General features: G+C 41.4%; 1 protein-coding gene across 1 annotated transcript; it reads right to left on the reverse strand.

The window, feature by feature from the left end:
• Positions 1-40,656: 40,656 nt before the first annotated feature.
• On the reverse strand, positions 40,657-193,643 carry LOC132535939 (high mobility group protein B3-like). Its single transcript, XM_060183583.1, has 2 exons — positions 193,242-193,643; positions 40,657-40,830 (listed from the first exon to the last, which is right to left on the reverse strand). Exons 1-2 carry the CDS (start codon positions 193,569-193,571, stop codon positions 40,723-40,725), a joined length of 438 nt encoding a protein of 145 aa, XP_060039566.1. The 5' UTR covers positions 193,572-193,643; the 3' UTR covers positions 40,657-40,722.
• Positions 193,644-288,358: the final 94,715 nt, after the last annotated feature.

Genomic DNA, 288,358 nt, shown 5'->3' on the forward strand with positions numbered 1-288,358 from the left:
GTCTATTGTGTTAATAAAAAAAATTCCAGGACCCTAATATAGATTTAAATTCTCCCTTCTCTGCTGAAAGGAGTTAAAGGTAAATTTTTACAAGTACAAGATGAGATGAATGGAGGCACACTGATTGAGCTAACCTGAGCCAAACCCCATCAAATTTCAATAAGATGTCTTCTACACCAAATAACCACTCTTTTCCCTCTCCCTCCTTAATTTTCTTCATTTTCTCAGAGGTGCAATAGGATGACTATCACACTGTTTTTCCCTCTCCTATTCATCTAAGGAACCCAGACTCATATATACTTAGTTTTACATTTATTCACACCAATATATAAGGCAATGGTGAATTTTATGTGTTTATGTGTGCTGAAATATTCCTCATTAAAGGGAACTAGTATTACAGTGAATGTCAAACTGGAGGACTCCAGAAGCTAACTTTTTCTCATCTTGAAGTAATCTGCCTCTTTCCCTCTCTCTAAATTGATTTCCTTAAGAAATCTTGCAAATAAGATCTGTTACAGTATGCTCTGTAAGTGTAAGATAAAGCTAGAAGTACTCAGCTTAAAAGAAGATAAGAGCACAAGTATAAGATGAGAAAGGAGACAAAGAAGAGACTGAAAATTAAGTCTACAAACTACAGGTTGCCTGGAAAGAGTGGGAGGGTCTCCTCTATGAGCTCAGCATGGGTCTGTTTTAAGCTAATTCAAAACCCTTCCAAATGAGCTTATTAGATTCTAATTTGGTGGCTCAGAACCTAATAAGAATTCAGATCAAACTGTTCTTCTTTCTCAAAGAGACAGCATTGTCAAAGAGCCAAAATTGGAGTGGGTGTTTGGGGGATTGAGTTATACAGCTTTCACATTATGATTCACCTCTCCACCACTGAACCATTCCCTCTGCAATAGCATCTGTCATACATTTTTATTCAAATTCTTCACCAGTGAAGGCAATCAGAAGCTGAAGAGATGCTCCTATAGAAGTGACCGCCACAAAAATAAAAGTCAATCGCATAGCCAGCTGACACAGAGGATGTCAGGAAGTACAAAATGATGAGGACAAAGGAAAAAAGGCAAATCTGTATAAGCCAGTAGAAAAGGAAACAATCACAGGCCCGGATGAAAAATTAGGGCAATTATCTGGATAATTTAGCCTCAAAACTTGCTTCCTGATGATTGACATAAATGTGTTTTCTTCTTTGGGCTCCATTTTCACAATAAATGGAACACTAGAGCTGCAATAACAGCTCTCTATACCCCATCATTACTATTTACAGTAAGTTTAAAGGAAATATCCCTTCTTTGCTCCTACTTTAAGCTTTATATCTACTGTGAAGGAATGTTTTATAAATATGATGCTACCTGACAGTTTGGTTTTGAAAGAAAACCATTTCTTGCCTGGATTATACAAATATCAAATATCAGACCCAATTGTTTGCTTTGGCAGACTTCTAGTATTATGTTAACAGGACTTATTTATTTAGAGCCACCTCATAGATCATAATAAATAGGCTAGAATCTGCACCTGTTTACCATCTATGTTTCCAGTTCACACACATACACACATGAGCACAAGCACCCACATAACCTAACTGTGGACAAATACACACACAGTCCTTTGTTCAGATTAGAGAAATAAGCCTTTGGAAAAGAATATCTAGGGGTTAGGTGGTTGTGCACTGGGTTAAGAGCACATAGTATGAAGCCTAAGGATGGGCACAAGAATCCTAGTTTGAGCTCCCAGTTCCCCACCTGCAGGGGCATCACTTCACAAGTGGTAAAGAAGGTCTGTGGGTGTCTCTATCTTTCTCTCCCCCATGTCTATCTTCCCCTCCTCTCTCAAGTCCTCTCTGTCCTATTCTAAAAAAAAAAGAAAAGAAAAGAAAAAAAGGCCTCCAGGAGCAGTGGATTTGTAGTGCTGGCACCAAGCCCAAGCGATAATCCTGGAGGCAATAATAAGATGAAGGAGGAGGAGGGAGGGAAGAGGAAGAGAAGGAGGAAGAGGAGGAGGTGAAGGAGAAGAAAGAAAAGGATACCATATGTAGCATTTTATTTTTTTGTCATTGCCAGGACTTTATTGCTCCAGGCCAACTTTTTCACACAGAGAGACAAAGACAAAGAAACAGGAGAGAGGGCAATACATTACCATATCAAAGCTTCCCCAAATGCAAGGATGGGGGCAGGGCTCAAAAGTGGGTGGCACACAGGGCAAAGAGGGCACCCTTCCAGTTGAGCTCTTTTGTCAGCCCAATATTCAGCAATATTTCGCATTCTCTCCTTGGGCTAGAGAGCTGACTTTGATTTGTGGGGGGTTGGGGGGGGAGAATGCTGCACTGCTCTCTATCTGTGTATGTGTGTGTGTGTGTGTATGTGTGCGTGTGTGTGTCACACACACGCACACATACACACACTTTAGAACTCTCTCCAAGCCTCTTACAGTATTGTTAGACTATAATCCTACTTAAAATGAACAATAGGGAGAAAGCAACCACTGTTTGTTGAGTACCTAATTTGTATCATGTGCTGCATGATACTTTATTTATTTATTTATTTAATACAGAGAGAGATACCAGAGCACTGATCAGATCTAGGTTATGATAGTGCTGGAGATTGAACCGGGGATTTAAGAGCCTTAGGCATAAAAGTTCTTTGCATAAACATCATGCTGTTTCCTCAGCCCTGTACTTTATCAGATCTTCACAGAATGCTTGTGAAGAAAACAGTGTAAGATAAAAAGACCAAACAGGTCTTAGAAAAGTTTAGTACCAGGGCCGGGTGGTGGCACACCTGGTTGAGTGTACATGTTACAGTGTGCAAGGAACCGAGTTCAAGCCCCCAACCCCTATCTGCAGGGGGAAAGCTTCACAAGTGGTGAAGCAGTGCTGCAGGAAACTCTCTGTCTCTCTCCCTCTCTGTCTCTCCCTTTCTGCTCAATTTCTGGCTGGCTCTATCAAATATATAAAGATAATAATTTTTTTAAAAATGTCTAATACCTTGTTTAAAGTCAAAATGTTAATAAGTGGCAGAAATTAGAGATTAAATATTCATCTGATTCTTGCTCTTCTCCTTATTAATATATGTCAACACCATGACTTAACTACTCTAGATCAACTAATTCTGGGAAATTAAGAGACATAAACATCTCAAGGACAAATACTGTGAAGGAGAAAAATAAGTTACCTAAAACAAGAGATGGGACTTGTTTAGTTTCTATATTCGAGTCTACAGGGTGATGATGATAACCATATTGTAAACCACTAACCCCCCCCAAAAAAGAATATGAAAATGAATGTACTCTCTGCTCCTAAGTTTAGGCACTGACATACAAACTCTAGTAAAACACTGGCATTCTTAAATTTAAATTGAAAAGTTTCGGGGTAAGGAGACAACTCACACACCATGTTAGAGGTACTAGATTGGAACCCCAGAATCACATGAGAGTTCCATGGATGGTGGAGTGGTGCTGGGATGTCTCTCCTGCCTTTCTTTCTAAATAAGAAATGAAAAAATATTAGTGGGGAGCTGGGTGGTGGTGCACCTAGCTGAGGGCACATGCTACAATGCACAAGGACCCAGGTTCCAGCCCCCAGCCCCCACCTTCAGGGGGAAAGCTTTACAAGTGGTGAAGCATTGACACAGGTGTCTCTCTGTCTCTCCCCCTGTTTATCACCCTTTCCCTCTCAATTTCTGGCTGTCTCTATCCAATTAATAAATAAAGATAATAATGAAATTTCTGGTTATTAATGACTGTCAAGGCTAACAGGAGGAGCCTACAGAAATACAGCGACCATAACATATAAAGAAAAGAAATGGGGGGGCGGGTGGTGATACACCCAGTTAAGTACACATAGTACTTAATGATAATTAATGATACTTAAGCATAATGATCTGGGTTCAAGCCCCTTCTCCCCACTTGCAGGGGGGGATGATGTACAAGCAGTGAAGCAGGTCTGCAGTTGTCTCTTCTTCTCCATGTTTATCTTCCTCTCTCCTCTCAATTTCTCTCTGTCCTATCCAATAAATAGAAAAAAATGGACACCAGGAGCAGTGGATTCATAGTGCCAGCACTAAATCCCCCGGGGCAAGGGGGGAGGAGGAAGAGGTATGCTGACACCTATTTTGGGGAGATGTGGAACTGTACCCCTCTTACAACAGGCCTGTAAATCAACATTTCCTCAATAAAATGATCAAAATAAATATGAGTATAAAAAGAAAAGAAAATTGAACCCAGAGGGCATGGTAGCGCACATGGTATGAAGTGCAAGGACCGGCTTAAGGATCCTGATTCCAGCAACCAGCTCCCCACCTGCAGGGGGGTCGCTTCACAAGTGTTGAAGCAGGCCTACTGATGTCTATATTTCTCTCCCCCTCTGTCTTTCCTGCCTCTCTCAATTTCTTCCCTATCCAACAGCAATAACAGCAATAACAATAACAGCAACAACAATAAAAAGAAAAAATGGCCTACAGGAGCAGTGGATTCGTAGTGCAGGCACTGAGCCCCAATGATAACCCTGAAGGCAAAGATAATAATAATAATAATATTTATTATTATGATCATGATGATGTCACAAGTAAATACACAAAGAAAATTAAAACTGAAAATAACTGACAGACAAGTTATAAAACTGCAAAGATAATATACAAATCATGAAAAAAATAGGTATTAAATCATTTCACATTTTTTTCTACTAAACTGAGCTTAAACTTTGCCTCTGAGGGCTACATAGGCTCCTAAGCTGAATATGGGCCCCAGATCACATCACATCAATGGGGTTTACAGTTAACAATATTTATACACCTTTCCCATATTTGGGAGCTACTCTCTTCTCTTATCCAGCTTTCTGGTTCTTTTTCCAGCCATGACATCATCTCCATAGACAATAACTTGGATCCACCTACATATCAGATGTCAGGCTCAGGAAAAAAAAAAACTAGTAGAATCATGGGCTCTTTGGAATATAACTAAAATGGTCCTACTAACTATCTACAAAATGGAGACCCCCAATTATTCACCTGCAATATTCCAGTCTTTAGGCTCATGAATAGTCAACAATTTGTTTGGCTCTATATATTAACTTTTTTTTCAGCAACCAGGTCCCTGATACTAACATGATGCCAACTGGACTTCCTTGGGTAGACGACCCCACCAATGTGTCCTGGAGCCCCACTTCTCCAGAACCCCGCCCCACTAGGGAAAGAGAGAGACAGGCTGGGAATATGGATCGACCTGCCATGTCCTATGTTTAACAGGGAAGCAATTACAGAAGCCAGACCTTCCACCTTCTGCACCCCATAATGACCTTGGGTCCATACTTCCAGAGGGATAAAGAATAGGAAAGCTATCAATGGAGGGAATGGGATACAGAGTTCTGGTGGTGGGAACTGTGTGGAGTTACACCCCTCTTATCCTATGGTTTTTGTCAGTGTTTTCTTTTTATAAAAAAAAAAAATTAAAAAAAAAGAAATTGAAAGCTAAAAAAAAAGCTTCTGAGATCCCAAATGACAGAAGTAAAAAGAAATACAAAACCAGTTCCAAACTTTGATTACCTAATATGTATGTGATACTGTGTGTGTGTGTGTGTGTGTGTGTGTGTGTGTGTGTGTGTGTGTGTGTGTGTGTTGTCACTGTAGGTCTGGCACACTAGAACAACATACCTTCATTACAAAGATATGAAGAAGGGAGATAAAAAAATGCTCTTCTTTGCTCATCACAACATCAACTGATGTAATACAGAATCAATAGCAAAAAGAAATTTAAATGTGAAGACTTTATTTCAACAGGCAAAGATTGTCAAGGTGCATTTTTATGTTATAGTTCTTTCTCTTTCCCTCTCTATGTTTCCCTACTCTCTCAATTTCTCTCTGTTCTATCCAATAAATGAGTGAATAGATAGATAGATAGATAGATAGATAGATAGATAGATAGATAGACAGACAGACAGACAGACAGATGGATAGATGATAGAGAAAAAAACAGTGGGTTCATAGTGCAGGCATCAGGCCCAGTGATAACCCTGGAGGCAGAGAGAGAGAGAGAGAGAGAACAGAGAGAGAGAGGAGGGAATAGGAGAAAGACCATAGTAACGAAGCTTCCCTACTCAGTGCAGTGAAAGTCAGGGTCGACCCTGGGTCTTGCATATGGCATAACAGGTGTACTATCCAAGTGTATTATTCTGTGCCATAGACATGTATTTTTAAAGCCTAATTTGTTCTGTTAACCTCCTGGTTTTCACCAGGGTTCAATGATTCAGAAAACCAGAATTTCATAAGTTTGAATAAATTATTATATTCTTATTTTTTACATAGCTACAGAGAGGTAAAGAGTCAGAGAGTAATAGAGACCATGGCACCAAAGCTTCCTTCAACGCAGTGGGGGCTGGACTTGAACCTAGGTGGTGCACATGGAAAAGTAGCACACTAACCAAGTGAGCTATTTTACCAGTTCTACTGTACTCTTCTATTATGTATTTTGAATCATTTCAAGTATTTTTTCAGTGCTTCCACAATTTCATTGTGTGAAAAATGTGTACTAACTACAACTCTGCAGTAAGTTCTGTGCTAAACTATGGAAATAACAAAGTTAAATAATACATTACTTTCCAAATATAAAGGTGCTGAAAACAAAACCATAAATGTCAATCTGACACAAAGCAACAGTCTCTTAGCTCAACAACTGCCCTGCAAATCATTTCCCCCTCAATAAAATGATAAAAAACATAATAGAAATAAAGCAATGATTATATTAGCCTCTGAACTTCAAAAATGTTGTGAAGCATAAATATTATTTGATAAATGATGGAACAGTAATATCTTTTAGTCTGGAAAGACAATGTCTGAGAAAGGCTGATTAAAAAATGTAAAGTTCAGGGTAATTGGGCAGTAGCGCAGCGGGTTAAGCACACGTGGCACAGAGCGCAAGGACCAGCAGAAGGATCCCGGTTCGAGCACCCAGCTCCCCACCTGCAGGGGAGTCGCTTCACAGGCGGTGAATCAGGTCTGCAGGTGTCTTTCTCTCCCCCTCTCTGTCTTCCCCTCCTCTCTCCATGTCTTTCTGTCCTATCTAATAATGACGACATCAATAACAACAACAATAATAACTACAACAATAAAAAATATAAAGTTCAGGTGCGGGATAGATAGCATAATGGTAATGCAAAGAGACTCTCATGCCTGAGCCTCCCAAGTCCCAGGTTCAATCCCCTGCACTACCATAAGCCAGAGCTGAGCAGTGCTCTGGTAAAAAAAAAAAAAAAAAAGTAAAACTGACTGCTGGAAAAATAGCTCACCTGAAAGTTTAGCCATATGCACAACCCAGGCTGGAGTCCAGCCCCCACCATGCTAGAGGAATCTTAAGTACTAGTGCTATGGTGTCTTTCCCCTCCATTGTCTCTCTCTTTCTATTGAAAAAGTCAGCCTGGTAACCTTGTCAGACAAAGTAAGGACTATAAAAGCTGGATAAGGGAAAGAGACCGACATACTTTAATGGCTCTTTTGGTTACTACCAGGTCACCCCAACACCCAGGGCCCTAGTCAGGGAATACTGGGATTCCCATACAGAAATGATGGGCCTAGAACTCTAACAGATCCCTCTTGCCACTGTCACTGGTCATCTCCATCAGGAACAACCTAATGGACCCCTTTGTGGGCCCCTAGAGGACATTGCCCTCAACGTGGATCAACAACAGTAGGGACAGTGCCATTCTCCGATGGGAGGTTGGGTCAACATACTCTACCACTTGAGGGAGATGAGTCCTGAAATTAGTGCAGCCTAATGTTCCTAACCATGACAACAGAATGCGAGCTCAGACCTACAGGGATACAGAGGTTACACAGGCTCCTGTGCTGAATAAGGGCCCCAGATCAAATCAATGGGGTTTACAATAATATTTATTTCACAATATTTATATACTTTTCCCAGATTTGGGAACTACTCTCTTCCCTGATCCAGCTTTCTACTCCTATTTCCAACTCTGACACCAGCTTCCCAGATAATAATAACTTGGATCCACCTGCATGTTAGCTGTCATGCTCAGGCAAAAATTAGTAAAGTCACCCACAACGACCCTGGATCCATACTCCTAGAGAGATAGAGAATGGGAAGGTTATCAGGGGAGGGGATGGGATATGGAGATCGGGTTATGGAAATTATGCAGAATTGTACCCCTCTTATTCTATGGTTTTGTTAATGTTTCCTTTCTTAAATAAAAAAAAAAAGAAAAAAGGGGGTTATTTATTAGTGAAAGGAAGAGGGAACTAGAGCATTGCTCTGGTACATGAGATGCTGGAGACCAAATTAAGACCTCATGCTTCACGGTCCAGCCCTGTATCTACTGTGCTATCTCCCAGGCCCCACATAGCATTTTGTTAAACAAATTAACTAATTTAACCCTCATTGTATCTCTGGTCAAGTTTGTGGAGGAAGTGAAATTAGATGGGCCCATTCAATCCACTGCTTTAAATCAGATTCCTTTGAAATACTTTCTTCAAATTTTATTTTTCTTTCTCTGTTTTATTTTTATTTTTTATTGGGGGGATCTTTTCTTCAGTTTTCTAGGTGACGCTGAGAGTACTATTTTAGTTCATTCAACTAAGTTTGAATGAACTCCAGTTTGTCACTGAATCACCCCTCCTCTCTCTGAGTTCTACCTGTTAGAAGGCCTAAGGACTGCGTGGTCTGGGAGGTGGTGCAGTAGATAAAGCACTGGATTCTCAACCATGAGGTCCTGAGTTCAGTCTCTGGTGGCACATATACAGAGTGATGTCTGGTTCTTTCTCTCTCCCATATCTTTCTCATTAATAAATAAATAATTTTAAAAAATTAGTAAAGTCATTGGCCCATTAAAATATACCTACTAGCTTTTTCCGAGTGGAGGACCCCCCCCCCCCCCCCGCCAAACCTCATCTGCTACAGTCTTGCCTTTAGGTTCATGATTAGTCAACAATTTGTTCTACTTTATATCTTAATGCTTTTTCAGCCACCAAGTTGCAGATGCTACCATGATGACAACCTGACTTCCCTGGACAGATGACCCCACCAATGTGTCCTGGAAGTGCACCTCCGCAAATCCCTACCCCAGTAGTGAAAGACAGACTAGGAGTATGGATCAACCTGCCAATGCCCATGTTCAGCAGAGAAGCAATTGCAGAAGCCAGACCTTCCACTTTCCACCCCATAATGATCCTGGGTCCATACTCCCAGAGGGATAAAGAATAGGAAAGCTTTCAAGGGAGGAGACTCTGGTGGTGGGAACTGTGGAATTGTAGCCCTCATGTCCTATGGTCTTGTCGATATTTTATTTTATAAATAAAAAAAAAGAAAGAAAGAAAAAGTCAGCCTGGAGTGGTGAATTCCCAGCAACAACAAAAAGATGTAAAGTTGAGACTAACAGGAATATTTTAAATTTTATCACAGTCATCCTCTAAAAACCAGTCTTCTGCTTATCTCTAATAAGATTTTTTCCCTCAGAATCGCATCCACTTCATGATCTCAAACATCACCATCTATTCCTTTGCCTTGTTTATTTTCCCCACCCCTTGTGGTTTTTCCCCTTCAGTCCTTTATATAAACTCTTATCCTATGTCTGCAAACCTAGGCCACTAAGAGGGTAGGCAGTTAGAGGTCACAGGGAGGGAAAGACCCAATGTCTTGCACTGGAGGACAGTGGGCAAGGTGAGTGAACATATGTTTGAGGGAAGAAAAGAAACTGTACCACCAAGACAGGGACAGCCTTGTAAAACAACACTTCATTAGTAAAACATAAATTTAAAATAGCAAACAAAAACACTGCCTTCTTCTCAGGGAATCAAAAACCAGCTCATTCTTTACCTGCTGCTAGAAAGTTCTACTAACGTGTCTTACCATTATTTCAAATTTAGGATACTTTAAAAATACCTTGGATCACATTAATTCTTCCTTCTTTCTTTGATATTGTTTTATTAATTACATTTATAAATCTACTGAAATATGGAACCTTGGAGTAATTTTTTACTCCAGCTCCTCATGCAATCAAATATATCTCCAAACTTTCTCAGATATTCTTCCAATTGCCTTAATTTTTCCTTTTCATGCCTTCCACAACAGTTCAACCACATATAATAGCATATTTACACAGTGGCAACCAGAACTTTAGTCCTATAACTCTCCAACCTTCCTGTACATAAAATTGTCTCAACAATTTGCTATACAAATACATGTTAAATCAATTTCTCAGAACAGTAACCTCACATCTTCCACTGCACATAATCTTTAACAACCAGCTCCCTAAATTCATAAGAATAAATTGTAGGGAGTTGGTTGTTAGTGCAGCGGGTTAAGCGCACATGGCGCATAGTGCAAGGACCTGCATAAGGATCCTGGCTTGAGCCCCCGGCTTCCCACCTGCAGGGGAATTGCCTCACAGGTGGTGAAGCAGGTCTGCAGGTGTCTATCTTTCTCTCCCCCTCTCTGTCTTCCCCTCCTCTCTCCATTTCTCTCTGTCCTATATAACAATGATGACATCAGTAACAACAACAACAATAACTACAACAACAATGAAAAACAACAAGGGCAACAAAAGGGAAAAATAAAAAATAAAGAATAAACTGTAACTCTTTAGCATTAAAGATATTTTTAATATAGCCCAAGAATCCTTTTCTAGAATCTTTCCTCCTGACTTCTCTGTACATGAACTTGAATTTCTAATCAAATCAGCCAACCCCCATTCACCTTCAAATAACAGTCCTACTTTTACCTTAAAATAAAAGTGTGGAATAGTCTACAGTGACTCAATAAGAGCAGTAAGCAAGTAGAAAGACCTAAAAAAGACACCATAAGGGACTTAATAAAATATTCTCTATTTATGCCTAGATACTCTCTTGACCTACTTCCTACTTCACTTTGTCAGATCTGTTCTCTTGTTCTGGAATCTCTGAGAATCTCAAAGACTAACCAATACAGACTTCATTGTAGCTGCCAGCTCCTCCTTTTGCTGGCTGAGTAAGTTGCTTGGTTTTTCTAAACTCCAGCTTTAGTATCTTTAAAAAGAAGAATTATAATACCTAAGCATATAGAAAACAGCACATTCTATGGTACTTAGAAGATACTTGATAAAAGTATCTGGTTTATTGATTTTTGTTGTTGATAATCTGAGCAGTATACTACAGTCTCTGGAATTGGGTCTTGTTGCTTGTTCAAATAGCTATGCCAGCCCAAGGCTAAGGCTCTGGTCCTCCTGACAAAAGTCAGCAAAATTCCCCTGCCTACTCAAATGCCTGCCATTACCCACTGTGGCCGCCTCTGTGGGACCTTTGCTCCTTGGGAGATGTATTATATGCTCCATGTATTGTACTTCTGGACTTGTACATCAGAGCCTGCCCCAACACACTGGGCATTTCTACTGAAAACTGGTTCAAAAACCCCAGTGAGTCGCTCAGTCTACCCAAGGAACACATACTAACATCATGTTAGTATTACTGTCAAAGAAGACAAACTAAAACCCAGTAGGCTTGGCTTTACCTCAGATTCTTTTTCTCACTTTGATCCTCAGAGAGAAATGAGGAAGAAATCGAGCTACGAAGTGGTACAAGAGATCCACTAAATTACTGTCCAGTTTCTATTCGATACCAGTATTATACTAAGAACTCTAGATTTCTTGTTGAAAATACTCATAACAATGTAAAATGCTCCCCATTTAGTAGACTAACAAACTGAAGCCTATAAGATGAAATAACATCCCCTATAAGATGCAATAAAGTCATTTTTAAAGATCTGTATACTATATACTCAACAATCTTATAACTTTCTGGGGGCCAGGTGGTGGTGCACCTGGTCGAGCACACCTGTTACAGTGTTCAAGGACCCAGGTTTGAGCCCCTGCCCCCCACCTGCAGGGGGGAAAGTTTCATGAGTGGTGAAGCAGGGTTGCAAGTGACTCTCTGTCTATCTTCCTATCACCCCAGTCCCTCTCAATTTCTGGCTGTCTCTATCCAATAAATAAATAAAGATAACAAAAGTTTTAAGTTACATTATAGCTTTCTGGTATGAACAGAAGATGAAATAAGTAAGATGAAATAACATCCCCCAAACAAGAGGAAATAACAGTTTGGAAAATGAAGCCTTGTTTTATTTCAAAGTCTGTAAGTTTTCTTCAGAAATAGTAATATTCTTTTCTCTCTGTACCACATCTCTACTTGCCACACTATTATATATCAACTGAATGCTTCAATATATATTGAAGGGAAGAGATAGAAAGATATAGAGATACCTCAGCATCTCAGAAGTCCCATGTGGTGCCACAGACTGAAATTGAGCTGACTGCATGGCAAGACACACATCCTACCAGCTGAACTAATTCAAAGCTTCTCCAAATATTTTTAAATGTTGAAATTCCCAGTGCAATTTACTTCTCAATCAATAAAATTAAATGTGAATCTGTATATATTAATTAATGATAATAACATTCATTGTTTATTATGTGTTTGGCAACGTATGACTTATGTCCATGGCTTAATCCAATGACCCAATTAATATTAATATACCGAACATTACAACTAAAGAAACCAAGCACAGAGAACTTAGGTAAATTTGTAGTATCACACTAGTAAAACAAGCAATAGAATGAAGCTCTTAGCACTGTTTTACTGCCTCTCAGCAATCAGAATAATTGTGTCAAATTCTCCACTTAACTTTGCATGTATAAATAACTTAATCAATTCCTTTGATATCCAAAGGTACCAAAAACCCTTTATTGAATAACAAGGAGTATGTTATTCAATGTTGCTTGCGGATCAGAATCTCTGATTACTCATCACACTTTGGCTCTTTATTACCACAAAGATTTAAGATAGTAGATTCTATATGATACTGTAAAGGTCATACCTGAAAAGAGCACATTTTAGGATAAAGTAGTATCTTTTTCAAAGAAAATAATTTCTCCTTCCATAAAATAATATTATTTTACTGCATTTGGGCAGTACACAAGATTCTGGCAGAGATATATGTAGCAAGGTCAGAACTTATCATCTACAGCTTGCAATAAAGTCATTTTTTAAAATTTGTATACTATATACTCAACAATCTCATACATTATAACTTTCTGGTATGAACAACAATAATCAATAAAGCATTTAATTTCTGAAAATCAGGCTTGTTTTGTTTCTCTATTGTATGAGTCAGTGTCTGGCACATGTAAAGTAAAATGAAGAAAATGAGCTTATAAATCACAGTAATCTCCCTGATAATCACTACTCATTTAGTGAAGGGACAATGTGCTCACTACATGAGGCATTCTTATAAAAGACACCAAGCTGCAATTAACGATCTATAGATCTCATTTGCTCTGAATTAGCAACTGCTCTGGTTCTAATAAATTCTTGATACCTAAGGATTTTATTCTGATTATTTTTATCTCATGTTCCCTGCCCACAGAGAAAGGAAAAGGAAAACGATTTCTTCCCCGAACGCCAGCTGAGTGCATTCTTTTCACTTGATTTCTCATATATCTACCCAGAAAGGTGTTCCAACCAACACAGTATCAGGATAGATTTCATTTTTAAAGAGGCTACAATTATCCTCCAAATATCTTAACCACAACATATAGTGACTACAAGAACATTTGGAATGTTACTAAAATAGACCTAGTAGCTTTTTCCAAAATGGAGACCCCCCAAATCTTCATCTACAATATTCCTGCCTTTAGGTTTATGATTAGTCAACCAGTAGTACTGCTTTATATCTTAACTCTTTTTTAGCCGCCAGGTTCCAGATGACACCATGATGCCAACCTGACTTCCCAGGGCAGACAACCCCACCAATGTGTCCTTGAGCCCTGCCTCCCTAGAGCTCTGCCCCACTAAGGAAAGAAAGAGACAGACTGGGAGTATGGATTGAACATGAGAGTATGTCAACACCCATGTTCAGTGGGGAAGCAATTACAGAAGTTATACCTTCCACCTTCTGCACCCCATAATGACTCTGGGTCCATACTCCCAGAGGAATGAAGAATAGGAAAGCTTTCAAGGGGGTAGGAGATGGGATAGGGAGTTCTGGTGGTAGGAATTGTATGGAATTGTACTCCTCTTATCCTATGGTCTTTTCAATATCTCCATTTTATAAATAAAAAATTACAAAAGAATATTTGTGATTAATAATGTTTACTTATGCTTAGTTAATGAGAAATACTAAAGCATCTTCCAATGCACAAGTGAATGATCAAATATCTTAGCTTTACATTACAAGATTTTCTTATGCTATAAAATCTAAGTTCTAACTTTTTCTTTGTAATAAAGTAATATAAATTTGCAATTGACTTTTTCAAATAAAATAATAACCTGTATGTTAGGTAACAAACCATAATGACCCAGAGGATATCATTGCATGGGAAGAACATATTATGCAATGTTTATTATTTCATCATTTTTTCTATTAACAAAATACATAAAAACTCTCACAACTCCTGACAGGCATTTGGGTTAATAAATGAAGAAAGCATCCACTGATTCCAATCTAATCAAGGCAACGAGTACCACCTCACCATGTTTCACTTCAGACTGTGTCCAGAGACATCAGGTATGGAATGTCAACCCTTCATATTCATTACTCAGGTGAGACCTTTCCTTTCATAGTATTCTCTAACTCCATTCCAGGAGGTTCACTTCCTAACAAAGTCCCAAAACCTAGATAGAGACCAGGTTCTGTAAGATAGAGCATATGTTCATATGTATCCATAAAATTAGGGCAAAATATATACCTGAAAGCAAAAATACACAATAGTCTGTAGTGAGTCAGTATAAAGTTCATAATGAAATAGAGTCTACTTAGACTTAGATACCCTCCTCACCTACTTCTTATTACAGTTCTCTCACTCACTCCAAAGCTAATCTCATCAAAGCAAGGACTGCAAAAGCTGACTAAGGGCAAGAGACTGGCATACTTTAATGATGACTCTTTAGTCACTATCAGGCCACCCCATCAGATGGGGCCCTAGTCGGGGAGTCCTGAGATTCTCAAACAGACATGATGGGTCTAGACCTCGAATAAATCCCTCTCTCCATTGTTATCGGTCATTTTTATCAGGAACAACAAAATAGACCCCTTTGTGGGCCCCCATAGGACCTTGACATCAACTTTGGATCAACATGGTAAAGAATGTTCCACCCTCCGAAGGGAAGCTAGACAATATACTCTATTCTATACCTGAGGAAGATGGCTCCTGATATTGGGACAACTTGGAATGTTCCTACTTATGACCATAGAATGTGAGCTCAGAATTACAGGGATGCTGAAGTCACATAGGCTCCTTAGCTGAATATGGGCCCCAGACCACATCAAGTCGATGAGGTTTACAGTCAACAATTTTAATACACCTTTCCCATATTTGGGAGTTACTCTCTTCCCTGATCCAGCTTTCTGGTCCTTTCCCCAGCCATAACATCATCCCCCCAGACAATAATTAGGAACCACCTGCTTATCATATTTCAGGATCAGGATAACAAACAAACAAACAAACAAATAAAACACTAGTATAGCCACAGACCCTTTGGAATATAACTAAAATATGCCTACTAGCTATCTACAAAACGAAGAGCCCCCCACCCCAAGTCGTCATCTGCACTATTCCAGCCTTTAGGTCCATGATTGGTCAACAATTTGTTTGGCTTTGTATGTTAACTCTCTTTTCAACCTCCAAGTTCCAGATGCTAACATGATGCCAACCATACTTCCCTGGACAGACAACGCCACCAATATGTCCTGGAGCCCCACTTCCCCAGATCCCCACCATACTAGGGAAAGAGAGAGGCAGGCTGGGAGTATGGATCGACCAGTCAACGTCCATGTTCAGCGGGGAAACAATTACAGAAGCCAGACCTTCAACCTTCTACATCCCACAATGACCTTGGGTCCATACTCCCAGAGGTATAAAGAATAGGAAAGCTATCAGGGGAGGGGATGGGATACAGAGATCTGGTGGTGGGAACTATGTGGAGTTGAACCCATCTTATCCTATGGTTTTGTCAGTGTTTCCTTTTTTATAAATAAAAAATTTAAAAAACAATAAAATAAATGTTGAAAGGAAAAGTCATCCAAGGACTCAAGCTTGAGACACAAAGGAATGAACTTAAAACAGATCTCAGAATGCAAGACTCATTAAGTTAAATCCAAAGACAATTCTGACCCACTGTTACTGAGTTCTGTTTCAATAGAAGGTCTAGAAATGAGACACTATATCATAATAATGCTAGTTAAGAATTACACTTCCTTCCTTCCTTCCTCTCAGCTCAGTGCCTACATGATTATTCCACCATTCACAGCCACCATTTCTACTTTTTTATTTTCTGATACAGAGAATAGGGGGACAGACAGAGAGAGAGATATATATAGACACCTGCAGCACTGTTTCACTGCTCATGAAGCTTCCTCCCTGTAGGTGGAGATGAGGGACTTGAATCTGGGCCCTTACACATGGTAACATGTGTAAACCAACTGGGGGTGATACTGCCAGGTCCCAAGAGTTAAGTTTTCTTTTTATGATTATTATGTTAATTTTTATTTATAAAAAGGAAACACTGACAAAATCCATAGGATAAGAGGGGTACAACTCCACACAATTCCCACCACCAGAACTCCCTATCCCATCCCCTCCCTTGATAGCTTCCCTATTCTTTATTCCTCTGAGAGTATGATGATAATCTATGCCCAAGGATGAGAATGTCAAATGTAGCACCTTGAAGCATAGAACTGTAAAAACTGGAGAGAACAAAAGCACCATATAGGAAGGTTACTTAGGTTTGGTCTGGGAAAAGTCTGTCAAATCCAAGAGAAAAGCACCATGATGAACCACTATTGCATGCTGATAGGTAGGAAAGCCAGGAATGCCACATCAGAACAAAGAGAAAATCATACTTCAAACATTAGGAAGGTTGCTATGAAAGGTCATATCTGTAGGACCTGTGACAACCTGTGACTCTGGAACACATTCTTTGTTTAATGCTGAAGGCAATGGATCATCAAGGGCATTTCAATTAGGAGGAGATCTAAGTGCATTAGAAATGTATCTACCAAATAAATGGATCATCAGATCATGGTCTTTGTGAGACATAAACTCACAACACAATAAAAGTAACTAAAACTTTTTGGTTATTAAATATTGGTAGGGTCTGCCCCATTCGCCAAAGGGTGGTTGGGTCAACATACTTTGCCACTCAAGGAAGACGGGTCCTGCAATGAGTGTAGCCTAAAATGTTCCTAGCTATGACTACAGAATGCTGTCTCAGATCTACAGGGATGCAGAGGTTACATAGGCTTCTGTGATGAATAAGGGCCCCAGGTCAAATCAACGGGGTTTACAGTTAACAATATTGATATACTTCGCCCAGATTTGGGAGTTACTCTCTTCCCTGATGTGGCTTTCTAGTCCTATTTCCAACTCTGACACCATATCCCCAGACAATACCTTTAGCCCACCTGCATGTTAGCTGTCGAGCTCAGGCAAAAATTAGTAAAGTCAGGGGCCCTTTGGAATATACCTAAAATAGACTTCTTAGCTTTTTACAAAATGGAGACACCAAAGCTCATCTGCTATAGTCTTTACCTTTGGATTCTGGATTATTAAAAATTTGTTTTGTTTTATATCTTAATGCTTTTTTAGCCACCAAGTTGCAGATGCTACCATGATGCCAACCTCACTTCCCTGGTCAGATGACCTCACCAGTGTACCCTGGAACTTCACCTCTCCAGAGCCCTGCTCCACTAGGAAAAAGCAGAAACAGGCTGGGAGTATGGACTGACCTGTCTGTCAATGCCCACGTCCAGTGAAGAAGCAATTACAGAAGCCAGACCTCCCACCCATAATAATCCTGGGTCCATGCTCCTAGAGGCATAAACAACAGGAAAACTTCCAATGGAGGGGGCAAGATACAGAACTCTGGTGTTTGGAATTGTGTGGAATTGTGCCACTCTTATCCTATAATCTTGCCGATCATTATTAAATCAGTAAAAAATATATCAAAACCAAAAAGGTAATTTCTGTCCCCTTGACTTCTCAAGCAAGACATTACTGAAAATTATTTAACCTTGTCTTTATGATGAGATGCTTCCATTCTGAATATCATCTCATGTGATGTGTCATAAAACAAAACAAGGTACTTTTCAAGACCCGTCTTCTTCTAATAATTATTTTCCTGTCTCTAATTGCCTTTCATTCACCTTCTAGTTTAGTTTTTTATGTCTATGGAGAAAAACTTATAAGGAAATTTTTTATGATATGCATGTTCACATATAGGGATAACTTGAAGAAGTTTGTTGTGATATTATTTCATCCATTAAATACTCTTCTGATTTAAGAATTTTTTTTTAAAAAAATTCTGCCAGTACCATATTCTACAGATTTTGAAGTAATTTATAACAACATAAAGACAAAAATAAAACTAATAAAGAGAAAAGAACCATAATGAGATCAAGGAAGGAAATTATAAGTTAGCAGTGAATGAACCCCAAGGAGCAGTGCAGGATGCATATATGCCACCTACAGGAGACTACATTGTACTTTATATCACTGAGGAGCCAATTTGTACTTGAGCTCACTGGAAACTAAAGAAAAAGGATAACTGGTTTTCTAACTGATTAATACTATTCATAAATTTTCTTATGTCTTTGAATTTGGGGTTGCTGAGGATATCAGAAATCAGACATCTTTCCTATGTTAGAATCAGACATTCTGCAAGGAAAGGGGTGAAGAACTACTAGTCCCTTAAGAACAAGACAGATCAAGTGAGTTTCCAGTCCCAAAGAAGCTGGAAGATCCATTTCTATAACTATGGTATCTGGAGGCCTCTTTCTAGTTTAATTTTTTCTTCAACTAACAACAAATGCACCTTTATATTTTTAATTTTTTAAATTACCTTTCTTTATTCAATAGAGGCAGCCAGGAATCTAGAAGGAAGGGGGTGATAGAAAGGTAAGGAGACAGAGACAGCCACAGCACTGCATTACCTCTTGCAAAGTTTTTCTCCTGCAGGTGGGGACCAGGGGCACAAACCTGGTGGGTCCTTGTGCATTGCAGCATGTATACTCAACCACCCAGCCCCCATTTCTAACTTTCTCTATAGAAAAATGGGAAATCAATAATCTATAAATTTTCTGTCAAGGACTACATTTAAAAAAACCATGTGTCTAGTTTGCTGGTTTACTGGCTATCTTAGAGAAGTTTCAGAAGGCAATTTAAATATAGTATACTCAGTTTTCATTAATGGAGCTGTGGGATGCATTGGATCGACCTTCTCGTGGTGCATCCCGTGAGTTCCCATTCATTGGGGAAACTGACAATCCTTCCTAACTGACTGAATCCACATGGATCCCAGTCACTTTCAAAGCCAGCAACAAGCAGCTCCTGACAGCTTTCAACCTGACACTGTTGACTGGCTACTGAAGAAGGGCAAACGCTAGAAGAAGAAGAATGGAGCTGTTCCCTGATTCATACATTCACAGTCAAGGAAAGTATGAATTAAGGAGTTAAGTATTAAATCTATACTTACTGGATACCTGTTAGAGTCAAAGGGGATATAAAAGAGGTCCTAAACCAGGAATATATAAGATAGGTAGGTAGACAGATGATTGATTGATAGATAGATATTCTGTTCTATTTAGTAGTGTTTCTTTCTCTATCCATATTAAACCTGGTTTTCATTCCTTTCCACTGAAATTTTCACTTCTGGTTGTAGAAAGTTATTAGAAGTGAAACAAAAATGCCTAAAAAGTGTATGTGGGAGTGAGGTGGAGACAAGATGACGACTTGGAAGCGGCTGCCAGCGTGACATCCAACAATAACTGCTGGAAAGGGTAGGGATACTTGGCCTTCAGCAGGACAATGAATAAAGGGTCCAATGAGTGACACTAAGGAGGTGACTATAGCACAATTTGGGTTAGAAAACCCGTCCCGCCTCCTGCTATAACCAGACCCCATGGCCTGGAGAAGTGCTGCTAGCAGGCTCCCTGCTGAGCTATATTCTTTACCAAGATTCCTGGCTCACCAGGTATGTCATTCCAACCCTTTTCCTTTCTGAGAGCCAATCTGGAGCTCTCCAACCTGCAGACTGACTGTTGGGGGGGATTTACTCTGTTGTATTTTATCATTACTATTATATATACATGTGTGTCCCTTCCCCCGCCCCTTCAGGTTGACGAAAATTAACTCTTAGTGTATTTCCATTGCTAGGAGACTGAGTGACCTATTCATTGGGAGAGGAACTTGTTTCACTCTACTGACCTCCTCTATCCACTGTCCACATTCGCCTTCCTCCTAACTAATTAAAAAAAAAAAACCTCTTTCCTTTCACTGTTCTTTTTTTCTTTTCGTTTTTCATTGGTTTTTTCTTTTTTCTTTCTTATTCTTGTCTTTCTTCCTCCCTCCTTTTTATGCTTTATGAATTCACTGATACTCATTTATGAATTATTTTGGGGAAGAAATCTGACACAGAGTAGACTCTCTTTGTGTGTCTCTTCTCTACTTCCCTTTCTCCTCTTGCTACCCCTAGAATTTACAGTGGACAGTAGATTTGCATAATTGTCTATTCCTGCTATCCCTTTTTTCCTTTCCCTTTCTTTTTCATTTGGATTTGGTTGCTATTTTCTCTTGGACTCAAGATATTGTTGGGCTAACCGGTATTGGTCAAACTGCTTCAATCCTTGCTTCAGTTACTATTGTAATTTCTGAGGTTGGTGATTGCATTTGTAATAAAGGTATTTAGTATAGTGTGGCTTGTACTCAAAATACAACAACTGAGGAAAACAAAACATAAATATAAAAACACGTTAAAAATGGTTAGATCAAGAGCAAATAAAACTGCTACTACAAATAATGAAGACAAGAGTCCAGAAGAAACTACAAATCAGCCAGAAGTAACCATATATAAGAAAAGTATGCAAGCATTAATAAACTTATTCATAACATAAATGAAAACAACTTTGTAGAAAAGGGCTAGCAGTATTAGGGAAAGAACAGGTGAGACCCTCAAGGAAAATGCTAACTACTTTGAAGCAATTAGAGATCTGAAAGCTGAAATAGCTGAATTGAAGAAAAGTTGAGGGAAGGGAAAGCAGACTAAGAGAAGTAGAAAACAGAATGAGCCAGACTAAGGATGAGCTAGAGAAAACTAAGAAAGCAGTAAAAGTGCTCAAAAGAGATTGAGAGACACTGAAAACAACAACAGAGACAAATGGGATGATCTCAAAAGGAGTAACATTCATATAATCGGCCTTCCAGAGGAAGAAAGAGAGGAAGGGGAAGTAAATATTCTAGAGGAAACTATAGAAGAAAACCTCCAAGACCTTAACAACAGAAAGGACATTAAGATTCAAGAGGCCCAGAGAGTCCCAAACAGAATAAACCCAGACCTGAAGACACCAAGACAAATTATAGTTACAATGAAAAGAAGTAAGGATAAAGAAAGGATCCTAAAAGCTGCAATAGAGAAACAAAAAATCACATGCGGGGGAAACCTGTAAGACTATCAGCAGACTTCTCCACTAAAACTCTAAAAGCCAGAAGAGAATGGCAAGATATCTATCGAGCCCTGAATGAAAAAGGGTTTCAACCAAGGATAATATATCCTGCTAGACTTTCATTCAAACTAGATGGAGGGATCAAAACCTTAGACAGACAACACTTAAAGGAGGCAACCATTACCAAGCCTGCCCTGAAAGAGGTTCTAAAAGACCTCTTATAAACAAGAACATCATTATAATACTTGCAATATATCAGAGCAAATAAAAAATTGTTGAATAATGGCACTACAATACATGAAATCCATAATATCAGTAAATGTCAAAGGCTTAAACTCACCCATCAAAAGGCACAGAGTGGGAGGATGGATCAGAAAACATAACCCAATAATATGCTGCTTGCAAGAATCACACTTGACCGAAAAAGATAAACACAGACTTAAAGTGAAAGGATAGAAAACTATCATACAGGCTAATGGACCACAAAAAAGGCAGAAATAGCCATTCTCATCTCTGACACAATAGATTTTAAATTAAATAAAGTAATAAAAATAGGCAAGGTCATTACATAATTATTAGAGAATCAATCAGCCAAGCAGACTTTAACAATTATTAACATCTATGAACCCAATGAGGGACCATCTAAATACATCAAACACCTACTGAAAGAAATACAGAAACACATCTATAGTAATACAATAATAGTGGGAGTCTTTAACACCCCAGTCTCACACTTAGACAGATCAACAAATCAGAGAATCAACAAAGAAACAAGAATTAAATGAAGAGATGGACTAGACCTCCTGGACATTTTCAGAGCTCTTCACCCCTAAAAACTGGAATATACATTCTTTTCAAATCCACACAACACATACTCAAGGAAAGACCACTTGTTAGGCCACAAAGACAGCATCAACAAATTCAAGAGCACTGAAATCATCCCAAGTATCTTCTCAGACCACAGTGGGGTAAAGCTAACATTTAACAGCAAACAGAAAATTACTAAAAGACACAGAATTTGGCAATTAAACAACATACTGCTTAAGAACCAGTGGGTCAGAGAGTCACTCAAGCAAGAAATTCAATGTTCCTGGAAACAAATGAAAATGAAGACACAACCTATCAAAATATTTGGGACACAGCTAAAGCAGTATTGAGCGGGAAACTCATAGCCATACAATCACATATTAAACAACAAGACAAAGCTCAAATAAGCAACCTTACTGAACACCTTAAGGAATTAAGAGGAAGAGGAACAAAGGAACCCTAAAGCATTAGAAGGACAGAAATCACTAAAATTAGAGCATAAATAAACAACATCGAAAATAAGGGAACCTGTACAGCAAACCATAACAAAAGGACTTTTCTTTTTTTTTTTTTAATTTTTTATTTAAGAAAGGATTAGTGAACAAAAGCATAAGGTAGGAGGGGTACAACTCCACACAATTCCCAACACCCATAACCCACCCCCTCCCCTGATAGCTTTCCCATTCTCTATCCCTCTGGGAGCATGGACTCAGGGTCGTTAAGGGATGCAGAAGGTAGAAGGTCTGGCTTCTGTAATTGCTTCCCCGCTGAACATGGGCGTTGACTGGTCGGTCCATACCCCCAGTCTGCCTCTCTCTTTCCCTAGTAGGGTGTGACTCTGGGGAAGCTGAGCTCCAGGACACATTGGTGGGGTCTTCAATCCAGGGAAGCCTAGCCAGCATCCTGGTGGCATCTGGAACCTGGTGATTGAAAAGAGAGTTAACATATGAAGCCAAACAATTTGTTGAGCAATCATGGATCCCAAGCTTGGAATAGTGGAGAGGAAGTGTTAGGGAGGTACTCACTGCAAACTCTAGTGTAGTCCTGCTTTCAGGTATATATTTTGCAGTAGTATATGGATACGTGTGCACATAAGCTCTCTCTCACAGAAACTGGTGTATATCTAGGTTATGGGACTTTGTTGGAAAGTGAACTACCTGAGATGAAATTAGAGTGTACTATTAAAGGAAAGGTCTCACCCGAGTAATGAAGCTGAAGGGTTGTCATTCCACACGTGAAGTCTCTGGATACATTCTGGGGTGAAGCATGTTGAGGTAGCAATCGTTGCTTTGGTTAGTTTGTGATCGGCAGATGCAATGTTATTTGGTTTGGATTGGGAGATGCATACGGGAAAGTGGGCCCTATCCAAGGGTTCCAGGACTGGGGGAAGTAGGGGCTCTATAGTGAAGATGTGAGGTTCCTGCTGTCTTAGGGTTCAAAAAGACAATCGATAGTTAATATTATCATCACATTATTTGTTAATTGGGTTAACTTTGAAAAGTCCCTTTGTTATGGTTTCCTGGACAGTACCCAGTATCTTGTATATAGCTGTGCTATTGGAAGCTTCTAATCTACTTGGTCTAGGCTTTTGAGAGAGTCCGCATATCAAATACATAGCCTATATATTAAAAAGATTCAGTTTGTCTTTTGAGAAACTTTGAGACATACAATTGATTTCCCCCTCTCATATTAATTAACTACTGATTTATATGTCTACATTTTGCTAGGAGTGTACATAAACACCATTCCCACCACCAAAGGACTGTGACCCATCCCTCCCGCCCACTTCCACCCCCCACTGGCCCAGGAAGCTACATGCCTACCCCTCACCACTGGGTTTTTACTTTGGTGCCCTACTTACAATTTGATCAGGTCCTGCTTTTAGTTTCCCTTTCAGATCTTCTTAGTCAGCTTCTGTTGATGAGTGGGATCATCCCATACTCATCTTTATCTTTCTGACTTAATTCACTTAACATAATTCCTTCTAGCTCTGTCCAAGATGGGTCAGAGAAGGTGGGTTCATTGTTCTTGATAGCTGCATAGTATTCCATTGTGTATATATACCACAGCTTTCTCAGCCACTCATCTGTTGTTGGGCACCTGGGTTGCTTCCAGGTTTTAGCTATTATGAATTGTGCTGCTATGAACATAGGAGTACACACCTCTTTTTGGTTGGGTGTTATGGAGTCCTTGGGGTATAACCCCAGGAGAGGAATTATTGGGTCATATGGAAGGTCCATGTCTAGCCTTCTGACAGTTTTCCAGACTGCTCTCCACAGAGGCTGTACCAATTTACATTCCCACCAGCAATGTAAAAGGGTTCCTCTGTCCCCACATCCTCTCCAGCATTTGTTGCTGCTGTCCTTTTTGATGTATGCCATTCTTACAGGAGTGAGGTGGTATCTTAGTGTTGTCTTGATTTGCATTTCTCTGATAATCAGTGACCTAGAGCAGTTTTTCATATGTTTGTTAGCCTTTTGGATCTCCTCTGTGGTGAATGTTTTGTTCATTTCCTCTGCCCATTTTTGGATGGGGTCATTTGCTTTTTTGCGGCTAAGTTTGCTGAGCTCTTTATATATTTTGGTGATTAGTTTCTTGTCTGATGTCTGGCATGTGAAGATCTTCTCCCATTCTGTGAGGGGTCTCTCTGTTTGTTTACTAGTTTCTTTGGATGTGCAGAAGCTTTTCAATTTGATGTAGTCCCATTGGTTTGTTTCTGCTTTGGTCTTCCTTGCAATTGGGTTTGATTCATCAAAGATGTCCTTGAGGTGTATGTGGGAAAGTGTTTTACCAATGTTTTCCTCTAAGTATTTGATTGTTTCTGGTCTGACATCTAGGTCTTTGATCCATTTGGAGTTGATTTTTGTTTCTGGTGAGATAAAGTGGTTCAATTTCATTCTTCTGCATGTTTCAACCCAGTTTTCCCAGCACCATTTATTGAAGAGAGCCTCCTTTTTCCATTTAATCCTTTGGGCCCCCTTATCAAAGATTAGATGCCCATAGGTGTTGGGATTTACTTCTGGGCTTTCAATTCTGTTCCACTGGTCTGTATGCCTATTTTTGTTCCAGTACCATGCTGTTTTGATGATGATGGCTTTATAATATAGTTTAAGGTCTGGGAGTGTGATGCCTCCATTTCTGTTTCTTTTCCTCAAGATGGTTTTGGCAATTCTAGGTGTTTTCTGGTTCCAGATAAATGATTGTAGCGTTTGTTCTATTCTCTTAAAGAAGCCTGGTGGAACTTTGATGGGTATTGCATTAAATTTGTATATGGCTCTGGGGAGAATATTCATTTTGATGATATTTATTCTTCCAATCCATGAGCATGGGATATCTTTCCATTTCTTGGTATCAGTTTCTATCTCCTTGAGTAGCGACTCATAGTTTTCAGTATACAAGTCTTTCACTTCTTTGGTCAACTTTATTCCTAGGTATTTGATTGATTTTGCTGAAACAGTAAATGGGAGTGATTTCTGGATGTCTTCTTCTTCAGATTTAGTGTTTGCATAAAGAAATGCCACTGATTTTTGTACATTGATTTTGTAGCCTGATACCTTGCTATATTGCCTAACAACTTCCAGTAATTTTCTACTGGATTCTTTAGGTCTTTCTATGTATACTATCATATCATCTGCAAATAGTGAGAGCTTGACTTCTTCCCTTCCAATCTGTATCCCTTTGATTTCTTTCTCTTGCCTGATTGCTATGGCAAGAACTTCCAATACTATGTTGAAGAGTAACGGTGACAGTGGACAGCCCTGTCTAGTCCCCGATCTGAGGGGGAATGCTTTCAGCTTCTCTCCATTGAGTATGATGTTGGCTGTAGGTTTGCTATATATAGACTCCACTATCTTGAGGAATTTCCCATCTATTCCCATTTTCTGTAGAGTTTTGAGCATGAATGGGTGTTGGATTTTGTCAAAGGCTTTCTCTGCATCTATTGAGATAATCATGTGGTTTTTGGCTTTGCTTTTATTGATGTGATGAATGACATTGATTGATTTACGGATGTTGAACCAGCCTTGCATTCCTGGGATGAATCCCACTTGGTCATGATGAACAATCTTTTTGATGTGTTGCTGTATCCGGTTGGCCAAGATCTTGTTTAATATTTTGGCATCTATGTTCATCAGAGATATTGGTCTGTAGTTTTCCTTTTTTGTTCTGTCCCTATCAGCTTTTGGTATCAGGGTGATGTTGGCTTCATAAAAGGTGGAAGGGAGTATTCCTGTTTCTTCAATCTTATGGAATAGCTTAAGAAGTATGGGTATTAACTGTTTCCTGAAAGTTTTGTAGAATTCATTTGTGAAGCCATCTGGTCCAGGACTTTTGTTGTTGGGGAGATTCTTAATAACGGTTTCAATTTCTTTGTCTGTGATTGGTGCATTTAGATTTTGTAGTTCTTCTTGGTTCAGTTTTGGAAGTGCATAGGTTTCTAGCAATTGTTCCATTTCTTCCAGATTCTCTAGCTTGGTGGCATATAGTTCTTTATAGAAGTTTCGCAGAATTCTCTGGATTTCTGTGGTGTCAGTTGTGATATCTCCTGCATCGTTTACAATTCTATTAATTTGAGTCGTCTCTCTTTTTTGTTTGGTGAGTCTGGCTAGGGGTTTGTCAATTTTGTTTAATCTTTCGAAGAACCAACATTTGGCTTCATTGATCTTTTGTATGGTTCTTTTATTTTCGATGTTGTTTATTTCTGCTCTAACTTTAGTGATTTCTGTCCTTCTGGTTGCTTTAGGGTTCCTTTGTTCCTCTTCCTCTAAGTCCTTGAGGTGTCTAGTAAGGTCGTTCATTTGGGCTTCTTCTTGGTGTTTAATATGTGATTGTATGGCTATAAGTTTCCCTCTCAGTACTGCTTTCGCTGTGTCCCAAATATTTTGATAGGTTGTGTCTTCATTTTCATTAGTTTCCAGGAACATTTGAATTTCCTGTTTGAGTGAGTCTCTGACCCAGTGGTTCTTAAGGAGCATGTTGTTTAGTTTCCAAATTCTATGTCTTTTAATAATTTTCCGTTTGTTGTTAAAAGTTAGTTTTACTCCACTGTGGTCTGAGAAGATACTTGGGATGATTTCAATGCTCTTGAATTTATTGATGCTGTCTTTGTGGCCTAACATGTGGTCTATCCTTGAGTATGTGTTATGTGGATTTGAAAAGAAGGTGTATTCCAGTTTTTTGGGGTGGAGGAGTCTGAAAATGTCCAAGAGGTCTAGTCTGTCAATCTCTTCATTCAATTCTCTTGTATCTTTATTGGTTCTCTGCTTTGTTGATCTGTCTAAGTGTGAGAGTGGGGTATTGAAGTCTCCCACTATTATTGTATTACTATTGATGTATTTTTGAAATTCTTTCAGTAGGTGTTTAATGTATTTAGATGGTCCCTCGTTGGGTGCATAGATGTTAATAATTGTTAAGTCTTCTTGGCTGATTGATCCTCTAATCATTATGTAATGTCCTTGCCTATCTTTTATTACTTTATTTAATTTAAAATCTATCGTGTCTGAGATGAGAATGGCTGTTCCTGCCCTTTTTTGTGGACCGTTAGCCTGTATGATAGTTTTCCATCCTTTCACTTTAAGTCTGTGTTTATCTTGTTGTGACAGATGGGATTCTTGCAAGCAGCATATGGTTGGGTTATGTTTTCTGATCCATCCCCCCACCCTGTGCCTTTTGATGGGTGAGTTTAAGCCATTGACATTTATTGATATTATGGATTTAATGTATTGTAGTGCCATTGTTCTAAAAAACGATTTGTTTACTCTGATATATTACAAGTATTATAGTGATGTTCTTGTTTATAAGAGGTCTTTTAGTACCTCTTTCAGGGCCGGCTTGGTGATAGTTGCCTCCTATAACTGTTGTTTGTCTAAGAAGGTTTTGATCCCTCCATCTAGCTTGAATGAAAGTCTAGCAGGATATATTATCCTTGGTTGAAACCCTTTTTCATTCAGGGCTCGATAGATATCTTGCCACTCCCTTCTGGCTTTTAGAGTTTGAGTGGAGAAATCTGCAGAAAGTCTTATGGGTTTTCCCCTGTATGTGACTTTTTGTTTCTCTCTTGCAGCCTTTAGGATCCTTTCTTTATCCTTACTTCTTCTCATTGTGACTATGATGTGTCTTGGTGTTTTCAGGTCTGGGTTGATTCTGTTTGGTACTCTCTGGGCCTCTTGCACCTTGATATCCTTTCTGTTATTCAGGTCTGGGAAGTTTTCTTGTATTATTTCCTCTAGAATGTTTGCTTCCCCTTCCTCTCTTTCTTCCTCTGGCAGGCCAATTATACGAATGTTACTTCTTTTGAGATCATCCCATATGTCTCTGTTGTTGTTTTCAGTGTCTCTCAATCTCTTTTTAAGCTCTTTCACCTCTTTCTTTGTTTTCTCTAACTCATCCTCTGTCTGACTAATTCTGTTTTCTGCTTCTGTTAGTCTGCTTTCCCTTGCCTCAGCTTCTTTCTTTATTACAGCTATTTCAGCTTTCAGTTCTCTAATTGTCTCAAGATAATCAGTATTTTCCTTGGGTGTCTCAACTGTTGTTTCCCTAATACTGCCATTCCTTTCCTCCAATGTTGTTTTCATTTCTGTGATTAATAAGTTTATTATTGCTTGCATACTTTTCTTATCTATGGTTACTTCTGACTGATTTATGGTTTCTTCTGGGCTCTTGTCTTCATTCATTGGGGTAGCAGTTTTATTTGTTTTTAATCTACCCATTTTTTTTATTTATGTGTTTCTCTCTTTTTTTTTTTAATGCTCTGTTGTTCCTCAGTTGTTGTGTTTTGAGCACAAGTAACACTGTACTAAATACCTTTATGACAATTGCACTCACCAACCTCCGGAATTACAGTAGCAACTGAAGTAAGTATTGAAGGAGTTTAATCATTACCAGTTAGCCAAACAATTTCTCCAGTCCGTGAAAAAATAGTAACCAAATCCCAGTGAAGAAAGAGAAAAGAAAGAGAGGATAGCAAGAATAGACAGTTATGAAAATCTACTATCCAGTGTATATTCTAGGGTAACAAGAGTGTAAAGGGAACTAGAGCAGAGATACACACATAGAGAGTCCACTCTGGGTCAGATTTCTTCCCCAAAGTAATTCACAAATTCAGAAAGGCAAAGAAGAAAGAAGTGTATGACAAGATAAAAAAAAAATAATAATAATAAAAAATAAAAAAAGAGATAGAGAGAGATAAGAGAGAGAAAAGGGAGAATATAAGAAGAAGGGTTGTAATTAAAGAGCAGTGCGAGGAACTTCCCAAATGTGTTATCAGTGATTTTAAAAAAAAAAAAAAAAAACCCTGTTTGGTGGTATGGGGTATCCTGCTAGTAGCTGGTCCCAGGCACTGCTTATGGTGGGGGGGGGGGAGCGGCGGGAAGGATGTATGCTTGAAAATTAAAAGGAAGAAAAAAGAATTTTTTTTCCCCCTACTCTAATTCTTAACCCAAATTAAGTTATAGACAGCTCTTTGGTATGACTGCTGTGGCCCCTTATTGGCTGGCCTGCTAAAGGCAGAAAATCCTATTGTTTACACGAGATGTGTCCGGAGCTCAAAGGCTAGCCGCTTCTCCTTCGTCCGCCATCTTCCGGGAAACCCCCCCCTCCAGACTTTTTTAAAGGATTTCTCAAAAATGAAAACTAGCTCCAAATCCTTTGATCCAATGAGAGCTATACTCAAGAAGTCTTTGGATCTGCTCTCAGGGTCACGGTGGACCCTGGATTCTCCCAAGAGGAAGCCCCCAAGCTAAAGTGCTCTCTCCGGGTCCTCTGCCCGCCGCGCTCTGCAACCAGCAGAGGAGCCGCCTTCCTGGGCGGGCGGAGGACAATGCCCGGCGCACTCTCCTTGCCCGGCGCCCTGGGAATTCTGGAGCCCCGCTAGTCCGTGTCACCTTTACTCTAATTCTTAACTCAAATTAAATTGTACCCACTCTTTGGTGTCACCCCTTATTAACTGGCCTGCTAAAGGCAGAAAATCCTACCGTTGCCGACGATGCCGTCAGAGCGCTCACTGCCAGCAACTTCTCAGGCCGCCATCTTCCTCTCCCTCCACAAAAGGACTTTTCAAAGTTAACCCAATTACCAAATAATGTGATGATAACATTAACTATCGATTGTCTTTTTGAACCCTAAGACAGCAGGAACCTCACATCTCCACTATAGAGCCCTTACTTCCCCCAGTCATGGAACCCTTGGATAGGGCCCACTTTCCCATATGCCTCTCCCAATCTATACCAAATAATATTGCATCCACCGATCACAACCTAACCATCGCAACGATTGCCACGTCAAAATGCTTCGCCTCAGACTGTGTCCAGAGACTTCACGTGTGGAATGACAACCCTTCTGCTTCATTACTCGGGTGAGACCTTTCCTTTTATAGTACACTCTAATTTCATCTCAGGTGGTTCACTTTCTAACAAAGTCCCAAAACCTAGATATACACCAGTTTCTGTGAGAGAGAGCTTACGTTCACACGTATCCATAAACTACTGCAAAATATATACCTGAAAGCAGAAGTACACTATAGTTTGCAGTGAGTACCTCCCTAACACTTCCTCTCCACTATTCCAAGCTTTGGGTCCATGATTGCTCAACAATTTGTTTGGCTTTGTATGTTAACTCTCTTTTCAATCACCAGGTTCCAGATGCCATCAGGATGCTGGCCAGGCTTCCCTGGATTGAAGACCCCACCAATGTGTCCTGGAGCTCAGCTTCCCCAGAGACACATCCTACTAGGGAAAGAGAGAGGCAGACTGGGAGTATGGACCGACCAGTCAACGCCCATGTTCAGCGGGGAAGCAATTACAGAAGCCAGACCTTCTACCTTCTGCAACCCTCAATGATCCTGGGTCCATGCTCCCAGAGGGATAGAGAGTGGAAAAGCGATCAGGGGAAGGGATGGGATATGGAGGTTGGGTGGTGGGAATTGTGTGGAGTTGTACCCCTCCTACCCTATGGTTTTGTTAATTAATCCTTTCTTAAATTAAAAAAAAAATTTAAAAATTTAAAGAAAATAAGGGAACCATACAAAAGATCAATGAAGCCAAATGTTGGTTCTTTGAAAAATTAAACAATATTAACAAACCCCTAGCCAGACTCACTAAACAAAAAAGGGAGAAGACTCAAATAAATAGAATTTTAGACGATAGAGGAGATACCGCAACTGACACCACAGAAATCCAGAAAATCATGCGAAAGTTCTATGAAGAACTATACACCACCAAGCTAGAAAATCTGGAAGAAATGGAAGAATTCCTAGAGACATATGCCCATCCAAAACTGAACCAAGAAGAACTACAAAACCTAAATGCACCAATAACACACAAAGAAATTGAAACCATATTAAAATGGAAGAATTCCTAGAGACATATGCCCATCCAAAACTGAACCAAGAAGAACTACAAAACCTAAATGCACCAATTACACACAAAGAAATTGAAACCATATTAAGAATCTCCCCAACAACAAAAGTCCTGGACCAGATGGCTCCACAAACAAATTCTACAAAACCTTCAGGAAACAGTACCCATACCTTCAAAGCTTTTCCATAAGATCAAAGAAACAGGGACACTCCCTTCCACCTTCTATGAAGCCAACATCACCCTGATACCAAGAGAAGATAGAGACACAACAAAAAAGGAAAACTACAGACCAATAACACTGATGAACACAGATGCCAAAATATTAAACAAGATCTTGGCCAACCAGATACAGCAGTATATCAAAAAGATTGTTCATCACAACCAAGTGGGATTTATCCCAGGAATGCAAGGCAGGTTCAATATACATACGTGAATCAATGTCATTCACCACATCAATAAAAGCAAAGCCAAAAACCACATGAATATCTCAATAGATGCAGAGAAAGCCTTTGACAAATTCCAACACCCATTCATGCTCTAAACTCTACAAAAAATGGGAGTAAACGGTAAATTCCTCAAGATAGTGGAATCCATATATAGCAAACCTACAGCCAACATCATACTCAATGTACAGAAACTGAAAGCATTTCCCCTCAGATCGGGGAGTAGACAGGGCTGTCCACTATCACCATTACTTTTCAACATAGTATTGGAAGTTCTTGCCATAACAATCAGGCAAGAGAAAGAAATCAAAGGAATACAGATTGGAAGGGAAGAAGTCAAGCTCTCACTATTTGCAGATGATCTGATAGTATACATAGAAAAACCTAAAGAATCCAGCAAAAAACTACTAGAAGTTATTAGGCAATATAGCAAGGTATCATGCGACAAAATCAATGTACAAAAATCAGTGGCATTTCTTTATGCAAACACCAGATCTGAAGACGACATCTAGAAATCACTCCATTCACTGTTGCAGCAAAAAATCAATAAAACAGCTAGGAATAAAGCTGAGCAAAGAAGTGAAAGACCTGTATACTGAAAACTATGAGTTACTATTCAAGGAAAGAGAAACTGATAACAAGAAATGGAAAGACATCCCATGCTTATGGATTGGAAGAATAAATATCATGAAAATGAATATTCTCTCCAGAGCCATATACACATTTAATGTGATACCCATCAAGGTTCCACCAAGTTTATGTAAGAAAATAGAACAAAAAATACAATCAATTATCTGGAACCAGAAAACACCTAGAATTGCCAAAACCATTTTGAGGAAAATAAACAGAAATGGAGGCATCACACTCCCAGATCTCAAACTATATTATAAAACCATCATCATCAAAACAGCATGGTACTGGAACAAAAATAGGCACAGAGACCCGTGGAACAGAAATGAAAACCCAGAACTAAACCCCCACATCTATGGATATCTAATTTTTGATAAGAGGACCCAAAGAATTAAATGGAAGAAGGAAGCGCTCTTCAATAAGTGGTGCAGCGAAAACTGGGTGGTAACATGCAGAAGAATGACATTGAACCACCTTATCCCACCAGAAACAAAAATGGATCAAGGGCCTGGATGTCAGATGGGAAACTATCAAATACTTAGAGGAAAACATTGTTGGAACACTTTCCCACCTAAACCTCAAGAACATCTTTGAGGAAACAAACCCAACTGCAAGGAAGACTAAAGCAGAAACAAACCAATGGGACTATATCAAATTGAAAAGCTTCTGCACAGCCAAAGAAACTATCAAACAAACAAAGAGACCACTCACAGAATGGGAGAAGATCTTCACATGCCATACATCAGACAAGAGACTAATCAACAAAATATATAAAGAGCTCAGCAAACTTAGCACCAAAAAAGCAAATGGACCCATCCAAAAATGGGCAGAGGATAAAAACAAGACATTCACTTTAGAGGAGATCCAAAAGGCTAACAAACATATGAAAAACTGCTCCAGGTCGCTGATTGTCAGAGAGATGCAAATAAAGACAACACTGAGATACCACCTCACTCCTGTGAGAATGGCATACATCAAAAGGGACAGCAGCACCAAAAGTTGGAGAGTCTGTGGAGACAGAGGAACCCTTCTACACTGCGGGTGGGCATGTAAATTGGTCCAGCCTCTCTGGAGAGCAATCTGGAGAACTCTCACAAGGCTAGACATAGACCTTCTATATGACCCAGTAATTCCTCACTTGGGAATATACTCCAAGGATTCCATAATGTCCAATCAAAAAGAGGTGTGTACACCTATGTTCATAGCAGCACAATTCTTAATAGCTAAAACCTGGAAGGAAACAGGTGCCCAAGAACAGATAAGTTGCTGAGAAAGCTGTGGTATATATACACAATTGAATACTATGCAGCTATTAAGAAAATGCACCCACCTTCTCTGACCAATCTTGGAGGGAGCTAGAAGAAATTATGTTAAGTGAGCTAAGTCAGAAAGACAAAGATGAGTATGGGATGATCCCACTCATCAACAGAAGTTGAGAAAGAAGAACAGAAACGGAAACCAAAGCAGGATCCAATGAAAACGAAAAATAAAAACCCTTTGGTGAGGGGGAGGGTGGATATTCTTCTTCCTAGGGCGGGAGGGGGGTTGGTGGTGGTGGGGAGCGAGGGGGTGGGTGAGGTGGGACACAGTCTTTTGGTGGTGGGAATGGTGTTTATGTACACTCCTATTAAAGTGTAGTCATATAAACCACTATTTAATTAATATGAGAGGGGGAAAAATTGATCATATGTCTCAAATTTTTTAAAAACAGACTGAGATTTTTTAATACATAGGCTGAGTCTTTGATATGTTGACTCTCTCAAAAGTCTAGAACAGGTAGAACAGAAGCAACCGGTGGAATAGCTATATACAAGATGCTGGGTATTATAGAACAAACCCTAACAAAGGGACTTTTCAAAGTTAACCCAATTACCAAAAAATGTGATGATAACAATAACTATCCATTGTCTTCTTGAACCCTAGGAAAGCAGGAACATCACATTTCCACTATAGACCCTAAGTTTCCCCCAGTCCTGGAACCTTACGGTAGGGCCCACTTTCTTGCATGCTCCTCTCAATCCGTATCAAATAATATTGCATCCGCCGACCGAAACCTAATCAACACAACGAGTGCCACCCCAGCATGCTTCACTTCAGACTGTGTACAAAGACTTCAGGTGTGGAATGACAACCCTTCAGCTTCATCACTCAGGTGAGATCTTTCCTTTCATAGTATTCTCTAATTCCATTCCAGGTGGTCCACTCCACAATAAAGTCCCCAAACTTAGATATAGACCAGGTCCCCTGACATACAGCATATGTTCACATGTGTCCATAAACCAGGGCAAAATATATACCTGAAAGCAGAAGTACACAAAAGTCTGCAGTGAGTACCCCCCAACACTTCATCTGCACTATCCCAGCCTTTAGGTCCATGATTGTTCAACAATTTGTTTGGCTTTATACATTAACTCTCTTTTCAGCCACCAGGTTCCAGATGCCAGAATGATGCCGACCAGACTTCCCTGGACTGACGACCCCACCAATGTGTCCCAGAGCTCCGCTTCACCAGAGCCCCACCCTAATAGGGAAAGAGAGAGGCAGAATGGGAGTATGGATCGACCAGTCAATGCCCATGTTCAGCGGGGAAGAAATTACAGAAGCCAGACATTCCATCTTCTACAACCCACAATGACCCTGGTCCCATACTCCCAGAGGGATAGAGAATGTGAAAGCTATCAGGGGAGGGGGTGGGATATATGGAGATTGGATGGTGGGAATTGTGTGGAGTTGTACCCCTACTTTCCTATGGTTTTGTTAATGTCTCCTTTCTTAAATTAAAAAAAAATTAAAGAAAAGAAAGATGCAGAAGAATGAAACTGAACCACCTTATCTCACCAGAAACAGAAATCAATTCCAAATGGATTAAGGACCTGGATGTTAGACCAGAAACTATCACATACTTAGAGTAAAACATTGGTGGGACACTTTCCCACCTAAACCTCAAGGACATATTTGATGATACAAACCCAATTGCAAGGAAGACTAAAGCAGAAACAAATCAACGGGACTATATCAAATTGAAAAGCTTCTGCACAGCCAAAGAAACTATCACAGAAACAAGGAGACCCCTCACAGAATGGGAGAACATCTTCACATGCCATACATCAGTCAAGAGACTAATCACCAAAATATACAAAGAGATCAGCAAACTAAGCACCAAAAACAAGCAAATGACCCCAGCCAAAAATGGGCAGAGGTTATGAACAGAACATTCCCTACAGAAGAGATCCAAAAGGCTAACAAACACAAGAAAAATTGTTCCATGTCACTGATTGTCAGAAAAATGTAAATAAAGATAACATTGAGGTATCACCTCACCCCTGTGAAAATGGCATACAACAAAAAGGACAGCAACAACTAATTCTGGAAGTCTGTGTGGACAGAGGAACCCTTCTGCAATGCTGGTGGGAATGTAAACTGGTCCAGACTCTGTGGAGAGCAGTCTGGAGAACTCTCACAACTTTAGACATGGTCCTACCATATGAGCCAGTAATTCCTCTCTTGGGGATATAACCCAAGGACTCCATAACACCCAACCAAAAAGATATTTGTACACCTATGTTCATAGCAGCACAATTCGTAATAGCTAAAACCTGGAAGCAACCCAGGTGCCCAACAGCAGATGAGTGGCTGAGAAAGCTGTGGTATATATACACAATGAAATACTACACAACTGTTAAGAACAATGAACACACCTTCTTTGACCCATCTTGGAGGGAGCTAGAAGGAATTATGTTAAGTGAGCTAAGTTAGAAAGATAAAGATGAGTATGGAGTGATCCCACTCACCAACAGAAGTTGATAAAGAACAGAAAAGGAAACTAAAAGCAGGATCTGACTAAATCTGGAGTATGGCACCAAAGTAAAAAACCTGGGGTGAGGGTGACGGTGACGGTGAGGGTGGATATTTGGCTTCCCAGGGCAGTGGGGAGAGGTGGAGGAGATGGGATGGGACACAGTCTTTTTGGTGGTGGGAATGGTGTTTATGTACACTCCTATTAATTTGTAGTCCTATAAATCTCTATTTAATTAATATGAGAGGGGAAAAGTTGATTGTATGTCTCAAACATTTTAAAGCACAGACTGAGTCTTTGATATGTTGACTCTCTCAAAGGCCTAGACCAGGGAGAACAGAAGCAACCGGTGGCACAGCTATATACAAATGATGTCAAAGGACATAAACTATGGTGATTTGGGTATTAAACAGCAAATCCTAACAAAGGGATTTTTCAAAGTTAACCCAATTACCAAAAAGTGTGATTATAACAATAACTATTTATTGTCTTTTTGAACCCTAAGACAGCAGGAACCTCACATTTCCACTATAGAGTCTATTTTTCCCCTAGTACTGGAACCTTACAGTGGGGCGCACTTTCCTGCATGCTTCTCTCAATTCATACCAAATAATATTGCATCTGCTGATCCCAACCTAATCAACACAATGAGTACCACCTCAGCATGCTTCACTTCAGACTGTGTACAGAGACTTCAGGTGTAGATCGACAGTCCTTCAGTTTCATTACTCAAGTGAGACCTTTCCTTTAATAGTATTCTCTAATTCCATTCCAGGAGGGTCATGTCCTAGCAAAGTCTCCAAACCTAGATATAGACTGGTCCTGAGAGATAGAGCATACGTTCACATGTATTCATACACTAGGGCAAAATATATACCTGAAAGCAAAAATACATAGTAGTCTGCAGTGAGTAAAGCCCAACACTTCATCTGCACTATTCCAACCTTTAGGTCCATGATTATTTGACAATTTCTTTGGCTTTGATGTTAACCCTCTTTTCAGCCACCAGGTTCCAGATATCAGCATGATGCCGAACAAGACTTCCCTGGACAGACAACCATACCAATGTATCCTGGAGCCCCACTTCTCCAGAGACCCACCCTACTAGAGAAAGAGAGAGGCAGACTGGGAGTATGGATCGACCTACCAATGCTCATATTCAGCGGGGAAGCAATTACCGAAGACAGACCTTCCACCTTCTACAACTCAATATGACTTTGGGTCCATACTCCCAGAGGGATAAAGAATAGGAAAACTAAAAAAAAAAAAAGAAAGAAAGAGACAGAGAAAAAAAAAAAAAAAAAGAATAGGAAAACTACCCAGGATGGGATGGGATACAGAGATCTGGTGGTGGGAATTGTGTGGAGTTGTACACCTATTGTCCTATGGTTTGGTTAATGTCTCCTATTTTAGATAAATAAATAAATAAATAAATAAATAAATACGACATTTTTCTAAAACTTTTTCAATAAAGAAAAACTCATATATGGAACAACAAAATAGACCCCTTTGTGGGCCCCATAGGACCTTAGCCCTAAACTTGGATCAGTAATGGCAGAGAATGTTCCATCATCTGAAGGGAGAATGGACAACATGCCCTATGCTACACCTGAGGAAGATGGGTTGATAACTGGTGCAGCAAGTAATGTTCCTACTCATGACCACAGAATGTGAGCTCAGATCTAGGGAGTTGTAGAGGTTGCACAGGCATCTAAGCTAATTATGGGCCCCAGATCACATCAAATCGATGAGGTTTACAGTCAACAATATTTATACCCCTTTCCCACATTAGGGAGCTACTCTCCAGCTTTCTGATCCTTTTATCAACCATGACATCATCTACCCAGACAATAATTAGGATCCACATGCATATCAGATTTCAGGCTCAGGCAAAAAACAAAAAAAAAAAACTCAAAAAAACACTAGTATAGCCACAGGACCTTTGAAACATAACTGAAATATGCCTCCTAGCTATCTACAAAATGGAGGACCACCCCCAACACTTCATCTGCACTATTCCAGCCTTTAGGTCCATGATTGTTCAACAATTTCTTTGGCTTTGTATGTTAACTCTCTCTTCAGCCTCCAGGTTCCAGATGCCAGCATGATGCCGACCAGGCTTCCCTGGACAGACGACCTCACCAATGTGTCCTAGAGCCCCACATATCCAAACACCCACCCTATTAGGGAAAGAGAGAGGCAGGCTGGAAGAATGGATCGACCTACCAATGCCCATGTTCAGCTGGGAAGCCAAAACCAACGCCAGACCTTCCACCTTCTGCATCCCAATATGACTTTGGGTCCATACTCCCAGGGATAAAGAATAGGAAAGTTATCGGGGAGAGGATGGGATAAGGATATCGGGTGGTGGGAACTGTGTGGAGTTGTACTCCTCTTGCCCTATGGTTTGATTAATGTCTCCTTTTTGAAATAAATAAATAAATAGATAAATAAATAAATAAATAAATATCAGACAACCCTAAAATGCGCCTTGGAGCACCGCCGGACCAGAGCCCTTTCCAACTAGGGAAAGAGAGAGACAGGCTTGAATATAGATCGACCAGTCAACACCCATGTTCAGTGAGGAAGCAATTACAGAAGGCAGACCTTCAACCTTCTGCATCCTACAATGATATAGGATCCATAATCCCAGTGTGTTAAAGAATAGGAAACTATCACTGGAGGGGAAGATATACAGATGTCTAGTGGGAGGAACTCTGCAAAGATATACCCCTCTTACCCTGTGGTTTTGTCAAAGTTTCCTTTTTATAAATAAAAAATTAAAAACTCATATATATAAATATATATATATATATACACAAACATACATAGGAAATGAGTTGCTTTAGTGTTTCACTACCCCCCAAGTGCCTTCCAGATAAAAGAGTCCCTGCCTGAGGACCTACTGATAGTCCCTGTAGAAATAATTGAACTGCTGATCTTAGACTCCATATGCTAAAGAATCCCATACAACTATATGAGGTGGGTCGCAATTGCCAAACCAGGCCCCTAACCTGCAGGAGTCCCTCCTCCATATGCTGCCCTCCCCCTCAGCTCTTAGATAATTGTGAGAAGACTAAATATGTGTATCCAAACAGTAAAGAACAGGGAAGTTTCAAACTAGCAGTACGGAATAAATCAGGGTTGTGGTCTCTGGTTCATGCCACCATGGTCGATCCAAGTTGGGCAAGGACCCAGTTCTGCAGAATAGAATAAACGGTCTCAGTTCCTGCCTTTTTCAATAGAGAGTGTGTGTGTGTCTGTGTGTGTCTCTGTGTGTGTGTCTGTGTCTGTGTCTGTGCATCCCTAATTGTGTGTGTGTGTGTGTGTGTGTGTGTGTTCGTATGCACGCGCATGTGTGAATGAGGGGTGATGATCAAAGATATCCACGTAAGGGCTAAAAACCATTGTGCAAACGGGGAATAAAGCAACATCAAGGGTGCCTGGACACATCCTGTACTCAGAGACACCAAAGCCTGATGCTTTCTGTGTTCAGCAAAGGTCTGTGCCAATGGCTTGGGTGTAGTTGGCCTGGCCCAGGCAGTGAAGAGTGCTCTGCGACTGTGCTCTGATCCTCCCTGCATAGTACTTTAGCCACACCAGCCACCCCAGAGACCCAGCACCAGGACAAACCTCACAGAATCCCATAAGCCACTTGGGAGACTCAACTAGAATCCCATAAGCCTCTAAGCTGCCTGGGAAGATTAACTAATACTGAAAGGAAGCAGAAAATAAGAGCAGACCGAGTGTGGCAAGTGCTCCTTAAAGGAAGTTTTCAGTTCCGGTCAAGTCAAGATCTCCCCAAAGAGAAATGATAAAGATATTTCTTCAGCAAAGACAGCCTTGACCCCTCCCCACAACCAATTCTTCCCTTCATCTTGGGTCTTCCTTTGGGTGCTCAAGCTTTTCAAGTCATATAGCAGAGGCCCGACTAGGCCAGTTGCCTTTTTTCCATTTTTTGCAATTGTGTAATTAGACCTATGAGGGCAACGGATACTTTTCAGGTCACATACACAGGGGCTATGGTGCTCTCGAAAGTTACTACAAGCAGACAGATTTGTATTCTGCTGGGCTTTCTTTATTCATCTTCTCCTTACATCCCACTTACACCTCCTTCCTCCTCCTCCGAATCTGAACTTTCCCCATTGTCAGAGGAATCTTCCCCCTCTGAATCTTCTGACTCTTTATCTTCTTCCAGCTTCTTCTGTGTAATGTTCAGAGGACTCTACCAACCATCCAGATCCATGGCCTTGCATTCCGCATCAGCCATGTTATACTGCATCCTCAGCTGTGCTGCCTTGTCTTCATACAGCCTTTTCTCCATGTTACTGAGGTTGCTCCACATCTTGCCCAACTTATTTGACATGTTTCCCAAGGTGATGTCAGGATAATCAGCTTTAACCTTGGGGCGGAAATCAGAAGAGAACTGGAAAAATGCTGACAGCGGTCTCTTGGCAGCATTGGCATCTTTCTCCCTTCTTCCTGCTGGTCCATGACCCCGTGTTTGTGGGTCATTGCGCTCACGCTCAGCCCTCGCCAGGTCTCTGAATGCATTCTTCTCTTCCTCTGACAGCATTCTCCATCTCCGAGAGCATTTCCTAGAAAATTCGACTAGGTTCATGCGGGCACCGGGTTTTTTCTCCTCATGTTCAGCTTTGCACATTCGCAGAAAGAAGGCAAAAGTAGAAATGCTCTTGGTCTTCGGGTCCTCACGTAGAACCGTCCAATATCGAAAGACAAAGGGTTTGTCAGTCTTGTTCAACAGAAGTACCTCCATCATTTTTCCTGAGAAAGTTCCTCCACGCCACGCGGTTAGGTTGAAGCACACAGCTTGACGCTCAGATCTGTGCTGACTGCTACTGTTGTCCTCAAGACTCGATGGAGACTGATGATGACCTCACTGAACGTGTCACAGAACTGAAGGTGGTGGCCATGACTCCTTGCTCCTGCCCTCCCCCACCACCAACATACCACCCCAAATCCCTATGCTTTTTCATGCCAACCTCCCTGATTCCTCTAGTACTGTCTCTTGGGCCTCAGCTGAGACTCCTCACAATATGGTTTTCTCCTCAACACCTCCTGTCTGGGGCAGCTTGCCTTTGCACAGGCTGTGTGCTAGCAGGTTCCGGCCTCTGTAGAAACCCATAACCCCATTCTAGACACATGAATGGAATGCCTGCTAAGAAATAACCAAAGGGAGAGGGAAGAGTGTATGGTGTTTGGTTGGGACCAGAAGGGAGGGACAGAGCAGTGGCTTTGGGCTACCACTGACTTCCAGGTGTGCCTTCTGCCATTTCACCTCACTTTCCCAGACTCCAACATGACATGGCCCACCTTATCCACCCTAGTCTAAGAAGTCAAGATGGTTTCATTAAAAATCATATATGGACATCCAGAAATCACTCCCATTCACCGCTGCAGCAAAATCAATAAAATACCTCAAAATAATGCTGACCAAAGAAGTCAAAGACTTGTATCATGATAACTATGAGTCACTATTCAAGGAAAGATAAACTGATACCAACAAATGGAAAGACGCCCCCATGCTCATGGAATGGAAGAATAAATACTGTCAAATTGAATATTCTCCCCAGAGCCATATACATATTTAACACGATACCCATCAAAGTTCTACCAAGCTTCTTTAACAGAATAGAACATTAACTACAATCATTTATCTGGAACCAGAAAACACCCAGGATTGCCAAAATAATCTTGAGGAAAAGAAACAGAAATGGAGGCATCACACTCCCAGACCTCAAACCATATTATAAGGCCATCATCATCAAAACAGCCTGGTATTGGAACAAACATAGGCACACAGACCTGTGGAACTGAATTGAAAGTCCAGAACCAAACCCCCGCACCTATGGACAGCTAATCTTTGATAAGGGGGCACAAAGTATTAAATGGATGAACGAGGCTCTCCTCAATAAATGGTGCTGGGAAAACTGGGTTGAAAGTTGCAGAAGGAGGGGCGGAGCCAAGATGGAGACTTGGAAGCAGCTGCTGGCTTATGCTCTGACAACAGCTGCTGGAAAGCATCGCTTCTTGGCCTTTAGCAGGACGGGGAACAATGCATTATAAATGTGACACCAAGAAGATGACTATAGCTTTATATGGGTTAGAAAAGAGAGAAAAACAAAGGAATTTTTTTTATTATTTCTCTCCTCTTCCCATAACCAGACCCTGGGGGTAGGGAGCCACTGCTAGCATGCTTCCAGCTCTCTTTTTCATACTAAGATTCCTGGCTCACCCAGGGTGCCATTCCAATCCTCTTCCTTTCTGAATACCTTGGCTATTTTTTTTTCTCTCAGTAAGGGACTTAGGCCCAATTGGAGAGACAAATATCTGACCAAGCAAAGCCTTACCCTGCCTGGGAAAGACTGCCTGGAAGTTTTTGATTTTCTTTTTTTTCAATCTGTTGTCTACGCTCATGGTGCCTGAGCTAACCAGGAGCTGTTCAAGCCACAGACCCACAGCTAGGGCTTTTTACTCTGTTCTGTTTTATCTTTACTATTATATATATGCGTATCCCTTTGCCCTCTCCCTCCCTCAGGTTGACCAAAATTATCTCTTAGTATATTTTCCATTCGTAGGCAAATGGGTGTTTTATCCACTGTGAGAGGAACTTGTCTCACTCTTCATACCTACTCTATACTCTCCCGTTTCTCCCTCATTCAACCTAATTAACACACACACACACACCTCTCCTTTCACTGCTCTTTTTTTCTGTTTTTTCTTTTGTTTTCTCTTTTTTTCCCCTGCCTTCCATTCTTCCTTCCTTCTTCCTCTTTCTGAATTCACTGATACTCATTTGTGAATTATTTCAGAGAAGAAATCTGACACAGAGTGGACTCTCTTTGTGTGTATCTCTGCTCTACTTCCCTTTCTCCTCTGCTACCCCTAGAATTTACAGTGGACAGTAGATTTGCATAATTGTCTATTCCTGCTATCCCTTTTTTCCTTTCCCTTTCTTTTTCATTTGGATTTCGTTGCTATTTTCTCTTGGACTCGAGACATTGTTGGGCTAACTGGTATTGGTTAAACTGCTTCAATCCTTGCTTCAGTTACTATTGTAATTTCTGAGGGTGGTGATTGTATTTGTAATATATGCATTTAGTATATCGTGGTTTGTCCTCAAAACACAACAACTGAGGAAGACAAACATAAATATAAAAAACACTTTAATTAAAAAATGGTTAGATCTAGAGCAAATAAAACTGCTACTACAAATAATGAAGACAAGAGTCCAGAAGAAACTACAAATCAGCCAGAAGTAACCATATATAAGAAAAGTATGCAAGCATTAATAAACTTATTCATAACAGAAATGAAAACATCTTTGGAGAAAAGGGCTAGCAGTATTAGGGAAACAACAGGTGAGACCCTCAAGGAAAATGCTAACTACTTTGAAGCAATTAGAGATCTGAAAGCTGAAATAGCTGAACTGAAGAAAAGTTGAGGGAAGGGAAAGCAGACTAACAGAAACTTAAAACAGAACGAGCCAGACTGAGGATGAGCTAGAGAAAACTAAGAAAGTGGTATAAGTGCTCAAAAGAGATTTGGAGACACTGAAAACAACAACAGAGACAAATTTGATGATCTCAAAAGGAGTAACATTCATATAATTGGCCTTCCAGAGGAAGAAAGAGAGGAAGGGGAACTAAACATCCTTGAGGAAACTATAGAAGAAAACCTCCGAGACCTTAACAATAGAAAGGACATTAAGATTCAAGAGGCCCAGAGAGTCCCAAACAGAATAAACCCAGACCTGAAGACACCAAGACACATCATAGTTACAATGAAAAGAAGTAATGATAAAGAAAGGATCCTAAAAGCTGCAAAAGAGAAACAACAAGTCACATACAGGGGAAAACCCATAAGACTATCAGCAGACTTCACCAGTCAAACTCTAAAAGCCAGAAGAGAATGGCAAGATATCAATCCCTGAATGAAAAAGGGTTTCAACCAAGGATAATATATCCTTCTAGACTTTCATTCAAACAAAATGGAGGGATCAAAACCTTCTTAGACAGACAATACTTAAAGGATGCAACCATCATCAAGCCTGCCCTGAAAGAGGTTCCAAAAGATCTCTTACAAACAAGAATATCACTATAATACTTAAAATGTATCAGAGCAAATAAAAAACTGTTTAATAATGGCACTACATTACATTAAATCCATAATATCAGTAAATGTCAATGCCTTAAACTCACCGATCAAAAGGCACCGAGTGGGAGGATGGATCAGAAAACATAACCCAACCATATGCTGCTTGCAATAATACCACTTGACCCAACAAGATAAACACAGACTTAGTGAAAGGATGAAAGGATGGAAAACAATCATACAGGCTAATGGACCAGAAAAAAGGCAGGAACAGCCATGCTCATCTCTGACATGATAGATTTTAAATTAAATAAAATAATAAAAATAGACAAGGTCATTATATAATGAGTAGAAGATCAATCAGCCAAGAAGACTTAACAATTATTAACATCTATGCACCCAATGAGGGACTATCCACATACATCAAACACCCACTGAAAGAACTACAAAAATACATCAATAGTAATACAATAATAGTGGGAGACTATAGTACCCCACTCTCACACTTAGACAGATCAACAAAGCAGAGAATCAACAAAGAAACAAGATAATTAAATGAAGAGATGGAAAAATTAGACCTCCTGGACATTTTCAGAGTTCATCACCTCAAGAAACTGGAATACACATTCTTTTCAAATCCACACAACACATACTCAAGAATAGACCACATGTCAGGACACAAAGACAGAATCAACAAATTCAAGAGCACTGAAATCATCCCAAGTATCTTCTCAAACCAAAGTGGAGTAAAGCTAACATTTAACAATAAAAAGAAAATTATGAAAAGACACAGAATTTGGAAACTAAACAACATACTGCTTAAGAACCAATGGGTCAGAGAGACACGCAAGCAAGAAATTCAAATTTTCCTAGAAACAAATGAAAATTAAGACACAAGCTATCTAAATATCTGGGACACAGCTAAAGCAGTATTGAGAGGGAAACTCATAGCCATACAAACACATATTAAACAACAAGAAAAAGCTCAAAAAAAAAAACCTTACTGCACACCTTAAGGACTTAGAGAAAGAGGAACAAAGGAACACTAAAGCAACCAGAAGGACAGAAATCACAAAAATTAGAGCAGAAATAAACAACATTGAAAATAAGCGAACTATACAGAAGATCAATGAAGCCAAATATTGATTCTTTGAAAAATTAAACAAGATTGACAAACCCCTATCCAGACTCACTAAAAAAAGGGAGAAGACTGAAATAAATAGAATTGTAAACAATAGTGGAGATACTACACATGACGCCACAGAAATCCAAAAAAATCACGAGAAATTTTAATGAAGAACTATACACCACCAAGCTAGAAAATCTGGAAGAAATGGAAAACTTCCTAATAGCATAAGCCCTTCCAAAACTGAAATAAGAAGAACTACAAAACCTAAAAACACCAATCACAGGCAAAGAAATTGAAACCGTTATTAAGAATCTCCCCAACAACAAAAGTCCTGGACCAGATGGCTCCACAAACAAATACTACAAAACTTTTAGGAAACAGTTAATATCCATACTTCAAAAGCTTTTCCATAAAATCGAAGAAACAGGAATACTCCCTTCCACCTTCTATGAAGCCAACATCACCCTAATACCAAAAGCAGATAGAGACACAACAAAAAAGGAAAACTACACACCAATATCGCTGGTGAACATGGATGCCAAAATATTAAACAAGATCGTGGCCAACCGGATACAACAGTATATCAAAAAGATTGTTCATCACAACCAAGTGGGATTTATCCCAGGAATTCAAGGCTGATTCAACATACATAAATCAATCATTGTCATTCACCACATCAATAAAAGCAAAGCCAAAAACCACATGATTATCTCAATAGATGCAGAGAAAGCCTTTGACAAAATCCAACACCCATTCATGCTCAAAACTCTACAAAAAATGGGAATAGATGGGAAATTCTTCAAGAGAGTGGAATCCATATATAGCAAACCTACAGCCAACATCATACTTAATGGATAGAAGTTGAAAGCATTTCCCCTCAGATCGGGGAGTAGACAGGGCTGTCCACTATCACCATTATTCTTCAACATAGTATTGGAAGTTCTTGCCATAGCAATCAGGAAAGAGAAAGAAATCAAAGGAATACAGATTGGAAGGGAAGAAGTCAAGCTCTAATTATTTGCAGATGATCTGATAGTATACATAGAAAAACCTAAACACCACCAAGCTAGAGAATCTGGAAGAAATGGAACAATTCCTAGAAACATATACCCTTCCAAAACTGAACCAAGAAGAACTACAAAATGCACCAATCACAGACAAAGAGATTGAAACCGTTATTAAGAACCCCCCCAACAACAAAAGTCCTGGACCAGATGGCTTCACAAACGAATTCTACAAAACTTTCAGGAAATAGTTTGTACCCATACTTCTTAAGCTTTTCCATAAGATTGAAGAAACAGGAATACTCCCTTCCACCTTCTATGAAGCCAACATCACCCTGATACCAAAAGCAGATAGGGACAGAACAAAAAAGGGAAACTACAGACCAATATCTCTGATGAACATAGATGCCAAAATATTATTAAACAAGATAAAATAATAAAATTAAATAAATAAATAAAATAATAAAATAAAATATATATTTAATAAAAATATTAAACAAGATCTCAGCCAACCAGATACAGCAACAAAGCAAAAAGATTGTTCATCACGACCAAGTGGGATTCATCCCTGGAATGCAAGGCTTGTTCAACATCCATAAATCAATCAATGTCATTCACCACATCAATCAAAGCAAAGCCAAAAACCACATGGTTATTTCAATAGATGCAGAGAAAGCCTTTGACAAAATCCAACACCCATTCATGCTCAAAACTCTACAAAAAATTGGAATAGATGGGAAATTCCTCAAGATAGTGGAGTCTATATAAAGCAAACCTATAGCCAACATCATACTCAATGGACAGAAGCTGAAAGCATTCCCCCTCAGATCGGGAACTAGACAGGGCTGCCCACTGTCACCGTTACTCTTCAACATAGTATTGGAAGTTCTTGCCATAGCAATCAGGCAAGAGAAAGAAATCAAAGGAATAGAGATTGGAAGGGAAGAAGTCAAGCTCTCACTATTTGCAGATGATATGATAGTATACATAGAAAAACCTAAAGAATCCAGCAGAAAACTACCGGAAGTTATTAGGCAATATAGCAAGGTATCAGGATACAAAATCAGTGTACAAAAATCAGTGGCATTTCTTTATGCAAACACTAAATCTGAAGAAGATATCCAGAAATCACTCCCATTTACTGTTTCAGCAAAATAAATCAAATACCTAGGAATAAAGTTGACCAAAGAAGTGAAAGACTTGTATGCTGAAAACTATGAGTCGCTACTCAAGGAAATAGAAACTGATACCAAAAAATGGAAAGATATCCCATGCTCATGGATTGGAAGAATAAATATCATCAAAATGAATATTCTACCCAGAGCCATATACAAATTTAATGCAATACCCATCAAAGTTCCACCAAGCTTCTTTAAGAGAATAGAACAAACACTACAATCATTTATCTGGAACCAGAAAACACCTAGAATTGCCAAAACCATCTTGAGGAAAAGAAACAGATATGGAGGCATCACACTCCCAGACCTTAAACTATATTATAAAGCCATCATCATCATCAAAACAGCATGGTACTGGAACAAAAATAGGCACACAGACCAGTGGAACAGAATTGAAAGCCAATAAATAAATCCCCACACCTACGGACATCTAATCTTTGATAAGGGGGCCCAAAGGATTAAATGGAAGAAGGAGGCTCTCTTCAATAAATGGCGCTGGGAAAACTGGGTTGTAACATGCAGAAGAATGAAATTGAACCACTTTATCTCACCAGAAACAAAAATCAACTCCAATTGGATCAAAGACTTAGATTTCAGACCAGAAACAATCAAATACATAGAGGTAAACATTGGTAAAACAGTTTCCCACCTATACCTCAAGGACATCTTTGATGAATCAAACCAAATTGCAAGGAAGACTAAAGCAGAAACAAACCAATGGGACTACATCAAATTGAAAAGCTTCTTCACATCCAAAGAAACTATTAAACAAACAGAGACCCCTCACAGAATGGGAGAAGATCTTCACATGCCATACATCAGACAAGAAACTAATCACCAAAATATATAAAGAGCTCAGCAAACTTAGCACCAAAAAAGCAAATGACCCCATCCAAAAATGGGCAGAGGATATGAACAAAACATTCACTACAGAGGAGATACAAAAGGCTAACAAACATATGAAAAACTGCTCTAGGTCACTGATTGTCAGAGAAATGCAAATTAAGACAACACTAAGATACCACCTCACTCCTGTAAGAATGGCATAAATCAAAGAGGAGAGCAGCAACAAATGCTGGAGAGGTTGTGGGGACAAAGGAACCCTTTTACATTGCTGGTGGGAATGTAAATTGGTACAGCCTCTGTGGAGAGCAGTCTGGAAAACTCTCAGAAGGCTAGACATGGACCTTCCATATAATCCAGTAATTCCTCTCTTGGGGTTATATCCCAAGGACTCCATAACACCCAACCAAAAAGAGGTGTGTACTCCTATGTTCATAGCAGCACAATTCATAATAGCTAAAACCTGGAAGCAACCCAGGTGCCCAACAACAGATGAGTGACTGAGAAAGCTGTGGTATATATACACAATGGAATACTATGCAGCTATCAAGAACAAGGAACCCACCTTCTCTGACCCATCTTGGACAGAGCTAGAAGGAATTATGCTAAGTGAGCTAAGTCAGAAAGATAAAGATGAGTATGGGATGATCCCACTCATCAACAGAAGTTGAGTAAGAAGATCTGAAAGGGAAACTAAAAGCAGGACCTGACCAAATTGTAAGTAGGGCACCAAGTAAAAACCCTGTGGTGAGGGGTGGACATGCAGCTTCCTGGGACAGTGGGGGGTGGGAGTGGGTGGGAGGTATGGGTCACAGTCTTTTGGTGGGGGGAATGGTGTTTATGTACACTCCTAGTAAAATGTAGTCATATAAATCACTAGTTAATTAACACGAGAGGGGGAAAATTAATTGTATGTCTCGAAGTTTTTCAAGACACAAACTGAATCTTTTCAATATATATGCTGTGTAATTGATATGCAGACTCTCTCAAAAGCCTAGACCAAGTAGATCAGAAGCAACCAATAGCACAGATATATACAAGATACTGGGTAATGTACAGCAAACCCTAACAAAGGGACTTTCCAAAGTTAACCCAATTAACAAATAATGTGATGATAACATTAACTATCGATTTTCTTTTTGAACCCTAAGACAGCAGGAACCTCACATCTCCACTATAAAGCCTCTACTTCTCCCAGTCCTGGAACCATTGGATAGGGCCCACTTTCACATATGCCTCTCCCAATCCATATCAAATAATATTGCATCTGCCGATCACAACCTAACCAACACAACGATTGCCACCTCAACATGCTTCACTTCAGACTGTGTCCAGAGGACACGTGTGGAATGACAACCCTTCAGCTTCATTACTCGAGTGAGACCTTTCCTTTCATAGTATACTCTAATTCCATCTCAGGTGGTTCACTTTCTAACAAAGTCCCAAAACCTAGATATACACCAGTTTCTGTGAGAGAGAGCATATGTTCACACGTATCTGTAAACTACTGCAATATATATGCCTGAAAGCAGAAGTACACTAAAGTTTGCAGTGAGTATCCCCCTCACACTTCCTCTCCACTATTCCAAGCTTTGGGTCCATGATTGCTCAACAATTTTTTTGGCTTCATATGTTAACTCTCTTTTCAGTCACCAGGTTCCAGAAGTCATCAGGATGCCAGCCAGGGTTCCCTGGACTGAAGACCCCACCAATATGTCCTGGAGCTCCGCTTCCCCAGAGACCCACCCTACTAGGGAAAGAGAGAGACAGACTGGGAGTATGGACCAACCAGTCAACGCCCATGTTCCGCGGGGAAGTAATTACAGGATCCAGACCTTCTACCTTCTGCAACCCACAATGACTTGGGTCCATGCTCCCAGAGGGATGGAGAATGGGAAAGCTATCAGGGGAGGGGGTGGGATACGGATATTGGGTGGTGGTAATTGTGTGGAATTGTACCCCTCCTACCCTATGATTTTGTTAATTAATACTTTCTTAAATAAAAAAAAGAAAAAAAGAAAAACCTAAAAAATCCAACAGAACACTACTGGAAGTTACAAAGCAATAAAGCAAGGTAGCTGGCTACAAAATCAATGTACAAAAATTAGTGGCATTTTTTTATACAGGCACCAAATCTGAAGAAGAAGACATCCATAAATCACTCCAATTCAGTGTTGCAGCAAAATCAGTAAAATTCCTTGGAGTAAAGCTGGCCAAATAAGTGAAAGACTTGTATACTGAAAACTATGAGTCACTACTCAAGGAAAGAGAAACTAATACCAAGAAATGGAAAGACATCCCATGCTCATGGAATGGAAGAATAAATATCACCAAAATTAATATTCTCCCCAGAGCCATAAACACATTTAATATGATACCCATCAAAGTTCCACCAAACATTTTTAAGAGAATAAAACAAAAACTACAATAATTTATCTGGAACCAGAAAACACCTAGAATTGCCAAAACCATCTTCAGGAAAAGAAACAGAAATGGAGGCATCACACTCCCAGATCTCAAACTATATTATAAGGCTATCATCATCAAAACAGCCTGCTACTGGAACAAAAATAGGCATACAGACCAGTGGAACAGAATTGAAAGCCCAGAAATAAACCCCCACACCTATGGATATCTAATCTTTGATAAGGGGGCACAAAGGATTAAATGGAAGAAGGAGGCTCTCTTCAATAAATGGTGCTGGGAAAACTGGGTTGTAACATACAGAAGAAAAAATTGAACCACCTTATCTCACCAGAAACAAAAATCAACTCCAGGTGGATCGAGGACATGGGTGTTAGATCAGAAATGTTAAAATACTTAGAGGAAAACATTGGTGGAACAATTTCCCACCTAAACCACAAGGACATCTTTGATGAAACAAACCCAATTGTAAGGAACACTAAAACAGAAACAAACCAACAGGACTACTTCAAATTGAAAAGCTTCTGCACAGGCAAAGAAACTATCACACAAACAAAGAGACCCCTCACAGAATGGGAGAAAATCTTCACATGCCATACATCAGATGAGACTAATCACCAAATTGTACAAAGAGCTCAGCAAACTTAGCAACAAAAAAGCAAATGGACCCATCCAAAAATGGGCAGAGGATATGAACAAAACACTCACTTCAGAGGAGTTCCAAAAGGCTAACAAGCATATGACAAACTGCTCCAGGTCGCTGATTGTCAAGAGAAATGCAAATAAAGACAACACTGAGATAACACCTCACTCCTGTGAGAATGGCATACATCAAAAGGGACAGCAGCAACAAATGCTGGAAAGGCTGTGGGGACAGAGGAACTCTTCTGCACTGCTGTTGGAATGTAAATTGGTCACGCCTCTCTGGAAAGCAGTCTGGAGAACTCTCACAAGGCTTGACATGGACCTTCCATATGACCCAGTAATTCCTCTCCTAGGGATATACCCCAAGGATTCCATAATGCCCAGTCAAAAAGATATATGTACTCCTATGTTCATAGCAGCACAATTCATAATAGCTAAAACCTGGAAGCAACCCAGGTGCCCAACAACAGATGAGTGGCTGAGTAAGCTGTGGTGTATATATAAACAATGGAATACTACACAGCTATTAGGAGAAATGAACCCACCTTCTCTGACCCATCTTAGATGGAGCCAGAAGGAATTATGTTAAGTGAGCTACGTCACAAAGATAAAGATGAGTATGGGATGATCCCACTAATCAACAGAAGTTGAGAAAGAAGAACAGAAAGGGAAACTAAAAGCAGGATCTGACTAAATTGAGACTAGGGCACCAAAGTAAAAACCCTGTGGTGAGGATGAGGGTGGACATTCGGCTTCCCGGGGCAGCAGAGGTGGTGTGGGGGTGGGGCAGGAGGGTGGAATGAGACACAGTCTTTTGGTGGTGGGAATGGTGTTTATGTACACTCATATTAATTTATAGTCATATAAACCACTATTTTATATGAGAGGGGAAAATTATTTGTATGTCTTGAACTTTTTAAAACACAGACTGAGTCTATTTAATACATAGGCTGAGTCTTTGATATGTTGACTCTAAAAAGTCTAGACCAGGTAGAACAGAAGCAACCGGTGGAATAGCTATAAACAAGATTCTGGGTATTATACGGCAAACCCTAACAAAAGGACTTTTCAAAGTTAACCCGATTACCAAATAATGTGATGACAACAATAACTATCCATTGTCTTCTTGAACCCTAAGACAGCAGGAACCTCATATTTCCACTATAGAGCCTATATTTCCCTAGTCCTGGAACCTTAGGGTGGGGCCCACTTTCCTGCATGCTTCTCTCAAAGCATATCAAATAATATTGCCCATCGCAACCTAATCAACACAATGAATGCCACCCTGTATGCTTCACTTCAGACTGTATCCAGAGACTTCAGGTGTGGAATGACAACCCTTCAGCTTCATCACTCGGTGAGACCTTTCCTTTCATAGTATTCTTTAATCCCATTCCAGGTGGTTCACTTCCTAACAAAGTCCCAAAACGTAGATATAGACCAGGTATCCTGAGATAGAACATATGTTCACATGTATCCATAAACTAGGGCAAAATATATACCTGAAAGCAGAAGTACACAAGAGTTTGCAGTGAGTACACCCAACACTTCATCTGCAGTATTCCAGCCTTTAGGTCTATAATTGTTCAAAAATTTGTTTGGCTTTGTATGTTAACTCTCTTTTCAGCCACTAGGTTCCAGAGGCCAGCAGAATGCCGACCAGACTTCCCTGGACTGATGACCCCACCAATGTGTCCTGGAGCTCTGTTTCCCCAGAGACCCACCTTATTAGGGAAAGAGAGAGGCAGACTGGGAGTATGGATTGCCCAGACTGGGAGTATGGATACTCAGACTGTGAGTATGGATCGCCCAGTCAATGCCCATGTTCATCGGGGAAGCAATTACAGATGCCAGACCTTCTACCTTTTGCAACCCACAATGACCCTGGATCCCTACTCCCAGAGGGATAGAGAATGGGAAAGCTATCAGGGGAGGGGATGGGATATGGAGATCGGGTGGTGGGAATTATGTGGAGTTGTACCCCTCCTAACCTATGGTTTTGTTAATATCTCTTTTCTTAAATAATTTAAAAAAGTGTATGTGGATAGAAATAATTTGTATCGTCACCAGCAAGAGTAAGTAGATTTCAAAAAAATACTCTCAGTATATACATGAGAAGGGTTATTCTTAAGATGTAAGGCTAAATAAGCACCTTCATAGTTATGCTTTTAAAAGCCGAAAAACAAGCTTGAAAAGGTAAAACTGATCCACAAGAAAATTAAGTATCTATATGACAAAGTTCATAACTCTTAAAGAAATACATCTAAACTGAGAGCTTCTGGGGGGTGTGGTTTATGGAGTAGCTACAATCAGACCTTTGTTCTCCATGATACAACTACTGTACACAGGAAGAGATTGAATTGGACACATAATCTATACCTGAAAAAAATTCACAGCCTCAGGTAATGCCACCTTCCAGACACCAGGCTGCAGATGCATGCTACCATGACTCCACCCTGACTTCTCTGGTTAGATGACCTCACCAATGTGCTGGACCCTCGCATCTCCACTAGGGGAAGATAGAAACAGGTTGGGAGTATGGATCAACCTGTCAATGTCCATAATCAGCGGAGAAGCAGCTACAGAAGCCGTAACTCCTACCTTTTGTTCTCCATAAACAACCTAGATCCATACTCCCAGCAGGGGAGAAGTGATCGGATGAAGATGAGAGGACTCTGCACTCCAACTCCATCAGGAGAGAGAGAGAGAGAGAGAGAGAGAGAGAGAGGAGAGGGACATATGGAAGTAGCTGTGATGTTATGAGTGGCTTAGAGGGGAAGAGAGGATTGAATCAGAAAAAGAAGGGGCAACTATGTACAAATGTGGACAGACAGCTGTTGAGATGACAGTTGGCCCATATCTACAACTTTAGGGGAACTATAGTGGATTTCAGTGGGGAGAGTGAAGTTTCAGAACTCTGGTGGTGAGAATGGTGTGATTCAAACCACCGTCGACATGTAATTCTATAATATAAAAATATAAAAAATAAACAAATAAAAGAAAAAATCATCTCAGAAAGCAAGAAAATAGCATAGATGTTATACAAAATAAATAAATGAATATAAAAACTAGAAATGTAATGCAAAAAAAATACATCTAAACTCAGCAGTCAACAAATTAAACGTTACACTACCTAGAATCTATAAAACTATTAGACCTGGGGACTGGAAATGCAGGTAAAGTTCACCCCTTACCTTATATGAGACCCTGGATTTTGATTCCTGGCACTATTTAGGTAAATAAAAGGGTATACCACTAAAATAACTTCATGTCTTCCCCCCCAAACTCTAGTCCAAATATATATATATATACTAAAACTTGGGCCAGGAGATGGCCCAGTAATATTATGCATGCACAATGTCTTGAATCATTCCCTGGCACCACAATAAAAGAAAAAAAAAACTCTTCAGCGGGAAAGCAATTACAGAAGCCAGACCTTCCACCTTCTGCACCCCATAATGACCCTGGGTTCGTATTCTCAGAGGGATAAAGAATAGGAAAGCTATCAGGGGAGGGGATTAGATATGGAGCCCTGGGGGTGGGCAATGTGTGGAATTATACCCCTCTTATCCTATGGTCTTGTCAATATTTCTATTTTATAAATTAAGAAATAAAAAAAGAATAATGAAACAAGAAAAAAAACACCAAAAAAGTCCATGTTGAGTAAAATATTCAAGACATCAAGAAGTACATAACATACTGTAGTTTTATGCTCATTTTAACAAAATGAAAATATTTAATCTATAGGGAGAAATGCAAGTAAGTGGTTGCTTGGGAACAGGGGTTGAAGAGAAAAAGCACAAAAAAAATGTCTGAGTCATAAACATTTTCTTTTTTATGAGAGAATTCCTATAAACATATACCTTCCAAAGATGAACCAGGAAGAACTACAGAACTGAAATGCACCAATCACAAAGAAATCAAACAGTTATCAAGAATCTTCCCAACAACAAAAGTCCAGAACCAGATGGCTTTACAAACAAATTCTACAAAACCTTCAGGAAACAGTTAATAACTATACTTTGAAAGCTCTTCCAAAAGATCAAAGAAATAGGAACACTCTCTTCCATCTTCTATGAAGCCAACAACACCCTGATACCAAAAACAGATAGGGACACAACAAATAAAGCAAAACTGCAGAACAATATCTCTGATGAACCTAGGTGCTAAAATATTAAACAAGATCCTAGCCAACCAGATACAGCAGTATATCAAAAAGATTGTTCATCACGACCAAATGGGATTTATCCCAGGAATGCAAGGCTGGTTCAATATATGTAAGTCAAAGACATTTTCTATATCTTGATCATGGTGGTGTATATATGAATGCATATATTTCTCAAGATACATACAAATTATTATTTAAATGTATTTTTAAACTTTCAAAATTAACTAGCATACATATTATGAATAATTCATCTCACTCCTTCAGTAGAACTAAAACTATGCTCCCCACCAATGCTCACCCAACTACTCTCCAGACTTGAGGCTATCAGTCTTGTCATCTCACACCTTTCTCTTCTGGAAGTAAAACACAAGAATTACACTGATCTTTTATCATTATTTGTATTTACTTGTCCTTCCACTATTTTGACTGTATCTACTAACAAACATTAGCATTTATTCATAAAAATGGGGAGAAGAGCTGGAAACTTCACCAAAAAAGAAACAGTTGGCAACAGACACATAAAATAATGCTTGTCATAATTTATTACCACTTCACACCTTTGAGATAGCCTACATCAAATAAATAAAAGCCGATAGCAAGTACTGGTGAGGGTGTGGTGAAAAGTGAAATCTTACACATTGTTGGTGGGAATGTAACGTAGTTGAGCTCATACAAAAAAAAAGCAGTATGGATAGTGCTCCAAAAAAATAAAAGTAAGACTAGAGCTACCATTTGATCCAGCGATTCTTCTTATAGGTAAACACTGGGAAACTAAAAAACAATATTTTAGAAGATATATGCACACTTTTGTTCACTGCAGTGCTATTTGCAACAGCTAAGATATAGAAACAATCTATGAATTCAATGGCAGATAATTGGATAATAAAATTGTGGTACATGTGTATATTCTGGAATATACTTAACTTTAGAAAATATGAAATATTGCCTTTGCTGCAACATGAGCAGACCTTGAGGGGATCATGTCACATTGCATAGTCTCCCTCATCTGTGGCATATAAAGAAATAAACAAAGACACTGGCAAACTGAAGCATAAACTAACTCTTAGTCTACTACCTCAGATGAAAGGCAACTAAAGGGAGGGGCCTCTTAGTCTACAGGAGGATGGCACTTTGCTGGTGAGTAAGGTGTGAACATGCATGTTTTGAAGAGGTGTGGAATTATATCCCTAAACACAAATAGCATTATTTACTCTATTAAAAACACCCAGGGAAGAAATAAAAGTATTTATGGAACTCACATAGGGTACCTTTGAAACTCCTTATTCTTTCACATGCCACTTGAGTACACTTAGCACTCTCACATCAATGTTTAATTTAGTCATTTAAAAGAAATTATTGCAATTTCTTAATTTAAAATAGTCTTCACTGTATGCAAAAACATCAAGAAGTCAGTTGAGATATTATTCTTTGTCATATTTTAAGGATGTATTATTAAGCATACATGTTACAATGCACAAGGACCTGGGTTCAAATCCCTAGTCCCCACCACCAGGAAAAGCAGTGAAACAGTGCTGCAGGTATCTCTCTGTCTCTCTTCCCTCTCAATCTCTCTCTTTCTCTATCCAATAAAAATTACAAATAAATAAAATATTTTAAAAGAATTTATTGTTTTACCTACAAGTTAAACCTCATAATATTGGTGAAATAACCTCACCCTCATCTTTGCTATCATAGAAACTTGTTAAATAACCCCTCCCTGGAGGCTGGGTGGTGGCACACCTGGTTGGGTGCACATGTTACAGTGCACAAGGACCCAGGTTGAAGCCCCCCATCCCCACCTGCAGGGAGAAAGCTTCACAAGTGGTGAAGCAGGGCTGCAGGTGTCTCTCTTTCTCTCTTCCTCTCTATCTCCTCTTCCTCTCAATTTCTGGCTGTCTCTTTCCAATAAATAAATAAATAAAGATTTAAAAATAAAAAATAACCCCTCCCTGTTCCTGATTAACAATAACAAAAAAACCTTTTATTCCCTTTTGAAGCCAAACTTTTCCTAATATATCCTCCAACTAATTAGAACAGTGATGTAAAATGTCGCTTAGCCAAATAAGTAATTTTCTCTACTTGTGACTACATTTATCACTGTTTTAAAACATATTTCTCAAAAAATATTTCTCTTTTGTAAAGAAGTAATAGCAATAGCTATTGGTCTTCTCACTGCACGCTCATCTAGAAAATTGTATGCCCCTTATGCTGGGCAGGAAGCTTGCAATAAATATCTACCAATCAATTTGTACATAACATTTCTTAATGATAATGATAATAAACAAAATATAGTCACCCCACACCCTAAATACAACCATATACTATGTGTTCTTGAGCCAATCTTGGTAACAAGTAGCTAAACAAAGATATTAATTTATATAATGCTTATAATTAGCCTTTCTACAAAACTGTGTACAGTATCTTTACAGAACACAATATGCATCTAGAGCTTAAGAAAAGAAATTAAAGTAACCCTTTATTCAATCTGCCAAGGGACTATGGAACCTTATAATTATCTGACTTTAGATAGAGAAGATACATTGCAATTGGATTCACACAGGGCACAGGTTTATGCCTCAGATGACAGATGAAAGAGAAAAAGCTCTAAGTGTGAACTTTCCACCAGACCTTTTTAATTTATTTTCCCCAAATGCATCAAACATTAATGCTGGCTCTCTGACACAATATGTTAGCTTTTTGACAAACTTATGATTAACTAGTACCATAGAAGCAGGAGCTAAATTTTCTTCCTTTTAAAACTAAATTTTCCTCGTAGAAGTTATAACCCCTAAATACTGGGTGAAAGAAACCAAATGAGGAATGAAAGTATTTTAAAAAGACAAATGAGAACAGAAAATTCAACTTGCACTATAATTACCAGAGCATCTGGAATTCCATGTGCCAAATCTAGTCAGTTCCAATCCTGGGCAATTCAATATGAAAAGCAGAGTTTAAGAATTAGCCACATCAGCCACTGCCAAGTAACTGCCCCCCCCCAATTAAAATAATCTCTTCCAGATCATGTGGAAATTCCCTAAGCCTGGAATGGAATGTTAATGGTGCATAGAAGAGCCATGATACAAAGACTGCAAGATTTAGCACTATAATTCAGGTGCCTAAATGGTGTGGGTGGGGTTTAGAGCTCCAAATACATGTCCAGAATGTGAGCTTGGCTTTTGACTACCTAGAACAAAAATCAAATCAAGGTCAAGTTATCGAGTATATGCGAGGTCCTTGACCAGATAGATACCTTCGGTCATTCGAATACCATTCCTACTTAAAATTCACACACTAGTTACTATTAAGAAAATATTCTGTGGGGGGTGGGGTGCGCGGTAGCGCAGTGGGTAAACCACAAGGGTCCGAGTAAGGATCCCGGTTTGAGCCCCCAGCTCCCCATATGCAGAGGGGTCGCTTCGCAAGTGGTCAATCAGGTCTGCGGGTGTATGTCTCCCCCTCCTCTCTCGATTTTGCTCTTTCCTACCCAACAACAACAATAGCTATAACAACTACAACAAGGGCAACAAAATGGAAAAAACGGCCTCCAGGAGCAATAGATTCATAGTGCAGGCACTGAGCTCCAGATAACCCTGGAGGCAAATTTTTTAAAAAGTTATTTTTTTAAGTTGGTGAATACATACTGATTAAAAAGTTTTCCCAGGGCAAGAGAGATGACTCACTGGATAGGGCACATATCTTGCCAAGTATTTGGCACAGACTTAGATCTGCACTGTAGTGCCACAACACCTGGGGAAGCTTCAATGCTCTGGTCAGTCTGTCTCTCTTCCTCCCTTTCCCTCTCCCTCTCCCATCTTTCTCCACATAACTTAATGAAAAAGTCAGCCCAGGAGCAACAAAATTACACATGTGAGCCCAGCTTGAAAAAAAAATCTATATGAATATTAATTAAGACAACTCAAAAGGTGCAATTGACATTGTAAAAAGAGAAAAAAATCCCAATCATACTTGACACCTCTTGTACATATCTAGCAGATTATATATTATATTTATAATAATAATAATATTCATTTCAGATACAAACTCAGTGCCACTCACTATTATCAATATCAGCAAATGTGATTTTTCAACATATTCTTTAAAAACTAGGTCCTTACACATATTAGTACTCTAAATTATTTAAGTTCCTTGTCAATGACAAATATCAGAATATTACACAGGCTCCTGTGATAAATATGAATAGTCATATGCCCATGATCAGATCAATGGGGTTTACAGTTAATAGCATTTATATACTTTTCCTCTATTTGGGAGCTTCTCTCTGCCCTGACCCAGTTCTATCCTCAACTCTGACACCATCTTCCCTGACAATAATCCTAGCCCACCTGCATGTTATCTGTCGGACAAAGTAAAAAATTAGTAGAGTCATGGGCTTCTTGCAATATACCTAAAACAGACTTCTTAGCTCCTTCCAACATGAAGACCCCAAATTTAATCTGCTATACTCTTATCTTTAGGTTCCTTATTATTAAACAAATTTTTCTGCTATATATATATTTTTAACTCTGAAAATCCCAAGGTTAAATTACCTATAATCTTAGACCAAGGAGACCAGAGGCAATCATTCCTGTCAGTATTAAGATACAGTTATTTGTAAATAGTATTAAATGACATAAATCATGGTAAGATCTTATATGGTACCCTAAATCCTAACCTTCAGATTTTCAGAGTATATATATCAGAACAATCTGTTTAATAATCAGGAACCTAAAGGTAAGAGTATATTAGATTAAATTTGGAATCTTCATGTTGGAAGGAGCTAGGAAGTCTATTTTAGGTATATGGAATGCCAATGATTTTTGTGCATTAATTTTATAGCCTGACACTTTGCTATATTGCCTAATGATTTCCATAAGCTTTCTGCTAGATTCTTTGGGTTTTTCTATGTAACTATCATATCAAAGAGTGATAGTTTGACTGCAAAGAGTAAGAGTTTGACTTCTTCCCTTCCAATCTGTATTCCTTTGATTCCTTTCACTTGCTGAATTGCCATGGTGATAACTTCCAATACTATGTTGAAAAGTAATGGTGATAGTGGGCAGTTTGACTTCTTCCCTTCCAATCTGTATTCCTTTGATTCCTTTCTCTTGCCCGGTTACCATGGCAAGAACTTCCAATACTGTGTTGAAGAGTAATAGTGATAATGTACAGCCCTGTCTAGTCCCTGATCTGAGGGGGAATGCTTTTAGCTTCTGCCCATTGAGTATGATGTTGGCTGTAGGTTTGCTGTATATGGACTCCACTAGCTTAAGGAATTTTCCACTTATTCCCATTTTTGTAATGTTTTGATCATGAACAGATGCTGGATTTTATAGGATTAATCAACTTTCTAATTAACTTTTTATTTTGGAAGAACCTTAGATAAGTTAAATTAACAAAGTTCTGTATTATCCCATCAACCAATATGCAATTCTGTTAACATCTTACATTTCCAGGGCATATTTATCAAAACTAAGAAACCAACACTGGTACATTGCTATTAACTAAACTCTAGACTTAAATATCACCAGTTTTGCTGTTTTTGTTGTTGATGATGCTACTTTTTGTTCTCAGCATCAAATCCAGGATGCCACAATACATTCATTAATTTATTATTGAGACAGTGTTAGGAGGCTCTCTAGGGAAAGGTTTTCTTGGAAGAAGGATATACCCTGAAGGTATCCTGGAAGAGGAACTAGATGCCACAATGTCTACATCCTATACCAGTATCTTCCTTTGCACCTGACTGTTAATGCCATAAAATACAGATGTGGAAATGAAGACAATGGCTAGAGTTAATCCCCTCAAGGTCCTATTTCAGTATCCCCTGAATTCCCTATAAAAATTGAAAGATGGGAAATTTGGTTTTCTCTCTCTCTCTCTCTCTCTCTCTCTCATATATATATATATATATATTTCCTATTTCTTTTCTATCTTTGCTTTGTTTCAATAAACACCCATTTCCCTGGAACATGACCAAATCTCTTGTGATTCTTCCATGTAGACAGTCTAGAGCCCTACCAGCAGAGCTTAAAAGGGGACCTCTATGCCTTTTTTCTTTGTCCTCTCTTGCTCCCCTGCAACAGCAGCACTAATTTATAACACTTAAGTTTCAGGTATAGAACTTCACACAGGACAACTATATGCTATAGAATGTCTACCACAAAAGGTCAACTTACAAGCTACCACCATCCAATCAATCTCCTCTACCTGTTCTACCCAACTTCCACCTTTTCCCCCCTCCAACATTCTAATGTCATACTTTTAAAGGTTTTTGATTTTGCCTGTTCATTTGTTTTTGTTTCTTTCTGTTCCACATGAGTAAAATTATACAGTGTTTGTGTTTCTCTTCCAAGCTTATTACATTTAGCACATATTCTTCAAGGTCCATCCATGTTGTAACTTTTATCACTGAGCAGCATTCCACCATGTACATATTGTGATATATCTTCTGTATTCTTTAAAAGTACCATTTTTAAAAGCACTTAGATTGTTTCCATACCTTAACTATTCTGAATAGTGCTGCAGTGAAAATAGGGGTGCAGGTGTCTTCACATTCTTTGGATAAATACACAAAATGAAATTATTGGATTGCGTGGTAGTTTCATTTTTAAATAACTTCAATATTGTTTTCCACAATGGCTGCACCAATTTACAGTCCTATCAGCAAAGCACAAGGGTTCCTTTTCTCCACAACCTCAATAGCATAAATCTGGTCAATGAGCACATAAAAAAAAGATGTTCTTTGTTGGGTAGTATGCCACCTCCCCCTGGCTTCTGCTTAACCATATGCCTATATAGGGATTTACTGATCCAAAGCTTTGGTCTATTTACATAAATCACTTTTACATAAAGCACTCCAGGGCATTGGTGGTTCAGTGATAGGATTCTCGCCTGTTCCGCCCCCTCCTTGTCACACTCTGATTTTCACCAGTCACTTTTCTCTCCACCCTCTCTATATCACATCCTGTTTCCACCCTACTTGGAGAGTATAAAAACAGCTGCTCTTCTGATTAAAGACACCTGGAAATTGCTTTCCGGCTCCGAGAGTTCCAGAGTGTATCTCCTGCAGAAGTTAGTGCGGCACGAATTCCTGATCCCTCTCCCACGCAGCAGCCTAGATCGGCTCCAGTTGAGTTCTCTCCAAGCCAGAGAGCACTAGCTCGGGAAGAAGTACCCTCAGGCTATCCCGGCAGTTCTTCATTGTTTATAACTAGGAAAATTCAAATCAAATTTACAATGAAATTCATCTTACATCTGTTAAAATGGCGATTACCATATTTCATGTGGTTCTTATTCTCCCTAGCCTTTTCTGGTCTTTGACAAGACTGAAGTCTTTCCTTATGTTTCATTACCTTAAGAATCTTAAGGAGTACTAACCTGACATCTTTTTTTTTAATTTTTTATTTAAGAAAGGATTAATGAACAAAAACATAAGGTAGGAGGGGTAGAACTCCACACAATTCCCACCACCCAATCTCCATAACCCACCCCCTCCCATGATAGCTTTCCCATTCTCTAGCCCTCTGGGAGCATGGACCCAGGGTCGTTGAGGGTTGCAGAAGGTAGAAGGTCTGGCTTCTGTAATTGCTTCCCCACTGAACATGGGCGTTGACTGGTCGGTGATACTCCCAGTCTGCCTCTATCTTTCCCTAGTAAGGTGTGTCTCTGGGGAAGCTGAGCTCCAGGACACATTGGTGGGGTCTTCAATCCAGGGAAGCCTGGTCAGCATCCTGGTGGCATCTGGAACCTGGTGATTGAAAAGAGAGTTAACATACGAAGCCAAACAATTTGTTGAGCAATCATGGATCCCAAGCTTGGAATAGTGGAGAGAAAGTGTTAGGGAGGTACTCACTGCAAACTCTAGTGTACTTCTGCTTTCAGGTATATATTTTGCAGTAGTTTATGGATACGTGTGCACATAAGCTCTCTCTCACAGAAACTGGTGTATATCTAGGTTATGGGACTTTGTTAGAAAGTGAACTACCTGAGATGAAATTAGAGTGTACTATAAAAGGAAAGGTCTCACCCGAGTAATGAAGCTGAAGGGTTGTCATTCCACACGTGAAGTCTCTGGACACAGTCTGAGGTGAATCATGTTGAGGTGGCAATCATTGCATTGGTTAGGTTGTGATTGGCGGATGCAATATTATTTGGTTTGGATTGGGAGATGCATATGGGAAAGTGGGCCCTACCCAAGGGTTCCATGACTGGGGGAAGTAGGGGCTATATAGTGGAGATGTGAGGTTCCTGCTGTCTTAGGGTTCAAAAAGAAAATCGATAGTTAATGTTATCATCACATTATTTGGTAATTGGGTTAACTTTGAAAAGTCCTTTTGTTATGGTTTGCTGTACAGTATCCAGTATCTTGTATATAGCTGTGCTATTGGATGCTTCTAATCTACTTGGTCTAGGCTTTTGAGAGAGTCCGCATATCAAATACACAGCCTATATATTAAAAAGATTCAGTTTGTGTTTTGAGAAACTTTGAGACATACAATTGATTTTCCCCCTCTCATATTAATTAACTACTGATTTATATGTCTACATTTTGCTAGGAGTGTACATAAACACCATTCCCCCCACCAAAAGACTGTGACCTATCCCTACCACCCAATCCACCCCCCACTGGCCCAGGAAGCTGCATGTCTACTCCTCACCATAGGGTTTTTACTTTGGTGCCCTACTTATAATTTGATCAGGTCCTGCTTTTAGTTTCCCTTTCAGATCTTCTTACTCAACTTCTGTTGATGAGTGGGATCATCCCATACTCATCTTTATCTTTCTGACTTAGTTCACTTAACATAATTCCTTCTAGCTCTGTCCGAGATGGGTCAGAGAAGGTGGGTTCATTGTTCTTGATAGCTGCATAGTATTCCATTGTGTATATATACCACAGCTTTCTCAGCCACTCATCTATTGTTGGGCTCCTGGGTTGCTTCCAGGTTTTAGCTACTATTAACAGTGCTGCTATGAACATAGGAGTACACACCTCTTTTTGGTTAGGTGTTATGGAGTATAACCCCAGGAGAGGGATTACTGGATCATATGGAAGGTCCATGTCTAGCCGTCTGAGAGTTTTCCAGACTGCTCTCCACAGAGGCTGTACCAATTTACATTCCCACCAGCAATGTAAAAGGGTTCCTCTGTCCCCACATCCTCTCCAGCATTTGTTGCTGCTGTCCTTTTTGATGTATGCCATTCTTACAGGAGTGAGGTGGTATCTTAGTGTTGTCTTAATTTGCATTTCTCTGACAATCAGTGACCTAGAGCAGTTTTTCATATGTTTGTTAGCCTTTTGGATCTCCTCTGAGGTTAATGGTTTGTTCATATCCTCTGCCCATTTTTGGATGGGGTCATTTGCTTTTTTGGTGCTAAGTTTGCTGAGCTCTTTATATATTTTGGTGATTAGTTTCTTGTCTGATGTCTGGCATGTGAAGATCTTCTCCCATTCTGTGAGGGGTCTCTCAGTTTGTTTAATAGTTTCTTTGGATGTGCAGAAGCTTTTCAATTTGATGTAGTCCCATTGGTTTGTTTCTGCTTTAGTCTTCCTTGCAATTGGGTTTGATTCATCAAAGATGTCCTTGAGGTGTAGGTGGGAAAGTGTTTTACCAATGTTTTCCTCTAAGTATTTGATTGTTTCTGGTCTGACATCTAGGTCTTTGATCCTTTTGGAGTTGATTTTTGTTTCTGGTGGTTCAATTTCATTCTTCTGCATGTTACAAACCAGTTTTCCCAGCACCATTTATTAAAGAGATCCTCCTTTTTCCATTTAATCCTTTGGGCCCCCTTATCAAAGATTAGATGTCCATAGGTGGTGGGATTTACTTCTGGGCTTTCAATTCTGTTCCACTGGTCTGTGTGCCTATTTTTGTTCAATTACCATGCTGTTTTGATGGCGATGGCTTTATAATATAGTTTAAGGTCTGGGAGAGTGATGCCTCCATTTCTGTTTCTTTTGATTAAAATGGTTTTGGCAATTCTAGGTGTTTTCAGGTTCCAGATAAATGACTGTAGTGTTTCTTCTATTCTCTTAAAGAAGCCTGGTGGAACTTTGATGGGTATTGCATTAAATTTGTATATGGCTCTGGGGAGAATATTCATTTTGATGATATTTATTCTTCCAATCCATGAGCATGGGATATCTTTCCATTTTTTGGTATCAGTTTCTATTTCCTTGAGTATCGACTCATAGTTTTCAGCATACAAGTCTTTCACTTCTTTGGTCAATTTTATTCCTAAGTATTTGATTGATTTTGCTGAAACAGTAAATGGAAGTGATTTCTGGATGTCTTCTTCTTCAGATTTAGTGTTTGCATAAAGAAATGCCACTGATTTTTTACATTGATTTTGTAGCCTGATACCTTGCTATATTGCCTAATAACTTCCAGTAATTTTCAACTGGATTCTTTAGGTCTTTCTATGTATACTATCATATCATCTGCAAATAGTGAGAGCTTGACTTCTTCCCTTCCAATCTGTATTCCTTTGATTTCTTTCTCTTGCCTGATTGCTATGGCAAGAACTTCCAATACTATGTTGAAGAGTAAGGGTGACAGTGGGCAGCCCTGCCTAGTCCCCGATCAGAGGGGGAATGCTTTCAGCTTCTGTCCATTGAGTATGATGTTGGCTGTAGGTTTGCTATATATAGACGCCATTATCTTGAGGAATTTCCCATCTATTCCCATTTTTGTAGAGTTTTGAGCATGAATGGGTGTTGGATTTTGTCAAAGGCTTTCTCTGCATCTATTGAGATAATCATGTGGTTTTTGGCTTTGATTTGATTGATGTGGTGAATGACATTGATTGACTTACGGATCCAGCCTTGCATTCCTGGGATGAATCCCACTTGGTCATGATGAACAATCTTTTTGATGTGTTGCTGTATCCAGTTGGCCAAGATCTTGTTTAATATTTTGGCATCTATGTTCATCAGAGATATTGGTCTGTAGTTTTCCTTTTTTGTTCTGTCCCTATCAGCTTTTGGTATCAGGGTGATGTTGGCTTCATAAAAGGTGGAAGGGAGTATTCCTGTTTCTTCAATCTTATGGAATAGCTTAAGAAGTATGGGTATTAACTGTTTCCTGAAAGTTTTGTAGAATTCGTTTGTGAAGCCATCTGGTCCAGGACTTCTGTTGTTGGGGAGATTCTTAATAATGGTTTCAATTTCTTTGTCTGTGATTGGCGCATTTAGATTATGTAGTTCTTCTTGGTTCAGTTTTGGAAGGGCATATGCTTCTAGGAATTGTTCCATTTCTTCCAGATTCTCTAGCTTGGTGGCATATAATTCTTCATAGAAGTTTCGCAGGATTCTCTGGATTTCTGTGGTGTCAGTTGTGATATCTCCTGCATCGTTTACAATTCTATTAATTTGAGTCTTCTCTTTTTTTTGTTTGGTGAGTCTGGCTAGGGGTTTGTCAATTTTGTTTAATCTTTCAAAGAACCAACATTTGGCTTCATTGATCTTTTGTATGGTTCTCTTATTTTCGATGTTGTTTATTTCTGCTCTAACTTTAGTGATTTCTGTCCTTCTGGTTGCTTTAGGGTTCCTTTGTTCCTCTTCCTCTAAGTCCTTGAGGTGTGCAGTAAGGTCGTTCATTTGAGCTTCTTCTTGGTGTTTAATATGTGATTGTATGGCTATAAGTTTCCCTCTCAGTACTGCTTTAGCTGTGTCCCAAATATTTTGATAGGTTGTGTCTTCATTTTCATAAGTTTCCATGAACATTTGAATTTCCTGCTTGAGTGAGTCTCTGACCCAGTGGTTCTTAAGGAGCATGTTGTTTAGTTTCCAAATTCTGTGTCTTTTAATAATTTTCCGTTTGTTGTTAAATATTAGTTTTACTCCACTGTGGTCTGAGAAGATACTTGGGATGATTTCCATGCTCTTGAATTTATTGATGCTGTCTTTGTGGCCTAACATGTGGTCTATCCTTGAGTATGTGTTATGTGGATTTGAAAAGAAGGTGTATTCCAGTTTTTTGGGGTGGAGGAGTCTGAAAATATCCAAGAGGTCTAGTCTGTCGATCTCTTCATTCAATTCTCTTGTATCTTTATTGGTTCTCTGCTTTGTTGATCTGTCTCAGTGTGAGAGTGGGGTATTGAAGTCTCCCACTATTATTGTATTACTATTGATGTATTTTTGAAATTCTTTCAGTAGATGCTTAATGTATTTAAATGGTCCCTCCTTGGGTTCATAGATGTTAATAATTGTTAAGTCTTCTTGGCTGATTGATCCTCTAATCATTATGTAATGTCCTTGCCTATCTTTTATTACTTTATTTAATTTAAAATCTATCGTATCTGAGATGAGAATGGCTGCTCCTGCCTTTTTTTGTGGTCCGTTAGCCTGTATGATAATTTTCCATCCTTTCACTTTAAGTCTGTGTTTATCTTGTTGTGACAGATGGGATTCTTTCAAGCAGCATATGGTTGGGTTATGTTTTCTGATCAACCCCCCCACCCTGTGCCTTTTGATGGGTGAGTTTAAGCCATTGACATTTATTGATATTATGGATTTAATGTATTGTAGTGCCATTGTTCTAAAAAAATTGTTTTCTCTGATATATTGCAAGTATTATAGTGATGTTTTTGTTTATAAGAGGTCTTTTAGTACCTCTTTCAGGGCCGGCTTGGTGATGGTTGCCTCCTTTAACTGTTGTTTATCTAAGAAGGTTTTGATTCCTCCATCTAGTTTGAATCAATGTCTATCAGGATATATTATCCTTGGTTGAAACCCTTTTTCATTCAGGGCTCGATAGATATCTTGCCACTCACTTCTGGCTTTTAGAGTTTGAGTGGAGAAGTCTGCAGATAATCTTATGGGTTTTCCCTTGTATGTGACTTTTTGTTTCTCTCTTGCAGCCTTTAGGATCCTTTCTTTATCCTTACTTCTTCTCATTGTGACTATGATGTGTCTTGGTGTCTTCAGGTCTGGGTTGATTCTGTTTGGTACTCTCTGGGCCTCTTGAATCTTGATATCCTTTCTGTTATTCAGGTCTGGGAAGTTTTCTTCTATTATTTCCTCTAGAATGTTTGCTTCCCCTTCCTCTCTTTCTTCCTCTGGCAGGCCAATTATACGAATGTTACTTCTTTTGAGATCATCCCCTATGTCTCTGTTGTTGTTTTCAGTGTCTCTCAATCTCTTTTTAAGCTCTTTCACCTCTTTCTTTGTTTTCTCTAACTCATCCTCTGTCTGACTAATTCTGTTTTCTGCTTCTCTTAGTCTGCTTTCCCTTGCCTCAGCTTCTTTCTTCATTACAGCTATTTCTGCTTTCAGTTCTCTAATTGCCTCAAGATAATCAGTATTTTCCTTGGGGGTCTCAACTGTTGTTTCCCTAATACTGCCATTCCTTTCCTCCAATGTTGTTTTCATTTCTGTGATTAATAAGTTTATTATTGCTTGCATACTTTTCTTATCTATGGTTACTTCTGGCTGATTTGTAGTTTCTTCTTGGCTCTTGTCTTCATTCATTGGAGTAGCAGTTTTATTTGTTTTTGATCTACCCATTTTTTTATTTATGTGTTTCTTTCTTTTTTTATGCTCTGTTGTTCCTCAGTTGTTGTGTCTTGAGTACAAGTAACACTGTACTAAATACCTTTATGACAATTGCACTCACCAACCTCCGGAATTACAGTAGCAACTGAAGTAAGTATTGAAGTAGTTTAATCGTTACCAGTTAGCCAAACAATTTCTCCAGTCCGTGAAAAAATAGTAACCAAATCCCAGTGAAGAAAGAGAAAAGAAAGAGAGGATAGCAAGAATAGACAGTTATGCAAATCTACTATCCACCATATATTCTAGGGGTAACAAGAGGGGAAAGGAAACTAGAGCAGAGATACACACATAGAGAGTCAGCTCTGAGTCAGATTTCTTCCCCAAAGTAATTTACAAATTCAGAAAGGCAAAGAAGAAGGGAGAAGTGTATGACAAGATTAAAAAGAGAGAGAGAGAGAGAGAGAGAGACAAGAGAGAGAAAAGGGAGAAGATAAGAAAAAGAGTTGTAATTAAAGAGCAGTGCAAGGAAATTCCCAAATGTGTGTCAGTGAATTCAAAAAAGCACCCTGTTTGGTGGTGTGGGGTATCCTGCTAGGAGCTGGTCCCCAGAGACTGCTTATGGTGGGGGGGGAGAAGGAGGTATGCTTGAAAATTAAAAGGAAGATAAAAGAATTTTTTTCCCCTACTCTAATTCTTAACCCAAATTAAGTTATAGTCACCGCCTTGGTGTCACCGCTATGACAACTTATTGGCTGGCCTGCTAAAGGCAGAAAATCCTATTGTTTCCAGGGTATGTGTTCAGAGCTCAGCGGCTAGCAGCTTCTCAGTCTGCCATCTTCCAGGAAACCCCCCCCTCCAGACTTTTTTAAAGGATTTCTCGAAAATGAAAACTAGCTCCAAGTCCTTTGATCCAATGAGAGCTATACTTAAGAAGTCTTTGGATCCGCCCTCAGGGTCGCGGTGGTCCTTGGAGACTCCCAAGAGAAAGCCCCTGAGCTATAGTGCTCCCTCCAGGTCCTCTGCCAGCCGCCCAGCAGCGCTCTGCAACAGGCGGAGGAGCCGCCTTCCCGGGCAGAGGACAATGCTTGGCGCACCCGCCTTGCCCGCCTCCGCCTGGGAAGTCTCTAGCAGCTGCCTGCTAGTCCATGCCACCTTTACTCTAATTCTTAACCCAAATTAAATTATAGTCACCTCTTTGGTGACTATAATTATTGACTGGCCTGCTAAAGGTAGAAAATCCTACCGTTTCCAGATGTGATCAGAGCACACGCTGCTAGCAGCTTCTCAGTCCACCATCTTCCTCCACCTGACATCTTCTATAATGTATTCCAATCAAAACTATTAGGTTGTTGTAAAAGTCATGATGCAAGTTTTAATTTTTATTATCTTTATTTATTTGATAGAGACAGCCATAATTCAAGAGGGAAGGGAGTGATAGAGAGGGAGACAGAGAGAGACCTGCAATACTGCTTCACCACTCGCAAAGCTTTCCCTCTGCTGGTGGGGGTCGGGGGGCTCGAATCCAGGTCCTTGCACAATGTAACATGTGCACTCAACGAGGTGTGCCACCACCCAGCCCCTATGATGCATTTTTGCATAGAAAAAATATATCGGGGGTTGAGCAGTAGCACAGCAGGTTAAGCACATGTGGTACAAAGGTTAAGGACCAGTGTAAGGAACCCGGTTCGAGCCCCCTAGCTCCCCACCTGCAGGGGAGTTGCTTCACAGGTGGTGAAGCAAGTCTGCATATGTCTATCTTTCTCTCCCCCTCTCTCTGTTCCCCTCCTCTCTCCATTTCTCTCTATCTTATCCAACAACGATGACATCAATAACATCAATAATAACTACAACAACAATAAAAAACAGCAAGAGCAACAAAATGGAAAATAAATAAATATTTTTTTAAAAAGAAAAATATATCACAACTTTTCTGACAACCTAATAGTTTGAGTATTTTCTCATGGTCAAATTGAAGTTAGGAATTTAGAGAAAAATGTCACAGATATTAAGTGTTCTTTCCAATTTATATCACATTAGTTGGGGAGGGACATTAGTGATATTAACTTCCTTCCCATGGTTACCAGGGTTATTAGCCATATTTCTGCACTATGAGGTACTGTTTTTCCCTTTATCTGTTATTTGTAAATAATTCACTAAGTCTAGCCCAAACTCCAAGTTGGAGATTAAACTCTACTCTCTGGTGGAGGAAATATGAACATATATTATAGCCAAGATTTTTTTTTTTTTTTTTTATATTTTCCCTGGACAGACAACCCCACCAATATGCCCTGGAGCTCTGCTTCCCCAGAGCCCTCCCCCACCAGGGAAAGAGAGAGACAGGCTGGGAGTATGTATGGATCAACCTGTCAACGCCCATGTTCAGCGGGGAAACAACCACAGAAGCCAGACCTTCCACCTTCTGCATCCCACAATGACCCTGGGTCCATACTCCCACAGGGTTGAAGAATGGGATATAGAGTTCTTTTTTTTTTTTTTTTTTTTGGAAATAGAGTTCTGATGTTGGGAATTGTGTGGAGTTGTAACCCCCTTATCCTATAGTTTAGTCAATGTTTCCTTTGTATAAATAAAAAATTTTTTTTTAAAAAATGAGGCTCACACATGTTTTTTAAACAAATGCCCTGATAGTGCTGATTCTGCTCCTATAGACCCCAGATGCCCTGGGGTGGACCTGTCACAAACACTGTAAAACAGGCACACGATAATTCCCCTTCATGGAAACAAAAAAGCGACAGCCTCTGAAAATGAGAGCACACAGAACCATTGTTTCCACTAAGGAACAAAGGTAAAATAGGCTCAGGGGATTTTTATAGTTTCAAGTAACTGGAACCTGCCTACCTATTTATGGCAATAAATAAATAAATAGTATGTCACTACTTTCTATAGTTGAGGAAATTATTTATTTACTAACTAAAGAGAGAGAAGAGAGAGAACCAGAGCATCCCTCTGGCATATGCGATGACAGGGATGAAACTCAGGACCTAATGCCAGACAGTTCAACCTTTCTGTGCACCGCGTGCCCTCCCAGTCCGCACTCTTTTCTTTGTAGTAACTGATTTTACAACTCAGCACTGAAAGTGCCTGGCTTTTACAAGCCCCATCTCACAGCACCCCAGTGCTACACCTCCGCACCCCGACTGACACCAGGGTCCACCGACACTTTCCCCGCTCCTGCCCCTCCCTGCACGGTGTGCGGCTGCCTGTGCCCCCCCCCCCAACAGCCACACCCAGACGGGGCGTCCCGGGGACATCTGTCCAGCCGCCCCTCCCGACAGGACGCCGCGGCGGGAGGAGGCTGGAGGAGCCGGGACCCTCGTCCGCTCAGACCCGGGGGGCGCTGGGCAGCCAGGCCCACAGACTCGGGCTGTTGCAGGCGCCTCACGGGGAACCCCCCCCCCCCGGGCCGCGCGGCCCCCATCTGACCTCGTCTCAAACCCGGTGACGTGAGTCCAGATTCGGGGACCCCGCCGGGAGGGGACAGCAGGGGGACCCCCGGAATGCGGCGGGAGCGAGTAGGTGGGGGAGGGGAGCGGTCCCCCAGAGCATCCTTCTCGTCCCCACACTCACCCGTGTCTGCCGGCTCTAGGCCCTGCTGCGTCCTCGCAGCCCCCGGCCCCTGGCCCTTCTTCCTGGGTCCTCTGCCCCCCGCCGGTTGAGTCCTCGCGGGCCTGGTCACCGCGACGCGAGAGCGGCTCCCACAGCCAAGATGGGCCTTGTGCGCACCAACAAGACACAATGCCTAGAGAGTCCTTGAGGCGGACACCCGCCACCCCTGGCCCACACTCAGCCAAGATGTTTTAAGGACTTTGAAAGTCATAGCATTGACTACACAGGGAAGGAACACCTGGTTAAATGTCTGGACTTCAAACTTGTGACTAAACTTCTACAAACTTCAGTTAAATCAGGAAAAAATATATAGTAATGATAGGGACTTGAACATAGACTACCTACTAGGGTGAATGCCTCATCACATGCATGGGCATGTTTGAACCCTGATACCACCCAGGATTATTATGGCACTAAGAGAAACTCTGATACTGTGGCACCTCACCACCACCACACCCTGATATGTATCTGAAATAAAAAACATGAAAAGAGTAGGGGACTTCAACACCCCACTCTCTCAACTTGGCAGATCATCCAGGCAGAAAATCAATAAAGAAATGAGGGAGTTAAATGAAGAGATAAGCTAGAACTATTGGACATTTTCAGAGTGAAAATGGTGACTTCACCATTTTCAGCCCATCTTGGATGGAGCTTGAAGAAATCATGTTAAGTGAAATAAGTCAGAAACAGAAGGATGAATATGGGATGATCTCATTCACAAGCAGAAGTTGAAAAACAAGATCAGAAGAGAAAACACTAAGCCGAACTTGGACTGGAGTTGGTATACTGCACCAACGTAAAAGACTCTGGGTGGGTGGGGAAGGGGGAGAGTTTAGGTCTTGGAACAGGATGGCAGAGGACCTAATGGGGGTTGTACTGTTGTGTGGAAAAATGAGAGATGTTATGCATGAACCAACTATTGTATTTACTGTCAACTGTAAAACATCAATCTCCCAATAAAGAAATAAAAAAACATGAAAAGGTTGTCAAGGGAGTGGTAAAATAACATTAGTGATATCCTAGAGTGGAAAAAAAAAGGTAGTGATGATAATTTACCTTTATATCACAGTTCTTAGTTTATAAATCTGGGAAGAAAATGTATAGATTTTATTCACATAAAATTCACATAATATACACAGTTTTCATTCATTTATAGGAGTTCTCAAGTTTGAATTTCCAGTAAGAAGCCCTGCACTAAACTCATAGTCCTCAAATGGTAAGTCTAATCACACTAGAGATGACGCCATTGCACTGAAGTTTAAGTTTCCAGAGTAACAGCAAAGCAACGATAAATTCAGAAAATAAGAACCCTATTTCCTCACATCAAAAGCCTGATGCTAGACAAGAGCTACAGATTTAAGTTTCCAGAGTAACAGCAAAGCAACGATAAATTCAGAAAATAAGAACCCTATTTCCTCACATCAAAAGCCTGAAGCTAGACAAGAGCTACAGAAAGATTTAAGTTTCTAAGGAGTTCAGACCCCCTACTCACCTAGTTCACCCACTGCCTACATTGCAAGCACTTGGAGTGGACTGGGCAAGCAGGGAATATGTCCACACTTAAATGCTACAGTTCTCTTGGATTCAACATTTCAGGCAACCATTGCAGTTCAGATCTTTTAAGCACAGATTATTTATCATTTTAAATCTAGCCATTAATAAAAAGCTCTGTAGGCAGAGATTGCTTTATGAGATAAATTTATTTTAAATTTTCACTTAAATGACTGCAGTGTTTGATAAAACTGTTCTTTTCCAAATTATTTAAAACAAATTAATGCTTATAATTCTTCAGGCTCTGCCCACAGATGACATACATATTAGGATTTTATCTGCTGAAGTGAATGAGTAAATTGCATTTAAATACCAACATTATAGGTCTATTTGTTCTGAAATCGTCCTCCCAAAGATTCCTCCACCCTCTCGCCTCCCTCTTCTGAGCAAGAAGGTCACTCATTCGTACTGTAGTGCAGAATTATACTTTTGTTTTCAATGTTATTGTTAGTCACTGCATTAGTCATTTTCAACTTCCTTGAAGTTGAAACCTTCTTTGCCAGCTCCACTACCTGCTATGACTAGAGCTGAAATCACCTCAATGCCACTTATGGGTCTGACAAACTCTTAATCCAATGACTTAAGGGATGTGTATGTGGAACGAGGCATACACAGAGGACAGAAAATAGCAGACAGAAACAAGTGGCACAGTATATTATTGCATCTCTGCTGAGCATAATCCCTTGTCAAGAAATTTTCTTTTCTCTACACAATTTTCTCAGTGGTTAAGCTAATTTTTTGCAAAATTAAATAAGATTTAAAAAAAAGGGAGGCTCATAGAGCAGAAAGGGTTGGGTACTGTGTGTAGCTCATAGCAGCAGCACCTCCCTTTTTTAAAGAAAAACAACATATCCTTGTGTCTCAACTTCTTCCTATGCCCCTCCATATAATATGATTGTTTCAGAGGATATAATTTTGCATTTCAATTTCTTCCCAACACACAGCGGAACAAATTGCCAAACTGGAGCCTAAAACCAGAAAGTCATGCAGAGCTTTGTGTATGCTTTGGAGGGAAGGGGAGCACTGAACAGAAAGGAAGCAAAAAGCCATTGTGCTGCTCTGGTCTGCAGCCAAACCACCCCACTCACTCCTGCTTCTGATGCCTAGGGGTGATTTTTTTTTCAAGCTGTATAGGGCAAAAAAGAAAACTGAATTGGAAAATGAAAAAAATTCAGTTTTCAAAATGATATTATTTAGTCCTATCCTTATATGTCATACAAAGATGAAGGCATGAGATCTACTATTTTATAATTCTACATGAAAGAAATTTTCACACATAATTGCAGTATCCCCTAAAGATTAAACCACTTCAACTCTCTGATGCTAAAATCTAGAGTCCATTTTTAATTTTTTTCCCAGAAATCAAATATAGATTTCTTATCCCCACTTTTCACACTTGGAAATAAAAGAAGTAACCATTTCTGCTTACATTTTGCTGGTGAGTTTCATGTAGCTGCTTGCTTCATTAGAGCCTGACAGGACAGTGGAGTGCCAAGTCTGAACCTGGAGGACTAGCAGTGAGCAGATGCATTATCAAAGGTCACGTCTCCATCTGCTGGTTCCCCAGAAAATTTGGGACTTTTTTTTTTTTTTTTACAAAACTTCAAGTTAGTCCTAGAAAACTGAAAGGTTTAAAAAAATAAGTTTGCCCATCTGTATGTTGAACTACTTTCTTTTAATTAAAAAAAAAAGTATGGGGAAAAAAGTAGTGGGTTAGCATTAACCTTTTCCAACTGTTATCACAACATAAAAAATTTTAATCATTTGAACTGGTTATGGTTCCCCCCAATAGTGACCTCTCCTAGATGACATATATTAGCTTGTGTAATAGCTAATTTGTAGCATATAATATGCATCATTATGTGTATGAAATATGTCATGTATACACCCCTATGTATATGCATTGTTATATGTAAATATATATGCACTTTTATATATGTACATATATACTGTTATATGTACATATATATGTACTGTTATATTGTATCTTGCTAGATGTCAAATGCTAGCAACATTTGATAACTTCTAGTTTACTCAAACATATTCAAATTAATATTATCTATACTACAGACAAAAATATTGTTAGAGATCTTGTTTATATTGAATGACCACAGTATTACACTAGAAATAGGTGGTAGTTGGGACTGGGTGGTGGTGCACCTTGTTGAGCACACATGGTACAGTGCTCAAGGACCACCTGCAGAGGGAAAGCTTTGCGAGTGGTGAAGCAGGACTGCAGGTGTCTCTCTTTCTCTCTCCCTCCCTGTCTCCCCTACCCTCTTGATTTCTGGCTGTCTCTATCCAATAAATAAATATAATAAAAAATTTAAAAAGAAGTGATAGTTCTGAATTTACATAAACAAAAAGCAAAATAACAATTCAGTTTTCTCACTGAATAAAACAATATAAGTCCATTGGTTCATAGTGGAACAAGCAGATGTTCCAATGCCAGAGAAAAATTTTATCAGAGATGTTAGATGTGAAGATTCTCTACTCCAAGTGTGCGCCTTTAACCTTTTGTACCAAAGCACTCATAAGTATCTCAAGAATATGTGGATAAATAATACCATGTGGCATACTGAATAGCTCTGAGTCATGACACTTCTAGGAGTGCAGCAACTGATCAAACCTCATGGTAAAGACAGAATGCGTTATCATCCTTTCACCCCCCGAAAAAAAATATCATCCACTTATAATTGAACTGGTACCTATGACATACCTAAGACACAATGGAAGGTGTAAAATGTCAGCAAAGATCTCAGTTCTGTCCTTGAATATTTTGCTTAAGCATAGTCCATACTCTTACTGGGTTCCGCTGAGCACTTGAGACTTGGTGAACTTAGAAAAGCTGCAGTGTTGCAAAAGCTGAATAAGGCATACAGAGACTGGCATACTTTAACGACGACTCTTTAGTCACTATCAGGTGACCCCATCAGTTGGGGCCCTATTCAGGGAGTCCTGAGATTTCCAAACAGATATGATGGGCCTAGAACTCAAATAAATCCCTCTCTCCATTGTTACCAGTCATCTCTATTAGGAACAGCACAACTGACCCCTTTACCCTCAACTTGGATGAACAACAGTACAGACTGTTCCGTCCCCTTAAGGGAGACTGGACAACATACTCTATGCTACACCTGAGGATGATGGGTCCTGATATTGGGGCAGCTTAGAACGTTCCTACTTATGACCACAGAATGTGAGCTCTGATCTATAGGGATGCAGAGGTCACATAGGCTCCAAAGCTGAATATGGGCCCCAGACCACATCAAGTCAATATTTATATACCTTTCCCATATTTGGGAGCTACTCTCTTCCCTGATGCAGCTTTCTGGTCCTTTTTCCAGCCATGACATCATCTCCCCAGACAATAACTTGGATCCACCTGCATATCAGATTTCAGGTTCAGGGGAAAAAAAAACTAGTATAGCCACAGGCTCTTTGGAATATAACTAAAATATGCCTACTAGCTATCTACAAAAAGGAGACCCCCCCCCACTCTTCATCTGCACTATTCCTGCCTTTATTTTCATGATTAGTCAACAATTTGTTTGGCTTTGTATGTTAACTCTCTTTTCAGCCACCAGGTTCCAGATGCTACTATGATGCCAACCAGACTTCCCTGGACAGACAACCCCACCAATGTGTCATGGAGCTCTGATTCCCCAGAATCCCCTCCCCCCAATTTGGGAAAGAGAGAGGCAGGCTGGGAGTATGGACTGACCTGTCAACACCTATGTTCAGTGGGGAAGCAATTACAGAAGCCAGACCTTCCACCTTCTGCATTCCACAATGACCTTGGGTCCATACTTCCAGAAGGTTAACAAATAGGAAAGCTATCAAGGGAGGGGATGGGATACGAAGTTCTGGTGGTCGGAATTGTGTGGAGTTGTGCCCCTCTTAACCTATGGTTTTGTCAGTGTTTCTTTTTTATAAATAAAAAAGGAAGAAAAAAAAGAAAAGCTGCAGTGTTTTCTATTTAATTTTCAACTGTCTTATAAATACCTTCTATAACTACAAAATATTTCTTTACAGGGTTGGGTGGTGGTGCACCAGGTTGAGCTCACATGTTACAATGCACAAGGACCCAGGTTTAAGCTCCGAGTTCCCATTTGCAGGTGGAAAGCTTTGCAAGTGATGAAATAATGCTGCAGGTCTCTCTCTCTCCCTCTCTCTCTCTCTCTCTTCCTATCACCCCCTTCCCTCTTGGTTTCTAGCTGTCTCTATCTAATAAATAAATAAAGATAAAAAGATTCTTAAAAATGTTTGTTTACATTTTTGAAGAATGTTTACAGTAGTAATCCCCTTAAACTTAATAATTCCTTCTTTTTAATAATTCAAGAGAGTGGATCGCTATCAGTTATATCTTTGCTTTTCTAAAACAGCTATGATGCTTGTGTTTGGCATAACTTACTGAAGCTCTATAAAATTCCACATCACTGGAGATGAATATAAATTCAGTAACCACAAAATTTCCATGAGCAAGGTGATAGCACTAGAGGCAAAAATAATAATTATCTGCTTTATTCCTACACTTAAGTTCAGAATATGAGGTCAAGTTGCTTATTTTCAGTAAATGAGAGCCATGCAAGCCAGCCAAATTCCTCGATGGCACTTCCAAAGAATTTGTTCAGTCTCTGCCTCTCCACAGAACTATGTTGACATCAAATAAGTCATAATAAATCATAAAAGCTAAGTAAGTTCATCTATTCCAGTTGATGACCCTGTCATAAATGACTGTATTTTTTACTTTTAAGTATTTATCTCAAGTAATTGATGCTAACAATCAAAATTCTGAATTTTTCTTGGAAGAAACACACATAAAGCTATTGAACTTTTATTTTAAAATATTTTCTGCTGCTCATGTTAGCCTTTTAAAAAATTTTTTATTTATAAAAAGGAAACACTGGCAAAACCATAGTATAAGAGGGGTCAACTTAGCCTTTACATAGAGATACCAATATTTTAGTCCCAAGCCTCAAATTTCAGGTTCACTTCTACTACTGGTAGTTAGCTATGGACTTTGCTGTTATTAATAACTCATCTCTATCAGTTATTTTCTTCCCAATTCTTTTTTTGTTTGTTTGTTTTCCTCACACTCTGTACATCTACTACTATTGTGTCTTTACTCTCATATTCACTACAAGAAGAAAACATAATGGTAACAACTTGTAAAAATAATGATTAGTTTATAGGCTTACAAAAATTATCACCCCTTTGTGGGTCCCCATAGGACCTTGCCCTCAACTTGGATCAACAATGGTAGAGAATGGTCCATCATCCGAAGGGGATGCTACACTTGAGGCAAATGGGTCCTGATATTGGGGCAGCTTGGAACATTCCTACTCATGACTACAGAATGTGAGCTCAGATCTAGAGGGATGCAGAGTTCACACAGGCTCCTAAGCTAATTTTGGGCCCCAGATCACATCAAATCTATGGGGTTTACAGTCAACAACATTTATACCCTTTTTCCATATTAGGGAACTACTTTCTTCCCTGATCCAGCTTTCTGGTCCTTTTCCCAGCCATGACATCATCTTCCCAGAAAATAATTTGGATCCATCCACATATCATATTTCAGGCTGAGGCAAAACAAAACAAAACAAACAAACAAATAAAAAACACTAGTATAGCTATAGGCCCTTTGAAATATAACTAAAATATGCCTACCAGCTATCTACAAAATGGAGGACCCCCCAACACTTCATCTGCACTATTCCAGCCTTTAGGTCCGTGATTGTTCAACAATTTGTTTGGCTTTGTATGTTAACTTTCTTTTCCAGGCTCCAGATGCTATCAGGATGGGACCAGACTTCCCTGGACAGACAACCCACCAATGTGCCTTGGAGCTCTGCTTCCCCAGAGCCCTTCCCCACTAGGGAAAGAGAGAGACAGGCTGGGAGTATGGATTGACCTGTCAAGGCCCATGTTCAGAGGGAAAGCAATTACTGAAGCCAGACCTTCCACCTTCTGCATCCCACAATGACCTTGGGTCCATACTCCCAGAGGGTTAAAGAATAAGAAAGCTATCAGGGGAGGGGTTGGTATATGGAGGTCAGGTGGTGGGAATTGTGCTAAGCTGTTCCCCTCTTATCCTATGGTTTTGTCAATGTTTCCTTTTTATAAATAAAAAGTTAAAAAATAAAAATTATCAAGTGTATAAAGCTTTCAATATAGAGAAGTTAAGTATGGATGTGGAAATGTGATGGAGTAGTGTTCTCACCTAAATAAAGGTGAGATCTCTGGATTGAATTGGTAAAGAATAAAACAAATAAACATGAGATAAATATGTTAGTGGTATCCTCAGATATCTTGATTTGCTAACGTGATGAAGACCCCACAAGCCCTAAAGACGTATGTTTGTGAGGTAACATTCCAGTTTGGCAAATTCCACTCTCTATTTCTTGGGTGTTGTAGGGTGGGGGTTGGCACCAAACCTTTGTGACATGCCTGAAAGAGAAAGAATTTAAGTCGAGTTCATTATCTCTTTAGTAGAGAAGTCTGGGAAATGAAGAGGCTAGACCAGGGAGACTCAATCCAGCTAGCATTCCTTTTTGTTTTTCAAGCTGCCCTGACAATAATGCGGCAGGGTGAAAAGATCAGGAACACTTTATACACATTGTGCTAATTACTGCAAGTACTTAAAGTTGTAATTAGCTTATTATACTGCAGAGATCCTAACATGGCATGTCTTTCAAAAGAATTTCTCTCCAGATCATTAGTGGGAAAGCTAACAACATCTGCTTCAAATAAAATCAACCAATTAGCACAGGCAACTCCACATAGTTTGCAATCAGAGAATTATATTGTGCCAAGTGCTAATTTCAATGTGAATGCTATCTCCTTCTCATATCCCACGCTTCTCTGCCAGCACAGCTGGTGTTTAACACCACTGACTTCAGCAAAGTCTCCAAAAACTTATGTTAATTTGAAATAACCTAATCAGAAGTGTGCAATACAGACTGAGGTTGATCTCAGCTTAATTAAAACTGACCTTGTCATTTCACTGCCTATAAAACACCATTATCTCACCATTTATCTTTCAACTACCACAAATATTCCATTTATGAGAAAACCCAGGAAAATGAGTTTCAAACCACTAGAGCTATTTTCAGAAATTTCATGAGTGGTAGGGTTTAATGGAAGGAGAGGTCTGTCTATAAGTACCAGGCAATGATAAAGGTAATTCAGCAGACTCAAAATAACTTGTCAGTTCTACCCATGAAGGCTGTTTTTGCCCACTTCCGTTGGCTCAAATGGCACATTCACTCCAGAGACTGACAGGCATTAACAGATGTGAAGGCTTTCATTTTAAAATTAATATCTCACCCAGTACCTTTCAGCAAGCTGAATCGCTCAATCAGTAAGCATGACATGGCAGGTGTGATGTGTACAAGGCACTAAATTCTTCTGCCAAAGGTACTAGAAAACATCTGCTCACATGCGTGTGTGTGCATGTCAATGGATGAGCTGGTGAGAAAAATGATTGCAAGTGGAATGTGTAATATGCTTGTATTCAATAAGATAAAATTAAAAACAAAGTACTATCAAGTCATTATGCTATATTTCTGCCATCAAACACGCCTTATTTAACCTGCCATATTTCCAGGCTTTTATTTTATATGTACATGGTCAAATTAAATGCCCACCATTTAGGTTTTTATTAACAGATTTTAATATCTCCAGGTCTCTACTTCCAATTTGTTTGTTTGTTTGTTTTCATATCATCTTAGTTTATAAAGTATTCAAGACAAAACTGAAAACATTGAAAAGCATGTTCATGAAAGAATAAAATAATTTAGAACAGGAATATTTTTGATTTGTCCACAGATCACATGCTAAGCCACATCTCAACATCACTGCTAATGCCTTTCTTCCCGTCAAGCAAGTTTCCCTGTTGCTCTTGCTCCCTCGATCTGATTAGTCAAACCCTGTGTCATGGAGGATTAGTCTTGTAAGGCAAACAGAGGACATGGTGTCAAAACACCTGAATTCTTTTGAAAAAAAATGTATTTATTTCATGGAAAAGAGGGCAAGAAGCCAGAACACCATTCCAGCATGCCATATGTCATATTAGAGTTTGAACCTAGAGCATACAAATCCTTCAAGCTATCAAGTCACCTCCCTGGTTACCTGAATTATTATTGTAGACCTATTGATTCTATTACCTTAGACTACTGTGACTATGAACCATACCACAAGTCCAGGTGTTTCTAACTGTATGAATCTAATAAGATCTAATATTATGAATCTAATAAGATTCATAATATCTACAGCAGAAAGTTAACTTGGAGATTAAAAGAGACTGAACAGATATGACTGGGTCTAAAAGTTCAACAGATGGGAAATAACTAATTATTGGACTGTCAGAAAAGTCATGATGAATTTTTCTATGCAAAAATATATCATGACTTTTCGAGAATCTAATCTTTGGTGAAATAATGGTGTTATAAAATGTATGCCTTACTTTAATGATAGCTCTTTTGGTCACTACCAGGCCACCCCACCATCGAGAGCACTAGACAGAGTATCCTGGAATTCCCAAATAGACATGATGGGCCTAGACCTCTAACAGATCCCTCCCTCCACTGTCACTGGTCATCTCCATCAGGAACGTCATCATAAACCATCTTGTGGGCCTCTACAGGACCTTGCCCTCAATGTGGATCAACAACAGTATGGACTGCCCCATTCTCTGAAGGGAGGCTGAGTCAACATACTCTACCACTTGAGGAAGACAGGTTCTGCAATGAGGGCAGCCTAGAATGTTCCTAGCTATAACTACAGAATGCTGTCTCAGACCTACAAGGATACAGAGGTTACACAGGCTCCTGTGCTGAATATGGGCCCAAGATCAAATCGATGGGGTTTACAGTTAACAATACTTATATACTATTCCCATATTTGGGAGCTCCTCTCTTCCCGGATCTAGCCTTCCAGTTCTATTTCCAACTCTGACACCATCTCCCCAGACAATAACTTTGATTCACCTGCATGTTAGCTGTCATCCTCATGCAAAAATTAGTAAAGTCATGGGCCCATTAAAATATACCTAAAATAAACCTACTAGCTTTTTCCAACATGAAGACCCCAAATCTAATCTGCTATATTCTTACCTTCAGGTTCCTGATTATTAAACAATCTGTTCTATTTTATATCATGATGCTTTTCAGCCACCAAGTTGCAGATGCTACCATGATGCCAACCTGACTTCCCTGGGCAGATGACCTCACCAATATACCCTGGAGTCCCCTCTCCAGAGCCCTGCCCCAGTAGGGAAAGATAGAAACAGGGTGGGAGTATGAATCGACGTGGCAATGCCCATGCTCAGTGAAGAAGCAATTACAGAACCCAGACTTCCTACCCTCTGCACCCTATAAATATCTTTGGTCCATGGTCCCAGAGGGATAAAAAATAGGAAATTTGGAGGCCAGGCGGTAGAATACCCAGCTAAGTGTGCATAATGCGAAGGTTCGAGCCCTTGGCTCCCCACTTGCAGGGGAGTCTCTTCACAAGCGGTGAAACAGGTTTTCAGGTGTCTTTCTCTCCACCTTTCTGTCCTCTCCTCCTCTCTCAGTTTCTCTCTGTCCTATCCAACAACAACAACGGGAAAAAGATGGTCACCAGGAGCAGTGGATTCATAGTGTAGGCACCAAGCCCCAGCTAATAATAATAATAATAATAATAATAATAATAATAATAATATAGGAAAGCTTCCAATGGAGTGGATGGGATATGGAATTTTGGTGGTGGGAATTGTGTGGAATTGTACCCCTTTTATCCTACAGTCTTGTGGATCATTATTAAATTTTTTAAAAAAGACTACTTGGAAAAAATATATGCCTACCAGGAAAGAAATTTACAGAAGAAGCAGGTAGTAGTCATTTTATAATGTTCATATGCTAGCCTATGTGCAACCAAGAGAGGTTTCTTTTTTAATTTTTTTATTTTTTTTAATTTATTTCTTTATTGGGGAATTAATGTTTTACATTCAACAGTAAATACAATAGTTTGTACATGCATAACATTCCCCAGTTTCCCATTGAACAATACAACCCCCACTATTTCATTTATCATCCTTCATGGACCTGTATTCTCCCCACCCACCCACCCCAGAGTCTTTTACTTGGGTGCAATATGCCAATTCCATTTCAGGTTCTACTTGTGTTTTCTTTTCTGGTCTTGTTTTTCAACTTCTGCCTGAGAGTAAGATCTTTTTTATTATCTTTTTTATCTGTCTTTTTTATTTTGTTTGTTTGTTTGAAAATGAGAAAGGGAAAGAGGACCAGAACCCCACTCTGGCATACGTGGTACCTGGATCAAGCTTGAGACCTCATGTTTGCAAGTCTAAGGCTTTTTCTATTGTGCCACCTCCCAGGATGCCATGTTCATATTCTTACAAATAGAAACATGATATGCAGACATAAAAGAAAATAACAAAGTCCATTTCAGTCTAAGGCAATGTACATGAGTGAAGGAATCTCTAGCTCACAAGAGAGATTCCTAGCTAGAGATTCTAGCTAGAGATTCCTTCACTCATGTACATTGCCTCAGACTGAAATGGACTTTGTTAGCTTTACTGAGGACAACCAGGATGAAGAAGTTATTCCTTCCAAAGTATAAATGGTTTATGTCATGATACTTCTTTGGACAATGTTATATCACTCGGAAAACCTCTCTTGGGATAGCATTAAAATAATTCAGTGAGATAATCCAATTTCAGATTTATGGATGCTACATGATTTTATTCATTCACATCCACCTGTGTTCCCTTTGGCATATTACTTTATCTCCAAAAGCCTAAAGCCCCAGCAATAACCCTGGAGGCATAAATAAATAAATAAATAAATAAATAAATAAATAAATACTAAAACACATGGATCCAAGGGGCCAGGTTGTGGTGCACCTGACTAAGTACACATTACAGTGTTCAAGGACCCAGGTTTAAGCCCCTGGTCCCCACCTGCAGGGGGTAAGCTTCAGGAGTGGTGAGGTAGGGTTGTAAGTGTCTCTGGGTCTCTTTCTCTTTCTCTACCCTGCTTCCTCAGATCCCTTCCCCACTAGGAAAAGAGAGAGACAGGCTGGGAGTATGGATCACCTGTTATCGCCCATGTTCAGAGGGGAAGTAATTACAGAAGCCAGACCTTCAACCTTCTACATCCCACAGTGACCTTGGGTCCATACTCCCAGAGGGTTAAAGAATAAGTAAGCTAACAGGGAAGGGGATGGGATATGGAGTTCTGGTGGTCGGAATTGTGTGGAGTTGTACCCCTCTTATCCTATGGTTTAGTCAATGTTTCCTTTTCATAAATAAAAAATTTTTTTAAAAAGAAAAAAATAATAAAGAAAATGTTAAATAAATAAATGAAATACTTAAAAAAAACATGGGTCCTAGGTCAGATCTATGGGTTTTACAGTTAATGGTATTTATACATTTTACCCATATCTGTGAGCTACTCTCTGCCCTGATCCAGCTTTCTAATCCTATTCGCAACTCTGACACCATCTTCCTAGACAATAATTTCAGCCTACCTGCATGCTAGCATGCATGTGAGAATGTCAAACATCAAAAATGACAGCAGCAACAAATGCTGGAGAGAAATCGGGGAGTCCTGAGATTCCCCAGCAGACATGATAGGCCTAGACCTTGAATAGATCCCTCTCTCCATTGTTATCACTATCAGGAACAACACAATTGACCCCTTTGTAGGCCCCCAAAGGACCTTGCCTTCAATGTAGATCAACAATGGTAGAGAATGTTCCATCCTCTGAAGGGAGGATGGACAACAAATTCTGTCTTCCACCTGAAGATGATGGGTCCTGAAATTGGGGCAGCTTGGAACGTTGCTACTCATGACCATAGAATGTGAACTCAGACTTACAAGGATGCAAAGGTCACATAGGCTCTTACACTGAATATGGGTCCCAGATCAGATCAAATCAATGGGGGTTACAGTCAACAATATTTATACACCTTTCCCATATTTGGGAACTACTCTGTTCCCTGATCCAGTTTTCTGGTCCTTTTTCCAGTCATGACATCATCTTCCCAGACAATAACTTAGATGCACTTGCATATCAGATTTCAGGCTCAGGGGAAAACAAACAAACAACAACAACAACAACAAAAAATAGTATAGTCACAGGCCCTTTGAAATAGAACTAAAATAGTCCTACTAGCTATCTACAAAACAGAGACCCTCCCCAACTCTTCATCTGGACTATTCCAGCCTTTAGGTTCATGATTAGTCAACAACTTATTTGGCTTTATATGTTAACTCTCTTTTCAGCCACCAGGTTCCAGATGCTACCATGATGCCAACCAGACTTCCATGGACAGATAACCCCACCAATGTGACCTGGAGCCCTACTTCCACAGAGCCCCTCCTGTCTCCACTAGGGAAAGAGAGAGACAGGCTGGGGGTATGGATTGGCCTGTCAACACCCATGTTCAGTGGAGAAGCAATTACAGAAGCCATACCCTCTACCTTCTGCATCCTATAATGACCCTGGGTCCATACTCCCAGAGAGTTAAAGAATAGGAAAGCTATCAGGGGAGGGGATGAGATGCAGACTTCTGATGGTGGGAATTGTGTGGAGCTGTACCCCTGTTACCCTATGGTTTAGTCAATGTTTCCTTTTTATAAATAAAAAAAATACTGGAGAGGTTGTGGGGACAAAGGAACCCTTCTACACTGCTGGTGGGAATGTAAATTGGTACAACCTCTGTGGAAAGCAGTCTGGAGAACTCTTACAAGTCTAGAAATAAACCTCCCATATGACCCAGTAATTTCTCTCCTAGGGATATATCCTAAGGACTCCATAACACCAAACCAAAAAGATATGTGTACATCTATGTTCATAGCAGCACAATTCATAATAGCTAAAACCTGGAAGCAATCCAGGTGCCCAACAACAGATGAGTGGCTGGAGGAAGCTGTGGTATATTTACACAATGGAATACTATGCAGCCATTAAGAACAACGAACCCACCTTCTCGGACCCATCTTGGATAGAGCTAGAAGGAATTATGTTAAGTGAGTTAAGTCAGAAAGACAAAGATGAGTATAGAATGATCCCATTCATAAACAAAAGTTGAAAAAGAAAAACAGAAAAAGAAACTCAAAGCAGAATCTGACTGAGTTTGGAGTAGGGCACCAAAGTAAAAATCTCTGGGTGAAAGGTGAGGGTAGATGTTCAGGTTCACTGGGGGTGGGGAGGTGGGAAGGAGCATGGGGGAAGGAACACAGACCTTTGGTGGTGGGAATGGTGTTAATATACACTCCTATTAACTTACAATCTCACAAATAACTATTTAATTAATATGAGAGGGGAAAAATGGATTGAATGTTTCAAACTTTTTGATGCACAGACCATAGGATAACTACATGTTCCTTCAATCTAAGCACTTAAGACTTCAAATTGGAAATCAGAATGAATTTTAACAGTGGGCTAAAACTGTTAATACATTTCTAATAATGACTTGTTCTTTGAAATATTGTCTCCAAAAGGCTTAGACCAGGGAGAATAGAAACAACTAGTTGTTGGGTAGTTGCCATCTCCCCCTGGCTTCTTCTTATCCATATGCCTATATAGGGATTTACTGATCCAAAGGTTTGGTCTATTTACATAAATCACTTTTACATAAAGCACTCCAGGGCATTGGTGGTTCAGTTATAGGATTCTCGCCTGTTCCGCCCCCTCCTTGTCACACTCTGATTTTCACCAGTCACTTTTCTCTCCACCCTCTCTATATCACATCCTGTTTCCACCCTACTTGGAGAGTATAAAAACAGCTGCTCTTCTGATTAAAGACACTTGGAAATTGCTTTCCGGCTCCGAGAGTTCCAGAGTGTATCTCCTGCGGAAGTTGGTGCAGCACGAGTTCCTGATCCCTCTCCCACACAGCAGCCTAGATCAGCTCCAGTTGAGTCATCTCCAACCCAGAGAGCACTAGCTCGGGAAGAAGTACCCTCAGGCTATCCCGGCATCTGGGACAAGGCATTCGTGGTCTCTGATTCCCTGTCTGGAGGCGGGGTTGCCCTGATTGGAGGTGGGGTCGCCCTGACTGGAGGCGGGGTCGCGGTCTATTTTCTGGACATTGGTTACGCCAATGCCCTTGGCGACCGCACTGAAAGCAAGCTCCTTTTTGCTTATGTAAGGTAGCTGCATAGGCCTGTAACATAGGTCCTTGAAAAGAGCTTGATCTGAGATCCTGTGTAGCTAGAATCCAAGTATCTGGGTGTTCGTTTTTAAGAGTGATACAGGCCTGTCGAAAATGCGGAAGCATTCCATCCCAGACTATGGATCGCAGAAGGAGAAAACGAGCGTCAGGATTATAAATCTTCCTTTCCAAACTCGACTGGACCCTGGCAATGAATTTAGCGAGGGATTCATCAGGTTCTTGTTGCAGGGAGAGAATGGGGGCTGAGGCTGCTCCCATGGGTGGTGTTAATCGCTCCCATGCTTTTAATGCACACAGGCGTACTTGATCAAAATACCCCGCTGGAAACTTGGCTTCCGCCTGTTGAATCCCTGTTTCTAATTGTCCTGTTCCAAACAATGCATCAAAATTACCCTCTGGCTGATTTTGAATATTTTTCCGCGATTGTTGTAAACATTCGTCACGAAAGAATGCCTCCCATTGCAGGAAGAGGGGGCCTGGGAGCGTAGCACGAGTCACATCTCTCCAATCTTGAGGGGTATTAAGGTTCTGAAGCAGGCCTTGTAAAATGGACCTGGTCCATGGGGCATGAACACCGTCATCTTTGATAGCCTGGCGTAGTTCCTTCAGATCTGTGGCGGAATATGGATACCAGGCCTGAGGTTTTTGTCTATTGGGGGCAACATTGACCGGAAATGTGTGGACTTGCTCTAAGTGTGTAGCGGTAGGAGGAGTCATCGAAGTGGAAGCTTCTGGACAAGTGGCCGAAGAAGTGGTTTTGGAGGCTACAGGAGAATTCGGACATGTGTCTATCAAAACAGGGTGGGGTGAAGAAGCAGCCGTGGAGGCAGCAGGAGGTTCCGGACACGTTTCTGCCAAAATGGGGGTGGCCGAAGAAGTGGCTGTGGAGTCCAAAGGAGAATTCGGACACGTGTCTGCCAAAATAGGGGCCTCAGGGCAAGAGGCAGAGGAATTAGGGTGGGTCAAGATCACGACAGGCCTTTGCTTCTTCTTGTTTTTAAGGTGCTGGTTAAGTTCTATGATTACTTCCTTTATCTCTTTGACCTCAGCCTCTAGGTCCTTAAGCCTTTTGAGAGGTTGACCTATATATCCCTTAAAAGCTGCTATGATGATCAACAGGATATAAGGTGAAGCCCCGAGAAAAATGTCCCAGATATATAAAAATTGTATACTGGAAAAAGAATGCAGGATTTGGAAAAGATTTTCCATGGTGGAAAGATCTCCGGAAAACAATAAGAAAGAAAAAAAATCACAGTGCCTTAACACAATATTGCAGATACCCAAAAGGTGTGTACTTATCTAAGATGTCTTCTTGTAAATCTGCTGCTTACGGGTCCCTGTTCCGGGCGCCAGATGCCGGGATAGCCTGAGGGTACTTCTTCCCGAGCTAGTGCTCTCTGGGTTGGAGATGACTCAACTGGAGCTGATCTAGGCTGCTGTGTGGGAGAGGGATCAGGAACTCGTGCTGCACCAACTTCCGCAGGAGATACACTCTGGAACTCTCGGAGCCAGAAAGCAATTTCCAAGTGTCTTTAATCAGAAGAGCAGCTGTTTTTATACTCTCCAAGTAGGGTGGAAACAAGATGTGATGTTGGTATGCATGAGACCCTTTCTGTTTCATTTGGTTTAAATCCCCCCTGCTTAACACTATTCTATTTACATAACCATTTCATTCTATTTATATAACCGCTGTTAACAAGCACCTCCCTCCAGGGCATTGGTTCAATCCCCACTGTTTCATGATATGTTTTTGCTCCACCCCCCCTCCTTGTCACACCCTGATCCTCTCCTTGTCACACTCTGATTGTCACCAGTCACTTTTCTCTCCACCCTCTCTATGTCACACCCTGTTTCCACCCTACTTGGCAAGTATATATAAAGACAGCATTGTGAGTTTTAGAGTACTTTACCTTTAGTTTAGCTCAGCTTGGCTTAGATTGTGCTGCGTCCTGCATGAATAAAGAGATACTGCCTACAGCTCAACTATGAGTCCCTGGTCGTCTGTTACCTGCCCGTGAAGCCAGCCCAGCGAAAACAACCTAACCCGTCAAAAACGACATATGGCGCAACAACGTGGGGCCAGACCTGCGCAACTCCCAGATAAGTGAAGACTTTGCCTACCTATGCACTATGGTCTTCTCTTCTACTTACGAAGAGGTTTGCCAAAGCCTCTACTGTTTCATTATGAGACAGTTTCTCTGTCTCTGGAACATTTTACTCTGGGCCACACTTCGGTTCCCTCACCGGGAACTTTGGTTTCTTATGACCGGGATCATAGAGCTTGGGAGATGCACGGAGATTTCTCCTTGGACTTTCTGGATTCCCTCTCCCATGTTTCCTGAGGAAAAGGACTACATTTTGCTCCGGGCCACAGTTTGGTTCTTTATGACCGTGATCGTAGACCTTGGGATATGCATGGGGATTTCCCCTGGGACTTTCTGGACTTCTTCTCGAATGTTTCCCGTGGAGAAGGACTACTCCAGTTTGAGGAGCATTCTTGAGTACCCTGGCAGTTCCCAAGTATGGAGACACGTGGTTAGTTCTACTCTCCTGATTGGATTCTTTCTTCGATGGGAAGACGCTTTTAAAAATGGGTGCCTGAAGCAATCCAGCAGGAACAGTCAGAAACACCCTAAATGGAATTTCGAGGACCTTTTTGAACTAGGTCGCCCTCCGGGGATTCTTAATCCTACATGGTGAGATCTTGATAATCTGGTTCAAGTTGTGTTTCATAAAAGAATGATTTGAATGACTGAATTTTTGTTTGACATTGACTTAAAAAAAAAATGCTGGACACAGCCATGATTTCTAGAGACATCCGGAAACAATCCAAAAAATTGTTTTTTCCCTCCTTTGATTTCTCTTTTACGTCTTGACATGAATCTGAAACGTTTAATCCTGAAAACTGTATGAGTTATGGGTGGGGCAGATAGTGCAATGATAATGTTAATTATTCTCATGCCTGAGGCTTTTAACCGTGGTTCTTCTATTTACCTTTCTACATTTTATTGAGTTTAAACTGTTTAAACAACCTTAAAATGATACTAGAAAGGACTTCCAATTATAATGGAGTTATCAATTATAGTAAACTTCTAATCTGCTACAAGTTTTGTTTGACAAGTAAGTGAATTTCAGCTGTCAAGTATTCACATGAAAAAGCATCTACTCAAATGAAATTCCCGGAAATCCATTTGGACCCCTGTTCTCTGACATCGCCCCCGGAAACCAATGTGACCTGGCACGACCTGAAGAAACAGATTTACAGACTCGAAAGCTCACTCTCTACAGAAAAGCAGAATTCTGGTGGCCAACATTCCCCATCGAGACAGACGTGCAGCGTTTCATCCTCCGGCATTTTCTTCTGTGGTCAGCTACTTTGGACTGACACCTCCATCGGACTTACTGGTACACACTGCTGTGTTTCTCAAAGACTAACTTCAGCCAATTGCCTTGAAACTTTATAGACCATGTCCCCTCGCCTGCAGGCTCTGTCCCAGAGGCAGAAAGCTCCCCCTCCTTATTAGGTTATGCCCACAGAGGCATGAAGCGCCCCAAGAGGCAAGAGATGCCCACAGAGGCAGGAAATGCCCTTTGAGGCAAGAGATGCCCCCAGAGGCATGAAGCATTCCCAGAGGCAAGAAATGCCCTTTGAGGCAAGAGATGCCCCCAGAGGCATGAAGCATTCCCAGAGGCAAGAAATGCCCTTTCGCCTGCTAGGCCTTGCCCTTTGAGGCAAGAAAAGCTCCCCTTGGCATCACACTGGTTATTGCTGCTCGCCTATTTTGTTTTCCATGTCCTATGCCAGTTATTTTGAAAACGCCTGTACGATATACGTTTCTGTTCACCCCACAATGGCCATTAGTTAAAAAGAAAGGGGGAATTGTTGGTATGCATGAGACCCTTTCTGTTTCATTTGGTTTAAATCCCCCCTGCTTAACACTATTCTATTTACATAACCATTTCATTCTATTTATATAACCGCTGTTAACAAGCACCTCCCTCCAGGGCATTGGTTCAATCCCCACTGTTTCATGATATGTTTTTGCTCCACCCCCCCTCCTTGTCACACCCTGATCCTCTCCTTGTCACACTCTGATTGTCACCAGTCACTTTTCTCTCCACCCTCTCTATGTCACACCCTGTTTCCACCCTACTTGGCAAGTATATATAAAGACAGCATTGTGAGTTTTAGAGTACTTTACCTTTAGTTTAGCTCAGCTTGGCTTAGATTGTGCTGCGTCCTGCATGAATAAAGAGATACTGCCTACAGCTCAACTATGAGTCCCTGGTCGTCTGTTACCTGCCCGTGAAGCCAGCCCAGCGAAAACAACCTAACCCGTCAAAAACGACAATGTGATATAGAGAGGGTGGAGAGAAAAGTGACTGGTGAAAATCAGAGTGTGACAAGGAGGGGGCGGAACAGGCGAGAATCCTATAACTGAACCACCAATGCCCTGGAGTGCTTTATGTAAAAGTGATTTATGTAAATAGACCAAACCTTTGGATCAGTAAATCCCTATATAGGCATATGGATAAGAAGAAGCCAGGGGGAGATGGCAACTACCCAACAACTAGTGACATTACTTTATAAGATACAGCTATATATAAATAGCATAAAAGGTCATAAATCATGGTGAGGTCTTGTATGTCACAGCAAATAAATCCTAACAATGGGATTTTCAAAGTTAACCCAATTGCTAAATGATTTGATTATAACTATAACTATCTATTGCCTTCTTAAACCCTAAGACAGCAGGAACCTTCCCCTTTCTCTAGAAAGCCCATATTTCTCCCAGTCCTGAAACCTCTAGGGTGAGGCTCACTTTCCTGCATGATTCTCCCAACTGATACTGCATCTGTTCATCGCAACCCAATCAATGCAACCAGTACCACCTCGGCATGATTCACTTCGGACTGTGTCCAGAGACTTCAGGCATGGAATGTGAACCCACCAGATTCATTACTCTAGTGAGACCTTTCCTGGTTCATAGGACCCCTTAGCTCCATTTCGAGTGGCACATTTCTTAACAAAACCTCAAAACCTAGATATAGACCAGGGGCCATGAGATAGGGCCTATGTACACTTATATCCATAAGTTAGGGCAAAATATATACCTTAAAGCAAAAGTGCACATAATTTGCAGTGAGTCAATAAATGTAGCAAGCAAGCAGAAAAACCTAAAAAGAAACCTTAAAGTACCTAATGAAACAGTTTATACTTAGACCTACATACCCTCCTCACCTACCTCCTATTACACATCCCCAAAGCTAACCATGTCAGACAAAAGACTACAAAAGCTGAATAAGGGCAAGAGACCGGCATACTTTAATGATAGCTCTTTAGTCACTACTAGGGCACCCATCACCTGGGGCCCTAGTCAGGGAGTACTGGGATTCCCACACAGACATGATGGGCCTAGACCTCTAACAGATCCCTATCTCCACTGTCACTGGTCATCTCCATCAGGAACAACACAATGGACCCCTCTGTGGGCCCCTATAGGACCTTTCCCTCAATAGGGATCAATAATAGTAGGGAATGTTCCACTCTCTGAAGGGAGGTTGGATAACATATTCTACCTACTACCTGAGGAAGAGAGGTCCTAAATTTAGTGCATCCTGGAATGTTCCTAGCCGTGTCCACAGACATGACCTACAGGGATGCAGAGGTTACAAAGGTTCCTGTGCTGAATATGGGCCCCAGATCAAACTGGTGCAGTTTACAGTTAACAATATTTATATACTTTCCCCATATTTGGGAGCTACTCTCTTCCCTGATCCAGCTTTCTAGTCCTTTTTCCAACTATGACACCATCTCCCCAGACAATAACCTGGGTTCACCTACAGATTAGATGTCAGGCTCAGGCAAAACCTAGTAAAGTCATGGGCCCTCTGGAATATACCTAAAACAGACCACTAGCTTTTTCCAAAATGGAGACCCCAATCTTCATCTGAAATATTTATGCCTTTAGGTTCATGATTAGTCAACAGTTTGTTCTGCTTTTTATCTTAACTCTTTTCAGCCACCAGATTCCAGATAATACCATGATGTCAACCGACCTCCTTGGGCAGACAACCCCACCATGTGTCTTGGTGCCCCACCTCCTCAGAGCCCTGCCCCACTAGGGAAAGACTGAGACAGGCTGGGAGTATGGACCAACCTCCCAATGCCCATGTTCAGTGGAGAAGCAGTTACAGAAGCCAGACCTTCCACCTTCTGCACCCCACAATGACCCTGGGTCCATACTCCCAGAGGGATAAAGAATAAGAAAGCTATCAGGGGAGGGGATTGGATATGGAGCTCTAGTGGTAGGCAATGTGTGGAAATATACCCCTCTTATCCTATGGTCTTGTCTATGTTTCCATTTTACAAATAAAAATAGTAAGAAGAAGAAATTCAAAAACTTTAGCTATACAATATGACATGGTGGATTTAAACTTTAGACATATCTCATGCTGTTTCCTAGGTTATCATCATTCCCTTAGAAGAAGGATGGGGTATATTTTCCCTGCCAAGGTCCATTTGGATATTTATAACACCACTCATGGGTCATACAGAATAATCAACTAAAAATTATCACTTAATGATGCTTTGAGAAAAGCTCCAGTTGCTGTGGCAGGACCAGACCAAATGATTTCAGCACATGGGCCAGGCATTTCCCACTTCACTTTTTTTTTTTTTTGACAAATGACTAGAAAAGGGGGTCATATGATGTGTTCTCCAAAGAATACTACTCTACAATAAAAAAAGATGATATTGTTTCCTTTGGGACAAAATGGATGCAACTGGAGGTGATTATGCTTAGAAAGTAAGTAAAGAGGGATGGGGAAACAGCATAATGGTTATGCAAAGAGACTCTCTTGCTTGAGGCTACAAAGTCCCAGGTTCAATCCCCTGCACCACCATAAACCAGAGCTAAGTAGTGCTCTGGTTTTTTGTTGTTGTTGTTTGTTTTTTAAAGTGGGGGTCGGGTGGTAGCGCAGCAGGTTAAGTGCACATGGGGCAAAGAGCAAGGACTGGCTCAAGGATCCTGGTTGGAGCCCCCAGCTCCCCACCTACATGGGGAGTCACTTCACAGGCAGTGAAGCAGGTCTGCAGGTCTCTGTATTTCTCTCTCCCTCTCTTTTTTTTAATAATTTATTTCTTTATTGGGGAATTAATGCTTTACATTCAACAGTAAATACAATAGTTTGTACATGCATAACATTCCCCAGATTCCCATTTAACAATACAACCCCCACTATGTCATTCATAATCTTTCATAGACCTGTATTCTCCCCACCCACCCCAGAGTCTTTTACTTTGGTGTAATACTCCAATTCCACTTCAGGTTCGACTTGTGTTTTCTTTTCTAATCTTGTTTTTCAACTTCAGCCTGAGAGTGAGATCGTCCCATATTCATCCTTCTGTTTCTGACTTATTTCACTCAACATGATTTTTTCAAGGTCCATCCATGCCATTTCACTTTTGAGGTCTTTGTGGACCTAGTAAATTTAGTCAGAAGTATCCCATTAAAATTTTCCATATTCCCTAACACCAAGGCAATTAAATGAGAAACTCTGGCACTTGAGAAATCCTTTCCTAAAATAGTCCATTTGGTGAGTGTAATTACTATAAAGCAAGACAGCAGACAAAACAAAAGGGAGAGATATTGGGCTGCAGCAAAAGTTACATCGTATTTCTTTACGCCAAAATGCATCATAATTTTTCCAACAACCCAGTGGTATGTAGATAGGGTATTAAAACTCTCTTTTCACTGAAAATCATATAGAATTTTTCTTTTTTTAATTTTTTGCCTATTAAAGAATTTATTTATTTATTTACTTATAAAATGGAAACACTGACAAGACCATAGGATAAGAGGGCTATAATTCCCAATACCAGAGTTCCATATCCCATCCCCTCCCCCTGATAGCTTTCCTATTCCTTAACCCTCTGGAAGTATGGACCCAGGGTCATTATGGGGTGTAGAAAGTGGGAGATCTGGCTTCTGTAATTGCTTCCCTGCTGAACATGGGCATTGACAGGTCGATCTATACTCCCAGCCTGTCTCTTTCTTTCCCTAGTTAGTTATTATTGGATAGAGACAGAGAGAAATTTAGAAGGGTGGGGTACGCAGACAGGGAAAGAGACAAAAAGACACCTGCAGTCTATTTCACCACTTGTGAAGCTTTCCCCCTGCAGGTGGGGACCAGGGGCTTGAACACCAGTCCTTGCATCCTGTAATGTGTGCACTTAATCAGGTGCACCACCACCTGGCCCTTGATTTTTCTGTTACCATTATTAATAATATTATTATGTTGATTACTTTGGAAATTCGTATGAACCAGACTCCAAATCAAAAATTAATTCGCAACTAATATCAACATGGTAAAAGCTAAAAACAAATTCTTCATCCTAGCTCTGATAGCCATCCAAAGAACAACTTAAAATGTATCCACTAAAACACTATTTATCCAAAGACAGATATAAACTAAAAAAATGCTAGAGAATAAAAATTTAATTGTTTAACACTGAAATCAAGTGACTGAAAGCAGTGAAATCAGCATGTAGATCAACTATGTTCTATACTTTAGCATTAAAGATTTTGGCAATTGCTAAAATGTATATTAATATGGTCACTGTCCTGGCCTTTACTATGATTACATCAATTTCACATTTTCTACTGAGGTATAAGTATATATTTATTTTAAGACCATATATATCTCAATTTGAGAGGCAAAAATCCTGGGCTCCATATTTGTTAATTTAAATATGTTAATTAATTAGAAATTCTATTCCAGGTCATGGAATTGTGCTTCTAAACTTAAGTGTCCAGCTTATTTTATATCACCTGTGTGTCACTTTATATATGAACTTATTAAATAAAATGAGGGAAATTTCAAGAAAGGATCATTACACATTGGTAATGACAGAAATATCACTATTGTCCATTTCTTGGTTTTATTAGCTCTTTTTTCCATCTCTACTTCTCTCACTGCATGGTAAACCTTCTTACTGCCCATGTTATAACAACTTCCCTTCCAAAAATCCCAGACAATGGGTGATGTTTACTTGCTGTTTGCAAACAACAGAATCCACAGTGTTGCCAGCAGATGCCCTTGATTCACTGTGAATGAGGAAGGGAATTACACGAAATGTATTGTGTGTCCAGCTGAGATGTAGGCTGGAAGAGCAGGCTGTACGCAAAATTTCAGAGCACAAAAGACTTTTGTGAGCCTTTCCCACCATAGGGTTTCTCTTTGAAGCTGACCACCTCCCTTACACCTCTGTGCAAATATAGTCACTTCTCAATTCATCAAAACTATCTCTCATTTTCTCAAGAACTGCTAATTAATCTGAAAACATAAATTGAAACTGATGAATAATACCATACTTTCCAAACAATTTTATATTTCAATGGGGGAATATCCAGAGGTAAAATAACCTAAAGCAATAAAAAGTCTTCTAAAATAAAAATGCCTATACCACATTTGGTCAGTGAAGAATTATTTATCAAGAACTGGAAAGGGGTTGACATCTTACCCTTCCTACAAACTGACAAATTAACCTGCCAGTTTCATAGATGCTGGCAGGGGACAGGAAACTCCTGAGTCAGAGACAAAGGACTTTATTATTTACAATATAGTCATCAGCAGAGTATTGTCTGCCAATTCTTCTACTCCACATATTCTACAAGATGATACAGTGGGGTCTTAATAAATATTTGCTTAATTGAAAAAATATATCTATGCACACCTGTGTTTGTGTGTGTATATGTAATAGTCAAGATTTGGAAATAGCCCAAGTGTCCAACAACAGATGAGTGGACAAAGAAATCAAAGTATATATACATGACCTATTTCTATTAAGTTGCAAGAAAAAAATGAGACCTTCTCTTTTGCTACAATGTAGATGAAACTGGAAGGAATCATGTTAACTGAAATAAAGAAGGATGAATGAAGAAAAAGAAGAAGAGGAGGAGGAGGAGGAAGGATGAATGCTGAATGATCTCACTCATAAGTGGGACCTAAAAAAAAGCAAGGGAAAATATAGGGTGAAGCATTAATAAACTCTGGTCTAGTTCAGCAGATAAAATAATCCAAATGGCAGAGGTAGGAGGACGTGTAAAGAGTTTAGGGGCCCAGAGGTCTATGGTGGAAGGAGATGACAATTTTGTGGAAGGTGAGGTATATAAACATCTTGGGGAAATGTTAAACAGTGACAATATTCTTGTAAAATAACATTTCCTTCATAAAAACTTAAATAGTTAAATATAAGTACCCTTGGGAGTCGGGCGGTGGCGCAGTGGGTTAAGTGCATGTGAAACAAAGTGCAAGGACTGGTATAAGGATCCCAGTTCGAGCCCCCGGCTCCCCACCTGCAGGGGAGTCGCTTCACAGAAGGTGAAGCAGGTCTGCAGGTGTCTATCTTTCTCTCCCCCTCTCTGTCTTCCCCTCCTCTCTCCATTTCTCTCTGTCCTATCCAGCCATGAGTGACATTACTAACAACAGTAATAACCACAACAAGGCCACAAAAACAAGGGCAACAAATGGGGAAAAAATGGCCTTCAGGAGCAGTGGATTCATAGTGCAGGCACTGAGACACAGCAATAACCCTGGAGGCAAAAAAAAAGTGTCATAAGCCAGAAATAGTTGAGCCTGCATGGGAGTCGCTTCACAGGTGATGAAGCAGGTCTTCAGGTGTCTCTCTTTCTTTCCCACTCTCCATCTTCCCCCTCCTCTCTCCATTTCTCTCTGTTCTATCCAACAACGATGACATCAATGGCAACAACGATAATAACTACAACAATAAAACAACAAGGGCAACAAAAGGGAAAATAAATGAATAAAGTTTAAAAAATGTTTAGCAAAAGGGGAAATGCAGAGCTTAATCTGAAAGACGTTACAGAGGAAGTCAATCTGTGAGTTGGCAAGAAAAGAAAAGAAAAGAAAAGAAAAGAAAAGAAAAGAAAAAGAAAAAAGGGGGTTCCCAGAAGATGGCAGACTGAGAAGCTGCTAGTGGCTTGAGCTCTGACCACATCTTCTGGAAACGGTAGGATTTTCTGCCTTTAGTAGGCCAGTCAATAAGGGGTCCTAGCGGTGACACCAAGAAGGTGACTATAACTTAATTTGGGTTAAAAATTAGAGTAGAAAAAAAGGGAAAACAATTTTTCATTCTTTTAAATTATTAAGCACACCTCCTCCCCATTCCCCCCCATAACCAGTCCCTGGGGACCAGCTCCTAGCAGGCTCCCCTGCTGAGGCTCTTTCTTTCTTTACCAAGATTCCTGTCCCACCAGGGAGTATCATTCATTCTAAGTCTATACCCTTCTGAAACCTCTGGCCTTTTTTCTTTCTAAGTAGCCAACCCCCCCCACCTCACCCCACATAGCTAATTAAATAATTAAAAATAAATAAATAAATAAATAAATAAAAACTCCTTTCACTGCTCTTTTATGACTGTTCTTTTTCTTATCTTTTTCTTTTTTCTCTCTTTCTTTTTTTTCTTCTTTTTCTCATTCTTGTCATCCTGTCTTCCTTAATCCTACAGCTTCCAAAGCCACAGGCCCCATACCCACACCACCAAACAGTGTGCTTTTTTGAATTCACTGATACACATTTAGAAATTATTTTGGGGAAGAATTCTGACTCAGAGTTGGACTCTCACTGCTAGTATCTCTGCTCAACTTCCCTTCCTCCTTTAGCCACCCCTACAATATACAGTGGATAGTAGATTTGAATAACTGTCTATTTCAGCTATCCTTGTCTAGTCCTGAAGTTTTTTTTTTCTCTTTCTTAACAATCAGCTGCCTCTGATCACGAGGTTTGAGGTAATCTGGGACAGGGTATTTTTTACCCTGCTCTATTTTATTATTAATATTATATAAAGGCATATAACTTGCACCCCTTTAGGTTGATCAGAATTAACTCTTAGGGTATCTTTCATTGCTAGGGTAGTGGGCATCTTATCTATTGTGGGAGGAACTTGTCTCGTTACTCCTACCTCCTCTACAGACTCTCCCCTCCCTCCTCCTCCTAGCTAATTAAAAAAATTAAATTAAACTAAATTAAAAATAAAGTACTAAAAAAAAACCTTTCCTTTCACTGCTCTTTAATTACAGCTCTTTTTCTTATCTTTTCTCTTTCTTGTCATGGTTACTATTTTTTCATGGACTGGAGAAATTGTTTGGCTAACTGGTAGTGATTAAACTGCTTCAATACTTGCTTCAGTTGCTACTGTAATTCCTGAGGTTGGTGAGTGCAATTGTCATAAAGGTATTTAGTAAAGTGTTGCTTGTACTCAAGAAACAATAACTGAGGAAAAACAGCATAAAAAAAGAAACACATAAATCAAAAAAATGAGTAGATCAAAAACAAATAAAACTGCTACTCCAGTGAATGAAGACAAGAGCCCAGAAGAAACTACAAATTAGCCAGAAGTAACCATAGATAATAAAAGTATGCAAGCAATAATAAACTTATTAATCACAGAAATGAAAACAACATTGGAGGAAAAGAATGGCAGTATTAGGAAAACAACAGTTGAGACCCCCAAGGAAAATACTGATTATCTTGAGGCAATCAGAGAACTGAAAGCTGAAATAGCTGTAATGAAGAAAGAAGCTGAGGCAAGGGAAAGCAGACTAACAGAAGCAGAAAACAGAATTAGTCAGACAGAGGATGAGTTAGAGAAAACAAAGAAAGAGGTGAAAGAGCTTAAAAGAGATTGAGAGACATTGAAAACAACAACAGAGACATATGGGATGATCTCAAAAGAAGTAACATTCGCATAATTGGCCTGGCAGAGGAAGAAAGAGAGGAAGGGGAAGCAAAAATTCTATAGGAAATAACAGAAGAAAACTTCCCAGACCTGAATAACACAAAGGACATCAAGATTCAAGAGGCCCAGAGAGTACCAAACAGAATCAACCCAGACCCGAAGACACCAAGACACATGATAGTCACAATGAGAAGAAGTAAGGATAAAGAAAGGATCCTAAAGGCTGCAAGAGAGAAACAAAAAGTCACATACAAGGGAAAACCCATAAGATTATCTGCAGACTTCTCCACTCAAACTCTAAAAGCCAGAAGAGAATGGCAAGATATCTATTGAGCCCTGAATGAAAAAGGGTTTCAACCAAGGATAATATATCTTGCTAGACTTTCATTCAAACTAGATGGAGGGACCAAAACCTTCTTAGACAAACATCAGTTAAAGGAGACAACCAACACCAAGCCGGCCCTGAAAGAGCTTCTAAAAGACCTCTTATAAACAAGAACATCACTATAATTCTGGCAATATATCAGAGCAAACAAAAAAAATTTTTTTGAACAATGGCACTACAATACATGAAATCCATAGTATCAATAAATGTCAATAGCTTAAACTCACCCATAAAAAGGCACAGAGTTGGGGGATGGATCAGAAGACATAATAAAATCATATGCTGCTTGCAAGAATCCCATCTGTCACAACAAGATAAATACAGACTTAAAGTGAAAGGATGGAAAACTATCATACAGGCTAACGGATCACAAAAAAAGGGCAGGAACAGCCATTCTCATCTCAGACACAAGAGATTTTAAATAAAGTAATAAAAGATAGGCAAGGACATTACAAAATGATTAGAGGATCAATCAGCCAAGAAGATTTAACAATTATTAACATCTATGCACCCAATGAGGGACCATCTAAATAAGTCAAACACTTCTGAAAGAATTTCAAAAATACATCAATAGTAATACACCCTTCCACCTTCTATGAAGCCAACATCACCCTGATACCAAAAGCTGATAGGGACAGAACAAAAAAGGAAAACTACAGACCAATATCTCTGATGAACATAGATGCCAAAATATTAAACAAGATCTTGGCCAACCGGATACAGCAACATCACGACCAAGTGGGATTCATCCCAGGAATGCAAGGCTGGTTCAACATCAATGTCATTCACCACATCAATCAAAGCAAAGCCAAAAACCACATGATTATCTCAATAGATGCAGAGAAAGTCTTTGACAAAATCCAACACCCATTCATGCTCAAAACTCTACAAAAAATGAGAATATATGGGAAATTCCTCAAGATAGTGGAGTCTATATATAGCAAACTTACAGCCAACATCATACTCAGTGAATAGAAGTTGAAAGCATTCCCCCTCAGATCAGGGACTAGACAGGGATGTCCACTGTCACCGTTACTCTTCAACATAGTATTGGAAGTTCTTGCCATAGCAATCAGGCAAGAGAAAGGAATGAAAGGAATACAAATTAGAAGGGAAGAAGTTAACCTCTCACTATTTGCAAATTATATGATAGTATACATAGAAAAACCTAAAGAATCCAGCAGAAAACTACCGGAAGTTATTAGGCAATATAGCATGGTATCAGGCTACAAAATCAATGTACAAAAATCAGTGGCATTTCTTTATGCAAACACTAAATCTGAAAAAGAAGACATCCAGAAATCACTCCTCTTTACTGTTTCAGTAAAATCAATCAAATACCTAGGAATAAAGTTGACCAAAGAAATGAAAGACTTGTATACTGAAAACTATGAGTTACGACTCAAGGAAATAGAAACTGATACCAAGAAATGGAAAGGTATCCCATGCTCATGGATTGGAAGAATAAATATCATCAAAATGAATATTCTCCCCAGAGCCATATACAAATTTAATGCAATACCCATCAAAGTTCCACCAAGCTTCTTTAACAGAATACAACAAACACTACAATCATTTATCTGGAACCTGAAAACACCTAGAATTGCTAAAACCATCTTGAGGAAAAGAAACAGAAATGGAGGCATCACACTCCCAGACCTTAAACTATATTATAAAGCCATCATCATCAAAACAGCATGGTACTGGAACAAAAATAGGCATATAGACCAGTGGAACAGAATCGAAAGCCCAAAAATAAATCCCCACACCTACAGACATCTAATCTTTGATAAGGAAGCCCAAAGAATTAAATGGAAAAAGGAGGTTCTCTTCAATAAATGGTGCTGGGAAAACTGGGTTGTAACATGCAGAAGAATGAAATTGAACCACTGTATCTCACCAGAAACAAAAATCAACTCCAATTGGATCAAAGACCTAGATGTCAGACCAGAAACAATCAAATACTTAGAGGAAAACATTGGTAAAAACAGTTTCCCACCTACACCTCAAAGACATCGTTGATGAATCAAACCCAATTGCAAGAAAGACTAAAGCAGAAACAAACCAATGGTATTACATGAAATTGAAAAGTTTCTGCACATCCAAAGAAACTATTAAACAAACAAAGAGACCTCTCACAGAATGGGAGATCTTCATATGCCATACATCAGACAAGAAACTAATCACCAAAATATATAAAGAGCTCAGCAAACTTAGCACCAAAAAAGCAAATGACCCCATCCAAAAATGGGCAGAGGATATGAACAAAACATTCACTACAGAGGAGATCCAAAAGGCTAACAAATATATGAAAAACTGCTCTAGGTCACTGATTGTCAGAGAAATGCAAATTAAGACAACACTAAGATACCACCTCACTCCTGTGAGAATGGCATACATCAAAAAGAACAGCAGCAACAAATGCTGGAGAGGTTGTGGGGACAGAGGAACCCTTTTACATTGCTGGTGGGAATGTAAATTGGTACAGCCTCTGTGGAGAGCAGTCTGGAAAACTCTCAGAAGGCTAGACATGGACCTTCCATATGATCCAGTAATTCCTCTCCTGGGGTTATACCCCAAGGACTCCATAACACCCAACCAAAAAGAGGTATGTACTCCTATGTTCATAGCAGCACTATTATAGTAGCTAAAACCTGGAAGCAACCCAGGTGCCCAACAACAGATGAGTGGCTGAGAAAGCTGTGGTATATATACACAATGGAATACTATGCAGCTATTAAGAACAATGAACCCACCTTCTCTGACCCATCTTGGACAGAGCTAGGAGGAATTATGTTAAATGAGCTAAGTCAGAAAGATAAAGATGAGTATGGGATGATCCCACTCATCAACGGAAGTTGAGTAAGAAGATCTGAAAGGGAAACTAAAAGCAGGACCTGACCAAATTGTAAGTAGGGCACCAAAGTAAAAACCCTGTGGTGAGGGGTAGACATGCAGCTTCCTGGGACAGTGGGGGGTGGGAGTGGGTGGGAGGGATGGGTCACAGTCTTTTGGTGGTGGGAATGGTGTTTATGTACACTCCTAGTAAAATGTAGTCATATAAGTTACTAGTTAATTAATTCGAGAAGGGGAAAATTAATTGTATGTCTCGAAATTTTTCAAAACACAAACTGAATTTTTTTTAATATATAGGCTGTGTAATTGATATGCAGACTCTCTCAAAAGCCTAGACCAAGTAGATCAGAAGCAACCAATAGCACAGATATATATAAGATACTGGGTACTGTACAGCAAACCCTAACAAAAGGACATTTCAAAGTTAACCCAATTACCAATTAATGTGATGATAACATTAGCTATCGATTGTCTTTTTGAACCCTAAGTCAGCAGGAATCTCACATCTCCACTATAGAGCCTCTACTTCCCCCAGTCTTGGAACCCTTGGATAGGGCCCACTTTCCCGTATGCCTCTCCCAATCCATATCAAATAATATTGCATCTGCCGATCACAACCTAACCAACACAATGATTGCCACCTCAAGATGCTTCACTTCAGACTGTGTCCAGAGACTTCATGTGTGGAATGACAACCCTTCAGCTTCATAACTCGGGTGAGACCTTTCCTTTCATAGTATACTCTAATTCCATCTCAGGTGGTTCACTTTCTAACAAAGTCCCAAAACCTAGATATACACCAGTTTCTGTGAGAGAGAGCATATGTTCACACGTATCCATAAACTACTGCAAAATATATACCTGAAAGCAGAAGTACACTAGAGTTTGCAGTGAGTACCCCCCTAACACTTCCTCTCCACTATTCCAAGCTTTGGGTCCATGATTGCTCAACAATTTGTTTGGCTTTGTATGTTAACTCTCTTTTCAGTCACCAGGTTCCAGATGTCATCAGGATGCCAGCCAGGCTTCCCTGAAGACCCCACCAATGTGTCCTGGAGCTCTGTTTCCCCAGAGACCCATCCTACTAGGGAAGAGAGAGGCAGACTGGGAGTATGGACCAACCAGTCAACACCCATGTTCAGAGGCGAAGCAATTACAGAAGCCAGACCTTCTACGTTCTGCAACCCACAATGACCCTGGGTCCATGCTCCCAGAGGTATAGAGAATGGGAAAGCTATCAGGGGAGGGGGTGGGATATGGATATTGGGTGGTGGGAATTATGTGGAGTTGTACCCCTCCTACTCTGTGGTTTTGTTAATTAATCCCTTCTTAAATAAAAAAGAAAGAAAAGAAAAGAAACGTGAGCCTACAACTAGCCTTCAACACAAACTCATTTAAGGGAAACTGTTTTCCTTAAAATTTGAATAACAAAATGCTTCCTATGAATTCATTTCTCTTTCATCAACTGTTTTCCACTGAACTTAACTTTATCACATAATCCAGGTTCTCAAATCGTGTCTTTAATTCTTTCTGTCATTAATTCCTCACTTGTTCACCCTACAAACACGTATTTCTCTATTTTTTTGTTGTTATTCCATTCTAAAGTGTTCTCCCATGCTTTCTAAGTTATCTAAGTCACCGTTCTATCACAAAACTTCCATGAAAACTTCAGTGATTTCTCCACTTTCTAAAGTGCCTCCTACACATATAAAATATAAACCATATGACATTGGATAATGAATGGCAAATCCCAATGGCACCAGATCTGGCTGCTACATCCATCTGTTCTTTCTCCTGAACTAGACTACTAGTCTTCCAGAGACAGTGTATTGTATCCCTTCCCACCACCTGGCAGAGATATAGGCAAACAAATGTTAGAGATGACACTCTTCCTTAATAAAAAAAAAAATGACTACCAGACATAATCATGCAAGATAAACACTACTTTATAAAATAAGATGCAAAATCAGGAGGGAGTCGGACGGTAGCGCAGCGGGTTACGTGTAGGTGGCACAGAACGCAAGCACCGGCAGAAGGATTCTGGTTCGAGCCCCTGGCTCCCCACCTGCAGGGGAGTCGCTTCACAAGTGGTAAAGCAGGTCTGCAGGTGTCTATGTTTCTCTCCCCCCCCTCTCTTCCCCTCCTCTCCATTTCTCTCTTTCCTATCCAACAACGACGACATCGATAACCACAACAATGTTAAAAAACAAGGGCAAGAAAATGTAAAATAAATAAATAATTAAAAAATGCAAAATCAGTTTACTGATGCATTCTGGCATGCCACTTCATGATGATAAAGTAGAAAATTAGATAAATGAACTCTTCAAAACACCCTTATAGAACATGCACCTTTAAATTCATTGTCAGATTGATTCATTTAGGTGTTTATAACCCAAGAGTCAACTTTTATCATGTTATTATGATTAATAGCAATTTATATATAGTTGACAAGTTCTTAAGAAAAGTATAAGACAAGACAGAGTAATGCAGTAATAAAAGGTGGCACAGTAATAGCAAGCTTTCCTGATGCAGGAGGTGTCTGATTATAGCTTAATGACTATGTCTTATGGTCTGGGTGTTGAAATTCAGGTTTTACCATATGTTGCCAATAGTTGATCTTAGGATTTAAATTACTACTATTGAGAATACTGCTCCAAATGAGAAAAGTAGTAGTATTTCCTAGGTTGTTGCTTTAAAAATTGCTGATTCCATGAAAGATACTGATGACAAAAGAGCATCTGAGTAATATAGGCATGAGATAAGCAGGGTACCTCACAGGCCCTGACCTTACTTGACAGTGCTCCAGATTGCTGATGGCGGTTCTGCCACTGTTCTCTCCAGCCACAGTTCTCTGTCCTTTGACCCCTCACAGACCACTGCTCCAACTAACTCTCCTTTTCCTTACCTGCTTCTTCACTCTCCAATGTTGTGCTGTCCTCCAACAAAAACTGACCTCCTTCCAATGACAATTGGGGTCACCTAAAGATTTTGGTGGGAATTGTATGAAATTGTATCTCTCTTATCTTACAGTAGTATTAATCATTATTAAATCATTAATAAAAAGAAGAGTTTAGCACATATAAACACCTCCAGCCTTTGTCACTCTACTATATACCTCTCATATCAATAGAAATATTTACTAATTTGTATAAAGTTCAGCCTTCCTTTATAATCATATCCACAAACTTTTTGCATAAAAAATATGAATGGCATATAGACATATGAAAAGTTTCTCAGTGTCATTTGCCATCAGAAAAATAGAAATTAAAATTATGAGAACACTATTTACATACTAGAAGGACTAACAATCTGTCAATGCCGAATGTAAAGGTACAGTTAACTGAACTCTCACATGATAAGGAGTGCCACATATCTGCTCTACAAGGCAGACTAGCCATTTCTTATAAACTTAAAATATTTACCATATGGCCCAGAAATCAGACTTTTGGGTATTTACTTGAGAATTAAAAACTCACAAAACTCTGTACATAACTGATAATAGCAGCATGATTAATAATCACCCAAACTGGAAACAATATAAATGATACTCACTAGGGTAGTGATTAAACATGGTGATTAAACATTGTGATCTACACAATGGAATACTGCTAGGCAGTTTAAAGAGCACTGATAAATACAACAAACTTCATGGCTTTCAAATTCCCTATGCTGAAGAAGAGAAATGATAGCCAGAAGGGTTCATAATGTATGATGCCATTTCTAGAAAAGGCAGGACGACAGGGTTGAAGAACAGATCAATGAGTCTCCAACCCTGGAGGTGAAGGGGGTGGCTACAAAAAATAGATAGCAGAGGACAAATGGTGAGGTGATGGAGCTGGCCTGTATCCCTATTACAGCTATGGTGGATATATAGCTATATGCATTTGTCAGAATACATGTTACCAAAGTAATTGGCAAAGGTAAGTTGGATCATATGCAAATTTTGAAATAAAATTTTGAAATGAAGTGTGGATTTAAATATAGAAGAAACATTTATACAATCTTTTGGGGGATATAAGTTAGTGTAGTTATTTTGAGAAATATATTGTTATTTTGAAATATATTGGTTATTTTGGTATAATCTACTACAGGGTATGAACTGGAAATCTTACTCCAGAGAACATACACACACACACGGCAAGTCTAGAAACTTGGCAGAAAAACAGATATGTTAGAGAACATTGAATGCCACTATTCAGTTCAGGGGGGATGGTAATAGGCTATTCGTGCCACATGATCTCTGCAGTAGTTCTTGTTGGTGAGTTGGTGAGTTCTCAATTCTGAAAACTTACCATTATCTAAAACTCCCCCAAAATCCCTATGCTGAAATCATATCCCCTCCCACCAAGCTATCAATACTAAGAGGTGAACCTTTAGAAATCAATGGTAGTTGGGGATGGGTTGTGGTACACCTGGTTGGGCGCACGTTACAATGTGAAAGAGCCCAGGTTCAAGCCCCTGGTCCCCACCTACAGGGGGAACGTTTTGCAAGTGGTGAAGCAGTGTTGCAGGTGTCTCTCTGTCTCTCTCCCTCTCTGTCACCTTCTTCCCTCAAATTTCTGGTTATCTCTAGCTAACAAAAGATAATTTTTAAAATTAATAAAATAAAAATAAATAAAATTTTAAAAAGAAATTGATGGTAGAGCCCCCATTAATGGTGTTAGTGTCCTCAAAAAGCAGGTTGCAGACAGCTAACTTGCCCCTTTTGTCACATGAGGTTACAGTGTGATGTCATCAATGAGAAAGCTGGCTCTTCACAGACATGGAGTCTGCAAATGCCATGATCCTGGACTCCCTAGTCACCAGAACTGTAAGAAAGAAATGGCTGTGGTTTATAAGTCAGTCAGTAAGTAGGATTTTTCTTTTTATAAAATTTATTTTCAAAATTTCTTTATTTCTTTATTTATTTTATAAGACAGAAATAGACTGGAATGCTGCTCAAGTGGCAGACTGTAGTGTCTAGATCAAGCCTGATCCCTCACGCATGTGAATCCTGTTCTCAACCACTGAGATACTTCTCTAGCCCTATCGGATCTTTCTTGGGACAACCTGAATGGAATACAATACCACCTATCAACTCTATTACCCCTAACCCACCGGTAAACTTTCTTTCTTTCTTATAAGAGCATAACTTGTTTTGTGTTTTCTATAGTCAAGAGCCATGAAAGTACAAAGTCCAATTCAAATTTAACATTTACCTCAATACAGAGACACAGAATCTTCCAAATTTTTCACACTCAAACCTGCCATCATCTCTACAACTTCGTTTGCATGACTGCACTGTCATTTCTGTCTCTTTAATCTCACTGAAAAAAATGCAGCACTCTGTGTAACAACAGCAGCAGACAAACTTGCATAAAGTCCTACTCACCTTTCTAGAACTATTCACAACAGTACCTTATCTCTGTCTCATATGACCAATCATATAAAACTACTCTTTGCTAAGTACACAATAGTCTGCAGTGAGTGCCCCCCAACACTTCATCTGCACTATTGCAGCCTTTAGGTCCCTGATTGTTCAATAAGTTGTTTGGCTTTGTATGTTAACTCTCTTTTCAGCCACCAGGTTCCAGATGCCAGCATGATGCCAACCAGACTTCCCTGGACAGACAACCTCACCAATGTATCCCGGAGCCCGGCTTCCCCGGAGCCCTACCCTACTAGGGAAAGAGAGGCAAGTTGGGCATATGGATTAACTTGTCAACGCCCATGTTCAGTGGGGAAGCAATTACAGAAGCCAGACCTTCAACCTTCTGCATCCCACAATGACCTCTGGTTCATACTCCCAGAGGGATAAAGAATAGGAAAGCTATCAGGGGAGGGGATGGAATATGAAGATCTGGTGGTGGGAATTGTGTGGAGTTGTACCCCTCTTACCCTATGGTTTTGTTAACGTCTCCTTTTTTAAATAAATTTTTAAATAAGTCAGGGAGAAAAAAAAAACTACTCTTTGCTGAATTTTTACAGCTCAATTTTCCTACCCTTATCGGTGTATTCAATTAGCATTCACTGTGCCATTACTGTAAGGAATTGTTCTAAGGGCTAAAAATACAGCTATAAATATCAGTCCTTGTCTAGTGGGGAGATGAAAAATAAAATAAGTAAATGCATGGTAGGGTACAGAGTGATAAATGCGGAAGAGAAAAGGTAAACAGGCCAGTAACTGGCATGGAGTGTGGCATTTTAGTTGAGATTAGCACAGTGGTTTCTAAGGGTAAACGGAAAATATTATCGAACAGAAATTCTGGGACAGGACAAAGAGGCAGAAAGTTACTAGCTGACTTAATGTTGTTCATGACAAAAAACCTGCAAACATTACTCAAGAGCCTCTGGGATATAGAAGCAGGAAACCATTTGCGTTAAGATCCTAGAGTCTTGGCAAAATTGACAAGAGAAATTTTGAAATGGCAAGTCACACTTCTAGATATAAGCCACATTGCCAAACACTTGACCAATAAGGAACTTAAGGGCTGGGTGGTGGCACACCTGTTTGAGCACATACATTATAGTGTACAAGAACCTGGGTTCAAACCCCCAATACCCTACAGGGTAAAAAAGCTTCTTCATGAATGGTAAAAAAAAAAATGCTGCAAGACTCTCTCTCTCTCTCTCTCTCTCTCTCTGTGTGTGTGTGTGTGTGTGTGTGTGTATCTCCCACCAGGGTTATCATGAAGACTTGGTATCAGCATGATTTCATTTCTCCTGATGATCATTTATTTTTTTAATAGATAGTGAAAGACAGAGAGTCATAGAAGTGGAGAAGGGGCTGAGAGAAGGAAAGACAGACATCAGAGCACCATTTACCACTTATGAATCCCCCCCACCCTCAGCAGGTGCTCCCAAGTGGTAGCCTGGGTGCTCAAACCCAGAATTGCATACGTGATAAAGCATGCCAGGTGAGCCACCTCCTGTCTTCCATTTATTCTTTAAAAAATTATCTTGGGGGTCAGGCGGTGGCGCAGTGGGTTAAGCGCATATGGAGCAAAGCGCAGGGACCGGCGTAAGGATCCCGGTTCGAGCCCCCGGCTCCCCACCTGCAGGGGAGTCGCTCCACAGAAGGTGAAGCAGGTCTGCAGGTGTCTTTCTCTCCCCCTCTCTGTCTTCCCCTCCTCTCTCCATTTCTCTCTGTCCTATCCAACAATGAACAACATCAACAATGGCAATAATAATAACCACAACGAGGCTACAACAACAAGGGCAGCAAAAAGGGGGAAAAATGGCCTCCAGGAGCGGTGGATTCATGGTGCAGGCACCGAGACCAGCAATAACCCTGGAGGGAAAAAAATTATCTTATTTATTTGTTGGATAGAGACAGCCAGAAATTGAAAGGGAAGGGGTGATAGAGAGGGAGAGAGACAGAGAGATATCTGCAGCACTGCTTTACCACTCATGAAGCTTTCCCCTTGCAGGTGGGGACCAGGGGCTTGAACCCAAGTCCTTGTGCACTGTGTGCACTTAACCAGGTGTGCCACCACCTACCCCTCCCCTATTTATTCTCTAAAGTCATCGAAGCGAACATTTACCTTTTTTTTTTTTTAACCAGAGCACTGCTCAGCTCTGGATTATGATGTTGCTGGGGACTGAACCTGGAGCCTTTCGGTGCCTCAGGCATGAAAGTCTTTTTGCATAACCATTATGCTGTCTCTTCGCCTATAAACTATCTAATCACCTTCACAGATCAAGTGTTATAATATCTGGAAACATTGGAAGATGAGAATTTAAAATAGATAACTCTCATTTTCCAAAATATTACTTCTTTTAAATTTAACTTCATGCATTGACTAATACTTTCTATACAGGATAAACATCAATGATGTTTTAATAGCTTTTTATAGTTCTTGCCCTACCGTTTTTCATAGACCATTAAGCAGTTGTTACATTCCATTAGTGGTTGAAGTTATCTTTGCTTTGCTTTTCTGTGCCATATTTGTTAGTAAACCATGTGGGAAAACTCCCAGATGAAAAGGCCCTTCATCAATGCAAGACAGTATCCTACTGTTTTTAGAAGAGTTATACTCTCTAGGCATATGGAATTGCATCTAATTAAGGACCTTTGCATCAGTTAGTTTTAGCAAAAGTAAGACTGTCATTCTATCATATTAATTTTATTTCTGTCACCTCAATGTTTAATGGCTGAGTCAAAAAACTTGGAGTCTTGGACAAGCAGGAGAAAAGCAAGGAAGGCATTGGAACAGTATCATAATCAAAGGAACAGTATCGTCAGCATATTTGTCAGCCACCTGAAGGGATCCCTGCTCTAAGCACACTTGATTATATAGTCATAGGGTACAACAGTATTCCACAATACAGTGCAGTCCAAGAAACAAGAGTTTGTAAACCATGTGGGGAAACTTTCTGATAAAAAGGCCCTTCATCAGTGTCAGACATTATTATCTTATTGTTTTAGAAGAGTTTCTAGACATATGGAGTTTAATCTAATTAAGGACTTCTAACTAATAGGATTTTTCTGCTTTCAATTTATATTTACTATACATATAAAATTATTTGAAGTAACTTTATTTTTACTTCTAAAATTTAAATAATTGTGTTGAATTTGATGAAAATAAGAACCAATGCACCCCTTCACAAGCTTCTTTCATGACATATAAACTAACTTTAGCTATCAAGCTCAGGTAAGACTTGTTAAAGTCATAGACCCTTGGAAAATACCTAAAATAGACTCCCCAGCTTCTTTCCACCCTATACCACTAATTTCATCTGCTCTATTCCTACTTTTTGGTTCCTGTTTATTAAACAATGTGTCCTGCTTTATATCTTACTGTCTTTTAGCCACCAAGCTGCAGATACTACTATGATTCCATCCTGAGTTCCCTGAGCAGACAACTTCACCAATGTGTCATGAAGTGTTACCTCGCCGGAACCCTACCCCACTAGGGGCAGATAGAAATAGGCTGGGGTTATGGATCGACCTGCCGACACCCATGTTCAGTGGAGAAGTAATTAAAGAAGTCAGAACTCCCACCTTCTGTACCCTATAAAGAATAGGGAAGTTTCCAGTGGAAGGGATGGGACGCAGAACTCTGGTGGTGGGAACTATATGGAATTATATCTCTATTATCTTACAATCTTGAAAATCATTATTAAATCACTAATAAAAAATTGAAAAAAAAGAAAATTACTTTTTAAAATGTTTGATCAATGATAACAGCCATACCTTATCCCAGGCTGAAATTTTTGGACAATAAAAGTATTTGGCTATCTGTGATTTAAAATTTTAAAACATATTCATAACTGGGTCAATGAATAATTAACTATTGGTTTGAAAGAGACATTTAGTATAATGAGCATCTACATGTACTAATGTTGAAATAAAATATTCCAGAATTTTGAAAACATACTTATTTCATGTACTTTGTGTCACAAATACAGAAAAATACTGTAAGGCCTCATGATTCTTGAACTATAATTCTTGTACCACAGCTTTATAATAATCAGGTTTACAAGGACAAGAGAAGAAGGAAGTGACTAAACAGAATCACTAGGCTGGGCAGTAAAAGACTCCATGATGATCCACATAGTTATAACTGTCTCCATACAGCTCTGTCATCATTAAAAAAAAAAAAGGCAGAGATCCTCTAGTTCAGTCACTGTCTGTAATGACTGCCACTGTCTTCCAATTAAGACACACCTTTAAGGATACCAACAGTTGTCCTTTTATTTTGTATCTGTTGTGCTGTGCAGATGTCCCCTCAGGCCAGTGCCACTTTCCACAGAGTTATACAGTACTTTTAAGTGCTTTCCCCAAGGCTCTGCCACTTTCCACAGAGTTACACGGTACTCTCTGGTGCTTTCCCCAACCAATCCTGTCCTGACACGGCACTCCTGGTTGTTTCCCTATAAAGCCCTCCTACTTCCGCCCCGGTGATGGAGAGGTGGTGTGGTAGCAGGACGGCCATTTTTGGCTGGCTCCAGGTGGCCTGAACCACCCGTCTGACCCAACAATAAAGGATTGTGTTCCCTTTCTGTTCTGTACCTCTCACTCGCTGCATCCCGCCACAGCAAGCGACACTGTTGATGCCTAATGGGAACAAAAATGATTTTGAGCATCTGCCAATGCAGTAAAATGTTGAAATTGGGAGCCAGGCGGTGGCGCAGCGGGTTAAGCGCACGTGGCGCAAGGATCTGTGTAAGGATACCGGTTCGAGCCCCGGCAACCCACCTACAGGGGAGTTGCTTCACAGGTAGTGAAGCAGGTCTGCAGGTGTCTGTCTTTCTCTCCCCCTGTCTTCCCCCCCTCTCCATTTCTTTCTGTCCTATCCAACGATGACGACATCAATAACCACAACAATGTTAAACCATAAAGGGGAACAAAAGGGAAAACAAATAAATAAATATAAAATTTTTTTAAAATGTTGAAATTATCTTACCTACGTAATACTATCAGTTCTCTAACAGGGGGTTAAGGAGAATATGTCCAGGGAAAAGTAGCTTAAGTCTCTCAGCAGTTTTATGATATAATTCATTGCTCGTGGTTTCTCCTTAGATATAATGGTAGGAGAAAGTTCTGTTTTATCTTCCTTAAATTTGTTTGATTTGAAAAATGGTTATCTAAAATTAGTCAATGTAAACCACCACCTCAAAAATAAAGCACATGATTACATCAATAGATGAAGAAAAAGTCATTTGGCAAATTCCAACACAATCCATTGTTTTAAAAATATTCTCAGTAGACTAGAAATAGAGAGGAAATTTGTCAACTTAGTAAAGACTACAAAAACCTAGTAAACATACCTAATTCTGAGACACCTTAAACATGTCCACCAAGATCTAGAACAAATTAAAAATGTCGCCTCTTACCATCCCTTTAATGGAAGTTCTTGAAAATGTCTCACGATAAGAAAAGGAAATTAAAGGTATATAAACTGGGAATATAACATAAAACTGTCATTGTTAATGAATGACAGGATTGTCTCTGCATAAAATTCAAAAAACTAAACAAGAAAATCTCCTGGAACTAACAAGCAAATGTATCATTTTTCAGAAATCAAAGTCAATATTCAAAATTAATTGATTTTCTATATACTAACAAGAAGCCAGTAGAATCTGAAACCTAAAATGCCTGACCTCCCCCAAATGAAATAGGTATAAAGCTACAAATATGTAGCAGATATGTGTGTGTGTGTGTGTGTATGAGGAAAAATGAAAAACTCTGATAAACAGTTTTAAAAACTAAGTAAATGAAAATATAATTCATATTCATGAATTAGAAGAATCAATATTGTCAAAATGTTAGTTCTTCCCAACTTGATTCAATTATTTAAATCAATCCCAATTAATTCACTGAAAATTATTATGAATGGAGCTAGGTAGTAGCTCATCCAATTGAGCATACAGTTACCATGCACAAGAACCCAGGTTCAAACCACTGGTTCCCACCTTCAGGGAGGAAGCTTCATGAGTGGTGAAGCAGGTTTACAGTGTTTCTCTTTCTCTCTCCCTCTCTATCTGCCCCTTTTCTCTCAATTTCTCTCTATCCTATCAAATAAAAAAAAGGAAAAAGAAATTATCACCAGTAATGATGGATTCATTGTGCATACATTGAGCCCCAGTGATAACTCTGGAGGCAATTAAAATTATTATAGATACTTATAATCAGATTCTAATACACTTTTTTATTGCCACCAGGATTGTTGATTTGGCTGGGTGCCTGCATGAGAAATTCACTGCTCCTGGAGGCCATTCCCCCATTTTTTTCTTTATTTAATGGGACAGAGATAAAGTGAACAGGAGGAGAAGACAGGGAGAAAGAAAGAGAGACACCTGCAACACTTGTTTCATTACTCATGAAGCTTCACCCCCCAAGTTGAGGACCAGGGGCTTAAACCCAGGTCCTTGCATGTGGTAATGTGTGTGCTCAACCTGTGTGCTACCACCTGGCCCCTGAAAATCACAATCTAAAGTATACAAGAAGAGATGAATTTTTCAGAATAGCCAATACAATATGTAGGAACAAAGTAGAAAGAAAAAAAAAATACTACCTAACTTCAAGGTGGACAAAAAGGCTACACTAATATAGACAGTGTGGAAATGGTGAAATAAAAAAAATAGATTGATGAAACAGAATGGGGCATACAAAAGTGAACCCCCTAAAAAATACAGTCAACTGATGTGAAAAAAATAATAAATCTACATATAACCCTTGTGCTCTTGTCAAAAATTTGCTCAGAATGAATCACAGATCTAAATGTCAAACACAAACCTATAAAAATCAATTAAAAATACTCTTCAACTCAAGGAAGGCTGATCCTGAAATGACAGTAGCCTAGAATGTTCCCAGCTGTGACCGTGGACTGCCAGCTCAGACTGACATGGACTCCAAAGTTTCACGGGCTCCTGTGCTAAAAATGAATATATGTGGACCTAGGTCAGATTGACGGGTAAACAGTTAATTGTACTTATATACTTTCTTCAGGTCTGAGAGATACTCTCTGCCCTAATCCAGATTTTTAGCCCTATTATAAATTCTGACACCATCTTCCCAGACATTATTTTCGTCCACTTGCACGTGAGCTACCAAGCTGAAACAAAAATTACTAGTCATGAGCCCCTAGAAACATACCTAAAATGATTTCCCTACCTTCTTTTCACCCTAATATCCCTAATTTTATCTGCTCTCTTTGTACTTTTTGGTTCTCGTTTTTTTAAACATTTTGTCCTGCTTTATATTTTATCAACTTTAAGCCACCAAATTTCAAATGCTATCATGCTTCTATCTGGACTTGCCTGGGCAGATGACCTCACCAATGTGTCTTGGAACCTGACCTCTCCAGAACGCCCCCCCCCCCCGCCAGGTAAAGATACAAAAAGACTGGGGGTATGGATTGACCTGCCAACGTCCATGTTCAGCAGAGAAACAATTACAAAAATCCAGAACTCCCACCTTCTGCACCCCATAAAAAATTTTGAGGGGCTGGGTGGAGGTGTACCTGGTTAAGTCCATGTAATACTATGCACAAGGATCCAAATTTAAGCCCCTAGTCCCCACCTGCAGGGGAAAGCTTCTGAGTAGTGAAGCAGTGCTGCCGGTGTCTCTTTGCCTCTCTCTCCCCCTCTCTACTTCCCTTTCCCTCTCAATTTCTGTTCTATCAAGTAAAATAAATAATACTAAAAGTGAAAAACCAAGCTCCCAAGTTATAATAATAATTTTTTAAATGGATTTTTGGTCCATACTCCCAGAGGAGGGAAATGTTAGGGGAAGATGGCCAGAGGGCTCTGAACCCCAGTTCCATCAGGACAAGGAGAGAAAAAAGGGGAAAAGGGAAGGACATTCAGTAATTGTAATTAGTGTAGGTGTCATTTAGAAAGGAAAAGAATGCGGGACAATAGGAAAATGGGCAAATATATATATATATGATAGAAAAACCGTATCTGTGACCTTGGGAAAACTACTTGTTTCCAACGAAGGGGTTGGGGACACAAAACCTCGGTGGTGGACACAGTGTGAAATTATAACCCTGTTATCTCATAATTTTGTAAATTAAAATTAAGTCACTAATAAAATTAAATAATAGGATGAACGCCTTAACAGACACTTCATCAAAAAACTATACATACAGCAAGTATGCATATGAAAAGATTATCTAAATCACATATCATCAGGAAAATGCAAATTGAAATGATGAGATGATATACACCTATTAGCATAATTCAACTCAGAGCGCTAACAGCCAAATGAAAACGAGTTTATGGAGTACTGGGAATTCTTTCTCATTGCTATGGGAATGCAAAATGATATAGCCACTTTGGAAGAATGTTTGGAATCTTCTTATAAAACTAAATGTACTCTTTACCATATAATCAAGCACTCTAGATTTACCAAAAGGGAGTTTAAATTTTCACACAAATATTGCTTTATTTATAACTGTTAAAACTTAAAAACAACCCAAATGCCATTCAGTAGGTATATCTAAACAGTAAAATATTATTCACTGCTAAAAAGAACTGATCAACAAGCCATGGGAAGATATTGAGGAATCTTAAGTGTGCATTAATTGGAAAAAAGCCAATATTTAAAAAGTTATATAATGCATGATTCCAACTGCATTCTAGAGAAGATAAAACTATGGAGACAGTAGGGGCCGGGTGGTGGCATACCTAGTTGAGAGCACATGTTACAATGTACAAGGATCTAGGTTCGAGTCCCCGGTCCCCACCTGCAGAGGGAAAGCTTCACAAGTGGTGAAGCAGTGCTGCAGGTGTCTCTCTGTCTCTCTTCCTCTCTATCCCCACTTCCCTCTTGATTTCTGGCTTTCTCTATTCAATAAATAAATAAAAATAATAAAAAAATTTTAAAAACATCATGTTTAAAAAAACTATGGAGACAGTAAAAAGATTAGTAGCTTGCAGAGGTTGGGAGAGGATGAACAGGCAGAGTACAGAGGATTTTTAAGGCAGTGAAAACATTCTATATGATTTCACAGTAATGGAAATTTAACATTTCCCCAACTCCACAGAAGATAGAATACCAAGAGTGAACAGTAATGTGAACTATGTCAATGGAGGTTCATTGCCTGTAACAAATGTTCCATCATATGTTAATAACACATGATATCAGGCATACATGAGCTATATGGAAGTTCAATATAACCTCTCAACTTTGCTATGAATCTAAAACTGTACTAAAGAAGGCTATCTACAAAATATAAAACAGTGAGCCTGGAGAGGAATCATCCAATAAAGCATACATATTACCACTTGCAAGAATTCCACTTCAAATCCCAGGTCACCACTATATGGAAGCACCTGCAGGGCAGGAAGCTCAACCACCAATGCTGCAATGTCTCCCCTTCTATGTCTCTCTTTGCCTATCTCTTATCCTGTTTCTAAAATTGAAAAAAAAAGTGTTGCCAAAAACAGTGGATTCATAGAGGCATCAAGTTCAGCAGTAACTTTGGACCAAAAAAATTAAAATAGATAAAAAACAAAACTTTTATTTTTTTTACATTTTTTATTTATTAAAAAAAAGACAACAAAACCATAGATAAGAGGGTACAACTCCATATAATTCCCACCACCAGATCTCTATATCCCCTCCCCTCCCCTGATAGCTTTCCTATTCTTTATCCCTCTGGGAGTATGGACCCAAGATCATTGTGGGATGCTGAAGGTGGAAGGTCTGGCTTCTGTAATTGCTTCCCCACTGGACATGGGTGTTGACTGGTCGATCCATACTCCCAGCCTGCCTCTCTCTAACAAAACTTTTTTAGTTCTTTCCAGTTTTCTTTGTATATTTTTAACATACTAGGTAAATATGAGTTTATATTTTTATATCTTTCATGTATGTTTACTCATCATGCAATGTCAGTTGTTTCCCTTATAATCTATTTAGTCTAATATTGTTATATCAGCCTTTGTACATATGCAGAAACAGCCACTTGTGTTTTTACAGTGTATTTTACTCATCCATTAACTTTTTCTTGCTTAAAAAGTTTATCTCTCACTTATGATGCTCTCTTTAAAGATTTATTAATGAGAGGGTGGGAAAGAAAACCAGAGAACCACTGTGTCATGTGTAATGCAAGGGATCAAACTTGGGACCTCATGCTTGCAAGCTCAGCACTCTAGTTACCACACCTTCACTTTCTTTTCTAAAACGAGTTTTACTAAATGAAAGAGAGAACAAGAGCATTGCTCTAGTATATTCAGTGCCAAGTAAAGAACTCAGGATCTGAAACACACAGATCCTGCACTCTACCACTGAGCCACCCCCTTAGATGTTATCTTTTTATTTTCAACCGCTGCTTTTGTTTTTGTTTTTGTTTTTGTTTTTTGGTCACTATATTGAGGGGTTAATGGTTTACAATAAAGTTATTGACATAGGGGTATAATTCCTCATCTCCCCATGATAGGTGTTTGCAAAACACCCTATGACTTGGCAATTCCTCTCCTGGGGATATATCCTAAGGAATCAAACACACTCATCCAAAATGATCTGCATATACCTATAATCAAAGCAGCATGATCTGTAATAGCCAAAACCTGGAAGCAACATAGGTGTCCAACAACAGATGAGTGACTAAGTTGTGGTACATATACACAATGGAATGTGGGGCTGGGTGATGGCGCACCTGGTTGAGTGAACATGTTACAGTGCGCAAGGACCCGGGTTCGAGTCCCCAGCCCCCACCTGCAGGGGGGTCGCTTCACAGGCAGAGAAGCAGGTCTGCAGGTGTCTTTCTCTCCCCTCTCTGTCTTCCCCTCCTCTCTCAATTTCTCTCTGTCCTATCCAACAACAGTGACAGCAACAACAACAATAATAACAACCACAATGGGGGGTTGGGCAGTAAGTAGCACAGTGGGTTAACTGCACATAGCGCAAAGCACAAGGACCAGCACAAGAATCCCAGTTTGAGCCCTTGGCACAGAAGCAGGTCTGCAGGTGTTTATCTTTCTCTCCCCCTGTCCTATCCAACAACGACAGCAATAACAACAATAACAATAACAACAATGATAAATAGCAAGGGTAACAAAAGGAAACAATGGCCTCCAGGAGCAGTGGATTCAAGTGCAGGCACCGAGCCCCAACAAGAACCCTAGAGGAAAAAAATCTATTTACTCTAAACCATTAATACTCCAAATTAAAAAGAAAATGAAATCACTTTCACCTTATCTTGGATGGAGCTTGAAGGAATCATGTTAAATGAGATAAGCCAAAAGAGAGGGATAAAAACAGGATGATCTCACTCATAGGTAAAGCTTAAAAAACAAGAACAGAAAAGGGGAAACACATAGTAAAACTTGGTGTATTGCACCAAAACAAAGGATTCTGTGGAGGAAGAGGAGGGAGGAGAATGGGGAAGTGGGGGGTAGAGTCCTGGTGTATGATGGTGGAAAAAGACTTAGGCTGGAGATGAGAGTGTTTTGCAGATACCTATTATGGTGAGACTAGAAACTTTACCCATGTGTTAACAACTGTGTTGCAAATGTTTTATTTTAATTGGAGAGTTTAACCCTTTATATTCAAAATAACTGTTGATACATTTGAGTGCAAATATACCATTGCAGTATTTGATGTACTTGTCCCACCATGTATAAATTCCTTTTTTCTTTATACTTTTGTTTTCACTTGAGTAAAATGATATTGCTGTTATTTTATTCCTCTACTAGTTTGATTGTTATACTTTCTTTAAATTTCCTTTAGTAGTTAACATATAGGTCATATCTCTAACTTATTAAGATAAATATAAATTACTGCACATACCACCTTTCAAACAATGAGGACACTTGAGAACTGTATTCCATTTCCTGTACTACATAACTAGGGCTCTAACTGTACTTATAAATTTCACAATATATCAATCCTCAAAAGACATTATTATGGTTTTCTAATCTAATATTTATTTATTTAGATTTTTGCATTAATTTCAATTCCTCATTATATTTCAACCTTCTTCCTGGGGTTATTTTCCTTCCTATCAAAGAAGATAACTTACTATTTCCTTCTGTTGATCTACTGGTCAAATTATCTTGATAATTATTTTTCTGAAATGTTATTTTACCTACATTTTTAAAGAATATTTTCACTTGATACAGGACACTGATTTGACATTTACTCTCTCTCTACACTTTGAAGATATCATTCAATTATTCTAGTTTTTCTTTGTTTCTCTTGAGGAATCAACTGTCAGCAGTACCACTGTTCGTTCAAAAGATGATATATCTCTTTTCTCAGGATGATTTCAACATTTCATCATTGGTTTTAAGTTTTGAAAACTCTGCTACAATGCACCCAAGGATATTTTTTTAATTTATCACGTTGGGATTGTGCTTATTGAATACATGAATCTATGTCCATCAGGTTTGTATAGTTTTTAGTCAGTGTCTCTTTAAATACTATTTCTACATTACCCTGTTTTCCTCCTGGGACTCCAGTTATACATACATATGATATTTTCACTGAATACTTGTCTTATCTACACTTTAATGCATGTTCCATTCCTTTGCCCCTTCATGGCTCAATCTGGATATTTATCTAAATTCTAGTGAAATAATTCTATATTTCACATATTTAAACTGCTAAGAAATCCATCCACTGAAACAGTTTGCTGAGATTAGACCTAGACCTAATAAACTCAGCAAGCAAATAGAAAGGCCTAAAGAAGGCAACACAAATTGTTTAATCAAATATTTACTCCCTAGGCCTAGATACCCTCCTCTCCTAGCCCCCACTTCACTTTCATCAATTAATTCATCTACTCAACCAATTACCAAAAGAAAGTACGATACATCTCCTAATCTCTTCTGATAGTATCAGCATTATTGTTAATGCTTGATAAACTTTAGAAGAAACACTGTTTATAATTGGCCAACAGATTTACTGGCAAATATATATATCAAATAAAGGACAATTATCGTCCCTATGGCCACCCTTATTAGAATGATCAAGCAAGTAAATGGAGCAAAACTTAAAGATGACTTAAGACATCACTAAAATTCTAGGACTATTTCCTCCCTATCTTGTGGCCAGACCTCAGAAACCTAATAATACCAGATTGGATACAACAAATGACACTCAATGCTTTAACAACTTGAAGAAAGTCTAAGCTCCTCAGATAAAGAAAGGACTACAAAATCTGGATAAGGGTAAGAGATTGGCACACTTAATGATGGCCTTTTTGGTCAATAACAGACCACCATAACATCTGGGACCCTAGTCAGGGAATCTTTGGATTCCCACATAGATATGATGGGCCTAAACCTCTGTTGACTCATAATTTTGTAAATCATTATTAATCACTAATGAAATAAAAAAGGAAAGATTAAAAAATAAAAAGGAAGAAATTCATCCACTAAATTATTTAGTATCAGTTGTTGCACTTTTCTAGTATTTACATTTGATTATATTCTAAAGAATCTAATTTGTTCCCAAAACTATCAATCATCTCTTTATTTCCTTGAAAATATTAAATGGCTATTTTGCTGTTTTCATAAGTGGTCTCTATTTATCCCTCTTTAATATTATACCCTAATCATTTTCACCTTTAAAATCTTAAATTGTCTATGCTTAAGTACTAACTTATTCCATGCTCAGTATTTATAAAATTGCTTAATTTGAACCAACCACTGGATTTTGTTAGTGTTTTTGTTATTTGTTTGTTTTTTCCACCAGAGTTTTTGATAGAATTCATTGCTTGTGTGATTCCACCATCCACAGTGGCCATTTTAATAGCGGGGAGTAAGAGAATGAGAGAGAGGCACATGCAGAACTGCTCCACTGCTCATGAAGTTTCCCATCTGCAGGTGGGGGCTGGGGAATTAACCTTGGGTCTTTGTCATAGCAAAGCCTGTGCTCTACCAGGTGTACCACAACCTCTCCAGCATTTGTTCCTGCTACCTTTATAGATGTATGACATTCTCACAGGAGTAAAGTCATATCTCTTTATTGTTGTCTTTAGTTTTCAAAATTCTTTATTGGGGGGATTAATGGTTTACAGTTGACAGTAAAATACAATGGTTTGTACATGCATAACATTTCCCAGTTTTCCACATAACAATACAAGCCTCACTAGAGCCTCCTCTGCCATCATGTTCCAGGACCTGAGCCATCCTCCCACACCAGAGTCTTTTACTTTGGTGCAATACACTAATTCCAGTCCAAGTTCTGCTTTGTGTTTTCCCTTCTGGTCTTGTTTTTCAACTTCTGCCTATAAGTAAGATCATCCCACAGTCATCCTTTTGCTTCTGGCGTATCTCACTTAACATGATTCCTTCAAGCTCCATTCAAGATGAGGTGAAGAAGGTGAAATCAACATTTTTAATAGCTGAATAGTAGTCCATTGTGTACATACACCACAGCTTGTTGTTGAACACCTGGGTTGCTTCCAGGTTTTGGCTATTACAAATTGTACTGCTATGAACATAGGTATACACAAATCTTTTGGATGGGCATGCTTGGTTCCTTAGGATATATCCCCAGGAGATGAATTGCAGGGTCCTAGGGTAGGTCCACTTCTAGCCTTCTAAGAGTTCTCCAGACTGCTCTCTGGACAGGGGGTAGACTAATTTACATTCGCACCAGCAGTGCAAGAGGGTTCCTTTGTCCCCACAACCTCTCCAGCATTTGTTGCTGATACCTTTTCTGATGTGTGACATTCTTACAGGAGTCAAGTGCTATGTCTTTATTGTTGTCTTTATTAGCATTTCTCTCACAATCAATGACTTGGAGCATCTTTTCATATGTTTGTTGGACTTTTGGATCTCTTCTTTGGAGAATATTCTGTTCATAACCTCTCTCCATTTTTGGATGGGGTCATTTGTTTTCTTGTTGCTTAGTTTGGTGAGCTCTTTGTATATTGTGGTTATTAGCCTCTTGTCTGATGTATGGCATGCAAAGATCTCCCATTCTGTAAGGGGTCTCTTCGTTTGGGCGGTGGTCTCTTTGGCTGTGCAGAAGCTTTTTAATTTGCTGCCATCGAATTGGTTCATTTTTGTTTTAGTCTTCCTTGTAATTGGATCTGTATCATTAAAGAGGCCTTTAAAATTTAGGTGGAAAAGAGTTGTGCCATATTTTCCTCTAAGTATTTGATAGTTTCTGGTTTAGCATCCAAGTGATCCACTTGGAATTCACTTGTGTGTTTGGTGAAATATAGTGGTTCAATTTCATTCTTCTGCATGTTTCAACCCAATTTTCCCAACACTATTTGTTGAAGAGACTCTCCTTTCCACATTTAATGGTCTGGGCACCTTTTCAAATATTAGATGTCCATATATGTGGGGGCTTACTTCTGGGCTATCAATTCTATTCTTGGTCAGTGTGTCTATTTATATTCCAGTACCAAGCAGTTTGGGTTACAATGGCCCTATAATACAGAATGAGACCTGGGAGTGTGATGCCTCATGTTCTGTTCTTCCTTCTCAAGATTATTTTTGCAATTTTAGATATTTTCTGATTCCAGATAAACATCTGTAGTTTTTGTTCTACTATCCTAAAAAAAAAATCTGGGTGGTCATCTTTGATGGAGCTTGAAGAAATCATGTTAAGTGAGTTGTCAGAAACAAAAGGATGAATATGGGATGATCTCACACATAGTCAGTAGTTGAAAAACAAAATCAGAAGTGAAAACACAAAGGATAACTTGGACTGGAGTTGGTGTATTACACCAAAGTAAAAAACTCTGAGCTGGGGGAGAGGATTTAGGTCCTGGAACATGATGGCAGAAGAGGACCTAATGGGGATTGAATTGTTATGTGGAAAAGTGGAAAATGTTATGCATGTACAAACTATTGTATTTTACTGCTAACTATAAACCATTAATCCCCAATATTTTTTTTAAGATTGGGTGGGATCTTTGAGGTTTCCACTTTGATCCCTCCCCCTGCTGATACCTCATAATTAAAAGACCCTGAGGTTTCCGCTTCGACCCCTCCCCCTGCTGGTACCTCATCAAGGGACCTTGTGACAGAGATACAGCAGTTAAAGGATATGTTTTCAGCGTTTAGAGACCTTAAACCTTTTGCAGTCTGTCCCAAGAGCTCTGTCCCCATAGATATGCACTCAGTTTCCCCTGTAGCCACTACGGCAGCTTCCACTTCTGTAATCTTTCCCCCGCGTCATCAGACCAAGTCCACACCTTCCCGGTAAATGTGGCCCCACGTTGGGCGCCAGATGTTGTTGTGTGCCGCGGAGAAGAGAGAGAGGAGGTCCAGAGCGAAGAGGGAACACAAATCTTTATTTGTGCTGGCACCTCAGAGTTGGGTGCTAGAGAAGCAGGTTGGGCCACGTGGAGGTAGCGAAAATGACCGCCGCATGCAGTATCCTTTCCTGCATCTGAACACCGAAGTGAAGTACTGGCAAGAGAACGAGGTGCGTAAGAAGAAGGGCTTTTATAGGAGCAGCTTTCACGAGAATGGGAAGGGGGAGGAGTAACCAAAGCACTCCAGGATAGGATAATAACTCTCGTGAGAATGGGAGGGGGAGGAGTAACCAAAGCACTCCAAATATCACGGGGAAATAGACAATGCCCTGAGGGCACAACATGGTGAAACAGGCACTCTGAGAATGTCCCAACTCTCGCGGGAACTAGCAGTAGCCTGAGGGGTCAACATGGCAGATGTGACTGCATCTGCACAATTTCCCAGCAGGATCTTAATGGGGAATTGCATTAAATTTGTTGTAGCTCTAGGCAGTATATTCATCTTGATGATGTTAATTCTTCCAATCCATGAACATGGAACATTTTTCTACTTCTTTGGGTCTTTTTCTTTTTCCTTGAATAATGACTCATACTTTTCAGTATACAAGTCTTTCACTTCTTTGTGAGGCTTAGTCCTAGATATTTTATTGTTTTGGTTGCTAAAGTAAATATGCCTGAGAAATTGAGGTCCCAAATTTAATCCCCAGCATATCCATAAATCAGAGTTGAGCAGTACCCTAGTGTATATGTGTGTTTGTGTCTTTCTCCTTATAGCTCTTTTATTAAAATAAATAAGTAAATAAAATATTTTTAAAAAATATAATACTCTGATTTCTCTTATGGTTAAATAAATATTTCACCTTTTACTAAAAATGACGTAAGATGTTTTTTATTTTAGTTACAAGTTTCTCATGTCAAGGAGATAACATTCTGATACTATCCCTTAGGAAAGTATGCTTAATGATATTCTAGTAAACAAAATTATTTCAGCAATACCAACCCCAAATACTTTTTTTATTCAAAAAGACATACAATTTCAAAGGAATACCAATACTTTCAATTATTTCAAAACTCAAAGGCAATTGGTATGTGAATTTACACCCCCTCTGATACAAGTAGTTCAAGCAATTATCTTTCTCATTTAAAAATACATTTTAGAGGCATACTAGCAATGTTACTGGATAAATCATGTCTAGTCAAAGTTTACAGGGGTTGCAAACAAGCCTATAAGAATATAAGGGTAATGCCTGAATAATTATACACTTCATTTTGCACTGATAGCTAAAGGTCTTTAGGAACTAATACCTTAGTCATAAATAAATAAAGCACTGGCAAGAGAGCGAGGTGCGTAAGAAGAAGGGCTTTCAATTGACATGAAATCTGTTTGAAAGTCTTAGAGAACTAGTATTATTAAAAGACCTGCTAGAAAATGCTAATCCCATTATAGAAAAGCTTACAAAAATTACTCATTTTTGACAAATTAATGCATTTATGAAACAAATTGTAATGTTTTTTTCACATTGGTCTTAACATCCATACTTTCTAATCCTCTATCTTTCTACTAGCTACTGCTCTGACTGAGGTAGAAAAAAGGTACTTAAAAATATTGGAAGGTGCATTCCTATATGAACTGATATGAGCTGAAATTTTTTGCTGCAAAAGAATGACAATACAGTGAGCTGACAGTAATCGTATAAATAAAATTTTTACATACTCTAAAAAAACTAAACAGACCAATAAGAAAATAGAAAAGTGCAAAAAGTTTCACGTTTTCATCCAGCTGAAAAATGAAGATTTTGAAAATAAAATTATCTCTAAATAATTTACCTATAACTAGAAAAAATAATCTCTATTTCCTGTGGTATTATCTTTGAATCTCCTTCTCTCAAGCATGTGCAGAAGGCTAGGGTAACACATACATACAGAACCCATTAAGAGAAGAGGACAACAAAAGATTAACAAGTAAGCTAAAGTCAGTCTCAAAAAGACCAAAAAAAAAAAAAACCTGAGGAAGAAATAGGCCTATCAGATATTAAGGCCATGTATAGGGTGCCAGGGAGGTGGTAGGGTACATGCCACACATTTATAAAATCCTGTGTTTGATCCATGGAACCACATAGAAATCAAACTAAGACAAAATATCCTAAATGACAGAGCATCAGACTGGTGCTCTGGTCTCTGTATCTCCCACATTAAAAAATATACAACAAAACCTCTAATTTGTATTATTGATATTTGAATAATAACTAGTTCAATTGGTAGAACAGAAGGTTCAGAAATAGCCCTGAGTATGGAAACTATGGAAATATATGATAAAGATCATACTTCATATCTCTGGGTCACAGGTAATTTTTTAATAAGTGGTGCTGTGTTGGGAACATGTGTGAGCCTGATAGAGCTTAGGGAGAACCACCCCCATCTTTGGATGGAGGTCTGAGAAGATAACCTCTTGGTAAGTCTCTCTCAACCGAGGTGAGTATAAGGGGGGAAACTCAGACTTGGTTCTTTCCTTCTTGACTCTCAGGCCCACAGATACCCCAGTACTTCCCTCCATTAACTGCAGGCCACATGGCCACAGATTCACTCATTCAAAGTCACCTTCTGATCACAGAAGAACACACCTTATCACACATTTCATCACACACCTCAGACCCCAGACAAGAGAAATGCCAAACTATATGGCCTTTTGATATCCATCTTCTCTCTGTCTCACCCTATGGGTTTAACCCCTATGCTTCTCTCAAATACCTTTGGATAATTAAGTTGCTTGTGTTATGGAAAATAACTGTTTTGTATCTCATCAATTCCTGTCATACCAGCCCCCTACTTTAGGGGCATGCTGACTGTTAAGAAACCTGTAATTTCTGTCATATTGCAACAATAATTACCTCCATTGCTTTTCTATTTAACTCATGTCAATTTTGCTAATAAACGGACTCTAGGATTCTGGGACTCTAAGGACTCAGATTCTAGATTCACGCTAAGAGTCCCCTGGTGTCTTTTACTTCGTGTCACCCCTGTCGTGAGCGAGAAAGAACCAGCCCGTTACCTTTCCCCTGGAGGACACCCTGCCGGAGAAGGAGACAGACACCCCGAAAGTGCTGGGTATCCACCTGAAAAAAATTAGAATCCATACACACACACACACACACACACACACACACGTTAACTCCAAATGAATTAGTTAACTGAAAGTAGAAAAAAATTCAAGAATTAAACAAAAAAAAATGCAGGAACTCATATACCCCATGGGAAAAAGCTAGATTAGACAAAGTCTTAACTTTTCAGAGTCTGTCCAATTTCTCACTTTTCTTTCAGCCCTGGTGAAACTCAACATATTCTAAATACTTGGAGACAATCTGAACCATTATGAATGTTTGAGAGGTCTCAGAATCTCTGACTGAGATAACTGGTGAAGGTATCTTGTATAAAGCAAGTCCATGAAGATAATCAAAGATATCTCTTCTCTCTCATATGTGAACACAAAGATTCAAGAAAAAAAAGTTAAAACTAAGGAAATGGTTTCCCAAAGGAAATAGATAACTCTCTAGAAACTTACCCTAATGAAATGGAGATTTATGATTTTCTTGACAGAGAAATTCAAAATAACCATCATAAAGATTATCTGCCAAGTTAGGAAAAAACTTTGGGGGCCAGGTGGTAGAACACCTGGGTAAGTACACACATTAAAGTGCACAAGGAACTTAGTTCAAGCCCCTGGTCCCCACCTGCATGGAGAAAGCTTCAGGAGTGGTGAAGCAGGGCTTCAGGTGTTTCTCTGTCTGTCTCTTTCATTCTATGGCCCCCTCCCCTCTCAATTTTGGTCTCTATCCACTAATAAGTAAAAATAAAAGAATGTGGGCAAAGTGAGATTTTCAACAGAGACACAGAGACAAGTAATATTAGAAAACAGACATTAAAAGGGGGGTGGGGCAACACATCTGGTTAAGTGTATACGCGCAAAGCACAAGGACCAGAGCAGGTACCCCAGTTCGAGCCCCTGGCTCCCCACCTGCAGGAGGGTCGCTTCATAAGTGGTGAAGCAGGTCTGCAGGCATCTACCTTTCTATCCCCCTCTCTGTCTTCCCCTCTCTCAATTTCTCTCTGTCCTATCCAAAACCAACAATAGCAATGGCAACAATAAAAACAACAACAAAAGGGCAACAAAAAGGGAAAAATGGCCTCCAGGAGCCGTGGATTTTTAGTGCAGGCACTGAGCCCCAGCAATAACTCTGGAGGCAAAAAAAAAAAAAAGCCAATAGTGCCATATTATCCAGAAATCCTATTCCTACTTATACATATATAGACAAAGGAAATGATATATATTTATATACCAAATAAATATCTTGGATGGAGCTTGAAGGAGTCATATTAAGTGAAATAAGGCCCCCCCAAAAACGAGAAGAATGAATACAGTATGATCTCATTCACAGGCAGAACTTAAGAAACAAAAACAGAAAGGGGAAACACAAAGTAAAACTTGGACTGCATTTGGTATATTGCACCAAAGCTAAGTAAAGGAGGGAAAGGAGGGACGGGGGTGGGGTGAGGCTTTCGGTTCCTAGTGTATGATGATCAGAAAGGACTGAAGTCTAGGATGAGAAGTTTTGCAGACAACTATCATAGTAAGATGAGAAACTTTACCCATGTGTCCACAACTATACTGTAAACCATTAATCCCCCAATACAATTATGAAAAAAATCTGAGCTCATGTATATTGTGGCATTATTCACAGTAGTATGTTATATATAGTGAAATATTATTCTGCATTTTAAATGAAGAAAACTTGGTCATTTGCAGTAATGTGGGTGATGCTGGAAGACATGAAGCCAGCAAGACACAGAAAGACAAATACTGCTTGATCTCACTTACATATGGCATTCAAAGAAGTTGAATTCACAAAAGTAAGGAAAAGAATAGTGATTTCCAGGTACTGGGTTTCAGGAAAATGAAGGGTTGCTGTCGACAGAAAGTTTCAACCATGCAGGACGAATAGGTTTTAGAGAGATACTATATGACATCATTCCCATAGTTAACAATACTATATTTTATATTTCCATATTGTGAACAATGTTGAGTAGAACTCCATAACCTTGACAGAAAATATGTGACTGGGAAACAAACCGTTGTTACTTAAAGGCGGAAAGAGGTTGGAAAAGAATCTATGGTGGTGTTGGCACACCTGGTTAAGCACACACATTTCAGTCTGCAAGGACCCAAGTTCAAGCCCCTGGTCTCCAACTGAAGGGGGAAAGTTTCAGGAGTGGTGAAGCAGGGCTGCAGGTATATCTCTGTCTCTTTCCCTCTCTATCTCCCCCTTCCTTCTAAATTTCTGCTTCTATCCAATACTAAACAATAAATAAAACAATTAAATGAAAAAACATATGCTGAAAAATGGACAAAAATATAGATAGCACCTTCACACAAATTAAGAAGCAAATTGTATCTGCAATTTTTAACTAGACTATTAATCAAATCAATGCAAAACTACTGTGTAGCATGTTCTGTCAGGTTATAAGGAAACAGATTCTCATTTTCCAAAGGCTGGAATCATTTTTGCATTTTAGGTGTGACACCACACAATCCCATTAATATCACAATGTCTTCTTAACATATTTAATTCTTAATTATTTCTTGCCCTAACTCCAGAAAATAAGCTTACTGAAGACAGGGATATTATCAGTCCTAGTAAATGTAGCGTCCTCATAATAAGTTTTTAACAATCACACATTTACTGAAAAACAGGTATCAAGAGAAAAACACATATAAGGCATGCTAATTATAGAAGACAGTAATTTTAAATTCAAAAAATTAGTGATTGTCAAAAAGGAATCCTTGTATATTCTTGGTGGGAATAAAAAAATGATCCAGTTTCTGAAAATAGAATGGAAGTGTGTCAAAATGTGTAAAATAGAACTACCATATGATCCAGTAATGGTACTCCTAGGTATCTATCTGAGGGGCTAGGTGGTGGTGCACTTGATTGAGCACACAGGTTACAATGCCCTGGTCCCCACCAGCAGGGGGAAAGCTTCGTGAGTGGTGAAGCAGGGTTTCATGTGTATCTCTGTCTCTCTCCTTCTGTATTTTCCCCTTCTCTCTAGATTTCTGGATGTCTCTCTCTATCCCATAAATGAATAAGGGTAATATAAAAAAATGTTGCAAAAGCTGAATAAGAGCAAGAGACTGAATACTGTATCAATGACTCTTTAGTCACTATCAGAACACCTCATAAACTGGGGCCCTAGTCAGGGAGTCCTGAGATTCCCAAACAGATATCATGGGCCTAGACCTCGAATAAATCCCTCTCCCCATCATTACAGGTCATCTCTATCAGGAACATCATAAAAGACACCTCTGTAGGCGCCCATAGGACCTTGCGCTCAACATGGATCAACAAAGGTAGAGAATGTTACATCCTCCGAAGGGAGGCTGGACAACATACTCTATGCTACACCTGAGGAAGATGGGTCCTGATATTAGGGCAGCTTGGAACGCTCCTATTCATGACCACAGAATTTGAGCTCAGATCTACAGGGATGCAAAGGTCACATAGGCTCCTAAGCTGAATATGGACCCCAGATCAGATCAGATCAATGGGGTTTACAGTCAACAATATTTATACACTTTTCCCATATTTGGGAGCTACACTCTTCCCTGACCCAGCTTTCTGGTCCTTTCTCCAGCCATGACATTATCTCCCCAGAAAATAACTTGGATCCACATGCATATCAGATGTCAGGCACAGGAAAAAAAAAAACTAGTATAGTCATAGGCTCTTTGGAATATAACCAAAATAGGACTACTAGCTATCTACAAAATGGAGAACCCGCCCAACTCTTCATATGAAATATTCCAGCCTTTAGTTTCATGATTAGTCAACAATTTGTTTGGCTCTATATGTTAACTCTTTTTTTCAGCCACCAGGTTTCAGATGCTAACATGATGCCAACCAGAATTTCCTGCACATATGACCCACCAATGTGCCCTGGAGCCCCGCTTACCCAGAACCCTGCCCCACTAGGGAAAGAGAGAGACAGGCTGGGAGTATGGATCAACCTGCCAATGCTCATGTTCAGCGGGGAAGCAATTACAGAAGCCAAGACCTCCCACCTTCTGCACTCCATAACGACCCTGGGTCCATATTCCCAGAGGGATAAAGAATAGGAAAGCTATCAGGGAAGGGGATGGGATACAGAGTTCTGGTGGTGGGAATTGTGTGGAGTTGTACCCCTCTTATCCTATGTTTTTTGTCAGTGTTTCCTTTTTATAAATAAAAATTAAAAATTGCAAAAAAGAACACAAAATAATAATTCAAAAAGATACATATTCCTATGTTCAATACAGTTCTACTTATAAAAACTAAGATATAGAAACAACCCAAGTGCCCAAAGACAGATGAGTGGATCAAGATGATATGGTACACATATACAATGGAATACTACTTGGCTAGAAGAAAAGATAAAATCTTGCTATTTGCAACAATATGGACAGAACTAGAGTGGTTCATATATTCAAAATAACTCAGAAGGAGGAAGACAAACACCAGATGATATCACTTTGTTTCTATATAAAGAAACAAAGCAGTGAAACAGCAAAATACCAATTCAACACTAACCTTTGTTAGTTTTTACTGCAGAACTGAGGTTTTCAGAGGTGGGGGGTGGGGTGAAAGCAAGTCCAATGTAGTGTGGCAGAAGGATACTGTGGTACTTCAGTGATAAGTATGGGGACATCATACATTTGAAAAGGTGTGAAACTGTATTTCCAAAACATGTATAGCCATGTAAGCCAACAATGTTGTTTCAATTTAAAACATTTAAAAAATCTCAAAATTCTCAGTGCAGTTTGTCACATTAACACTGCTTAAGATAGGAAAATGTAGTATAGTGAAATTCTAGTTTCTGTTGGTCACTCTTACCAATTTTGTTTTAATTTGCAATTACTTTTACTCACAACATGCTCATGATGTGTTATAGTTCTCAAGAAATGCATATTGCCGCATCCTCATTGCCTTTTTACTGAGATAATGTTGTTTTACAAGACATTATCACATGGGTCAGTTACACATCTCACCCAGCATCAAACTGTCTTCTCCCTTTACCATAGGAAAGTGGGTGCTCAATCCTTCCCAGTTTCCCCGTTCAGAAACCATATCACGGGAGTCGGGCGGTAGTGCAGCGGGTTAAGCACACGTGGCCCAAAGCACAAGACCGGCATAAGGATCCCAGTTCGAGCCCAGGATCCCCACCTGCAGGAGAGTCACTTAACAGGTGGTAAAGCTGGTCTGCAGGTGTCTATCTTTCTCTCCCCCTCTGTATTCCCCTTCTCTCTCCATTTCTCTCTGTCCTATCCAACAACAACGATATCAGTAACAACAATAATAACTACAACAACAATAAAAAAACAAGAGCAACAAAAGGGAAAATAAATAAATATTTTTTTAAAGGATCCCGGTTCGAGACCCTGGCTCCTAATCTGCAAAGGAGTCGCTTCACAAGCGATGAGGCAGGTCTGCAGGTGTCTATCTTTCTCTTCCCCTCTCTGTCTTCCCTTCCTCTCTCCATTTCTCTCTGTCCTATCCAACAATGATGACATCAATAACAACAACAATAGTAACTATAACAATAAATCAAGGATAACAAAAGAGAATAAATAAATAAATTTTTAAATAATTTTTAAAAAGAAACCATATCACAAGGTTGTCTCTAGGTGGTAAATTTATAAGTTTTTATTTTACTTTTTTCTTTGAAATTTTGACATCGAGTATGAATTATTTTTATAATAATAAAAAGGCAATAAATGTCTTGTGTCCAAGAGAGAAAAGAGTACATATTAAAAAGGAGCAAGAAGGATGATTTTTTTTCCTGTGGATGCATTTCATCCTAGTTAGCAGCCAAAGCAGCATAATTGGGAAGAAAAGACAAGGTGTTTGCCTTTCAAATGCTCAATACAGAGAGTTTTTGTTGTTTCTGTTTTTTCCTCGAGTTCTGAGACCAGACTTCCTATGCCTTAAATATATGTGTAACACATGTCTACCTAGATATTACTGGACAAGCTAGAAATGTCTTTGCTTGCAAAATAAACTTCATTTTTGAATGTGTATGCAAGTGTTTTCTAAACTATCAGAATAAAGTTTGCAACTTAGATACTTGTAATAATTTTAAAACACAAATTCAGGGCCACATGGTGGCATATCCAGTAGAGTACATACATTGCCATGCTCAAGGGCCACAGTTTAAACTCCTAGGTCCATGCCTGCAGGGGAGGGGAAGCTTTTTGATCAGTGCTGTAGGTATCTCTCTTTCTCTGTCTCTCACCCTTTATCAAAATAAAAGGAAAAATATTGGTCATTGGGAGCAGTAAAGCCATTATGCAAGCATCAAGCCACAGCAATAGCCTTGGTGGCAAAATAAAAATAAAAATAAAAAACACATATTCTTGGGTCCCATTACTGAATTTCTTTAAAGAGAGGCCTGTTTCCACAGATGCATGCTCTTATCATTACATCAGAATCATGTTCATTATCAAATGGCATTAGTGCTGCCAATGCCAAAAGGAAAATAGATATGAAATAAAGTTCCTGTACTCATCACCCTAAGTAACTCAGCTAAGTTACTTTTGTGTACTTTATTTTTATGTGAATCCCTCTTTAAAATATTTGTTTGCTTATTTTGGTGATATTTCCTGTGAGCATTTATAGTAGTTTGGGTGCACTAACAGGTCCATATTATTTTATCATCCATTCTAGGAGAGAGTAAAAAAATGTATTCAATTAACCACAGAACATTCTGATACAGGGGCCCCCATCTTAGACATCTTACTAACAGAGACAATGTGTCTAAATTGTCACAGGTTCATCTGGTGCCAGAACTGCTCAGCAACAAGAGAAAGGGTAGGGCTTTGCCCATTTCTCCTCACTGTCATTAGATATTCTTTGAAACCCATGTGTTTGCATGTGCCCTGAAAGAAAACTAATGAAGTATATTTCCTCCAGTGACAGCAATTCGAGCTGAGCACAGGCAGCAGTGATGCAACTGGCATTTGATTCATCATGCCCACAGTTCTGCACCTGTGTCATTGCCAGCAGGAGCGAAGCAGTGCAACATAACACTTCGCTCATCACATCCCCAGGGACCAGAGTGCGCACACACCAAGGAAAACAAACTCATAATGCAAATTATTTATATTAACAATCAATATTACAGTTTATACAAACCATTTCCTAAAACACTGTATCTTGTTAGAACATATTGGATATATCATATAAATATCTGTAGCTTATCAGCTCACTCAAAGGATAAAAGCCTTCAGTGCTGCTTCTCATGTTACGACCACCAACAAGGCAACCATTGCTTACAAGTCAGAGCAGATGGAGTATTATAACTGCTGTGGGTGCTTTTCAGGATTTAACCAGAGGCCCTGACCCTATGTGGACTCACTAATCTGCTCCACTTACTTTCGATTAGTAACCAAGAAGGCTCTTCATTGTTTTGAGATTTCTCCAGCTCAAGTAATACAAGCAATCTCCTCCCCCAGTCACATCTCTAGAACAGAATCCCAGGGGAAGGATTCCCAAGAATTTTGGGCCCCATTTACTCCAAAAATCATTTAGTCCTGCTCACATCTTACCCACAGAGCTTACCAAGACACCTGAGCCCATCTGAGAGCCAGAAGCTTCTGTGTCTGCCAGCATGGCTAGGTGCCTTTTCCTACACTCAAATTCTCTTCTCTCAAACCCAATCACAGCAGTTCAGATGGGAGAGTAAACCCTATTGGAGAGTTTAAAGTTGTTTTCAATTTCTTTATTGGGGGATTAATGGTTTACAGTTGACAGTAAAATACAATGGTTTGTACATGCATAACATTTCCCAGTTTTCCACATAACAATACAAGCCTCACTAGAGCCTCCACTGCCATCATGTTCCAGGACCTGAGCCATCCTCCCACACCAGAGTCTTTTACTTTGGTGCAATACACTAATTCCAGTCCAAGTTCTGCTTTGTGTTTTCCCTTCTGGTCTTGTTTTTCAACTTCTGCCTATAAGTAAGATCATCCCACAGTCATCCTTTTGCTTCTGGCGTATCTCACTTAACATGATTCCTTCAAGCTCCATTCAAGATGAGGTGAAGAAGGTGAAATCAACATTTTTAATAGCTGAATAGTAGTCCATTGTGTACATACACCACAGCTTGTTGTTGAACACCTGGGTTGCTTCCAGGTTTTGGCTATTACAAATTGTACTGCTATGAACATAGGTATACACAAATCTTTTGGATGGGCATGCTTGGTTCCTTAGGATATATCCCCAGGAGATGAATTGCAGGGTCCTAGGGTAGGTCCACTTCTAGCCTTCTAAGAGTTCTCCAGACTGCTCTCTGGACAGGGGGTAGACTAATTTACATTCGCACCAGCAGTGCAAGAGGGTTCCTTTGTCCCCACAACCTCTCCAGCATTTGTTGCTGATACCTTTTCTGATGTGTGACATTCTTACAGGAGTCAAGTGCTATGTCTTTATTGTTGTCTTTATTAGCATTTCTCTCACAATCAATGACTTGGAGCATCTTTTCATATGTTTGTTGGACTTTTGGATCTCTTCTTTGGAGAATATTCTGTTCATATCCTCTCTCCATTTTTTGGATGGGGTCATTTGTTTTCTTGTTGCTTAGTTTGGTGAGCTCTTTGTATATTGTGGTTATTAGCCTCTTGTCTGATGTATGGCATGCAAAGATCTCCCATTCTGTAAGGGGTCTCTTCGTTTGGGCGGTGGTTTCTTTGGCTGTGCAGAAGCTTTTTAATTTGCTGCCATCGAATTGGTTCATTTTTGTTTTAGTCTTCCTTGTAATTGGATCTGTATCATTAAAGAGGTCTTTAAAATTTAGGTGGAAAAGAGTTGTGCCATATTTTCCTCTAAGTATTTGATAGTTTCTGGTTTAGCATCCAAGTGATCCACTTGGAATTCACTTGTGTGTTTGGTGAAATATAGTGGTTTAATTTCATTCTTCTGCATGTTTCAACCTAATTTTTCCAGCACCATTTTTTTAAAGAAACTGGAGAGCCTAAGTTAACCAAACACCTAATAGAAGTTGTATCATTCATGTTGAGAAACAGAAACCACAATGATAATTATGACAGCAAATATTCAATATGAAGAATTTTTACTAATAAAAAGTGGTTAACTACTAGTCATGGGGTGAAAGAAAAATCTGAAGATTATAGGAATAACATGTGTAGAGAGCAGCTACTCCTTCTAGAGCTGAGGAAAATTATCCAAGAAAAAAACGCCTGGAAAGAGCCCCCATTGCCATCCAAGAGTTAGATGTTTAACCCATGGAAGAGTATTTGACTGTAGCTGAGTGGATAACAAAGATGACTACTAGGATGCCATAGGCAGAGCTGGTTCGCAGCTACCCCTTCACAATGATGAGTGAAGTGTTATTTGCCAGGAAACTGGAGAAAAGTCTGGGGGTGAATGGGTACTCCAGAGTCTCTCATACAGTACTAGCAGTCACGTTGTGAAACATCAAGATAAAGCCCCCTGAAAACTAGCAAAAGAGAAAAACCCTTTCTCTACTATGCCTAGCACTATCACTATAGCACCCTCTACTGACCAGGCCTTAACACAGTGCCACTTTGTAAAAGATCTACTAACAGGATAGAGTTCCAGTATTAAAAAGTAAGTACGAATTAACAAGTCGATCTATACTCCCACCCTGTTTCTATCTTTCCCCACCAGCAGAGAAGCAGTTACAGAAGCCAGACCTTCCATCTTATGCACCCCATAATGATTCTGGGCCCATGGTCCAAGAGGGTTAAAGAATATGAAAACTTCCAATGGAGGGGATGGGATACAGAACTCTGGTGGTGGGAATTGTACCCCTCTTATCCTGTGATCTTGTCGATATTTTTATTTTATACATAAATACAAAAGTAGGTTGGACTTCTATCAATATATTCCACATATGAACAAAAACATCTAGTAGTTGTCCTCTTTACATGCAAATGACTAAAGCAAATTAACAACAGCACATTAAGGTAACCAGGCTGTTTCTTGTGCAATGTAAAAATAGTTTGGGGGTGCACAGAACTTTGATGGGGAGTGTGGTGACCATACGCATCATTTCTGGGTATGAAAATATTCCTTAAATCTGATAATTTTGGAGTTCCAGGAAGATGGCAGACTGAGAAGTTGCTAGCAGCGTGAGCTCTGATCACATCTTCTAGAAACGGTAGGATTTTCTGCCTTTAGCAGTCCAGTCAATAAAGGGGTCCTAGTGGTGACACCAAGGAGGTGACTATAATTTAATTTGGGTTAAAAATTAGAGTAAAGGTGGCACGGACTAGCGGGCAGGCTGCTCCAGACTTCCCAGGCGGCGGCAGGCAAGGCGGGTGCGCCGGGCATTGTCCTCCGCCTGAGAAGGCGGCTCCTCCGCCTGTTGCAGAGCGCTGCTGGGCGGCCAGCAGAGGACCCAGAGGGAGCACTATAGCTCGGGGGCTTTCTCTTGGGAGTCTCCAGGGACCACTGTGGCCCTGAGGGCGGATCCAAAGACTTCTTAAGTATAGCTCTCATTGGATCAAAGGACTTGGAGCTAGTTTTCATTTTCGAGAAATCCTTTTAAAAAGTCTGGAGGGGGGGGTTTCCCGGAAGATGGCGGACTGAGAAGCTGCTAGTCGCTGAGCTCCGAACACATCTCCTGGAAACAGTAGGATTTTCTGCCTTTAGGAGGCCAGCCAATAAGGGGTCCTAGCGGCGACAACAAGGAGGTGACTATAACTTAATTTGGGTTAAGAATTAGAGTAGGGGAAAAAATTCTTTTTTCTTCCTTTTAATTTTCAAGCATAACTCCTTCCCCCCCCCCCATAAGCAGTCCCTGGGGACCAGCTCCTAGCAGGATACCCCACACCACCAAACAGGGTGCTTTTTTGAATTCACTGATACACATTTGGGAAATTCCTTGCACTGCTCTTTAATTACAACTCTTTTTCTTATCTTCTGCCTTTTCTCTCTCTTGTTTCTCTCTCTCTCTCTTTTTCTTTAATCTTATCATACACTTCTTCCTTCTTATTTACCTATCTGAATTTGTGAATTACTTTGGGGAAGAAATCTGACTCAGAGTGGACTCTCTATGTGTGTATCTCTGCTCTAGTTCCCTTTCCCCTATTGTTACCCCTAGAATATACAGTGGATAGTAGATTTGCATAACTGTCTATTCTTGCTATCCTTTTTTCTTTTCCCTTTTTCACTGGGATGGGGTTACTATTTTTTCACGGACTGGAGAAATTGTTTGGCTAACTGGTAACGATTAAACTACTTCAATACTTAGTTCAGTTACTACTGTAATTCCGGAGGTTGGTGAGTGCAATTGTCATAAAGGTATTTAGTACAGTGTTACTTGTACTCAAGACACAACAACTGAGGAACAACAGAGCATAAAAAAAGAAAGAAACACATAAATAAAAAAATGGGTAGATCAAAAACAAATAAAACTGCTACTCCAATGAATGAAGACAAGAGCCAAGAAGAAACTACAAATCAGCCAGAAGTAACCATAGATAAGAAAAGTATGCAAGCAATAATAAACTTATTAATCACAGAAATGAAAACAACATTGGAGGAAAGGAATGGCAGTATTAGGGAAACAACAGTTGAGACCCCCAAGGAAAATACTGATTATCTTGAGGCAATTAGAGAACTGAAAGCAGAAATAGCTGTAATGAAGAAAGAAGCTGAGGCAAGGGAAAGCAGACTAACAGAAGCAGAAAACAGAATTAGTCAGACAGAGGATGAGTTAGAGAAAACAAAGAAAGAGGTGAAAGAGCTTAAAAAGAGATTGAGAGACACTGAAAGCAACAACAGAGACATATGGGATGATCTCAAAAGAAGTAACATTCGTATAATTGGCCTGCCAGAGGAAGAAAGAGAGGAAGGGGAAGCAAATATTCTAGAGGAAATAATAGAAGAAAACTTCCCAGACCTGAATAACAGAAAGGATATCAAGATTCAAGAGGCCCAGAGAGTACCAAACAGAATCAACCCAGACCTGAAGACACCAAGACACATCATAGTCACAATGAGAAGAACTAAGGATAAAGAAAGGATCCTAAAGGCTGCAAGAGAGAAAAAAAAGTCACATACAAGGGAAAACCCATAAGATTATCTGCAGACTTCTCCACTCAAACTCTAAAAGCCAGAAGGGAGTGGCAAGATATCTATGGAGCCCTGAACGAAAAAGGGTTTCAACCAAGGATAATATATCCTGCTAGACTTTCATTCAAACTAGATGGAAGGATCAAAACCTTCTTAGATAAACAACAGTTAAAGGAGGCAACCATCACCAAGCCGGCCCTGAAAGAGGTACTAAAAGACCTCTTATAAATAAGAACATCACTATAATACTTGCAATATATCAGAGCAAACAATTTTTTTAGAACAATGGCACTACAATACATTAAATCCATAATATTAATAAATGTCAATGGCTTAAACTCACCCATCAAAAGGCACAGGGTGGGGGGTTGGATCAGAAAACATAACCCAACCATATGCTGCTTGCAAGAATCCCATATGTCACAACAAGATAAACACAGACTTAAAGTGAAAGGATGGAAAACTATCATACAGGCTAATGGAAAACAAAAAAGGGCAGGAACAGCCATTCTCATCTCAGACATGATAGATTTTAAATTAAATAAAGTAATAAAAGATAGGCAAGGACATTACATAATGATTAGAGGATCAATCAGCCAAGAAGACTTAACAATTATTAACATCTATGCACCCAACGAGGGACCATCTAAATACATTAAGCATCTACTGAAAGAATTTCAAAAATACATCAATAGTAATACAATAATAGTGGGAGACTTCAATACCCCACTCTCACACTGAGACAGATCAACAAAGCAGAGAACCAATAAAGATACAAGAGAATTGAATGAAGAGATCGACAGACTAGACCTCTTGGACATTTTCAGACTCCTCCACCCCAAAAAACTGGAATACACCTTCTTTTCAAATCCACATAACATATACTCAAGGATAGACCACATGTTAGGCCACAAAGACAGCATCAATAAATTCAAGAGCATGGAAATCATCCCAAGTATCTTCTCAGACCACAGTGGAGTAAAACTAACATTTAACAACAAACGGAAAATTATTAAAAGACACAGAATTTAGAAACTAAACAACATGCTCCTTAAGAACCACTGGGTCAGAGACTCACTCAAGCAGGAAATTCAAATGTTCCTGGAAACTAATGAAAATGAAGACACAACCTATCAAAATATTTGGGACACAGCTAAAGCAGTACTGAGAGGGAAACTTATAGCCATACAATCACATATTAAACACCAAGAAGAAGCTCAAATGAACGACCTTACTGCACACCTCAAGGACTTAGAGGAAGAGGAACAAAGGAACCCTAAAGCAACCAGAAGGACAGAAATCACTAAAGTTCGAGTTGAAATAAACAACATCGAAAATAAAAGAACCATACAAAAGATCAATGAAGCCAAATGTTGGTTCTTTGAAAGATTAAACAAAATTGACAAACCCCGAGACAGACTCACCAAACAAAAAAGAGAGAAGACTCAAATTAATAGAATTGTAAACAATGCAGGAGATATCACAACTGACACCACAGAAATCCAGAGAATCCTGCGAAACTTCTATAAAGAACTATATGCCACAAAGCTAGAGAATCTGGAAGAAATGGAACAATTCCTAGAAACCTATGCACTTCCAAAACTGAACCAAGAAGAACTACAAAATCTAAATGCACGAAACACAAAGAAATTGAAACCGTTATTAAGAATCTCCCCAACAACAAAAGTCCTGGACCAAATGGCTTCACAAACGAATTCTACAAAACTTTCAGGAAACAGTTAATACCCATACTTCTTAAGCTATTCCATAAGATTGAAGAAACAGGAATACTCCCTTCCACCTTTTATGAAGCCAACATCACCCTGATACCAAAAGCTGATAGGGACAGAACAAAATAGGAAAACTACAGACCAATATCTCTGGTGAACATAGATGCCAAAATATTAAACAAGATCTTGGCCAACGGGATACAGCAACAAATAAAAAAGATTGTCCATCATGACCAACTGGGATTCATCCCAGGAATGCAAGGCTGGTTCAACATCTGTAAGTCAATCAATGTCATTCACCACATCAATAAAAGCAAAGCCAAAAACCACATGATTATCTCAATAGATGCAGAGAAAGCCTTTGACAAAATCCAACACCCGTTCATGCTCAAAACTCTACAAAAAATGGGAATAGATGGGAAATTCCTCAATATAGTGGAGTCTATATATAGCAAACCTACAGCCAACATCATACTCAATGGACAGAAGCTGAAAGCATTCCCCCTCAGATCGGGAACTAGACAGGGATGTCTACTGTCACCATTACTCTTCAACATAGTATTGGAAGTTCTTGCCATAGCAATCAGGAAAGAGAAAGAAATCAAAGGAATACAGATTGGAAGGGAAGAAGTCAAGCTCTCACTATTTGCAGATGATATGACAGTATACATAGAAAGACCGAAAGAATCCAGTAGAAAATTACTGGAAGTTATTAGGCAATATAGCAAGGTATCAGGCTATAAAATTAATGTACAAAAATCAGTGGCATTTCTTTATGCAAACACTAAATCTGAAGAAGAAGACATCCAGAAATCACTCCCATTTACTGATTCAGCAAAATCAATCAAATACCTAGGAATAAAGTTGACCAAAGAAGTGAAAGACTTGTATGCTGAAAACTATGAGTCGCTACTCAAGGAAATAGAAACTGATACCAAGAAATGGAAAGATATCCCATGCTCATGGATTGGAAGAATAAATAGAATCAAAATGAATATTGTCCCCAGAGCCATATACAAATTTAATGCAATAACCATCTAAGTTCCACCAAGCTTCTTTAAGAGAAAAGAACAAACACTACAATCATTTATCTGGAACCAGAAAACACCTAGAATTGCCAAAACCATCTTGAGGAAAAGAAACAGAAATGGAGGCATCACACTCCCAGACCTTAAACTATATTATAAAGCCATCACCATCAAAACAGCATGGTACTGGAACAAAAATAGGTACACAGACCAGTGGAACAGAATTGAAAGCCCAGAAGTAAATCCCAACACCTATGGACATCTAATCTTTGATAAGGGGGCCCAAAGGATTAAATGGAAAAAGGAGGCTGTCTTCAATAAATGGTGCTGGGAAAACTGGGTTGAAACATGCAGAAGAATGAAATTGAACCACTTTATCTCACCAGAAACAAAAATCAACTCCAAATGCATCAAAGACCTAGATGTCAGACCAGAAACAATCAAATACTTAGAGGAAGACATTGGTAAAACACTTTCCCACCTACACCTCAAGGACATCTTTGATGAATCAAACCCAATTGCAAGGAAGACTAAAGCAGAAACAAACCAATGGGACTACATCAAATTGAAAGGCTTCTGCACATCCAAAGAAACTATTAAACAAACTGAGAGACCCCTCACAGAATGGGAGAAGATCTTCACATGCCAGACATCAGACAAGAAACTAATCACCAAAATATATAAAGAGCTCAGCAAACTTAGCACCAAAAAAGCAAATGACCCCATCCAAAAATGGGCAGAGGATATGAACAAAACATTCACCTCAGAGGAGATCCAAAAGGCTAACAAACATATGAAAAACTGCTCTAGGTCACTGATTGTCAGAGAAATGCAAATTAAGACAACACTAAGATACCACCTCACTCCTGTAAGAATGGCATACATCAAAAAGGACAGCAGCAACAAATGCTGGAGAGGATGTGGGGACAGAGGAACCCTTTTACATTGCTGGTTGGAATGTAAATTGGTACAGCCTCTGTGGAGAGCAGTCTGGAAAACTCTCAGAAGGCTAGACATGGACCTTACATATGATCCAGTAATTCCTCTCCTGGGGTTATACTCCATACACCCAACCAAAAAGAGGTATGTACTCCTATGTTCATAGCAGCACTATTCATAGTAGCTAAAACCTGGAAGCAACCCAGGAGCCCAACAACAGATGAGTGGCTGAGAAAGCTGTGGTATATATACACAATGGAATACTATGCAGCTATCAAGAACAATGAACCCACCTTCTCTGACCCATCTTGGACAGAGCTAGGAGGAATTATGTTAAGTGAACTAAGTCAGAAAGATAAAGATGAGTATAGGATGATCCCACTCATCAACAGAAGTTGAGTAAGAAGATCTGAAAGGGAAACTAAAAGCAGGACCTGATCAAATTGTAAGTAGGGCACCAAAGTAAAAACCCAGTGGTGAGGGGTAGACATGCAACTTCCTGGGCCAGTGGGGGGTGGGAGTGGGTGGGAGGGATGGATCACAGCCCTTTGGTGGGGGGAATGGTGTTTATGTACACTCCTAGCAAAATGTAGACATATAAATCAGTAGTTAATTAATATGAGAGGGGGAAAATCAATTGTACGTCTCAAAGTTTCTCAAAACACAAACTGAATCTTTTTAATATATAGGCTGTGTATTTGATATGCGGACTCTCTCAAAAGCCTAGACCAAGTAGATTAGAAGCATCCAATAGCACAGCTATATACAAGGTACTGGATACTGTACAGCAAACCATAACAAAAGGACTTTTCAAAGTTAACCCAATTACCAAATAATGTGATGATAACATTAACTATCGATTGTCTTTTTGAACCCTAAGACAGCAGGAACCTCACATCTCCACTATAGAGCCCCTACTTCCCCCAGTCCTAGAACCCTTGGATAGGGCCCACTTTCCCGTATGCATCTCCCAATCCAAACCAAATAATATTGCATCCGCCGATCACAACCTAACCAACGCAATGATTACCACCTCAACATGCTTCACCTCAGACTGTGTCCAGAGACTTCACGTGTGGAATGACAACCCTTCAGCTTCATTACTCGGGTGAGACCTTTCCTTTTATAGTACACTCTAATTTCATCTCAGGTGGTTCACATTCTAACAAAGTCCCATAACCTAGATATACACCAGTTTCTGTGAGAGAGAGCTTATGTTCACACGTATCCATAAACTACTGCAAAATATATACCTGAAAGCAGAAGTACACTAGAGTTTGCAGTGAGTACCTCCCTAACACTTCCTCTCCACTATTCCAAGCTTGGGATCCATGATTGCTCAACAAATTGTTTGGCTTCGTATGTTAACTCTCTTTTCAATCACCAGGTTCCAGATGCCACCAGGATGCTGACCAGGCTTCCCAGGATTGAAGACCCCACCAATGTGTCCTGGAGCTCAGCTTCCCCAGAGACCCACCCTACTAGGGAAAGAGAGAGGCAGACTGGGAGTATGGACCGACCAGTCAATGCCCATGTTCAGCGGGGAAGCAATTAGAGAAGCCAGACCTTCTACCTTCTGCAACCCTCAAGGACCCTGGGTCCATGCTCCCAGAGTGCTAGAGAATGGGAAAGCTATCATGGGAGGGGGTGGGTTATGGAGTTTGCGTGGTGGGAATTGTGTGGAGTTGTACCCCTCCTACCTTATGTTTTTGTTCATTAATCCTTTCTTAAATAAAAAATTTTTAAAAATCTGATAATTTTGTAAAACTATTAAATAACTAATAAAAGCACAATAAATTGCAGGGGAGCCCCTCATCACTCCTATTCATGATACTGGAAGTTCCAGCTCATACAATAAAGAAATAATATTAAAGGAACAGCGTCAGAAGACAGAAACCAATCTTTCCACTTGCATTTTTAGTGTTGCAGGTGTCTCTGTCACTCTCCTTCTCTATCGCCCCCTCCCCCTCTCAATTTTGGGCTCTCTCTATCCAATAAATAAAGATGATAAAAAATTAAGGGTGGGGGTAGGTAGCATAATGGTTATGCAAAGAAACTTATGTCTGAGGCTCTGACATACCAGGTTCAACTGCCTGTACCACTATAAGTCAGAGCTGATCAGTGCTCTGGTTTAAATAATAATAATAATAAAATTAAAAATTAAATTATTTGTAAAAAATAAAAAGAGAGATAGTTTTAGTAAACCATTTATCCAAGGGGCTAGAAAGTACATATTCTAGGCCTTGGGGGCCCTATGGTCTTTATCACAACTACTCAGCTTTGCAAAGGGATACATAAATGAAAGGGAGAGTTGTGTTCCAATGAAAGTTTACTTAATGCTACCTGTTTCTCTTTTGATTTTATTCAATCACTCAAAAATGTAAAACCCTTTCTTACCTTGCAGAAACTAGTGGTATGTTGGAATTGGCTTGCTTCTACAGTTTGCCAAGTCCTGGAATAGAAAGATGCTCAGAAAATACTAGTAAGAGTTTAAAATAGATTGCATAAGAGTATATAAACAAGGCTAAAAGGCTAGAAGAAAAATTTTGGTATTGGAATTTCAAGTTTTTTTATTGTTTTATATTTTTTAATTGGGGAATTAATGTTTTACATTCAACAGTAAGTACAATAGTTTGTACATGCATAACATTCTCCAGTTTCCCATATAACAATACAACCCCCACTAGGTCCTCTGAATCCTTCCTGGACTTGTATTCTCCCCACCCACCCACCCCAGAGTCTTTTACTTTGGTGCAATACACCAATTCCATTTCAGGTTCTACTTGTGTTTTCTTTTCTGATCTTGTTTTTCAAGAAGATGAACAATCTTTTTAATATACTGCTGTATCCGGTTGGCTAGAATTTTGTTCAATATTTTAGCATCTATGTTCATCAGAGATATTGGTCTGTAGTTTTCTTTTTTGGTTGTGTCCCTGTCTGCTTTTGGTATCAGAGTGATGTTGGCTGCATAAAAGCTGGCAGGGAGTATTCTATTGTCTTCAATCTTCTGGAAGACCTTTAAAAGTAGAGGTATTAGTTCTTCTTTGAAGGTTTTGTAGAATTCATTTGTAAAACCATCTGGTCCAGGAATTTTATTTTTGGGGAGATTTTTGATAACTGTTTCAATTTCATTAGCTGTGATGGGCCTGTTCATGTTATCCACTTCCTCTTTACTTAGTTTTGGAAGTTGGTAGGTATCTAGGAAATCGTCCATTTCTTCCAGGTTCTCTAGCTTGGTGGCATATAGTTGTTCAGGAATTTCAAGTTTTTATAAAGCTCTATGGACACTGTCAAGTTTGTTGTTGCTGCCATAAAAATGTTTAAGAGTGATTATTTCAGAGATGGAATTAGTACCAATTTATTTCCTTTTGCATTTTCCAGATATCCTACAATGAATCATCATTTTTTTACTCACCAAGAAAACACTAACAAGAACCAAGGAATTATTGCAGTGATTGTGCACCTGACTTTCATACCTGAGGCCATAGACATCACAAGTCCAATCCCCAAAACTACCATATATATATATATATATATATACCAGATCTGAGCAATGCTCTGGTCTCTCTGTCTCTCTCATAAATAATTATATTTAAAATATTAAAAATTAGCTAAGACATTAACTAAAAAATATATTTTAGCTTACATCAAAGTTCCTCAACATTACTGGCATAACGAGTAGGGTCATTCTTGGCTATGCACAGTCCTGTGAACTGTGGGAATCTTAGCAGTATCCCTGCTAACCTTCGTTCTGCATGGAAGGCATGAAACCCATTACTTATTACTAGTATTTTCCCAATCGTGACAACCAAAAATATCTTGAGATAAGCCAAATGTCACCTGGGGATCAAAATCCTCCTCAGTTGAGACTTACATCTCAAATCTCCAATCCCCACCTGCAGTGGGGGAGCTTCACCAGTGGTGAAACAGTACTGCAGATGTGTCTACCCCCACCTCCTGAGTATTTCCCCTCCTCCCTCAATTTCTCTGTCTCTATCAAAAATAAATAAATAAGTAAATAAATAAATAAATAAATAAATAGCAACAAAACAAAGATTTCATCTCCAGCACTCATTTTCAAATAGAGAAAATGCTAAGTACTACATGTGTCTTTCTAATCTTTATGGGCTCTATGAAAGTTTCTGTTTATGTCTGTCCTAAATAACCAGTAATAAAACTATAGTGTTTAAGAGTCAAGTGTGTAGTTAAGATTGTAGTGATACTTGCAATATGATGTGATTTTTCCCACTTTTTCACAACTGTTTGATTAATCAATATTCTGGATCTAACATCTTTCAGAAGGATGAATTTTTTCACTTCTTGAAATAATTACATTGAGTCACATGAGTTTGATGTCCATAAAGAGGTTCCTGCAATTGACAACATGACAGAAACTTAGAACTTGCAAGCTTATTTTAGGTGACATAAGGAAAAGTTCAACACCTAACCAGACACGGAAAACACAATGGGAAATTATAGAATCACCACTGTGTATGGTCACCAAAGCATTGGAATAAAACCGTCCACAATCACTGTGCATTAGCATCCCAAGACATTTCTTCACAGTTTTACAATAGACTCTACAGTCTAGTTTAAGTTATATGAGCAGAAGGGTATCAAAGAGCCTTGAGTTAATTTTATATCACCTCCCCTGAGGTGTCTTGAAATCATCTGAAGAATTGGATGAACAGCTTTATTTATTTATTTGCCTCCATGGTTATTGCTGGGGCTCAGTGCCTGCACCATGAATCCACTGCTCCTGAAAGCAATTTTCCCCCTTTTGTTGCCCTTGTTGTTGTAGCCTTGTTGTGGTTATTATTGTTGTTGTTGATGTCACTCATTGTTGGATAGGACAGATAGAAATGGAGAGAGGAGGGGAAGACAGAGAGGTAGAGAGAAAGACAGACACCTGCAGACCTGCTTCACCGCCTGTGAAGCGACTTCCCTGCAGGTGGGGAGCCAGGGGCTGGAATCAGGATCCTTAGGCCAGTCCTTGCACTTTGTGCCACGTGCACTTAACCCGCTGCACTACCGCCGACCCCCAATGAACAGCTTTATGATGAGAACACAGCAGAACACTGTGTTCAAAAGCTTGGATAGTGGATCAAGTACTGGTTGTACTGCTTATTATGGACAATTTACTTATCCTCTTTCACTCCACTTTCTCATTTACAAAACAAGTGTTATATACCTGGCCTTGTGGAATTGTTATAAAGATTAAATTAGATAACACAAGGTGGCTGTAGGGAAAATTTTTTTGTGCATCTCCTTTACTCTGAAACTCACTATGTTTATGACACCAAATGTGTGGAGTTTCCACATATGAAACAATTCCACAGATGCAGCAGGGTGCCCTACAGTCTATATCAGTCCTGGAAGTATATACTAGAGGTAGCAGAGAAATTACCAGATCCCGTAAGCTAAGGGTTCAGTCCTTTAAGACTCTTCCACCTTAGATGGCAATCTCTAGTCCCATGTTGACTAACCTGTTATAAATTGGTATTTCCATGGGCCCCTAATTAGAACCAATTTATTACAACAACTGACAGAACTCAGCCAATCATTACATTTGTTGGTTTCTGGTGTAACAAAGCTGTGGGCTCAGGCAAAAATTAGAAAAGTCATGGACCCCTTGGAATATACCTAGAATAAACTTCCTAGCATTATCCAAAATGGAGACCCCAAATCTCTTCTGCTGTATTTTTACCTTTAGGTCCCTGATTATTATTAAATAATTTGTTCTACTTTATATCTTAATGCTTTTCAGTCACCAAGTTGCAGATGCTACACTAACGCCAACTTGACTTCCCTGGGCAGATGACCTCACCTGTGTGTCCTGGAACCCCACCTCTCCAGAGCCCTGCCCCATTAGGGAAAGACAGAAACAGGCTGGGAGTATGGGTCGACCTGCCCATATCTAGCAGAGAAGCAATTACAGAAGCCAGATCTTCCACCTTCTGAACTCCATAATAACTGTGGATCCATAATCCCAGAGGCATAAAGAATAGAGAAACTTCCAATGGAAGGAGTGGGATATGGAACTCTGGTGGTGGGAACTGTATATAATTATAACCTCCTTTATTTTTATTTTTTTATTTATAAAAAGGAAACATTGACTAAACCATAGGATAAAGGGGGTACAACTCCACACAATTCCTACCACCAGAACTCCATATCCCATCCCCTCCCCTGATAGCTTTCCTAGTCTTTAACCCTCTGGGTGTATAAAACAAAGGTCATTGTGGGATGCAGAAGGTTGAAGGTCTGGCTTCTGTAATTGCTTCCCCGCTGAACATGGGCATTGACTGGTCAATCCATACTCCCAGCCTGTCTCTCTCTTTCCCTAGTGGGGAAGGGCTCTGGGGAAGCGTAGCTCCAGAACACATTGGTGGGGTTGTCTGTCCAGGGAAGTCTGGTGGGCATCCTGCTGGTATCTGAAACCTGGTGGTTGAAAAGAGAGTTAACATACAAAGCCACACAAATTAATGACCAATCATGGACCTAAAGGCTGGAATAGTGCAGATGAAGTGTTGGGGGTCCTCCATTCTGTAGATATATTATAACCTTCTTATCCTTCAATCTTGTTAATGATTATTAAATCAATAAAAAATCCAAGATGAATAAAGAATATAATAAAGGGCGCTAACAGTCCGATGAAGGGAAACATTGGACAATGTCTGAAAGGATCATGAACAGAGATACAGCTGTTCCCATGGCACAGAGGTGTGTTGTCCTCCTGGCACATTGGTGTGTTCACCAGCCCACCAGTCCTCACCCTGAAGCTATCCAGGAACCCACCAAGTGACATTTCATTAGAACAAAGGGCACTCCATTTTCCTGCATGCTTCTCTCAATTCATATCAAATAATATTGCATCCGCTGATCAAAACATAATCAATGCAATGAGTGCCACCTCAGCATGCTTCACTTCAGACTGTGTACAGAGACTTCAGGTGTGGAATGACAACCCTTCAGCTTCATCAGTCGGTGAGACCTTTCCTTTCATAGTATTCTCTAATTCCATTCCAGGTGTTCCACTCCCCAATAAAGCCCCCAAACCTAGATATAGACCAGGTCCCCTGAGATAGAGTGTATGTTCACACGTGTCCATAAACCAGGGAAAAATATATACCTGAAAGCAGAAGTACACAAAAGTCTGCAGAGAGTACCCCTCCAACACTTCATCTGCACTATTCCAGCCTTTAGGTCCATGATTGTTCAACAATTTCTTTGGCTTTGTATGTTAACTCTCTCTTCAGCCACCAGGTTCCAGATGCCAGCATGATGCCAACCAGACTTCCCTGGACTGACAACCCCACCAATGTGTCCTGGAGCTCCGCTTCCCCAGAGCCCCATCCTACTAGGGAAAGAGAGAGGCAGACTGGGGGTATGGATTGACCAATAAACGCCCATGATCAGCGGGGAAGCAATCCTTTTCGTTTTAAGATCAGCAGCAGGATCATGAAGTACATTTCTACTTGCCTAACAAACTGATTTCAAGATGAGAAGGTGAAAGTAATTTATAAAATAAGAGAGGTTCTCACCATAGTAATACCTGAATCCCCAGACTCTAGTGTATTTGCAGAAATTAATCTTTAAAACAACTACTGAAAATGTCCAAATCAGCATCATGAAATAGTTGGATTTTATTGACATTATGGTAGATGATGCTGGTAATATTGTCATGTAATTCTGCTTTTCTTCTATCATAAAACACAGATTATGCTTAGTACAACTATCCCAATGAATCGGTCCACACCAAAAAAATATAATCAGTTAACTCATTGTTTTATACTCTATTATCAAATATTTTATAATACATGTGCTGCCTCTAATCAAATTTGCTAGTGGCCATAAATACATTAAATTTATTCTTAAACATTTAGCCTCATTGACCTGTGCATTTGTTCAGTGATTATTGAATACAAACCCAATTCAATGCAGTAGTATAGGCTGTCTAAGGCTTTCAGAAATTAAATATATACATATATATTAGCTCCTCTTAAGAGTCTATATTCACTTATAGAATTCAAATTTTAAAAAAAGAACTAAGAGAATTCAAATAAAGGAGAAGAATCATTTCCAGGTGAAAGAACAGATTAAAATGACAATAGCACTTGAAATGGCTGTCAGTACTCAGAGAAGAATGGCAAGATGAGAAGATATTTCATAACTACTATTTCAAATAACTCATTCAACTGTTAATGTCTGAAAATATTAAAGTATTCATATTGGTAACCAAGATATAGTATTTAATTGCAAGTATTTTATTAAATTATAATGTACATGAAAAAATGATCATTAATGGCAATTATATATTTGATAATTTAAAGTCTTTGGCAGGAATTAAAAGTACCCAGGCAGTGAACATTTGAATCAGCATATACACAGAGAGTTTTCATCTAATACTTAAAAGCTAGGGAAATATACCACATCACCAAAGCCTCCTCTAGTGAAGTAGGGGCCAGGCATGAACCTGGGTCATGTACATGACAAAGAAGGTACATTTTCCAGGTGCAATATTTTGCTGATACTTGACATATTTCTTTTTCTACATCTTAATTCCAAATATTTTAAAGTTTAGAATATACTATTCCCAGTAAGCATTGAGTTGTTCATTGTAATGAAACATCATGCATAATTCTGGACATGTTGCAATGTAAGAATGATACTAATTTAGTACATTTGTATAGATGAGGGTGATTAAGGCAGTACAAGTTTGTAAGAAGCAGATGTGATATTATGTACACATTATACACACATGAAATGGAGTATTACTTGGCCATGAGAAAGGAGATTCTGCTTTTGGCAACAATGTGGATGGACCTTAAAAATATAATGTTAAGTGAGATAAGTCAAAGAAAGACATTTACTGCATGAGGTCACTTAAAAGCCACACATCCATCCAAAATGATCTGTGTACACCTATGTTCATAGCAGCACCTGGAAGCAACCCAGATGCCCAACAACAGATAACTGTCTGAGTAAACTATGGTATATATACACAATGGAATAATACTCAGCTATTAAAAATGGTGAATTCATCTTCTTTACCCCATCTTGGATGGAGCTTGAAGGAATCATGTTAAGTGAAATTAGTCAGAAAGAGAAGGATGAATGTGGGATTATCTCACTCACAGACAGAAGTTGAAAAACAAGAACAGAGGGAGTCAGGCAGTAGTGCAGCAGGTTACGTGCAGGTGGCAAAAAGCGCAAGGACCGGCATAAGGATCCAGGTTACAAACCCTGGCTCCCCAATTTCAGGGGAGTCACTTCACAAGTGGTGAAGCAGGTCTGCAAGTGTCTCTCTTTCCCTTCCTCTCTCTGTCTTCCCATCCTCTCTCCATTTCTCTTTGTTCTATCCAACAACGACAGCAATTACAACAACAATAACTACAACAATAAAACAACAAGGGCAACAAAAAGGGGATAAATAAATAAATAAATATTTTTTAAAAAAAACAAGAACAGAAGGGAAAACACACCGCAGAACTTGGACTGGGTTTGGTAAAGGTCTCTAGGGGACGGGGGCTTTCAGTCCTGTTGCACATGGTGGAGGAGGACCTAGGCTGGGAGTGAGAGTGTTTTACAGAAAACTGAGAAATTTTACACATGTACCAACAACTGTATTTACTGTTGACTGTAAACCACTAATCCTACCAGTTTTTTTTTTTAAAGCCAAACTTGGTAAAACAGAGAGCAGAATCATAATTTAAGGGCACAAACTTGCAATAAGTAGATAAGTATTTCCTGGAAATCTAGCTACCAATATTGTGTTATAAACAGCCAATTAATTAAGAGACTATATCTTAACTATTCCCACCGCAAATTATAATTATGTGACATGACAGAGATGCTAACAAATGTTACAATGAAAAATGTACTGAAATATGTCAGTGTATCAAATCAATGTGTTATTAATTCACATTCCACTTATAAAATGTTCTATGCAAGGATCTTCAAAATAACTCACTTGGATAATGCACCTGCTTTGTCATGTACATGACCATGGTTCAAGTCTGGCCTCTACTTCACTAGAGGAAGCTCTGATGATGTAGTATATTTCCTTCTGTATATATCTATCTGAAAATAATCAACCCAGAGCAATGAAGTCTTGGCTATGACAAAATATGTAAACAATATTTCAATAAAAAAGAAATAATCTTTCTAGAAAAGAATGGAGCTGTCCAATACTGAAAGTGTCTATGGAGTTATTAAAATAATTATACTCTAGGGCACTACAGTGAATAGGAACATAATATTTTAATTAACCTTTTATTTCCTTTTTGTTGCCATTGTTTTTATTGTTGTTGTTATTAATGTTGTCGTTGTTGGATCGACCAGAGAGAAATGGAGAGAGGAGGGTAAGACAGAGAGGGGGAGAGAGAGAAAGATACCTGCAGACCTGCTTCACCTCTTGTGAAGCGATTCCCCTGCAGGTGGGGAGCCGGGGGCTCCAACCAGGATCCTCATGCTGGTCCTTGCGCTTTGCACCATGTGCACTTAACCCGTTGTGCTCCTGCCTGACTCCAAATATTTTATTTTTTAATTTTACATTTTTCCATATTTATTGGATAGAGAGAGAGAGAATTTTAGAAAGGAAAGGGGAGATAAAGAGGGAATAAGAGAAAGACATTGGCAGCACTGCTTCACCACTCATGAAACTTTCTCCTTTCAGGTGGGGACTAGGGGCTTGAACCTAGGACCTTGCATATGTAAGATGAGCGCTCAACCATATGTACCACCACTCAGGCCCAGGAGAATAAGCTCTCTTTTAACACTGAGAATTCATGCAACATAATAAATTAAAAATTAAAAATATCTGGGAAACACTATAGTTCTTTAATTCCAGAGCAAACATTTGCCCAAGCCAAAAATTACAACAACCTTTTCTCTTTCTAAAGGAAATTTCAAGTAATATAGTCCCTTCCCTGAGAGGTTCTGTAGGAAAAAAATCCTGACACCTTTGAGCTCTGTCTTCTACATGTAAAATCCTCACACAATTATAAATCTAATGTCATGAGAAATGTTCATAACTTACTGGAAGAATAAGAACATAGTTTCTCTAAGGAAAAATCATAAACTAGGATAAATAAGCATTTGAATAAGGGGCAAACTGCAGATAATTTATTTAAAATCTTAATTGTTTTGTCAAGCATAGAGAGCTGAATTAAAGACAGGCAATCAAAGGCAGTGATTATAAAGCACTTATCTAGTTGGAGTCATGCTAACAATGGGATCCCCTTGCCATCATGCTAGCACTGATATTATTTTGACATTTTTATAAACAATCTGTGAAAAGGAGACATCTCCAGATTTGAAGGATAAATTTAGCTTTTGCAAGTACTAAGCTGTCAAACTGGTTAGGTGTAAACTGCCTTGAAATGTCACATGATTGAAGGAGTGGGAAGCAGGAAAGAGGCAGATAGGTTTCAAGGTGAGTACTAGGCAATGCTCTCAAGCAAAAATTACTCCAAGAATCAAACACCTCATAACAGATGACTGAAATACACATCTCTAATCCTGACCTCCCTTCATGAAATCAGGCTGGTATATTATACATCTCCACCTAACAGGCCCACACGCATATCAAAGTCAAGATATCCAACTCTCAACTCTATTTCCCCTTCTCCTCATCAAAATCTTCTCCTGTAGTCTCTAACACATTTGATAGCATCATTAACCATCAATACCTCAAGGCAAAAACACTAGAATCACCTTGTTCTACTGGTAGCAGAGTGTACTCCATGTCCACCCAAATCTCTGCTCACTTACAGCACAGTACCCCAGTCACCTATGCACTGTTGGAATGGTCTTATGAGGTTCTCCCCAATGAAATCAGAACCAGCAAGATGAAGTACATTTTCAGGTCTGGCCTATGTCAGGGGCAGTGTGCTGGCAAACCCGGTTAAGTACACATAGTACTAAGTGCAAGGACCTACGCAAGGATCTGGGTTCGAGGTCATGGCTTCCCACCTGGAGAGGGAATGCTTCACAAGTGGGGAAGTAGGTCTGCAGGTGTCTCTCTCTCTCTCTCCCTCTCTGTCTCCCCTTCCTCTCTCAATTTCTCTCCATCCTATCCAATAAAATGGAAAAAAATGGCCACCAGGAGCAGTGAGTGAGTTCATAGTGCCAGTACTGTGCCCCAGTGATAATTCTGGAGGGAAAATATATATAAATAGTAAATAAATAAATAAAATCTATGTTCACAATCCTCTCCATTCTGTAGTTCCCTTACTGTAGATTAGAATGGCAATAATCAGAACTATCTTGAGAGCTATATGGTGAAGATGGTCTTGATGCCATCAAAAGGATCCCTGAGAGCTGAAACAGATTTTTTATCAACAACAACTACTTAGAACACAACAAACAAACTGAAAAATAAACTGAATGATTACATCTTGCTGTTTCTTTGGTGTGATGAGCCAGAACAACTAGTGCACTACCCTTATCACCCCTTAATCACAAATACTAACTGTTGCTTCCTTCATATTTTCAAGTCCACTTTTTCCTGTCTCTCCCTCTTTCTATAACCACAGCCATTTATTTTCTTCACTGATCCACTACTACTATACATGTGCCTCTCACTTCATGCATACTCACCTCTCTGCTGCTAGGTTTATAACAAGTCTACATTTCTCCACTACACCTGCCTAATTACTTCTGAGGGAGATCACTTCTTCCCAATGCTGTAGTAGTTTTATTCGCTGCATTAGAATACCACTAACCCTAAGCCTCAGAGGAAAGGCTTAGGCAGAATTAGTTGACCAGAATAGTTCCATTTCAGCTGTCCTACCAAAAGCAATCTATAGATCCAACACAATCTCCATCAAAATCCCAATTATTTACTTCATGAAAATGGAACATTGTTGTGCCACATCCTGTGAATAGGACTTTGAGACTTGACTAGCATATGGCTGAGGCTGAACTGTGAGAACAGAATTAGCAAGTTACTGACGTCAGATTGACAGACTTCAGTAAACCAAGTCATTTAACTTCCAGGTGGCAGGAAGTCCGGGCCTTTTTTCCCCCAGCTCCTTATCTTCAGCTCTCCCAAGGCTCAGTTATCCTGGCTCAGCTCACCCAGGGCCTGCCATGACCACTCCTCTCAGGACATGTACATGTGTAGCTAAAGTCTAGTAATTAAGTTATTGACTCATAGGCCTGGTTGAGTCTTACCCCTACCAATACCTGCCTATTTTGCTGTACATAAAATATACCATTCTATACTGCTGTACTGCTATGTAATAAACCTTGATTGTTTTAAACCCACACCAGTCGTGCCCCTCTAGTTTTTATTTTTAATTACAATAGAACACCTTATCCAAAAATTCATGTGGAACCATTAAAACATGAATATACAAAACCCTTGTAAGAAAAAAGAAGAAACATGGAGGCATCCCACTCCCTTATTTCAGTTTATACTCCAAAACAGTAGTAATTAAAACAATGTGGTACTGAAAAAAAAGCAGACACTTTGACCAATGGAACAGATAGAGATCCTATAAATAAACCTACACAAATACAAGTACCTAATATGCAACCAAGAGTCAAAATTACTCAATGAGGAAAAGAAGGCTCTTTCAGCAAAGGGTGCTGGGAAATAGGACAATCACATGTAGAATAAATGAAACCACACCATCACTTAACACTATACACCAAAATTAAATCAAAATGTATCAAAGACCTGGACATTAGACATGACTCTTATGAAACACAGAAAATATTGATGAACTACTTCAGGGCCTTAACATCAAAGACATATTCAGAGATTCAACCCCATGGGCAAGTGAAACTAAAACAATATCAAATGAATGAGACTACATCAAATTAAAAAAAAGTTCTAGACACAAGTTAGTTATGAACATTGAAGAACCAGTGATGACAGAAAGTTTAAAAATAATAGTAATAATATTGTAGAAGTAAACAAATGATTGAGAATATAATTCTGAAGAGGTAAATTATATAAGGGAGAAGATTTCACTTCTAAAAAAGGATCTAAAGCAAATATGCCCAAAAGGAGGAAATGAGGTAGGATTATGCAAGAATAGGTATTGTGATACTCTCTATACCTTTTCTAATATATATATGTATGCTGTATAAAATATGATATTTATTTACTTATTTTATATAATAAAGGCCAGGTCAACACTCCTATGTGGTGCTGGGCATCAAACTGAGGGTGTCATGCATGTAAGTCCTATGCTCTACTGATGAATCACCCCACCTACTCCCACCACCACTAAAATATAATATTTTATAAAGCTTTCTTATCTTCATTCTCTAGCCAGCTGGTTCCACAACCAGAATAATAATGATGGTCTAGTGACCACACTTTATAAAATGTATAACCCAGCTAAGATTCAATGGAAGTAACTGAAATAGAATAGAAAGACTTCTCCTATTCTACCAGTAAAACTAGGAACTTGTATGAGCTATATAAGCACAACTTCATATTGTCCCATGGTGGGAAATGGGGAGAGAAAGAAAGAAGTCCAAGTCAGTTTACTGGGGTTTTTGGTACTACTACTCATGGAATTGGATATGATAACCAATATGACCAGAAGCAAGGTAATCCCATTTCATTTTTCATTTAAATTTTGCTTTTCAAGTGATTAGGCACCTGGTAGAGTACACATGTTACCATGTCTCTCCTCTCTGCTGCTCTCTCTCCTTCTCTCTGTCTCCGTCTATCAAAAATCAGAAAGGGCACCAAAATAAAGGACTCTGGTGTAGGAGGGGAGGGTTCAGGTCCTGGAACATGATGACAGAGGAGCATCTAGAGGGGGATTGAATTATTATGTGGAAAACTGAGAAATGTGAACAGAGGTAGATGGCATAATGGTTATGCAAAGAGACTCTTACTCCTGAGACTCCAAAGTCTCAGGTTCATGGTGAATTCACTTTCTTTACCCCATCTTGGATGAAGCTCAAAGATATCATGTTAAGTGAGACAAATCAGAAACAAAAGCATGAATATGGGATGATCTCACTCATAGAAAGAAGTTGAAAACAAGATCAGAAGGGAAAATACTAAGCAGAACTTGGACTGGAGTTGGTTTATTGCATTAAAGCAAAAGACTCTGGGGTGGGGCGGGCAGGGTTCAGGTCCTGAAACATGATGGCAGAGAAGAAACTAGTGGGGTTTGTGTTGTTATGTGGAAATGTTATGCATGTACTACTGTATTTTTTATATTTATTTATTTATTACCTTTTGTTGTTCTTGCTGTTTTATTTTTGTAGTTATTATTGATGTCATTGTTGCTGGATATGACAGAGAGAAATGGAGAGAGGAGGGGAAGACAGAGAGGGGGAGAGAAAGATAGACACCTGCAGACCTGCTTCACCGCCTGTGAAGTGACTCCCCTGCAGGTGGGGAGCCAGGGGCTCAAACCGGGATCCTTACGCTGGTCCTTGAGCTTTGCGCCACCTGTGCTTAACCCGCTGCGGTACCGCCCAACTCCCCAAACTATTGTATTTTACTACTGACTGTAAACCATCAATCCCCCAATAAAGAAATTTACAAAAGAAAGAAAGAAAAATAAAAAACCAGAAAGGAATAAATGAAAAATATCTACCCAGAAGAGTGAAGTTCTTTAAGCACTGAGTCCTAGCAACAATTCTATGGGGAAAAAAAACTTTTATTTCAGTTTTTGTTTAAACTGTACATGTCCTTAACCATGAGGCTTGCCAATAAAACCTCTCACATTTCTATTTCTATTTATATGGCAGCTAAACATTTGTTAGATTTCTGGAGAACAATTATTAATCTGCACAGCTCTCCAACTACCAACTGGTCCACCATGTCTTAATCAAATAATCTCAAAAGGTCTAGGTGAAGTGTACTGGTGGGGGCGACGTCACGGCTGCTGTCAGACAAAGTCCGAGCAAGCCAAGACTGATCTGAAACTATTCATCCTTTTTGTGTAATGGTGGAGGTGACGTCACATCTGTTGCCAGACAAAGTCCGAACAGACTGGAACCTTCTGCAGAGTGGGAAGTCCTTCATTAAACCAAAGCTATTTGTTTTTAATTACACTGATAATTTGAGGACTTACTGGCTATGTTGCAAATACAAATACACAAAAATTACCTGGGGACAATAGAAAGAGATTCAGCAGGGGAAGTACATAGTGACAGCAATTATGGCAATGAGTGTGACAAGGCAAAAAAGGGCCTAGGAGCAGAAGCTGCTGTATCCATTGAGAGGCTTTCAGAAAAAGAGCTACTTATCACCATTACAACTTCTCTATTAGCTGAACTCAGACCAAAAGCCAGAATTATGGGTGGCTTATAGTATGAGTGACAGACTGTGGTCTTCACCTAATTCTTCTTCTAGCGTTTGCCCTTCTTCCGTAGCCAGTCAACAGCGTCAGGTTGAGCCTGATGTCTGCTTGTTGCTGGCTTTGAAAGTGACTGGGATCCATGTGGATTCAGTCAGCTAGGAAAGATCATCAGTTTCCCCAATAAATGGGTACTCACGGGACGCACCACGAGAAGGTTGATCCAATGCATCCCTAATTATAAAAAGGTCCTATTGCTTACCCTCACCCACAAACCCCCTGCTTCCACTTATAGGCATCCATGATGAGTATTAGATTGTGGAGTTAAATAGCTAATGTTAGGGTATATGGGTAGAATAGAAGTAAGTAAACTTTCATTAGCTAAAAGTTAGTGAACTTTCATATATGTAAAGGTTAACCAGAATGAGTCCCCATGGTGTGTGCTTACTTTACAGCAGAAGATTTCTTTAGGTGGACAGCCTACTATGATCTAGTGAGACCCATCCAAGAATGGGTTAAGAAGAAAAGCTATTAGATTTAGCTCCAGAGAAAAATGTTTATTCATACAGGTCAGAACAGGAAGATGGTCAAAACACAGATGGTCATTTCAAGGGAACTTTCAAGGAGAAATTTAGACTACTCCTGACCAAGGAAACTTTCAAGGGAAGATTTAGGCTACCCCAGACCCAAGAAACTTTCAAGGGGAGATCAGGATATCCCAGACCTAAGGAACTTTCTAAGGAAAACATAATAATAATAATAATAATAATAATAATAATAATAATAATAATAATGTTGTTTAAGGTTATTCCTCATGTTAATGAAAACAATTATGCATTATGTCATCTGTATCCTTCATGTTAATGAAAATAATCTTACATAATGTCAACTATATCCGGGCAAAAAGTGTTTAAATAATAACCTCTGCAGACAGAGGACAGAGACGCCTCTCTCCTGCACCTGAAGCAGCTGACGTGTCTCTCACTTCTTCTTTATCACCGAGTCCCCCTTTCCTTCAGGGACTCTTAATTATTTTTGCTGGGGCCAGCTCCCAACAGACTACACAAATGGAAATTTTATAGTATATACGTATATATGTGTATATAGTTGTATATATTTTTAGAGAGAGAGGCAAATTAATTTTGGTGTATATAGGAAAGTTTACACTAATTATTAATCAAGTGTATTTATGATTATTGAATGTAAAAAAACAAGATGAAATAGGGGTTCTACAGTTTTTAAGCTTACAGTTGAAATTTTTCCTAAACACAAATGGTATAGGTATTATACTGATTGGATTATACCAATCATGACTGTTAAGAAACTGCACTATAAATTAGAGATACACTGAGATTCTTGAGTACCTATTGTGTAGGGAGTCAAAATCTAGCATACTTCTAATTGCACTATGCTTTTAACTCAGATTAATTAAGTGGGCTAGGAGATTTAAAGAAGAGACAAATTTAAGTTTTTAAATGGAGACAAGGTAGAGAAATACACATTGTTTTGAAGAGGTATTTAAAAATAATTATATTTTCTGAACACTGATAAAAAGTACCACCACATATAAATTTAAATCTTGTTAAATATCATTAATTTTGATATAAACAAAAAACTGACCTTTATTATGTTTGTTCTGATTCATAAAGTACTCACTCTACTTAAGAACACTGGTGTGCCACAGATTTGCAATTATTTTTTTTTCTCTAGGGTTATTGCTGGGGCTCAGTGCCTGCACTACGAATCCACTGCTCCTGGAGGCTATTTTCTTCCTTTGTCGCCCTTGTTGTTTTCCGTTGTTGTTATTGCCATCATTCTTGTTGGATAAAATAGAGAGAAATCGAGAGAGGAGGGGAAGACAGAGAAGGGCAGAGCAGAGAAACATAGGACACCTGCAGACATGCTTCACTGCCTGTGAAGTGACCTCCTTGCAGGTGGGGAGTCAGGGGCTCGAACTGGGATCCTTGCACCCGTACTTGCACTACCACCTGGCCCCCAGATTTGCAATTATTCACTGTTGCACATGAAGACACAATATCCTGAAGGCACAAAATGTTTTGCTCAATAAAAGTTGTAAATAAACTGTCAAGTCAAAGCCCTCTAGGAAAGCAAAAGAGGAGTCCAGAAAATCAAAACACAAGTGGGCGTGAGAATGGTTCATTTGCTAGAACTCATAACTTATACTAGAAATATTTAAGCTATTCATGTAGGTACATTCAGAAAACATTTTTAAGTACCTGCTCTCTACAAGGAAATGAAAATACCTAACAATACAGACTTCTCCCTCTCCAGCACCTATCATATATAATTAATCATCACATCATATATAAATTCTACTTCTCTGAAAACTCCTCACACATTCTGTCACTTCTTCCTCTCTCCAGGTTCATACATAAGTATAGAATATTCACTACAGGGTGAGGGTAGATAGTATAATGGTTATGCAAAGAGATTCTCATGCCTGAGGCTCCGAAGTCCCAAATTCAATCCCCCGCACCACCATAAACCAGAACTGAGCAGTGCTCTGGTGTTTCTCTCTGTCTTTCTCTCTCTGCATCTCTCTCAAAAATAAAATAAATGAAATAATTTAAAAAAAACAAAGAATTTGTACTACAACAATGTCTACAATAATAAAAGACTGGAAACAATCAATCTAACTCTTGAAATGTCCAGCAATAGGAAACATAAATAAATTATGGTTCAAAAATCAAATTCTCTGATGCTATTTAAAAGAAAAAATCAGGGAGTCGAGTTGTAGTGCAGCAGGTTAAGCACATGTGGTGCGAAGTGCAAGGACCGCCTAAGGATCCCGGTTTGAGCCCCCTGCTCCCCACCTGCAGGGGAGTCGCTTCACAGGCGATGAAGCAGATCTGCAGGTGTCTATCTTTCTCTCCCCTTCTCTGTCTTCCCCTCCTCTCTCCATTTCTCTCTGGCCTATCCAACAACAATGACATCAATAACAACAATAACTACAACAACAATAAAAGCAACAAGGGCAACAAAAGGGAAAGTAAATTATAAAAAAAATTTTTAAAAGAACAAATCAACACTCTACATATTGATATGCATATGTTTCTAAGATTTATTAAGAAAACAAGATGCAGAGCTTATTTACAATATGTTAAAATTTGATTTTATGGTAGTACAATTAAAATAAAATGGAGACCAAATTGAAAAATCCCGCATACAAAAATGAAATATAGCTCATTTCATGAACACTAGCAAAATGTATGCTATTTCTTATAAATGTCCCTGACAACTATTTTTTTTTAACTTCAACCAAATCATATTCCAATAATGGTGTAAAAGAATCACTCTTAACCAATACTCTGCTATCTGGAAACCTCTATTGTAGTAAGCAAACATTATAAAAGTTAAACAGCATCGTATGTATTTCTTTTTTCTTTTTCTTTTTTGTCCTCCAGGGTTATCGCTGGGGCTCAGTGCCTGCTCCTGGAGGCCATTCCCCATCCCCATTTTGTTGCCCTTGTTGTTGGATAAGACAGAAAGAAATCAAGAGAGGAGGCGAAGACAGAGAGAGGGAAAGAATGACACCTGCAAACCTGCTTCACCGCTTGCGAAATGACCCCTCTGCAGGTGGGGAGCCGGGGGCTCGAAGCCAGATCCTTACCCTGGTCCTTGCACTTCGCGCCATGTGCACTTAACCCAGTGCTGCAACCACCTGGTCCCTGTATATGTATTTTATAAGCCATCCTGCAACAAGTTGCTTCTAAACGTCATATGTTTTAGATATGAAGAATTCCAGTGTGTAAAATGTGCTTTTTATACACAATAAACTCTTACCAAATGCTATTTTACTAGTCTGGTTTTAACTTTCACTATTTTTCATTTTTATAATATGTATTATACTAAACATATGGTTATGTACATGCATACTATATATATCTATGTATTATATAAAGTATATATATACATATATATAGCATGTATACTAACATGTGCACACACTTATAAATTGACTTGAATACATTAGAATCTGATAACATTCTCTCCAAAGGGCAGAAACTGGGTGACTGGTAGATGCGGGGGGGGGGGGAGACTTGTATTTGAAACTTTTTCCTGTTCTGAAACTTGAACTATATTCTTACCTTTATGTTCCTCATTATTAAACAAATTGTCCTGCTTTATATATTACCACTTTTCAGCCATCAAGTTGCAGGCGCTACCATGACACCATCCTGACTTCCCTGAGCAGATGACTTCATCAATGTGTCCTGGAACCCCATCTCTCCAGAGCCCTGCCCCACTAGGGAAAGACAGAAACAGACTGGGGGTATGGATCGACCTGTCAGTGACCATGCTCAGCGGAGAAGCAACTACAGAAGCCAGATCTTCCATCTTCTGCACCTCATAAAGAATTTTGTCCCATACTCCCAGAGAGATAAAGAATAGGGAACTTTCCAATGGAGAGGATGGGATTCAGAACTCTAGTGGTGGGGATTATATGGAATTGTACCCCTCTTATCCTATAATTGTGTTAATCATTATTAAATCACCAATAATAATTATTATTATAATAAAGAAAAGTAGAAAACAAAGGGTAGAGCAGAATGGGACTATGGATGTGGGTGTTTTGATTTTTGTTTAAATATTTTTTTATTTTTTTGTTTAAATATTTTTAATATCATAAAATTAAAGATGGTTTTTAAAAGACCAGTGTAATCTAAATCAAAACAATCAACTTTCACTTGATTTAAAGCTTCTTCCTCCCCTCCCAACTTAAGACTGAGTCTGGCTTGGAAACTGAAAGGGTGTGGGTCTACTCTGGTTATAAGCAGAATCTCTCTGCCTTAAGTCAACAGAACAGAGTGTGCACTCTGAGAGTGGCCCTCACCCAGATGTCCACTAGCACATCACAGACAACACTATAGAGTAGGAACTTTTGACCATCTCTCTACTCAACTGTAAGCTTCATGAAAGCAAAGCCCATGGTATACTTAATAAATGTTGAATGAATAAAGTTATGTTATCTCTGAAGGCAAACCTCTATAGATAGGTCAACTGTAATAAAATGCTTGTTTTGTAAATATGGCACCAGAGTTAGGGGACTAGGTTTGGGATATTGTTATTTGCACTGATACTCTGGATTAATTATCAACTGTTTTCACCCTTTAACTCTCTATAATAATGTCCTCATTGGGGTGATTACATAATATATTCATCCTATATGCAGTATCAATGCTAGAGATGCATCTGTTTTCAGAGCAGTGACTGAGTGTACCCCCTCTTCGGGATCATGCTAGAGACACAGTCATTATCTCCCTTTCATGCTGTATAGTTAATTAACCCTGCCCACTCTCATCCCACCTGCAATAATCCAGCATTTCATTACCTATTCAAACATCTAAATTAAATGCAAAAGCAACACACCATATCTTTACAGCAAGTCTTCAAAAGTGTGCTAGGATATATTATTATGTTTCTTTTATAATTTAACCCTTAAGGTCATCTTAATTTCCCAGAAAAGAGGAAATAACTAGCATTGGAGACCACACACACACACACACACACACACACACACACACACTTTACTAACACTGAGCTACTTTGCATCCTTGGAAACTCAGTCACAAGAGAGCAGTATCTATGTCTGCTCATGTACATTTTGTGGATGGGAAGATGATAAGAATGTTCAAACTCATCACAGAAAGGGCATCTGGTTTTGGTGTAAAGAACTTCTTATGTAGATAACAACATTCAAACTCCTGCTAGAAAGATTCCAGAAGTGAAAAAAGAAAAATAAAGAACCCCAATCTGTTGTTTCTCCTTAAAAACTGTGAAATTGGAATAAGAGGCCAAAAAGTTTTCTATTTTGACCCCAAAACATAACTTGATTCTACATCATGGGATTCTGTTCCCAGCTTAGTTAACTTATTTTAGCGGGGTTTTCTTTCCCAACCTATAGCTATTATTTTAATCCTCATTTGGGTAAAAAATCATATTATAATGTAGAAATATTAATTTCACAGTTTGTAAAACTTAGAGTGTGGCAGCAGTATGCGGTGGGCCTGCAGTGCCAGAGGGTTTGACGGGACTCTGGCATAGGCCAATTTTTCCACTCCCTCTCTTGACTGCTTCCAGTTCTCAGTTACCTAGCTACTAGCTTTGTAACCATCTTTTTCTATCAACCATCTTGATTGTCTATCAACCATCTTGGCTCCAACTAAACTGCAGACTTCCTGTTCCTTTGAAGTGAGGGGTGCATGGCAGTTGTGGCAGTGCCAGGGGTTGAGATTAAAGCTGTGAATTCAGTCAAGCTTCCCTCCACAACTTGCCAGACAAGTCTTTGAAGTGAAATGACACTGTGTAAGCTCTTTTAAAGGCTTCCAACCAGGATCTTTCCCAGTTTTCTAGTTTCTACTAGGTGCCAGCCATGTAGAGTGATGAGCCACAACCATCAAATTGAGGATTATAGTTCTACTGAATTATAAAATGATTTTAAGGACCTCACTATTCTAAGAAATCCAAACTGAAATAAATTTGAAAATATCATCCCAATATGCCAAATACTCTAAAATTCAATGCAAGTGAGCAGACTTCCCCCACATTTCCTGGTCTCACAAAGGAATTACAACATATATCTTAATGATAGTTACATAATGTTGAAATTAAGTTACAGGTAAGAAATAAGAAGAAACATATAAGCCAGATATATTTTTAAAGTGCAATGATTTCTGGGAAACTGCTTCTCTAATATTCAACAAAAAGAAGGCAATATATATCAAAGAAATGATGAGTTTAAACCAAACAAAGATACTATAATATCCCAATGCCATAAACTTCATAAACTGATAAAGCAAAGAAACTGGATTCCAAGCAAAACCAGCATGGTATGATAGGTCTTTCCACTTCATTCTCCAACATCCCTCAGGAGCTAAATAGTGGATTATCAAAAACCATGAGCATTCTTGTTCATACTCTTCCATTTTACGAAAAACTAAGATGATATCTGTGTTTTTATATCATTAATAGGGGCACAACAGATACGACTGCTGAAGAAAAATAGGTGAAATAGAAATAAAACAGAAACTAACCTTCAGATTAAGGAAGGGTTTAGAGATGCAGGTTGAGTTATGCGACAGATGTGAAGTCTTTGGAATCCAGTCCTTCCTCAAACATATCCCCCAGGGAATGATATATACATCATATTTAGGTGGAATAAATGTGATTCAGAACATTTGACAAGGCAGACTAAAAATTTCAATTAGAATTAATATTGCCTCATTGAGCAACCTCTACCCCTACCACCATTCTGCTGCCTTGTCTCCAGATTATACAGAGAAAGAGATACTAAATGTCCAATTTTCAACTGTGACTGAATTTTTTCAACTGCACAAATAACAGACTCTAAAATAAAGTAGGAAGTGGTAAGGAAAATACCTACCCAATATACCATCAAAAATTGTAGCTAGAGTTGTCCAAGTATGAAAAAAGTAGGCATATCAAGTAAACTATGCCAGAACACCACAACAAACGGCAGTGAGAAAAGACAAATCAGTTTGCTGAAGCTTTATATTTCATTCAGATCCACTTATCTGAAACCATTTGAACCTCAGTTTCAGAAGAGAATTTTTTTCAGATATAAAAAGAGATTTATTGAGCTGTTAGACTCATTCCATAACTGAACAGGACTGGATATTAAATGACACAGGCTTCAGATCAGAACCTTAACCCAGCCTGGGATTTTGATGCACAGCAAGGATCAGCCAGTCAGTGTACTTGCTGGCTGTTGTGCTTTGGTATATGTTTCCAGTGGAGGCTGGGTTATGTCTCTAAAGACTTAAGGGGCTCCCCTGCAGAGCCTGTGACATCCAGAGAGGCATTCCAGTGATGGGTGGGGGGGAATAGGGGTATGTCAGCATCATTTCCTCAGGCTGGACCCACAGGTCAGTCGGGCATTGCCACTAGCAGTAAACCAACAAGTGTTCGTCAAAGTCACTTAAAACTGATTATGTTGGTGAAGGAACAAGTGTTTGTTAACCTAAGACTTACACAGAAACCACAGAAAATTGAAGTTTGGGACACCATACAAAACCCAACAATTAGAGGGCCAAGTGGTGGCACACCTGGTTAAATACACATGTTACAATGCACAAAGGATCCAGGTTCAAGCCCCTGGTCCCCACCTGTAGGAGGGAAGCTTTGCACGTGGTGTAGTGTTGCAGAAGTCTCTCTACTTCTGTATCCCCCTTACCCTCTCAACTTCTGGCTGTCTCTATCCAATAAATAAAAAATTAAATCCAACAACTATACTTTCCAAAAATATTTTGCATAGTAGCACTTTATATAATTTACAAAATAAAATGCTACAAAGTATCATATTCACCAGGACACATCTGTCAGTATACACATGTGCAGGGTTCTAATAGATGCCAGCCTCCTATGCCTTCTGTGTCAGGCTCAGAACCTGCACGGAATAGGAAGCACACTCACAACTTGAGGACTTTGCCCTTGGCCATGGAGCTGCCATTGCCTTCCTCCACAGAGGTGTCACTGAACTCACTGGCTGTCTGGGGCCTCCTGATCCTTCTCATCTCTCTTCACCTCCCTCGGCCTGTACCTCAGGTCCACAAAGCCTTCTTATGAACCCATATTCCTTCTGGCCTGCATCCCGGCCTAGTACTTCCTCTGCGGCCAGTGTCCGCCCTCCCTCTTCATGAGCAGGTGGGAGGTGCTGCGGATGGGGGGGTGGGGGCAGCGGGCTCTCTGAAGGCTGAGAAAGACAGGACCTGCATGGGCAGTTTCAGGGTTAGGCTGACTTGTCCTGGCTGGCTTGCCCCCCAGGACACGTTCTTGCCAAAATGAAATACTTGTGTAGGGAGCAGCGGTGAAAAGTCTGAGAAGGGCAGACCTTTCTTGGGCTCTAGCACCAGCCTGGGTGAGCACTGGGCCTGGCTCTCAGACACCTTTTCTTTCTCACCCTCCAGGCTCCGGGACCAGGCCAGGTCTCTGTCTTCGGAGCTCAGCGCCCAGGTGCCCTGCAGCCAACTCTGGGCAGCAAAGTCAGCCCAGGGGAGGGACAGGCCAGAGTGGGGCCCAGCCTCACTCTCAGCAGTTGGGTTCTGGGTCAGCAAGCTCCAGCTCCGAGAGTTCCCTGGGAAGGGATGGCTGGGTTATCCACCAGGGCGCCAGTTTTGACAGAGCCAGGCAACTGACCAATTAGTCCCTGGAGGAGCTCATCTCCTCTGAGGTTCTGATCTCTGTGAGCATGACTGTTTCTCCTAGTGGCTGGTGATGTTTTAGTGGGCACTGCCAGCTCACTCCTGGCGGGGGAAGCAGGGCGGCAGCTTTTCGTTCCCTGCAGGAAGATGCCAGCCAGCTGTGGAGCTCAGCTTGCTCTGAGCCAGCTGGCAAGCCCCCCTGCCCCACAGAGGAAAATTTTTAGTGGTCATTTCAAAGAAAGCCCCCTTAGGATTAGATTTGCAAGGGAAATGTATAGACAACTACCTTTAAAACAAGAAGTATTTTTGTTTTAGTGTCAAAATCATTTGAATTTACTATATTTTACTCAGAGTGATCAGGATGCTTAAAGGAGGGCTCAGGATGAGAAGCACTTGAGTACCTGAAAGTGGGATGGCAAGGCAAATATGAATTCACACTCTAGGTAGTAAATGCCAGTGAGACCTTTTAAGTCATTTAATCTAAACTTCTACTTCTCTTTCTGTAAAAACTGGCAGCATGGGAGTTGGGCGGTAGCACAGTGGGTTAAGCGCAGGTGGCGCAAAGCGCAAGGACCAGCGTAAGGATCCCAGTTCAAGCCCCCAGCTCCCCACCTGCTGGGGAGTTGCTTCACAGGTGGTGAAGCAGGTCTGCAGGTGTCTATCTTTCTCTCCCCTCTCTGTCTTCCCCTCCTCTCTCCATTTCTCTCTTCCCTATCCAACAACGACGATATCAATAACAACAACGGTAATAACTTCAACAATAAAACAACAATGGAAACAAAAGGGGATAAATAAATATTAAATTTTTTAAAAAACTGGCAACATAAATGTACTGTTATTAAGGACAAAGTGTCAAAATGTAAGATGCATTTAGAACAGCATCTACAACGTAGTAGGAACTAAATGTTAGCTATTGTTAGTATTTAATAGCATTGCTTCTATCAAAATACAATTTATTGAGATAGATTATGCCATCATTGTTGGTTCCATTGCATCAAGGTGGTCTAAAATTCATGAAACCAATTCTAAACTGTGTGAGGAGATAATGAAAACATTAAAAAAGGACCAGCGTAAGGATACTGGTTTGAGCCCCCGTCTCCCCACCTGCAGGGGAGTTGCTTCACAGGCAGTGAAGCAGGTCTGAAGGTGTCTATCTTTCTCTTCCCTCTCTGTCTTCCCCTCCTCAATCCATTTCTCTCTGTCCTATCCAACAACGATGACATCAATAATAACAACAATAAGAACTACGACAACAAAAAGCACAGCAAGGGAAACAAAAGGGAAAATAAATAAATATTTTTAAAAATTTTAAAAAAGAAAAGAAAATATTAAAAAGCAGATAAAGTACTTTATTAGGTTAAGAAATTACCCAAAGTAAATTAGCTCTTTAACCTTTTTAATAAATGAAGCTCAATATAGCCATACTACAAATGACTAAAGGAATATAATAAGAGGTTTGTGTTCATCAAATTATTATGTATTATTACCAAAGCATATAGTATGATTTTGATTAGCCTAGAGGCAAGAAGTCTAAAGTATCTTAATTGCTTGTTACTTTTTCTCTACCGTCTATTGATAAACTTGAAGATAAAAGATGGTAAATCTGATTTACTCAGAGAGAGAGTAGATGTTGTATGCTGTAAATTTTGCTAAAAGTCAGTTAAGACAAAAAATGCATTTAAATGTTTGTCGATTTCCAATTTAAATTATGTAGCACAAGTAGTAAAATTAGGAAAGTTTTCTCCTTTCTGCCCAGTGTTGATTAAATCAATCAGAAGAAGTCTACTAAATTAATCACCCAAGACAGTGTTCTGTGTGGTTTATGCTGTTATTGTGACAAGAAGACTAGGAATCATAAATTTCTGATATCAGAACCAGAAATCAAATAAATAACTGAAGAACACATAAAACAAGTAAGAAGGAAAATATTTTATAGATTAGATAACTAGGCCTTGGGGTTAAGAGTCTACACTATTCACTCTCTAGAGTAGAGAATATTCTTGCCAGTTCAGTGATGAGCCATCAGCTATAAACAGCTTAAAGGAGATGGGAGATACAAAATCAGCAAAACATAGCACACAGAGAAAGATAATATTTAAGAAGATGGCTTAGTTTTTGTCAAAGAGAAATATGAGAATAATCAGAGACTCCTCTGTTCCTAATATTGTCAGACTTTAAAATTCTCCTCAAGCAAGTCTCAGGTTCATGGTGAATTCACCTTCTTTGCCCCATCTTGGATAAAGCTCAAAGATATCATGTTAAGTGAGATAAGTAAGAAACAAAAGCATGAAAATGAGATGATCTCACTCATAGACACAAGTTGAAAAAACAAGATCAGAAGGGAAAATACTAAGCAGAAGTTGGACTGGAGTTGGTGTATTGCATTAAATAAAAGAATCTGGGGGAGGTAGAGTTCCGGTCCTGAAACATGATGGCAGAGGAGGACCTAGTGGGGGTTGTATTGTTATGTGGAAATGTTAAGCATATACAAACTATTGTATTTTACTATTGACTGTAAACCATTAACACCACAATAAAGAAATGTTTTTTAAAAATTCTCAAAAATAGGATGACAATCTATAAATATCACATCTACAAGAACAAAGAAAAGCTATTCTTCTTTTAACTTAGTCCCAATCAGAAAGACTAGTTTACAATGCTGAACACTCAAATAGGTCCAAGAGTATGATATAACTGAAATTATTTAATTCCTATCAGAAGCTTGATTTTTCATATTTGTCCTGTATTCCACTGGGAATTTTAGAATCCCAGGGATGTAGTTAACTTTTCTCTGTGTCTTAGTTGAGAAATAGCTGAGAAAAGTAAAGAGTAAGTTGGGTAAGGGATCAAGCCAAACTTTATAAATGCAGATGCAGTAATACTAATGCCAATCACCATTTAGAGAACACTCAAGAATATCCTAGGTATGGAGATAAAACCTTTAAATAAACCATTTATTTATCTTCCCATAAAATTCTTAGGAGGTCAGGGCCGGGTAGTGGCGTACCTGGTTGAGCGCACATATTACAGTGCACAAGGACCCGGGTTCGAGCCTCCGGTCCCCACCTGCAGGGGGAAAGCTTTGCGAGTGGTCAAGCAGTGCTGCAGGTCTCTCTCTCTCTCTCTCTCTCTCTCTCTCTTTCTCTTTCTCTCCCTATCTTTCTCCCCTCCTCCTCCCAATTTCTGGCTGTCTCTATCCAATAACTAAAGATAATAAAAAATTTTAAAAATTCTTAGGAGGTAAATTTTATTTTTCTTTTGTAAGTGAAAAGGCATGGAGTCCTAACAATTAAATAACAATTGCACATATACCAATGACCCTACAATTCTGTCTGTCAGGCCCATTTCTCCTACCTTCAAAGGCCAACCTGGCTCTAAAACACTCAAACAGGAATAAACTTTGTATAAAAGGGGATCTCTTTGCTACTTGCTTTTATCCATTCTCTACCCAGGAATCTCAGCTTGTATTAGTCTTTCAGTTCCTCACAACATAATGACTCTAACAGCTTCCAGGGAACTTGATAAAGTAGGACTTTATTGAAAGGAACAAAAAAGACTGGACTCCCACTGTGGAGTAAAATATTTCAACAAGAAAAGTTGACCAACAATGAAATTTATTATTATTATTTTAATTTCTAGTCATTCTGAATTATTAGCCAATGTGGATGAGAAACCTTTGATCTGTTCCATCTTCTCTTCCTATTTTGTTCTCTAGGGAACCTATTTTTGTGAAGCTTGCACATCAGTGACCTCCAATCAATTTTCACTGGACTGAGCTTGCAAAGCAAGTGATAATGTGCTCAATCTCTATTGAAATCACACAAATATCACTTGAATTACTGAATCCTGATCAACTGCATTCCTTTACAGCACTCTGTAAAAAATGTTTCCCACTAACTAATTCCCACCACAGCATCCATGTTGACTTCTCTCTGGGTCCCCTAGCTTATCTGTCCTTGGTGTTCTGCCTGGAAGCCATCCATGAAAGGGGTGTTTATAACTGTCATTTTCTTAAGGGAAGAGTAATTTCCCAACAGAGGTCCAAAGTAAAAGCCACTTTCTACAAAGTAAAAGCCTACTTCTAGGATGAGATGTAAAATGCTATGGTACTTGTAGCCCTGATAACATAACTGTCCAGACATGTAGATTTAAAAAGATTCCACCCCATTTTCTTCTGGTTCTGCCTTAATGTATTTCACCTAAATCTCACTGATTTGTAGAATCTAAAAAGCAAAACAAATTAAGACTCATAAAATTGATAGTTACCAGAGTGAGTTAAATGGATGAAGAGGATCAAGAGATGCATATTTGTAGTTACAAAATAAATCAAGGATATGTGATATATAATATGTTCACTGATCAACAATGTGATGTTGCCAACTAAAAGTTGCTAAGACAGTAAACAGACTTATTATGATAATCACTTTAGAATGTATATAAATGTTGAATCATTATGTTGTACACCAGAAACTAAAAGAATGTTATACTTTAAAGTAAACTAATGTTATAGTTCAGTTTTTAAAAAAAGAATTCAGGGGCCAGGTGGTGGCACACCTGGTTGAGCATACATGTTGCCATGTCCAAGGTCCCAGGTTCTAGTCCTTAGGGACATACTTGCCGGAAAGAAGCGTCACAAGTGGTGAAGCAGTGCTGCAAGTGCCCCTCTCTCTCTCTCTCTCTCTCTCTCTCTCTATATATATATATATATATATATATATATATATATATATATCCTTCTTCCATCTCAGTTTCACTCTGCCCTACCCTATAAATAAATTAGTAAAATATTTTAAAAGAATTTATACATTTATACTAAAATCAATATTTGCCAAATAATTTAACAGAAATGTTGAACCTAGAAAATAATTCCTACAATATTGCTGAAAGCAATTACTTTTTTAAGTATTCAAGTCATATCCCTCACACCTCATGATCAGATGGAAGTTATAATAAAATGTCAATCAAATAAGTTTGTTATATTTTATCTTGAATCTCCTAACACAACCACTTTGAATATAATGTATGAGAACTTATCAAACTGTATCGACAAGTGAAAAAATACTGAATGAATTGTCTGAAAATTTTATATAAGCATTAAGCAAGACTCTGCCTACTTAACTCTGTTTCCACATGCTTTGAGGGATAAAGAATAGGGAAGCTATCAGGAGTCGGGCGGTAGTGCAGCAGGTTAAGCACAGGTAGCACAAAGCCCACGAACCAGCGTAAGGATCCCAGTTTGAACCCCAGCTCCCCACCTGCAGGGGAGTCATTTCACAGGCAGTGAAGCAGGTCTGCAGGTGTCTATCTTCTCTCCTACTGTCTGTCTTCCCCTCCTCTCTCCATTTCTCTCTGTCCTATCCAACAACAACAACAATAACAACAGCAATAGTAACTACAACAATAAAACAACAAGGGCAACAAAGGAAATAAATAAATAAGTAACCCAGATTAAAAAAAAAGAATAGGGAAGCCATCAAAGGAGGGGATTGGATATTGAGCTCTGGGGATGGGCACTGTGTGGAAATGTACCTCTTTTATCCTATAGTCTTGTCAATATTTCCATTTTATAAATATTTTTTAAAAAGTGATATGATCATATCTGTTCGACCAAATTCACAAGATTGTTTTGAGAGTCAATGAGACAGTAATCTTGAACATACCTTTAAAGCATTAAACTACTATATGACTGTATATTATAACATGAATTGCAGGAGTGAAATTAAACGTATCCAAACTACAGACAAGGAGTTGAACTGTCAGCAAAACTTTTACATTTAAAGTCCAACATGTTGTCTAATCCATAGGAAACTGAATTCATATTTCAGATAATACATCAGTTCCAAGGCAATAATTAACAGGATGGTAAATAGGACCACATGTCTGGACCAATTCCCAGGGCCTATTCAAAAATTTCACTGAAGTAACCAACATTTGGTTTGGGAGTGTTTGAAGAGTGTTTGACATATTCAGCACATGAGATGTACAAAATTTTGTAGAGATGAAGTAAAAACCCTTTTTTAAAAGTGAGAAAATGAAGTTATCAAATAAGTTTTAGGAAAGCTTGCAAACTGAACAGTATTCTATGTAAAGACAACTAATATCTAATGAGATCATTCTCCTTGGTAGACTCTAGATACTGTGGTAAAAATAATGTTCATCAGAAGTCTGTATAAGCCAGGTGGGAAAAAATTTCTGCTAACCAAGCCAAAAATATGAACTAGTTCCTAACATAATTGTATTGCCTAGGCCCCACCAATACTGTATTCTAGTCAACTAAATTGTCTCCCTCCCTCTTCAACAACTTTCAAGAATTTCTTTTTTTTTTTTTTTTCCTTTTTCTTTTTGAGAGTACGGCATAGGGATGCAAGGACAAAATCAGAATAACAATTAAGAATTTCAACTTTTAAAAAGGCAAATTGCAAAGCTCTTGGGCTTCTGGGAAAATGCCCCCAGATTTGTTAAGAAGCATAGAATATTGCCTACAGGATTTGGAAATTGTATTTGTTTACCCTGCAAGATAAATAAAAAGGATCAAATAGCTCAACTTTAGATGTTCTCAGTGATTCTCCAGTTTGGTTACAAAATTAAATTAATTTACTTCAAGATTCTCAGGGTTAAAAGATTTACTCTTAAGAAGTTCTCTATTTGGGGAGTCTGGCGGTAGCGCAGCGGGTTAAGCACGTGGCGCAAAGCGCAAGGACTGGTGTAAGGATCCCGGTTCGAGCCCCCGGCCCGGCTCCCCACCTGCAGGGGAGTCGCTTCACAGGCGGTGAAGTAGGTCTGCAGGTGTCTATCTTTCTCTCCCCCTCTCTGTCTTCCTCTCCTCTCTCCATTTCTCTCTGTGCTATCCAACAACAACGATAATAACTACAACAATAAAACAACAAGGGCAACAAAAGGGAATAAATAAATTTAAAAAAAGAAGTTCTCTATTTGAAATTGTTATTGTTGAGAACAGATTTAAAATGTATTAGGTATATGCAGAAAATTAAACAGAAAAATAACAACACTAATTAGGCTGACCCTCCTGCCTCCAGAAAGATAAGATATGTGTTTGACAGGTAATTAGATGCAATATTCTAAAATGAGAGTGAGAGAAACTCTGCAGAATACAAATGGCACAGTGTCTTACCTTCTTCTGACTCCCACATAATGTTTCCCATTAAAATGGATACTTGAGCCACTGCCAAAATAAAGAACTTCTCTTTGGAAATCATGCATATTTTGTGTGGTTTGACAATTTGATGCCAGAAAAAAAAAAGCATGGTTTTTAATATTTGGTAGGCATGATCCAAATCCTGGTTTTGTCACTTATCAGCTCTTAATGTTAAATTGTTTTTATCTCTCCATCTCTCGTTTTTCCCCCTACAAAGTAGGGATAATAATATGCAAGACTATTTGGGAGAAAATAAAATTTTATAAATATTTATACAGCAAGATACAATGCTGGAGTATAATATATTCACAATAAAAATTTATTGAGCTGCATAGATAGTAAGAATGTCAATCTTTGAAGTTATCTCTGAAAGAAAACATCATCTTTGTAAATATAATAGCTATTGTTTTCCTGAAAAGGGACAGTTAACTTTTATTGGGACTATTCTTAGTGCTAGCAGCTTTCAACCACAGATCTTACTTACTTTACTCTTACCACTCACACCCAAAAACAAGCAGATGTAATCCACATTAGTCTTCTCTTTAAAAAAAAAGATTTACAATAGTATCAAACATTGATGGTTTTGATTGGTTAACTCAAAGAATTCCCCACCTGCTGCAATTCTGACTAGCTGAATGTAAACAATAAAATGGTCAAATGTGGCTTGACCTATACAATTCATTTTCTAACAAAAATGGACATTTTCTTAAAAGAATGGCATCTCCAACTGGAAAGAGTCATTTTTAATCACATTATTCATTGCTGTTTCGTTGTATTTACTTAGGGTCACTAGGAAAAACATATACAGATAAAATGAAAAAGGGTTATCCACATTATATTTAAGGACTTAGAAAATGTTGATGAGGTTTTTTTTACTCTAAAAGTGATCTCATATAAATAAAAATATGTTAAAAGGAATTCCACAAAAATAATCAAGATAAATGCAAAAAAAAGACATACTGAATACATATTATAGTCCAATGAATAAGTTTGTGTTTAGCAACAATAAAAAATATATATATGGCCTATTTGTGGTGATTTCCGTCAGCCTGAACATGGACAAAACTTCTCTCACTAAGAATGAGTTCTTTTATTCTCAGTTTCATTCAAGTAAGAGTGGACTCAACTTCTCCTTAGTATTGTGGGATGCCATGCTGTGGAAATAGTTTCAAATAATGAGCACTGGGGAGGTGAATGAAATGCTGTTCATGTTTACACTGGTACATGGGCACAAACAAAAGCTCTAGCACACCAGTAGCATTCTGTTGATCTGCTGATTTTTCAAATATGGTTCCTGTATCAATACAATAACAAGGGAAAATAATTTAAAAAATCAACTAACAGATCTGTTCTGGGGATAAAGAAGACCATCTTTTAAAAATAAGACTATAATATGCTCATATAGTGCTGAAATTCACCCAAACTGGTCAAAATAATTCATGAACATAAGAGTTTCAACTCTATTCAAATATTGCTACAGGGAGTTATCTTGACACATGCAAAAATAGAGTCTCAGGGCTTTATCCAATCTAAAGGAGATGTTTGTAATTCCACACCACCTTTTCTCCCCATCTTTTGTAATACTCCCCAGCTCATGGTATTAGCTGGATACAGTTATTAGTGGGTCATGTGGTCATAGTAGACAATATATACTGCACATATAGCATATAACATGAGTCAACTTTACTACCATAAGTTTTATTACTATAACCCCCACTTTATTAAATAATTTGATCAATATTAATAATAAATATCATTATAAACTTTATAATTAAATAATAATTTTTGATTAAAGAATGAGATTTCCTATCAGAAGGCAGTTCCATGTCTCTAAGTGACTTTCCATCCCAGGAAACATCAACTTTATATGAGTATTTACTAGAGGTTAAATCCCTAAATTTTAGGAAAAGGGAATTGCCTTACTCAGTCATGATGTTCCATATATATATATATCCTCACATTTCGGCCTCCAAATCACATACCACAATGAAAGACATTGAAGATACTGCAGTGATTATCTTAGCAATGAATTAGCAGTATTTCTGCATGCCACAATGTTGGTTGGTACAATAAAAAAAGAATTCTAGGCATAGGGAAATGACTGTTCTTAACCCCAAAAGTGTCAAGAGGTGGAAAAAAAGTGATGGCAACACAAAAAAACCAAATAATGAATTTAATGACACTGAAATAGCTTGGTCTCTCTGCTGGATGCCACTGGCCTCCCTCTAAACATCCTATTCACACCACTCAATACTGGTAGCATCACTTCTACTGACAATTTCCAATTTTCTGTGAATCTTTGGACAATTTTACCACTCGATCACTGCAATTGGAGAGTTAGAACAAAGGTAAGTTAATGGCTCAAAATGAATTTTAATTTATATTTAACTTACTCTGCCTTTACCACCAATGAGTCTCCTGTTCCTCCTGTCCAATTCCTATCCCTCTTTTGCATTTTTATATTAGGTGGAAGAAAGCTTAAAGAAAAAACGAACAGCCAAAAGCAGGAAAAAACCTCAGTAATATACATGACCTTCAAGGACCAATACCAGAACCAAAAACATGAATATTAGAGAATATTCAAAAATAAATCTGCCAGAGGGGACATGGGGAGCAGCTTTGATTTTAGATAAATTCAAACTCAAACATTCCTAGGTGTAAAAGCAATTGAGACCTAACAAAAATGGAGTTTAGTAAGGATGATGGCAAATGAATTAACCAAAAATCTGCAAGTAGTTATTGACAGAAATCTAATACAAGATGACTAAAACAAAAATAAATGAAATTTTTACATTATATAATTAGGAAGTTCAAGGAGAAAAGCCACGGGTTCAAACAATGCCTCTATAACTTCATCTTTCTCTAGCTCTCCATCTGTCAGCTCCCAGAGGGATCTTTCCTATCTTTCATCCCAGTAGTTTAATTGTGCCACAGAAGAAAAAGTTTCACTATCTTAGTGTCTCCAATAGAAACACACAGACATGAGACCAGGAGATAGCTCTGCCAGTAGAATGCCTTACCACGTTTGAACTTCGATACCACACAGGAGGACCACAACACTGGGGGAAGCCCCAGGAATGGCAGTGCTGTGACATCTCTCCCTCTTTTTCTCTTTGCCTCTCTGAAATAAAAATACAAAGATTTGACATCCACTGATCATAACGGGTCAAGACAAGTTTGTATACATACCCCTGAAGTTAAGGGAAGGGTAATGAGGAGGAGAAATAGTATTCCAAAAAACTTCATGGGCTAAGAGTTGCACAAAAGAAAATTGATGTTATTATCCCAACAGACTAGAATGAATGGGCACAGAAAAAAATGTCCACTGTATAGTAGGGCTATATGGTCAAGAAGAAAATGTCATCTAGAGATGTATAATTTGGCCAATGCCAAAGAAATTGCTAATTATCATTCAGTATCCACTTTTTATTTCTTTATTTTGGTAGGACAATCCCCAATTTTTAACTGGCATACCTCTACCCTTACAGCTAGGTGTAGCTGTTTGACTAAGTTTAGGCTGATAGGATGTGAAAGTCACATGTAACTTTCAGATTATCTCAGTGAGGAAGTTATTTCTAGGAGTGTTTTTTCTTTAGTCCCTTTTCCCATTTTCCTCTGTAAAGCCCATATTTCTCCCAGTCCTGGAACCTCTAGGGTGGGGCTCACGTTTCTGAATACCTCCCTCAATTCATACCAACTGATACTGCATCTGCTGATCCCAGCCTAATCAATGCAACCAGTACCACCTCAGCATGCTTCACTTCAGACTGTGTCCAGAAACGTCAGGCATGGAATATCAACCCTCCAGCTTCATTACTCAGGTGAGACCTTTCCTATCTCACAGGACTCCTTAATTCCATTTCGGGTGGTGTACTTCCTAACAAAGCTGGAAAGCCTAGATAGAGACCAGGGCCCACGGGATAGGGCATATGTACACACATATCCATAAATTAGGGCAAAATTTATACCTAAAAGCAAAGTGCATAGTAGTTTGCAGTGAGTCAATGAATGCAGCAAGCAAGCAGAAAGACCTAAAAAGAAACCATAAAGTAGCTAACGAAATGGTTTTGACTTAGACCTAGATAGCCTCCTCACCTACTTCCTATTACCCTTCCCTCAGTCACTCCAAAGCTAACCTTGTGAGACAAAGTAAGGACGACAAAAGCTGAATAGTGGCAAAAGACCTGTATACTTTAACAATGACTCTTTAGTCACTTCCAGGCCACCCCATCACCTGGGGCCCTAGTCAGGAAGTCCTGGGATTCCTACAGACATGATGGGTCTATACTTTGAATAGATCCGTCTCTCCATTGTCACTGGTCATTTCCATCAGGAACAACATAATGGACACCTCTGTGGGCCTCTATAGGACCTTGCCCTCAGTGTGGATCAACAACAGTAGAGAATGTTCCATCCTCCAAAGGGAGGTTGGATAACATACTCTACCTACCACCGGAAGAAGATGGGTCCTAAAATTGGTGCAACCTGGAATGTTCCTAGATGTGACCATAGACTTTGAGCTCAGACCTACAGGGATGCAGAGGTTACATATGCTGCTGTGCTGAATATGGACCCCAGATTAAACTGATCGGGTTTACAGTTAATATTTTATACGCTTTGCCTACATTTGGGAGCTATTCTCTTCCCTAGTCCTTTTCCCAGCTATGACACCATCTCCCCAGACAATAACTGGGGTCCACCTGCAAATCAAATGGCAGGCTCAGGTAAAAATGAGTAAAACTATGAACCTCTTGGAATATATCTAAAATAGACTTACTAGCTTTTTCAAAAAGGGAGACCCCAAAACTTCATCTGCAATATTCATGACTATAGGTTCATGATTAGCCAATAATTTATTCGGCTTTATATCTTAACTCTTTTTCAGCCACCAAGTTCCAGATGCTACCATGATGCCAACCTGATTTCCCTGGGCAGACAAAGCCACCAATGTGTTCTAGAGCCCCACTTCCCCAGATCCCTACCTCACGAGGAAAAGAGAGACTATGGACTGACCTGTTAATACCCATGTTCAGTGGGGAAGCAATTACAGAAGCCAGACCTTCCACCTTTGCACCCCATAATGATCCGAGGTCAATACAGCCAGAGGGATAAAGAAAAGGAAAACTATCAAGGGTAGGGGGATTGGATAAAAATATCTGGTGATGGGAATTGTAGGGAACTGTACCCCTTATCCAATTGTCTTATCGGTGTTCCCATTTTATTTATTTTCTGTTTCTTTTTAGATTTTTATTATCTTTCTTTGAAAGAGACAGGCAGAAATCAAGAGGGAAGTGGGTGACAGAAAGTGAGAGAGGTAGATACACACCTGAAACACTACTTCACCACTTACAAAGCTTTCACCCTAAAGGTGAGGACCAGGTGCTCGAACCTGGGTCCTTGCAGACTATAATGTGTACACTCAACCAGGTGTACCAACAAACAGCCCCAGTGTTTACATTTCATAAGAAATAATAATAGTTGGCTGCTGCAAAAAATACTTGCACAGGTTTGGTAGGAATCAGCCTGTAGCCCATTAAAGTAAAATAAATATAACTACCTGGCCTTCCCTTAAAAAAAAAAAAAGACTTTAAATCTGTGTATCCAAGTAACATAGAACAGGAAGTTTCGAACCAACAGTAGGGAATAAATCTGGGTTGTGGTCTCTGGTTCCTACATGCCACTATGGTCGATCCAAGTTGGGCAGGGACCCAGTTCTGCAGAATAGAATAAACTGTCTCAGTGCCTGCCATTTCCAATATTGTGTGTGTGTGTGTGTGTGTGTGTGTGTGTGTGTGTGTGTATCCTTGTGTGTGTGTGTGTGCGTGTGTGTGTGTGTGTGTGTGTGTTTGTGTGTGTGTGTTCGTGTGCGCACGCATCTGTGAATGTGGGCTGATGATCAAAGGATATCCATGTAGGGGCTAAAAACCATTCTGCAAACGGGGAATAAAGCAACATCAAGGGTGCCTGGACACATCCTGTACTCAGACACACCAAAGCCTGCTGCTTTCTGTGTTCAGCAAAGGTCTGTGCCAATGGCTTGGGTGTAGTTGGCCTGGCCCAGGCAGTGAAGAGTGCTCTGCGACTGTGCTCTGATCCTCCCTGCAGAGTACTTTAGCCACACCAGCCACCCCAGAGACCCAGCACCAGGACAAACCTCACAGAATCCCATAAGCCACTTGGGAGACTCAACTAGAATCCCATAAGCCTCTAGGCTGCCTGGGGAGATTAACTCATACTGAAAGGAAGTAGCAAATAAGACCGAGTGTGGCAAGTGCTCCTTAAAGGAAGTTTTCAGTTCCGGTCAAGTCAAGATCTCCCCAAAGAGAAATGATAAAGATATTTCTTCAGCAAAGACAGACTTGACCCTCCCCACAACCAATTCTTCCCTTCATCTTGGGTCTTCATTTGGGTGCTCAAACTTTTCAAGTCACATAGCAGACGCCCAACTAGGCCAGTTGCCTTTTTTCCATTTTCTGCAATTGTGTAATTAGACCTATGAGGGCAATGGATACTTTTCAGGTCATATACACAGGGGCTATGGCGCTCTCGAAAGTTACTACAAGCAGACAGATTTGTATTCTGCTGGGCTTTCTTTATTCATCTTCTCCTTACATCCCACTTACACCTCCTTCCTCCTCCTCCGAATCTGAACTTTCCCCATCGTCAGAGGAATCCTCCCCCTCTGAATCTTCTGACTCTTTATCTTCTTCCAGCTTCTTCTGTGTAATGTTCAGAGGACTCTCCCAACCATCCAGATCCATGGCCTTGAATTCGGCAACAACCATGTTATACTGCATCCTCAGCTGTGCTACCCTGTCTTCATACAGCCTTTTCTCCATGTTACTGAGGTTGCTCCATATCTCGCCCAGCTTCTTTGACATGTTGCCCGAGGTGATGTCAGGATAATCAGCTTTAACCTTGGGGCGGAAATCGGAAGAGAACAGGAAAGATGCTGACAGCCGTCTCTTGGGAGCATTGGCATCTCTCTCCCTTCTTCCTGCTGGTCCATGACCCCGTGTTTGTGGGTCATTGCACTCGCGCTCAGCCCTCGCCAGGTCTCTGAATGCATTCTTCTCTTCCTCTGACAGCATTCTCCATCTCCGAGAGCATTTCCTAGAAAATTCGACTAGGTTCATGCGGGCACCGGGTTTTTTCTCCTGGTGTTCAGCTTTGCACATTCGCAGAAAGAAGGCAAAAGTAGAAATCCTCTTGGTCTTGGGGGCCTCACGTAGAACCGTCCGATATCGAACGACAAAGGGTTTGTCAGTCTTCTCCAATAGAAGTACTTCCATCACTTTTCCTGAGAAAGTTCCTCCACGCAACGCGGTTAGGTTGAAGCACTCAGCCTGACACTCAGATCTGTGCTGACTGCTACTGTTGTCCTCAAGACTCCATGGAGACTGATGATGACCTCACTGAACATGTCACAGAACTGAAGCTGGTGGCCATGACTCCTTGCTCCTGCCCGCCCCCACCACCAACATACCACCCCAAATCCCTATGCTTTTTCATGCCAACATCCATGATTCCTCTAGTCCTGTCTCGTGGGCCTCAGCTGAGACTCCTCACAACATGGTGTTCTCCTCAACACCTCCTGTCTGAGGCAGCATGCCTGTGCACAGGCTGTGGGCTAGCAGGTTCCTGCCTCTGTAGAAACCCATAACCCCATTCTAGACGCATGAATGGAATGCCTGCTAAGAAATAACCAAAGGGAGAGGGAACAGTGTATGGTGTATGGTTGGGACCAGAGGGGAGGGACAGAGCAGAGGCTTTGGGCTACCACTGACTTCCAGGTGTGCCTTCTGCCATTTCACCTCACCTTTCCAGACTCCAACATGACATGGCCCACCTTATCCACCCTAGTCTAAGAAGTCAAGATGGTTTCATTAAAAATCATATATGGACATCCAGAAATCACTCCCATTCACTGTTGCAGCAAAATCAATAAAATACCTCAGAATAATGTTGACCAAAGAAGTCAAAGACTTGAGGAGAGTGCGGGAAGATGGCGGACTGAGAAGCTGCTAACAGCGAGTGCTCTGATCGCATCGTCGACAACAGTAGGATTTTCTGCCTTTAGCAGGCCAGTCAATAAGGGGTGACACCAAAGAGGTGATTATAATTTAATTTGGGTTAAGAATTAGAGTAAAGGTGACATGGACTAGCGGGGCTCCAGACTTCCCAGGCGCCGGGCAAGGTGAGTGTGCCGGGCATAGTCCTCCGCCAGGGAAGGCGGCTCCTCCGCCAGTTGCTGAACGCGGCAGGCAGAGGACCCGGAGAGAGCACTTTAGCTCGGGGGCTTTCTCTTGGGAGTCTCCAGGGTCCACCGCGACCCTGAGGGCGGATCCAAAGACTTCTTGAGTATAGCTCTCATTGGATCAAAGGACTTGGAGCTAGTTTCCATTTTCAAGAAATCCTTTAAACATGTCTGGAGGGGGGGGGGGTTTCCAGGAAGCTGCTAGCTTCGAAGCTCCAAACACACTCCCCTGGAGACAATAAGATTTTCTGCCATTAGCAGGCCAGCCAATAAGGTGTCCTTAGACACCAAGGAGGCAATTATAACTTAATTTGGGTTAAGAATTAGAGTAGGGAAAAAAATTCTTTTTTCTTCCTTTTAATTTTCAAGCATACATACTTCCCGCCGCCCCTCCCCCCCATAAGCAGTCCCTGGGACCAGCTACTAGCAGGATACCCCATATCACCAAACAGGGTTTTTTTTTTTTAACTCACTGATATGCATATGCAATACCCATCAAAGTTCCACCAGGCTTCTTTAAGAGAATAGAACAAACACTACAATCATTTATCTGGAACTTGAAAACACCTAGAATTGCCAAAACCATCTTAAGGAAAAGAAACAGAAATGGAGGCATCACACTCCCAGACCTTAAACTATATTATAAAGCCATCATCATCAAAACAGCATGGTACTGGAACAAAAATAGGCATACAGAGTAGTGGAACAGAATTGAAAGCCCAGAAGTAAATCCCAACACCTATGGGCATCTAATCTTTGATAAGGGAGCCCAAAGGATTAAATGGAAAAAGGAGGCTCTCTTCAATAAATGGTGCTGGGAAAACTGGGTTGAAACATGCAGAAGAATGAAATTGAACCACTTTATCTCACCAGAAACAAAAATCAACTCCAAATGGATCAAAGACCTAGATGTCAGACCAGAAACAATAAAATACTTAGAGGAAAACATTGGTAAAACACTTTCCCACATACACCTGAAGGACATCTTTGATGAATCAAACCCAATTGCAAGGCAGACTAAAGCAGAAACAAACCAATGGGACTACATCAAATTGAAAAGCTTCTGCACATCCAAAGAAACTATTAAACAAACAGAGAGACCCCTCACAGAATGGGAGAAGATCTTCACATGCCAGACATCAGACAAGAAACTAATCACCAAAATATATAAAGAGCTCAGCAAACTTATCCGCAAAAAAGCAAATGACCCCATCCAAAAATGGGCAGAGGAAATGAACAAAACATTCACCACAGAGGAGATCCAAAAGGCTAACAAACATATGAAAAACTGCTCTAGGTCACTGATCATCAGAGAAATGCAAATTAAGACAACACTAAGATACCACCTCACTCCTGTAAGAATGGCATACATCAAAAAGGACAGCAGCAACAAATGCTGAAGAGGATGTGGGGACAAAGGAACCCTTTTACATTGCTGGTTGGAATGTAAATTGGTACAGCCTCTGTGGAGAGCAGTCTGGAAAACTCTCAGAAGACTAGACATGGACCTTCCATATGACCCAGTAATTCCTCTCCTGGGGTTATACCCCAAGGACTCCATAACACCAAACCAAAAAGAGGTGTGTACTCCTATGTTCATAGCAGCACAATTCATAATAGCTAAAACCTGGAAGCAACCCAGGTGCCCAACAACAGATGAGTGGCTGAGAAAGCTGTGGTATATATACACAATGGAATACTATGCAGCTATCAAGAACAATGAACCCACCTTCTCTGACCCATCTTGGACAGAGCTAGAAGGAATTATGTTAAGTGAACTAAGTCAGAAAGATAAAGATGAGTATGGGATGATCCCACTCATCAACAGAAGCTGACTAAGAAGATCTGAAAGGGAAACTAAAAGCAGGACCTGATCACATTGTAAGTAGGGCACCAAAGTAAAAACCCAGTGGTGAGGGGTAGACATGTAGCTTCCTGGGCCAGTGGGGGGTGGGAGTGGGCGGGAGGGATGGGTCACAGCCCTTTGGTGGTGGGAATGGTGTTTATGTACACTCCTAGCAAAATGTAGACATATAAATCAGTAGTTAATTAATATGAGAGGGGGAAATCAATTGTATGTCTCAAAGTTTCTCAAAAGACAAACTGAATCTTTTTAATATATAGGCTGTGTATTTGATAAGCGGACTCTCTCAAAAGCCTAGACCAAGTAGATTAGAAGCATCCAATAGCACAGCTATATACAAGATACTGGGTACTGTACAGCAAACCATAACAAAGGGACTTTTCAAAGTTAACCCAATTAACAAATAAAGTAATGATAATACTAACTATCGATTGTCTTTTTGAACCCTAAGACAGCAGGAACCTCACATCTCCACTATAGAGCCCCTACTTCCCCCAGTCCTAGAACCCTTGAATAGGGCCCACTTTCCTGTATGCATCTCCCAATCCGAACCAAATAATAATGCATCCGCTGATCACAACCTAACCAAAGCAACGATTGCCACCTCAATATGCTTCACCTCAGACTGTATCCAGAGACTTGACATGTGGAATGACAACCCTTCAACTTCATTACTCGGGTGAGACCTTTCCTTTTATAGTACACTCTAATTTCATCTCAGGTAGTTCACTTTCTAACAAAGTTCCATAATCTAGATATACACCAGTTTCTGTGAGAGAGAGCTTATGTGCACACGTATACATAAACTGCTGCAAAATATATACCTGAAAGCAGAAGTACACTAGAGTTTACAGTGAGTACCTCCCTAACACTTCCTCTCCACTATTCCAAGCTTGGGATCCATGATTGCTCAACAAATTGTTTGGCCTCATATGTTAACTCTCTTTTCAATCACCAGGTTCCAGATGCCACCTGGATGCTGGCTAGGCTTCCCTGGATTGAAGACCCCATCAATGTGTACTGGAGCTCAGCTTCCCCAGAGACACACCTTACTAGGGAAAGAGAGAGGCAGACTGGGAGTATGGACCGACCACTCAACACCCATGTTCAGAGGGGAACCAATTACAGAAGCTAGACCTTCTACCTTCTGGAACCCTCAACGACCCTGGGTCCATGCTCCCAGAGGACTAGAGAATCGGAAAGCTACCATTGTAGGGGGGTGATTATGGGAATTGGGTTGTGGGAATTGTGTGGAGTTGTACCCCGTCTACCTTATGTTTTTCTTCACTAATCCTTTCGTAAATAAAAAATGAAAAAAAAAAAAAGAAGTCAAAGACTTGTATCATGATAACTATGAGTCACTATTCAAGGAAAGAGAAACTGATACCAACAACTGGAAAGACGCCCCTAGCTCATGGACTGGAAGAATAAATATCGTCAAATGAATATTCTCCCCAGAGCCATATACATATTTAATGTGATACCCATCAAAGTTCCACCAAGCTTCTTTAACAGAATAGAACATTAACTACAATCATTTATCTGGAACCAGAAAACACGCAGAATTGCCAAAACAATCTTGAGGAAAACAAACAGAAATGGAGTCATCACACTCCTAGACCTCAAACCATATTATAAGGCCATCCTCATCAAAACAGCCTGGTATTGGAACAAATATAAGCACTCAGACCTGTGGAACAGAATTGAAAGTCCAGAACCAAACCACCACACCTATGGACAGCTAATCTTTGATCAGGGGGCACAAAGTATTAAATGGATGAACAAGGCTCTCCTCAATAAATGGTGCTGGGAAAACTGGGTTGAAAGTTGCAGAAGGAGGGGCGGAGCCAAGATGGAGACTTGGAAGCAGCTGCTGGCTTAAGCTCTGACAACAACTGCTGGAAAGCATCGCATCCTGGCCTTCAGCAGACTAGGAGTATGGATCGACCTACCAATGCCCATATTCTGCGGGGAAGCCATTACCAAAGCCAGACCTTCCACCTTCTGCATCCCAATATGACTTTGGGTCCATACTCCCAGAGGGATAAAGAATAGGAAAGCTATCAGGGTAGGGGATGGGATACGTTGACCTGGTGGTGGGAACTGTGTGGAGTTGTACCCCTCTTGTTTTATGGTTTGCTTAATGTCTCCTTTTTTAAATACATAAATAAATAAATAGATAAATATAAATAACTAACTAACTAAATAAATAAATAAATACGACATTTTTCTAAAACTTTTTCAATACAGAACAACTCATGTATGGAACAACAAAATAGACCCCTTTGTGGGCCCCCATAGGACCTTGCCCTCAACTTGGATCAGTAATGGCAGAGAATGTTCCATCCTCCGAAGGGATGATGGACAACATACTCTATGCTACACCTGAGGAAGATGGGTTGATACTGGGGCAGCATGGAATGTTCCTACTCATGACCACAGAATGGGAGCTCAGATCTAGGGGGATGCAGTGGTAACTCAGGCTCCTAAGCTAATTATGGGCCCCAGATCACATCAAATCGATGAGGTTTATAGTCAACAATATTTATACCCCTTTCCCACATTAGGGAGCTACTCTCCAGCTTTCTGATCCTTTTATCAACCATGACATCATCTACAAAGACAATAATTAGGATCCACCTGCATATCAGATTTCAGGCTCAGACAAAACAAAAAAACAAAACAAACACTAGTATAGCCACAGGACCTATGAAACATAACTAAAATATGCCTACTAGCTATCTACAAAATGGAGAACCACCCCCAACACTTCATCTGCACTATTCCAGTCTTTAGGTCCATGATTGTTCAACAATTTCTTTGGCTTTGTATGTTAACTCTCTCTTCAGCCTCCAGGTTCCAGATGCCAGCATGATGCCGACCAGAATTCCCTGGACAGACAACCTCACCAATGTGTCCTGGAGCCCCACTTCCCCAGAGACCCACCCTACTAGGGAAACACAGAGGCAGGCTGGAAGTATGGATCGACCTACCAATGCCCATGTTCAGCGGGGAAGCCATTACCAAAGCCAGACTTTCCACCTTCTCCATCCCTATATGACTTTGGGTCCATACTCCCAGAGGGATAAAGAATAGGAAAGCTATCGGGGTGGGGCTAGGATACCTTGATCTGGTGGTGGGAACTGTGTGGAGTTGTACTCCTCTTGTCCTATGGTTTGGTTAATGTCTCCTTTTGGAAATAAATAAATACATACATATATACATAAATAAATAAATAAATAAATACATAAATAAATAAATAAATAAATGTCAGACAACCCTACCAAGGCGCTTTGGAGCGCTGCCTGACCAGAACCCTTCCCAACTAGGGAAAGAGAGAGACAGGCTTGAATATGGATCGACCAGTCAACACCCATGTTCAGTGGGGAAGCAATTACAGAAGGCAGACCTTCAACCTTCTGCATACTACAATGATCTTGAATCCATACTCCCAGAGGGTTAAAGAATAGGAAAGCTATCAGTGGTGGGGATGATATACAGAGGTCTCGTGGTGGGAACTGTGCAAAGCTGTACCCCTATTATCCTGTGGTTTTGTCAATGTTTCCTTTTTATAAATAATAAATTTAAAACTCATATATATATACATATATATACATATATATATATATATATATATATATACACACACACATACATAGGAAATGAGTTGTTTTAGTGTTTCACTACCCTCCAAGTGCCTTCCAGATAAAAGTCTCTGCCTGAGGACCTACTGACAGTTCCTGTAGAAATAATTGAACTGCTGATCTTAGACTCCATATGCTAAAGAATCCCATACAACTATATGAGGTGGGTCACTATTGCCAAACCTGGCCCCTAACCCGCAGGAGTTCCTCCCCCATATGCTTCCCTCCCCCTCAGCTCTTAGATCATTGTGAGAAGACTAAATTTGTGTATCCAAACAGTATAGAACAGGGAAGTTTCAAACCAGCAGTAGAGAATAAATCTGAGTTGTGGTCTCTGGTTCATGCCACCATGGTTGATCCAAGTTGGGCAGGGACCCCGTTCTGCAGAATAGAATAAACTATCTCGGTGCCTTCCTTTTTCAACATTGTGTGTGTGTGTGTGTGTGTGTCTGTGTCTGTGCATCCCTGTGTGTGTGTGTGTGTGTGTGTGTGTGTGTGTGTGTGTTTGTATGCACGTGCATGTGTGAATGAGGGGTGATGATCAAAGGATATCCACATAAGGGCTAAAAACCATTCTGCAAACGGGGAATATAGCAACATCAAGGGTGCCTGGACACATCCTGTACTCAGACACACCAAAGCCTGCTGCTTTCTGTGTTCAGCAAAGGTCTGTGCCAATGGCTTGGGTGTAGTTGGCCTGGCCCAGGCAGTGAAGAGTGCTCTGTGACTGTGCTCTGATCCTCCCTGCATAGTACTTTAGCCACACCAGCCACCCCAGAGACCCAGCACCAGGACAAACCTCACAGAATCCCATAAGCCACTTGGGAGACTCAACTAGAATCCCATAAGCCTCTAGGCTGCCTGGGGAGATTAACTCATACTGAAAGGAAGCAGCAAATAAGACCGAGTGTGGCAAGTGCTCCTTAAAGGAAGTTTTCAGTTCCGGTCAAGTCAAGATCTCCCCAAAGAGAAATGATAAAGATATTTCTTCAGCAAAGACAGCCTTGACCCCTCCCCACAACCAATTCTTCCCTTCATCTTGGGTCTTCATTTGGGTGCTCAAGCTTTTCAAGTCACATAGCAGACGCCCAACTAGGCCAGTTGCCTTTTTTCCATTTTCTGCAATTGTGTAATTAGACCTATGAGGGCAATGGATACTTTTCAGGTCATATACACAGGGGCTATGGCGCTCTCGAAAGTTACTACAAGCAGACAGATTTGTATTCTGCTGGGCTTTCTTTATTCATCTTCTCCTTACATCCCACTTACACCTCCTTCCTCCTCCTCCGAATCTGAACTTTCCCCATCGTCAGAGGAATCCTCCCCCTCTGAATCTTCTGACTCTTTATCTTCTTCCAGCTTCTTCTGTGTAATGTTCAGAGGACTCTCCCAACCATCCAGACCCATGGCCTTGTATTCCGCAACAACCATGTTATACTGCATCCTCAGCTGTGCTACCCTGTCTTCATACAGCCTTTTCTCCTTGTTACTGAGGTTGCTCCACATCTCGCCCAGCTTCTTTGACATGTTGCCCGAGGTGATGTCAGGATAATCAGCTTTAACCTTGGGGCGGAAATCGGAAGAGAACAGGAAAGATGCTGACAGCCGTCTCTTGGGAGCATTGGCATCTCTCTCCCTTCTTCCTGCTGGTCCATGACCCCGTGTTTGTGGGTCATTGCGCTCGCACTCAGCCCTCGCCAGGTCTCTGAATGCATTCTTCTCTTCCTCTGACAGCATTCTCCATCTCCGAAAGCATTTCCTAGAAAATTCGACTAGGTTCATGCGGGCACCGGGTTTTTTCTCCTGATGTTCAGCTTTGCACATTCGCAGAAAGAAGGCAAAAGTAGAAATCCTCTTGGTCTTGGGGGCCTCACGTAGAACTGTCCGATATCGAACGACAAAGGGTTTGTCAGTCTTCTCCAATAGAAGTACCTCCATCATTTTTCCTGAGAAAGTTCCTCCACGCCACGCGGTTAGGTTGAAGCACTCAGCCTGACGCTCAGATCTCTGCTGACTGCTACTGTTGTCCTCAAGACTCCATGGAGACTGATGATGACCTCACTGAACATGTCACAGAACTGAAGCTGGTGGCCATGACTCCTTGCTCCTGCCCTCCCCCACCACCAACATATCACCCCAAATCCCTATGCTTTTTCATGCCAACCTCCATGATTCCTCTAGTCCTGTCGCTTGCGCCTCAGCTGAGACTCCTCACAACATGGTGTTCTCCTCAACACCTCCTGCCTAAGGCAGCATGCCTGTGCACAGGCTGTGGGCTAGCAGGTTCCGGCCTCTGTAGAAACCCATAACCCCATTCTAGACGCATGAATGGAATGCCTGCTAAGAAATAACCAAAGGGAGAGGGAACAGTGTATGGTGTATGGTTGGGAACAGAGGGGAGGGACAGAGCAGTGGCTTTGGGCTACCACTGACTTCCAGGTGTGCCTTCTGCCATTTCACCTCACTTTTCCAGACTCCAACATGACATGGCCCACCTTATCCACGCTAGTCTAAGAAGTCAAGATGGTTTCATTAAAAATCATATATGGACATCCAGAAATCACTCCCATTCACCGTTGCAGCAAAATCAATAAAATACCTCAGAATAATGCTGACCAAAGAAGTCAAAGACTTGTATCATGATAACTATGAGTCACTATTCAAGGAAAGAGAAACTGATACCAACAAATGGAAAGACGCCCCTAGCTCATGGAATGGAAGAATAAATATCGTCAAAATGAATATTCTCCCCAGAGCCATATACATATTTAACGCGATACCCATCAAACTTCCACCAAGCTTCTTTAATAGAATAGAACATTAACTACAATCATTTATCTGGAACCAGAAAACACCCAGAATTGCCAAAACAATCTTGAGGAAAACAAACAGAAATGGAGGCATCACACTCCTAGACCTCAAACCATATTATAAGGCCATCCTCATCAAAACAGCCTGGTATTGGAACAAATATAGGCACACAGACCTGTGGAACAGAATTGAAAGTCCAGAACCAAACCACCACACCTATGGACAGCTAATCTTTGATCAGGGGGCACAAAGTATTAAATGGATGAACAAGGCTCTCCTCAATAAATGGTGCTGGGAAAACTGGGTTGAAAGTTGCAGAAGGAGGGGCGGAGCCAAGATGGAGACTTGGAAGCAGCTGCTGGCTTCAGCTCTGACAACAACTGCTAGAAAGCATCGCATCCTGGCCTTCAGCAGACTAGGAGTATGGATCGACCTACCAATGCACATATTCTGCGGGGAAGCCATTACCAAAGCCAGACCTTCCACCTTCTGCATCCCAATATGACTTTGGGTCCATACTCCCAGAGGGATAAAGAATAGGAAAGCTATCAGGGTAGGGGATGGGATACGTTGACCTGGTGGTGGGAACTGTGTGGAGTTGTACCCCTCTTGTTTTATGGTTTGCTTAATGTCTCCTTTTTTAAATACATAAATAAATAAATAGATAAATATAAATAACTAAATAAATAAATAAATACGACATTTTTCTAAAACTTTTTCAATACAGAACAACTCATGTATGGAACAACAAAATAGACCCCTTTGTGGGCCCCCATAGGACCTTGCCCTCAACTTGGATCAGTAATGGCAGAGAATGTTCCATCCTCCGAAGGGATGATGGACAACATACTCTATGCTACACCTGAGGAAGATGGGTTGATACTGGGGCAGCATGGAATGTTCCTACTCATGACCACAGAATGGGAGCTCAGATCTAGGGGGATGCAGTGGTAACTCAGGCTCCTAAGCTAATTATGGGCCCCAGATCACATCAAATCGATGAGGTTTATAGTCAACAATATTTATACCCCTTTCCCACATTAGGGAGCTACTCTCCAGCTTTCTGATCCTTTTATCAACCATGACATCATCTACAAAGACAATAATTAGGATCCACCTGCATATCAGATTTCAGGCTCAGACAAAACAAACAAACAAAAAAACAAAACAAACACTAGTATAGCCACAGGACCTTTGAAACATAACTAAAATATGCCTACTAGCTATCTACAAAATGGAGAACCACCCCCAACACTTCATCTGCACTATTCCAGTCTTTAGGTCATTGATTGTTCAACAATTTCTTTGGCTTTGTATGTTAACTCTCTCTTCAGCCTCCAGGTTCCAGATGCCAGCATGATGCCGACAAGAATTCCCTGGACAGACAACCTCACCAATGTGTCCTGGAGCCCCATTTCCCCAGAGACCCACCCTACTAGGGAAACACAGAGGCAGGCTGGAAGTATGGATCGACCTACCAATGCCCATGTTCAGCGGGGAAGCCATTACCAAAGCCAGACTTTCCACCTTCTCCATCCCTATATGACTTTGGGTCCATACTCCCAGAGGGATAAAGAATAGGAAAGCTATCGGGGTGGGGCTAGGATACCTTGATCTGGTGGTGGGAACTGTGTGGAGTTGTACTCCTCTTGTCCTATGGTTTGGTTAATGTCTCCTTTTGGAAATAAATAAATACATACATATATACATAAATAAATAAATAAATAAATAAATAAATAAATATATAAAAAAATAAATAAATAAATGTCAGACAACCCTACCAAGGCGCTTTGGAGCGCTGCCTGACCAGAACCCTTCCCAACTAGGGAAAGAGAGAGACAGGCTTGAATATGGATCGACCAGTCAACACCCATGTTCAGTGGGGAAGCAATTACAGAAGGCAGACCTTCAACCTTCTGCATCCTACAATGATCTTGGATCCATACTCCCAGAGGGTTAAAGAATAGGAAAGCTATCAGTGGTGGGGATGATATACAGAGGTCTCGTGGTGGGAACTGTGCAAAGCTGTACCCCTATTATCCTGTGGTTTTGTCAATGTTTCCTTTTTATAAATAATAAATTTAAAACTCATATATATATACATATATAAATACATATATATATATATATATATATACACACACACATACATAGGAAATGAGTTGTTTTAGTGTTTCACTACCCTCCAAGTGCCTTCCAGATAAAAGAGTCTCTGCCTGAGGACCTACTGACAGTCCCTGTAGAAATAATTGAACTGCTGATCTTAGACTCCATATGCTAAAGAATCCCATACAACTATATGAGGTGGGTCACTATTGCCAAACCAGGCCCCTAACCCGCAGGAGTTCCTCCCCCATATGCTTCCCTCCCCCTCAGCTCTTAGATCATTGTGAGAAGACTAAATTTGTGTATCCAAACAGTATAGAACAGGGAAGTTTCAAACCAGCAGTAGAGAATAAATCTGAGTTGTGGTCTCTGGTTCATGCCACCATGGTTGATCCAAGTTGGGCAGGGACCCCGTTCTGCAGAATAGAATAAACTATCTCGGTGCCTTCCTTTTTCAATATTGTGTGTGTGTGTGTGTGTGTGTGTGTGTGTGTGTGTGTCTGTGTCTGTGCATCCGTGTGTGTGTGTGTGTGTGTGTGTGTGTGTGTGTGTGTGTGTGTTTGTCTGCACGTGCATGTGTGAATGAGGGGTGATGATCAAAGGATATCCACATAAGAGCTAAAAACCATTCTGCAAACGGGGAATATAGCAACATCAAGGGTGCCTGGACACATCCTGTACTCAGACACACCAAAGCCTGCTGCTTTCTGTGTTCAGCAAAGGTCTGTGCCAATGGCTTGGGTGTAGTTGGCCTGGCCCAGGCAGTGAAGAGTGCTCTGCGACTGTGCTCTGATCCTCCCGGCATAGTACTTTAGCCACACCAGCCACCCCAGAGACCCAGCACCAGGACAAACCTCACAGAATCCCATAAGCCACTTGGGAGACTCAACTAGAATCCCATAAGCCTCTAGGCTGCCTGGGGAGATTAACTCATACTGAAAGGAAGCAGCAAATAAGACCGAGTGTGGCAAGTGCTCCTTAAAGGAAGTTTTCAGTTCCGGTCAAGTCAAGATCTCCCCAAAGAGAAATGATAAAGATATTTCTTCAGCAAAGACAGCCTTGACCCCTCCCCACAACCAATTCTTCCCTTCATCTTGGGTCTTCATTTGGGTGCTCAAGCTTTTCAAGTCACATAGCAGACGCCCAACTAGGCCAGTTGCCTTTTTTCCATTTTCTGCAATTGTGTAATTAGACCTATGAGGGCAATGGATACTTTTCAGGTCATATACACAGGGGCTATGGCGCTCTCGAAAGTTACTACAAGCAGACAGATTTGTATTCTGCTGGGCTTTCTTTATTCATCTTCTCCTTACATCCCACTTACACCTCCTTCCTCCTCCTCCGAATCTGAACTTTCCCCATCGTCAGAGGAATCCTCCCCCTCTGAATCTTCTGACTCTTTATCTTCTTCCAGCTTCTTCTGTGTAATGTTCAGAGGACTCTCCCAACCATCCAGACCCATGGCCTTGTATTCCGCAACAACCATGTTATACTGCATCCTCAGCTGTGCTACCCTGTCTTCATACAGCCTTTTCTCCTTGTTACTGAGGTTGCTCCACATCTCGCCCAGCTTCTTTGACATGTTGCCCGAGGTGATGTCAGGATAATCAGCTTTAACCTTGGGGCGGAAATCGGAAGAGAACAGGAAAGATGCTGACAGCCGTCTCTTGGGAGCATTGGCATCTCTCTCCCTTCTTCCTGCTGGTCCATGACCCCGTGTTTGTGGGTCATTGCGCTCGCACTCAGCCCTCTCCAGGTCTCTGAATGCATTCTTCTCTTCCTCTGACAGCATTCTCCATCTCCGAAAGCATTTCCTAGAAAATTCGACTAGGTTCATGCGGGCACCGGGTTTTTTCTCCTGATGTTCAGCTTTGCACATTCGCAGAAAGAAGGCAAAAGTAGAAATCCTCTTGGTCTTGGGGGCCTCACGTAGAACCGTCCGATATCGAACGACAAAGGGTTTGTCAGTCTTTTCCAATAGAAGTACCTCCATCATTTTTCCTGAGAAAGTTCCTCCACGCCACGCGGTTAGGTTGAAGCACTCAGCCTGACGCTCAGATCTCTGCTGACTGCTACTGTTGTCCTCAAGACTCCATGGAGACTGATGATGACCTCACTGAACATGTCACAGAACTGAAGCTGGTGGCCATGACTCCTTGCTCCTGCCCTCCCCCACCACCAACATACCACCCCAAATCCCTATGCTTTTTCATGCCAACCTCCATGATTCCTCTAGTCCTGTCGCTTGGGCCTCAGCTGAGACTCCTCACAACATGGTGTTCTCCTCAACACCTCCTGTCTAAGGCAGCATGCCTGTGCACAGGCTGTGGGCTAGCAGGTTCCGGCCTCTGTAGAAACCCATAACCCCATTCTAGACGCATGAATGGAATGCCTGCTAAGAAATAACCAAAGGGAGAGGGAAAAGTGTATGGTGTATGGTTGGGAACAGAGGGGAGGGACAGAGCAGTGGCTTTGGGCTACCACTGACTTCCAGGTGTGCCTTCTGCCATTTCACCTCACTTTTCCAGACTCCAACATGACATGGCCCACCTTATCCACGCTAGTCTAAGAAGTCAAGATGGTTTCATTAAAAATCATATATGGACATCCAGAAATCACTCCCATTCACCGTTGCAGCAAAATCAATAAAATACCTCAGAATAATGCTGACCAAAGAAGTCAAAGACTTGTATCATGATAACTATGAGTCACTATTCAAGGAAAGAGAAACTGATACCAACAAATGGAAAGACGCCCCTAGCTCATGGAATGGAAGAATAAATATCGTCAAAATGAATATTCTCCCCAGAGCCATATACATATTTAACGCGATACCCATCAAACTTCCACCAAGCTTCTTTAACAGAATAGAACATTAACTACAATCATTTATCTGGAACCAGAAAACACCCAGAATTGCCAAAACAATCTTGAGGAAAACAAACAGAAATGGAGGCATCACACTCCTAGACCTCAAACCATATTATAAGGCCATCCTCATCAAAACAGCCTGGTATTGGAACAAATATAGGCACACAGACCTGTGGAACAGAATTGAAAGTCCAGAACCAAACCCCCACACCTATGGACAGCTAATCTTTGATCAGGGGGCACAAAGTATTAAATGGATGAACAAGGCTCTCCTCAATAAATGGTGCTGGGAAAACTGGGTTGAAAGTTGCAGAAGGAGGGGCGGAGCCAAGATGGAGACTTGGAAGCAGCTGCTGGCTTCAGCTCTGACAACAACTGCTAGAAAGCATAGCATCCTGGCCTTCAGCAGACTAGGAGTATGGATGGACCAGCCAATGCCCATATTCTGCGGGGAAGCCATTACCAAAGCCAGACCTTTCACCTTCTGCATCCCAATATGACTTTGGGTCCATACTCCCAGAGGGATAAAGAATAGGAAAGCTATCAGGGTAGGGGATGGGATACGTTGACCTGGTGGTGGGAACTGTGTGGAGTTGTACCCCTCTTGTTTTATGGTTTGCTTAATGTCTCCTTTTTTAAATACATAAATAAATAAATAGATAAATATAAATAACTAAATAAATAAATAAATACGACATTTTTCTAAAACTTTTTCAATACAGAACAACTCATGTATGGAACAACAAAATAGACCCCTTTGTGGGCCCCCATAGGACCTTGCCCTCAACTTGGATCAGTAATGGCAGAGAATGTTCCATCCTCCGAAGGGATGATGGACAACATACTCTATGCTACACCTGAGGAAGATGGGTTGATACTGGGGCAGCATGGAATGTTCCTACTCATGACCACAGAATGGGAGCTCAGATCTAGGGGGATGCAGTGGTAACTCAGGCTCCTAAGCTAATTATGGGCCCCAGATCACATCAAATCGATGAGGTTTATAGTCAACAATATTTATACCCCTTTCCCACATTAGGGAGCTACTCTCCAGCTTTCTGATCCTTTTATCAACCATTACATCATCTACAAAGACAATAATTAGGATCCACCTGCATATCAGATTTCAGGTTCAGACAAAACAAACAAACAAAAAAACAAAACAAACACTAGTATAGCCACAGGACCTTTGAAACATAACTAAAATATGCCTACTAGCTATCTACAAAATGGAGAACCACCCCAACACTTCATCTGCACTATTCCAGTCTTTAGGTCCATGATTGTTCAACAATTTCTTTGGCTTTGTATGATAACTCTCTCTTCAGCCTCCAGGTTCCAGATGCCAGCATGATGCCGACCAGAATTCCCTGGACAGACAACCTCACCAATGTGTCCTGGAGCCCCACTTCCGCAGAGACCCACCCTACTAGGGAAACACAGAGGCAGGCTGGAAGTATGGATCGACCTACGAATGCCCATGTTCAGCGGGGAAGCCATTACCAAAGCCAGACTTTCCACCTTCTCCATCCCTATATGACTTTGGGTCCATACTCCCAGAGGGATAAAGAATAGGAAAGCTATCGGGGTGGGGCTAGGATACCTTGATCTGGTGGTGGGAACTGTGTGGAGTTGTACTCCTCTTGTCCTATGGTTTGGTTAATGTCTCCTTTTGGAAATAAATAAATACATACATATATACATAAATACATAAATACATAAATAAATAAATAAATAAATAAATAAATAAATAAATGTCAGACAACCCTACCAAGGCGCTTTGGAGCGCTGCCTGACCAGAACCCTTCCCAACTAGGGAAAGAGAGAGACAGGCTTGAATATGGATCGACCAGTCAACACCCATGTTCAGTGGGGAAGCAATTACAGAAGGCAGACCTTCAACCTTCTGCATCCTACAATGATCTTGGATCCATACTCCCAGAGGGTTAAAGAATAGGAAAGCTATCAGTGGTGGGGATGATATACAGAGGTCTCGTGGTGGGAACTGTGCAAAGCTGTACCCCTATTATCCTGTGGTTTTGTCAATGTTTCCTTTTTATAAATAATAAATTTAAAACTCATATATATATATATATATATATATATACACACACACATACATAGGAAATGAGTTGTTTTAGTGTTTCACTACCCTCCAAGTGCCTTCCAGATAAAAGAGTCTCTGCCTGAGGACCTACTGACAGTCCCTGTAGAAATAATTGAACTGCTGATCTTAGACTCCATATGCTAAAGAATCCCATACAACTATATGAGGTGGGTCACTATTGCCAAACCAGGTCCCTAACCCGCAGGAGTTCCTCCCCCATATGCTTCCCTCCCCCTCAGCTCTTAGATCATTGTGAGAAGACTAAATTTGTGTATCCAAACAGTATAGAACAGGGAAGTTTCAAACCAGCAGTAGAGAATAAATCTGAGTTGTGGTCTCTGGTTCATGCCACCATGGTTGATCCAAGTTGGGCAGGGACCCCGTTCTGCAGAAGAGAATAAACTATCTCGGTGCCTTCCTTTTTCAATATTGTGTGTGTGTGTGTCTGTGTCTGTGCATCCCTGTGTGTGTGTGTGTGTGTGTGTGTGTGTGTGTGTGTGTTTGTCTGCACGTGCATGTGTGAATGAGGGGTGATGATCAAAGGATATCCACATAAGGGTTAAAAACCATTCTGCAAACGGGGAATATAGCAACATCAAGGGTGCCTGGACACATCCTGTACTCAGAGACACCAAAGCCTGCTGCTTTCTGTGTTCAGCAAAGGTCTGTGCCAATGGCTTGGGTGTAGTTGGCCTGGCCCAGGCAGTGAAGAGTGCTCTGCGACTGTGCTCTGATCCTCCCTGCATAGTACTTTAGCCACACCAGCCACCCCAGAGACCCAGCACCAGGACAAACCTCACAGAATCCCATAAGCCACTTGGGAGACTCAACTAGAATCCCATAAGCCTCTAGGCTGCCTGGGGAGATTAACTCATACTGAAAGGAAGCAGCAAATAAGACCGAGTGTGGCAAGTGCTCCTTAAAGGAAGTTTTCAGTTCCGGTCAAGTCAAGATCTCCCCAAAGAGAAATGATAAAGATATTTCTTCAGCAAAGACAGCCTTGACCCCTCCCCACAACCAATTCTTCCCTTCATCTTGGGTCTTCATTTGGGTGCTCAAGCTTTTCAAGTCACATAGCAGACGCCCAACTAGGCCAGTTGCCTTTTTTCCATTTTCTGCAATTGTGTAATTAGACCTATGAGGGCAATGGATACTTTTCAGGTCATATACACAGGGGCTATGGCGCTCTCGAAAGTTACTACAAGCAGACAGATTTGTATTCTGCTGGGCTTTCTTTATTCATCTTCTCCTTACATCCCACTTACACCTCCTTCCTCCTCCTCCGAATCTGAACTTTCCCCATCGTCAGAGGAATCCTCCCCCTCTGAATCTTCTGACTCTTTATCTTCTTCCAGCTTCTTCTGTGTAATGTTCAGAGGACTCTCCCAACCATCCAGACCCATGGCCTTGTATTCCGCAACAACCATGTTATACTGCATCCTCAGCTGTGCTACCCTGTCTTCATACAGCCTTTTCTCCTTGTTACTGAGGTTGCTCCACATCTCGCCCAGCTTCTTTGACATGTTGCCCGAGGTGATGTCAGGATAATCAGCTTTAACCTTGGGGCGGAAATCGGAAGAGAACAGGAAAGATGCTGACAGCCGTCTCTTGGGAGCATTGGCATCTCTCTCCCTTCTTCCTGCTGGTCCATGACCCCGTGTTTGTGGGTCATTGCGCTCACACTCAGCCCTCGCCAGGTCTCTGAATGCATTCTTCTCTTCCTCTGACAGCATTCTCCATCTCCGAAAGCATTTCCTAGAAAATTCGACTAGGTTCATGCGGGCACCGGGTTTTTTCTCCTCATGTTCAGCTTTGCACATTCGCAGAAAGAAGGCAAAAGTAGAAATCCTCTTGGTCTTGGGGGCCTCACGTAGAACTGTCCGATATCGAACGACAAAGGGTTTGTCAGTCTTCTCCAATAGAAGTACCTCCATCATTTTTCCTGAGAAAGTTCCTCCACGCCACGCGGTTAGGTTGAAGCACTCAGCCTGACGCTCAGATCTCTGCTGACTGCTACTGTTGTCCTCAAGACTCCATGGAGACTGATGATGACCTCACTGAACATGTCACAGAACTGAAGCTGGTGGCCATGACTCCTTGCTCCTGCCCTCCCCCACCACCAACATAGCACCCCAAATCCCTATGCTTTTTCATGCCAACCTCCATGATTCCTCTAGTCCTGTCGCTTGCGCCTCAGCTGAGACTCCTCACAACATGGTGTTCTCCTCAACACCTCCTGCCTAAGGCAGCATGCCTGTGCACAGGCTGTGGGCTAGCAGGTTCCGGCCTCTGTAGAAACCCATAACCCCATTCTAGACGCATGAATGGAATGCCTGCTAAGAAATAACCAAAGGGAGAGGGAACAGTGTATGGTGTATGGTTGGGAACAGAGGGGAGGGACAGAGCAGTGGCTTTGGGCTACCACTGACTTCCAGGTGTGCCTTCTGCCATTTCACCTCACTTTTCCAGACTCCAACATGACATGGCCCACCTTATCCACGCTAGTCTAAGAAGTCAAGATGGTTTCATTAAAAATCATATATGGACATCCAGAAATCACTCCCATTCACCGTTGCAGCAAAATCAATAAAATACCTCAGAATAATGCTGACCAAAGAAGTCAAAGACTTGTATCATGATAACTATGAGTCACTATTCAAGGAAAGAGAAACTGATACCAACAAATGGAAAGACGCCCCTAGCTCATGGAATGGAAGAATAAATATCGTCAAAATGAATATTCTCCCCAGAGCCATATACATATTTAACGCGATACCCATCAAACTTCCACCAAGCTTCTTTAATAGAATAGAACATTAACTACAATCATTTATCTGGAACCAGAAAACACCCAGAATTGCCAAAACAATCTTGAGGAAAACAAACAGAAATGGAGGCATCACACTCCTAGACCTCAAACCATATTATAAGGCCATCCTCATCAAAACAGCCTGGTATTGGAACAAATATAGGCACACAGACCTGTGGAACAGAATTGAAAGTCCAGAACCAAACCCCCACACCTATGGACAGCTAATCTTTGATCAGGGGGCACAAAGTATTAAATGGATGAACAAGGCTCTCCTCAATAAATGGTGCTGGGAAAACTGGGTTGAAAGTTGCAGAAGGAGGGGCGGAGCCAAGATGGAGACTTGGAAGCAGCTGCTGGCTTCAGCTCTGACAACAACTGCTAGAAAGCATCGCATCCTGGCCTTCAGCAGACTAGGAGTATGGATCGACCTACCAATGCACATATTCTGCGGGGAAGCCATTACCAAAGCCAGACCTTCCACCTTCTGCATCCCAATATGACTTTGGGTCCATACTCCCAGAGGGATAAAGAATAGGAAAGCTATCAGGGTAGGGGATGGGATACGTTGACCTGGTGGTGGGAACTGTGTGGAGTTGTACCCCTCTTGTTTTATGGTTTGCTTAATGTCTCCTTTTTTAAATACATAAATAAATAAATAGATAAATATAAATAACTAAATAAATAAATAAATACGACATTTTTCTAAAACTTTTTCAATACAGAACAACTCATGTATGGAACAACAAAATAGACCCCTTTGTGGGCCCCCATAGGACCTTGCCCTCAACTTGGATCAGTAATGGCAGAGAATGTTCCATCCTCCGAAGGGATGATGGACAACATACTCTATGCTACACCTGAGGAAGATGGGTTGATACTGGGGCAGCATGGAATGTTCCTACTCATGACCACAGAATGGGAGCTCAGATCTAGGGGGATGCAGTGGTAACTCAGGCTCCTAAGCTAATTATGGGCCCCAGATCACATCAAATCGATGAGGTTTATAGTCAACAATATTTATACCCCTTTCCCACATTAGGGAGCTACTCTCCAGCTTTCTGATCCTTTTATCAACCATGACATCATCTACAAAGACAATAATTAGGATCCACCTGCATATCAGATTTCAGGCTCAGACAAAACAAACAAACAAAAAAACAAAACAAACACTAGTATAGCCACAGGACCTTTGAAACATAACTAAAATATGCCTACTAGCTATCTACAAAATGGAGAACCACCCCCAACACTTCATCTGCACTATTCCAGTCTTTAGGTCATTGATTGTTCAACAATTTCTTTGGCTTTGTATGTTAACTCTCTCTTCAGCCTCCAGGTTCCAGATGCCAGCATGATGCCGACAAGAATTCCCTGGACAGACAACCTCACCAATGTGTCCTGGAGCCCCATTTCCCCAGAGACCCACCCTACTAGGGAAACACAGAGGCAGGCTGGAAGTATGGATCGACCTACCAATGCCCATGTTCAGCGGGGAAGCCATTACCAAAGCCAGACTTTCCACCTTCTCCATCCCTATATGACTTTGGGTCCATAATCCCAGAGGGATAAAGAATAGGAAAGCTATCGGGGTGGGGCTAGGATACCTTGATCTGGTGGTGGGAACTGTGTGGAGTTGTACTCCTCTTGTCCTATGGTTTGGTTAATGTCTCCTTTTGGAAATAAATAAATACATACATATATACATAAATAAATAAATAAATAAATATATAAAAAAATAAATAAATAAATGTCAGACAACCCTACCAAGGCGCTTTGGAGCGCTGCCTGACCAGAACCCTTCCCAACTAGGGAAAGAGAGGGACAGGCTTGAATATGGATCGACAAGTCAACACCCATGTTCAGTGGGGAAGCAATTACAGAAGGCAGACCTTCAACCTTCTGCATCCTACAATGATCTTGGATCCATACTCCCAGAGGGTTAAAGAATAGGAAAGCTATCAGTGGTGGGGATGATATACAGAGGTCTCGTGGTGGGAACTGTGCAAAGCTGTACCCCTATTATCCTGTGGTTTTGTCAATGTTTCCTTTTTATAAATAATAAATTTAAAACTCATATATATATACATATATAAATACATATATATATATATACACACACACATACATAGGAAATGAGTTGTTTTAGTGTTTCACTACCCTCCAAGTGCCTTCCAGATAAAAGAGTCTCTGCCTGAGGACCTACTGACAGTCCCTGTAGAAATAATTGAACTGCTGATCTTAGACTCCATATGCTAAAGAATCCCATACAACTATATGAGGTGGGTCACTATTGCCAAACCAGGCCCCTAACCCGCAGGAGTTCCTCCCCCATATGCTTCCCTCCCCCTCAGCTCTTAGATCATTGTGAGAAGACTAAATTTGTGTATCCAAACAGTATAGAACAGGGAAGTTTCAAACCAGCAGTAGAGAATAAATCTGAGTTGTGGTCTCTGGTTCATGCCACCATGGTTGATCCAAGTTGGGCAGGGACCCCGTTCTGCAGAAGAGAATAAACTATCTCGGTGCCTTCCTTTTTCAATATTGTGTGTGTGTGTGTGTGTGTGTGTGTGTGTGTGTGTGTGTGTGTGTGTCTGTGTCTGTGCATCCGTGTGTGTGTGTGTGTGTGTGTGTGTGTGTGTGTGTGTTTGTCTGCACGTGCATGTGTGAATGAGGGGTGATGATCAAAGGATATCCACATAAGAGCTAAAAACCATTCTGCAAACGGGGAATATAGCAACATCAAGGGTGCCTGGACACATCCTGTACTCAGAGACACCAAAGCCTGCTGCTTTCTGTGTTCAGCAAAGGTCTGTGCCAATGGCTTGGGTGTAGTTGGCCTGGCCCAGGCAGTGAAGAGTGCTCTGCGACTGTGCTCTGATCCTCCCTGCATAGTACTTTAGCCACACCAGCCACCCCAGAGACCCAGCACCAGGACAAACCTCACAGAATCCCATAAGCCACTTGGGAGACTCAACTAGAATCCCATAAGCCTCTAGGCTGCCTGGGGAGATTAACTCATACTGAAAGGAAGCAGCAAATAAGACCGAGTGTGGCAAGTGCTCCTTAAAGGAAGTTTTCAGTTCCGGTCAAGTCAAGATCTCCCCAAAGAGAAATGATAAAGATATTTCTTCAGCAAAGACAGCCTTGACCCCTCCCCACAACCAATTCTTCCCTTCATCTTGGGTCTTCATTTGGGTGCTCAAGCTTTTCAAGTCACATAGTAGACGCCCAACTAGGCCAGTTGCCTTTTTTCCATTTTCTGCAATTGTGTAATTAGACCTATGAGGGCAATGGATACTTTTCAGGTCATATACACAGGGGCTATGGCGCTCTCGAAAGTTACTACAAGCAGACAGATTTGTATTCTGCTGGGCTTTCTTTATTCATCTTCTCCTTACATCCCACTTACACCTCCTTCCTCCTCCTCCAAATCTGAACTTTCCCCATCATCAGAGGAATCCTCCCCCTCTGAATCTTCTGACTCTTTATCTTCTTCCAGCTTCTTCTGTGTAATGTTCAGAGGACTCTCCCAACCATCCAGACCCATGACCTTGTATTCCGCAACAACCATGTTATACTGCATCCTCAGCTGTGCTACCCTGTCTTCATACAGCCTTTTCTCCTTGTTACTGAGGTTGCTCCACATCTCGCCCAGCTTCTTTGACATGTTGCCCGAGGTGATGTCAGGATAATCAGCTTTAACCTTGGGGCGGAAATCGGAAGAGAACAGGAAAGATGCTGACAGCCGTCTCTTGGGAGCATTGGCATCTCTCTCCCTTCTTCCTGCTGGTCCATGACCCCGTGTTTGTGGGTCATTGCGCTCGCGCTCAGCCATCGCCAGGTCTCTGAATGCATTCTTCTCTTCCTCTGACAGCATTCTCCATCTCCGAAAGCATTTCCTAGAAAATTCGACTAGGTTCATGCGGGCACCGGGTTTTTTCTCCTCATGTTCAGCTTTGCACATTCGCAGAAAGAAGGCAAAAGTAGAAATCCTCTTGGTCTTGGGGGCCTCACGTAGAACCGTCCGATATCGAACAACAAAGGGTTTGTCAGTCTTCTCCAATAGAAGTACCTCCATCATTTTTCCTGAGAAAGTTCCTCCACGCCACGCGGTTAGGTTGAAGCACTCAGCCTGACGCTCAGATTTCTGCTGACTGCTACTGTTGTCCTCAAGACTCCATGGAGACTGATGATGACCTCACTGAACATGTCACAGAACTGAAGCTGGTGGCCATGACTCCTTGCTCCTGCCCTCCCCCACCACCAACATACCACCCCAAATCCCTATGCTTTTTCATGCCAACCTCCATGATTCCTCTAGTCCTGTCGCTTGGGCCTCAGCTGAGACTCCTCACAACATGGTGTTCTCCTCAACACCTCCTGTCTAAGGCAGCATGCCTGTGCACAGGCTGTGGGCTAGCAGGTTCCGGCCTCTGTAGAAACCCATAACCCCATTCTAGACGCATGAATGGAATGCCTGCTAAGAAATAACCAAAGGGAGAGGGAAAAGTGTATGGTGTATGGTTGGGAACAGAGGGGAGGGACAGAGCAGTGGCTTTGGGCTACCACTGACTTCCAGGTGTGCCTTCTGCCATTTCACCTCACTTTTCCAGACTCCAACATGACATGGCCCACCTTATCCACGCTAGTCTAAGAAGTCAAGATGGTTTCATTAAAAATCATATATGGACATCCAGAAATCACTCCCATTCACCGTTGCAGCAAAATCAATAAAATACCTCAGAATAATGCTGACCAAAGAAGTCAAAGACTTGTATCATGATAACTATGAGTCACTATTCAAGGAAAGAGAAACTGATACCAACAAATGGAAAGACGCCCCTAGCTCATGGAATGGAAGAATAAATATCGTCAAAATGAATATTCTCCCCAGAGCCATATACATATTTAACGCGATACCCATCAAACTTCCACCAAGCTTCTTTAACAGAATAGAACATTAACTACAATCATTTATATGGAACCAGGAAACACCCAGAATTGCCAAAACAATCTTGAGGAAAACAAACAGAAATGGAGGCATCACACTCCTAGACCTCAAACCATATTATAAGGCCATCCTCATCAAAACAGCCTGGTATTGGAACAAATATAGGCACACAGACCTGTGGAACAGAATTGAAAGTCCAGAACCAAACCCCCACACCTATGGACAGCTAATCTTTGATCAGGGGGCACAAAGTATTAAATGGATGAACAAGGCTCTCCTCAATAAATGGTGCTGGGAAAACTGGGTTGAAAGTTGCAGAAGGAGGGGCGGAGCCAAGATGGAGACTTGGAAGCAGCTGCTGGCTTCAGCTCTGACAACAACTGCTAGAAAGCATAGCATCCTGGCCTTCAGCAGAGTAGGAGTATGGATGGACCAGCCAATGCCCATATTCTGCGGGGAAGCCATTACCAAAGCCAGACCTTTCACCTTCTGCATCCCAATATGACTTTGGGTCCATACTCCCAGAGGGATAAAGAATAGGAAAGCTATCAGGGTAGGGGATGGGATACGTTGACCTGGTGGTGGGAACTGTGTGGAGTTGTACCCCTCTTGTTTTATGGTTTGCTTAATGTCTCCTTTTTTAAATACATAAATAAATAAATAGATAAATATAAATAACTAAATAAATAAATAAATACGACATTTTTCTAAAACTTTTTCAATACAGAACAACTCATGTATGGAACAACAAAATAGACCCCTTTGTGGGCCCCCATAGGACCTTGCCCTCAACTTGGATCAGTAATGGCAGAGAATGTTCCATCCTCCGAAGGGATGATGGACAACATACTCTATGCTACACCTGAGGAAGATGGGTTGATACTGGGGCAGCATGGAATGTTCCTACTCATGACCACAGAATGGGAGCTCAGATCTAGGGGGATGCAGTGGTAACTCAGGCTCCTAAGCTAATTATGGGCCCCAGATCACATCAAATCGATGAGGTTTATAGTCAACAATATTTATACCCCTTTCCCACATTAGGGAGCTACTCTCCAGCTTTCTGATCCTTTTATCAACCATTACATCATCTACAAAGACAATAATTAGGATCCACCTGCATATCAGATTTCAGGCTCAGACAAAACAAACAAACAAAAAAACAAAACAAACACTAGTATAGCCACAGGACCTTTGAAACATAACTAAAATATGCCTACTAGCTATCTACAAAATGGAGAACCACCCCAAAAACTTCATCTGCACTATTCCAGTCTTTAGGTCCATGATTGTTCAACAATTTCTTTGGCTTTGTATGATAACTCTCTCTTCAGCCTCCAGGTTCCAGATGCCAGCATGATGCCGACCAGAATTCCCTGGACAGACAACCTCACCAATGTGTCCTGGAGCCCCACTTCCCCAGAGACCCACCCTACTAGGGAAACACAGAGGCAGGCTGGAAGTATGGATCGACCTACGAATGCCCATGTTCAGCGGGGAAGCCATTACCAAAGCCAGACTTTCCACCTTCTCCATCCCTATATGACTTTGGGTCCATACTCCCAGAGGGATAAAGAATAGGAAAGCTATCGGGGTGGGGCTAGGATACCTTGATCTGGTGGTGGGAACTGTGTGGAGTTGTACTCCTCTTGTCCTATGGTTTGGTTAATGTCTCCTTTTGGAAATAAATAAATACATACATATATACATAAATAAATAAATAAATAAATATATAAAAAAATAAATAAATAAATGTCAGACAACCCTACCAAGGCGCTTTGGAGCGCTGCCTGACCAGAACCCTTCCCAACTAGGGAAAGAGAGAGACAGGCTTGAATATGGATCGACCAGTCAACACCCATGTTCAGTGGGGAAGCAATTACAGAAGGCAGACCTTCAACCTTCTGCATCCTACAATGATCTTGGATCCATACTCCCAGAGGGTTAAAGAATAGGAAAGCTATCAGTGGTGGGGATGATATACAGAGGTCTCGTGGTGGGAACTGTGCAAAGCTGTACCCCTATTATCCTGTGGTTTTGTCAATGTTTCCTTTTTATAAATAATAAATTTAAAACTCATATATATATATATATATATATATATATACACACACACATACATAGGAAATGAGTTGTTTTAGTGTTTCACTACCCTCCAAGTGCCTTCCAGATAAAAGAGTCTCTGCCTGAGGACCTACTGACAGTCCCTGTAGAAATAATTGAACTGCTGATCTTAGACTCCATATGCTAAAGAATCCCATACAACTATATGAGGTGGGTCACTATTGCCAAACCAGGCCCCTAACCCGCAGGAGTTCCTCCCCCATATGCTTCCCTCCCCCTCAGCTCTTAGATCATTGTGAGAAGACTAAATTTGTGTATCCAAACAGTATAGAACAGGGAAGTTTCAAACCAGCAGTAGAGAATAAATCTGAGTTGTGGTCTCTGGTTCATGCCACCATGGTTGATCCAAGTTGGGCAGGGACCCCGTTCTGCAGAAGAGAATAAACTATCTCGGTGCCTTCCTTTTTCAATATTGTGTGTGTGTGTGTGTGTGTGTCTGTGTCTGTGCATCCGTGTGTGTGTGTGTGTGTGTGTGTGTGTGTGTGTGTGTGTGTGTGTTTGTCTGCACGTGCATGTGTGAATGAGGGGTGATGATCAAAGGATATCCACATAAGGGTTAAAAACCATTCTGCAAACGGGGAATATAGCAACATCAAGGGTGCCTGGACACATCCTGTACTCAGAGACACCAAAGCCTGCTGCTTTCTGTGTTCAGCAAAGGTCTGTGCCAATGGCTTGGGTGTAGTTGGCCTGGCCCAGGCAGTGAAGAGTGCTCTGCGACTGTGCTCTGATCCTCCCGGCATAGTACTTTAGCCACACCAGCCACCCCAGAGACCCAGCACCAGGACAAACCTCACAGAATCCCATAAGCCACTTGGGAGACTCAACTAGAATCCCATAAGCCTCTAGGCTGCCTGGGGAGATTAACTCATACTGAAAGGAAGCAGCAAATAAGACCGAGTGTGGCAAGTGCTCCTTAAAGGAAGTTTTCAGTTCCGGTCAAGTCAAGATCTCCCCAAAGAGAAATGATAAAGATATTTCTTCAGCAAAGACAGCCTTGACCCCTCCCCACAACCAATTCTTCCCTTCATCTTGGGTCTTCATTTGGGTGCTCAAGCTTTTCAAGTCACATAGCAGACGCCCAACTAGGCCAGTTGCCTTTTTTCCATTTTCTGCAATTGTGTAATTAGACCTATGAGGGCAATGGATACTTTTCAGGTCATATACACAGGGGCTATGGCGCTCTCGAAAGTTACTACAAGCAGACAGATTTGTATTCTGCTGGGCTTTCTTTATTCATCTTCTCCTTACATCCCACTTACACCTCCTTCCTCCTCCTCCGAATCTGAACTTTCCCCATCATCAGAGGAATCCTCCCCCTCTGAATCTTCTGACTCTTTATCTTCTTCCAGCTTCTTCTGTGTAATGTTCAGAGGACTCTCCCAACCATCCAGACCCATGGCCTTGTATTCCGCAACAACCATGTTATACTGCATCCTCAGCTGTGCTACCCTGTCTTCATACAGCCTTTTCTCCTTGTTACTGAGGTTGCTCCACATCTCGCCCAGCTTCTTTGACATGTTGCCCGAGGTGATGTCAGGATAATCAGCTTTAACCTTGGGGCGGAAATCGGAAGAGAACAGGAAAGATGCTGACAGCCGTCTCTTGGGAGCATTGGCATCTCTCTCCCTTCTTCCTGCTGGTCCATGACCCCGTGTTTGTGGGTCATTGCGCTCGCGCTCAGCCCTCGCCAGGTCTCTGAATGCATTCTTCTCTTCCTCTGACAGCATTCTCCATCTCCGAAAGCATTTCCTAGAAAATTCGACTAGGTTCATGCGGGCACCGGGTTTTTTCTCCTGATGTTCAGCTTTGCACATTCGCAGAAAGAAGGCAAAAGTAGAAATCCTCTTGGTCTTGGGGGCCTCACGTAGAACTGTCCGATATCGAACAACAAAGGGTTTGTCAGTCTTCTCCAATAGAAGTACCTCCATCATTTTTCCTGAGAAAGTTCCTCCACGTCACGCGGTTAGGTTGAAGCACTCAGCCTGACGCTCAGATCTCTACTGACTGCTACTGTTGTCCTCAAGACTCCATGGAGACTGATGATGACCTCACTGAACATGTCACAGAACTGAAGCTGGTGGCCATGACTCCTTGCTCCTGCCCTCCCCCACCACCAACATACCACCCCAAATCCCTATGCTTTTTCATGCCAACCTCCATGATTCCTCTAGTCCTGTCGCTTGCGCCTCAGCTGAGACTCCTCACAACATGGTGTTCTCCTCAACACCTCCTGCCTAAGGCAGCATGCCTGTGCACAGGCTGTGGGCTAGCAGGTTCCGGCCTCTGTAGAAACCCATAACCCCATTCTAGACGCATGAATGGAATGCCTGCTAAGAAATAACCAAAGGGAGAGGGAACAGTGTATGGTGTATGGTTGGGAACAGAGGGGAGGGACAGAGCAGTGGCTTTGGGCTACCACTGACTTCCAGGTGTGCTTTCTGCCATTTCACCTCACTTTTCCAGACTCCAACATGACATGGCCCACCTTATCCACGCTAGTCTAAGAAGTCAAGATGGTTTCATTAAAAATCATATATGGACATCCAGAAATCACTCCCATTCACCGTTGCAGCAAAATCAATAAAATACCTCAGAATAATGCTGACCAAAGAAGTCAAAGACTTGTATCATGATAACTATGAGTCACTATTCAAGGAAAGAGAAACTGATACCAACAAATGGAAAGACGCCCCTAGCTCATGGAATGGAAGAATAAATATCGTCAAAATGAATATTCTCCCCAGAGCCATATACATATTTAACGCGATACCCATCAAACTTCCACCAAGCTTCTTTAACAGAATAGAACATTAACTACAATCATTTATCTGGAACCAGAAAATACCCAGAATTGCCAAAACAATCTTGAGGAAAACAAACAGAAATGGAGGCATCACACTCCTAGACCTCAAACCATATTATAAGGCCATCATCATCAAAACAGCCTGGTATTGGAACAAATATAGGCACACAGACCTGTGGAACAGAATTGAAAGTCCAGAACCAAACCCCCACACCTATGGACAGCTAATCTTTGATCAGGGGGCACAAAGTATTAAATGGATGAACAAGGCTCTCCTCAATAAATGGTGCTGGGAAAACTGGGTTGAAAGTTGCAGAAGGAGGGGCGGAGCCAAGATGGAGACTTGGAAGCAGCTGCTGGCTTCAGCTCTGACAACAACTGCTAGAAAGCATCGCATCCTGGCCTTCAGCAGACTAGGAGTATGGATCGACCTACCAATGCCCATATTCAGCGGGGAAGCCATTACCAAAGCCAGACCTTTCACCTTCTGCATCCCAATATGACTTTGGGTCCATACTCCCAGAGGGATAAAGAATAGGAAAGCTATCAGGGTAGGGGATGGGATACGTTGACCTGGTGGTGGGAACTGTGTGGAGTTGTACCCCTCTTGTTTTATGGTTTGCTTAATGTCTCCTTTTTTAAATACATAAATAAATAAATAGATAAATATAAATAACTAAATAAATAAATAAATACGACATTTTTCTAAAACTTTTTCAATACAGAACAACTCGTGTATGGAACAACAAAATAGACCCCTTTGTGGGCCCCCATAGGACCTTGCCCTCAACTTGGATCAGTAATGGCAGAGAATGTTCCATCCTCCGAAGGGATGATGGACAACATACTCTATGCTACACCTGAGGAAGATGGGTTGATACTGGGGCAGCATGGAATGTTCCTACTCATGACCACAGAATGGGAGCTCAGATCTAGGGGGATGCAGTGGTAACTCAGGCTCCTAAGCTAATTATGGGCCCCAGATCACATCAAATCGATGAGGTTTATAGTCAACAATATTTATACCCCTTTCCCACATTAGGGAGCTACTCTCCAGCTTTCTGATCCTTTTATCAACCATTACATCATCTACAAAGACAATAATTAGGATCCACCTGCATATCAGATTTCAGGCTCAGACAAAACAAACAAACAAAAAAACAAAACAAAAACTAGTATAGCCACAGGACCTTTGAAACATAACTAAAATATGCCTACTAGCTATCTACAAAATGGAGAACCACCCCCAACACTTCATCTGCACTATTCCAGTCTTTAGGTCCATGATTGTTCAACAATTTCTTTGGCTTTGTATGATAACTCTCTCTTCAGCCTCCAGGTTCCAGATGCCAGCATGATGCCGACCAGAATTCCCTGGACAGACAACCTCACCAATGTGTCCTGGAGCCCCACTTCCCCAGAGACCCACCCTACTAGGGAAACACAGAGGCAGGCTGGAGTATGGATCGACCTACCAATGCCCATGTTCAGCGGGGAAGCCAATACCAAAGCCAGACTTTCCACCTTCTCCATCCCAATATGATTTTGGGTCCATACTCCCAGAGGGATAAAGAATAGGAAAGCTATCGGGGTGGGGCTAGGATACCTTGATCTGGTGGTGGGAACTGTGTGGAGTTGTACTCCTCTTGTCCTATGGTTTGGTTAATGTCTCCTTTTGGAAATAAATAAATACATACATATATACATAAATAAATAAACAAATAAATAAATAAATAAATAAATAAATGTCAGACAACCCTACCAAGGCGATTTGGAGCGCTACCTGACCAAAACCCTTCCCAACTAGGGAAAGAGAGAGACAGGCTTGAATATGGATCGACCAGTCAACACCCATGTTCAGTGGGGAAGCAATTACAGAAGGCAGACCTTCAACCTTCTGCATCCTACAATGATCTTGGATCCATACTCCCAGAGGGTTAAAGAATAGGAAAGCTATCAGTGGTGGGGATGATATACAGAGGTCTCGTGGTGGGAACTGTGCAAAGCTGTACCCCTATTATCCTGTGGTTTTGTCAATGTTTCCTTTTTATAAATAATTTAAAACTCATATATATATATACCTATATATATACATATATATGTATATATATATACACACACACATACATAGGAAATGAGTTGTTTTAGTGTTTCACTACCCTCCAAGTGCCTTCCAGATAAAAGAGTCTCTGCCTGAGGACCTACTGACAGTCCCTGTAGAAATAATTGAACTGCTGATCTTAGACTCCATATGCTAAAGAATCCCATACAACTATATGAGGTGGGTCACTATTGCCAAGCCAGGCCCCTAACCCGCAGGAGTTCCTCCCCCATATGCTTCCCTCCCCCTCAGCTCTTAGATCATTGTGAGAAGACTAAATTTGTGTATCCAAACAGTATAGAACAGGGAAGTTTCAAACCAGCAGTAGAGAATAAATCTGAGTTGTGGTCTCTGGTTCATGCCACCATGGTTGATCCAAGTTGGGCAGGGACCCCGTTCTGCAGAAGAGAATAAACTATCTCGGTGCCTTCCTTTTTCAATATTGTGTGTGTGTGTGTGTGTGTGTCTGTGTCTGTGCATCCCTGTGTGTGTGTGTGTGTGTGTGTGTGTGTGTGTGTGTGTGTGTTTGTCTGCACGTGCATGTGTGAATGAGGGGTGATGATCAAAGGATATCCACATAAGGGCTATAAACCATTCTGCAAACGGGAAATATAGCAACATCAAGGGTGCCTGGACACATCCTGTACTCAGACACACCAAAGCCTGCTGCTTTCTGTGTTCAGCAAAGGTCTGTGCCAATGGCTTGGGTGTAGTTGGCCTGGCCCAGGCAGTGAAGAGTGCTCTGCGACTGTGCTCTGATCCTCCCTGCATAGTACTTTAGCCACACCAGCCACCCCAGAGACCCAGCACCAGGACAAACCTCACAGAATCCCATAAGCCACTTGGGAGACTCAACTAGAATCCCATAAGCCTCTAGGCTGCCTGGGGAGATTAACTCATACTGAAAGGAAGCAGCAAATAAGACCGAGTGTGGCAAGTGCTCCTTAAAGGAAGTTTTCAGTTCCGGTCAAGTCAAGATCTCCCCAAAGAGAAATGATAAAGATATTTCTTCAGCAAAGACAGCCTTGACCCCTCCCCACAACCAATTCTTCCCTTCATCTTGGGTCTTCATTTGGGTGCTCAAGCTTTTCAAGTCACATAGCAGACGCCCAACTAGGCCAGTTGCCTTTTTTCCATTTTCTGCAATTGTGTAATTAGACCTATGAGGGCAATGGATACTTTTCAGGTCATATACACAGGGGCTATGGCGCTCTCGAAAGTTACTACAAGCAGACAGATTTGTATTCTGCTGGGCTTTCTTTATTCATCTTCTCCTTACATCCCACTTACACCTCCTTCCTCCTCCTCCGAATCTGAACTTTCCCCATCGTCAGAGGAATCCTCCCCCTCTGAATCTTCTGACTCTTTATCTTCTTCCAGCTTCTTCCGTGTAATGTTCAGAGGACTCTCCCAACCATCCAGACCCATGGCCTTGTATTCCGCAACAACCATGTTATACTGCATCCTCAGCTGTGCTACCCTGTCTTCATACAGCCTTTTCTCCTTGTTACTGAGGTTGCTCCACATCTCGCCCAGCTTCTTTGACATGTTGCCCGAGGTGATGTCAGGATAATCAGCTTTAACCTTGGGGCGGAAATCGGAAGAGAACAGGAAAGATGCTGACAGCCGTCTCTTGGGAGCATTGGCATCTCTCTCCCTTCTTCCTGCTGGTCCATGACCCCGTGTTTGTGGGTCATTGTGCTCGCGCTCAGCCCTCGCCAGGTCTCTGAATGCATTCTTCTCTTCCTCTGACAGCATTCTCCATCTCCGAAAGCATTTCCTAGAAAATTCGACTAGGTTCATGCGGGCACCGGGTTTTTTCTCCTGATATTCAGCTTTGCACATTCGCAGAAAGAAGGCAAAAGTAGAAATCCTCTTGGTCTTGGGGGCCTCACGTAGAACTGTCCGATATCGAACGACAAAGGGTTTGTCAGTCTTCTCCAATAGAAGTACCTCCATCATTTTTCCTGAGAAAGTTCCTCCACGCCACGCGGTTAGGTTGAAGCACTCAGCCTGACGCTCAGATCTCTGCTGACTGCTACTGTTGTCCTCAAGACTCCATGGAGACTGATGATGACCTCACTGAACATGTCACAGAACTGAAGCTGGTGGCCATGACTCCTTGCTCCTGCCCTCCCCCACCACCAACATACCACACCAAATCCCTATGCTTTTTCATGCCAACCTCCATGATTCCTCTAGTCCTGTCGCTTGCGCCTCAGCTGAGACTCCTCACAACATGGTGTTCTCCTCAACACCTCCTGCCTAAGGCAGCATGCCTGTGCACAGGCTGTGGGCTAGCAGGTTCCGGCCTCTGTAGAAACCCATAACCCCATTCTAGACGCATGAATGGAATGCCTGCTAAGAAATAACCAAAGCGAGAGGGAACAGTGTATGGTGTATGGTTGGGAACAGAGGGGAGGGACAGAGCAGTGGCTTTGGGCTACCACTGACTTCCAGGTGTGCCTTCTGCCATTTCACCTCACTTTTCCAGACTCCAACATGACATGGCCCACCTTATCCACGCTAGTCTAAGAAGTCAAGATGGTTTCATTAAAAATCATATATGGACATCCAGAAATCACTCCCATTCACCGTTGCAGCAAAATCAATAAAATACCTCAGAATAATGCTGACCAAAGAAGTCAAAGACTTGTATCATGATAACTATGAGTCACTATTCAAGGAAAGAGAAACTGATACCAACAAATGGAAAGACGCCCCTAGCTCATGGAATGGAAGAATAAATATCGTCAAAATGAATATTCTCCCCAGAGCCATATACATATTTAACGCGATACCCATCAAAATTCCACCAAGCTTCTTTAATAGAATAGAACATTAACAACAATCATTTATCTGGAACCACAAAACACCCAGAATTGCCAAAACAATCTTGAGGAAAACAAACAGAAATGGAGGCATCACACTCCTAGACCTCAAACCATATTATAAGGCCATCCTCATCAAAACAGCCTGGTATTGGAACAAATATAGGCACACAGACCTGTGGAACAGAATTGAAAGTCCAGAACCAAACCCCCACACCTATGGACAGCTAATCTTTGATCAGGGGGCACAAAGTATTAAATGGATGAACAAGGCTCTCCTCAATAAATGGTGCTGGGAAAACTGGGTTGAAAGTTGCAGAAGGAGGGGCGGAGCCAAGATGGAGACTTGGAAGCAGCTGCTGGCTTCAGCTCTGACAACAACTGCTGGAAAGCATCGCATCCTGGCCTTCAGCAGACTAGGAGTATGGATCGACCTACCAATGCCCATATTCAGCGGGGAAGCCATTACCAAAGCCAGACCTTCCACCTTCTGCATCCCAATATGACTTTGGGTCCATACTCCCAGAGGGATAAAGAATAGGAAAGCTATCAGGGTAGGGGATGGGATACGTTGACCTGGTGGTGGGAACTGTGTGGAGTTGTACCCCTCTTGTTTTATGGTTTGCTTAATGTCTCCTTTTTTAAATACATAAATAAATAAATAGATAAATATAAATAACTAAATAAATAAATAAATACGACATTTTTCTAAAACTTTTTCAATACAGAACAACTCATGTATGGAACAACAAAATAGACCCCTTTGTGGGCCCCCATAGGACCTTGCCCTCAACTTGGATCAGTAATGGCAGAGAATGTTCCATCCTCCGAAGGGATGATGGACAACATACTCTATGCTACACCTGAGGAAGATGGGTTGATACTGGGGCAGCATGGAATGTTCCTACTCATGACCACAGAATGGGAGCTCAGATCTAGGGGGATGCAGTGGTAACTCAGGCTCCTAAGCTAATTATGGGCCCCAGATCACATCAAATCGATGAGGTTTATAGTCAACAATATTTATACCCCTTTCCCACATTAGGGAGCTACTCTCCAGCTTTCTGATCCTTTTATCAACCATGACATCATCTACAAAGACAATAATTAGGATCCACCTGCATATCAGATTTCAGGCTCAGACAAAACAAACAAACAAAAAAAACAAAACAAACACTAGTATAGCCACAGGACCTTTGAAACATAACTAAAATATGCCTACTAGCTATCTACAAAATGGAGAACCACCCCCAACACTTCATCTGCACTATTCCAGTCTTTAGGTCATTGATTGTTCAACAATTTCTTTGGCTTTGTATGTTAACTCTCTCTTCAGCCTCCAGGTTCCAGATGCCAGCATGATGCCGACCAGAATTCCCTGGACAGACAACCTCACCAATGTGTCCTGGAGCCCCACTTCCCCAGAGACCCACCCTATTAGGGAAACACAGAGGCAGGCTGGAAGTATGGATCGACCTACCAATGCCCATGTTCAGCGGGGAAGCCATTACCAAAGCCAGACTTTCCAACTTCTCCATCCCTATATGACTTTGGGTCCATACTCCCAGAGGGATAAAGAATAGGAAAGCTATCGGGGTGGGGCTAGGATACCTTGATCTGGTGGTGGGAACTGTGTGGAGTTGTACTCCTCTTGTCCTATGGTTTGGTTAATGTCTCCTTTTGGAAATAAATAAATACATACATATATACATAAATAAATAAATAAATAAATAAATAAATAAATGTCAGACAACCCTACCAAGGCGCTTTGGAGCGCTGCCTGACCAGAACCCTTCCCAACTAGGGAAAGAGAGAGACAGGCTTGAATATGGATCGACCAGTCAACACCCATGTTCAGTGGGGAAGCAATTACAGAAGGCAGACCTTCAACCTTCTGCATCCTACAATGATCTTGGATCCATACTCCCAGAGGGTTAAAGAATAGGAAAGCTATCAGTGGTGGGGATGATATAAAGAGGTCTCGTGGTGGGAACTGTGCAAAGCTGTACCCCTATTATCCTGTGGTTTTGTCAATGTTTCCTTTTTATAAATAAATAATTTAAAACTCATATATATATACATATATATACACACACACACATACATAGGAAATGAGTTGTTTTAGTGTTTCACTACCCTCCAAGTGCCTTCCAGATAAAAGAGTCTCTGCCTGAGGACCTACTGACAGTCCCTGTAGAAATAATTGAACTGCTGATCTTAGACTCCATATGCTAAAGAATCCCATACAACTATATGAGGTGGGTCACTATTGCCAAGCCAGGCCCCTAACCCGCAGGAGTTCCTCCCCCATATGCTTCCCTCCCCCTCAGCTCTTAGATCATTGTGAGAAGACTAAATTTGTGTATCCAAACAGTATAGAACAGGGAAGTTTCAAACCAGCAGTAGAGAATAAATCTGAGTTGTGGTCTCTGGTTCATGCCACCATGGTTGATCCAAGTTGGGCAGGGACCCCGTTCTGCAGAATAGAATAAACTATCTCGGTGCCTTCCTTTTTCAATATTGTGTGTGTGTGTGTGTGTGTGTGTCTGTGTCTGTGCATCCCTGTGTGTGTGTGTGTGTGTGTGTGTGTGTTTGTTTGTATGCACGTGCATGTGTGAATGAGGGGTGATGATCAAAGGATATCCACATAAGGGCTAAAAACCATTCTGCAAACGGGGAATATAGCAACATCAAGGGTGCCTGGACACATCCTGTACTCAGACACACCAAAGCCTGCTGCTTTCTGTGTTCAGCAAAGGTCTGTGCCAATGGCTTGGGTGTAGTTGGCCTGGCCCAGGCAGTGAAGAGTGCTCTGCGACTGTGCTCTGATCCTCCCTGCATAGTACTTTAGCCACACCAGCCACCCCAGAGACCCAGCACCAGGACAAACCTCACAGAATCCCATAAGCCACTTGGGAGACTCAATTAGAATCCCATAAGCCTCTAGGCTGCCTGGGGAGATTAACTCATACTGAAAGGAAGCAGCAAATAAGACCGAGTGTGGCAAGTGCTCCTTAAAGGAAGTTTTCAGTTCCGGTCAAGTCAAGATCTCCCCAAAGAGAAATGATAAAGATATTTCTTCAGCAAAGACAGCCTTGACCCCTCCCCACAACCAATTCTTCCCTTCATCTTGGGTCTTCATTTGGGTGCTCAAGCTTTTCAAGTCACATAGCAGACGCCCAACTAGGCCAGTTGCCTTTTTTCCATTTTCTGCAATTGTGTAATTAGACCTATGAGGGCAATGGATACTTTTCAGGTCATATACACAGGGGCTATGGCGCTCTCGAAAGTTACTACAAGCAGACAGATTTGTATTCTGCTGGGCTTTCTTTATTCATCTTCTCCTTACATCCCACTTACACCTCCTTCCTCCTCCTCTGAATCTGAACTTTCCCCATCGTCAGAGGAATCCTCCCCCTCTGAATCTTCTGACTCTTTATCTTCTTCCAGCTTCTTCGGTGTAATGTTCAGAGGACTCTCCCAACCATCCAGACCCATGGCCTTGTATTCCGCAACAACCATGTTATACTGCATCCTCAGCTGTGCTACCCTGTCTTCATACAGCCTTTTCTCCTTGTTACTGAGGTTGCTCCACATCTCGCCCAGCTTCTTTGACATGTTGCCCGAGGTGATGTCAGGATAATCAGCTTTAACCTTGGGGCGGAAATCAGAAGAGAACAGGAAAGATGCTGACAGCCGTCTCTTGGGAGCATTGGCATCTCTCTCCCTTCTTCCTGCTGGTCCATGACCCCGTGTTTGTGGGTCATTGCGCTCGCGCTCAGCCCTCGCCAGGTCTCTGAATGCATTCTTCTCTTCCTCTGACAGCATTCTCCATCTCCGAAAGCATTTCCTAGAAAATTCGACTAGGTTCATGCGGGCACCGGGTTTTTTCTCCTCATGTTCAGCTTTGCACATTCGCAGAAAGAAGGCAAAAGTAGAAATCCTCTTGGTCTTGGGGGCCTCACGTAGAACCGTCCGATATCGAACGACAAAGGGTTTGTCAGTCTTCTCCAATAGAAGTACCTCCATCATTTTTCCTGAGAAATTTCCTCCACGCCATGCGGTTAGGTTGAAGCACTCAGCCTGACGCTCAGATCTCTGCTGACTGCTACTGTTGTCCTCAAGACTCCATGGAGACTGATGATGACCTCACTGAACATGTCACAGAACTGAAGCTGGTGGCCATGACTCCTTGCTCCTGCCCTCCCCCACCACCAACATACCACCCCAAATCCCTATGCTTTTTCATGCCAACCTCCATGATTCCTCTAGTCCTGTCGCTTGCGCCTCAGCTGAGACTCCTCACAACATGGTGTTCTCCTCAACACCTCCTGCCTAAGGCAGCATGCCTGTGCACAGGCTGTGGGCTAGCAGGTTCCGGCCTCTGTAGAAACCCATAACCCCATTCTAGACGCATGAATGGAATGCCTGCTAAGAAATAACCAAAGGGAGAGGGAACAGTGTATGGTGTATGGTTGGGAACAGAGGGGAGGGACAGAGCAGTGGCTTTGGGCTACCACTGACTTCCAGGTGTGCCTTCTGCCATTTCACCTCACTTTTCCAGACTCCAACATGACATGGCCCACCTTATCCACCCTAGTCTAAGAAGTCAAGATGGTTTCATTAAAAATCATATATGGACATCCAGAAATCACTCCCATTCACCGTTGCAGCAAAATCAATAAAATACCTCAGAATAATGCTGACCAAAGAAGTCAAAGACTTGTATCATGATAACTATGAGTCACTATTCAAGGAAAGAGAAACTGATACCAACAAATGGAAAGACGCCCCTAGCTCATGGAATGGAAGAATAAATATCGTCAAAATGAATATTCTCCCCAGAGCCATATACATATTTAACGCGATACCCATCAAAATTCCACCAAGCTTCTTTAATAGAATAGAACATTAACTACAATCATTTATCTGGAACCAGAAAACACCCAGAATTGCCAAAACAATCTTGAGGAAAACAAACAGAAATGGAGGCATCACACTCCTAGACCTCAAACCATATTATAAGGCCATCCTCATCAAAACAGCCTGGTATTGGAACAAATATAGGCACACAGACCTGTGGAACAGAATTGAAAGTCCAGAACCAAACCCCCACACCTATGGACAGCTAATCTTTGATCAGGGGGCACAAAGTATTAAATGGATGAACAAGGCTCTCCTCAATAAATGGTGCTGGGAAAACTGGGTTGAAAGTTGCAGAAGGAGGGGCGGAGCCAAGATGGAGACTTGGAAGCAGCTGCTGGCTTCAGCTCTGACAACAACTGCTGGAAAGCATCGCATCCTGGCCTTCAGCAGACTAGGAGTATGGATCGACCTACCAATGCCCATATTCAGCGGGGAAGCCATTACCAAAGCCAGACCTTCCACCTTCTGCATCCCAATATGACTTTGGGTCCATACTCCCAGAGGGATAAAGAATAGGAAAGCTATCAGGGTAGGGGATGGGATACGTTGACCTGGTGGTGGGAACTGTGTGGAGTTGTACCCCTCTTGTTTTATGGTTTGCTTAATGTCTCCTTTTTTAAATACATAAATAAATAAATAGATAAATATAAATAACTAACTAACTAAATAAATAAATAAATACGACATTTTTCTAAAACTTTTTCAATACAGAACAACTCATGTATGGAACAACAAAATAGACCCCTTTGTGGGCCCCCATAGGACCTTGCCCTCAACTTGGATCAGTAATGGCAGAGAATGTTCCATCCTCCGAAGGGATGATGGACAACATACTCTATGCTACACCTGAGGAAGATGGGTTGATACTGGGGCAGCATGGAATGTTCCTACTCATGACCACAGAATGGGAGCTCAGATCTAGGGGGATGCAGTGGTAACTCAGGCTCCTAAGCTAATTATGGGCCCCAGATCACATCAAATCGATGAGGTTTATAGTCAACAATATTTATACCCCTTTCCCACATTAGGGAGCTACTCTCCAGCTTTCTGATCCTTTTATCAACCATGACATCATCTACAAAGACAATAATTAGGATCCACCTGCATATCAGATTTCAGGCTCAGACAAAACAAACAAACAAAAAAAACAAAACAAACACTAGTATAGCCACAGGACCTTTGAAACATAACTAAAATATGCCTACTAGCTATCTACAAAATGGAGAACCACCCCCAACACTTCATCTGCACTATTCCAGTCTTTAGGTCATTGATTGTTCAACAATTTCTTTGGCTTTGTATGTTAACTCTCTCTTCAGCCTCCAGGTTCCAGATGCCAGCATGATGCCGACCAGAATTCCCTGGACAGACAACCTCACCAATGTGTCCTGGAGCCCCACTTCCCCAGAGACCCACCCTATTAGGGAAACACAGAGGCAGGCTGGAAGTATGGATCGACCTACCAATGCCCATGTTCAGCGGGGAAGCCATTACCAAAGCCAGACTTTCCAACTTCTCCATCCCTATATGACTTTGGGTCCATACTCCCAGAGGGATAAAGAATAGGAAAGCTATCGGGGTGGGGCTAGGATACCTTGATCTGGTGGTGGGAACTGTGTGGAGTTGTACTCCTCTTGTCCTATGGTTTGGTTAATGTCTCCTTTTGGAAATAAATAAATACATACATATATACATAAATAAATAAATAAATAAATAAATAAATAAATAAATAAATAAATAATGTCAGACAACCCTACCAAGGCGCTTTGGAGCGCTGCCTGACCAGAACCCTTCCCAACTAGGGAAAGAGAGAGACAGGCTTGAATATGGATCGACCAGTCAACACCCATGTTCAGTGGGGAAGCAATTACAGAAGGCAGACCTTCAACCTTCTGCATCCTACAATGATCTTGGATCCATACTCCCAGAGGGTTAAAGAATAGGAAAGCTATCAGTGGTGGGGATGATATAAAGAGGTCTCGTGGTGGGAACTGTGCAAAGCTGTACCCCTATTATCCTGTGGTTTTGTCAATGTTTCCTTTTTATAAATAAATAATTTAAAACTCATATATATATACATATATATACACACACACACATATATAGGAAATGAGTTGTTTTAGTGTTTCAATACCCTCCAAGTGCCTTCCAGATAAAAGAGTCTCTGCCTGAGGACCTACTGACAGTCCCTGTAGAAATAATTGAACTGCTGATCTTAGACTCCATATGCTAAAGAATCCCATACAACTATATGAGGTGGGTCACTATTGCCAAGCCAGGCCCCTAACCCGCAGGAGTTCCTCCCCCATATGCTTCCCTCCCCCTCAGCTCTTAGATCATTGTGAGAAGACTAAATTTGTGTATCCAAACAGTATAGAACAGGGAAGTTTCAAACCAGCAGTAGAGAATAAATCTGAGTTGTGGTCTCTGGTTCATGCCACCATGGTTGATCCAAGTTGGGCAGGGACCCCGTTCTGCAGAATAGAATAAACTATCTCGGTGCCTTCCTTTTTCAATATTGTGTGTGTGTGTGTGTGTGTGTGTGTGTGTGTGTCTGTGTCTGTGCATCCCTGTGTGTGTGTGTGTGTGTGTGTGTGTGTGTGTGTGTGTGTGTGTGTGTGTGTGTTGATGCACGTGCATGTGTGAATGAGGGGTGATGATCAAAGGATATCCACATAAGGGCTAAAAACCATTCTGCAAACGGGGAATATAGCAACATCAAGGGTGCCTGGACACATCCTGTACTCAGACACACCAAAGCCTGCTGCTTTCTGTGTTCAGCAAAGGTCTGTGCCAATGGCTTGGGTGTAGTTGGCCTGGCCCAGGCAGTGAAGAGTGCTCTGCGACTGTGCTCTGATCCTCCCGGCTTAGTACTTTAGCCACACCAGCCACCCCAGAGACCCAGCACCAGGACAAACCTCACAGAATCCCATAAGCCACTTGGGAGACTCAACTAGAATCCCATAAGCCTCTAGGCTGCCTGGGGAGATTAACTCATACTGAAAGGAAGCAGCAAATAAGACCGAGTGTGGCAAGTGCTCCTTAAAGGAAGTTTTCAGTTCCGGTCAAGTCAAGATCTCCCCAAAGAGAAATGATAAAGATATTTCTTCAGCAAAGACAGCCTTGACCCCTCCCCACAACCAATTCTTCCCTTCATCTTGGGTCTTCATTTGGGTGCTCAAGCTTTTCAAGTCACATAGCAGACGCCCAACTAGGCCAGTTGCCTTTTTTCCATTTTCTGCAATTGTGTAATTAGACCTATGAGGGCAATGGATACTTTTCAGGTCATATACACAGGGGCTATGGCGCTCTCGAAAGTTACTACAAGCAGACAGATTTGTATTCTGCTGGGCTTTCTTTATTCATCTTCTCCTTACATCCCACTTACACCTCCTTCCTCCTCCTCTGAATCTGAACTTTCCCCATCGTCAGAGGAATCCTCCCCCTCTGAATCTTCTGACTCTTTATCTTCTTCCAGCTTCTTCTGTGTAATGTTCAGAGGACTCTCCCAACCATCCAGACCCATGGCCTTGTATTCCGCAACAACCATGTTATACTGCATCCTCAGCTGTGCTACCCTGTCTTCATACAGCCTTTTCTCCTTGTTACTGAGGTTGCTCCACATCTCGCCCAGCTTCTTTGACATGTTGCCCGAGGTGATGTCAGGATAATCAGCTTTAACCTTGGGGCGGAAATCAGAAGAGAACAGGAAAGATGCTGACAGCCGTCTCTTGGGAGCATTGGCATCTCTCTCCCTTCTTCCTGCTGGTCCATGACCCCGTGTTTGTGGGTCATTGCGCTCGCGCTCAGCCCTCGCCAGGTCTCTGAATGCATTCTTCTCTTCCTCTGACAGCATTCTCCATCTCCGAAAGCATTTCCTAGAAAATTCGACTAGGTTCATGCGGGCACCGGGTTTTTTCTCCTCATGTTCAGCTTTGCACATTCGCAGAAAGAAGGCAAAAGTAGAAATCCTCTTGGTCTTGGGGGCCTCACGTAGAACCGTCCGATATCGAACGACAAAGGGTTTGTCAGTCTTCTCCAATAGAAGTACCTCCATCATTTTTCCTGAGAAAGTTCCTCCACGCCATGCGGTTAGGTTGAAGCACTCAGCCTGACGCTCAGATCTCTGCTGACTGCTACTGTTGTCCTCAAGACTCCATGGAGACTGATGATGACCTCACTGAACATGTCACAGAACTGAAGCTGGTGGCCATGACTCCTTGCTCCTGCCCTCCCCCACCACCAACATAGCACCCCAAATCCCTATGCTTTTTCATGCCAACCTCCATGATTCCTCTAGTCCTGTCGCTTGCGCCTCAGCTGAGACTCCTCACAACATGGTGTTCTCCTCAACACCTCCTGCCTAAGGCAGCATGCCTGTGCACAGGCTGTGGGCTAGCAGGTTCCGGCCTCTGTAGAAACCCATAACCCCATTCTAGACGCATGAATGGAATGCCTGCTAAGAAATAACCAAAGGGAGAGGGAACAGTGTATGGTGTATGGTTGGGAACAGAGGGGAGGGACAGAGCAGTGGCTTTGGGCTACCACTGACTTCCAGGTGTGCCTTCTGCCATTTCACCTCACTTTTCCAGACTCCAACATGACATGGCCCACCTTATCCACCCTAGTCTAAGAAGTCAAGATGGTTTCATTAAAAATCATATATGGACATCCAGAAATCACTCCCATTCACCGTTGCAGCAAAATCAATAAAATACCTCAGAATAATGCTGACCAAAGAAGTCAAAGACTTGTATCATGATAACTATGAGTCACTATTCAAGGAAAGAGAAACTGATACCAACAAATGGAAAGACGCCCCTAGCTCATGGAATGGAAGAATAAATATCGTCAAAATGAATATTCTCCCCAGAGCCATATACATATTTAACGCGATACCCATCAAACTTCCACCAAGCTTCTTTAACAGAATAGAACATTAACTACAATCATTTATCTGGAACCAGAAAACACCCAGAATTGCCAAAACAATCTTGAGGAAAACAAACAGAAATGGAGGCATCACACTCCTAGACCTCAAACCATATTATAAGGCCATCCTCATCAAAACAGCCTGGTATTGGAACAAATATAGGCACACAGACCTGTGGAACAGAATTGAAAGTCCAGAACCAAACCCCCACACCTATGGACAGCTAATCTTTGATCAGGGGGCACAAAGTATTAAATGGATGAACAAGGCTCTCCTCAATAAATGGTGCTGGGAAAACTGGGTTGAAAGTTGCAGAAGGAGGGGCGGAGCCAAGATGGAGACTTGGAAGCAGCTGCTGGCTTCAGCTCTGACAACAACTGCTGGAAAGCATCGCATCCTGGGCTTCAGCAGACTAGGAGTATGGATCAACGTACCAATGCCCATATTCTGCGGGGAAGCCATTACCAAAGCCAGACCTTCCACCTTCTGCATCCCAATATGACTTTGGGTCCATACTCCCAGAGGGATAAAGAATAGGAAAGCTATCAGGGTAGGGGATGGGATACGTTGACCTGGTGGTGGGAACTGTGTGGAGTTGTACCCCTCTTGTTTTATGGTTTGCTTAATGTCTCCTTTTTTAAATACATAAATAAATAAATAGATAAATATAAATAACTAACTAACTAAATAAATAAATAAATACGACATTTTTCTAAAACTTTTTCAATACAGAACAACTCATGTATGGAACAACAAAATAGACCCCTTTGTGGGCCCCCATAGGACCTTGCCCTCAACTTGGATCAGTAATGGCAGAGAATGTTCCATCCTCCGAAGGGATGATGGACAACATACTCTATGCTACACCTGAGGAAGATGGGTTGATACTGGGGCAGCATGGAATGTTCCTACTCATGACCACAGAATGGGAGCTCAGATCTAGGGGGATGCAGTGGTAACTCAGGCTCCTAAGCTAATTATGGGCCCCAGATCACATCAAATCGATGAGGTTTATAGTCAACAATATTTATACCCCTTTCCCACATTAGGGAGCTACTCTCCAGCTTTCTGATCCTTTTATCAACCATGACATCATCTACAAAGACAATAATTAGGATCCACCTGCATATCAGATTTCAGGCTCAGACAAAACAAACAAACAAAAAAACAAAACAAACACTAGTATAGCCACAGGACCTTTGAAACATAACTAAAATATGCCTACTAGCTATCTACAAAATGGAGAACCACCCCCAACACTTCATCTGCACTATTCCAGTCTTTAGGTCCATGATTGTTCAACAATTTCTTTGGCTTTGTATGTTAACTCTCTCTTCAGCCTCCAGGTTCCAGATGCCAGCATGATGCCGACCAGAATTCCCTGGACAGACAACCTCACCAATGTGTCCTGGAGCCCCACTTCCCCAGAGACCCACCCTACTAGGGAAACACAGAGTCAGGCTGGAAGTATGGATCGACCTACCAATGCCCATGTTCAGCGGGGAAGCCATTACCAAAGCCAGACTTTCCACCTTCTCCATCCCTATATGACTTTGGGTCCATACTCCCAGAGGGATAAAGAATAGGAAAGCTATCGGGGTGGGGCTAGGATACCTTGATCTGGTGGTAGGAACTGTGTGGAGTTGTACTCCTCTTGTCCTATGGTTTGGTTAATGTCTCCTTTTGGAAATAAATAAATACATACATATATACATAAATACATAAATAAATAAATAAATAAATAAATAAATAAATAAATAAATAAATAAATAAATAAATGTCAGACAACACTACCAAGGCGCTTTGGAGCGCTGCCTGACCAGAACCCTTCCCAACTAGGGAAAGAGAGAGACAGGCTTGAATATGGATCGACCAGTCAACACCCATGTTCAGTGGGGAAGCAATTACAGAAGGCAGACCTTCAACCTTCTGCATCCTACAATGATATTGAATCCATACTCCCAGAGGGTTAAAGAATAGGAAAGCTATCAGTGGTGGGGATGATATACAGAGGTCTCGTGGTGGGAACTGTGCAAAGCTGTACCCCTATTATCCTGTGGTTTTGTCAATGTTTCCTTTTTATAAATAATAAATTTATATATACATATATATACATATATATATATATATATATATATATATATATATACACACACACACACACACATAGATAGGAAATGAGTTGTTTTAGTGTTTCACTACCCTCCAAGTGCCTTCCAGATAAAAGAGTCTCTGCCTGAGGACCTACTGACAGTCCCTGTAGAAATAATTGAACTGCTGATCTTAGACTCCATATGCTAAAGAATCCCATACAACTATATGAGGTGGGTCACTATTGCCAAACCAGGCCCCTAACCCGCAGGAGTTCCTCCCCCATATGCTGCCCTCCCCCTCAGCTCTTAGATCATTGTGAGAAGACTAAATTTGTGTATCCAAACAGTATAGAACAGGGAAGTTTCAAACCAGCAGTAGAGAATAAATCTGAGTTGTGGTCTCTGGTTCATGCCACCATGGTTGATCCAAGTTGGGCAGGGACCCCGTTCTGCAGAAGAGAATAAACTATCTCGGTGCCTTCCTTTTTCAATATTGTGTGTGTGTGTGTGTGTCTGTGTCTGTGCATCCCTGTGTGTGTGTGTGTGTGTGTGTGTGTGTGTGTGTGTGTGTTTGTATGCACGTGCATGTGTGAATGAGGGGTGATGATCAAAGGATATCCACATAAGGGCTATAAACCATTCTGCAAACGGGGAATATAGCAACATCAAGGGTGCCTGGACACATCCTGTACTCAGACACACCAAAGCCTGCTGCTTTCTGTGTTCAGCAAAGGTCTGTGCCAATGGCTTGGGTGTAGTTGGCCTGGCCCAGGCAGTGAAGAGTGCTCTGCGACTGTGCTCTGATCCTCCCTGCATAGTACTTTAGCCACACCAGCCACCCCAGAGACCCAGCACCAGGACAAACCTCACAGAATCCCATAAGCCACTTGGGAGACTCAACTAGAATCCCATAAGCCTCTAGGCTGCCTGGGGAGATTAACTCATACTGAAAGGAAGCAGCAAATAAGACCGAGTGTGGCAAGTGCTCCTTAAAGGAAGTTTTCAGTTCCGGTCAAGTCAAGATCTCCCCAAAGAGAAATGATAAAGATATTTCTTCAGCAAAGACAGCCTTGACCCCTCCCCACAACCAATTCTTCCCTTCATCTTGGGTCTTCATTTGGGTGCTCAAGCTTTTCAAGTCACATAGCAGACGCCCAACTAGGCCAGTTGCCTTTTTTCCATTTTCTGCAATTGTGTAATTAGACCTATGAGGGCAATGGATACTTTTCAGGTCATATACACAGGGGCTATGGCGCTCTCGAAAGTTACTACAAGCAGACAGATTTGTATTCTGCTGGGCTTTCTTTATTCATCTTCTCCTTACATCCCACTTACACCTCCTTCCTCCTCCTCCGAATCTGAACTTTCCCCATCGTCAGAGGAATCCTCCCCCTCTGAATCTTCTGACTCTTTATCTTCTTCCAGCTTCTTCCGTGTAATGTTCGGAGGACTCTCCCAACCATCCAGACCCATGGCCTTGTATTCCGCAACAACCATGTTATACTGCATCCTCAGCTGTGCTACCCTGTCTTCATACAGCCTTTTCTCCTTGTTACTGAGGTTGCTCCACATCTCGCCCAGCTTCTTTGACATGTTGCCCGAGGTGATGTCAGGATAATCAGCTTTAACCTTGGGGCGGAAATCGGAAGAGAACAGGAAAGATGCTGACAGCCGTCTCTTGGGAGCATTGGCATCTCTCTCCCTTCTTCCTGCTGGTCCATGACCCCGTGTTTGTGGGTCATTGCGCTCGCGCTCAGCCCTCGCCAGGTCTCTGAATGCATTCTTCTCTTCCTCTGACAGCATTCTCCATCTCCGAAAGCATTTCCTAGAAAATTCGACTAGGTTCATGCGGGCACCGGGTTTTTTCTCCTGATATTCAGCTTTGCACATTCGCAGAAAGAAGGCAAAAGTAGAAATCCTCTTGGTCTTGGGGGCCTCACGTAGAACTGTCCGATATCGAACGACAAAGGGTTTGTCAGTCTTCTCCAACAGAAGTACCTCCATCATTTTTCCTGAGAAAGTTCCTCCACGCCACGCGGTTAGGTTGAAGCACTCAGCCTGACGCTCAGATCTCTGATGACTGCTACTGTTGTCCTCAAGACTCCATGGAGACTGATGATGACCTCACTGAACATGTCACAGAACTGAAGCTGGTGGCCATGACTCCTTGCTCCTGCCCTCCCCCACCACCAACATACCACCCCAAATCCCTATGCTTTTTCATGCCAACCTCCATGATTCCTCTAGTCCTGTCGCTTGGGCTTCAGCTGAGACTCCTCACAACATGGTGTTCTCCTCAACACCTCCTGCCTAAGGCAGCATGCCTGTGCACAGGCTGTGGTCTAGCAGGTTCCGGCCTCTGTAGAAACCCATAACCCCATTCTAGACGGTTCCGGCCTCTGTAGAAACCCATAACCCCATTCTAGACGCATGAATGGAATGCCTGCTAAGAAATAACCAAAGGGAGAGGGAACAGTGTATGGTGTATGGTTGGGAACAGAGGGGAGGGACAGAGCAGTGGCTTTGGGCTACCACTGACTTCCAGGTGTGCCTTCTGCCATTTCACCTCACTTTTCCAGACTCCAACATGACATGGCCCACCTTATCCACCCTAGTCTAAGAAGTCAAGATGGTTTCATTAAAAATCATATATGGACATCCAGAAATCACTCCCATTCACCGTTGCAGCAAAATCAATAAAATACCTCAGAATAATGCTGACCAAAGAAGTCAAAGACTTGTATCATGATAACTATGAGTCACTATTCAAGGAAAGAGAAACTGATACCAACAAATGGAAAGACGCCCCTAGCTCATGGAATGGAAGAATAAATATCGTCAAAATGAATATTCTTCCCAGAGCCATATACATATTTAACGCGATAACTATCAAACTTCCACCAAGCTTCTTTAACAGAACAGAACATTAACTACAATCATTTATCTGGAACCAGAAAACACCCAGAATTGCCAAAACAATCTTGAGGAAAACAAACAGAAATGGAGGCATCACACTCCTAGACCTCAAACCATATTATAAGGCCATCCTCATCAAAACAGCCTGGTATTGGAACAAATATAGGCACACAGACCTGTGGAACAGAATTGAAAGTCCAGAACCAAACCCCCACACCTATGGACAGCTAATCTTTGATCAGGGGGCACAAAGTATTAAATGGATGAACAAGGCTCTCCTCAATAAATGGTGCTGGGAAAACTGGGTTGAAAGTTGCAGAAGGAGGGGCGGAGCCAAGATGGAGACTTGAAAGCAGCTGCTGGCTTCAGCTCTGACAACAACTGCTGGAAAGCATCGCATCCTGGCCTTCAGCAGACTAGGAGTATGGATCGACCTACCAATGCCCATATTCAGCCGGAAGCCATTACCAAAGCCAGACCTTTCACCTTCTGCATCCCAATATGACTTTGGGTCCATACTCCCAGAGGGATAAAGAATAGGAAAGCTATCAGGGTAGGGGATGGGATACGTTGACCTGGTGGTGGGAACTGTGTGGAGTTGTACCCCTCTTGTTTTATGGTTTGCTTAATGTCTCCTTTTTTAAATACATAAATAAATAAATAGATAAATATAAATAACTAACTAAATAAATAAATACGACATTTTTCTAAAACTTTTTCAATACAGAACAACTCATGTATGGAACAACAAAATAGACCCCTTTGTGGGCCCCCATAGGACCTTGCCCTCAACTTGGATCAGTAATGGCAGAGAATGTTCCATCCTCCGAAGGGATGATGGACAACATACTCTATGCTACACCTGAGGAAGATGGGTTGATACTGGGGCAGCATGGAATGTTCCTACTCATGACCACAGAATGGGAGCTCAGATCTAGGGGGATGCAGTGGTAACTCAGGCTCCTAAGCTAATTATGGGCCCCAGATCACATCAAATCGATGAGGTTTATAGTCAACAAAATTTATACCCCTTTCCCACATTAGGGAGCTACTCTCCAGCTTTCTGATCCTTTTATCAACCATGACATCATCTACAAAGACAATAATTAGGATCCACCTGCATATCAGATTTCAGGCTCAGACAAAACAAACAAACAAAAAAACAAAACAAACACTAGTATAGCCACAGGACCTTTGAAACATAACTAAAATATGCCTACTAGCTATCTACAAAATGGAGAACCACCCCCAACACTTCATCTGCACTATTCCAGTCTTTAGGTCCATGATTGTTCAACAATTTCTTTGGCTTTGTATGTTAACTCTCTCTTCAGCCTCCAGGTTCCAGATCCCAGCATGATGCCGACCAGAATTCCCTGGACAGACAACCTCACCAATGTGTCCTGGAGCCCCACTTCCCCACAGACTCACCCTACTAGGGAAACACAGAGGCAGGCTGGAAGTATGGATCGACCGACCAATGCCCATGTTCAGCGGGGAAGCCATTACCAAAGCCAGACTTTCCACCTTCTCCATCCCTATATGACTTTGGGTCCATACTCCCAGAGGGATAAAGAATAGGAAAGATATCGGGGTGGGGCTAGGATACCTTGATCTGGTGGTAGGAACTGTGTGGAGTTGTACTCCTCTTGTCCTATGGTTTGGTTAATGTCTCCTTTTGGAAATAAATAAATACATACATATATACATAAATACATAAATAAATAAATAAATAAATAAATAAATAAATAAATAAATAAATAAATAAATGTCAGACAACCCTACCAAGGCGCTTTGGAGCGCTGCCTGACCAGAACCCTTCCCAACTACGGAAAGAGAGAGACAGGCTTGAATATGGATCGACCAGTCAACACCCATGTTCAGTGGGGAAGCAATTACAGAAGGCAGACCTTCAACCTTCTGCATCCTACAATGATATTGAATCCATACTCCCAGGGGGTTAAAGAATAGGAAAGCTATCAGTGGTGGGGATGATATACAGAGGTCTCGTGGTGGGAACTGTGCAAAGCTGTACCCCTATTATCCTGTGGTTTTGTCAATGTTTCCTTTTTATAAATAATAAATTTAAAACTCATATATATATACATATATATACATATATATATATATATACACACACACACATAGATAGGAAATGAGTTGTTTTAGTGTTTCACTACCCTCCAAGTGCCTTCCAGATAAAAGAGTCTCTGCCTGAGGACCTACTGACAGTCCCTGTAGAAATAATTGAACTGCTGATCTTAGACTCCATATGCTAAAGAATCCCATACAACTATATGAGGTGGGTCACTATTGCCAAACCAGGCCCCTAACCCGCAGGAGTTCCTCCCCCATATGCTTCCCTCCCCCTCAGCTCTTAGATCATTGTGAGAAGACTAAATTTGTGTATCCAAACAGTATAGAACAGGGAAGTTTCAAACCAGCAGTAGAGAATAAATCTGAGTTGTGGTCTCTGGTTCATGCCACCATGGTTGATCCAAGTTGGGCAGGGACCCCGTTCTGCAGAAGAGAATAAACTATCTCGGTGCCTTCCTTTTTCAATATTGTGTGTGTGTGTGTGTGTGTCTGTGTCTGTGCATCCCTGTGTGTGTGTGTGTGTGTGTGTGTGTGTGTGTGTGTGTGTGTGTGTGTGTGTGTGTTTGTATGCACGTGCATGTGTGAATGAGGGGTGATGATCAAAGGATATCCACATAAGGGCTATAAACCATTCTGCAAACGGGGAATATAGCAACATCAAGGGTGCCTGGACACATCCTGTACTCAGACACACCAAAGCCTGCTGCTTTCTGTGTTCAGCAAAGGTCTGTGCCAATGGCTTGGGTGTAGTTGGCCTGGCCCAGGCAGTGAAGAGTGCTCTGCGACTGTGCTCTGATCCTCCCTGCATAGTACTTTAGCCACACCAGCCACCCCAGAGACCCAGCACCAGGACAAACCTCACAGAATCCCATAAGCCACTTGGGAGACTCAACTAGAATCCCATAAGCCTCTAGGCTGCCTGGGGAGATTAACTCATACTGAAAGGAAGCAGCAAATAAGACCGAGTGTGGCAAGTGCTCCTTAAAGGAAGTTTTCAGTTCCGGTCAAGTCAAGATCTCCCCAAAGAGAAATGATAAAGATATTTCTTCAGCAAAGACAGCCTTGACCCCTCCCCACAACCAATTCTTCCCTTCATCTTGGGTCTTCATTTGGGTGCTCAAGCTTTTCAAGTCACATAGCAGACGCCCAACTAGGCCAGTTGCCTTTTTTCCATTTTCTGCAATTGTGTAATTAGACCTATGAGGGCAATGGATACTTTTCAGGTCATATACACAGGGGCTATGGCGCTCTCGAAAGTTACTACAAGCAGACAGATTTGTATTCTGCTGGGCTTTCTTTATTCATCTTCTCCTTACATCCCACTTACACCTCCTTCCTCCTCCTCCGAATCTGAACTTTCCCCATCGTCAGAGGAATCCTCCCCCTCTGAATCTTCTGACTCTTTATCTTCTTCCAGCTTCTTCCGTGTAATGTTCGGAGGACTCTCCCAACCATCCAGACCCATGGCCTTGTATTCCGCAACAACCATGTTATACTGCATCCTCAGCTGTGCTACCCTGTCTTCATACAGCCTTTTCTCCTTGTTACTGAGGTTGCTCCACATCTCGCCCAGCTTCTTTGACATGTTGCCCGAGGTGATGTCAGGATAATCAGCTTTAACCTTGGGGCGGAAATCGGAAGAGAACAGGAAAGATGCTGACAGCCGTCTCTTGGGAGCATTGGCATCTCTCTCCCTTCTTCCTGCTGGTCCATGACCCCGTGTTTGTGGGTCATTGCGCTCGCGCTCAGCCCTCGCCAGGTCTCTGAATGCATTCTTCTCTTCCTCTGACAGCATTCTCCATCTCCGAAAGCATTTCCTAGAAAATTCGACTAGGTTCATGCGGGCACCGGGTTTTTTCTCCTCATGTTCAGCTTTGCACATTCGCAGAAAGAAGGCAAAAGTAGAAATCCTCTTGGTCTTGGGGGCCTCACGTAGAACTGTCCGATATCGAACGACAAAGGGTTTGTCAGTCTTCTCCAACAGAAGTACCTCCATCATTTTTCCTGAGAAAGTTCCTCCACGCCACGCGGTTAGGTTGAAGCACTCAGCCTGACGCTCAGATCTCTGCTGACTGCTACTGTTGTCCTCAAGACTCCATGGAGACTGATGATGACCTCACTGAACATGTCACAGAACTGAAGCTGGTGGCCATGACTCCTTGCTCCTGCCCTCCCCCACCACAAACATACCACCCCAAATCCCTATGCTTTTTCATGCCAACCTCCATGATTCCTCTAGTCCTGTCGCTTGGGCTTCAGCTGAGACTCCTCACAACATGGTGTTCTCCTCAACACCTCCTGCCTAAGGCAGCATGCCTGTGCACAGGCTGTGGTCTAGCAGGTTCCGGCCTCTGTAGAAACCCATAACCCCATTCTAGACGGTTCCGGCCTCTGTAGAAACCCATAACCCCATTCTAGACGCATGAATGGAATGCCTGCTAAGAAATAACCAAAGGGAGAGGGAACAGTGTATGGTGTATGGTTGGGAACAGAGGGGAGGGACAGAGCAGTGGCTTTGGGCTACCACTGACTTCCAGGTGTGCCTTCTGCCATTTCACCTCACTTTTCCAGACTCCAACATGACATGGCCCACCTTATCCACCCTAGTCTAAGAAGTCAAGATGGTTTCATTAAAAATCATATATGGACATCCAGAAATCACTCCCATTCACCGTTGCAGCAAAATCAATAAAATACCTCAGAATAATGCTGACCAAAGAAGTCAAAGACTTGTATCATGATAACTATGAGTCACTATTCAAGGAAAGAGAAACTGATACCAACAAATGGAAAGACGCCCCTAGCTCATGGAATGGAAGAATAAATATCGTCAAAATGAATATTCTTCCCAGAGCCATATACATATTTAAGGCGATAACCATCAAACTTCCACCAAGCTTCTTTAACAGAACAGAACATTAACTACAATCATTTATCTGGAACCAGAAAACACCCAGAATTGCCAAAACAATCTTGAGGAAAACAAACAGAAATGGAGGCATCACACTCCTAGACCTCAAACCATATTATAAGGCCATCATCATCAAAACAGCCTGGTATTGGAACAAATATAGGCACACAGACCTGTGGAACAGAATTGAAAGTCCAGAACCAAACCCCCACACCTATGGACAGCTAATCTTTGATCAGGGGGCACAAAGTATTAAATGGATGAACAAGGCTCTCCTCAATAAATGGTGCTGGGAAAACTGGGTTGAAAGTTGCAGAAGGAGGGGCGGAGCCAAGATGGAGACTTGGAAGCAGCTGCTGGCTTCAGCTCTGACAACAACTGCTGGAAAGCATCGCATCCTGGCCTTCAGCAGACTAGGAGTATGGATCGACCTACCAATGCCCATATTCAGCCGGAAGCCATTACCAAAGCCAGACCTTTCACCTTCTGCATCCCAATATGACTTTGGGTCCATACTCCCAGAGGGATAAAGAATAGGAAAGCTATCAGGGTAGGGGATGGGATACGTTGACCTGGTGGTGGGAACTGTGTGGAGTTGTACCCCTCTTGTTTTATGGTTTGCTTAATGTCTCCTTTTTTAAATACATAAATAAATAAATAGATAAATAGATAAATATAAATAAATAAATAAATACGACATTTTTCTAAAACTTTTTCAATACAGAACAACTCATGTATGGAACAACAAAATAGACCCCTTTGTGGGCCCCCATAGGACCTTGCCCTCAACTTGGATCAGTAATGGCAGAGAATGTTCCATCCTCCGAAGGGATGATGGACAACATACTCTATGCTACACCTGAGGAAGATGGGTTGATACTGGGGCAGCATGGAATGTTCCTACTCATGACCACAGAATGGGAGCTCAGATCTAGGGGGATGCAGTGGTAACTCAGGCTCCTAAGCTAATTATGGGCCCCAGATCACATCAAATCGATGAGGTTTATAGTCAACAAAATTTATACCCCTTTCCCACATTAGGGAGCTACTCTCCAGCTTTCTGATCCTTTTATCAACCATGACATCATCTACAAAGACAATAATTAGGATCCACCTGCATATCAGATTTCAGGCTCAGACAAAACAAACAAACAAAAAAACAAAACAAACACTAGTATAGCCACAGGACCTTTGAAACATAACTAAAATATGCCTACTAGCTATCTACAAAATGGAGAACCACCCCCAACACTTCATCTGCACTATTCCAGTCTTTAGGTCCATGATTGTTCAACAATTTCTTTGGCTTTGTATGATAACTCTCTCTTCAGCCTCCAGGTTCCAGATGCCAGCATGATGCCGACCAGAATTCCCTGGACAGACAACCTCACCAATGTGTCCTGGAGCCCCACTTCCCCAGAGACCCACCCTACTAGGGAAACACAGAGGCAGGCTGGAAGTATGGATCGACCTACCAATGCCCATGTTCAGCGGGGAAGCCATTACCAAAGCCAGACTTTCCACCTTCTCCATCCCTATATGACTTTGGGTCCATACTCCCAGAGGGATAAAGAATAGGAAAGATATCGGGGTGGGGCTAGGATACCTTGATCTGGTGGTAGGAACTGTGTGGAGTTGTACTCCTCTTGTCCTATGGTTTGGTTAATGTCTCCTTTTGGAAATAAATAAATACATACATATATACATAAATACATACATACATAAATAAATAAATAAATAAATAAATAAATAAATAAATAAATGTCAGACAACCCTACCAAGGCGCTTTGGAGCGCTGCCTGACCAGAACCCTTCCCAACTAGGGAAAGAGAGAGACAGGCTTGAATATGGATCGACCAGTCAACACCCATGTTCAGTGGGGAAGCAATTACAGAAGGCAGACCTTCAACCTTCTGCATCCTACAATGATCTTGGATCCATAATCCCAGAGGGTTAAAGAATAGGAAAGCTATCAGTGGTGGGGATGATATACAGAGGTCTCGTGGTGGGAACTGTGCAAAGCTGTACCCCTATTATCCTGTGGTTTTGTCAATGTTTCCTTTTTATAAATAAATAATTTAAAACTCATATATATATACATATACATATACATATACATATACATATACATATATATATATATATATATATATATATATATATACACACACACACACACATACATAGGAAATGAGTTGTTTTAGTGTTTCACTACCCTCCAAGTGCCTTCCAGATAAAAGAGTCTCTGCCTGAGGACCTACTGACAGTCCCTGTAGAAATAATTGAACTGCTGATCTTAGACTCCATATGCTAAAGAATCCCATACAACTATATGAGGTGGGTCACTATTGCCAAACCAGGCCCCTAACCCGCAGGAGTTCCTCCCCCATATGCTTCCCTCCCCCTCAGCTCTTAGATCATTGTGAGAAGACTAAATTTGTGTATCCAAACAGTATAGAACAGGGAAGTTTCAAACCAGCAGTAGAGAATAAATCTGAGTTGTGGTCTCTGGTTCATGCCACCATGGTTGATCCAAGTTGGGCAGGGACCCCGTTCTGCAGAAGAGAATAAACTATCTCGGTGCCTTCCTTTTTCAACATTGTGTGTGTGTGTGTGTGTGTCTGTGTCTGTGCATCCCTGTGTGTGTGTGTGTGTGTGTGTGTGTGTGTGTTTGTCTGCACGTGCATGTGTGAATGAGGGGTGATGATCAAAGGATATCCACATAAGGGCTAAAAACCATTCTGCAAACGGGGAATATAGCAACATCAAGGGTGCCTGGACACATCCTGTACTCAGACACACCAAAGCCTGCTGCTTTCTGTGTTCAGCAAAGGTCTGTGCCAATGGCTTGGGTGTAGTTGGCCTGGCCCAGGCAGTGAAGAGTGCTCTGCGACTGTGCTCTGATCCTCCCTGCATAGTACTTTAGCCACACCAGCCACCCCAGAGACCCAGCACCAGGACAAACCTCACAGAATCCCATAAGCCACTTGGGAGACTCAACTAGAATCCCATAAGCCTCTAGGCTGCCTGGGGAGATTAACTCATACTGAAAGGAAGCAGCAAATAAGACCGAGTGTGGCAAGTGCTCCTTAAAGGAAGTTTTCAGTTCCGGTCAAGTCAAGATCTCCCCAAAGAGAAATGATAAAGATATTTCTTCAGCAAAGACAGCCTTGACCCCTCCCCACAACCAATTCTTCCCTTCATCTTGGGTCTTCATTTGGGTGCTCAAGCTTTTCAAGTCACATAGCAGACGCCCAACTAGGCCAGTTGCCTTTTTTCCATTTTCTGCAATTGTGTAATTAGACCTATGAGGGCAATGGATACTTTTCAGGTCATATACACAGGGGCTATGGCGCTCTCGAAAGTTACTACAAGCAGACAGATTTGTATTCTGCTGGGCTTTCTTTATTCATCTTCTCCTTACATCCCACTTACACCTCCTTCCTCCTCCTCCGAATCTGAACTTTCCCCATCGTCAGAGGAATCCTCCCCCTCTGAATCTTCTGACTCTTTATCTTCTTCCAGCTTCTTCCGTGTAATGTTCAGAGGACTCTCCCAACCATCCAGACCCATGGCCTTGTATTCCGCAACAACCATGTTATACTGCATCCTCAGCTGTGCTACCCTGTCTTCATACAGCCTTTTCTCCTTGTTACTGAGGTTGCTCCACATCTCGCCCAGCTTCTTTAACATGTTGCCCGAGGTGATGTCAGGATAATCAGCTTTAACCTTGGGGCGGAAATCGGAAGAGAACAGGAAAGATGCTGACAGCCGTCTCTTGGGAGCATTGGCATCTCTCTCCCTTCTTCCTGCTGGTCCATGACCCCGTGTTTGTGGGTCATTGCGCTCGCGCTCAGCCCTCGCCAGGTCTCTGAATGCATTCTTCTCTTCCTCTGACAGCATTCTCCATCTCCGAAAGCATTTCCTAGAAAATTCGACTAGGTTCATGCGGGCACCGGGTTTTTTCTCCTCATGTTCAGCTTTGCACATTCGCAGAAAGAAGGCAAAAGTAGAAATCCTCTTGGTCTTGGGGGCCTCACGTAGAACTGTCCGATATCGAACGACAAAGGGTTTGTCAGTCTTCTCCAATAGAAGTACCTCCATCATTTTTCCTGAGAAAGTTCCTCCACGCCACGCGGTTAGGTTGAAGCACTCAGCCTGACGCTCAGATCTCTGCTGACTGCTACTGTTGTCCTCAAGACTCCATGGAGACTGATGATGACCTCACTGAACATGTCACAGAACTGAAGCTGGTGGCCATGACTCCTTGCTCCTGCCCTCCCCCACCACCAACATACCACCCCAAATCCCTATGCTTTTTCATGCCAACCTCCATGATTCCTCTAGTCCTGTCGCTTGGGCCTCAGCTGAGACTCCTCACAACATGGTGTTCTCCTCAACACCTCCTGCCTAAGGCAGCATGCCTGTGCACAGGCTGTGGGCTAGCAGGTTCCGGCCTCTGTAGAAACCCATAACCCCATTCTAGACGCATGAATGGAATGCCTGCTAAGAAATAACCAAAGGGAGAGGGAACAGTGTATGGTGTATGGTTGGGAACAGAGGGGAGGGACAGAGCAGTGGCTTTGGGCTACCACTGACTTCCAGGTGTGCCTTCTGCCATTTCACCTCACTTTTCCAGACTCCAACATGACATGGCCCACCTTATCCACCCTAGTCTAAGAAGTCAAGATGGTTTCATTAAAAATCATATATGGACATCCAGAAATCACTCCCATTCACCGTTGCAGCAAAATCAATAAAATACCTCAGAATAATGCTGACCAAAGAAGTCAAAGACTTGTATCATGATAACTATGAGTCACTATTCAAGGAAAGAGAAACTGATACCAACAAATGGAAAGACGCCCCTAGCTCATGGAATGGAAGAATAAATATCGTCAAAATGAATATTCTTCCCAGAGCCATATACATATTTAAGGCGATACCCATCAAACTTCCACCAAGCTTCTTTAACAGAACAGAACATTAACTACAATCATTTATCTGGAACCAGAAAACACCCAGAATTGCCAAAACAATCTTGAGGAAAACAAACAGAAATGGAGGCATCACACTCCTAGACCTCAAACCATATTATAAGGCCATCCTCATCAAAACAGCCTGGTATTGGAACAAATATAGGCACACAGACCTGTGGAACAGAATTGAAAGTCCAGAACCAAACCCCCACACCTATGGACAGCTAATCTTTGATCAGGGGGCACAAAGTATTAAATGGATGAACAAGGCTCTCCTCAATAAATGGTGCTGGGAAAACTGGGTTGAAAGTTGCAGAAGGAGGGGCGGAGCCAAGATGGAGACTTGGAAGCAGCTGCTGGCTTCAGCTCTGACAACAACTGCTGGAAAGCATCGCATCCTGGCCTTCAGCAGACTAGGAGTATGGATCGACCTACCAATGCCCATATTCAGCCGGAAGCCATTACCAAAGCCAGACCTTTCACCTTCTGCATCCCAATATGACTTTGGGTCCATACTCCCAGAGGGATAAAGAATAGGAAAGCTATCAGGGTAGGGGATGGGATACGTTGACCTGGTGGTGGGAACTGTGTGGAGTTGTACCCCTCTTGTTTTATGGTTTGCTTAATGTCTCCTTTTTTAAATACATAAATAAATAAATAGATAAATAGATAAATATAAATAAATAAATACGACATTTTTCTAAAACTTTTTCAATACAGAACAACTCATGTATGGAACAACAAAATAGACCCCTTTGTGGGCCCCCATAGGACCTTGCCCTCAACTTGGATCAGTAATGGCAGAGAATGTTCCATCCTCCGAAGGGATGATGGACAACATACTCTATGTTACACCTGAGGAAGATGGGTTGATACTGGGGCAGCATGGAATGTTCCTACTCATGACCACAGAATGGGAGCTCAGATCTAGGGGGATGCAGTGGTAACTCAGGCTCCTAAGCTAATTATGGGCCCCAGATCACATCAAATCGATGAGGTTTATAGTCAACAAAATTTATACCCCTTTCCCACATTAGGGAGCTACTCTCCAGCTTTCTGATCCTTTTATCAACCATGACATCATCTACAAAGACAATAATTAGGATCCACCTGCATATCAGATTTCAGGCTCAGACAAAACAAACAAACAAAAAAACAAAACAAACACTAGTATAGCCACAGGACCTTTGAAACATAACTAAAATATGCCTACTAGCTATCTACAAAATGGAGAACCACCCCCAACACTTCATCTGCACTATTCCAGTCTTTAGGTCCATGATTGTTCAACAATTTCTTTGGCTTTGTATGATAACTCTCTCTTCAGCCTCCAGGTTCCAGATGCCAGCATGATGCCGACCAGAATTCCCTGGACAGACAACCTCACCAATGTGTCCTGGAGCCCCACTTCCCCAGAGACCCACCCTACTAGGGAAACACAGAGGCAGGCTGGAAGTATGGATCGACCTACCAATGCCCATGTTCAGCGGGGAAGCCATTACCAAAGCCAGACTTTCCACCTTCTCCAACCCTATATGACTTTGGGTCCATACTCCCAGAGGGATAAAGAATAGGAAAGCTATCGGGGTGGGGCTAGGATACCTTGATCTGGTGGTGGGAACTGTGTGGAGTTGTACTCCTCTTGTCCTATGGTTTGGTTAATGTCTCCTTTTGGAAATAAATAAATACATACATATATACATAAATAAATAAATAAATAAATAAATAAATAAATAAATAAATAAATGTCAGACAACCCTACCAAGGCGCTTTGGAGCGCTGCCTGACCAGAACCCTTCCCAACTAGGGAAAGAGAGAGACAGGCTTGAATATGGATCGACCAGTCAACACCCATGTTCAGTGGGGAAGCAATTACAGAAGGCAGACCTTCAACCTTCTACATCCTACAATGATCTTGGATCCATACTCCCAGAGGGTTAAAGAATAGGAAAGCTATCAGTGGTGGGGATGATATACAGAGGTCTCGTGGTGGGAACTGTGCAAAGCTGTACCCCTATTATCCTGTGGTTTTGTCAATGTTTCCTTTTTATAAATAAATAATTTAAAACTCATATATATATACATATATATATATATATATATATATATATATATATATATACACACACACATACATAGGAAATGAGTTGTTTTAGTGTTTCACTACCCTCCAAGTGCCTTCCAGATAAAAGAGTCTCTGCCTGAGGACCTACTGACAGTCCCTGTAGAAATAATTGAACTGCTGATCTTAGACTCCATATGCTAAAGAATCCCATACAACTATATGAGGTGGGTCACTATTGCCAAACCAGGCCCCTAACCCGCAGGAGTTCCTCCCCCATATGCTTCCCTCCCCCTCAGCTCTTAGATCATTGTGAGAAGACTAAATTTGTGTATCCAAACAGTATAGAACAGGGAAGTTTCAAACCAGCAGTAGAGAATAAATCTGAGTTGTGGTCTCTGGTTCATGCCACCATGGTTGATCCAAGTTGGGCAGGGACCCCGTTCTGCAGAAGAGAATAAACTATCTCGGTGCCTTCCTTTTTCAATATTGTGTGTGTGTGTGTGTGTCTGTGTCTGTGCATCCGTGTGTGTGTGTGTGTGTGTGTGTGTGTGTGTGTTTGTATGCACGTGCATGTGTGAATGAGGGGTGATGATCAAAGGATATACACATAAGGGCTAAAAACCATTCTGCAAACGGGAAATATAGCAACATCAAGGGTGCCTGGACACATCCTGTACTCAGACACACCAAAGCCTGCTGCTTTCTGTGTTCAGCAAAGGTCTGTGCCAATGGCTTGGGTGTAGTTGGCCTGGCCCAGGCAGTGAAGAGTGCTCTGCGACTGTGCTCTGATCCTCCCTGCATAGTACTTTAGCCACACCAGCCACCCCAGAGACCCAGCACCAGGACAAACCTCACAGAATCCCATAAGCCACTTGGGAGACTCAACTAGAATCCCATAAGCCTCTAGGCTGCCTGGGGAGATTAACTCATACTGAAAGGAAGCAGCAAATAAGACCGAGTGTGGCAAGTGCTCCTTAAAGGAAGTTTTCAGTTCCGGTCAAGTCAAGATCTCCCCAAAGAGAAATGATAAAGATATTTCTTCAGCAAAGACAGCCTTGACCCCTCCCCACAACCAATTCTTCCCTTCATCTTGGGTCTTCATTTGGGTGCTCAAGCTTTTCAAGTCACATAGCAGACGCCCAACTAGGCCAGTTGCCTTTTTTCCATTTTCTGCAATTGTGTAATTAGACCTATGAGGGCAATGGATACTTTTCAGGTCATATACACAGGGGCTATGGCGCTCTCGAAAGTTACTACAAGCAGACAGATTTGTATTCTGCTGGGCTTTCTTTATTCATCTTCTCCTTACATCCCACTTACACCTCCTTCCTCCTCCTCCGAATCTGAACTTTCCCCATCGTCAGAGGAATCCTCCCCCTCTGAATCTTCTGACTCTTTATCTTCTTCCAGCTTCTTCCGTGTAATGTTCAGAGGACTCTCCCAACCATCCAGACCCATGGCCTTGTATTCCGCAACAACCATGTTATACTGCATCCTCAGCTGTGCTACCCTGTCTTCATACAGCCTTTTCTCCTTGTTACTGAGGTTGCTCCACATCTCGCCCAGCTTCTTTGACATGTTGCCCGAGGTGATGTCAGGATAATCAGCTTTAACCTTGGGGCGGAAATCGGAAGAGAACAGGAAAGATGCTGACAGCCGTCTCTTGGGAGCATTGGCATCTCTCTCCCTTCTTCCTGCTGGTCCATGACCCCGTGTTTGTGGGTCATTGTGCTCGCGCTCAGCCCTCACCAGGTCTCTGAATGCATTCTTCTCTTCCTCTGACAGCATTCTCCATCTCCGAAAGCATTTCCTAGAAAATTCGACTAGGTTCATGCGGGCACCGGGTTTTTTCTCCTCATGTTCAGCTTTGCACATTCGCAGAAAGAAGGCAAAAGTAGAAATCCTCTTGGTCTTGGGGGCCTCACGTAGAACTGTCCGATATCGAACGACAAAGGGTTTGTCAGTCTTCTCCAATAGAAGTACCTCCATCATTTTTCCTGAGAAAGTTCCTCCACGCCACGCGGTTAGGTTGAAGCACTCAGCCTGACGCTCAGATCTCTGCTGACTGCTACTGTTGTCCTCAAGACTCCATGGAGACTGATGATGACCTCACTGAACATGTCACAGAACTGAAGCTGTTGGCCATGACTCCTTGCTCCTGCCCTCCCCCACCACCAACATACCACCCCAAATCCCTATGCTTTTTCATGCCAACCTCCATGATTCCTCTAGTCCTGTCGCTTGGGCTTCAGCTGAGACTCCTCACAACATGGTGTTCTCCTCAACACCTCCTGCCTAAGGCAGCATGCCTGTGCACAGGCTGTGGTCTAGCAGGTTCCGGCCTCTGTAGAAACCCATAACCCCATTCTAGACGGTTCCGGCCTCTGTAGAAACCCATAACCCCATTCTAGACGCATGAATGGAATGCCTGCTAAGAAATAACCAAAGGGAGAGGGAACAGTGTATGGTGTATGGTTGGGAACAGAGGGGAGGGACAGAGCAGTGGCTTTGGGCTACCACTGACTTCCAGGTGTGCCTTCTGCCATTTCACCTCACTTTTCCAGACTCCAACATGACATGGCCCACCTTATCCACCCTAGTCTAAGAAGTCAAGATGGTTTCATTAAAATCATATATGGACATCCAGAAATCACTCCCATTCACCGTTGCAGCAAAATCAATAAAATACCTCAGAATAATGCTGACCAAAGAAGTCAAAGACTTGTATCATGATAACTATGAGTCACTATTCAAGGAAAGAGAAACTGATACCAACAAATGGAAAGACGCCCCTAGCTCATGGAATGGAAGAATAAATATCGTCAAAATGAATATTCTTCCCAGAGCCATATACATATTTAACGCGATAACTATCAAACTTCCACCAAGCTTCATTAACAGAACAGAACATTAACTACAATCATTTATCTGGAACCAGAAAACACCCAGAATTGCCAAAACAATCTTGAGGAAAACAAACAGAAATGGAGGCATCACACTCCTAGACCTCAAACCATATTATAAGGCCATCATCATCAAAACAGCCTGGTATTGGAACAAATATAGGCACACAGACCTGTGGAACAGAATTGAAAGTCCAGAACCAAACCCCCACACCTATGGACAGCTAATCTTTGATCAGGGGGCACAAAGTATTAAATGGATGAACAAGGCTCTCCTCAATAAATGGTGCTGGGAAAACTGGGTTGAAAGTTGCAGAAGGAGGGGCGGAGCCAAGATGGAGACTTGGAAGCAGCTGCTGGCTTCAGCTCTGACAACAACTGCTGGAAAGCATCGCATCCTGGCCTTCAGCAGACTAGGAGTATGGATCGACCTACCAATGCCCATATTCAGCCGGAAGCCATTACCAAAGCCAGACCTTTCACCTTCTGCATCCCAATATGACTTTGGGTCCATACTCCCAGAGGGATAAAGAATAGGAAAGCTATCAGGGTAGGGGATGGGATACGTTGACCTGGTGGTGGGAACTGTGTGGAGTTGTACCCCTCTTGTTTTATGGTTTGCTTAATGTCTCCTTTTTTAAATACATAAATAAATAAATAGATAAATATAAATAAATAAATACGACATTTTTCTAAAACTTTTTCAATACAGAACAACTCATGTATGGAACAACAAAATAGACCCCTTTGTGGGCCCCCATAGGACCTTGCCCTCAACTTGGATCAGTAATGGCAGAGAATGTTCCATCCTCCGAAGGGATGATGGACAACATACTCTATGCTACACCTGAGGAAGATGGGTTGATACTGGGGCAGCATGGAATGTTCCTACTCATGACCACAGAATGGGAGCTCAGATCTAGGGGGATGCAGTGGTAACTCAGGCTCCTAAGCTAATTATGGGCCCCAGATCACATCAAATCGATGAGGTTTATAGTCAACAAAATTTATACCCCTTTCCCACATTAGGGAGCTACTCTCCAGCTTTCTGATCCTTTTATCAACCATGACATCATCTACAAAGACAATAATTAGGATCCACCTGCATATCAGATTTCAGGCTCAGACAAAACAAACAAACAAAAAAACAAAACAAACACTAGTATAGCCACAGGACCTTTGAAACATAACTAAAATATGCCTACTAGCTATCTACAAAATGGAGAACCACCCCCAACACTTCATCTGCACTATTCCAGTCTTTAGGTCCATGATTGTTCAACAATTTCTTTGGCTTTGTATGTTAACTCTCTCTTCAGCCTCCAGGTTCCAGATGCCAGCATGATGCCGACCAGAATTCCCTGGACAGACAACCTCACCAATGTGTCCTGGAGCCCCACTTCCCCACAGACTCACCCTACTAGGGAAACACAGAGGCAGGCTGGAAGTATGGATCGACCGACCAATGCCCATGTTCAGCGGGGAAGCCATTACCAAAGCCAGACTTTCCACCTTCTCCATCCCTATATGACTTTGGGTCCATACTCCCAGAGGGATAAAGAATAGGAAAGATATCGGGGTGGGGCTAGGATACCTTGATCTGGTGGTAGGAACTGTGTGGAGTTGTACTCCTCTTGTCCTATGGTTTGGTTAATGTCTCCTTTTGGAAATAAATAAATACATACATATATACATAAATACATAAATAAATAAATAAATAAATAAATAAATAAATAAATAAATAAATGTCAGACAACCCTACCAAGGCGCTTTGGAGCGCTGCCTGACCAGAACCCTTCCCAACTACGGAAAGAGAGAGACAGGCTTGAATATGGATCGACCAGTCAACACCCATGTTCAGTGGGGAAGCAATTACAGAAGGCAGACCTTCAACCTTCTGCATCCTACAATGATATTGAATCCATACTCCCAGAGGGTTAAAGAATAGGAAAGCTATCAGTGGTGGGGATGATATACAGAGGTCTCGTGGTGGGAACTGTGCAAAGCTGTACCCCTATTATCCTGTGGTTTTGTCAATGTTTCCTTTTTATAAATAATAAATTTAAAACTCATATATATATACATATATATACATATATATATATATATATATATATATATATATATATATACACACACACACACACACATAGATAGGAAATGAGTTGTTTTAGTGTTTCACTACCCTCCAAGTGCCTTCCAGATAAAAGAGTCTCTGCCTGAGGACCTACTGACAGTCCCTGTAGAAATAATTGAACTGCTGATCTTAGACTCCATATGCTAAAGAATCCCATACAACTATATGAGGTGGGTCACTATTGCCAAACCAGGCCCCTAACCCGCAGGAGTTCCTCCCCCATATGCTTCTCTCCCCCTCAGCTCTTAGATCATTGTGAGAAGACTAAATTTGTGTATCCAAACAGTATAGAACAGGGAAGTTTCAAACCAGCAGTAGAGAATAAATCTGAGTTGTGGTCTCTGGTTCATGCCACCATGGTTGATCCAAGTTGGGCAGGGACCCCGTTCTGCAGAAGAGAATAAACTATCTCGGTGCCTTCCTTTTTCAATATTGTGTGTGTGTGTGTGTGTCTGTGTCTGTGCATCCCTGTGTGTGTGTGTGTGTGTGTGTGTGTGTGTGTGTGTGTGTGTGTGTGTGTTTGTATGCACGTGCATGTGTGAATGAGGGGTGATGATCAAAGGATATCCACATAAGGGCTATAAACCATTCTGCAAACGGGGAATATAGCAACATCAAGGGTGCCTGGACACATCCTGTACTCAGACACACCAAAGCCTGCTGCTTTCTGTGTTCAGCAAAGGTCTGTGCCAATGGCTTGGGTGTAGTTGGCCTGGCCCAGGCAGTGAAGAGTGCTCTGCGACTGTGCTCTGATCCTCCCTGCATAGTACTTTAGCCACACCAGCCACCCCAGAGACCCAGCACCAGGACAAACCTCACAGAATCCCATAAGCCACTTGGGAGACTCAACTAGAATCCCATAAGCCTCTAGGCTGCCTGGGGAGATTAACTCATACTGAAAGGAAGCAGCAAATAAGACCGAGTGTGGCAAGTGCTCCTTAAAGGAAGTTTTCAGTTCCGGTCAAGTCAAGATCTCCCCAAAGAGAAATGATAAAGATATTTCTTCAGCAAAGACAGCCTTGACCCCTCCCCACAACCAATTCTTCCCTTCATCTTGGGTCTTCATTTGGGTGCTCAAGCTTTTCAAGTCACATAGCAGACGCCCAACTAGGCCAGTTGCCTTTTTTCCATTTTCTGCAATTGTGTAATTAGACCTATGAGGGCAATGGATACTTTTCAGGTCATATACACAGGGGCTATGGCGCTCTCGAAAGTTACTACAAGCAGACAGATTTGTATTCTGCTGGGCTTTCTTTATTCATCTTCTCCTTACATCCCACTTACACCTCCTTCCTCCTCCTCCGAATCTGAACTTTCCCCATCGTCAGAGGAATCCTCCCCCTCTGAATCTTCTGACTCTTTATCTTCTTCCAGCTTCTTCCGTGTAATGTTCGGAGGACTCTCCCAACCATCCAGACCCATGGCCTTGTATTCCGCAACAACCATGTTATACTGCATCCTCAGCTGTGCTACCCTGTCTTCATACAGCCTTTTCTCCTTGTTACTGAGGTTGCTCCACATCTCGCCCAGCTTCTTTGACATGTTGCCCGAGGTGATGTCAGGATAATCAGCTTTAACCTTGGGGCGGAAATCGGAAGAGAACAGGAAAGATGCTGACAGCCGTCTCTTGGGAGCATTGGCATCTCTCTCCCTTCTTCCTGCTGGTCCATGACCCCGTGTTTGTGGGTCATTGCACTCGCGCTCAGCCCTCGCCAGGTCTCTGAATGCATACTTCTCTTCCTCTGACAGCATTCTCCATCTCCGAAAGCATTTCCTAGAAAATTCGACTAGGTTCATGCGGGCACCGGGTTTTTTCTCCTGATATTCAGCTTTGCACATTCGCAGAAAGAAGGCAAAAGTAGAAATCCTCTTGGTCTTGGGGGCCTCACGTAGAACTGTCCGATATCGAACGACAAAGGGTTTGTCAGTCTTCTCCAACAGAAGTACCTCCATCATTTTTCCTGAGAAAGTTCCTCCACGCCACGCGGTTAGGTTGAAGCACTCAGCCTGACGCTCAGATCTCTGCTGACTGCTACTGTTGTCCTCAAGACTCCATGGAGACTGATGATGACCTCACTGAACATGTCACAGAACTGAAGCTGGTGGCCATGACTCCTTGCTCCTGCCCTCCCCCACCACCAACATACCACCCCAAATCCCTATGCTTTTTCATGCCAACCTCCATGATTCCTCTAGTCCTGTCGCTTGGGCTTCAGCTGAGACTCCTCACAACATGGTGTTCTCCTCAACACCTCCTGCCTAAGGCAGCATGCCTGTGCACAGGCTGTGGTCTAGCAGGTTCCGGCCTCTGTAGAAACCCATAACCCCATTCTAGACGGTTCCGGCCTCTGTAGAAACCCATAACCCCATTCTAGACGCATGAATGGAATGCCTGCTAAGAAATAACCAAAGGGAGAGGGAACAGTGTATGGTGTATGGTTGGGAACAGAGGGGAGGGACAGAGCAGTGGCTTTGGGCTACCACTGACTTCCAGGTGTGCCTTCTGCCATTTCACCTCACTTTTCCAGACTCCAACATGACATGGCCCACCTTATCCACCCTAGTCTAAGAAGTCAAGATGGTTTCATTAAAAATCATATATGGACATCCAGAAATCACTCCCATTCACCGTTGCAGCAAAATCAATAAAATACCTCAGAATAATGCTGACCAAAGAAGTCAAAGACTTGTATCATGATAACTATGAGTCACTATTCAAGGAAAGAGAAACTGATACCAACAAATGGAAAGACGCCCCTAGCTCATGGAATGGAAGAATAAATATCGTCAAAATGAATATTCTTCCCAGAGCCATATACATATTTAACGCGATAACTATCAAACTTCCACCAAGCTTCTTTAACAGAACAGAACATTAACTACAATCATTTATCTGGAACCAGAAAACACCCAGAATTGCCAAAACAATCTTGAGGAAAACAAACAGAAATGGAGGCATCACACTCCTAGACCTCAAACCATATTATAAGGCCATCCTCATCAAAACAGCCTGGTATTGGAACAAATATAGGCACACAGACCTGTGGAACAGAATTGAAAGTCCAGAACCAAACCCCCACACCTATGGACAGCTAATCTTTGATCAGGGGGCACAAAGTATTAAATGGATGAACAAGGCTCTCCTCAATAAATGGTGCTGGGAAAACTGGGTTGAAAGTTGCAGAAGGAGGGGCGGAGCCAAGATGGAGACTTGGAAGCAGCTGCTGGCTTCAGCTCTGACAACAACTGCTGGAAAGCATCGCATCCTGGCCTTCAGCAGACTAGGAGTATGGATCGACCTACCAATGCCCATATTCAGCCGGAAGCCATTACCAAAGCCAGACCTTTCACCTTCTGCATCCCAATATGACTTTGGGTCCATACTCCCAGAGGGATAAAGAATAGGAAAGCTATCAGGGTAGGGGATGGGATACGTTGACCTGGTGGTGGGAACTGTGTGGAGTTGTACCCCTCTTGTTTTATGGTTTGCTTAATGTCTCCTTTTTTAAATACATAAATAAATAAATAGATAAATATAAATAACTAACTAAATAAATAAATAAATAAATACGACATTTTTCTAAAACTTTTTCAATACAGAACAACTCATGTATGGAACAACAAAATAGACCCCTTTGTGGGCCCCCATAGGACCTTGCCCTCAACTTGGATCAGTTATGGCAGAGAATGTTCCATCCTCCGAAGGGATGATGGACAACATACTCTATGCTACACCTGAGGAAGATGGGTTGATACTGGGGCAGCATGGAATGTTCCTACTCATGACCACAGAATGGGAGCTCAGATCTAGGGGGATGCAGTGGTAACTCAGGCTCCTAAGCTAATTATGGGCCCCAGATCACATCAAATCGATGAGGTTTATAGTCAACAAAATTTATACCCCTTTCCCACATTAGGGAGCTACTCTCCAGCTTTCTGATCCTTTTATCAACCATGACATCATCTACAAAGACAATAATTAGGATCCACCTGCATATCAGATTTCAGGCTCAGACAAAACAAACAAACAAAAAAACAAAACAAACACTAGTATAGCCACAGGACCTTTGAAACATAACTAAAATATGCCTACTAGCTATCTACAAAATGGAGAACCACCCCCAACACTTCATCTGCACTATTCCAGTCTTTAGGTCCATGATTGTTCAACAATTTCTTTGGCTTTGTATGTTAACTCTCTCTTCAGCCTCCAGGTTCCAGATGCCAGCATGATGCCGACCAGAATTCCCTGGACAGACAACCTCACCAATGTGTCCTGGAGCCCCACTTCCCCAGAGACCCAACCTACTAGGGAAACACAGAGGCAGGCTGGAAGTATGGATCGACCTACCAATGCCCATGTTCAGCGGGGAAGCCATTACCAAAGCCAGACTTTCCACCTTCTCCATCCCAATATGACTTTGGGTCCATACTCCCAGAGGGATAAAGAATAGGAAAGATATCGGGGTGGGGCTAGGATACCTTGATCTGGTGGTAGGAACTGTGTGGAGTTGTACTCCTCTTGTCCTATGGTTTGGTTAATGTCTCCTTTTGGAAATAAATAAATACATACATATATACATAAATACATACATAAATAAATAAATAAATAAATAAATAAATAAATAAATAAATGTCAGACAACCCTACCAAGGCGCTTTGGAGCGCTGCCTGACCAGAACCCTTCCCAACTAGGGAAAGAGAGAGACAGGCTTGAATATGGATCGACCAGTCAACACCCATGTTCAGTGGGGAAGCAATTACAGAAGGCAGACCTTCAATCTTCTGCATCCTACAATGATATTGAATCCATACTCCCAGAGGGTTAAAGAATAGGAAAGCTATCAGTGGTGGGGATGATATACAGAGGTCTCGTGGTGGGAACTGTGCAAAGCTGTACCCCTATTATCCTGTGGTTTTGTCAATGTTTCCTTTTTATAAGTAATAAATTTAAAACTCATATATATATACATATATATACATATATATATATATATACACACACACACATAGATAGGAAATGAGTTGTTTTAGTGTTTCACTACCCTCCAAGTGCCTTCCAGATAAAAGAGTCTCTGCCTGAGGACCTACTGACAGTCCCTGTAGAAATAATTGAACTGCTGATCTTAGACTCCATATGCTAAAGAATCCCATACAACTATATGAGGTGGGTCACTATTGCCAAACCAGGCCCCTAACCCACAGGAGTTCCTCCCCCATATGCTTCCCTCCCCCTCAGCTCTTAGATCATTGTGAGAAGACTAAATTTGTGTATCCAAACAGTATAGAACAGGGAAGTTTCAAACCAGCAGTAGAGAATAAATCTGAGTTGTGGTCTCTGGTTCATGCCACCATGGTTGATCCAAGTTGGGCAGGGACCCCGTTCTGCAGAAGAGAATAAACTATCTCGGTGCCTTCCTTTTTCAATATTGTGTGTGTGTGTGTGTGTGTCTGTGTCTGTGCATCCCTGTGTGTGTGTGTGTGTGTGTGTGTGTGTGTGTTTGTATGCACATGCATGTGTGAATGATGGGTGATGATCAAAGGATATCCACATAAGGGCTATAAACCATTCTGCAAACGGGGAATATAGCAACATCAAGGGTGCCTGGACACATCCTGTACTCAGACACACCAAAGCCTGCTGCTTTCTGTGTTCAGCAAAGGTCTGTGCCAATGGCTTGGGTGTAGTTGGCCTGGCCCAGGCAGTGAAGAGTGCTCTGCGACTGTGCTCTGATCCTCCCTGCATAGTACTTTAGCCACACCAGCCACCCCAGAGACCCAGCACCAGGACAAACCTCACAGAATCCCATAAGCCACTTGGGAGACTCAACTAGAATCCCATAAGCCTCTAGGCTGCCTGGGGAGATTAACTCATACTGAAAGGAAGCAGCAAATAAGACCGAGTGTGGCAAGTGCTCCTTAAAGGAAGTTTTCAGTTCCGGTCAAGTCAAGATCTCCCCAAAGAGAAATGATAAAGATATTTCTTCAGCAAAGACAGCCTTGACCCCTCCCCACAACCAATTCTTCCCTTCATCTTGGGTCTTCATTTGGGTGCTCAAGCTTTTCAAGTCACATAGCAGACGCCCAACTAGGCCAGTTGCCTTTTTTCCATTTTCTGCAATTGTGTAATTAGACCTATGAGGGCAATGGATACTTTTCAGGTCATATACACAGGGGCTATGGCGCTCTCGAAAGTTACTACAAGCAGACAGATTTGTATTCTGCTGGGCTTTCTTTATTCATCTTCTCCTTACATCCCACTTACACCTCCTTCCTCCTCCTCCGAATCTGAACTTTCCCCATCGTCAGAGGAATCCTCCCCCTCTGAATCTTCTGACTCTTTATCTTCTTCCAGCTTCTTCCGTGTAATGTTCAGAGGACTCTCCCAACCATCCAGACCCATGGCCTTGTATTCCGCAACAACCATGTTATACTGCATCCTCAGCTGTGCTACCCTGTCTTCATACAGCCTTTTCTCCTTGTTACTGAGGTTGCTCCACATCTCGCCCAGCTTCTTTGACATGTTGCCCGAGGTGATGTCAGGATAATCAGCTTTAACCTTGGGGCGGAAATCGGAAGAGAACAGGAAAGATGCTGACAGCCGTCTCTTGGGAGCATTGGCATCTCTCTCCCTTCTTCCTGCTGGTCCATGACCCCGTGTTTGTGGGTCATTGCGCTCGCGCTCAGCCCTCGCCAGGTCTCTGAATGCATTCTTCTCTTCCTCTGACAGCATTCTCCATCTCCGAAAGCATTTCCTAGAAAATTCGACTAGGTTCATGCGGGCACCGGGTTTTTTCTCCTCATGTTCAGCTTTGCACATTCGCAGAAAGAAGGCAAAAGTAGAAATCCTCTTGGTCTTGGGGGCCTCACGTAGAACTGTCCGATATCGAACGACAAAGGGTTTGTCAGTCTTCTCCAATAGAAGTACCTCCATCATTTTTCCTGAGAAAGTTCCTCCACGCCACGCGGTTAGGTTGAAGCACTCAGCCTGACGCTCAGATCTCTGCTGACTGCTACTGTTGTCCTCAAGACTCCATGGAGACTGATGATGACCTCACTGAACATGTCACAGAACTGAAGCTGGTGGCCAGGACTCCTTGCTCCTGCCCTCCCCCACCACCAACATACCACCCCAAATCCCTATGCTTTTTCATGCCAACCTCCATGATTCCTCTAGTCCTGTCGCTTGGGCTTCAGCTGAGACTCCTCACAACATGGTGTTCTCCTCAACACCTCCTGCCTAAGGCAGCATGCCTGTGCACAGGCTGTGGTCTAGCAGGTTCCGGCCTCTGTAGAAACCCATAACCCCATTCTAGACGGTTCCGGCCTCTGTAGAAACCCATAACCCCATTCTAGACGCATGAATGGAATGCCTGCTAAGAAATCACCAAAGGGAGAGGGAACAGTGTATGGTGTATGGTTGGGAACAGAGGGGAGGGACAGAGCAGTGGCTTTGGGCTACCACTGACTTCCAGGTGTGCCTTCTGCCATTTCACCTCACTTTTCCAGACTCCAACATGACATGGCCCACCTTATCCACCCTAGTCTAAGAAGTCAAGATGGTTTCATTAAAAATCATATATGGACATCCAGAAATCACTCCCATTCACCGTTGCAGCAAAATCAATAAAATACCTCAGAATAATGCTGACCAAAGAAGTCAAAGACTTGTATCATGATAACTATGAGTCACTATTCAAGGAAAGAGAAACTGATACCAACAAATGGAAAGACGCCCCTAGCTCATGGAATGGAAGAATAAATATCGTCAAAATGAATATTCTTCCCAGAGCCATATACATATTTAACGCGATAACTATCAAACTTCCACCAAGCTTCTTTAACAGAACAGAACATTAACTACAATCATTTATCTGGAACCAGAAAACACCCAGAATTGCCAAAACAATCTTGAGGAAAACAAACAGAAATGGAGGCATCACACTCCTAGACCTCAAACCATATTATAAGGCCATCCTCATCAAAACAGCCTGGTATTGGAACAAATATAGGCACACAGACCTGTGGAACAGAATTGAAAGTCCAGAACCAAACCCCCACACCTATGGACAGCTAATCTTTGATCAGGGGGCACAAAGTATTAAATGGATGAACAAGGCTCTCCTCAATAAATGGTGCTGGGAAAACTGGGTTGAAAGTTGCAGAAGGAGGGGCGGAGCCAAGATGGAGACTTGGAAGCAGCTGCTGGCTTCAGCTCTGACAACAACTGCTGGAAAGCATCGCATCCTGGCCTTCAGCAGACTAGGAGTATGGATCGACCTACCAATGCCCATATTCAGCCGGAAGCCATTACCAAAGCCAGACCTTTCACCTTCTGCATCCCAATATGACTTTGGGTCCATACTCCCAGAGGGATAAAGAATAGGAAAGCTATCAGGGTAGGGGATGGGATACGTTGACCTGGTGGTGGGAACTGTGTGGAGTTGTACCCCTCTTGTTTTATGGTTTGCTTAATGTCTCCTTTTTTAAATACATAAATAAATAAATAGATAAATATAAATAAATAAATACGACATTTTTCTAAACTTTTTCAATACAGAACAACTCATGTATGGAACAACAAAATAGACCCCTTTGTGGGCCCCCATAGGACCTTGCCCTCAACTTGGATCAGTAATGGCAGAGAATGTTCCATCCTCCGAAGGGATGATGGACAACATACTCTATGCTACACCTGAGGAAGATGGGTTGATACTGGGGCAGCATGGAATGTTCCTACTCATGACCACAGAATGGGAGCTCAGATCTAGGGGGATGCAGTGGTAACTCAGGCTCCTAAGCTAATTATGGGCCCCAGATCACATCAAATCGATGAGGTTTATAGTCAACAAAATTTATACCCCTTTCCCACATTAGGGAGCTACTCTCCAGCTTTCTGATCCTTTTATCAACCATGACATCATCTACAAAGACAATAATTAGGATCCACCTGCATATCAGATTTCAGGCTCAGACAAAACAAACAAACAAAAAAACAAAACAAACACTAGTATAGCCACAGGACCTTTGAAACATAACTAAAATATGCCTACTAGCTATCTACAAAATGGAGAACCACCCCCAACACTTCATCTGCACTATTCCAGTCTTTAGGTCCATGATTGTTCAACAATTTCTTTGGCTTTGTATGTTAACTCTCTCTTCAGCCTCCAGGTTCCAGATGCCAGCATGATGCCGACCAGAATTCCCTGGACAGACAACCTCACCAATGTGTCCTGGAGCCCCACTTCCCCAGAGACCCAACCTACTAGGGAAACACAGAGGCAGGCTGGAAGTATGGATCGACCTACCAATGCCCATGTTCAGCGGGGAAGCCATTACCAAAGCCAGACTTTCCACCTTCTCCATCCCAATATGACTTTGGGTCCATACTCCCAGAGGGATAAAGAATAGGAAAGATATCGGGGTGGGGCTAGGATACCTTGATCTGGTGGTAGGAACTGTGTGGAGTTGTACTCCTCTTGTCCTATGGTTTGGTTAATGTCTCCTTTTGGAAATAAATAAATACATACATATATACATAAATACATAAATAAATAAATAAATAAATAAATAAATAAATAAATAAATAAATGTCAGACAACCCTACCAAGGCGCTTTGGAGCGCTGCCTGACCAGAACCCTTCCCAACTAGGGAAAGAGAGAGACAGGCTTGAATATGGATCGACCAGTCAACACCCATGTTCAGTGGGGAAGCAATTACAGAAGGCAGACCTTCAACCTTCTGCATCCTACAATGATCTTGGATCCATACTCCCAGAGGGTTAAAGAATAGGAAAGCTATCAGTGGTGGGGATGATATACAGAGGTCTCGTGGTGGGAACTGTGCAAAGCTGTACCCCTATTATCCTGTGGTTTTGTCAATGTTTCCTTTTTATAAATAAATAATTTAAAACTCATATATATATACATATACATATACATATATATATATATACACACACACACACATACATAGGAAATGAGTTGTTTTAGTGTTTCACTACCCTCCAAGTGCCTTCCAGATAAAAGAGTCTCTGCCTGAGGACCTACTGACAGTCCCTGTAGAAATAATTGAACTGCTGATCTTAGACTCCATATGCTAAAGAATCCCATACAACTATATGAGGTGGGTCACTATTGCCAAACCAGGCCCCTAACCCGCAGGAGTTCCTCCCCCATATGCTTCCCTCCCCCTCAGCTCTTAGATCATTGTGAGAAGACTAAATTTGTGTATCCAAACAGTATAGAACAGGGAAGTTTCAAACCAGCAGTAGAGAATAAATCTGAGTTGTGGTCTCTGGTTCATGCCACCATGGTTGATCCAAGTTGGGCAGGGACCCCGTTCTGCAGAAGAGAATAAACTATCTCGGTGCCTTCCTTTTTCAATATTGTGTGTGTGTGTGTGTGTGTGTCTGTGTCTGTGCATCCCTGTGTGTGTGTGTGTGTGTGTGTGTGTGTGTTTGTCTGCACGTGCATGTGTGAATGAGGGGTGATGATCAAAGGATATCCACATAAGGGCTATAAACCATTCTGCAAACGGGGAATATAGCAACATCAAGGGTGCCTGGACACATCCTGTACTCAGACACACCAAAGCCTGCTGCTTTCTGTGTTCAGCAAAGGTCTGTGCCAATGGCTTGGGTGTAGTTGGCCTGGCCCAGGCAGTGAAGAGTGCTCTGCGACTGTGCTCTGATCCTCCCTGCATAGTACTTTAGCCACACCAGCCACCCCAGAGACCCAGCACCAGGACAAACCTCACAGAATCCCATAAGCCACTTGGGAGACTCAACTAGAATCCCATAAGCCTCTAGGCTGCCTGGGGAGATTAACTCATACTGAAAGGAAGCAGCAAATAAGACCGAGTGTGGCAAGTGCTCCTTAAAGGAAGTTTTCAGTTCCGGTCAAGTCAAGATCTCCCCAAAGAGAAATGATAAAGATATTTCTTCAGCAAAGACAGCCTTGACCCCTCCCCACAACCAATTCTTCCCTTCATCTTGGGTCTTCATTTGGGTGCTCAAGCTTTTCAAGTCACATAGCAGACGCCCAACTAGGCCAGTTGCCTTTTTTCCATTTTCTGCAATTGTGTAATTAGACCTATGAGGGCAATGGATACTTTTCAGGTCATATACACAGGGGCTATGGCGCTCTCGAAAGTTACTACAAGCAGACAGATTTGTATTCTGCTGGGCTTTCTTTATTCATCTTCTCCTTACATCCCACTTACACCTCCTTCCTCCTCCTCCGAATCTGAACTTTCCCCATCGTCAGAGGAATCCTCCCCCTCTGAATCTTCTGACTCTTTATCTTCTTCCAGCTTCTTCCGTGTAATGTTCGGAGGACTCTCCCAACCATCCAGACCCATGGCCTTGTATTCCGCAACAACCATGTTATACTGCATCCTCAGCTGTGCTACCCTGTCTTCATACAGCCTTTTCTCCTTGTTACTGAGGTTGCTCCACATCTCGCCCAGCTTCTTTAACATGTTGCCCGAGGTGATGTCAGGATAATCAGCTTTAACCTTGGGGCGGAAATCGGAAGAGAACAGGAAAGATGCTGACAGCCGTCTCTTGGGAGCATTGGCATCTCTCTCCCTTCTTCCTGCTGGTCCATGACCCCGTGTTTGTGGGTCATTGCGCTCGCGCTCAGCCCTCGCCAGGTCTCTGAATGCATTCTTCTCTTCCTCTGACAGCATTCTCCATCTCCGAAAGCATTTCCTAGAAAATTCGACTAGGTTCATGCGGGCACCGGGTTTTTTCTCCTGATATTCAGCTTTGCACATTCGCAGAAAGAAGGCAAAAGTAGAAATCCTCTTGGTCTTGGGGGCCTCACGTAGAACTGTCCGATATCGAACGACAAAGGGTTTGTCAGTCTTCTCCAATAGAAGTACCTCCATCATTTTTCCTGAGAAAGTTCCTCCACGCCACGCGGTTAGGTTGAAGCACTCAGCCTGACGCTCAGATCTCTGCTGACTGCTACTGTTGTCCTCAAGACTCCATGGAGACTGATGATGACCTCACTGAACATGTCACAGAACTGAAGCTGGTGGCCAGGACTCCTTGCTCCTGCCCTCCCCCACCACCAACATACCACCCCAAATCCCTATGCTTTTTCATGCCAACCTCCATGATTCCTCTAGTCCTGTCGCTTGGGCTTCAGCTGAGACTCCTCACAACATGGTGTTCTCCTCAACACCTCCTGCCTAAGGCAGCATGACTGTGCACAGGCTGTGGTCTAGCAGGTTCCGGCCTCTGTAGAAACCCATAACCCCATTCTAGACGGTTCCGGCCTCTGTAGAAACCCATAACCCCATTCTAGACGCATGAATGGAATGCCTGCTAAGAAATCACCAAAGGGAGAGGGAACAGTGTATGGTGTATGGTTGGGAACAGAGGGGAGGGACAGAGCAGTGGCTTTGGGCTACCACTGACTTCCAGGTGTGCCTTCTGCCATTTCACCTCACTTTTCCAGACTCCAACATGACATGGCCCACCTTATCCACCCTAGTCTAAGAAGTCAAGATGGTTTCATTAAAAATCATATATGGACATCCAGAAATCACTCCCATTCACCGTTGCAGCAAAATCAATAAAATACCTCAGAATAATGCTGACCAAAGAAGTCAAAGACTTGTATCATGATAACTATGAGTCACTATTCAAGGAAAGAGAAACTGATACCAACAAATGGAAAGACGCCCCTAGCTCATGGAATGGAAGAATAAATATCGTCAAAATGAATATTCTTCCCAGAGCCATATACATATTTAACGCGATAACTATCAAACTTCCACCAAGCTTCTTTAACAGAACAGAACATTAACTACAATCATTTATCTGGAACCAGAAAACACCCAGAATTGCCAAAACAACCTTGAGGAAAACAAACAGAAATGGAGGCATCACACTCCTAGACCTCAAACCATATTATAAGGCCATCCTCATCAAAACAGCCTGGTATTGGAACAAATATAGGCACACAGACCTGTGGAACAGAATTGAAAGTCCAGAACCAAACCCCCACACCTATGGACAGCTAATCTTTGATCAGGGGGCACAAAGTATTAAATGGATGAACAAGGCTCTCCTCAATAAATGGTGCTGGGAAAACTGGGTTGAAAGTTGCAGAAGGAGGGGCGGAGCCAAGATGGAGACTTGGAAGCAGCTGCTGGCTTCAGCTCTGACAACAACTGCTGGAAAGCATCGCATCCTGGCCTTCAGCAGACTAGGAGTATGGATCGACCTACCAATGCCCATATTCAGCCGGAAGCCATTACCAAAGCCAGACCTTTCACCTTCTGCATCCCAATATGACTTTGGGTCCATACTCCCAGAGGGATAAAGAATAGGAAAGCTATCAGGGTAGGGGATGGGATACGTTGACCTGGTGGTGGGAACTGTGTGGAGTTGTACCCCTCTTGTTTTATGGTTTGCTTAATGTCTCCTTTTTTAAATACATAAATAAATAAATAGATAAATATAAATAACTAACTAACTAAATAAATAAATAAATACGACATTTTTCTAAAACTTTTTCAATACAGAACAACTCATGTATGGAACAACAAAATAGACCCCTTTGTGGGCCCCCATAGGACCTTGCCCTCAACTTGGATCAGTTATGGCAGAGAATGTTCCATCCTCCGAAGGGATGATGGACAACATACTCTATGCTACACCTGAGGAAGATGGGTTGATACTGGGGCAGCATGGAATGTTCCTACTCATGACCACAGAATGGGAGCTCAGATCTAGGGGGATGCAGTGGTAACTCAGGCTCCTAAGCTAATTATGGGCCCCAGATCACATCAAATCGATGAGGTTTATAGTCAACAAAATTTATACCCCTTTCCCACATTAGGGAGCTACTCTCCAGCTTTCTGATCCTTTTATCAACCATGACATCATCTACAAAGACAATAATTAGGATCCACCTGCATATCAGATTTCAGGCTCAGACAAAACAAACAAACAAAAAAACAAAACAAACACTAGTATAGCCACAGGACCTTTGAAACATAACTAAAATATGCCTACTAGCTATCTACAAAATGGAGAACCACCCCCAACACTTCATCTGCACTATTCCAGTCTTTAGGTCCATGATTGTTCAACAATTTCTTTGGCTTTGTATGTTAACTCTCTCTTCAGCCTCCAGGTTCCAGATGCCAGCATGATGCCGACCAGAATTCCCTGGACAGACAACCTCACCAATGTGTCCTGGAGCCCCACTTCCCCAGAGACCCAACCTACTAGGGAAACACAGAGGCAGGCTGGAAGTATGGATCGACCTACCAATGCCCATGTTCAGCGGGGAAGCCATTACCAAAGCCAGACTTTCCACCTTCTCCATCCCAATATGACTTTGGGTCCATACTCCCAGAGGGATAAAGAATAGGAAAGATATCGGGGTGGGGCTAGGATACCTTGATCTGGTGGTAGGAACTGTGTGGAGTTGTACTCCTCTTGTCCTATGGTTTGGTTAATGTCTCCTTTTGGAAATAAATAAATACATACATATATACATAAATACATACATAAATAAATAAATAAATAAATAAATAAATAAATAAATAAATAAATGTCAGACAACCCTACCAAGGCGCTTTGGAGCGCTGCCTGACCAGAACCCTTCCCAACTAGGGAAAGAGAGAGACAGGCTTGAATATGGATCGACCAGTCAACACCCATGTTCAGTGGGGAAGCAATTACAGAAGGCAGACCTTCAATCTTCTGCATCCTACAATGATATTGAATCCATACTCCCAGAGGGTTAAAGAATAGGAAAGCTATCAGTGGTGGGGATGATATACAGAGGTCTCGTGGTGGGAACTGTGCAAAGCTGTACCCCTATTATCCTGTGGTTTTGTCAATGTTTCCTTTTTATAAGTAATAAATTTAAAACTCATATATATATACATATATATACATATATATATATATATACACACACACACATAGATAGGAAATGAGTTGTTTTAGTGTTTCACTACCCTCCAAGTGCCTTCCAGATAAAAGAGTCTCTGCCTGAGGACCTACTGACAGTCCCTGTAGAAATAATTGAACTGCTGATCTTAGACTCCATATGCTAAAGAATCCCATACAACTATATGAGGTGGGTCACTATTGCCAAACCAGGCCCCTAACCCGCAGGAGTTCCTCCCCCATATGCTTCCCTCCCCCTCAGCTCTTAGATCATTGTGAGAAGACTAAATTTGTGTATCCAAACAGTATAGAACAGGGAAGTTTCAAACCAGCAGTAGAGAATAAATCTGAGTTGTGGTCTCTGGTTCATGCCACCATGGTTGATCCAAGTTGGGCAGGGACCCCGTTCTGCAGAAGAGAATAAACTATCTCGGTGCCTTCCTTTTTCAATATTGTGTGTGTGTGTGTGTGTGTCTGTGTCTGTGCATCCCTGTGTGTGTGTGTGTGTGTGTGTGTGTGTGTGTTTGTATGCACGTGCATGTGTGAATGATGGGTGATGATCAAAGGATATCCACATAAGGGCTATAAACCATTCTGCAAACGGGGAATATAGCAACATCAAGGGTGCCTGGACACATCCTGTACTCAGACACACCAAAGCCTGCTGCTTTCTGTGTTCAGCAAAGGTCTGTGCCAATGGCTTGGGTGTAGTTGGCCTGGCCCAGGCAGTGAAGAGTGCTCTGCGACTGTGCTCTGATCCTCCCTGCATAGTACTTTAGCCACACCAGCCACCCCAGAGACCCAGCACCAGGACAAACCTCACAGAATCCCATAAGCCACTTGGGAGACTCAACTAGAATCCCATAAGCCTCTAGGCTGCCTGGGGAGATTAACTCATACTGAAAGGAAGCAGCAAATAAGACCGAGTGTGGCAAGTGCTCCTTAAAGGAAGTTTTCAGTTCCGGTCAAGTCAAGATCTCCCCAAAGAGAAATGATAAAGATATTTCTTCAGCAAAGACAGCCTTGACCCCTCCCCACAACCAATTCTTCCCTTCATCTTGGGTCTTCATTTGGGTGCTCAAGCTTTTCAAGTCACATAGCAGACGCCCAACTAGGCCAGTTGCCTTTTTTCCATTTTCTGCAATTGTGTAATTAGACCTATGAGGGCAATGGATACTTTTCAGGTCATATACACAGGGGCTATGGCGCTCTCGAAAGTTACTACAAGCAGACAGATTTGTATTCTGCTGGGCTTTCTTTATTCATCTTCTCCTTACATCCCACTTACACCTCCTTCCTCCTCCTCCGAATCTGAACTTTCCCCATCGTCAGAGGAATCCTCCCCCTCTGAATCTTCTGACTCTTTATCTTCTTCCAGCTTCTTCCGTGTAATGTTCAGAGGACTCTCCCAACCATCCAGACCCATGGCCTTGTATTCCGCAACAACCATGTTATACTGCATCCTCAGCTGTGCTACCCTGTCTTCATACAGCCTTTTCTCCTTGTTACTGAGGTTGCTCCACATCTCGCCCAGCTTCTTTGACATGTTGCCCGAGGTGATGTCAGGATAATCAGCTTTAACCTTGGGGCGGAAATCGGAAGAGAACAGGAAAGATGCTGACAGCCGTCTCTTGGGAGCATTGGCATCTCTCTCCCTTCTTCCTGCTGGTCCATGACCCCGTGTTTGTGGGTCATTGCGCTCGCGCTCAGCCCTCGCCAGGTCTCTGAATGCATTCTTCTCTTCCTCTGACAGCATTCTCCATCTCCGAAAGCATTTCCTAGAAAATTCGACTAGGTTCATGCGGGCACCGGGTTTTTTCTCCTCATGTTCAGCTTTGCACATTCGCAGAAAGAAGGCAAAAGTAGAAATCCTCTTGGTCTTGGGGGCCTCACGTAGAACTGTCCGATATCGAACGACAAAGGGTTTGTCAGTCTTCTCCAATAGAAGTACCTCCATCATTTTTCCTGAGAAAGTTCCTCCACGCCACGCGGTTAGGTTGAAGCACTCAGCCTGACGCTCAGATCTCTGCTGACTGCTACTGTTGTCCTCAAGACTCCATGGAGACTGATGATGACCTCACTGAACATGTCACAGAACTGAAGCTGGTGGCCAGGACTCCTTGCTCCTGCCCTCCCCCACCACCAACATACCACCCCAAATCCCTATGCTTTTTCATGCCAACCTCCATGATTCCTCTAGTCCTGTCGCTTGGGCTTCAGCTGAGACTCCTCACAACATGGTGTTCTCCTCAACACCTCCTGCCTAAGGCAGCATGCCTGTGCACAGGCTGTGGTCTAGCAGGTTCCGGCCTCTGTAGAAACCCATAACCCCATTCTAGACGGTTCCGGCCTCTGTAGAAACCCATAACCCCATTCTAGACGCATGAATGGAATGCCTGCTAAGAAATCACCAAAGGGAGAGGCAACAGTGTATGGTGTATGGTTGGGAACAGAGGGGAGGGACAGAGCAGTGGCTTTGGGCTACCACTGACTTCCAGGTGTGCCTTCTGCCATTTCACCTCACTTTTCCAGACTCCAACATGACATGGCCCACCTTATCCACCCTAGTCTAAGAAGTCAAGATGGTTTCATTAAAAATCATATATGGACATCCAGAAATCACTCCCATTCACCGTTGCAGCAAAATCAATAAAATACCTCAGAATAATGCTGACCAAAGAAGTCAAAGACTTGTATCATGATAACTATGAGTCACTATTCAAGGAAAGAGAAACTGATACCAACAAATGGAAAGACGCCCCTAGCTCATGGAATGGAAGAATAAATATCGTCAAAATGAATATTCTTCCCAGAGCCATATACATATTTAACGCGATAACTATCAAACTTCCACCAAGCTTCTTTAACAGAACAGAACATTAACTACAATCATTTATCTGGAACCAGAAAACACCCAGAATTGCCAAAACAATCTTGAGGAAAACAAACAGAAATGGAGGCATCACACTCCTAGACCTCAAACCATATTATAAGGCCATCCTCATCAAAACAGCCTGGTATTGGAACAAATATAGGCACACAGACCTGTGGAACAGAATTGAAAGTCCAGAACCAAACCCCCACACCTATGGACAGCTAATCTTTGATCAGGGGGCACAAAGTATTAAATGGATGAACAAGGCTCTCCTCAATAAATGGTGCTGGGAAAACTGGGTTGAAAGTTGCAGAAGGAGGGGCGGAGCCAAGATGGAGACTTGGAAGCAGCTGCTGGCTTCAGCTCTGACAACAACTGCTGGAAAGCATCGCATCCTGGCCTTCAGCAGACTAGGAGTATGGATCGACCTACCAATGCCCATATTCAGCCGGAAGCCATTACCAAAGCCAGACCTTTCACCTTCTGCATCCCAATATGACTTTGGGTCCATACTCCCAGAGGGATAAAGAATAGGAAAGCTATCAGGGTAGGGGATGGGATACGTTGACCTGGTGGTGGGAACTGTGTGGAGTTGTACCCCTCTTGTTTTATGGTTTGCTTAATGTCTCCTTTTTTAAATACATAAATAAATAAATAGATAAATATAAATAAATAAATACGACATTTTTCTAAACTTTTTCAATACAGAACAACTCATGTATGGAACAACAAAATAGACCCCTTTGTGGGCCCCCATAGGACCTTGCCCTCAACTTGGATCAGTAATGGCAGAGAATGTTCCATCCTCCGAAGGGATGATGGACAACATACTCTATGCTACACCTGAGGAAGATGGGTTGATACTGGGGCAGCATGGAATGTTCCTACTCATGACCACAGAATGGGAGCTCAGATCTAGGGGGATGCAGTGGTAACTCAGGCTCCTAAGCTAATTATGGGCCCCAGATCACATCAAATCGATGAGGTTTATAGTCAACAAAATTTATACCCCTTTCCCACATTAGGGAGCTACTCTCCAGCTTTCTGATCCTTTTATCAACCATGACATCATCTACAAAGACAATAATTAGGATCCACCTGCATATCAGATTTCAGGCTCAGACAAAACAAACAAACAAAAAAACAAAACAAACACTAGTATAGCCACAGGACCTTTGAAACATAACTAAAATATGCCTACTAGCTATCTACAAAATGGAGAACCACCCCCAACACTTCATCTGCACTATTCCAGTCTTTAGGTCCATGATTGTTCAACAATTTCTTTGGCTTTGTATGTTAACTCTCTCTTCAGCCTCCAGGTTCCAGATGCCAGCATGATGCCGACCAGAATTCCCTGGACAGACAACCTCACCAATGTGTCCTGGAGCCCCACTTCCCCAGAGACCCACCCTACTAGGGAAACACAGAGGCAGGCTGGAAGTATGGATCGACCTACCAATGCCCATGTTCAGCGGGGAAGCCATTACCAAAGCCAGACTTTCCACCTTCTCCATCCCAATATGACTTTGGGTCCATACTCCCAGAGGGATAAAGAATAGGAAAGATATCGGGGTGGGGCTAGGATACCTTGATCTGGTGGTAGGAACTGTGTGGAGTTGTACTCCTCTTGTCCTATGGTTTGGTTAATGTCTCCTTTTGGAAATAAATAAATACATACATATATACATAAATACATACATAAATAAATAAATAAATAAATAAATAAATAAATAAATAAATGTCAGACAACCCTACCAAGGCGCTTTGGAGCGCTGCCTGACCAGAACCCTTCCCAACTAGGGAAAGAGAGAGACAGGCTTGAATATGGATCGACCAGTCAACACCCATGTTCAGTGGGGAAGCAATTACAGAAGGCAGACCTTCAACCTTCTGCATCCTACAATGATCTTGGATCCATACTCCCAGAGGGTTAAAGAATAGGAAAGCTATCAGTGGTGGGGATGATATACAGAGGTCTCGTGGTGGGAACTGTGCAAAGCTGTACCCCTATTATCCTGTGGTTTTGTCAATGTTTCCTTTTTATAAATAAATAATTTAAAACTCATATATATATACATATACATATACATATATATATATATACACACACACACACATACATAGGAAATGAGTTGTTTTAGTGTTTCACTACCCTCCAAGTGCCTTCCAGATAAAAGAGTCTCTGCCTGAGGACCTACTGACAGTCCCTGTAGAAATAATTGAACTGCTGATCTTAGACTCCATATGCTAAAGAATCCCATACAACTATATGAGGTGGGTCACTATTGCCAAACCAGGCCCCTAACCCGCAGGAGTTCCTCCCCCATATGCTTCCCTCCCCCTCAGCTCTTAGATCATTGTGAGAAGACTAAATTTGTGTATCCAAACAGTATAGAACAGGGAAGTTTCAAACCAGCAGTAGAGAATAAATCTGAGTTGTGGTCTCTGGTTCATGCCACCATGGTTGATCCAAGTTGGGCAGGGACCCCGTTCTGCAGAAGAGAATAAACTATCTCGGTGCCTTCCTTTTTCAATATTGTGTGTGTGTGTGTGTGTGTGTCTGTGTCTGTGCATCCCTGTGTGTGTGTGTGTGTGTGTGTGTGTGTGTGTGTGTTTGTCTGCACGTGCATGTGTGAATGAGGGGTGATGATCAAAGGATATCCACATAAGGGCTATAAACCATTCTGCAAACGGGGAATATAGCAACATCAAGGGTGCCTGGACACATCCTGTACTCAGACACACCAAAGCCTGCTGCTTTCTGTGTTCAGCAAAGGTCTGTGCCAATGGCTTGGGTGTAGTTGGCCTGGCCCAGGCAGTGAAGAGTGCTCTGCGACTGTGCTCTGATCCTCCCTGCATAGTACTTTAGCCACACCAGCCACCCCAGAGACCCAGCACCAGGACAAACCTCACAGAATCCCATAAGCCACTTGGGAGACTCAACTAGAATCCCATAAGCCTCTAGGCTGCCTGGGGAGATTAACTCATACTGAAAGGAAGCAGCAAATAAGACCGAGTGTGGCAAGTGCTCCTTAAAGGAAGTTTTCAGTTCCGGTCAAGTCAAGATCTCCCCAAAGAGAAATGATAAAGATATTTCTTCAGCAAAGACAGCCTTGACCCCTCCCCACAACCAATTCTTCCCTTCATCTTGGGTCTTCATTTGGGTGCTCAAGCTTTTCAAGTCACATAGCAGACGCCCAACTAGGCCAGTTGCCTTTTTTCCATTTTCTGCAATTGTGTAATTAGACCTATGAGGGCAATGGATACTTTTCAGGTCATATACACAGGGGCTATGGCGCTCTCGAAAGTTACTACAAGCAGACAGATTTGTATTCTGCTGGGCTTTCTTTATTCATCTTCTCCTTACATCCCACTTACACCTCCTTCCTCCTCCTCCGAATCTGAACTTTCCCCATCGTCAGAGGAATCCTCCCCCTCTGAATCTTCTGACTCTTTATCTTCTTCCAGCTTCTTCCGTGTAATGTTCAGAGGACTCTCCCAACCATCCAGACCCATGGCCTTGTATTCCGCAACAACCATGTTATACTGCATCCTCAGCTGTGCTACCCTGTCTTCATACAGCCTTTTCTCCTTGTTACTGAGGTTGCTCCACATCTCGCCCAGCTTCTTTAACATGTTGCCCGAGGTGATGTCAGGATAATCAGCTTTAACCTTGGGGCGGAAATCGGAAGAGAACAGGAAAGATGCTGACAGCCGTCTCTTGGGAGCATTGGCATCTCTCTCCCTTCTTCCTGCTGGTCCATGACCCCGTGTTTGTGGGTCATTGCGCTCGCGCTCAGCCCTCGCCAGGTCTCTGAATGCATTCTTCTCTTCCTCTGACAGCATTCTCCATCTCCGAAAGCATTTCCTAGAAAATTCGACTAGGTTCATGCGGGCACCGGGTTTTTTCTCCTGATATTCAGCTTTGCACATTCGCAGAAAGAAGGCAAAAGTAGAAATCCTCTTGGTCTTGGGGGCCTCACGTAGAACTGTCCGATATCGAACGACAAAGGGTTTGTCAGTCTTCTCCAATAGAAGTACCTCCATCATTTTTCCTGAGAAAGTTCCTCCACGCCACGCGGTTAGGTTGAAGCACTCAGCCTGACGCTCAGATCTCTGCTGACTGCTACTGTTGTCCTCAAGACTCCATGGAGACTGATGATGACCTCACTGAACATGTCACAGAACTGAAGCTGGTGGCCATGACTCCTTGCTCCTGCCCTCCCCCACCACAAACATACCACCCCAAATCCCTATGCTTTTTCATGCCAACCTCCATGATTCCTCTAGTCCTGTCGCTTGGGCTTCAGCTGAGACTCCTCACAACATGGTGTTCTCCTCAACACCTCCTGCCTAAGGCAGCATGCCTGTGCACAGGCTGTGGTCTAGCAGGTTCCGGCCTCTGTAGAAACCCATAACCCCATTCTAGACGGTTCCGGCCTCTGTAGAAACCCATAACCCCATTCTAGACGCATGAATGGAATGCCTGCTAAGAAATAACCAAAGGGAGAGGGAACAGTGTATGGTGTATGGTTGGGAACAGAGGGGAGGGACAGAGCAGTGGCTTTGGGCTACCACTGACTTCCAGGTGTGCCTTCTGCCATTTCACCTCACTTTTCCAGACTCCAACATGACATGGCCCACCTTATCCACCCTAGTCTAAGAAGTCAAGATGGTTTCATTAAAAATCATATATGGACATCCAGAAATCACTCCCATTCACCGTTGCAGCAAAATCAATAAAATACCTCAGAATAATGCTGACCAAAGAAGTCAAAGACTTGTATCATGATAACTATGAGTCACTATTCAAGGAAAGAGAAACTGATACCAACAAATGGAAAGACGCCCCTAGCTCATGGAATGGAAGAATAAATATCGTCAAAATGAATATTCTTCCCAGAGCCATATACATATTTAACGCGATAACTATCAAACTTCCACCAAGCTTCTTTAACAGAACAGAACATTAACTACAATCATTTATCTGGAACCAGAAAACACCCAGAATTGCCAAAACAACCTTGAGGAAAACAAACAGAAATGGAGGCATCACACTCCTAGACCTCAAACCATATTATAAGGCCATCCTCATCAAAACAGCCTGGTATTGGAACAAATATAGGCACACAGACCTGTGGAACAGAATTGAAAGTCCAGAACCAAACCCCCACACCTATGGACAGCTAATCTTTGATCAGGGGGCACAAAGTATTAAATGGATGAACAAGGCTCTCCTCAATAAATGGTGCTGGGAAAACTGGGTTGAAAGTTGCAGAAGGAGGGGCGGAGCCAAGATGGAGACTTGGAAGCAGCTGCTGGCTTAAGCTCTGACAACAACTGCTGGAAAGCATCGCATCCTGGCCTTCAGCAGACTAGGAGTATGGATCGACCTACCAATGCCCATATTCAGCCGGAAGCCATTACCAAAGCCAGACCTTTCACCTTCTGCATCCCAATATGACTTTGGGTCCATACTCCCAGAGGGATAAAGAATAGGAAAGCTATCAGGGTAGGGGATGGGATACGTTGACCTGGTGGTGGGAACTGTGTGGAGTTGTACCCCTCTTGTTTTATGGTTTGCTTAATGTCTCCTTTTTTAAATACATAAATAAATAAATAGATAAATAGATAAATATAAATAAATAAATACGACATTTTTCTAAAACTTTTTCAATACAGAACAACTCATGTATGGAACAACAAAATAGACCCCTTTGTGGGCCCCCATAGGACCTTGCCCTCAACTTGGATCAGTAATGGCAGAGAATGTTCCATCCTCCGAAGGGATGATGGACAACATACTCTATGCTACACCTGAGGAAGATGGGTTGATACTGGGGCAGCATGGAATGTTCCTACTCATGACCACAGAATGGGAGCTCAGATCTAGGGGGATGCAGTGGTAACTCAGGCTCCTAAGCTAATTATGGGCCCCAGATCACATCAAATCGATGAGGTTTATAGTCAACAAAATTTATACCCCTTTCCCACATTAGGGAGCTACTCTCCAGCTTTCTGATCCTTTTATCAACCATGACATCATCTACAAAGACAATAATTAGGATCCACCTGCATATCAGATTTCAGGCTCAGACAAAACAAACAAACAAAAAAACAAAACAAACACTAGTATAGCCACAGGACCTTTGAAACATAACTAAAATATGCCTACTAGCTATCTACAAAATGGAGAACCACCCCCAACACTTCATCTGCACTATTCCAGTCTTTAGGTCCATGATTGTTCAACAATTTCTTTGGCTTTGTATGATAACTCTCTCTTCAGCCTCCAGGTTCCAGATGCCAGCATGATGCCGACCAGAATTCCCTGGACAGACAACCTCACCAATGTGTCCTGGAGCCCCACTTCCCCAGAGACCCACCCTACTAGGGAAACACAGAGGCAGGCTGGAAGTATGGATCGACCTACCAATGCCCATGTTCAGCGGGGAAGCCATTACCAAAGCCAGACTTTCCACCTTCTCCAACCCTATATGACTTTGGGTCCATACTCCCAGAGGGATAAAGAATAGGAAAGCTATCGGGGTGGGGCTAGGATACCTTGATCTGGTGGTGGGAACTGTGTGGAGTTGTACTCCTCTTGTCCTATGGTTTGGTTAATGTCTCCTTTTGGAAATAAATAAATACATACATATATACATAAATAAATAAATAAATAAATAAATAAATAAATAAATAAATAAATAAATAAATAAATGTCAGACAACCCTACCAAGGCGCTTTGGAGCGCTGCCTGACCAGAACCCTTCCCAACTAGGGAAAGAGAGAGACAGGCTTGAATATGGATCGACCAGTCAACACCCATGTTCAGTGGGGAAGCAATTACAGAAGGCAGACCTTCAACCTTCTACATCCTACAATGATCTTGGATCCATACTCCCAGAGGGTTAAAGAATAGGAAAGCTATCAGTGGTGGGGATGATATACAGAGGTCTCGTGGTGGGAACTGTGCAAAGCTGTACCCCTATTATCCTGTGGTTTTGTCAATGTTTCCTTTTTATAAATAAATAATTTAAAACTCATATATATATACATATATATATATATATATATATATATATATATATATATACACACACACATACATAGGAAATGAGTTGTTTTAGTGTTTCACTACCCTCCAAGTGCCTTCCAGATAAAAGAGTCTCTGCCTGAGGACCTACTGACAGTCCCTGTAGAAATAATTGAACTGCTGATCTTAGACTCCATATGCTAAAGAATCCCATACAACTATATGAGGTGGGTCACTATTGCCAAGCCAGGCCCCTAACCCGCAGGAGTTCCTCCCCCATATGCTTCCCTCCCCCTCAGCTCTTAGATCATTGTGAGAAGACTAAATTTGTGTATCCAAACAGTATAGAACAGGGAAGTTTCAAACCAGCAGTAGAGAATAAATCTGAGTTGTGGTCTCTGGTTCATGCCACCATGGTTGATCCAAGTTGGGCAGGGACCCCGTTCTGCAGAAGAGAATAAACTATCTCGGTGCCTTCCTTTTTCAATATTGTGTGTGTGTGTGTGTGTGTGTCTGTGTCTGTGCATCCCTGTGTGTGTGTGTGTGTGTGTGTGTGTGTGTGTTTGTCTGCACGTGCATGTGTGAATGAGGGGTGATGATCAAAGGATATCCACATAAGGGCTATAAACCATTCTGCAAACGGGAAATATAGCAACATCAAGGGTGCCTGGACACATCCTGTACTCAGACACACCAAAGCCTGCTGCTTTCTGTGTTCAGCAAAGGTCTGTGCCAATGGCTTGGGTGTAGTTGGCCTGGCCCAGGCAGTGAAGAGTGCTCTGCGACTGTGCTCTGATCCTCCCTGCATAGTACTTTAGCCACACCAGCCACCCCAGAGACCCAGCACCAGGACAAACCTCACAGAATCCCATAAGCCACTTGGGAGACTCAACTAGAATCCCATAAGCCTCTAGGCTGCCTGGGGAGATTAACTCATACTGAAAGGAAGCAGCAAATAAGACCGAGTGTGGCAAGTGCTCCTTAAAGGAAGTTTTCAGTTCCGGTCAAGTCAAGATCTCCCCAAAGAGAAATGATAAAGATATTTCTTCAGCAAAGACAGCCTTGACCCCTCCCCACAACCAATTCTTCCCTTCATCTTGGGTCTTCATTTGGGTGCTCAAGCTTTTCAAGTCACATAGCAGACGCCCAACTAGGCCAGTTGCCTTTTTTCCATTTTCTGCAATTGTGTAATTAGACCTATGAGGGCAATGGATACTTTTCAGGTCATATACACAGGGGCTATGGCGCTCTCGAAAGTTACTACAAGCAGACAGATTTGTATTCTGCTGGGCTTTCTTTATTCATCTTCTCCTTACATCCCACTTACACCTCCTTCCTCCTCCTCCGAATCTGAACTTTCCCCATCGTCAGAGGAATCCTCCCCCTCTGAATCTTCTGACTCTTTATCTTCTTCCAGCTTCTTCCGTGTAATGTTCAGAGGACTCTCCCAACCATCCAGACCCATGGCCTTGTATTCCGCAACAACCATGTTATACTGCATCCTCAGCTGTGCTACCCTGTCTTCATACAGCCTTTTCTCCTTGTTACTGAGGTTGCTCCACATCTCGCCCAGCTTCTTTGACATGTTGCCCGAGGTGATGTCAGGATAATCAGCTTTAACCTTGGGGCGGAAATCGGAAGAGAACAGGAAAGATGCTGACAGCCGTCTCTTGGGAGCATTGGCATCTCTCTCCCTTCTTCCTGCTGGTCCATGACCCCGTGTTTGTGGGTCATTGTGCTCGCGCTCAGCCCTCGCCAGGTCTCTGAATGCATTCTTCTCTTCCTCTGACAGCATTCTCCATCTCCGAAAGCATTTCCTAGAAAATTCGACTAGGTTCATGCGGGCACCGGGTTTTTTCTCCTGATATTCAGCTTTGCACATTCGCAGAAAGAAGGCAAAAGTAGAAATCCTCTTGGTCTTGGGGGCCTCACGTAGAACTGTCCGATATCGAACGACAAAGGGTTTGTCAGTCTTCTCCAATAGAAGTACCTCCATCATTTTTCCTGAGAAAGTTCCTCCACGCCACGCGGTTAGGTTGAAGCACTCAGCCTGACGCTCAGATCTCTGCTGACTGCTACTGTTGTCCTCAAGACTCCATGGAGACTGATGATGACCTCACTGAACATGTCACAGAACTGAAGCTGGTGGCCATGACTCCTTGCTCCTGCCCTCCCCCACCACCAACATACCACCCCAAATCCCTATGCTTTTTCATGCCAACCTCCATGATTCCTCTAGTCCTGTCGCTTGGGCTTCAGCTGAGACTCCTCACAACATGGTGTTCTCCTCAACACCTCCTGCCTAAGGCAGCATGCCTGTGCACAGGCTGTGGTCTAGCAGGTTCCGGCCTCTGTAGAAACCCATAACCCCATTCTAGACGGTTCCGGCCTCTGTAGAAACCCATAACCCCATTCTAGACGCATGAATGGAATGCCTGCTAAGAAATCACCAAAGGGAGAGGGAACAGTGTATGGTGTATGGTTGGGAACAGAGGGGAGGGACAGAGCAGTGGCTTTGGGCTACCACTGACTTCCAGGTGTGCCTTCTGCCATTTCACCTCACTTTTCCAGACTCCAACATGACATGGCCCACCTTATCCACCCTAGTCTAAGAAGTCAAGATGGTTTCATTAAAAATCATATATGGACATCCAGAAATCACTCCCATTCACCGTTGCAGCAAAATCAATAAAATACCTCAGAATAATGCTGACCAAAGAAGTCAAAGACTTGTATCATGATAACTATGAGTCACTATTCAAGGAAAGAGAAACTGATACCAACAAATGGAAAGACGCCCCTAGCTCATGGAATGGAAGAATAAATATCGTCAAAATGAATATTCTTCCCAGAGCCATATACATATTTAACGCGATAACTATCAAACTTCCACCAAGCTTCTTTAACAGAACAGAACATTAACTACAATCATTTATCTGGAACCAGAAAACACCCAGAATTGCCAAAACAATCTTGAGGAAAACAAACAGAAATGGAGGCATCACACTCCTAGACCTCAAACCATATTATAAGGCCATCCTCATCAAAACAGCCTGGTATTGGAACAAATATAGGCACACAGACCTGTGGAACAGAATTGAAAGTCCAGAACCAAACCCCCACACCTATGGACAGCTAATCTTTGATCAGGGGGCACAAAGTATTAAATGGATGAACAAGGCTCTCCTCAATAAATGGTGCTGGGAAAACTGGGTTGAAAGTTGCAGAAGGAGGGGCGGAGCCAAGATGGAGACTTGGAAGCAGCTGCTGGCTTCAGCTCTGACAACAACTGCTGGAAAGCATCGCATCCTGGCCTTCAGCAGACTAGGAGTATGGATCGACCTACCAATGCCCATATTCAGCCGGAAGCCATTACCAAAGCCAGACCTTTCACCTTCTGCATCCCAATATGACTTTGGGTCCATACTCCCAGAGGGATAAAGAATAGGAAAGCTATCAGGGTAGGGGATGGGATACGTTGACCTGGTGGTGGGAACTGTGTGGAGTTGTACCCCTCTTGTTTTATGGTTTGCTTAATGTCTCCTTTTTTAAATACATAAATAAATAAATAGATAAATAGATAAATATAAATAAATAAATACGACATTTTTCTAAAACTTTTTCAATACAGAACAACTCATGTATGGAACAACAAAATAGACCCCTTTGTGGGCCCCCATAGGACCTTGCCCTCAACTTGGATCAGTAATGGCAGAGAATGTTCCATCCTCCGAAGGGATGATGGACAACATACTCTATGCTACACCTGAGGAAGATGGGTTGATACTGGGGCAGCATGGAATGTTCCTACTCATGACCACAGAATGGGAGCTCAGATCTAGGGGGATGCAGTGGTAACTCAGGCTCCTAAGCTAATTATGGGCCCCAGATCACATCAAATCGATGAGGTTTATAGTCAACAAAATTTATACCCCTTTCCCACATTAGGGAGCTACTCTCCAGCTTTCTGATCCTTTTATCAACCATGACATCATCTACAAAGACAATAATTAGGATCCACCTGCATATCAGATTTCAGGCTCAGACAAAACAAACAAACAAAAAAACAAAACAAACACTAGTATAGCCACAGGACCTTTGAAACATAACTAAAATATGCCTACTAGCTATCTACAAAATGGAGAACCACCCCCAACACTTCATCTGCACTATTCCAGTCTTTAGGTCCATGATTGTTCAACAATTTCTTTGGCTTTGTATGATAACTCTCTCTTCAGCCTCCAGGTTCCAGATGCCAGCATGATGCCGACCAGAATTCCCTGGACAGACAACCTCACCAATGTGTCCTGGAGCCCCACTTCCCCAGAGACCCACCCTACTAGGGAAACACAGAGGCAGGCTGGAAGTATGGATCGACCTACCAATGCCCATGTTCAGCGGGGAAGCCATTACCAAAGCCAGACTTTCCACCTTCTCCAACCCTATATGACTTTGGGTCCATACTCCCAGAGGGATAAAGAATAGGAAAGCTATCGGGGTGGGGCTAGGATACCTTGATCTGGTGGTGGGAACTGTGTGGAGTTGTACTCCTCTTGTCCTATGGTTTGGTTAATGTCTCCTTTTGGAAATAAATAAATACATACGTATATACATAAATACATAAATAAATAAATAAATAAATGTCAGACAACCCTACCAAGGCGCTTTGGAGCGCTGCCTGACCAGAACCCTTCCCAACTAGGGAAAGAGAGAGACAGGCTTGAATATGGATCGACCAGTCAACACCCATGTTCAGTGGGGAAGCAATTACAGAAGGCAGACCTTCAACCTTCTACATCCTACAATGATCTTGGATCCATACTCCCAGAGGGTTAAAGAATAGGAAAGCTATCAGTGGTGGGGATGATATACAGAGGTCTCGTGGTGGGAACTGTGCAAAGCTGTACCCCTATTATCCTGTGGTTTTGTCAATGTTTCCTTTTTATAAATAAATAATTTAAAACTCATATATATATACATATATATATATATATATATATATACACACACACATACATAGGAAATGAGTTGTTTTAGTGTTTCACTACCCTCCAAGTGCCTTCCAGATAAAAGAGTCTCTGCCTGAGGACCTACTGACAGTCCCTGTAGAAATAATTGAACTGCTGATCTTAGACTCCATATGCTAAAGAATCCCATACAACTATATGAGGTGGGTCACTATTGCCAAACCAGGCCCCTAACCCGCAGGAGTTCCTCCCCCATATGCTTCCCTCCCCCTCAGCTCTTAGATCATTGTGAGAAGACTAAATTTGTGTATCCAAACAGTATAGAACAGGGAAGTTTCAAACCAGCAGTAGAGAATAAATCTGAGTTGTGGTCTCTGGTTCATGCCACCATGGTTGATCCAAGTTGGGCAGGGACCCCGTTCTGCAGAAGAGAATAAACTATCTCGGTGCCTTCCTTTTTCAATATTGTGTGTGTGTGTGTGTGTGTGTCTGTGTCTGTGCATCCCTGTGTGTGTGTGTGTGTGTGTGTGTGTGTGTGTGTTTGTCTGCACGTGCATGTGTGAATGAGGGGTGATGATCAAAGGATATCCACATAAGGGCTATAAACCATTCTGCAAACGGGAAATATAGCAACATCAAGGGTGCCTGGACACATCCTGTACTCAGACACACCAAAGCCTGCTGCTTTCTGTGTTCAGCAAAGGTCTGTGCCAATGGCTTGGGTGTAGTTGGCCTGGCCCAGGCAGTGAAGAGTGCTCTGCGACTGTGCTCTGATCCTCCCTGCATAGTACTTTAGCCACACCAGCCACCCCAGAGACCCAGCACCAGGACAAACCTCACAGAATCCCATAAGCCACTTGGGAGACTCAACTAGAATCCCATAAGCCTCTAGGCTGCCTGGGGAGATTAACTCATACTGAAAGGAAGCAGCAAATAAGACCGAGTGTGGCAAGTGCTCCTTAAAGGAAGTTTTCAGTTCCGGTCAAGTCAAGATCTCCCCAAAGAGAAATGATAAAGATATTTCTTCAGCAAAGACAGCCTTGACCCCTCCCCACAACCAATTCTTCCCTTCATCTTGGGTCTTCATTTGGGTGCTCAAGCTTTTCAAGTCACATAGCAGACGCCCAACTAGGCCAGTTGCCTTTTTTCCATTTTCTGCAATTGTGTAATTAGACCTATGAGGGCAATGGATACTTTTCAGGTCATATACACAGGGGCTATGGCGCTCTCGAAAGTTACTACAAGCAGACAGATTTGTATTCTGCTGGGCTTTCTTTATTCATCTTCTCCTTACATCCCACTTACACCTCCTTCCTCCTCCTCCGAATCTGAACTTTCCCCATCGTCAGAGGAATCCTCCCCCTCTGAATCTTCTGACTCTTTATCTTCTTCCAGCTTCTTCCGTGTAATGTTCAGAGGACTCTCCCAACCATCCAGACCCATGGCCTTGTATTCCGCAACAACCATGTTATACTGCATCCTCAGCTGTGCTACCCTGTCTTCATACAGCCTTTTCTCCTTGTTACTGAGGTTGCTCCACATCTCGCCCAGCTTCTTTGACATGTTGCCCGAGGTGATGTCAGGATAATCAGCTTTAACCTTGGGGCGGAAATCGGAAGAGAACAGGAAAGATGCTGACAGCCGTCTCTTGGGAGCATTGGCATCTCTCTCCCTTCTTCCTGCTGGTCCATGACCCCGTGTTTGTGGGTCATTGTGCTCGCGCTCAGCCCTCGCCAGGTCTCTGAATGCATTCTTCTCTTCCTCTGACAGCATTCTCCATCTCCGAAAGCATTTCCTAGAAAATTCGACTAGGTTCATGCGGGCACCGGGTTTTTTCTCCTGATATTCAGCTTTGCACATTCGCAGAAAGAAGGCAAAAGTAGAAATCCTCTTGGTCTTGGGGGCCTCACGTAGAACTGTCCGATATCGAACGACAAAGGGTTTGTCAGTCTTCTCCAATAGAAGTACCTCCATCATTTTTCCTGAGAAAGTTCCTCCACGCCACGCGGTTAGGTTGAAGCACTCAGCCTGACGCTCAGATCTCTGCTGACTGCTACTGTTGTCCTCAAGACTCCATGGAGACTGATGATGACCTCACTGAACATGTCACAGAACTGAAGCTGGTGGCCATGACTCCTTGCTCCTGCCCTCCCCCACCACCAACATACCACCCCAAATCCCTATGCTTTTTCATGCCAACCTCCATGATTCCTCTAGTCCTGTCGCTTGGGCTTCAGCTGAGACTCCTCACAACATGGTGTTCTCCTCAACACCTCCTGCCTAAGGCAGCATGCCTGTGCACAGGCTGTGGTCTAGCAGGTTCCGGCCTCTGTAGAAACCCATAACCCCATTCTAGACGGTTCCGGCCTCTGTAGAAACCCATAACCCCATTCTAGACGCATGAATGGAATGCCTGCTAAGAAATCACCAAAGGGAGAGGGAACAGTGTATGGTGTATGGTTGGGAACAGAGGGGAGGGACAGAGCAGTGGCTTTGGGCTACCACTGACTTCCAGGTGTGCCTTCTGCCATTTCACCTCACTTTTCCAGACTCCAACATGACATGGCCCACCTTATCCACCCTAGTCTAAGAAGTCAAGATGGTTTCATTAAAAATCATATATGGACATCCAGAAATCACTCCCATTCACCGTTGCAGCAAAATCAATAAAATACCTCAGAATAATGCTGACCAAAGAAGTCAAAGACTTGTATCATGATAACTATGAGTCACTATTCAAGGAAAGAGAAACTGATACCAACAAATGGAAAGACGCCCCTAGCTCATGGAATGGAAGAATAAATATCGTCAAAATGAATATTCTTCCCAGAGCCATATACATATTTAACGCGATAACTATCAAACTTCCACCAAGCTTCTTTAACAGAACAGAACATTAACTACAATCATTTATCTGGAACCAGAAAACACCCAGAATTGCCAAAACAATCTTGAGGAAAACAAACAGAAATGGAGGCATCACACTCCTAGACCTCAAACCATATTATAAGGCCATCATCATCAAAACAGCCTGGTATTGGAACAAATATAGGCACACAGACCTGTGGAACAGAATTGAAAGTCCAGAACCAAACCCCCACACCTATGGACAGCTAATCTTTGATCAGGGGGCACAAAGTATTAAATGGATGAACAAGGCTCTCCTCAATAAATGGTGCTGGGAAAACTGGGTTGAAAGTTGCAGAAGGAGGGGCGGAGCCAAGATGGAGACTTGGAAGCAGCTGCTGGCTTCAGCTCTGACAACAACTGCTGGAAAGCATCGCATCCTGGCCTTCAGCAGACTAGGAGTATGGATCGACCTACCAATGCCCATATTCAGCCGGAAGCCATTACCAAAGCCAGACCTTTCACCTTCTGCATCCCAATATGACTTTGGGTCCATACTCCCAGAGGGATAAAGAATAGGAAAGCTATCAGGGTAGGGGATGGGATACGTTGACCTGGTGGTGGGAACTGTGTGGAGTTGTACCCCTCTTGTTTTATGGTTTGCTTAATGTCTCCTTTTTTAAATACATAAATAAATAAATAGATAAATAGATAAATATAAATAAATAAATACGACATTTTTCTAAAACTTTTTCAATACAGAACAACTCATGTATGGAACAACAAAATAGACCCCTTTGTGGGCCCCCATAGGACCTTGCCCTCAACTTGGATCAGTAATGGCAGAGAATGTTCCATCCTCCGAAGGGATGATGGACAACATACTCTATGCTACACCTGAGGAAGATGGGTTGATACTGGGGCAGCATGGAATGTTCCTACTCATGACCACAGAATGGGAGCTCAGATCTAGGGGGATGCAGTGGTAACTCAGGCTCCTAAGCTAATTATGGGCCCCAGATCACATCAAATCGATGAGGTTTATAGTCAACAAAATTTATACCCCTTTCCCACATTAGGGAGCTACTCTCCAGCTTTCTGATCCTTTTATCAACCATGACATCATCTACAAAGACAATAATTAGGATCCACCTGCATATCAGATTTCAGGCTCAGACAAAACAAACAAACAAAAAAACAAAACAAACACTAGTATAGCCACAGGACCTTTGAAACATAACTAAAATATGCCTACTAGCTATCTACAAAATGGAGAACCACCCCCAACACTTCATCTGCACTATTCCAGTCTTTAGGTCCATGATTGTTCAACAATTTCTTTGGCTTTGTATGATAACTCTCTCTTCAGCCTCCAGGTTCCAGATGCCAGCATGATGCCGACCAGAATTCCCTGGACAGACAACCTCACCAATGTGTCCTGGAGCCCCACTTCCCCAGAGACCCACCCTACTAGGGAAACACAGAGGCAGGCTGGAAGTATGGATCGACCTACCAATGCCCATGTTCAGCGGGGAAGCCATTACCAAAGCCAGACTTTCCACCTTCTCCAACCCTATATGACTTTGGGTCCATACTCCCAGAGGGATAAAGAATAGGAAAGCTATCGGGGTGGGGCTAGGATACCTTGATCTGGTGGTGGGAACTGTGTGGAGTTGTACTCCTCTTGTCCTATGGTTTGGTTAATGTCTCCTTTTGGAAATAAATAAATACATACATATATACATAAATAAATAAATAAATAAATAAATAAATAAATAAATAAATGTCAGACAACCCTACCAAGGCGCTTTGGAGCGCTGCCTGACCAGAACCCTTCCCAACTAGGGAAAGAGAGAGACAGGCTTGAATATGGATCGACCAGTCAACACCCATGTTCAGTGGGGAAGCAATTACAGAAGGCAGACCTTCAACCTTCTACATCCTACAATGATCTTGGATCTATACTCCCAGAGGGTTAAAGAATAGGAAAGCTATCAGTGGTGGGGATGATATACAGAGGTCTCGTGGTGGGAACTGTGCAAAGCTGTACCCCTATTATCCTGTGGTTTTGTCAATGTTTCCTTTTTATAAATAATAAATTTAAAACTCATATATATATACATATATATACATATATATATATATATATATACACACACACATACATAGGAAATGAGTTGTTTTAGTGTTTCACTACCCTCCAAGTGCCTTCCAGATAAAAGAGTCTCTGCCTGAGGACCTACTGACAGTCCCTGTAGAAATAATTGAACTGCTGATCTTAGACTCCATATGCTAAAGAATCCCATACAACTATATGAGGTGGGTCACTATTGCCAAACCAGGCCCCTAACCCGCAGGAGTTCCTCCCCCATATGCTTCCCTCCCCCTCAGCTCTTAGATCATTGTGAGAAGACTAAATTTGTGTATCCAAACAGTATAGAACAGGGAAGTTTCAAACCAGCAGTAGAGAATAAATCTGAGTTGTGGTCTCTGGTTCATGCCACCATGGTTGATCCAAGTTGGGCAGGGACCCCGTTCTGCAGAAGAGAATAAACTATCTCGGTGCCTTCCTTTTTCAATATTGTGTGTGTGTGTGTGTGTCTGTGTCTGTGCATCCCTGTGTGTGTGTGTGTGTGTGTGTGTGTGTTTGTATGCACGTGCATGTGTGAATGAGGGGTGATGATCAAAGGATATCCACATAAGGGCTAAAAACCATTCTGCAAACGGGGAATATAGCAACATCAAGGGTGCCTGGACACATCGTGTACTCAGACACACCAAAGCCTGCTGCTTTCTGTGTTCAGCAAAGGTCTGTGCCAATGGCTTGGGTGTAGTTGGCCTGGCCCAGGCAGTGAAGAGTGCTCTGCGACTGTGCTCTGATCCTCCCTGCATAGTATTTTAGCCACACCAGCCACCCCAGAGACCCAGCACCAGGACAAACCTCACAGAATCCCATAAGCCACTTGGGAGACTCAACTAGAATCCCATAAGCCTCTAGGCTGCCTGGGGAGATTAACTCACACTGAAAGGAAGCAGCAAATAAGACCGAGTGTGGCAAGTGCTCCTTAAAGGAAGTTTTCAGTTCCAGTCAAGTCAAGATCTCCCCAAAGAGAAATGATAAAGATATTTCTTCAGCAAAGACAGCCTTGACCCCTCCCCACAACCAATTCTTCCCTTCATCTTGGGTCTTCATTTGGGTGCTCAAGCTTTTCAAGTCACATAGCAGACGCCCAACTAGGCCAGTTGCCTTTTTTCCATTTTCTGCAATTGTGTAATTAGACCTATGAGGGCAATGGATACTTTTCAGGTCATATACACAGGGGCTATGGCGCTCTCGAAAGTTACTACAAGCAGACAGATTTGTATTCTGCTGGGCTTTCTTTATTCATCTTCTCCTTACATCCCACTTACACCTCCTTCCTCCTCCTCCGAATCTGAACTTTCCCCATCGTCAGAGGAATCCTCCCCCTCTGAATCTTCTGACTCTTTATCTTCTTCCAGCTTCTTCCGTGTAATGTTCGGAGGACTCTCCCAACCATCCAGACCCATGGCCTTGTATTCCGCAACAACCATGTTATACTGCATCCTCAGCTGTGCTACCCTGTCTTCATACAGCCTTTTCTCCTTGTTACTGAGGTTGCTCCACATCTCGCCCAGCTTCTTTGACATGTTGCCCGAGGTGATGTCAGGATAATCAGCTTTAACCTTGGGGCGGAAATCGGAAGAGAACAGGAAAGATGCTGACAGCCGTCTCTTGGGAGCATTGGCATCTCTCTCCCTTCTTCCTGCTGGTCCATGACCCCGTGTTTGTGGGTCATTGCGCTCGCGCTCAGCCATCGCCAGGTCTCTGAATGCATTCTTCTCTTCCTCTGACAGCATTCTCCATCTCCGAAAGCATTTCCTAGAAAATTCGACTAGGTTCATGCGGGCACCGGGTTTTTTCTCCTCATGTTCAGCTTTGCACATTCGCAGAAAGAAGGCAAAAGTAGAAATCCTCTTGGTCTTGGGGGCCTCACGTAGAACCGTCCGATATCGAACGACAAAGGGTTTGTCAGTCTTCTCCAATAGAAGTACCTCCATCATTTTTCCTGAGAAAGTTCCTCCACGCCACGCGGTTAGGTTGAAGCACTCAGCCTGACGCTCAGATCTCTGCTGACTGCTACTGTTGTCCTCAAGACTCCATGGAGACTGATGATGACCTCACTGAACATGTCACAGAACTGAAGCTGGTGGCCAGGACTCCTTGCTCCTGCCCTCCCCCACCACCAACATACCACCCCAAATCCCTATGCTTTTTCATGCCAACCTCCATGATTCCTCTAGTCCTGTCGCTTGCGCCTCAGCTGAGACTCCTCACAACATGGTGTTCTCCTCAACACCTCCTGCCTAAGGCAGCATGCCTGTGCACAGGCTGTGGGCTAGCAGGTTCCGGCCTCTGTAGAAACCCATAACCCCATTCTAGACGCATGAATGGAATGC

The sequence above is a fragment of the Erinaceus europaeus genome, chromosome X (assembly GCF_950295315.1).
Source record: "Erinaceus europaeus chromosome X, mEriEur2.1, whole genome shotgun sequence".
In the NCBI taxonomy this organism is placed as follows: Eukaryota; Metazoa; Chordata; class Mammalia; order Eulipotyphla; family Erinaceidae; genus Erinaceus; species Erinaceus europaeus.

Excerpts from the sequence above, each read along its gene's own strand:
- LOC132535939 (XM_060183583.1), bottom strand. The coding sequence starts at position 193,571 with ATGTGCAAAGCTGAACATCAGGAGAAAAAACCCGGTGCCCGCATGAAC. Across the intron at positions 40,831-193,241 it reads TGGGCGAGATGTGGAGCAAC|CTCAGTAACATGGAGAAAAG; the intron begins CTCAGTAACAAG and ends ATGTGGAGCAAC.